General features: G+C 41.6%; 10 protein-coding genes, 1 long non-coding RNA gene and 1 other non-coding gene across 17 annotated transcripts; 6 read left to right on the top strand and 6 right to left on the bottom strand.

The window, feature by feature from the left end:
- Positions 1-26,795: 26,795 nt before the first annotated feature.
- gal3st3 (galactose-3-O-sulfotransferase 3) lies at positions 26,796-53,043 on the bottom strand. The gene is made up of 3 exons (XM_034150206.1): positions 52,804-53,043; positions 31,017-31,121; positions 26,796-30,094 (listed from the first exon to the last, which is right to left on the bottom strand). Exons 2-3 carry the CDS (start codon positions 31,097-31,099, stop codon positions 28,768-28,770), a joined length of 1,410 nt encoding a protein of 469 aa, XP_034006097.1. The 5' UTR covers positions 31,100-31,121; positions 52,804-53,043; the 3' UTR covers positions 26,796-28,767.
- Positions 53,044-64,353: 11,310 nt separating this feature from the next.
- On the top strand, positions 64,354-71,690 carry LOC117498099 (copper chaperone for superoxide dismutase-like). The gene is made up of 8 exons (XM_034150170.1): positions 64,354-64,535; positions 64,766-64,838; positions 65,971-66,108; positions 67,217-67,391; positions 68,268-68,328; positions 68,708-68,785; positions 69,310-69,413; positions 69,809-71,690. The coding sequence occupies exons 1-8, from the start codon at positions 64,401-64,403 to the stop codon at positions 69,966-69,968; spliced, it is 924 nt and encodes a 307-aa protein (XP_034006061.1). The 5' UTR covers positions 64,354-64,400; the 3' UTR covers positions 69,969-71,690.
- A 943-nt stretch (positions 71,691-72,633) lies between these two features.
- rbm14b (RNA binding motif protein 14b) lies at positions 72,634-78,898 on the top strand. 2 transcript variants are annotated; one of them, XM_034150169.1, is made up of 4 exons: positions 72,634-72,766; positions 75,053-75,405; positions 75,954-76,971; positions 77,255-78,898. In XM_034150169.1, the coding sequence occupies exons 2-4, from the start codon at positions 75,057-75,059 to the stop codon at positions 77,664-77,666; spliced, it is 1,779 nt and encodes a 592-aa protein (XP_034006060.1). In that variant the 5' UTR covers positions 72,634-72,766; positions 75,053-75,056; the 3' UTR covers positions 77,667-78,898. The 2 variants fall into 2 exon arrangements, with proteins under 2 accessions (XP_034006060.1, XP_034006059.1); XM_034150168.1 differs by having other exon boundaries at positions 75,933-76,971.
- Positions 78,899-78,903: 5 nt separating this feature from the next.
- LOC117498098 lies at positions 78,904-84,343 on the top strand. Its single transcript, XR_004557533.1, has 2 exons — positions 78,904-80,399; positions 81,631-84,343. It is a non-coding gene; the product is annotated as an uncharacterized LOC117498098 (long non-coding RNA).
- Positions 84,344-84,901: 558 nt separating this feature from the next.
- actn3b (actinin alpha 3b) lies at positions 84,902-117,143 on the top strand. Its single transcript, XM_034150166.1, has 21 exons — positions 84,902-85,236; positions 104,029-104,143; positions 104,805-104,924; positions 105,734-105,820; positions 107,142-107,229; positions 107,495-107,573; positions 108,234-108,315; positions 108,700-108,785; positions 109,006-109,098; positions 109,794-110,024; positions 110,501-110,648; positions 111,248-111,398; positions 113,152-113,260; positions 113,396-113,536; positions 113,902-114,084; positions 114,510-114,644; positions 114,909-115,088; positions 115,178-115,324; positions 115,400-115,465; positions 115,552-115,710; positions 116,048-117,143. Exons 1-21 carry the CDS (start codon positions 85,099-85,101, stop codon positions 116,204-116,206), a joined length of 2,697 nt encoding a protein of 898 aa, XP_034006057.1. The 5' UTR covers positions 84,902-85,098; the 3' UTR covers positions 116,207-117,143.
- On the top strand, positions 112,392-112,518 carry LOC117498175. Its single transcript, XR_004557553.1, has one exon. It is a non-coding gene; the product is annotated as a small nucleolar RNA SNORA71 (small nucleolar RNA).
- On the bottom strand, positions 115,560-129,151 carry prkd4 (protein kinase D4). The gene is given in 22 exon segments (XM_034150167.1): positions 115,560-115,695; positions 116,711-116,740; positions 117,235-117,398; positions 117,639-117,724; positions 118,156-118,423; positions 118,517-118,615; positions 118,793-118,954; positions 119,033-119,139; positions 119,351-119,423; positions 119,545-119,570; positions 120,561-120,765; positions 121,098-121,175; positions 121,562-121,615; positions 121,617-121,686; positions 121,824-121,980; positions 122,909-122,992; positions 123,658-123,853; positions 124,244-124,398; positions 124,560-124,691; positions 125,225-125,363; positions 128,379-128,545; positions 129,028-129,151. Coding segments are annotated over 19 exon segments (2,400 nt in total). The 5' UTR covers positions 128,535-128,545; positions 129,028-129,151; the 3' UTR covers positions 115,560-115,695; positions 116,711-116,740; positions 117,235-117,245.
- A 619-nt stretch (positions 129,152-129,770) lies between these two features.
- Positions 129,771-145,999, bottom strand: klc2 (kinesin light chain 2). Of its 3 annotated transcripts, none has more exons than XM_034150216.1 (14): positions 145,853-145,999; positions 143,458-143,703; positions 142,470-142,794; positions 140,879-141,095; positions 138,642-138,831; positions 138,308-138,481; positions 138,049-138,148; positions 134,540-134,589; positions 134,247-134,314; positions 133,661-133,769; positions 133,187-133,345; positions 132,868-132,992; positions 132,230-132,287; positions 129,771-132,132 (listed from the first exon to the last, which is right to left on the bottom strand). In XM_034150216.1, the coding sequence occupies exons 2-14, from the start codon at positions 143,683-143,685 to the stop codon at positions 132,049-132,051; spliced, it is 1,887 nt and encodes a 628-aa protein (XP_034006107.1). In that variant the 5' UTR covers positions 143,686-143,703; positions 145,853-145,999; the 3' UTR covers positions 129,771-132,048. The 3 variants fall into 3 exon arrangements, with proteins under 3 accessions (XP_034006107.1, XP_034006106.1, XP_034006108.1); XM_034150215.1 differs by lacking the exon at positions 145,853-145,999 and adding an exon at positions 145,363-145,448; XM_034150217.1 differs by lacking the exon at positions 145,853-145,999 and adding an exon at positions 145,363-145,448 and having other exon boundaries at positions 133,193-133,345.
- A 3,426-nt stretch (positions 146,000-149,425) lies between these two features.
- On the bottom strand, positions 149,426-201,495 carry LOC117498101 (phosphofurin acidic cluster sorting protein 1-like). The gene is given in 25 exon segments (XM_034150173.1): positions 149,426-150,948; positions 151,489-151,608; positions 151,719-151,957; positions 152,703-152,841; positions 153,082-153,124; positions 153,221-153,263; positions 153,349-153,451; positions 153,547-153,657; positions 153,848-154,002; positions 154,987-155,093; positions 155,508-155,612; positions 155,913-156,048; positions 156,280-156,401; positions 156,766-156,846; positions 157,918-158,011; positions 159,138-159,298; positions 160,568-160,627; positions 162,681-162,758; positions 163,478-163,569; positions 163,651-163,795; positions 167,385-167,510; positions 168,726-168,746; positions 168,749-168,817; positions 169,905-169,992; positions 200,997-201,495. Coding segments are annotated over 25 exon segments (2,712 nt in total). The 5' UTR covers positions 201,152-201,495; the 3' UTR covers positions 149,426-150,829.
- Positions 201,496-207,473: 5,978 nt separating this feature from the next.
- sf3b2 (splicing factor 3b, subunit 2) lies at positions 207,474-217,272 on the bottom strand. 2 transcript variants are annotated; one of them, XM_034150201.1, is made up of 21 exons: positions 217,056-217,272; positions 216,419-216,465; positions 216,222-216,272; positions 215,584-215,790; positions 215,225-215,273; positions 214,980-215,074; positions 214,535-214,643; positions 214,304-214,404; positions 213,077-213,319; positions 212,870-212,992; positions 212,697-212,777; positions 211,634-211,861; positions 211,401-211,550; positions 211,188-211,277; positions 210,371-210,478; positions 210,129-210,236; positions 209,619-209,761; positions 209,339-209,440; positions 208,907-209,006; positions 208,340-208,531; positions 207,474-207,831 (listed from the first exon to the last, which is right to left on the bottom strand). In XM_034150201.1, the coding sequence occupies exons 1-21, from the start codon at positions 217,183-217,185 to the stop codon at positions 207,760-207,762; spliced, it is 2,529 nt and encodes an 842-aa protein (XP_034006092.1). In that variant the 5' UTR covers positions 217,186-217,272; the 3' UTR covers positions 207,474-207,759. The 2 variants fall into 2 exon arrangements, with proteins under 2 accessions (XP_034006092.1, XP_034006093.1); XM_034150202.1 differs by having other exon boundaries at positions 214,304-214,401.
- Positions 217,273-217,824: 552 nt separating this feature from the next.
- On the top strand, positions 217,825-246,488 carry capn1 (calpain 1). Of its 2 annotated transcripts, XM_034150036.1 has the most exons (23): positions 217,901-218,036; positions 218,699-218,745; positions 221,084-221,788; positions 224,513-224,582; positions 228,467-228,585; positions 234,098-234,231; positions 235,407-235,575; positions 237,694-237,777; positions 238,457-238,542; positions 239,411-239,485; positions 239,733-239,893; positions 240,141-240,301; positions 240,607-240,618; positions 240,706-240,917; positions 241,939-241,978; positions 242,060-242,125; positions 242,204-242,261; positions 242,378-242,442; positions 243,271-243,339; positions 243,514-243,592; positions 243,776-243,892; positions 244,464-244,522; positions 244,664-246,488. In XM_034150036.1, the coding sequence occupies exons 3-23, from the start codon at positions 221,534-221,536 to the stop codon at positions 244,688-244,690; spliced, it is 2,118 nt and encodes a 705-aa protein (XP_034005927.1). In that variant the 5' UTR covers positions 217,901-218,036; positions 218,699-218,745; positions 221,084-221,533; the 3' UTR covers positions 244,691-246,488. The 2 variants fall into 2 exon arrangements, with proteins under 2 accessions (XP_034005926.1, XP_034005927.1); XM_034150035.1 differs by lacking the exon at positions 218,699-218,745 and having other exon boundaries at positions 217,825-218,036.
- A 731-nt stretch (positions 246,489-247,219) lies between these two features.
- Positions 247,220-250,016, bottom strand: pnp5a (purine nucleoside phosphorylase 5a). The gene is made up of 6 exons (XM_034150016.1): positions 249,771-250,016; positions 248,896-249,065; positions 248,706-248,809; positions 248,424-248,599; positions 248,140-248,330; positions 247,220-247,894 (listed from the first exon to the last, which is right to left on the bottom strand). The coding sequence occupies exons 1-6, from the start codon at positions 249,791-249,793 to the stop codon at positions 247,677-247,679; spliced, it is 882 nt and encodes a 293-aa protein (XP_034005907.1). The 5' UTR covers positions 249,794-250,016; the 3' UTR covers positions 247,220-247,676.
- Positions 250,017-250,706: the final 690 nt, after the last annotated feature.

The following is a 250,706-nucleotide window of genomic DNA, read 5'->3' as shown; positions in this document are numbered from 1 at the left end:
CACAGTGCACTATTTTCGGTGAGCTATTTCTGGAATGCTGCATCCATCAGAATGTCATATTTATTTTTTACAGGTGAATATATGTGCTGCCGCTTCTGACCACTGGAGGGCGCCACAGGCCGTGTTTAGCTTCACATGCAGGGCCAAAAACACCATGAAAAACGATGGTGATGCTCAGGATAGAAACATTATGGATCAATATCAAGGAAAAAGTGCCAAACAGGACAATTTACAGATGTGATTGAGATCAAAATGAAGGTCAAGTTCAAAGAAGGGAATACCACAAACAACTTAAGACCCCAACTTGACATCTTTGTCCAGTTTTCAATCACAACAATTTTATTTTGCTAGTGCAAATTAGAATTGAATAAAGGCCATACCTTCAATTGTGGCTCCTAGGTAGAAAACATCCTCCATCTTATTATTAAAAGGGTCCCCAATACTGAAGTCCTGCTTGAGTCTCTTTTTTCTTTGGCATCTGGACCAGAATAACTCTTCCTATGTCATTAAAACATCTTCTGTATCTGTTTCTTAATCTTGCTTAACTGCTTAAAAGTCATAGTTTTAGAATAAACTGTTTAAAATGGGCGTCCGCATACTTTTGGCTATATAGTAATTGTGATTTAGCCACTCTTAAACCTAATTTATTCTTTCTGATTTGATGCTAATATCGAGGCACATTATTTAATTTCTGGTCGGATTCAATTGAAAACAGGATAATGTCCCTACTTACGCATAGTCCTCATCATTAGTTTTTTCTAATTGCTGTGTTTGCCTGCCAGCTCCAGATGTTGTTTGCCGTCTGGCTGTGGATCATAATTCTCTGGGCCGCTGCCATGCATCTTACGACCACCATCGCTCACTAACACTAAAAAAGTGGATCACATCACTCCTGTTCTGAAGTCTTTACACTGGCTTCCTGTGTGTCAAAGAATAGATTTCAAAAATATTGCTGCTGGTTTATAAAGCTTTGAATGGTTTAGGCCCAAAATACATTTCTGACCTCCTGCTAAATTATGAAGCATCCAGATCTCTCAGGTCTTCAGGGACTGGTCAGATTTCTGTCCCCACAGTCAGAACTAAACATGGAGAAGTTCAGTTATTATGCTCCAAATATCTGGAACAAACTCCCAGAAACCTGCAGGTCCGCTGCAACTCTGACTACTTTTAAATCCAGGCTGAAGACTTTTCTTTTTGTCGCTGCTTTTAATTGAACTATTCACATCTTAAACTGCACTGTAACTTTTATTATCTTTGCTTTTTAATGCCATTTTCTTAATGTCTTTCATTTTTGTAAAGCACTTTGAATTGCCTTGTGTTGAGTCCCCCCCCAAAGGTAGTTAAAGTCATTATTGGGGTTAAAGTCCCCTACGTGTGCCGTTTTGGTTTCAAGACCCTGGTTCACGGAGGACACCAAAAAAGTCCTAGAAAAGACAACTTAAACTTAACTATGTGCATTTAAAAATAAAAAAGAGGAATAGTTTCGGCGAAAACTAAAAGGTACCATGGGGTCAGATTATAATTTTCCAAAGGGGAGTTCGTTCAGATGTGTGTATCTCACACTGCACTGTAACTGTGATTCATGTATTTTTGCTTTTAAATGAGTGTTTTTAGATGTCATTTTATAATATGTTTCTTAAATGCTATTAAAGGTAGGGTAGGCAAGTTTGAGAAACCGGCTCGAGATACACTTTTTGTTATATTCCATGGAATGCTCTTAACATCCCGATAGCAATGAATATCTTAAGTGCTTTGACAATAAATCCATAAAAAAATGTCATCTGTGGAAGCCGTAGTACTGTAAAAAGCACGACCAATCATTTTAGCCGGCCTGGCTAAAATAACTGGATGTCCTACCTGCCTGTCAGCCTTCCATCTGTGCACAAACTTATCTCGTGCCCTCATTGGTCATGTGCGCGTTCGTGTGTGTTGGAGGAGGGGCTCTATAAGGAAGTGGCAGATTTTCTCCGGTTGTGTACTTTCAAATTCTAGCGATCTCGAGCCGGTTTCTCAAATTTACCTACCCTACCTTTAATGTCTTTCATTTTTGTAAAGCACTTTGAATTGCCTTGTGTTGAAATGTGCTATATAAATAAACTTGCCTTGCCTTGCTTAATTCAATTGGATTTGTTTTTCTTCTTCCCATAGACTTGTTTTTTTGTCATTTTCATGCCTCTCTGGACAGATGATGAGTGCAACTGTGAAATCCTGACGTTATGAAAATGATGACACTTACAAACTGAGCGCTTGCATGCTGATGGAGATGACAGTCATCATGTGTTGCTTTATCATTTGATGTAGATTTATATTTGTTCTTCTTGTTCTGCTCTTGGTTGGTCACAGCCTAACACAGAAGGTTTTCAAATGTATTGTAATTGTTAAAAATAATACAATTTAGACAAAAAGCGTTGAAATGTTTTAGCTATACTTGGACTCTACATATTTCATTGCTTCAATTTCTAGTCAGGGAAATTCTTCTAGCATTCAACAGCTACACATTACATTTAAAAAATATGCACTTTGTCCCCTTTTTACTCCGCAGTGTAGTAGCACCAGACGGCCTAATTATTCCCAGAAACTTTCTAGGAAATTACAGCCGCACAAAAGGGAATGTGAAATGCTGATTACAGACACAAATGGAGCGTGAAAGGCACTTGAACACACACAAAAGTGTTGAGTGGACCTTGTGTTTGGAGTATTTGCTCAGTCACAAGTGTAAATACTGGTTCAAAGCCCTGTCCGTGCTGCAAGGAACAACATTCTGGTGGTCAATTACTCCAGAGAAATGTGTGTGGGTGTGTGTCTGAAACAAAGCCCTGCAAAGACTGTTGCAGGACACACTTTGGACTTTCTTTAGTGGCTAAAAACCTGTCACACAACAAAGGGCCTCTTTTCATCTATTGTGATCAATGTAGCTCTCATTTGATTGGTTTATTGTGTTGTTTTCCACAGGTTAAATGTTACAAGAACAAGCCAACACACTAACTATATAATGCAAACCTCTGGGGTTGCCAGTATTTTGTCGTAAACCAAGTATTGCACCAGATGATAGTGCGAGAGAGAAAGGTCAATGGATCACCAAAGTCAGTAGGATTCATCCTCTGGGGACCATGAATGTCTGTACAAGTTATTTCAGTTAGGACCAAAGTGGTGGGACAGTATTGGGAAGATATTGCCATTAAGACCTCATTGTCCCCAGTGGTTGATCCATCCCTGCTTCTCACAACGCTGTCTTTATTTTCTTCCAAAAATGACAACATTGCAGTGTCATGATTACAGTGTGCAGCCCTGCAATGAATGACGTGTGGACATCTCGAATAGCTAATGTACTTGAACTTTTCCCATAAATGGACACTTGAAAATATTCTCCAAATATAGACAGCTGCATTTCCTGTGCCTTTTATAATAGGAACAACTCATTTCTGACCTCGCTGGCACAAGGGACTGTATCATCAAGGTCAGGATGTGTGATGTGATTTTTTAACGTTCCATTTTCTCAAGCTGCGGTCCGTTGAACGCCCCCCAGGGAACGAAACTCGGCTTCAGATGTTGTGCAGCTCTATGTGTTCAAGTCCTGGGTGTTTGCCATGTTAGCACAGCTCCCTCTCCCCGGCATCTCTCCCATGCCAGATCACTGTGGGCCACTGACTGGAAAAACCACTAGTGTGCATTCAGCAGCAGCTCGGAAGCCAACAGAGCTGAACTAATGCTAATTAATTGGAACACACACACATACACAAGTTATCTATCTGCCCTTTTGCTCTCTCTCTCTACACACACATTCAGACACACACGCCGCCCACAGCCGTTCAGAGTGTGAAGTAAAATGGAAGTGATGCGTTGTGGACTCAACGCTGTGTGAAGCATCTCTGACTCACAGCGAGAGAAATGACCAGAGACACAGCTCATGTAAGATACATGTACTGTCAGTGTGAGAGTGTGTGTGTGTGTAGGGTGTCATCATGTCAGAAGCTGTGTGTAGCCTCATATCATATGCTGGGAGGCAGTCATGGAGACAGGCGTATGTGTGGATGTTCAGACCTCTGCAGACTCGAGGTGAGATGATTGATGGACGACAGATAGCTGCTGGGACAGGTCAGAAAAGTTTGGTGTTCAAGAAACTCCAAGTATGTGAGTTGCATTTTTCTTTACTGCCACAGTTGATGTTTAAAGTCCTTCCACACTCAAAAATGCCTTTCAAAATGTTCATTTTTTTGCAGATTTGACACTAAAAGGCTGTTTTCACATTCATCTGCAGAAGTGTTTTACAAGCTCAAGTACGTACTAGCTCACTAATGTGACATCACAACCATAGTAGAAACTTTATTAGACAAATCCAAACAGATACATCGACATTCACTTCCACTGTAAGCACACTATTACACTTAAAGCTCTATTTTATGAGGACATCTTCATCAAAAGCTCCAGAACAGCTACATTATATGAACCTTGTGGTGACATTTCGTCCACTCATCCAAGGTCAAGAAGGATTCAACAAACCGATCGTGTGCATGCAAATTCACATCTCCTAAACCACAGAGGAAATACAAAACGTGTGATGATGTGTTTGCGAACATTTCTATGCAAATGTGTTTAATTTATTCGGCAGCAGGATGTGTGATGGATGGATCTCTAAGCTCCTGAACCCTACTGACCCACTGATGAGTCAACACAAGATGTTCAGCCAAACATTGTTCAAACACACTTCATTTTGAACGTTTCCAAAAACACCAATTAAGTCAGGCTGGAGAAATGTATAAAACTTGATGCTCAAGACATTTAAATTGGAGAAAATGGTACAGTCATGAAAACAGTCTTGACTTAAACACTAAGACTGCATAGAATAAGAGGATTTTTCCAAATTTAAAGCAATTTATGGAGGAATTAAAAGTCTAAATTGTGAATCAAAATGTGACACATAACCTTATTTTTAAACCCTGCAAATGCTCCAACAAAGAAAAAAACATGTTTGCATCCACACACACGTGCCTACGCTCTCACATGCATATTTCCCACAATGCCCGGGGGCTTTTCAGCATATGACATCAGGCGTAAGAGCTGACTTGGTCATAGCTGTCCTCTGCTCCCTGTTTATTCCTCTGTCTGTCTCCCTGTCTGTCTGTTGCCTCCCTTCACTACAGATCAGTGGCGCGGTCCAGTTGACACCTTGTTCACATCTCCTGGACTCACAAACTGACAGCTGAGTCACAGAGTCAGGACAAACAGAGGAGGGCCAGGGAGCGCACAGCAGTTTGTACCGGACGAGAGAGAGCTGAGAGAGATCAAACAGGCTGGATTAGAGGGGGTCCTATTATGTTTTTGGGGTTTTCCCTTTCCTCTCGTGTTTTAAATAGGTTTGTGTGCATGTAAATGGTCTGCAAAGGTGAAAATCCCAGTGTTACCTTCAGAGGGAGTTTCTCTCCCACACTCTCTCCCCATGTCTGAAACAACTCCATTGGACTCCTTAGTTTACCTCTGTAACGACATCACTATGTAATACTCACGCTTCTATTGGCTAGCGCTTAAGCATATTGTACGTGATAGGCTAAGGGGCGGGACATCTCTAAGCGGTTGACCAATCACAACAGAGCCGGCCAGCTAACCAATCAGAGCAGACTGGGCTCTGGTTTCAGACGGAGGGTGAAAAGAGGTGCTGCAGCACAGGCAGTATGAGGTCATATGTTTGGTCCAATCCTTACATAGTTCACTTTTAATCTTTAGTGTGTGATTATTATTTTGTTTTATGAAACACAACATTGGCTTTCTAATCAGTTTACTGCTCTATTTGTTCAATTACCGTAAGCGTTATAAAATAATAAAATAAAAAACACATTGCAAGGATCGGTTCATAACTACAGTAAAACATGACCTCTGACAGTTTGATACTCAACATAACCCTGATCCGAAGCATGGCTCATATGAGTAATTGACACAGACTAATTCCTGATTTGTCACAATAGTAATCTGCTGTAATTGTATGTTGATGTGCATCATGTGTGTCCATGCATGCAAAGATGTATGTGACACACTTTGTATGATTATATAAGTGCGTCATATCAAGTCATGTCATGCATATGTATGTGGATGCGTACAGCAATGCTGTGTGTATGAATAATACATCTGCAGTTGGAACGTTGAGCATATGCTGGAAATAGAGTGATAATCACATTTCTTCAAAATATAGTAACATGAAGAAATATCAACTGAAAAACAGAGACTTTAAATACTATAGATGTTTCTGTTTTTTGTTGTTGTTTAAAAGCAGATTGCACTTGGAATAAAATACAGTTAACTCTCTTGCAAGAACAGGTTAGAAAAAAGAGATAATTTAAAAAAGTATCACGGTTTAAGGAAGCCTCGCAGAGTTTAAAGCCTCAAACTGAGTCAATAAGAAAGCGGATTGTCAAATTGTCTAAGTCATATTATATATATACATAATGTCATACATTAATTCATATTTTATTTACTTTCCAGGTGCTTGCTATCATGCACAAAGAGCGTGAACATGGGTTGTATCCCATATTATGACCTGCAATCAAATCACAATTTCTTCCCATCAAGAACAATAATTGATACAATTTTGTGGTATTTTATGGTAGCATTTATTTAAAATGCCATAAACCCCAAAATATTGTCCTTAATGAAGCTGTTTGATGCTTCCACATGGTCCACATGCTGTTTTACATATTTTTTTAAGCGCAAAACACAGCAAGAAACTGAATACATTCACATTAATGGCATGAAAACCATCTTCCATTGTCAATAATTAAAAGTTTGCTTTTGTTTAAAAGCCACAGGCTGTTACATGCTGTGGAGTGTTTGTTCGATGTGTCAAAGAACGACAGAAGGAGAACAAGCAGAAAGGGACAGATCAAAACCCATCCGCTGGAACAGACACTTCATCAAAATGTTTTGACACCAACATCTGTTCGGGACGCCGCCCGTCAGCTGATATCTCCAGATCTCCCGCAGCTGTCGTCTCGGAGTTTCAAACACGCTGGAACTGAGGTGATATGACACAATTCAAAACATCCTATACCTGAGAAATGGTCAGAAGCTCACCCTATATACACTATACACTGTAGAGAATGACATAACTCCATTTACTTATCTCTATAACCCATGAAATACCCTTTAACAGTCCCTTTGTATTGACATATGGAATATAATGCAATCTTTATGGTGTTAATGAGACATTTTCAAGTTTGAATGTAATCTGGCTGACTATGTAAATGTAAATGGAGAAACGACACTATTTTACACAAAGGAGCCTATCACAAAGGCATTCATTAGTTCATTAAATGGATGTGTTGGATGTAGGGGGGAACAGAGTTTGTGAGAAATAACAGAAAATCTAATTCAAATTTCAAATTCAAAGCTTCACAGTAGCTACAGTGTAGATATGGCACTGCAAATCCAATGAAGTCCCAGGCTCCTCCAACAATGCAACATAAATATAAGATTTAAAACAATAAAGAAAATGTTAAAGGTCCCATGTCATGCTTTTCCGGTTATTACCCGTCCCCTTGTGTGTTATGTAGCTTTTTCTGCATGTAAACTGTCTGCAGAGTCACAAACCCTCAAAGTACACCCTGTAGTGAGTAAAACTCTAACACAGAAAAGACCTGTCTGTGCTGCCCCAGAACGCCTCGTTGGGGATTTCTCTTTTTCCATTGTTTACTTCTTGGGTATAGTGACGTATTTCGGGTATAGTGATGTAACGTCCGCGGAGCCGTTACGCTTGGACCAATCCGCGGACTTCCTCACACACACACACTCGGCGGGACGTCGCGAGGCTCGCTGCTGCGAGGAGCGGGACACTGTGAGCTGGCTCACTGCTGTGGGGTCGGCGAGACACCGCGGAACTCAGCCTGGGCACACACACAAACTCCCAGCCAGGTTGCGGGTGTGTGTGTTTCGGGCTGGGTTTCGCTGTGTCTCGCTGTCTCGCAGATAGTGGCTATCTAAATAGAATAAGATAAACTCTTTGTACTAATAAGCCGAACAATTTTTGCATAAAAAAGCAAGAGGGAAATGTCAGTTGTCTTTAATCAGTCCCATTTCAATCCTCAGAACAAACAGTGACTGATATGAAAATGATCCACAGCTGTTCTCTCACACATTAACATCCCACACACACTGGAACATGGAAATAAACCCAGTGTCTCCCTTTTTCTTCTTCTGCTCATGCAAGCGAATAAACGCTCCACCTCCACTCCTCCAATCTTTGTCTGATTATTACATAAGCAAGTCGCTGGCAGCATCTTCTTACAGACACAGGTATAGAGGGAGGAAATGAGCGAGAGTGTGAAGGTGTGAAAGGAATGATGGGGATGTGTGTGTGGAGGCGAGATTGTGAGACTGGTTAAAGATCTTTTTAAATGAGGGTGTAAAGTGAGGGATAACAGGTGTGACGATCACACCGCTGACTGACTAATCCTCCTCCGCTATCGGCAAATTATCTGTTAAACGGTGAGAGGTCTGGATGATTGACAGGTGATGGATGCAAACAGGAAATAAGTAACAAAAACACAAGAAAATGCAAGAAAAACGCTTTCCTACCATTAATATGAGGTGTTATTTATATTTATTTATATATTCCAGTAGTAAGAGATTAAATTGAGAAAAAAATTACTTACTGATGAAACAGGTTTTAAGTTGAAAAGGACATCTCCCAAAAATACATTAAAAAAGAGGAATTATTGAACTGTTTTTAAGTGAAAATGAACCTTTTCTTCCTCGCTTTTAAGTATCCCTCATTTCTATGCAACAACCCACGGTGTATAATAATTGCAGCGTTTCCGGCAGGAATCCATTTATTTAAATATCGTACATTGCAAAGAATCTCGAAGTAAAATGATGGACTTAATAGATAAAAGTCCTTTGTTTGGCTTAGATATCTATCGATTCCTCTCTCGAGGTATTCCCCCCCAACTATATTTTCAACAGGAAGCAGCTGTTCTTTCTTTTACATAACCAACGTTGAGTTCATGAGGTGATTCAGGTCCCTCACTGCCACAGAGTGTGGTTTGGATGGAAGATAATTGTGGTTTTTGCAAAGTGGTTCTCTCGTTTTACTCGCTTGTGCTTGAATATTTTATGGTAATTATTCCAAGGCATTTGTCAGTGAGAAGCAAAGAAGAGCAACAGCCTGCAGCAGATAACAAGACACCAGATCTCTTTCTCCAAGCTCCCACTGAGCTCACCTGCATCTCTCTGTGTGTGTGTGTTTGTGTGTGTGTGTAAAGGTGTGTGAAAGAGTGTGCAGAGTAGCCCCATAGACAGTGTGGAGCTTTGTCTACGAGCTCAACCTCCCAGAGAATAATAGGGTCAGATTGAGATTCAAGTTCACCGCCAACAAGGACACATCCGCAGCTGGGATCACCACACACACACACACACACACACACACACACACACACACACACACACACACACACACACACACACACACACACACACACACACACACACACACACACACACACACACACACACACACACACACAGCAGGGTGTGCTCTTTCAATCTGCATTCAAAGAGGGAGTCTTTGGAGAGAGACAATAGCAGCACATGCATATATTTGGACATGTAATGAGGGCACAGCCCACCAATTAAGGAGGACTGGTGTGTGTGTGTGTGTGTGTGTGTGTGTGTGTGTGTGTGTGTGTGTGTGTGTGTGTGTGTGTGTGTGTGTGTGTGTGTGTGTGTGTGTGTGTGTGGGGACCACTAGTCCCCCAGCAGGGGATGGAGACGAAACCCAGCGGAGGGGAACCGACCCCATTCAGAGCTGGTAATCCAATTCTGAAAGCTGTCTTTCAGGGGAGTGAGGAGTGTGTGTGTGTGTGTGTGTGTGTGTGGGGGGGGGGGGGTTGGGGGGAGAAGTAGCAGTTCTTTAATGTGAATGCAAAGCAAGGGAGGGTTCAGATTACTCCCTCCTCTCCCTCCTCTTGTAACCATTCATTTGTTTTTTTAAATCCATGACTCCAGCTCTCGGGGGCCACGGCGGAGAGTTAGGACCACCGCCCCCCCCCCCCGCCCTCTCCCCAGCCTCATTCTCCACTTCATCAAGCACCACCAGCTCTCTGGCCCTCTGTTCGATAACCCAATAACCGAGTGCTTTTATCCGAGCATCAAGTTTCATGCTTTCGCTTTTTGGGATCCTGAAAATGACACTGTGTTCTGAAAGGGCCACATTAGTAAAAAATCACCCAAGTACTTTACTCTTCCATTAAATCCATTGTAAAACACACTTAATGTCATGTGATTAGGAAAAACCAATCATAGCCTGACGAAATTGTTCCTTTTTCCCGTGAACGTCTTTTACTTTGAGATGTTTAGGGACATAAAATCTAATCGAAAATAGGTTCATACAATCTGAAATCAATGTCTTTTTCAGAAAAGTTCGGCAAAGAACAAAACAGAGTTTGGTTTATTGCGGTTTCCACTTCAGGAGGTAGAGGTGAGAGTAAAGTGGAGATGAGTCCTCTGTATGATATATGGCCGCTTTTGACTGTTGCATTATTGAAACAAGGCCACAGAACAGCCCCCTCCACCATGAAAAATGCAGTCCCTTCCACATTCAGCAGGCAACATATCTTCTTGTTTTGAAACACAGCATGAATCATAATTTTTAAGACGGAGGTGTCAGGGGGAGAAGACGGGAGATGGTGTGAGGGAAAAGGTGATGTATTTACACTTTGATCTTTGCTGGTGTCGCCCTTTGAAGATTTTCTTTTTGCCAACATTATGTTTTTTTAAATAGAGCATTTGGCAACAGAAGCGAAATTCTGTCGGAGGATGCAAGAGAAACTGGGAGTGCTGTGAGTGTAAGGGTTGAGAATAACAAGTGGGATAGAGACGGAGGAAATTACATTTTGTGAGATTGAAATAAGAGCAAAAAAGAAGAGCTGATAATGAGTGGGTCGAGGGGTCCTCTGTAAGGCCCACCAGGTCTCTGCAGGCCGCTGGGAGAAAGACTGCTTCAACAGAGCGGCCGTTATTTTCTTTGTGAGCTCGGGAAACCGGAGATGCTCCTCCGCTCGGCTACTGAGTGACATCAACCGCTTAGGGAGAAGACACACAGACAAAAAAACTTCCATTAAAACACACACTCCCACAAACCCACACATACAGCAAGCCTCACCACCCACCCCTTCAGCACACACACATCCCCGAATCCTCTAAATGGCTAAATATTTGCATATGCTGCTGTTCCAATTATCCTCCAGTCTTCCTCTTCTGCTCTTTTATCTGCGGGTGAAGGCAGGTCGGTGTGAGGTTTAATGAAAGTGAGACAGGCTCTGTCATCTCTCTGACACTCCTGCCTGCTGTTTCTTCCTCATTACCCTATTATAGCAAAAAAGAACAAAAACAAAAGGTCTTCTGGTTGTAGGCGTAGTGTGTGGAAGCTATCAAAGTAAAATACACATAGCCCAAAAACATATGAATATGCTTCATTCAACATGTGAAGGGATTTGGTAAGCAACTGCATGCTCTGTGTATATCTAAAGTAAGAGAAATACATTTATATTCTGATAAAGTATTCTATGCAGGCTTTCAAAAGTATTACAAAAAAAAACTATAGACCAATAATACTTGAGAAGCCTCACAGAGCTTAATGCTAATGTCTAAATCAGGGCTCTCCAACACGTCGATCGCGAGCTACCGGTAGCTCGCGGGCAGCTTTTCAGTAGCTCGCCGCTCGATTATCGATTATAGTAGTGTAGTAAGGTTGCTTATTGATTTTTCGGCCGCGGCTGGACAATAAGGTTTTTTTATTTTAGAATTTTTTCTGTCACACGAATATCAAATGGTCGGTGACGCAGAGCTCAAGGAACAGACGTGACAGCAGCACAGCGACAACACACACGGAGCAGTCTGCTTTCTCCACCAGCACCAGTCCAGAACCAACAGCAGAATGACCCGCTCTGAATCAGGCCCTGTCGCTGCGGCTCAGAGACACACAGGCAGGGATTTGTGTTTTTTGAAAAACACTCGTTATCGTCATGTCAGGTTTTTGGTGGATTTAATCAAGTCTTGGATTGCAGAGTATGAATGTCCTCTTGCTATTTTCAGTTGATAAATACTTGTGTAAAGTTTGTGAAGGCAGGAGGAAAGCTTCCGCGATCACCGTCTCCTCTCCGTTCCTCCAAACCCCCCCCCCCCCCCTGAAAATAATGAGTGACAGGCTGATAGTGACCCGATAGAAACTTTATTATTCACTTAATCACTGATTGAGATATGTTGAAGCTAACTTAATCTCATACATTCATGGGATTTATGTAACAGTAAGACAGAGAATGTAAGTGTGCACCCACATGCACTATTTTTGTTTTTATAATGCTGTTGTAAATACTCCTGTTGTCTGCTGTGTTCAGACTTAAGTCACGTGTGTGATGCCACATTCAAGACATTCAGTGTCTTTTTTTTTTTAACAGAAGACCGTTGCTAGAAGCTGCAGCTAGACTGCTGAAGTATTAGTTTTTTGTTTTTGAGGATGGAACCATTTTCACACACAGATATAGGGAGGCTAGACCTATACAATTGATTTATTATGGTTTATAATTTAATGTCAAGACGAAGAAGAAGAAGAAAAAGATGGCTGAACAACTGTTCAGTGTCAATCCTGTGGAGATCTCCAAAATAATGTTCAGCTTAAGTCTCAGCAAAACTCACAACATTTCTGGAGCCTTGTAGACCCTGAAAACTATAGAACATTCACCAAGCAGCACTGAAAATGTCTGCTTTATTTGGTTCTGTTATACATACCTTTGTGAAGCAGCTTTTTCTGACATGAATGAAATCTAAATACAGAACAATACTGACTGATGAACATTTAAATGACTCTATTAGAGTGAACCGAAGTGGGTACACTCCAGCATACAGTACACCTGTATGGTGGACTCCATGCAGTGCCATTCATCTCACTAACAAAAGAGTGAAATGCTTGTAAGGTGGTGATGTGAAGTTAAGATTTTTGATAAGCTTTAGGTATTGCAATTTCACACGTGTACAAAAGTATAGCTTAATTCAACTGATGAGGGCTATGTGAATAAATGTAAGCGATGTGATGCAAGTAGCTCTTGGCCACTTTCATTTTTTGAAAGTAGCTCTCAGATGAAGAAAGGTTGGAGACCCCTGGTCTAAATGGATCAAATGTGCTCAAACATGCTAAAGATAAGAAACTAAGATAAGAAAGACAAGTGTGATAGCATGCTAACATTTGCTAATTAGCACGTTCAACATCTTAAGGCCCTGACACACCAGGCCGAAATCGGCCGTTTTCGTTAGTCGGACAACGAAGCGTGCCCTGTCGCCCAAACTCAATTTGGTGTGTCCCGCACCGTCGGCCGTGACACGCCTTATTTGGCCTTTCATGGCCGTGCGTCGGCCACAGGCAGTCGGACAAAGAAATCACTCTGATTGGCTGTTCAGCTAGCGAATCAGTGCATGAGAAGCGAAACGGTTGCTTGAGAATGTCTTCCACAAGCAACACTCCAATGGCTGATAGCTCCAGTACCGCACGAAACATGTTTTCGATGGACGAGAGTGAAAATGGAAGGCACACACTATTTGTTGTTTGTTTAGATCATGCAGTCTGTTCCTCTTCTCTGTCTTCCGGTCGTTGCCTCTTTTGAATGACGAATACACACTACCGCCGCCTGCTGGTAAGGAGAGTTATTGCCACTCACGCATGCGCAGTTCGTACGTGCTCGGCTGAAGTCTTTGCGGTGTGTTCCAGTGCGACACATGGCCAAGGAGAACACGGCGACGCAACAGTCGGCGTCGGCGAGTTCTCTGGTGACTGCTTGGTGTGTCAGGGCCTTTAGGTCAGTGTGATAGCATGCTAACATGAGCTAATTAGCATTAAACCAATCGCAGGAATTCGGTAAAAAAATGTTGGGTCAACTGAAACAATGACCATAGCATGGTGCTCCAGAAAGAGTCAGGGGATTACTAAAGTATTTAGGATGCATGACCTAAAAATTATAAATATTTAAAGTTTAAATGAAACAGCTAGCAGAGCGCTACAGTATTTAACCACGCATAGTTATGTATTTCCCGCTAAAACAGTAAGCTAGGGAACGTCAGGCCGTGGATATCATTTACCGCTACAGTTACTGCTTAATTTCAGATTGACAGTAGTTACTAGGTCTTTTATTAAGGACTTTTTGTTAAAATATTGCCGGTAGATTTTCAATGAGAAAACTGACAAGGATAGAATTGGACTAAAGTGGTGAGCCAAGCAAACAACACAGTCTCACAAGTCACAACACGATTTCGCCATTTTTTTCGTGTCAATTTTAAAAGCAATGTAAATAATAACAAATTAGAAGGAAAAACAGATAAAAAAAAATACAGATTTCAGTATTCTGACACAGAATGATTTTAGAAGCAATGTATTTCTATTGGTAGTATGTTTCGTGCCTGCCCCAAATAATAACAAATTAGAAGGAAAAAAAGATGACAAAAAATACAGATTTCAGTATTCTGAGGCTCTGAGCCATTTATTTTCCTCACGGACGGCAAGAAAGCTCCGACATTATACAATTTAAAATAAAAGGGATAGGGTTAGGCTTAGGGTAAGATATTGAGTAAGAAAATGTTTTTATGAACCACACAGCTTCTGGTATGAAGACCCGACCGGACAAAAAGACGTGGTGCAGGCACGAAACACACTTCCAATAGAAATACATTGCTTTTAAAATCGTTCTGTGTGACACGAACAAAATGCGAAAATCATGTTGGTGAACACGAATCAATAGATTAAATAAATGTCGTGACTATAACACGAAATGCCGTGAGACTGGGTTGAACCAACAAACAAGAACTAGCTGTTAGCATGGCCACATTGGACAACTTTACACAATACAGTATCTGTCTAGTTTGTGTTTACTTTCCTAAGAATTAAGAAATCAAATTTCAGTCAGGCTTCAGTCCATGCTAGAAGCTAACTAATGAAGAAAGATGACAGTGTACTTGTCTAACTCCCACCAGCTCCAACAGAGCTAACACGGGAGCAAAGCAGTCATTCAGCTACAGTGTTTTCACACCTACAGAAGAGGTCTCAACGGGCAAGATAAGTGGAAACACCAGCGTGGGAGGCCGACGGGAAAGTCGACACTTTAAACCGGAATTTGTTTTACATTCTGCCCCCAGGCTGTCTCTGAGCTGAGGGTTTCTGTTATGCAACAATCAATGTCACTTGCTGACATAATGACAAACAAACACTGCTATGTGAAGTGCTGATAATGTTGTTAAGCAAGGAAGTTGTTGGGAAGTAAACGTTTTCAGACACAGCAGGAATCCCTTTGGAAGGATGTAGATTTTTTGCAACCAACGCTTCTTGACTCATTACTGAATTTCGCTGCTAAAAAGTAAAGAACTGAGCAGCTTGAATCTCACTCATCCATTTTTAAAGAGAGCCTTAATTAACCAAGAGTACATAGAAGATGGGTACAATATACATGAGAAACTAGCGACAGACAAACGTAGGTAACAGCATCCTAAGTTTGTTTGTGATATCTACGCCAAATGTTCTTCTTTCTGTTGATCTACTTCTGTTTGTTTTTATTACATTAAATCGAATGGGCATGTGCTTTCGATGACTGAAAATAAAAGAGAAGTTATTTTCCCATCTTCTGACTACAGCATTTCTTATGCTCTTTGTAGCTCAGCACACCTACGCACTGAATACCCATCCATGCTGCATTGATTCCTCTTTGGAGCTAATGATTGGAGGTGTTGCCACAAACAGACGATTCACACATGACGACCCAAAAATACAGCAAATAAACACACTACTTAAATGTACACAACACATTCAGCACAGGGATGTGTAGTGTCTCCGGAAATACACACTGTTCAGTTTGCTGCTTTAAAGCCACCATATAGATTCAACAGCTCGATGACGAACACTCGGGCAACACATTTCCCGTGGAGGTTTCCGATCCTTCCCCTTTCTCTTTTTTCGATATCGAGCAGGCTTCACTCTGCACAGAACAAAGCGTTTGTTTGTGTTATTGTAGATCACAGCTCCTGTGTGGGCATGGGGTCAGAGAGTGGTGCACTGCAGAGGGAAGCATGAGGCGGGCTTTGAACTGCAATCCTGGGAGTCTCGGTAAACAACCAGGCCGTAGGTGGAGGGAAAAGCAACCGCCGGAGCCGCTGCAGGCTGATTAAAATTAGGGTTTGTGTGTTTTTTAAATAAGTGTATCCCTTCATCTTTGCAAATATGAGGATGTGTGTGCTCACAGTAGGTGTGTGTGATCGGCAATCAGTATCAAGAGAAGCACACAACACACAACTGACTTGAAAGCACAGGATTTTTTAATGCGTCTCCTCTCATTTCTGATCTTTATCTTGCAGCTCATCGTCCATAATTATCGTTTTACTTCATTTCTGACCCTCATCCTGCAACTTGTCAGTCTTTGGGGGAGTCCAGTGAATAAAGATTACATTTGTTACTACATGAGAACACATCAACTATTCTAATGTGTGATAGAGATAACATAGTAGTTTAAGGGGAATTGTACTATTCTTCAGAGTCAGAACTAATAAATGTCTTAGTTAAGATTTTATGTATTTGGTGTAGTTACATTAGTTACGCCAAACAGCAATATAAGGCTATATTGGCTCAATTGGGATTGAGTAAAACCTTAACAATAAAAAAAATTGACGAGTCCAGTATTAGTGTTTTGTTGTCTGGTGTGTCACATCCTACGTCGAAAGCTAAATGAATGTAGTAGTAAATGGCAGTTATTGTAATGTGATTGTCCTCGAGGTTCTGTGATGACATGTGTTTGGCTAAGACTAGAAGTTGCCTGAACGTACCTTGAGGTATCATCTCCAGAGAAAGTCAACATTTTGTTACAGCGAGTTCGGCCAAAAGCTGGCTCAGAACAATTAAAATAAAATCCCAAACCCTGACAAAAGCATGCAATGTTTAATTAACTTCTCGTAGTACAAGAAAAGCCCACTCCCCTCCTCTTCACTCCATCAACCTTTTCTCACTTCTGGCCTCGGTATTTGCATCCATCCCACAGACCCCCCTGTGATCTTCTTTAATTAAGGCGTTTGTGAATCTGCATGTCTGTGTGTGTCGCTGTGTGTGAGTCAAAGCACGGCACGCTACGCCTCTACGAGTGTGTGCTTGTGCTGTAGTATTCGTTCATTCCATGTTTATGCAAGGCAGATTTAGTTTCTCTGTTTTTCTCCCTGAGGCATGCCTCCACACACACACACACACACACACACACACACACACACACACACACACACACACACACACACACACACACACACACACACACACACACACACACACACACACACACACACACACACACACACACACACACACTGGGTACTAATTAAGTCAGTCACAGAAATGAGACCTAACCTCCGCCCCCTCACTGGCTCATGCAGAAACGGAAACAACAATGAAAATGGCCGATAGCTCTCCCTCCGTCTGTCCCTGTGGTTAAATCACGATCTCAACACACAGAATCAGAGTTGGGAAGATCCTCTCATCACATTACTTCATTCACTCATCTGCCTACATCTTTACGTCTGAAAGGCTGCATTACATCTAGAGATAGAGAAGGAATATGAGGGCTTGATGCTGAAATACACAAGAAAATAAACTACAAATATGTCACATTTCTTATGAAGCCATTACAATCAGTTCCTCTGATGCCTTTTTAGACTGCCAACCAATGCTATACCACTATATAATATGGACAGTCATCATTTTTTTAATTCTTGCTCAAATCAAACCACATGATGCCAGATATAAGGTCTGGGGCAAGCTATTTAGCATTCATTACTAACGTAAAGTTAAGCTACCTTTTATTCAGCTTCGAGGTTTTTTCGCCTCACTACTCAAAGTTGAAATCACTCAATTACATAATTTCTGCATCAGATAACCCCTTGTCAAACTATAAATGCCTCCTCTGTGGATAAAAGAGAGTGAAAGGAAGTACAAGATTCAATAGATTGGATGTCAGTGGCACCTCTGAGCCCAGCGGAGCGGTTATTCAGAGATGGGATGAGCGCACATTATCCGGGATAAGCTGCTCCAACAGCCCACCCATCCAGCCTCCTGCGCTCCAGCATTGTTCCAACAAGCTGTGACTCACAAAAGGCAAAAATACATTAAAACCTCGCTGCTGCTGCTGCTGTGTGCCTCCTTGCTCTCTGTGACTCACAAAGCTGGACTACATTTAGCTCGCAGCATCCGTCCCCGACACAGCCTGACAAAAGAGAGAAAGAGGACTGCGTGCATTCTCCTGCTGGTCTTAAAGCAGTGCAGAAAAACAGGGATAACAGGTAGAAATTAAAATATTAATGAATACATGACATAATGAAGAGACACGGCAAGTATTTGACATTCATAACAATGGGGTGGCACGTTTGTTTGATTTCAGTTCATAAGATTGGTCCCATGTATTTGATGTCTAGATGACCTTTACTGTAAACTGTCTCAGATGATATACCTGAAAGTGATTTGTATTCACTTGTGAGAAAAGACAAGATGCAAATCTCTTGTTAAGTCCATCTCAAGTTTATCAAAGGGAAGGCATTAAAGACAAGATTCAAGTTGTTCAAGTTTCAGAATGAGACTTCAAAGCCTCGTTCTCAAGTTTCAAAGTAAAATCAAGTGTTTAGTGTCCAAGGCCTCCTTTCTGTGATTTTATCAGACTTAAGTTTAAGTCTCAAGTCTACAGATCGGCCTGTTTGATACGTCACTTGACACAGGTCTATCTTGGCTCAAAGCCTCAGATCAAAGTCAAAATTGTAGTCTTTCTGGTCTCTGAATAAGACATTAGCCAACATTAACGACACATTTAACTCAAAATGTAAACGAGAATTCAATTTAGTTGAATGGGCACGTATAAGGTATTTTGATCGTAGTCTCAAATCAAAATCAAATTGAATGGAGGGAGGCTGTGGCTCAGTGGGTAGTGCACTGGACTTCGAATCAGGGGATAGCAAGTTCGAGTCCCACTGCAGTCAGCATGTCGTTGTGTCCCTGGGCAAGACACTTCACCCCAAATTGCTCCTGTGGGGATTGTCCACAGTACTGAATGTGTGTAAGTCGCTTTGGATAAAAGCGTCTAACAAATGACATGTAATGTAATGTAATGACCATCTGCATAACTCCTTGTGAAAGTGTATTTCTCTAATCCTGTTTGCTCACTCAAAAGAGGTCTGTGGCTATAAGAATAGCTGTTCAATTGCACACATATGTAACCCCTGTACCGTGATTATTTCTGCGGTATCAACAACTCACAGAGCTGGAACCCATAAATGCTTGGAATGAATTTCCTCCTCAAAGATGAAAGTGTGCTTGACATTTAAGGCCCAATCATCAGTGCAATCAAGGCAAAGCACTTGAGCTAAGCTATGGCAATTTACCCCGCGTTGCACTTGTGCATTTCAGAATAAATAATCCTATATATAAATACGTGGTTATGAATTAATGAAATGCACTGTAGTGGTTTGTTTGTTGCATTGTTGGTGTTTGAGGTCTCATTTTGGTTTTGCATTGCGGGGGGATTTGTTTGTTTTTGTCTGAGACGCCCTTATGTGCAGCTGTAAAAGCCTATTTATGCATTAACAAGAGATTTAATGCGTGTGAGTGCACAGCTGGGGATTTGTTTGTGTTATTAGGGAGTCAAATGGCAAATTGTGAGTGCATGTAGCCTGATATCCAGAGTGAGTGGCTATTCTATTGCCCACCCCATTATTCTCTCTGACAATTTAGTTCACTTTCACTTTAATGCTGTATTCATGTAACGCAGGATGGACAGCCACTTGCAAGTGTCCATGCCACAAAACAACTAGAGTGTTACCAATATGGCAACTGTGGCTCAGTGGATACAAAATTCAAAAAGCTTTTATTGTCATTGTACAGAATACAACGAGATTTATAGTTTACTGCTCCAGCGAGTGCTTTAAAAACAGACATATTAAAACACAGATTAAAAGGTCTGACAGTTACGACCAGCAAGTAGCGCACACAGCTTCGGATCGTCATGTAGATGACCAGGATTAATAAATAAATAAATAAATTAATAAAATAGAATTATGATAAATATATATGATAAATCTTAGTATATACATAGAGACAGACCATGATTATTGCACAGTGGGGATATGGGGAGCTATTTTGGTGTGTTTAATGTCCTAATGGCCCATAGTGTGCTGGACTTCGAATCAGGGGATAGCAAGTTCGAGTCCCACTGCAGTCAGCATGTCGTTGTGTCCCTGGGCAAGACACGTCACCCCAAATTGCTCCTGTGGGGATTGTCCACAGTATTGAATGTATGTAAGTCGCTTTGGATAAAAGTGTCTAACAAATTAGATGTAATGTAATGTAATAACAAGTCTGACTAAAATACTACATGAATAATGTTTATCATATGAAAACTTTGCTTTATTACTTAAGGAAAAAAAGTGCATTTTGTGAACTTTCTAGATGCATATCAGACACCTTTGTGATGTTCGCCAGTTCTGACACACCGAAAGAGCAAAATAAAAGATTTGTAGTTGTTATTACAATGTGCAAAAAAGGTATAAATGTCTGTAAATAAGACTTTAAGGTTTTCCAGCTACACTAGCAGCTCTGTAATGCTGCACTTATCTGAGCTTAAAGCTACCACCAGTATGCTAACATGTGGGTGTACTGCAGGGTTGCCAACTTTGGGTACCTGGCTGGAGTGAGATTTTGATATCATGGGTTTAATTCGGTTTAATTACACATATGCGCACGAAATGACTGCTATCGTGTCAGCAGCGGGACCTTAGCATATAGGATATATATACAAATACACAATAATGGACACAGACTATAAAGGGCACACAGTTTCATTCACTAATGAAAGTCAAACATGTTTGTTTCCACTGTTTTATTGTGTGCCTGTCGCGATAAGCAATTAATTGACTTATCTTACGATAAATAAAAATGAACTCGATAACTTTTCTGACCTCGATAAATTGCCATTTACATGAGGATGTGACTAGCAGTTTGAAAGGATGTACTTGAATTATTATTATATATTATCTAGGGCTGTCAGTCGATTAAAATATTTAATCGCGATTAATCGCATGATTGTCCATAGTTAATCGCGATTAATCGCAAATTAATCGCACATTTTTTATCTGTTCTAAATGTACCTTAGAGGGATATCTTTCAAGTTTTTAATACTCTTATCAACATATGAGTGGACAAATATGCTTTATATGTTTGTTTATTATCATTTGAATAATGACAAATATTCTCATGAATATTAAACACAACAACCTCTGAACATTACAAATATTCGCCTCAATTCAACCTAGAACCTCTCTCATACAATACTGTGTGTGTGTGTGTGTGTGTGTGTGTGTGTGTGTGTGTGTGTGTGTGTGTGTGTGTGTGTGTGTGTGGAGACACTGTGATGGATCGTTGAGCTATGTGCAGCTCAAGGCATATATGCTCGAATGGGAGCTGCCTGGACGCTGCAATAATGTTGCGCGTACTATCCGTGCTGAGTGTGCTGACTTTTCGTACAATGTCCCACTGTCTGGCTACCTGCATAAAGTCAAGTGCTCGGCGCAGTTGTCGGTGAAATGTCATTGAAACAGCTCCTTATATCCGTTAGCGCAGCTAGCTAGCACCAGATGCTAACAACAACAACACGTAAGGTGTGCCTCGCTCGCGCGAGTCGCGCCACACATACACACTCCCTCCCGGTCCTCCCGATGGCCAGTCCGGGCCTGCCAGTGAGCGTGGAAGTGTGGTCTGCCACAAGCGGGCGGCAGGAGCGGGGCTGTCAGCATCAGCTTGTCGATGGTATTTTACACTCGATGCGCTCTGAAACTACGGCGGCCGAGGACAAAAAATACACATGCGTTAATCGCGTTAAAATAATTAGTGGCGTTAATTTTTTTTTGCGTTAACGCGTTATTAACGCGTTAACTTGACAGCCCTAATATTATCATTATGTCAGTGGTCTAAAATGGTCATACAACGGTGCCGACAATATTATCGTTTATCGCAATAATTTCCGGGAAAATGTATCCAACAAAATTAATTATCGTGAGAGGCCTATACATGAAACACACACACACAAACACATCTACAGACTTACTCCAAACTGCCAAATATATTAATTAACACACTCTCACTCTCATATACTCTTTGACTCTATTTTGGCCTAGTAGAACAATAAGCAGCAGACTTTTACTTTTTTATCATTTCTACTGGATCTTAGATCTGCGCATGCGCAATACGGGTCGGCAGTTGCGGCTCCAGAGTATTTTTGTTGGGTAATCTATGGTAGGGCTAACCAATACAGTGGTGGGGCTCAAGTCAGTATTTGCAATGTAATTACATGCTCCCCCCGACAGTGAAACGCCACGCGTGAGGTTTAGATTATTTCCCTGTCTCAATCCAAATTGAACTGTATGAAATAAAAAGGCACATTTGTCTTGTAGTAAATAAAAAGGGCGACCTGGAGCCAATCCTGCAATTTCCCCACAGGTGAAAGAGTTGACATGCTGAAAACCCAACCCCTGCAGGGGGGTCTGGGGGGATTCTCCCCCAGGAGATTTTTTTAAATACTAACATAAAATACACATTCTGGTACTCTCTTGAGAAGAAAAATAAATAAATCTATTACTACACGACATATTTAAAAAAAATGAATGCCATTTTAGTTTTGTGTGACTTTGTTCTGAACAGAGAGAAGAGGGAAGAGGCTGTGTGAATTACTTTACATTGTGGATATGGGTGGATAGCCCCCATTGTTCTGTGTGTCAAAATGAAAGACAGCCCACACACCTATCCATCATTAAACCGTGGGGTCTTATTTCATTACGTGTTGATTTCTATCAACACGTAATGTTGTATCGATGTATATAGAGATGTACTACCGCAAAAGTATTCTCCGTCGGGACTTCCTGCAACAACACCACGCCGTTATCGTGATTCTGATTGGCCAGAAGACATTATCAAAGATGTTCTATTGAGAAGACGATCACTACGTGACAAAAGTTTTCAAAACCGTTTCTAGTCTTCGGTATTCTTGTTTTTGGCGTGAGAATAGTTTGGGCAGCGTGAGAGCGTGAGATTGAGAGTGAAAGCGTGTGTCACACGCCAGATGCGTGAGAGTTGGCAACCCTGCAGTGTACTGTTTAGCATTTTCACCACCTTAGTTCAGCTACTTTGCAAGCTAACATTTGCTTGATACACAGTGCAGTGGGGCAGGTGGGAACGTCAGTACTTCTTCAGATATTTTCTCTTAAACTGGTCACAAACTTTGACCAGGGTCGCAAACGTAAAAAGTCTGGGGATAATAGTCAGTGTTCACCAACTCAGGCCCCGCTCACACGGGACCGTTTGCGTTTATGCACAGTATGCGTATTCAAAAAAGATTTCCGTTCACATGCATTTGTTTCATTTAACGTGTCTGTTCAAACGAGGCCGCTGGAAACACTGTAGTACATATGCTGGGACTGTAAGTGGCGCTGTAACTTCCGCCAAAATACACCAAAAGCCGCGAAGAAGAGCAACCGAGCAGCCCCGCTGCAATGTTGCCATGGCTACCCTTCTGTTTAAGCCCCGAAACTGAAACTGAAACTGAAAGAAACCAATCTGTGGATATTGCATCCCGACCAAGAAACACGAAAGAAAACAACTCCGTGGAGAGGACGGCTCAGAAAGAGAGAGATATTCTCTACAAACACCGGGTGAGATCCTCCTTTGTCAATATAATGGATCAATGCATGAAATCTGACTCTGTTTATTTTGTTTAAGGAGTATATTGGGCGTTAACAATTCTGGTTTGCCTTTTATAATATTATTTCATTCAAGAACCCCTTGTGCGTTTAATTAACACAGCTATTTTTGATAGTTGATACAGCAGTGAGCAGGAGAGGTGGGGAGAGGCGGGGCTATCGTTATTTTTTCAGGAAATATTCGTATCGAGGTGATTACACGGACTCGGTTGACCCCCCAGAGCGTTTCGTTTGCAAATCTATCCACCTTGGGACCCGTTATTGTTTGTGGGGTCAGTTTCTATCGGCCTCGTGTAAATAATAGGGCTATACGCACGCGAAACTATGCAGATACAAGCAGTTTTCTCCTCGTGTAAACGGCGCCTCAGTTGAGCTAGTCAGCATGCTAATATGTGCTAATTAGCATAAAAGCTAGTGGCGCTAGAGGAAATGAAATTGATTTCAATTCATTCTGGGGGGGAAATTGATATCTGTATACATTTTAAAGGCAATCCAGACAATATTTATAACAAATATGTGAAAGAATGACAAAACTCCATTGCCGCTAAGGGGCACTAGCAAGGCTAAAAAGTCAATAACTAATCACTTATAATAAATGACGTATTAAATATGGAATTGATTAAATGGTACAAACATTTACATACACTCTTAGGTGATTGCTACCTGGAATGTATCTGTACAGCACTACTATGATCATGCTCACAATTAGATCCATAATTAAATGAAAGACAAAAGCAAAAAAAGGCGGCTGCAAAGGTTTCAAAGGAAACATCGGTCAGAGGGCCACCATGGCAACAGCAGACCATAATAACACAGGCAGAGGGGGCACAGCATCATGATTGCTTCAATCACAGTCATATCAAACACACTAGTTTGCATTTTGTTATGTCCCTCGGAGAAGCAATTTGTTCATTCATTTAGGCAGGCGTGCTAGATAGAGGTCATTTTCAACGACTGATTGCAGCCTGAAAAGTCTGGTTTTGGTTTTCTGGGAAATAGAAAACGTTAAGATTCAGAATCTTAATTGAGCTAGTGTCACTGTGTGTTATGTATCACTGCTGATGAAGAGCATTTGTTTGTGTGTGTGTGTGTGTGTGTGTATTGCTCTAATATTCAGAATAATTCAAGTCAGTGCACATCTGAATAAATCTGCATTGAAATGGCCGAGACAAGAACATGTCCACTCGCAGAGGAATTGAAATCATTCAAACTTTATTCGTCACGTTCACCTTCCATCATTACAAAGATTTGGGGCCCCTAGCTCTGATTGTCTTTAGCCATTTTGTTCAGAGCCCAGTCCCCCACCTCTTCAAATCAATCACCAAAATGAGATCAAAATCTACCTCATTCTTCACAGTTCACAGATGAGTCCATAAACAGAGGATGGAAATAAAGGGTGAGCAGATCAAAGAGGCCATGGAGGAAAAATACGGTCCAAGAATCATCAAGTATTAACGGTTTCTCTTTTACTTTCCTGCAACGTAAAGGCTCAAAATATTGATCTGGCAATACATGAAAGAAGTTTATTTTTCCAGTAAAATGAAAAAAAAACGCACAGCTTTGTAATGTCGAAGCAGAGGTGGTAAATGTGAAGAGGATGAGATTTGAGAGCACTTATTTTCACAGCTTCTCTGGCTTTTTTAAAAAGAATTATAGCCAACACTTGAGACACGACAGCATGACCATTACTGAAACTCTCCCACAAGAAGAAGAACAGCCGGGCGAACAACTCGTACAATCAAGACAGCACTTAGAGAGACTCACAGCCACGGAGAGATGGATCATAAATGAACATTTCAGGCGAAATAAAAACATATTTTTCAGCTGGCTCCCAGTCAGACATAGGAGGAAATGTATTTTCAAATACACATTGAGATCGTACAGTTTATTTGCCATTATTTTTCTACAAATGACTGCCAGAAAGCACCTGAACACAACCTTAGGATCACATTTTCTGCCCAAATCGTACCATATCAAATGAAAATACAGGACATTATAAAATAAATGATAGGAAGAAATACAGACAAAATCTGTAACATTGTGAAATAATCCAACAAAATGTTCATTATTCTTATAACTCATACCCGAACATCACAGCTGCCTTTGCCCTGTTTGACCTGTTTGAAAATAAAAAACACTGTGGTAAAAAGTGGCGTTTTGAAATATTGCTATTATAATAATAAAAGCTGCCTGTAAAACTGTGAAAATAGTTTAATCTAAATAAAACATTTCATAATTGTATACATGAGGACTGTATTTATGCAAGCCATAACGTCTTATTCATTTATGTATTATTGCACAAATGCACAATGCTTAATGGTCGACAGAGAAACACATTCATTCTGTGTTTTCTTGTTATTTTACATAAAGTTGAAGCAATTCAGGAGTTTTACTTGAACCCAATTATTTTTCTATTACATGTAGCAGCTTTAAATCAAGCTAATTCAAATATAGTTGATAATTATCATCACCAAACGGATTTTATGTATAAGGCCGGTGGTATTAGATATTATGAGTACTTCAATCGCCACCAAATCCATTAAAAAGCCAAAATAAACAATGAATTAATCCCAAAATCCTCCCAACTATTACAAACACCGGTTCTTTTGTTAATCCTTAATACACCGTCTGCCCCTGGAAATACTCAGCATGGAATTAAATGTGCAATCATCCCCGGCAGAATATAGTCCCCAAAAAGCCTTATTATTGTTAAAGTAACAGCTCCTCAAAACTACATTTCACAGCTGCATAAAAAAAATAAAAATAATGAAAGCACATATTTGTGTCCCGTTTTTTAAGATTTACAGCAGGTTTCCAGCGTTTGTTGACACAGAGACGTGAAAAAAACCCAGCCTCATCCGTTAAAGTGAGTATTTGCAGTGTATGTACCTATTACACATATATGAACACATTTCATAAAGCGGTAAATAAATAAAAAAAGACTGCTGTGCATCTCGTGCTCTCAGAGCTGAGGTTCCCCGGTAATTCAGATAAGCCCACTTTGAATTTAAATATTCACAGCCACTTCATAAAACTGTTTATCCTCGACTCCGGTTTGTTTTCCAACCGCTCCATTTTTTATTCCTGTCAGAGCAGCAGTGGTTTTTCTTTTTCATTATTGTAACCTACAGTACGACACACTCACACCACAGAAGCTTTGTGTGGTTGAGCACTTAAGCACTGCTGAATGAAAAATTCATTTTAAAGCGACAACACCTGTTTCAATGTGTGGTTTTCCGGGAGTGGTCTTTGTAGTTTTGCATTATGTAAAACATGTATATTTTATATCATTGCCACATGCCTTGTTCCACGTCAGCTGCCTGAAGGGAAAAGACCGACATACAGAGGTTTTTTATCCAGTGACTCGTGAAAAATAACAGTTAAAAATACAGTAATGGGACTCTTTCAATCCCGATAATAAATAACACATAGTTTTCACAAATGTCACATAAATGGTTTCCTTTTGTTGCCATGCCAACTTGGCTGGCCTTGGGAACAAAATACAACATGAAGCAGAGAAAGCTGCTTCTTGTCTTACACACACACACACACACTTTCACACACTCACAGAACATACACACAGACATCTTCCCTCAGCCTCCCAGCTACTTAGCAGTGTGACCATATGAGGAGTAAAAGAAATTGAATGACACATTAAAATATGAGCAGAATGGATTAAAAAACGGATCAAAGCCGAGATAAGTGAGGACATTTGAAGATCACAGCCAAACCAGCCGGCCCACCAGCCTTAAGAGGCTTTAAACACCCTACATCGATGCTTTCTCGCCTCCTGCGTTTCCGAGTTCACAATGATTTTGGTCCTTGTATTCTAAATGAAAATGTACAGCCGTGTAACCCAAGAACATATGCCATAGGAAGGCCATGAGAGGGGACGATTAAATATTCAAACACTGCGACCCACAGGCTTCAAGTCTTTGTCCTGTCCAGTTGATTTTGTTTGTACTGTGCGGGGTTGCTGGTATGTTATTAAATCCATGCCTTTCGTTCGTGGCGCAGGCACAGAGATCTTATTGCTATAACGGCCAAGATTAAAAACAAAACCCCCACATCCAGAAACCTAGATAGGCTCTATGATGTGATCGCAGCTGGAGGTCCGAGGGAGAGATCAATCAAAGAAGAAGAAAAACAAAATATGTTCACGCAACTCTCTGGAGGTTCTGCCCAACCAGAGGCTAGCAGCAGGGATGAGAGCAGGAGGAGGATGCGTAGAGGAAGCCTATGAGGTCAAAGGCCGAAGAGACTGTTCGTTCAGTCTCTGTAATGGATCCAGTCTTCACGCATATCTTCTGTAATCTTTTTAACTCCCCTCCCTCCTTTGCCTTAGCGTCTAAAGTTTGTAAGAGAAGAAGAAGAAGAGTTGTTGATTGTGCTGTTGTATTAACGGTTGGAGCTGATCTCGATGACTGTCTGGCCTCTTAAAAGGCTCTTTGGACGCCTGACAGCGGATCCCATTATGTCATTATGGCTCTCTCAAGGACTTTAAGTGGCATATGTTAGGAGGAGAGAGCAAGGAATGAAAGCAAGTAACATGATGCTTTACCAGTGTGATACACACAACGCCTACTCTGTGCCTCACAATAGGCCCCGATATCGCCACTTCCCTATTGAGTCCCAGTCGCACATAACAGATTTTGCTTCAAATAACCACTTTCACCTAAAAAAACTTGGCGTAGAAGTGAGCCAGGTCCTTTAGTAGATTCCTCCTGCCCTCAAGTCCTAAGACTGTTTCACAGACCAGAGAGGGCACATATTCAAGTTCAAGTCCAGATATGTCTAACCCCCTTTTCCTCTGATGTCCCTCAGTTATTGTTATCCCAAACTCTGTCTGTACGGGACAGGAGAGACATTGACTCAAGAGCAACACAGACTTTTTCCAACAACCCCACCAACCAGGTCCCATTGTCTCAAGCTTCAGGATGGGTAGGACAATGCAGTCTGTTGGGCACTATATTCCAGTCTCTATTTTTCAGTCTGCGAGGCCTGGGTCTGTGCCGATCGAGACCCTATCTTTGTGGTCCGGCCTTGAGTTCCTGCAGCGGGCTTTGAGGTGGAGGTGGACCGAGTCCCTGATGCAGGGCCGGGGGCTTGACTGCGTTGCACTTGAGGATGCCGAGGCAGGACTGTGCGCATGGGCTGCTGGATGGGATGTGTCTGCTGCTGAGGCCGGAGCTGGTAGCCTCGACGGTAGCGCAGTGATTGGGAACGTAGAAGCACCCGTGTGTACTGGACCTCTGGCATGATGAGCTTGAGGCAAAGCTCCTGGGCTTGACTCGAGAACCCACGGCTGAGATTTACCGGGAGGTCGTAGCCAACAATGTCAACTTTCCCACTAGGCTGCCAAGGGCGGAGATCCTTGTTTTTGATCTGTGCTGCCGATCGGAGAAGCGGCATGCGCCCTCCGAAGCAGCTTCTCATTAACCTCTCCTGAGCCTGCCGGAGGAGTCGCACCTCCCTCGCCACACAAGCTGGACCCAGAGCCGATAGTTGGCGCCACAATGAGGCGTTGAAGTGGTCGTACAGACGTGCATCTAAGGAGTTCCAGGCACGGATCTTTGAAGGAAGGCCCGGCGTCAGGCTCCGCTTTGAGCTTGGCGTCCGCATGTTGAGTTTAACATACAGAATATCATCCAGATCCCAAGAGAGGAGATGTCGTAGGAGAACCAGCGACTCGTCAAAGTACTCAGCAATCATCACCAGGGAGAAGACTCTGTCCACCTCTGCCACAAAGCCCCGCGCATACGCCTCATCTTTCGCTGGGCGGTCCTTGTCTCCGCCCAAGTCGAAGGTCAAGGTGTTGCGTGCGTACATGGAGTCCTTCTCATCCGGTCGGTAGTATTTCCAGGGCTCCTCCAAGAAAGCCTCAAGGGATCCGTTGGGAACCCTCTTGAAGCTCTGACAGTACTGGTTGTAGTAACTGAACAAAGACTCGAACATGGATCCCGGCTCTCTCAGGATCGTGATATAGATTGTGTCATTGGGCATCAGCCGCTGCAGCTCAGCCTTGTTGAAGCGCATGTGGCTGGTGATGATGTTCGGCGGTAGCGTGTGCGGGTGGACAAAGTGGGAGGTGAAGGAGCGCGGGTAGCAGAACTGGTGGGAGCAGGCCTGCACGGGCAGCGCCGCCGTGAGGTTGTTGCGCTCTGCGAAGCGGAAGAGCAGGTTCTGCATGGTGGTGCTGGCCGTTTTGTGGGTCTTGAGGAAGACCACATTGGTGTGCTTTGGTTTAAGGCCTGGGGCAGGGTGGGAACGAAGGGCAGGACAACCGATGTGGAAGGCTTCCATGGTCCTAGAGACAGAAAAAGAGAGTGTATTAATTTATTTGAGGCTTCATTGCAACAGGCCATGGAGTGTTAGTGTAAGAGACTAAGGTGTATGAAAGTAGTCTAGTAATATTCAGTGTACATGCTGAAAATAGAAACGTGGTATCAGAAACTAAGAGAAAGAATAATGATGAGGTATGTTTGAATTGTTTGTACTGCATGCATTCTTTACCTATTCAATATTTCCCAAGAGCATGTAATTATGATAATGATTTTAGTCCTATACTCTAAGGAAGATATCCGCATCTGCAAGTGATCTTGAAAAGTCACTTAAGGGCCTGACATAAAATGTCATCCTTTGCATCTTCTTATTCCCAATATAGTGGGGTAACAACAACAAAAAGATGTTTTAGGAGTCCCAGTGTAGCCAAATTCTAATCAGGATGAATATTCATGATACAATTTTACCTTAGGAAAAGAGCTGAATCTGACAACACAAAAAAGCCCAATCACACGTCCATATTGGGTGCACACTGAAAACTCTCACACTAGTATTCCCTGAACACAGAACTAAAGTGTGGGATATTTAAAAGGTGTGGAAACAATGTGTGAAAAGTATAGACACTAAGGGCAGAGCAATAACAGAGACTCCAAAGATGGCAATGTGAAAATGATTTTATTAGCAAAACGTTGAGTTGAAAAGGGTACAAAGGGGCTGTCAGAGATCTATGATCTCACTACTTTTATAATTGGTCCCTCGACCACTTTGGCAGTGCATCTGCACTCAAACCCTCCATGTCTGAGAATTATAATAGGACAGTCCTGCTATACATTTGCCTTGAAAAGACAGACATCTTCATGGTAATTAGCACCGTCTGAACTTACAGAGAGATAGAGGGTATATAATGTGAGCGTTTGCATATGTGAGGGCGTGTTTCAATCACTCACCAGCTCAAGTGGCCCCCATGGTGCAGCAGGAGACTGACGGTGCTGATGGCGACGAAGACCAGGAAAATCTTCTTCTGCGACATCTCTCTCTCCGCTTCACTGGGACTGCGGGAGAAGAAAGCGATCATGAGTTAAGGCAGAGAAGGAGAAGGAGGGCAGTTGGAGGTGTAATGAGAAAGCGAAAATGAGCATGAGGTGGAACAAGAACGGCGGTGAAAATGGGCGACGGGGAATTAGGGAAAATGAGAGGGGGGTTTAGAGGGAGAAAAAGATGAGAGGTAGCAGAAATGAGTGAAAGGACGGGAAGAAAAGGGAAACGAACATGGTAAGGAGGATTTACTCCGCAAATAATGGCCGGGATCCATTAGCAAAGGGTAGCGAGGCTTGGCTTTTGTCACTCTAATAATGTGCTGAATGATACCTTCATTACCTTCCACAGCTGTAATAGTCACACTCACAGTTACACCTTTTTATACTCAAACTGTGGACAGATGGGCAGGTACATTAGGTCCTGTCGGTAATGAGGGACATGCACATGAGAAAAACTAACAGCACTTCACAGTGAGAGCGCTCCGTGTCACTTGACCCGCCACGACGAGATGGAACCTGGGAAGGAGTCCAAGCCTCTCTCGGCGGCATCTCACTTGCATAACAACGGCCAACGTCTGTCTCCTTGATTACACTGTCCTGTTAGCGTCCATGCACATGCCAACAGCCACGATAGCCAACGTTTTTGTTACTCAAAGCAACATGCATACACCAATTGGTGGAGTCATGGTAGGGGAGCATGAGCGCATCGATTTGCCACTTAAGTAAATGGGATCATTAAGGGTTTGCTGCACAGGGAGGGACATTTCATATTGGTGTTTTGACCAAGACTCATGCAACTTGCTTTCAAATCAAATAGAACTGAAGCATATTTCTAAGTCTACTACTAATTTAAAAGATGCCTGTTAGTTTCTTTAAGCGCCAAAGATGATTTATTCTAATTGCTTCATTGTTGTTTTACAAAGAGTCCCACACCTCTAAATATTAAATGAATAGTGATACAAAACCTTACATTTGGGAATCTGGAAAAAGCTAAGTTACACATTCTTTATAATGACTTAAGTTATTTAACATATGACGTAAATAGCTTGCAAAAACTTAATTTCAATTTGTAATGACATGATAGGACATACAAAATACATGATAGGACATAATTTTCTGTGAAAACTAAACAACTGTGTTGAAGAGAAGTGAGCCCCAGGTTCTAAGCACAATCAAGATGTTTCCCAAAGACTAATTAAGCATTCAACAAAACTGACAGCTGACCTTGAGTTGAGTTGTGGGAGATTAAGAGAGAAAACTGACGTAATTGTTTTCCAATCCCAAAACAGCTGGGATTGCGATGCTTCGCTGGTTGTGCTCAGCAGGAATGTGTGTTGACACATATGTGTGCAGACACACACAGATGCACAAAAACACTAAGCCTCTATTAAACATGCACTCATGCACTCACACTAATTGATGCACAGATTGCCGCAGACACGGTTTGGTTGTTTTTTGGCTAGTTAATCTTTTGTTTTTGTCAATACAGAATGTCCTCTGCCGGCTTCATAATTGGAACACAATCGCATCGTATATTTATCTTCATAACAAAAGGAAGTTGAGTTGTCATCGTCCAAATTGATTAAAGACTGAGGGATGAAAAGACTCCGGAAGAACAAACAGTGATGCAGTATCTAGCCAAGTAGAATCCATTTCATTATTTCCTTTATTCCAAAAATGTTTAATCCAACAGTCAAAATCCCAAGTATATTTAATCTTTTAATCTGCAGAGACCAAAATCGCAAAGAAAAATCGGCCAATCTTCCAATTTTTGGGGGTATTTTGCTTTTTAACTTACAAAAACAATCAGTCAATTGCAGGAAACTGTTACCAAGAAAACTGGAAAGACATCGAAGCAAGAGACAGGAAATTCAGACGGCCATTTGACTAATTGTCCATCACATATCAGACTCATTTTAGACATATAAAAAGCTCACCCAGCAAGACTAGAAAAGTACTTCTTAGCTTTAGGCCTAGGCTCCACGGGGACGAAAACGGGTTGAATCCGCATATTTCTCATGCGTATAGCCCTTTAAGCTCGACGACGCCGTAACGGAAACGTAGAAACAGACCCCGCAAACGACAACGGGTCCAAAGGTGGATAGATCTGGGAACGGAGCGCTCTGGGGGGTCCAACGGGGCCGTGTGGTAGCCTATATGGTCATCCGTTTCATAGCCCCGCCTCTCCCCGCCTCTCCCCACCTCTGCTGCTCACCCCCGCAAAAGTACACTGCACACTGAATTCAGATTATTTATCTTTATCTCATATGGACATAAACGCGAGTGAAGTCTAATCTGACGGAGACACGCAGCTCCTCCCGCTGTGATGCAGCGGGAGCAAAACACACACTTCAAGTCAGATCATCACCCTTAGCTATTTTAATTACCTCTCAAACTACCTAAACTAGTTATAAATATGTTTATTTTTACTGTCGGGTTTACTTACTGGATCAACTGCTGCATGAGACAGACACTGACGCTGTCAGAAGAGAGGAAAAAGAGACAGGCTCCGTGTATTTTATTATCATATATCATTATATCGTCGTTATTCATTTGTTTTAAAGCTCAATAAATAACAAAGAAGACCTTTGACCGGCACTTTTATAATTTTGTCCGGAAGATTTAAACTTTAACACACGTTGACCGGCGAAAAACTCTGCGCGGTTCCCTCGGCCCCCACCGCGGAGAATAAACAGAAGTGCAGCCATGACAACCATTCTTCTTCGCTGCTTTTGTGGAGGAAGTTGCTGCTTTTGTGGAGGAAGTTACAGCGCCACGTACAGGCTCGGCATATGTACTGCAGCTTTTCCAGCGGTTGGATGTAAACGGAGCTGTCTCGTGTAGCAAGACACAATCCGGTGTATATTGCGTGTGGGCGGAAGGTATTTTGCGGTTGCGTTTGCGTTACTCCGATGCGTTTTGCCGTATGGGTTCCCGTGGAGCCTGGGCCTTAGTGCAGGGCTTATTCTCCCAATGTGGGTTTTTATATGTAGCACGCTAATATTCTGCAAGACTCGGCACAAAGAAACTCACGGCACTTTCAAGGTTGGGAAAAGGTACCGTGGTACTATTAATAAATAAAAGTTCTTTCAAAAACATGTTGTTTACATCGGTCTGGTTTTGTCTGAGCAGTAGGAGATATTAGTGTTTTCCTCCCTTAAGAAGAAGCCAATATATCTTGTACACAGAATGAAAAACAACCCCCAGTCACTTGAAAATTGCCTGAGCTGGATAATCCATCGCATTAAACATGACATTTTAATGTGGATCTGCCACAGCACGTGTTTTATATCTTCGAGTCGACTGTTTTCATATATGTGCCCTCAACACTTCACCCTCTCCTTATTTTTAATCACCTGACACAGACAGGAGGAGATTAATGATGTAATCTCTGGAAAACATTTCGCCTGAGCAACTTTCTTTTCACATCCTTTTGTATTGGCAATAAAAATCCCCAAAAGCCCTGAAAATGTGTTCTCACTGAAATACAATATGATAGGTGAAGGTGTTGTGTAAAAATAAAGATGAAATTCACTCTATTTGGCCAAAATCTCAATGAAAAGTACTCTAACTTTGTGGGGCTGTTTGTTATGCTAAATGCTAATTTTAGCACGCAAAAGGCTCAGAAAAAGGTAGCTAACACGGTGATGCTAAGCAAATACAATGCTAACCATGTTTATCATCATAGATTAGCATATTAGCATGCTAATCTTTGCTAAATAGCATTAAACAAGTACAGCTTCAGGCTAATAGGATTAGTTTTGAACATATTTGGTCATGAACAAATGTATCTGTTGAGGTTTTAGGATGTGTCCTCCGCAAACCATTAAAGTCTAAACTAAATATTTGTTTTGCGACAATATTTAATAGGATCATTCTAATAATGATATACTCAACAAGTCAGCAAATTACCTGAGTTTATTCTACAATTATTTTTACAATGATATAGCAAATTGCATGCAGAAAAGTGGCTATAACATTTGCGATAAAGAACATAACATTTTGAAGACCCTTTTTGGTTATCAAGTGATGGAAATTGTAATAAAAAGTTTGTATTCAACCATCACAGCGACATAAAGCCCCTGCATATGTACGTCTATCCCTTCTAGTGGAAGTGGAGCAGGATGAACTTTTCCTCACTATCCCAAGAAATGTCACCTTTTCCAGCTCGGTCAATTACATTTAGTTACACTGGCCTCCTCGGCTGGAGGTTAGGTTGCATTTGCATAGGAAAATGTCACTGCAATATCTGTCTTAAATTAAGCTTTAATGAAATCCTTCCTGATTCAGTGAGTAGTGGGAGGCAGCAAAATGAAGCTATGCAGGCAGAGATGCAGACGGCTGTTTCTTATCGTAAGAGGAGCTGGTGTGTGTGTGTGTGTGTGTGTGGTGTGTGTGTGTGTGTGTGTGTGTGTGTGTGTGTGTGTGTGTGTGTGTGTGTGTGTGTGTGTGTGTGTGTGTGTGTGTGTGTTGTGTGTGTGTGGAGGTGGATCATGTGTCACAGAGAGTTAATAAGAAAGGGATTTAAGTGGCTTTCAGCAGACAGACTCGTCCTCTCCCCTTCATCCACCCTCATCTTCGCCTCCCTTCACCTCCTCCCCCTCTCCTCTCGTCCCTCCAACACTCCGGCCTCTTTAATTAAAAAGGTCTGATTAGGTTTCTCTTACGGTCGCTGCAGATATGAAAGCAGAGTGAGAGGACACCTGATCCCCCTGTAAGCGGACAATGATTTAGACAGATGATATGGACAGGAGAGAGGATACCTTATCTTATTTGTGTATTGATTTAATGATTAAATGAGAGATTATCAACAAGCAGGTGTGTATTGCAAAGGTTTTCAACACACAGCGTGTAGGTGGAAAAACTAATCCTTTAATGCGGATCCCAGAGTGGATTATCTGTTTTACATTGTAGTCACTCGGCAAGGATTTTAAATGAGAGCATTCACTGGTTTTTTATTAAATGTTTTAGACTTGGAGGTAAATAATTATAGGAGGCTAACGTGTAGGATGGTGGAAGAGAACTGGTGCAGTTAAACGTTTTAATAAGAATAAATGCTGGGTTTTTGAGGCATGGCAGCATCAGCAGTTTTTTTGTTTTACCCCAAAAAACAGCTATGGATCTATAATCATTTGAGTGTATTTAAGGTTTAAAGTCAACCTCCAAATTAGTTGAAGTTATATAAACCAATTTACAGTTGACAGGGTTGCATATATCGCCTTCGATTCAAGATACTAATTCAGAGCTTATTATAAATATAAATGATTGTAGTAAATACTTGTAGTATTTATGAGCAAAGACTTGTCAAAATGGGCCAATAACTGACATTTTTGACTTTTCATATCTTAAGATAAATAAGTGAATATTTTTTGTCAGTGTCACATTTTGGATTTGACTTGATTTCAGGACACTGGATCTGTTTTTTAGGGGCTGTATGGCAGTATGATTGGCAGTCTGTGTGGCATCGCCTGCATACAAACACCATGCGATTGCAGATGGAGGCTGTGTGAAGGAATTATTCTCACCTCTCTCTTAAATTCTACCCGCAGGTGATTCAAACTTTATTTCCTCTCCCTCTCCCTTCACTTATTTTCCGTCTGTCTCCTATATCTATCTCTATCTCTCCCAGAGGTGTCTTCTTTTTTTTTTACACAACGCTGCTTCTGCCTCGGTGTGCAAATGTGGTATTTCCAAAATGTCAGCTGTTATGAATCAATGAAAGAGGAATGGAGAAAGTTTTGGAGTTTAGTCTCCTGCAAAGTTTGAGTGAGTCACAGTCTCAGAAAATACAGCAGTGAGGCTAACAAATACAATTCAAAGACATGTAACACATACACACACATAGTATCAAAATAACCCCGACATGAACTACATGATCCAGGAACAAAAAATAACAACTTTAGTCCGCAGATTTTCACAACAAACACTTTCCCCCCCGAGTCTTGCTCACACAAACACACACATGCACACACACATGAACACACACAGCCTGACTTAATGAGCGTATATAGGTAGCTTCATGCTCAGTCCTCGGGGGCAACAGCAGCTGCTACGCTCTATGATCCTGTCATGTGCACTGATCTCCTATGATAACCTTTGACCTCTCCTAAGGGACATTTATACCTCAAATGATCTGTAAGGTTTTACAAAAATAACACAGACACACAAATCCCCACCCCCCCAAGACTGTAACTCACACTGTATTTTCTTTGTGTGTATTTCTCCGTGTCAAAAACAGGCCAACATACCAAGCCATGACAAGTGATAGCTTTTGCACATATGTCAGTTTGTCCCAACTTTTCCCCCTAAAACACACACAGCTGTTCGGGGCCAGGCCAACAGGGAGAGGACCCAAAGTATCAGAATGACTGTCGCTGCGGGACACCAAGGGCAAAGCCTGATCCAACACTGTAGATACACACCAGCACACACACTACACTCTCTGACCGAGGGGTACATTAGCATTAGCGCTGCCCTTCAACAGCAATGTGGAAGATGCTAGTTTATGTTATGCTAGCAATGGAAACGATCAAGCCAGCTCAAACATCTTGAAACGCACCATTATAATATTAATGAGAACAGTGACAAGAAGAGGTATAAGGGTCAGTTCACACAAATTACTACTAAAAAGATTGTTTGTGTAGCAGTTTTGAGACCTCACCTGCACCATATCAATTTAATGTAGGCTAAAAGCATTGAACATTCACATTCAAAGGGCACTTGACATTACATTTGCCTAAAGATCGGGAACACATTTTAAAGTATGGTCAAAACTGGCCTGACAGATATGCTGACATTTATTTAGTCCTGGATCCTACACTTCCCATAATGCAACTTTAAAGACTTCTTAGTATGTCTTTACTCATTTCCCAAAAATGTACAAAGCATCTCAAAAGCCCCAGAAGATGTTTCACAACTGTTTTCACAGGCTGAGTAAGTACTCACTGTGTCTAGTAAAAGTGCCTCTTAAAAAAATGCACGAGTGACTACACTCTTCCATAAGTGGGTCTAAAAGGACCCGTATTAGAATAATATGTGTTTTTATGCAATTTTTGTCATTTTGGTTAAGAAAAATCTCTTGTATAATATTTAGTATTATATTTTGGTTCACACTAGAAATATTTTATATTTAATTTTTTACTATTTATAATTTTAGAAATTTCTTTTACATTTAGAAAAAAAAACGTTTTCCCGTAGGATTCCATAGAAAATGCATGCGGGTCAGTTTTGACCCACTTATGGAAGCTTGGGGTACTAATACAAAAACTACAATTTCTTAAAATGTAAATTAAAAATGTGAATGGCATGATATCCAAAACATGTTTTTTGAGGAATAGCTGGAATATGAAATGATACATTTTTTTAATTACAAAGATACTTCAAGAAAACCACCTCACCGGGTCCAAAAAGACCCACTTATGGAAGCTTGGGGTAGTAATGCAAAAACTACAATTTCTTAAAATATATAAAATGTAAATTTAAAATTAGAATGGCATGATATCCAAAACATGTTTTTTGAGGAATAGCTGGAATACAAATACAAAGATACTTCAAGAAAACCACCTCACCGGGTCCAAAAAGACCCACTTATGCATCTAAGGGTTAAACAAACTATCTCTACAACGACTTTGACTACACCCTCACATCTGTATAAATCCAATTGAGAAGGTACTGTGCTGCCAAGGTGAACTGACTCGATACAGTGAATCTTGTTTTAAAGCCCCTTCAGTAGCGATCAAGCACCCATCTTTGTGAAAAGTGCAAGACACTGAATCCCCAAGGGCTGCTGAGGTACTGACCCCTGAGTGAGGGGTCGATAGGTATTACATCTGATGATTACTGTTCACAGGGAGCAGGGACTCTGGCTCACTGTTGTTTGAAAGGCTTAGCATTTCACGAGGTGACATTGTTGGAGAAAAAGAAGAAATGACAACTGGACAGGCGGTCGAATTTGAGCCTTTGCCGGTAACAGCTGCAGCCCAACGAGGATATTTAACATCTGCAGCTGCCAATGTTTTACAACTTGAAGACAAAGACTTCCTTTTTTCTTAATGATTTGCCGAAGAGCGGGACAGTAAAAATACTAAGACCTTTTCTTAAACTATGCAACACACTCTGGAGAGCTACTGTATGAATCATGGGGAGTGTGTGTGGGGGAGGGGGAATAAAAAGCATGGTTTAACTTCTAAGAAATCCTCAAAGGCTGTTCTGTGCCATCTAGGAAATCCGTGTATTTTCCGGGAAGGCTGTTTTTCTTACGTCTGAGCTTCATCTCTGAAATCCTCCAATTTAATCTGAGATATGAGGCTTAAAGTCATTTTCCACAGTTGTGCCGCCATGACCGCCTCTTTGCTGCTCCACCATTCTACTGTATGCCATTTGGTAAAGCCAGAGATATTTATAAACCTATCTCATACTCGGGGTTAGATGGGTACATCAATGCACTATCATGTTATACGTACCCAACAAGATACAGGTTCCTAGCAGCATAAAAGAAGTCTGAAAGGAGTATGAGCTGCAGCGGCGTTAAAAGCCCTGAAAACTTTTTCAAAGAAGTCCTTCATGAACACACTGTTATATCTGTGTATTGTCTTCTCACAGTCATACATATTAAATGATACTTACAGGCTATTTCATACTTTTTTGAATAGCAGTTTAAGGTCTTTGTGGGGGAAACTTCTTCTGAAGCAATGGAGACAGGACACGAGGAGAGCTGGAGCTTTGATGGCAAACACTGACGGTTTATTTGGAGCTTCGGCCGGAGAATTCACAAGACATGTCACGGGCCACGGTTTGACCACACGGTTGAGATGCCACAATCAATTCTGAAGAACCTTCCTGTAGCTCCAGGTTTTAACTAGTTCAGAGTGTAATAATCAACATTCTTCAATAGATAGACTAAACAGCTGGTGAAACTGAATCACATTTGTTGTCGCTTATGGCTCGGGGTCATCTACACCCCGAGAAGGATGTGTTCCAGGTGTCCCACAACAATAACTATCTCTGACCGAAAGTTGCCCGGTCATAAACTGGCAACATCAACAAAATGCTAGGGCAGCCCTTCCTTGAGGGAGATAGCGGCTGCTCAAGGCTGGGCATCTGCGTCAGAGGGCGAAAGGTAAACATGAATACAGAATTATTCCCTGACAGTCTTATTATGCTTCAAAATGACAAGGTAATACGACTAAAGTGTTTCTTGCAAATGTATAATCAATTAGATGCTGCGTCTTAACCAGGGAAAAAACGAGTGGTCCAGGAGAAAGAGTGTACACCACGATATGAATTGTGTAGCAACGGTCCTACTTTTTGTCGTGTATAAACAAAAGAAACAGCGATAAGGACAGATTACGACTGAGAGGTCGGCACTCGATAGCAGCTGCATCGGTATGAATCAGACAGAAGAAGACTTTGTAGGAGCCCTGAGCCGAAAAACATCACAGCTTCTGCCTCCTTCTCTTATCGCTCTCTCCCCACTGTCTCCCTCCAGTCCTCATTACTTTAATCTGAACCTCATCGACTCCCCCGTCCGCTCCACTGGGCTTTTCCTCCTCCATCTTCCAACCCTTTATCTTTACAGTAAAGGTAGTCTCTGGCCAGTGTCCCCAAGGTGCTTTTTTTAAGCATCTGCCCCACCCTCTTCCTGGACCCGTCAGAGACGAAGAAATCGAGTGAACGTCTGCGCTCGAACATGTATGGAAATGTGCGTGTACTCTCTCTCCGTGCATGTGTGTGTGTGTGTGCAGGAGTGTGTTTGAGAGTGTGTCTGGATCATTACTTGCCTGCAGGGTAGACTCCCTGCAGACCCTCAGATACAGGCTTTATCTCAACCCTAAATGACCCCCCAGAGAGAGCTGATGAGAGAGCGGCGGGGATGGATAGAACGAAGGGGGGAAAACAGGGTGAGTGAAGGACGGGGTGAGAGGGGGACAACGGGAAATAGAGAGGGAGCAAGATGAGATTTGACTAAAGACAAGCCGAGAACAAGAGAACATGGAGAGATAAAATGAAAGAGTCCTCAGAGTGATTGAGCCTTGTACTTGTGTTCTTATTGATGAAAGCCTTTTAGATCATTTCTTACTGGCAAGTGCTTTAAGCCAAATCCACGGAGAGAACAAGAGGCAGAGACAGAAAACATCAGCGAGACAATGTTCCCCTTGGCAGGTCAAATGACAAGCACATCTTTTGTTCTTTCCCTTTGCATTCAAGCGCTCTCCGATGTAATCTACAGCTTGATACGCACATTGGGATGTGTTTTGCCTCAATGACATTTTTGTAATAATGCCTGAATGATTACAAAGGTGGAGGGAAACATAGTCCCTGCCCTAAATAAAAACATCAGAGTGTATTTATTCATCAAAAGTGGATGTCGAATAGTCAAACAGCTCTGTTAAACCCCTCCATGCTAACATGTGCTTATAACCACAAACACAAAATACTCTGAGGCTGATGGGAATCCTTCAAATTTGAATTCTTGAGTTACAGTCAAAAACAAGTTTGAGGGAACACAGTGACCTAAAGCTTTGACCAGAAAATCTACCCATCGTTCTTAAATACAAGAGGATGTTTCTGCCAAAATAGAAGACATTCCCTTAAGGCGCTCTTGAGACATGGCTATTAGGAGAATGGTTTAAAAGGCATGAAACCAAACATACCAACCTCATGTTGGTAGAGGAGGAAACATCAGGGGATCACCAAAGTAGGCAATGGTTATCGTCTGTGGGAAATGAATACATCCACAAACTTCCTGGCAATCCAATCAAATAGTTTCCAAGATGTTTCCGTATGAACACCATATGTCATTCTCAAATTGGTATAGGGGAAATTACAGCAAAGTCAGAAGGTTTATCCTCTGGGGACCATGATTGTTGTTACAAAATGTCATCCGATAATCAGAACTACGCTAACCTTTGCAGTACCTGAACCTACTTTTTTGTTTGGGAAATATTGAAGGTTTTCGGACGAGAAAAATCAATTCCGTATTGAAGTACCGTAATAATTTGTAAACAACAGAGGCGACCACTTCAATTTTCTCCCGGCATCTGCCATAAAATGAACAATCAACCGGATTGTACTTATTGTAGCAGGCCTCTATACTTTGTCACTCATACGGGCGACAACAGAACGCCTCAATCGCCGCTGAAAATTGAAAAAGCAATTTGGATCATTACTACTCCATACAACTCAAAAGGCTTCTGTTGTTTTGAGGAGCAATGTGTGTGTGTGTGTGTGTGTGTGTTCAGTGGGAAACATTCTTTCAAAATAACACCCCCTCCCTTTTTATCTGCATTCATATTCTGCTCAGGGGACTCAAAGAGCTTTTGCAACTCAGCTGTTCATTTACATAAGACACAGGCTTCATCCTGGCAAACATATTTAATGTTCGCAGCACCGTTTCACCAAACTGCAGCTTCCTGCCGGTACGACTCCCCTGAACCTGCAGAGTTCACACACTAGCTTACCGGGACACCTCATACTTTGCTATTGTCGTTCCTACTACAGAAACGTAATTGTAGGTTTTTCTCAAAGCCCCCTGTGCCGCTGTTCTCCGCTTAATCTCGCCGCCAATTACTAGCGCAGAGCCGAGGGAGCCGAGCCATCCAGCAGGTTTGTTTGGACCGTAGCCTATATTGTGTTTTTTATTGGATGACAGTTTATTCTGCTGCGTTTTCTCTACCCATCTCGCAAAATCATAAAAGAGACTTCACCAGCCTGACAAACAAGCCGGGTTTAATAATCTAAACATGCCAGCTTCTCTTAGTGTGCGTTCTTCAACCCCGTGCCAAACCCCCTCATCCCCCCGTTGGGAGTATCTCAACCCGGAGAGCTTTGATTCTGCAGAAAACCCAAAGAGCTGCCTGCACGCCGCAATTAAGCAGAGACTCTGTCACGTCTGGAGACAGACGGAGCATTAAAGGCTCCTCAGCACCACAGCGGAATACCTAAAAGCTTGTTGGAAAAGCTTGTCTGCTTTTATCAGCGAGGTGCAAATGCTGCCGGACAGACAGACGGGCATGGTGGTCTGCGGTGATTAATGTTAGAAAAACCTACAGAGTGGAAGCAGAGGCGTGTACTCGATCACTGACGGAGTAATTAAGGATGCACTTATCACCCACACACTAACCACTAATGTCATCAAATAAAATCAATCCCAGCTGAGATGCACACGTGTAAATACTTATAGATCAGTTCAAACGTATTGATCACATTTCGGCCCAATACTCGATATATGCAGCCTCAGATGGCCCTCATTCCCTAGAGGCATTGTCATCCCTACATAAATGAATCAACACGTAGACATGCGCTTGTGATAATAGGATAATCAAAAATGAATCTCATCATATTTCACCCCTCTGTTCTCACCATGCTGTATTTAATGTGTGAAGCTTCTGCTAGTGAGCAACGCAAGGCATGGCGTTTTAGGGACAAGCTGTGAGTGAGAATCAAAAGTGGTATGTTTTAACTTGAAATAAAAGTTGAATACACTGCTTATTTTAATTGTAATCAGCCCGTTCCCTAGTTTCATGAAGACCGCTAGCTAACGTTAGCCACCCAGCTGTAAAGATCGCAAATAAAATCAATAAAACCCAGAAAATAAAGTCCAGATTTTACAAAATCTCTGAGGGCATATGAACACAGAGGCAGACACAGACACAGACTGTGACAAAAAGTTAAAATTGTTCAACTTTTCTGAAGGTTTATAACCAATTTACTTCCTTTTTTCTAGTATCAGCAGCAGTGAAATAAAGATATCTTCCTCATACAGTAAGGATATTAATACTTGGTTCTGTAGCAAAACCAGACCAATACATCTGGAGCAATCAACCACCAGTGACAGATGTTTAATTAGGACACACAAATCCTTGTGTTCCTGGTATATTAAGGTGCTTTGTGTGAAAAAACAACAACATCGACCACATTACAAGACAGTTACAAAACACTCTGCAATGGCAAACATTCAATAGACAAGATGGGATCTAGAAACGGACGCCATTACACCCGATGCTGAACCTTAACCCCTGCCGGCTTTACGCCTACATTACTGCATTTACAACCACAACATAGGCTAATGAGCCAATAAACCCTCATGCTTGTGCAAAAAGGAAGATCAATACACACTAGATCAATAACACGTGGAAATACTGTAAGCAATTAGAAAGTGCTTGAGAAGGTGGCGTTCTTGTCCATACCCAATTATGGCTGGGTCAAATGGGCGTCTAGTTTGTTGATTATCGTGAAGGCAAGTTAACATCCCGTTCATTACACTGATAGGAGAGAGGTCCCCGGTTAATTCTCGGTGCGTCTGCGGTGATAATTGAGAAATTAAAAAGCAAATAGGCCATAATATTTGTGGAAGGTGTTTCAGGAAAACTTCCGGAGTAATTAGAGAGTAAGGGAAGTCCAGTTCGCTTAAACCTGGACAATTGAAGTGAGGAATGGCAGTGAGTATTTATCCACAGAAACAAGCCATTTAAGAAAGTACAAATAAATAAGATTGACATCCGTTTTTACAATTTTAAGCTGCACACATGCTGCGTTCCTGTAGTAATAATAAGTATCATTAAAACAGTTAATTGCATGGTTGGTATAGCATCCATTGGGAAAGAGACTCATATTTGTGTTTAATTTCATACTGTATAATTATACAAGAGGTCATATCAAAGTATTCGTGAATATTCTCAATACTGTGACCATGAGCCTAAAGGCTGTTGACGCAGAGTCACCAATTACTGTTCTTACTAACATTTACTTAACCAAGTTCAAACATTTCAAACATCATGCTCGTAGATCCTCCTAGCTGTAGTCCAACGTGTAGAACTATTGGTTTTCTGGGAGCGCACCTGTCACACACATTTGTGAATACACGCGGTAAAGGTGAACGTTTACGTTGTAAAGGTTATGTAAACACAGTTAGTTAACTTCCTTGAGCCAAAAACAGTCTCGTCAGAAATGTATTTATGATTTCTATAGATATTACAGTGACTCCCCCGATGATAATTCCTGCTTGTTCACTCACTCCCATGTGGTTATAAGATCTTTGTGACTCTCAGCACCAGCAGAGAGGTCAGAGTTGACTCTTATAGACGGGACAATGTAAGCATCTTATTCTGTCCCGACTCATACTGTCACTTGCTGACCGGAGCAGAACAGAATGGGAACGATAGATTCCAAATTCCAGATTCTTCACAGATTGTCAGCGAGCTTTGTGTCTCGGAGAAAGCCTCCAGATAGCAGACCGCTCCGAACGGAAAGCCAAAGAGCCAGAGTTTGAATAATTAACCACAATGGAATAATAAACACACTGTTCTCACAAGTTCTCCTCGTTCTAAAAATGTCAAAAGCAGATGGCACAGTGCCTGCGGCGAAACCTTGGTGTAAAGCAATAGAGAGGCAAGAATGGAGTAAGAGAGAAAAAAAAGGAAAGGAAGGCAAGATACAAAATAAACCGAGGAGAATTTTTTGGCAGGAGCGGGAAGAAGGATAAATGGCTGACCCCGGTTTTATTTGGACTCCTTAAAAATGCATTGAGGTAAATGAGGTGCGACCAAACTGAGTAACATACAAATAAAATATGTGACTGCAAAGGCAATATAACTGTCTTTGCTTCTATTTTGAATTATATATCATGCTGGAGATGATAGTGTACATTTTAATGTATCACTGCGTCATTGAAGATAGGAAATAGGACAGTAAGGGAGGCAACAAAGCAGGTGGAAAAAACAGATATTTAGGCGGCAGATCACAGAGATAAGACAGAATGTGTTGAATTGAGAGAAAATAGGTCATCGTAAGTGGCAGAAACACCAGAAGTTGAATAAGTGTGGCAGTCCACATGGTTTTTATTTCTCTTCCCTGTCAGCAAATACGCCTGCTGCTGTCTATCCATTTATTACCATGCTTAAATGTCTCGCCACAGCTGATAAATTCAGCCGGGGACAGCTGTCATTTCAGCCCATAAAATGTGGCGTTCAACAGCTAGAGAGAGTACTTCTCAAGAAACCATTATTTCAAAAAAATATTAAGAATTTCTTTAGTTGAAAGATCCACAAATCAAGAATGAGTCACATATGACTCTCACACATCTCCATGGCTGCATTGCATCCTTTTTAAATAAGCTCTTTATGTTTGATTCTGTGCGAGTGATGCCAAAGTTGATGTTTTTGCCATTCAAATTGTAGTTCAGACCACCTTACTCCTGGGCTATTTCAGGGATCAAATATATGGCCTTTCAGCTACAGCAGAACCCACCTAACCACTAGGCCAGCCTGTAGCACCATTATACAGACACCCACAGAGGGGAAGAGACATAATATCGGGTGGAGGTGCAGCCAGGCGTCTGCAGGTGAGGCGGCAGTAACAGGGATCGCCCTCCTGCCGCCGAGGGAAGCTGTGAAAGTCTGTAATCAGATTTCACACGCCACTCAAGCATCCCAACCAAACACCCCAACTCCTGCAGTCAGTCGGAAGAGAGGATGTGTGATGAGAGTGTGTTTCAGGAAAAAAGTAAAAGAAAAATGTGTTTCTGTGAAAGAGTGTGGGTTAGTGTGGATATTTGGGGGTATCAACTTTGCAACCTGCTTCTACGTGCACATGTGTGTGTATGCGTGTGCAGTATATGTGTTTGTGTGTACAGTGCAGTTTGCGGGTATGTCAATGTGTAAATCCCGCTGCTTGCACACCTGTATTGACTGTGTTTCTGCTTGCTTTGATTTGTGTGTTCTTGTTCTTCTATCTTTGTGAGGACCATGGTTTTTTCTACATTTTAAGAATGAGGACATTGTTGCATAATAGGGAAAATTTGGCAAATTTTAGGGATAAAAATTGTTTTTTAGGGTTAAGCTTAGCCACATTTGCAACTTGTTTGTACCAGCCATTGACAGACTTAACATCGAGAGCAGAGCAAAATATATTTTTTTTTATCAAACAGTCTCCAAATAAGACACAGGTTAGCCAGCTATAAAGACATCCTAAGATTATGGATGTTTAGGCCCAGGGGTTACAATAGTACCAACGAGTGTCCTCACAACAATAGAATTGTTTCTGTGTGTACCTGTGTTCTGCTCTCTGGATCGTGCGGTTAGGACGCAGCCAGGATTTCTGTAATGGCCTGATAACAGAGACCCTCCGGCCAGAGAACAGATTAATTAAGGGGCCAGACTGGAACCCCCAGGGGAGGGCGCCCTCTGCACCCCCTGCTCCACCAAACACACACAGGGACACCGGTGTGAATAAATAAAGCCCATGTGCACATGAATAGCCAAGCCGACCTCATAAACCCACAATCACAAACATTCACACACTGGTAAGCAATGCATGGCCCAGGAACACACACAGACAGACACACACACACACACACTCTGCAGGTTGAAACATTCCTGTGTGCCCCGGTGGGCTTAGAGTCCTTCGCTAACTAACACTGGCAGGGTTTGTACCTCTCCGGAGGAAACACCTTTAGCACTTAACAGAGGCTTTTACTCGCCTGCCTGGGCAGCTCAACACACTCATTAAGTTGCTCCTGTTTATGACACCAAACATATTGTTTCAAGATGATAAAGTATGTGGAGACAACAGAGGAAATGAAAGAAAATGTATCAAAAGCAAAAAGGGAGAAAATCTCATTCAAAAACACAAGTCAATTGACTTTGCGCAGTGATTTATCACTGTTTATTTAAAATAAACAACACAAAGGATTTGCGGTAACTCCTTTCATCGCACGATCACATCTTCAATTTGAGCCGAGACTAAGATAAATAATTTTTTCTGAAATCCGGAGAAAGGAAGGACTGTTTAATTCATCACAGTGTCCAACAACAATAGCAATTCATTTGTCAGCAATGTGAAGCCCTTGAATGTGTCCGATATGAATCCTTGCCCAAGTGTTTCAGCTTTCACCTTGCCGGTTATTGAATAAGAAGTAATATGATCCCTCCATCCATCCATTGCAATACAAAGGAAGGATAAGTGTTTGAAGACTTACTCGGGGGAAGCAGCACCGATAAAAACACTATTAAAACCAAACAACAATGACAAAGTTCCTTATCATATACTGCCATTGGCTGAACACAAGCGGAAAGTGATATTGAGTTTCTGGTTGGTTATATTATTTCGTGGGAGGATTTATAGATAACGAACGGCTTGTTGTTGCTGACCCTGGAGCTGGTAGCCAACACTGTGTCTTTACTGACCCGTCTCATTGGTTCTCCTGGACGATAACGCTTTGTTTGATGTGGGTTTTATTCCGGTTAAAGCTTTATCTTTCTCTCCTTAGAGGGGTTTGTGTTTCTTAAAGGTTCATGGGAACAGCACCCCAAGGAGGGCAAGGCCAGTTAAATACAACTGCCAACTTCTTCAATCAGAACTGTGATCAACACCAACTCTACCTGCACTTACGTACCTTCGGGTTTCAGCCTTGACACTTTAGACTGGCTGTGAGGCTCAGGATAGGGAAGGATACTTTTTGACCAACTATCTATTTTGTTTCAAACATTCTGACGCAACAAACAATAACTAATAGCTTACTAGGCTACACAAATACTAGATTTAACAAGGACGGGCTAATATGCTACCGTTACATCATTGAAAAGCAGTTTTTTGATTGTTTAGCCAATAAATACAATGAATTCAAATGAAGAAACTAAAGGCATACACAAGGTTTATGAAAACAAACAAACATAGCTATTGCTCATAGATCCTGCTAGCTTAGTTGCTATATTGTATAAGTTGAGCATGAGGGACTTATCTATATGAAATATATCTTGCTGAACATAACAATACATCGTAGCAGCAGATTGCATTTGAGATGTTTAGGGAAGTAATTTGTGTTGTCTGCCCTTATTGTTCATAGTGCACAATAGTATAAGGACCAATCATCCAAGGGAAGGCTTAGCCCGGCACCTTTGGCTTTATTTTCCTAAAACAATGACGATCAGATTACATTAATATTAACAGTCCTCAAGGACAAGCTTTGGATTTTATCTGAGCGGGAGGACTCAGAGAATTTAGTTTTGACCGTAGCCAAACTGAGATGCTCTCCGTATAAATAATAAATACATGCATTTGTGTTGTGCCGAACAGCAGGGACACTGAGTTACAGGACTTTGCTCCCATAATCGTCCTGCCCAGATCATTTTAATCCAGGGTCTGTCTGCTGGAATCTGGCTGTCCGACATCTACAAGTAGATGAAAAGCTTCGCACCAAGGGCAGCTCCCTGGAGCCGAGCCCAGTCTCTACAAAACCCTCGTCCATCTGTCTTCATCTGGCAGACAGTCAGAACCACAGCTAACAATTCCAACACAATAAATAAAATTAATTTGACCAGGGATAAAGGGCGATTTGGAAAAACATTTTTTTATCATTTCTAAACAGCCTCTGCCTCTTTGAGAAGCTGATGGGCTCTCTGGGGATCCATTTGACTCAATATTAAGCCAAACAAGGAGAATGAGAGGTCATTTTCAACTACACACACTTTCTCTAAATAATATGCATCACCTCTAATCTCCACTCTTCACTGAATTTCTGTAGCCTTTTTGTGTGTGCATGCATGAGCACGCCTGCGCATCCAAATCAATTTGGTCCCTGGCCACAACGAGACGAAAAAGCACCTTTGCACTAATGCATCAAAGTTGGCCAGTGTTCAATATTGTTTGTGAGTGTGTGCTCGTACGCTTCTGTAAGGAGGGCCAGCGTTAACCCAACAGGGGATCAAGTGAATAGTGTGTGTATGTTTTTGTGTGTGTTTTTTTCCAGGCTAGCCAGGGTCAAACCAGGAGGTTTGTTAACATGGGGCATTAATCTAGCTTGGGCTCGCATCCACACGTTGCAAGATAAATGGAAACAAACACACACACACAACATCAGTACTCTGCGGCGAGCTGAGATGCCCGCAAGTACATTTTTAATCACATGCACTCTAATCACTCCATCTTAAACTGCAGTCACGACCTCGACTAATACACATCAATAAGATTCCTCATCTCAGTCACAAACATCACAAAGTGTGTCTACAGCACCGTACCAACTATGTGGAGAAGAAGAGAGACAATATCTGTGCTCCTATAAGAGTTTCTGTTTGAATGCTTTGTTGTTTTCCTGTGTACAACTACTTATGAGAGTCTCCTTTAGTTATTTTCATTTATTTCTGTTTTCTGTTACCACTTTTCTCCCCAAATCAACATCAAGAGGTTTCTAAATCATGTCATCGCCAGTAAAAGGTCATCTTAGTAAGCTTGGCATGTTGAATTAAGGTTAAAAAGCTTATCAAGGGGAATTAATGACTGCTTTCTGCAACAGTTAGGACTCCTTATGATATATAGTCTTTATCTAGCAAACCTCCAAGATATCCTTAATTTAAGACTCTAAATTGCAAGGATTGGCGTTTTTTATTGATTGTAAATTGAATATCTCTGGGATTTCAACTGCTTGTTGACAACACTATCGATTTCATCCTGCCTGATTGGGCTCTGGAGAATTATTCCTGGAATTGTTGCCCTTCTTTCAAAATGAACTCTTAGTTATATAGTCCTGCTGGCCTAACAGCCCAAACATTTGATTTACGATGTTGTGAAACAGAGAAAAGCAAGCAACAGATCCAACTTGAAGTGTTTTTATCAATTTGCAAATGTTTCTACTTCCTGTAATCCTGCTTTTTAGATATTTAGACAACATTAAACATTCAACTCCAAGACAACTGCTGCAACAGCCTGACAGTGTTTTTGGACACACAGAGGATTTTCTGTTACATACCTTCTGAGACCTTTGCTTCTTGTGGGAAACTGTAAACACAGTGTCTCTTTTCTGGCCCGGGGCCTGAAAACTACCATCTTCAGGGACAGTACTGTGCAGCCACAGAGCTGCTGTATATCATATTGTATAAATAAAGTCTTTTCCAAGAGCGCCTGCCTTTAAAGGTCGCTCTCCGTCTAAAAAGACTCTTCTGATGAGCTCTAACACAACCATGCAGTGAATCTTAGTCAGCACAACACACTTAATCATATTGACTTTTTCAAGACGTGTGTGTGCCTCTATTTACGAGTGTGTGTGTGTGTGTGTGACTGTTCTTTCTAAGCCCCCCTCCCCTTCTTCTTCTTTGTTATTCCCAGCATTGCTATTCTCCAAACAGAGCTTACATTCATCACTCCGTCTTGTGCCTTTCTTGCGGACATGCCAGGAAAAAAAGAGGAACCTTTTCAGGTCCGTTATTGTAAATGACCTGCCGCAAAAAGGGATTATTAAGTCACCTTCCCTCCTTTCTCCTAACCTACTTCCTGAAGACACCGAGGCGGGACGGATACAAAGGGAAGAGATAGACAGAGAGATACAGGACGGGACTGAGCACATTTGGTTATGATCAAATGGAGCTACAACTGATGATTGACATCCTCAAACATATGCTCTTTGAAATGTAACAAAATGGCATAAAGGGGTTTTCTTCAGGTTTGTGCATCTGGGGTAAAAACATTGTCACATCATCATTTACGGCACATTTTGAGTTGTCTTTGTAATTCTGTAGCTTATCCTGACATAAAAGGACTTTTTGGTTTGTTTCTCGTTACCAAAACGGAAGGATATGCTGGACACAAATGTTTTTAGGACGTGCTACATATACATACAACTGACATGGCTTGATTGATCATCAAATCTAACTTTATTTATAATGCCCTTTTCAAACACAAAGGTAACTAAAAGTGCTTCACAAACCAAACACAGACAAGAAACATTACTGTATCCCGCTTTCTAGGTAATAACCAGAGTAACACATAGCTTTGTGATTGAAAAAGAAGACTTATGCAGGACTGAACAAAAAAAAAGGAATGAAATAAGAATTGATGTCCATGATGCTCTGCCTTATTAATTCATCTTAATGCTGATTTGATCAAACAAGCTTAATCACAGTGATTTTTTTTTGTTGATTCTCCTTACACTGGTTTGTAGCATTCACCATCAATGACTATAATACTGCTTCATTCAACCTGCAATATGCTGCAAATGCAAACATGAATGCCACACAATCAATATATTGTAACACCAAACAGGGTGAATGGAAACAACTTCATCCAATCTGCACCCAACGCTAAACCAACCAATGGAGAGGAATCAGATGTGCTTTATGGAAACTATTGAACCGATGCAACAATTGGGGACACTCCATCCAATAAAGCCCCAGATATAAATAGTTGGATCATTAATTGTGTCCCCCTCTCTCTCATGATGTGCGGTTAATCTTCGGGTGCAGTTTAATTAATTTCCCGACATAGGTGTACACACACAATCATAATCTGATTGAACAGGAGAAATCAATCATCCGGACAAGCCCAAGGCGCTCAAGGAGACGATCCCGGTCAACACTCCCCCCTCCTCATTCTCTCTCCTCATCCTCAACACACACACGACGCTTGTAACAGCACATAAACATTAAAACAAATCTCCTCACACTGCGAGATGTGGGGCAGATCAGATTAATATTTGGGTGAAGGAAATCACTCCGCCGCGCATCTCCAAATGGCACACATGTCGCGGAGCAGTGAACGCATCTTCCTGAAGACGTGCATAAAACCGCTTTTATGAAACACACATAAACATCTACAAAAATGCTCTAAACCGGTCTCAGTTTTTTCCTTCTTTCCTCTAAATTAAGGGATTAAAAGCTCCATGTAGGACAGCGATGCTGATGTAACACAATGGGAACACGCCGTCACCCACCTTTGTCATCCCAGAGCTGTGATGAGCTGTGACGGTCGTGGCGGTGATTTCTTCCCCGCTGAAGAGCTCCGTGTTCCGGCCAGCCTGCTGCCGCTGCCCCCGCTCTCCTCTCCTTCTTCGGTTCCTCTGTTTCTAATTCTTCCCTCTTTTTTTAAGGGGAAACCTCCGTTCCTCCTCCTCTTCTTCGCTTACTCTTGGCTCTTCTTCATGTGTTTGGAGTCGCCGGTGATTCAGGTGTCGCAGTCAGCGAGGCAGCAGATCCGCTGTCTGTCATCTCCTCGTGCAACTAAACGCCGGGAGACTGTCGCCCCCCCCTCTCTCTCTCCCCCTATGATGCGGGCTAGCACATATGGTCCTCTCTCTCTCTCTCTCTCTCTCTCTCTCTCTCTCTCTCTCTCTCTCTCTCTCTCTCTCTCTCTCTCTCTCTCTCTCTCTCTCTCTCTCTCTCTCTCTCTCTCACATTTACGCACATGGACCTTATCCTGCTCCTCACACACTGTCTATGATATATAACATTTGCCTGGAGTGACTCACTGTAATCCCATAATGACTCATAGTGAGGGAAAAGTGGAAACAGAGGTGCTTTTTCCTGACATAGGCTAATGCACACAACTACAGCCAGTCCAAACTAAACATTTCTCCCAAAAAGGTGACACCCTAAATATTACCACATTACATATATCAACAAAATACCAAACCTGTTAGGAAACCACAAAGTGATCTAGCAGTGGATTATGCTCAGAATTCTTTAATTCGTCCCACAGAGGGGACATTTACATTGTTACTGCAAAAGTATAGATGGAGACCAAACATTTAACATCATAGTTTTTACTGTTTTACCACACAACGTGCTTTGGCAATGCTGTGTTTGGTTATCATGCCAATAAAGCTTCCTTCAATTTGAAAGCAGTAATGCTAACTGTGTCCCATGTTCTTTACTGTAAGCTAGATGCATCCTGCTGCTGTATTGAGCTTCTATGTAAAAGCATCTGTCATGCAAATGCAGTTAATTTGAATCTGAACTGGAACTTGAGTGCTGACTGGTATGTAAATGTATAGCAATGCCAGGGGCATATTTAGTGATTAGTGGGCCCCAGGCAAAGCTAGGAATGGGGCCCCCTCATGCATTATTCTCACGCTTTTTCCTAACAGGGAATGTTGTTATTACTGAGGATACTGATGTTGTAGATCTAAGCCTTTACATCCGTTACTACGCACAGACACACAGACTCATTGCACCCATACACACACACTTTCTTTGTCTATGCCCAGAGACATTGAGTAACTTCAGTGGGCTTCCTAATTTTAGCTTGATAGTGTTTTCAAGTCGTTGCGTTTTGGCACAACACTATAGCCTTACGGTCCTCATGCAACAGTCTAAACTAGCTAACCTTTGGAAATGCAATGCTAATTTTCTGGAGTGCCCCTGGAATGCTCTCTTGTAGGAGTTACCATGGCTTAGGAGTTCAAGGTACTATCGCAGCTGTCCTTATCCAAGCCAGGGCGAACATTGTGTTGCATATTATTTCTTATATATCCCTATACTGCAGACTATCTTATAAATGGCAAACATATATTTAAAATGGTTCTATTTGTTGGGTACTTCTTTATGCCAACACCCAGTTTCACTTGTGCGAAAACTACTGCCGTACAGAAAAATCCATTATACATTTTCTGCAACAACGTATACATTTCCTTTTTGTTCGTCTTTCTGTTAATGATTCCTCCAGTGAGTCATTGTGTGTTATTGCTGCTCAGCACAAGTTTTTTTAAATAATTTATTGTACTTTTATCATCATAGTCTTCTTACACAGCTCATGTAGAGTCTCATGAGTATCCTAGTTAAAAGACCATTTAGGTCTAACCTTTGCCAGATCATATTGGTCTCCCAATACACAACAGCCAACTAGTTAGCTTTAGCTACGCATCATTGATTGTATAGTATGATATGTAGCATAAAAACACAATAGGCGTTTTTCATGTGGCAGGTTGGTGTATATTTATACTACATTAGATGTTTAAAAAAGGAGAAAAAGGACAACTCCACCCGGGGACTTGCACCCAAGGAAATGTACACAAGGCAATGCTTTACCTTTGACCAAAACCCTTGATTTCACAAGTAATCAGGACACAGGTTGGTTAACTGACAGGCAGAGACAGGTTTCCAATATAAATAAGTGTTTATTAAAAGTAAGCAAAAACATTTGGAAAATCAGGGAATGGTTGCTGCAAGATAAAATGGTGAGTTAGAAGATAAATATTCAGTTAAAATGATCATTTTTGCAGTTTATTTATGCTCTTAAAATCTGTGTATATTAAACAAGAAACCAAACCAAAAGTAGACTGAGGACAGTAAATGGGGTGGCAGGCTAGGGTGCTACCATATACCCACCAGCTGCATTCACAGCAAACGGGTAAGTCTCTCGTGCTCCCTGTGCTTTTCACCACAGCAAACAGTTAGGGTGACTCGCCCCCCCCCCTCCAATGACCGGCACTCAGCTCCACAACAAAAAAAACAGAACCAAAGTTAAACCAAAATAATCCCAGTTGGTTTAAACACTATGTAAACCTGGGCAAAATGCAAACAAAAACAAAAACAAATGTTACACTACTAAACAGTAAGGCATAAACAGCAGCAGGTGGGCCTAAAGTGGCTCACCATGCGGCTTACAAACAATTCACATGTTCTGGCCATAGTCACCACAGAGGTTTTTGACAAACTACTGTCATGGAGGACAACAGGAAGCAGGACATACTGTAAAGAAGTGAGGATTACAGAGCAGAGATTGAGGAGAAATGTGCAGAGAAACGGGCATGCCAACAGGGGAGTAATTGGGGGAGGAGTCAGGCCTTGAGCTGCATTCAAGAGCACTGCATTCCTTTGAGAACACTTGATACACTTGATTTGTTTGGGTCCCTCACTTCCGTTTCGCTTCTCATGCACTGATTGGCTAGCTGAACAGCCAATCAGAGTGATTTCTTTGGCCGACGGCCTTTAGCCTCCCGATTCAACATGTCAAATCGGCGGCGAAAGGTGTCGGCACGGCCGAAAAGACACAACGGTGCGGGACACACCCGGGGTGTTTCTCAATGTCGAGGACGCTTCCTTGGTAGGACATGTCTTCCGAGTCACTTACTTCAGAAGCAAGGCAAGAATCCTTCCTGGCATTCGGAAAACGAAGAGTGGAACAGGCGAGCAAGTGTGCAGGTGTGCGTCATATGAGAGGCCCCGCCTTAAATTTTCCGCCACAGATTTGGGGAAATTGGTCCGTGCGCAAAGCATTGTGGGGATTTTAAGACCGCGGAGGATACACATGTGCAGCCTCGAAATTTCTCGCTACGAAGGACGCCGGGCTCGGTAGAATTCCAAGGAGCCTGGACATTGGAACAGTCCTTCGGCGAGACTCGATGACGTAGCATCCTTGAAATAGTGGCTCTGGAGCATCCTTCCTTGACATTGAGAAACACCCCAAGACACACCAATCTGAGTAGGGCGACACGACGCTCATCGACGGCCCGACATCTATCGACGGCCGAAATCGGCTTGGTGTGTAAGGGACTTTAAATGCGTATTGCAGTGTGAAAGAAAGAGTATTTCTAAGAGTTTGGCGTGAGGTGTCCTGAAGTAACTGTCTGATGGTAATGGCTAAAATGAGCAGTGGAGGAGGTGTGAAGGGTTGTTATCAAGTGACAAAAGATGCTAAAGATTAGCTTGCTTTTCATTGGAAGTACTCGTCCACCTGTGAAAAGCAACAAGTCATTCAAAAGGTTTGTAACTGCCCTCAAGCACAACACATGCAAACCCATTCTGATCTGATGACGAGAAGACAAAACCCTTCGTGACCCTTTAAGATGCTTTTAGTTGCATTATGGGACATGTAGGATCACGTGGAGCTTGTCCAATGCTTCGGACAGAATTTCACGTTATCTTTCCTGCTGAGATTCGAATAGGCTCTTGTGAGACCTCCTACTTTATGGAAATGCAATGCTTATTTTCTGGAGTGCCCCTTTAATGGTCTCTTGTGGGAGTTACCTGGTGGTTTAGGGGGTTAAGGGACTATTCCCTTATCCAAGCCGGGGTGAAGACTTTGTTGCATATTATTTGTTATATAGCCCTTTACTGCAGACTATCTAAAAAAGTCAAAAATATAATTAAAAAAAGATTCTATTTGTTGGCTACTTCTTCAAAACTACTTCCGTACAGAAAAATCCATTATATAAATGTCCCTTTTTGTAGGTCTTCCTGTTTATCATTCCTACAGTGAGTCAATGTGTGTTTTTGCTGCTCAGCGGAAGTTTTTTAATAATTTATTGTGCTTTTATCATCATAGTCTTCTTACACAGCTCAAGTAGAGTCTTATAATGAGTATCCTAGTTAAAAGACCATTTAGGCAAGTGACCTTATTCTGCTTTCTAGCTTTTTCACTCCAATTAAATCCTACTCCTCTGATGTTTCCCGCTTAATGTTTTTCCATAGAGGCCCACATATCTTTCCGGGCCATGACAGGCAGGTTGTTTAAGTAATGATCTGGACTCTGGGGTGTAATGATTAAGTGAGGTATATGTTTTGTAGCCACACTTCAGCATATTGCATCCTATTATTCCAGAGAGGAAGAGGACACTTTGATAAGCCGACACTGCCTCTTCCTTGTATTGATCCTCGTGTGATGAGCGGTAGAGTTTATCCACGGCTTGTTAAACACCCTAGTGGCATTATAATTCATTGTTTTTGAGCTTGTTTGTGGGTCAGCAATAATGCGTGACACCATAATGCTGAATGGCCAATATTTGAAGTGGCTATTTTTTGGATTGATTGGATTTGTTTGCTTCCTCTCCTGCTTTTTTCCTGGCTGGTGATCGATTTAATTGCAAAACTTAGGGAGGGATGTTTAAATGTATAGGCAATTATTTCGTTTTTCTGTCAATGGAAATTGTTTTATAGTCACTTGCTCTGCTTTAAACCAGTACTGCAATATGTAAAGTTCCACAATGATAACTCTCCTATCATAACTTGTATTAACTTCGTCTTCAAATGAATAAATATGATACGAAGAAAAGTGTACAAGCATGTTGACTTACCTAGAAACCTCATTCAATGTGTTTGTGATTTATGTGTCTTATTCTGAAGTGTAGTTTCATCATTTTTGTGTATTTTGTGATATTTTCTTCTTACTCACAGCTTGTATTCACTTTGATTTAAAAGCTTTTTCAAACCCCCTTGTCCTACACCTCAGTGCAACAAGAGCCAAAAACACTTCATCCCTTTTCTTCCAGTAAGTGAATGCTACAGCCCTGTCTTCTACATTTTGTCTCTTAAAATCTGAAAAGAAGTGAAACCAGGACAGTCACATTTTTCACAAACATGGCCCCCTTGATCCCTACAGAAGGCGAGCGGGGGGGGGTCTCCGCTGTTAGACGCCGTCCCCCGGACACGCTTGGCTTCATCTTCCATTCGAGTTGTCAGGGTGCAATCAGCAGACATGGAGAGTTCTCTGGCTGGGCCGTGACATTACCATGACCTCTAGGGGTCCCTAGCACCACTAACAGCCCCCCCCCCCCCCCCTCTGAATTATTCAGCGTCATGAGGTTGTGGACGCTGTCACCGTTAAGCATGGCCGCGGTAAATGGTTTGATTCCCTTTGGGTTCAGCCAGCTATAAACACTTTGCACTTGTGGGTTTGTGGTGCAGGTTGAACATCAGTGCACACTTTGCGTTCATAAATATTTCTGTTGCTTAACTTTACCGCCTTCAGCAACGTGTCAGGCTTCAGCAACGAAAAGTACTTGGAATATTTGAATTTCTTTTTCTTTTGTCATGATTTTTCCCTATGGGCGTTTATTAATAATCAAATTGCAAAACACAGCAAATTGAAAAACAGTCTGATCTGGATTTTGTGCAAAATCTAGTCAATCTAAATGTTTAATGTGTTAGAGAAACAATTATAATTCCTTGTGATTTTAACTGATTTTGATTGGTCAATCATCTCTCATGCTGTTGGTTATCCTTGAAGAAGAGCAATGGCTTAAATTGTGATCTAAAATGCAGGTGCCATGCCACATTTATTATGAATTTGACAAATCTCCTAACAACAACAGTTTCTATTTGTTGGATGAGGCTCATAACTCTTTAATTATTAAAGACCTTGTAAATATAAATTGAGAAAAAAAGGTCCACTTAGTTCGCTGTAATATGTAGCTACTTGGAATTGGAAGGGTTAGGGTTATGAATGAAGTTTTATAATGGATTGAAAAAGTCCACAAAGCACAACATGGCTTATTTCTCTGACCTGCTTATCCAATATGTAACTCTTTAAAGCTGGGCTTAGCAGACTTCTGAAAAAAAAAAAAAAGAATCTGCCAACAATTTGAGAATACAGCTATCATACTGCAGCTCTCCTCTCTCCCCCCTCTGTCCTGGGAAGTCTGGTTTTCTCTCACACGACTTCAATTACAATATGTTAACAGGTTACTGTCAAAATTCTGCCCACTGACGCCAAACATTCTGCCTACCTCACACAGGCTTTGGGGAGTTTTCCCTTTCCTGTAGTGTGTTATATAGGTTTTTGTGCATTTAAATGGTCTGCACAGGCTACAATTCCAAAGTGTTCCCAAAGTTTATCTCCCACACACTCCCCCCTGCCTGAAATGCCTCCATTGGACTCCTTTGTTTACTTCCTTAACATAATGACATCACAACGTAACACTTGCGCTTCTATTGGCTAGCGCACCCACACATTGTACGTGATAGGCTAAGGTGAGGGACATCTCTAAGCGGTTGCCCAATCACAACAGAGCCAGTCAGTTAACCAATCAGAGCAGACTGGGCTCTGGTTTCAGACTGAGGGTGAAAAGAGTGTTAGGATTCTTGACTCAATAGTATGAGGACTCAAATGCACAACCCAGAGACAAAAAAGGTTGGAAGAAAAATAATCTTTACTTTGCAAAAACAAAATCACTCTTCCAGAGGATATAACAAACTGTCAAAAGCAAAGCTCAATTAAAATGGAAACTGAGCAATCTGTTGCCACTAAATGTTTTTAAAGCTCGGTTGGATGCTACTGAATCGGAAGCTGTTGGTACCTGTGCATGTGGATAGTTATGTCAATTGTAATCCCTGTAATGATACTGTATGATGTCCTTTTGTTGCTCTGTTATGTTTTTAATGTTTCATGTGGAACCTACTTGAGCAGGTCTCCCTTGAAAAAGAGATCAATGATCTCAATGGGATACAACCTGGATAAATAAAGGTTTGAAATGAAATGAAAGCGCTCACAATGGAGGATAAAAGGCAAAACACTGAGTCCTTTAAATGATGGCTTGGATATGGCTTCATGGAACGAACGAACAATACGAACCGACAACTAACAAGGGGAGACAGGACAATATATACATGAGGTAAGTGGGCACAGGTGGAAACAATCAGGGGCGGGGCAGATGCTGACGATGGCGGGAAAAAGAACCAAGGCAGGAAGTAAAGGGACCTGGAATGAGACAAGGTGAGTACAAAAATAAAACAAGAAGTGGAACATAAACTAAACTAACATGAACATGACAATCACAAACATGACACAACTTAACATAATTGACGGGACACTACAAAGAGGTGCTGCAGCACAGGCAGCATGAGAAAAATAAAGAGCTTTTTGAACATTAAAGCATGGAGACATGTCACAGTAGAGGCACAACATACAAATGTGAACCTGAAAATAACCATAATAGTCATCTAATAATTAACTGAATTAATTGATTATAAAAACCTTAGCCAATACTACCGGGTGATATTTGGAGTCGCTCAACATGATATATTGTAGCCTGTACATGAGACTTTTATGCACAATGGAAATGGACCAATAATTTAGGGAGAGGCTTAGCCCTCTCTAGCCTTCATTAACCATCTGTGTTATTGTCCTTTAACTTGGTCTTAAAAGCATTTGACAAAAAACCTTCCCTTTCTCATGAATATTTCATAAGTTCTGTGTTTTTGTTGGGTACACTTCAGTCCTTTTTGCATCAGTGTAAAGGACTTTGTATCTCCCCCGCGCTAAAAATAACGATATGCTTGCCTTAGCTTCATCGGTCGCTGAAACAAGAGCCGCTTCACCTTCTTGAAGTTTATAATAAGGAAAAAAAAACAGACTCTGGGTCAGTGCTAATGGGGTGGAGGGGGCAGGAGGGTGGGGATAGTGCCTCATTTAGTACAGATAAAACCTCTACTGTTCCAAACAGGGCTGTCAACGCTTCCTGTCAGCACTGCTATACACACACACACACACACACACACACACACACACACACACACACACACACACACACACACACCTCTTTGTCAACCTCTTTTGCTTCCTCATTTCCCTCCATCCCTACTTTCTCCTCTCTTCCTCCTTTCTCTCCTCCCTCTGAATTTGTACTGATTAGGTTTCACTCTGCTTTCCAGTTATGTGTTATCTCCTGTGTGTGTGTGTGTGTGTGTGTGTGTGTGTGTGTGTGTGTGTGTGTGTGTGTGTGTGTGTGTGTGTGTGTGTGTGTGTGTGTGTGTGTGTGTGTGTGTGTGTTTCTGTACGTACATATGTGTGTATGTGTGTGTGTTAATGAAATCCCCCTCCCCTGGACTCAGGTGTCACCGCACTCTCCCTCCACTCCTTTGAACGGAGAGGGGGATCAACATAAGGGCAAAGGTTTTCGACAGTTTCCCATGTACGGAATAAATTAAGCGCTGCTGTGGACAATGTGTGTGAAAGCTCAATACACACACACACACAAGGTAGTGTTTTGAGTCGGTGAACACTGGCTCAGGCTCTCTTAAAGCCTATGGTCATATTACCGAGCAGGGGGTCAAAGGTCAAAGCCAATGAGCCGCCACACACAGAAGGAGCTGTGTTCTGGCTGAGCTGCCACTCGGCTTTTCTTCTGTGTAAAACATCGGCCTCTTGGTGTGTGTTTTGACGTGATGAAGGAGGACTCGTTTCTGGATCAACACCCACATGCACAACGCAGATGTATGTCACTCTCTAAAAACTCATCATCCCGAATTGAGTTGACGATCTAGGAGCTTTTATTTTAGACTTGCGACCCAGATTTTTTCCGCCACATCACGGTCATCTGCTGCTTTACCTCCTGTGGCTTAGTTCAGCTTTCAAAGGAGATGAAAAGAGATATGATAGGGATGTATAGATACACACACACAAACACACACACACACACACACACACACACACACACACACACACACACACACACACACACACACACACACACACACACACACACACACACACACACACACACACACACACACACACAGGTCATCAGCTTAGTGGTGTTCCTTCGCATACTGAACCCAGGGCTCTAATCTGCAGAACGACTTTGTAACAATAATCTATACACATTATGAAATTGAATTGGAGGCCAGCACATAATGAGGCAAGCAATCACTTTTACTGCTCGCAACCTTCATGGTGGTTTTTCCATACGCTACAATCTTCTGAAAAACCGAACGCATATGCTGCTCGTCCTTGCAGTTTGTCTCATTGTATACTTTGCATTATTCGGCCCTTTTATAAGCCTACATAACTGATTTTCATTGTCTTACTGGCACAATCTAAAGGCAGCCATTGATTACTTTTTGTTTCACGGTTGCATAAAAGCAATCTTTCCGAAATGTGAAACGTTGGTGGAATACATAAGCAGAAATGTTTCAACTATGGCCTTGTGCTATGATTTTTAAGACATGTTATTTACTAAACTGTTCACATACCTTTCTGTTTAGTGTAACTATTACAAGCAGTGGCGTAGCTGTGGGTGGGCCCGGGTGGGCCTGGGCCCACCCACATGCACGTCTGGCCCACCCACAGCCAATCAGCGCGTTATAGCGCAGAGCCGGGAAGCCCAGAAGGAAGTGCCACAAACTGCAGTTCCTCTAGTGGCCAACAGGGGATGGATGCAGAAAGGAGCAATTCCCATAGACCCCCATGTTAAAATGCCCAACTTTACAGCAGAAATAAACATGTTTCTAGCTGGATCCAATCAAACTTATTCTGGATATAGTTAGATTCCACCTTCATGACAATGGAATAGGGAGTGCATTTTTTTACCGTGAGTAAATTAGTAAGTAAAGTAGGTTTTGCCGTGAGTTAACGAAAGTCTTATTTCTTCTTGAGGTCTGCAGTGAAGCGTGTACACATTTGCTGAATATGAAAACTCTCAGTGTGCCCACTGTGTCAAGGATAAACAACCTGTGGCCGCCGAGCCAGTCATGTGTAGGGATGGGTACTGTTGTAGCAAAACACCTAGGTGGTGGCTGAAAGCCCCCCTCTCCGCTACGCGCGGTTCGTTAGATGAGGCTGATTCTAAATAAATAAAGAAAGGAATTGAAAACACCGGAATTAAAGGTTATAACAATAATCTGAGTTTACTGGTAAGAAACAAAACACGTATACAAGTTTTACAGAGTACTCCGGACTTCAGGTTTCCACTGCTGTGCGATACAGGTATCGGGACCAGCCAGTCAGCAAACAAGAAGCATTTTACATGCATAAACAACAGTATTCATATTTATATTTTGGGGCGGAGATGTGTTGACTTCTTCCTTCCCATTTTACTCCGAAGCGAATCAGAGAGTCCGTGGGGAGGAGCTGTGTGAGCTGCTCACTCCCCCAGGTGTTTCTACTGGTTGGATTCACTTCTGGTCGGGTCCAATACAGCGAATCAGAGTTCTGACCAGAACGTGACATTCTGAAGTTCAACAGGGGCAAAGTCAATCTTATCTCTGCACCTATTTTCACTCCCTTACTTTCCCATGGAATATTTCACATAAACTATTCTTTCTCAGACAATTAAACATTGTGCACGACTGTCTTTCTAGTAGCGCTGTAGCCCCATCCACGACTAACTTTTCCACGTCAGGTGTTATGTATGCTAGCAGCAACACACGGAGTTAACTCAATTATACAAACATGGGCTAATGATTAGAGGTAATTTAGAGTTATTTATTTTGTTAAAGTTTCGGCTATTCTGTTTACATTTCTGTCATCACATTATTTAATACGATTTGTTAAAACACTGTTGTTTCTTTTGATGTGAAATATTATGTATTTAATTAAAATAAAAAGCAATGATAGTTTTGTTCACAATTTGTGTTAGTTCGTTTACCTTCTTTTTTTCTCCAAAAAAACCGATAAAAGTACCGTTAAAGCCGTGCCTATGTTTTTGTTTTCACTGCTAGTTTATGCTTATGTTCAATTAGTGCATTCAAAAATCATTAATGAAGTTTCAGCTCAGACCCCACGCTTAATAAGTCTCCCCCTGGCCCACCTACATTTCTCCAGGCCCACCCACACAATAATTCCTGGCTACGCCACTGATTACAAGTTCTCAAAAAATGCACTATATGACAATACATAATGATATTATTATATAAAAAACGAAATATGCTGTGACATTATATGAGAAGTTATCCATATCATTGTATATTGGGAATAAAAACATGAGAAAGTCATTATTCTTCTACAAAAGTCAAAACTGATGGTTGCAGCTGCGGTTGCAGGTAGTGGGCGCGTGGCGGCGGTAACGTGCTGTGACGTCAACGTGACCTCACCAACATGGCGGCGCCCATCAGCAGCTACAGCTGGTTCGCTTCCGTTTCGAGAAAAGTGGGAAGTTTACTATTTAATTCGGTTTGCATTGCCCAAGCAGCGACGTGCAGTGCCAAAATGGACTCTGTGGGGCCAACCAAGGTTAGACAGCAATTCTTAATCATATTTTAAGGCTGTATTACAATAAAATACCCGTTAAAATAATACATTCGAGACAAAAACATGCCATATTCAGCTGCTGTTGCGTGTTCTAACTGCTGAAACGGCTGTGTTATATAACGAGCTATCTCTACACTGCTGTCACGGATTGTACATTATCCTTATATTATTAGCTGCATAACAGGTGTTTCATTATTATGTTTCTTCCTCAGCTGGAGTTTGCAGTGCAGATGACATGTGAGAGCTGCGCAGTTAAAGTCAGAGCTGCTCTGGAGGGAAAACCAGGTATCAAAGCATTCAAAGGCCTACGTTATTAATGCATGTTTACAGCCTCTGAAACAACTCTTTGTACAGTAACTGCTCTTAGTCATCTGGAACTGACACTTTGAATCTGGCTCTTTGAAAACGGCATAGGCTATCTGAAATAGTACAAATAATGACCATAACAAAGCATGTCAGAGAGCTTTTATCTGTCACTAGTTTATGGCTGTTGGACTTTATTCATGCATTCCAGTGCAAATTGTAGCATGTCTTATTACTCAGCAAAGCACAATTCTCTATATAGAATCCTTTCTAGCAAGTAAAGAGCTTTACACTGGCGTCTAAATCTACAAGTAACATGTTCCACCTTTACAAGTCCCTAACATGTTCATAGGAAGTCAACTCAAAAGAACTGTGTAACTTGGCACAAGTCATAGTCAGTGATAACTTTCAATTGTTACACTTCAAATTTTGTAATCCTAATTGAATCCCAAACTTGTGTTACGTAGACATATTGTGTGCACAGCAAATCAGCTGGAGATGCCATATGTCTACAGGCAAGTATTAAATGCAAGACACATGCACAGTAATGTTTCTTATTTTATGAATGAATATCCACTTGGGTTTATGGTGTAGGACCAGGTGGAGGGGTTATATCTCTTCGCTGGCCTGGGAGCGCCTTGGGATCCCCCAGTCAGAGATGGTTGATGTGGCCAGGGAAAGGAAAGTTTGGGGCTTTCTGCTGGAACTGCTACCTCCGCGACCCGACCACGGATAAGCGGGAGAAGATGGATGGATGGATGAATTATGGTGTAGAGCAGCTTGAGCAGCTAGGGAAATCATCCTGGAAATCAGCATAACACCTTTTTAACTTTTACCAAATGTTTTCGATCTTTCCCCCAGAAATCCAATGTTGACTTCAGTGCAACCGACAGGAAGAGAAACTACTCATAAGAGTGATAAAATAGAAAAGGCTTTCAATTTATGTTATTCCGCATAAGGCAGAAAAGCAGCCTCACATTTCAGATAATGTTTGTCATGTTGCTTGATGAGTGGCTTGGACTATTCTCTTTAATATTTATATAGTTTTTGTAATTTCTCTGTCTGTTTATATATATCAGAGGATAATGTATCACTGCTATGATTGTGTTTGCAGGAGTGACGTCTGTCAGTGTGGATGTGGGTAAGGAGGAGGTGTTGGTGGATTCCACTCTCACCACTGCAGAGGTGCAGGCTCTGATCGAGAGCACCGGACGCAGAGCCGTGCTGAAAGGCATGGGAGGATCAGAGCAAGGTGAGAAACTGCAGGACAGGAGTACGGCTGGGAATCAAACCGCCATACCTTTATACAGTACAATACATGTGTTGTAAATGTTCCAAAAACAGCTTAGATTTGGCATGATGAATTTCATCTTTTTCTTAATCAATTGTAGACAAGGTAGATGAAAGAAGTCAAACCATATACATAGACATAAACAGAAAAGTGTGTGTGTGTCAGGATACATGTTCAAGGTTCTTTATTTTGTCATACGAACATAGCTACAGTGTAGTTATGCCGATGAAAATCTTGGGTCACAGGCTTCTTCAACAGTGCAACACAATAACACAGATAAACAGAAAAATATAGTGCAAGTAAATAGTAAATACAAAAATAAAAATAGTTTAAAAAAGTGAAATGGTGAAATAGTGCAATAAGAGTCTATATGCAAGTTATTGAAATGATATATTAGAGAAATAGATAAATAATTACTAAGTAGCAGATGAATGTTATGGATGTTGTTTCAACAGTTCAGGTGTTTAACAGATGTTGTTTCAGCAGTTCAGTTGTTTAACAGTCTTATTGCTTGTGGTATGAAACTGTCTCTGAATCTGGTGGTTTTAGTCCGGATGCTGCGGTAACGCCTACCAGACGGCAGCAGACAGAACAGTTTGTGGCTGGGGTGATGGGGGGTCTTTTATAATCCGGAGGGATTTCTTCCTGAGCCGCTTTGCACAGTACTTTTGTTTGGTCTCATCAAAACCCATTGTGTGCATCTTTGAGGTCTAACAAGCTAAAACCAGTATTGTTTTCATCTGTGTTTTATAGCCAAAATCCCTCAGTCTGGGTCTCTAAAACCCTCAGAGGTACATAACATAAGGTAAAATGTCCAATAAAAGATAATAAAAAAATATATAGAATTGAAAACATTTATATAAACACAAGAAGTAAAAAGTGCAATAAAAGATCAAATAAAATAATGTATAACAAATATAGGAAGTCAAAGTAAAAAGTCAAAGTAAAAATGTGCTCGTTGTACCACAATATATAACATGTTTATTACAATTGCTAAGTTTAAAATTGGATTATAAAGTACTTTTTTTAATCGTGCAAATTGTTCATTACGTCTGTGTTTTCCTGACAGACCTGGGTTCAGCGGTGGCCATGCTGGCGGGCGTGGGGAGAATCCAGGGGGTGGTGCGCTTCCTTCAGCTGTCGGAGCAGCGGTGCCTGATCGATGGGACCATTGATGGGCTGGAGCCCGGACCCCACGGCCTCCACGTCCACACCCTGGGGGACCTGACCCAGGACTGCCTCAGGTAACAGGGAGTGGGTGAACAGGCTGCTCCGGTTAAAGGGGATAGTGTGAGTGTTTTAGAGTGGCACTGTATGAGGTACTTATCCGTAGTCAGTGTAACACATACGCCCCCATTTTGGAGAAGCAGACAGGAGTCAGAGCAAGGAAGCAAAGCAATGAGCGACTGTGGACAGAGGCAGCAAAAAACCATTTTAGACATTTTGATAGAAATGTATGAGTTAATGTTTCCTATATATTTAGAATATTATTTTACACTACATTACATGGTACAAAGCTGATGCTTTTATCCAAAGGGACTTACACACACTTACCGTAGACATTGCTACAGGAGTGATTTGGGGTTAAGTATATTGCCACTTCCAACATATTGACTGTCTTGGGATAGAACCACCGACCCTCTGATGGTAGACATTTCTTTTTCCTGTGTGCCTTATCTCCCCAACACAGCCCTTTGCAACGAGAAACTGAAGTTGTTATCTGTGCTCTCTCTATAGCCGCCAGACTCCATTGAGAAAACAACAGTAATTTTACCTCACACAACACGAGAGTTACCATATACAGCTGCCTGGATTAGTTTTTGCGTTTGTTGTGTTTTCATGTGACTTTAGTGTGTCCAGAATAACCCTCTGAAGAACCGTAGTCACACAAGAACACAAACACTACAACTAACTCAAGTTTTATAGTTTTTGTTGGAGTTTTTTGTGTGGTTAAAATACAGATTTGAAGAATGATCCATTTTGAAGTGTCTTGTCATTGTTAGTGATGGACAATCGACAGCAATCGAGACATTGACAGCTAATGCACACAAGAAATTGCACTGCAAACTAGTTTTGTTAACTTATATTTAATTAAATGTAATTCATTTCTGTTTTTATAGTTGTGGAGAGCACTATAACCCCTTTGGAAGACAACACGGCGGTCCAGGGGATTCTGAAAGGGTACATCCATATATTTCTCTTATAACTCTATAAAAATAACTTTCTGCTTGTTCATTTTAATCTTTTTTGGAGACTACTTGCCCCATGCTGTGTAGATCATTTTCTATCAGAACATTTATAAAAGAAGTAAGTTAATAATTGGTCTTCTTCTCCATAAATTCTGACAAAATCACTCCTGGGATTCAATAAAATGTCAACACAAGCCAAATAAATGATGTGATACTCGCCAAATATGTCCCACAGGAGCCATTGTGAGCAGTTCGGGTGCTAAATTGTCTATTAGATGTGTGACAGAGCTACAAGTTTGCCGCAGTGTTCCCTGGCGCACATGCTGTGTACTCCTTGTGTTATTTATTCAATGTGTGTCGTTGTCGCGCAGCATGTCGGTGATCTGGGAAATATTGTCGCAGGACCAGATGGCAGGGCTTCATTTAGACAAGAGGACAGTCAGATAAAGGTAACCTGCACGCACGCACGCACGCACGCACACACACACACACATACATTTTGCACTTGTATGAAGGCTTGTAACTACAGTATATTGGGCTTTAGGAATCAAAGATGTCACATTTTATTTATATAGCCAAATATAAATTAAATGTCTGTTTTAGGGGTTCACAGTCTACACAGCATATGTTTACCTTTGCGCTTGGACCCTCACAGCGCACAGGGAAAAGCTTGCAAAGAAACCCATCAAAATAAAATCAGGATGCCCAGGATGCTGAGTTAGTAACAGGCATTTATGGAACATGAACATATAGAGATTGATGGAGAGAAAAATAGGAAAAGAGAGGAGAACAATCAAAGGTGAAAGTCTCGCACTTAGTTATGCTGCTAAGGGCTGGGTTAATGTAAGCCTGAGCCAGCCCTAACTATAAGCTTTATTAAAAACATCTTAAGCCTGTCATAAATCCACATTAAACAACACCAGATGACATATTTTTAATCTCTTCTTCTGTGATACCTTGGTGCTGGCTGCAGGTGTGGGATGTGATTGGCCGGTCGCTGGTGGTCGATGCGGGGGAGGACGACCTGGGTCGGGGCGATCACCCTCTCTCCAAACAGACCGGGAACTCTGGGGAAAGGTGGGTCAAAAGCAGGGGTTTCACATGGTGGTGCACACAATTATGTGAAGGGGGGGGAGTAGCCTCGGCTGGGCACTTGCTCCTTAAAGCATTTGAAGGACTCCTCTTCAACCGTATAAATTGTTATAAGTCTGTTTTTGCACTAGATACAATTTTTTTTAAATCGTGCTTCTTTAAACTTAATTTAGTTAATTATTTAAAGAAAGGTAGTTTGTACTAACTGCATTTCAATTGAACACAATTGGATAGCTTTGTTAAACTACTAGCTTCAAGGTTGGGACTAATTATTATTAATTATTGATAAGCATTCTTTAAAGCTGTATTTAAGTCATTGCTGGCCTTTTGAAGCAGGTTTTAAAATTGTTTTAAACTCTCTCTATGTCTCTCCTCTGCAGACTGGCCTGTGGGATCATCGCCCGATCAGCAGGTCTTTTCCAAAATGCAAAACAGATTTGTGCGTGTGACGGGGTCACGCTGTGGGAGGAGAGAGACCGGCCCATTGCAGGGAAAGGCCGGAGCAAAGCCAGCACAGAGACCCCCGCTGCACACCTCTGAACCTGAGACACAAACACCAATCATATCTCTAACCTGTGGACAGTTAAGGGCACATCGGAGAGAAATGCAGAGGACATTTGCTGACAGAGGGTCAAAGCTGAAGCGAGGAAAACAAAGAGTACTTAGGAAAACGTTTACACACAGCTGGACGGACGACCAAAGATAAAAAGCCTTAGTTTCATGATTTCTTTCTTTGTGTCAAAATCAAATCCTCTTGCAGTCTGTGTCCTCTGAGGATTCTAAAGCGGATTAAATCCACATGGGACTTTGTGAAAGTCACCTTTGATTAGCTAGATTTCAGTTAATATGTTTGTATAACCAGTCCCCTCTGACACACTTGTCACATCACTGTCTCATTTGATGTATTGGCTGGGATGAATGCGCTGTAGTCTGGCATTAAAAATGTCTAGGTTAATTATAGACGCCTCTTAAAAACAGTATGAGTAACTATTAAGAGGAAAATCAACACACAAATAGGATTACAAAGCGGTGTCATGCTAATATTTAGTATATTCACTGTCATGTAGACTTTCTCAACCTAAGTAACCTAGTGTTTTTATTGAGAATGCATTGAAAAAATACCCAGAAAGGCTACAGAAAAGTCCAAATAGAAACCTAAAATGTAGGGACAATTGATGGAAACATCAAATGATGGGCACTCCTGGTAGTAGTTGTAGCCTAAACATTCACAATCCCAAAGTTATGGATTCACATGTCCAGACATGGATGATCCCAATGTGATATCTTAAAGAAATCCATCTATGAAGGGTCACAATAAGAGTGTGATAGACGTAAATAATGTGGAAATCTGTATCGCCGTTAGCTGAATTTGGACCTCACTTTTGTCCACCATTGGTGTGTTCATCTTTAATCCATAAGGTGGTGTGAGTGACTTGGCTAAGAGAGATTTAAAAGAGCTCGAGAGAGAGAGTCAAATTCCACCGAGAGTGAAAGGCCGAGGGGGGGTTAAAGTTTGGGGGGGGGGCTTCCTTGAAGGACTGTTCCCTCAGCTGTCTTCACAACATGGAGACTGAGTGTACAATTACCTTAGAACCTTACAGAAAAACTGTAAATCGGCTTTGAATCAACCGCTGTATTGTCTTGATGATTGAAGTATAATATAATAACGTAAAACCTCTACCTCTGGCCACTTGTTGATTTCTGTTAACTCTTGATGAAGACATCAATATTGGCACAGTGTGTGTGTGCAATCTTTTGTCCATATGAGAGTGTGTAGCCAGTTTTGCATTGATTTTCTAGCAAATTGAGCATCTGTCTTGTCCTGTTGGTGCATGAATAGGCTTATTGAATTTTCCCCCAAATGTCCACTCGTTGGTGTCTTTTTCCATCTGTGTCTGAGGGCTGCGAACACAACTTGAATGTACAATCGATGTTTGTTCAAATTATCGATTCACGCCTGGTGTATTTTCAATTAATAATTGAATCTATACGTTTTGGGAAATGGTGGAAATGTGTTATTTTCTTTAAAATTCTGTTTTTTCTTCAACTTTTAATCAAAGAAAGTGATATAAATCAGAAGAACTGGAACATTTAAGAAGCTAAAACAAGTGAATGTGTTGTTTTTTTGCTGACTCATTTCCTGCTTGAAGCTGTGTGTCATTAGCAGTCATTTCACACTTGATCTGTCCTCTTAAGCAAATGTGATATATATCTTTCATAGCAGATAAATTAGCTCTTTGATTAAACTCCCTTTGGAGCTGACCCCCTGTGGCTATAAAGGCCGCCCTTGTTCTTCTTGTGGCTTTTGATGATTAAAACAGCTTTATACAGTGGTGTAAAGTAACTAAGGACATTACTCAAGTACAGTACAACTTTGAGGGACTTTATATTTCAATATATATCCTTTATTTAACCAGGTAAAAGACTCATTGAGATTAAAATCTCTTTTCCAAGAGTGACCTGGCCAAGAAGGGCAGCATGTACGAAGTTACAACAGATAAACTAAATAAAATGGCACATTAGCCAATCAATATGCGAAGTAAAACAAACTATTAAAAATCATTCAAAACTGGCAACATTTAAAACGATTTTAGGATATATACGAGCACTCACATCTACCAATGGTGTCCTGAATTCCCCCATAGTGATTCAATCTGAGAGTTTCAGCTCCTTCTGAACATTATTCCAAGTTGTGGGGGCAGCATATTTAAAAGCTGTTTTACCCAGTTTTGTTCTCACTGTAGGAACCAGCATCTGAATAAAATATATAATATATTCTGAAATGGGCCAATATGAATAAGTACTTCTACTTCTTATACTTTTCCCGAAAAGGAGAAAAGTACATTATTAAAACAGCAGAAGTGAACTGCAGATAAAGAAAAGAGAATAGACTTACATATTTAAAAAACTAAGTATGCACACATTATTAATAATAATAAAAAAACACACTGTACGTAAAAAAACATAAATCATTGTAAAAAAAAAAGTAGCAGTATGTTCATAAAATAAAGTATGGTTGTAAATAAATTGAGAGAAAGGTATATTGAAGGTCTATTGCACATAGTTTAATATTAACAGGCAGGGTTATTGCACATCAGGGGTATACCAGTCAATGTGTGTGTGGTGGTCCTTTACTTAAGTACAAGATCTGAGTACTTCATCCACCTCCGGCTTCATACTGTCTGTGTACTGTGCCTGTATGTACTTTGTGTATTGTGTGTTATTACTGGTATTGAGCATCCTCTGGTGCAGCAGCAGCCCTCCCCCTCCTCTCCAGCAGAATGCCCGACATGCAAACGGAAGCAGGCGCTACCATTTTGAAACACAGCACCGCCTAGGTAAGATGGTAGATCCTTTTATTTAATCTCCTCTTTTCTTGCAGTATTTACTCTCTCTATCTGATCCGCATGGGAGCTTAATAAACCCGATTTGTCTTTATGCGCGGGTGTTTGTGCCGGGTATGTTAAAGATAAGACGACCATTGTAGTGCGTGTTGTTGCACGGAATCTCTCGGTGTTGCACTGTATCCATTCCTGTGCGGAAAAAAATGTGCTTGCTTATTGAGAGCCAGTTGTATCAGGTGTTATGTGTTTAACATTGTTGCGTATTTTCAGAGTAAATGTGTGTGTGTTAATGCTTGTTTTTGCCTTTTATAGTGTGTTTATCTGGATAGCCATTACGCATTATGTGTCACCATTCACGTTATCCACATGGACAATACATTTAGGCTGTGTTTAACCAACTTAACTTGTCGTTTTTCGCATTTTTTTTTGTTTTTCTCGCTTTTTAAAAAACCCTAGTGTGAGAATGTGTTGACTCAGCGTCGTGCTGCGTCATCAGAAAAGCAGCTTCCCCCCTTGTTATTCCTCCCATGAACCCAGTGTTAATGCAGCAGCCATATGTAACACTACAGTATAGAAAACGTGCTTTAGATGTTCCGTAAGCAGCAGCTGTACAGTAGGTGTAGTTCACCCAGCAGCTGACTGGAGCCTACACCAAAAAATAGAAATGTCATTCTCTGGTGTCATGTTCGTCTTTGCCCTTTGATTTACAGCCTGCCATAAAGGTTGTTCTGGAGGAGGTAAAGAAGGTGTTGTCCAACCTGTAGAAACACTCCTTAGTTTGACATTTTAGAAGCAGTGAGAGGGTCCTTTCTGTTCCACAAACCCCCAAAGATCATCACTATAAATGCCATGTTAATTAAGGGTATTACTGTAAAATGCTCCTTTTCCCTGGGTGTCTCCTGTGTATCATAGCAGTTCTGGTAATTACACCTTTCTCAATCTGCAATGAGATCCTCTTTTAAACTGCCTTTGCTCAACGATAATTATGGAAATGATCAACCTTTTATCTACAGACAATGTGTATCCCTTGCTTCCTCGTCTGTGTTTACCTAGTTTGACTTTTTGGCCGGCTCCCACGCAAATGTGAGGTCCGTGTGGTTTTTAATTTGCAATATTTTGAAATCTGGCTGCTCATTCATGCACAGAGCTTCCTTATCCTCCAACTAAATCGCTGCAATAGTTAGCGCTTACTCTTTGCACCTTCAGCTTTATCTCTGAATAATGAGCCCTGAAAAAAACCGAAAAAGCTGGGTCAGCTATTTCCCTGTGTGCAGCCGAACCCCCCCGCTTGTATTTAGATAATTGCACCCCTGTACTTCCATCTCCTCCTCAGACTGAGCCATAGGTGTGGCTTTGTTCTTGCTCAATGTATAGTGTTAGGCAGAGGGGGGAAGTAACTAAGTACATTTACTCAAGTCAATTTTTTGTAGGTACTTTACTTGAGCATTTCCATTTTATGCTACTTAATCCTTCTATTCCACTACAATTTAGAAGCCAATATTGTACTTTTTACTTATACAGATTTAGTTACTTTACAGATTCACATTAGCTCAATAGAACGTCAATTATTTAATATACTTTACATATAATTATAGGTGTAGATATCCAGCAGCCGTATATAAAGTAGTTAAAAACACCTTTACCAGCTGTTATAGACACAATGAGTAATTTAATGTAGAATTATGGAATGAGCCATTACGCATAACGAGTGATTTTGGTACTTAAGTATATTATGATGCCGATCATTTTGTACTTTTACTGAATTAGGATTTTCAATGCAGGACTTTTACTCGTAACAGAGTATTCCTACACTCTGGTACTTCTACTTTTACTTAAAGGTGGGGTAGGTAATTTTGGAGAAATCAGCTCGAGTGCGCTAGAATTTGAAAATACACACCCGGAAAAAATCTGCCACTTCCTTACAGAGCCCCTCCTCCAACACACACGAACGCGCACATGACCAATGAGGGCACGAGATAAGTTTGTGCACAGATGGAAGGCTGACAGGCAGGTAGGCCATGGTCGTGCTTTTTAGAGTACTACGGCTTCCACAGATGACATTTTTTTATGGATTTTTTGTCAAAGCACTTAAGATATTCATTGCTATCGGGATGTTAAGAGCATTCCATGGAATATAACAAAAAGTGTATCTCGAGCCGGTTTCTCAAACTTACCTACCCCACCTTTAAGTACAAGATCTGAGTACTTCTTCCACCCCTGGTGTTAAATAATCCTATCTGTTATCTCTAACCACAGTCCTCCCTCTTTGTTCCTCTGCAGCGCCATGGACAAGAGCAACACAGTGAAGCTCTTCGTGGGCAACCTGGCGTTGGACACCACCCAGGAGGAGCTGTCGGCCATCTTTGAACCGTACGGCCAGGTGGTCAGCTGCAGCGTACTGCGACAGTTCGCCTTCGTCCACCTGCAGGGCGAGGGCTCCGCCGACAGAGCCATCCGGGAGCTCAATGGCCGGGAGTTTCGCGGACGCAATTTGGTTGTGGAGGAGTCGAGAGGACGGCCGTTACACTCCACCAAGGTGTTTGTGGGTAATCTGAGCGGGATGTGCACCACGGAGGATCTCCAGCAGCTGTTCCAGACGTTTGGAAAAGTTCTGGAGTGTGATAAAGTTAAAGGTGAGCGAAGACCCTTGTAACATTTCATTAGTTTTCAAGTACTGCCAGTAGCATCTCTCAAGTTGGGTTAGGTGTAAGAAAAATGGGAGGAAATAACACAGGGCAGATAAGAGATTATATCTGTGTATATATTTATTTATAAAGTTAATGAGATGGAAAGATAGATAAATACTCAATTAATCAAAAATTGGAAATGATTTTGTTACAGCGCATTGTGTTCAGGCATTAAAATATTTAAAAGCTGGAATAAAGTATAAACATGAACAGCAAATATATAAATATCTACAGTAGAAAAGACATACATCACAAGAATACACAATATAAAATAATGTAAAAAAGAGAGAGATTTAGAGTCCTGCTGTAAGTCTGACCATGTCAAAGTGTGCAAAAACTCCTGCATCCCTGTTGTAGAGATGGATAAGGTGGTTTCCGGTTGGCGTAATTCACATTTCTTCGTAGAAGTAATAAGTAAGTGCCCGTGGCAATGCCACTTCGATCCTAACTGTTGTCCCTGCGCTCAATGACAGCCAGGCATTCCTCTTCCGCAGGCTATGCCTTTGTCCACATGGAAAACAAGGAAGACGCGCTCCAGGCCATCGAGGCCCTGCACGGCACCTCGTTTAAGGGCCGCCCGCTGTCCGTGGAGCTGTCCAAGGTCCAGCCCAGCAAGCAGGCCCCGACAGGAAAGATCCCCTGTGTGAACTGTGGGAAGCAGGGCCACTATGCTGGAGAGTGTCCCGTGGGGAAGCCCTCTCTGGAGCAGTACCAGAGTCAGGCGGCCGTCCTGGCTGCCGCCGCTGCTGCCGCCGCCGGCCTGCCTCTGCAGGTCCAGCAGAGCGTGCACAATTCAGTCTACAACACCTCCACCTTTGACCCCACATACGCTGCTCTCACTGGGATCACCACTGGCACACGCACCGATGGAAACCCAGTGAACCCAGCTGTGTACGGGGCCCTCGCCAGCCAGGTGTATGGTGCCAATGTCGCCAGTCAGCTTTATGGACAGGTGGCCAATCAGGCAGCTCTACAATCAGGCGCCACCCAAATGTACAGCTCCATGAATCCCAACATCTACGGCCAGATGACAGCGAGTCCTGCGGCTGTTGCTGCTGCCGCCGCCGGTTACTCACCTCAAGTTTACACCCCCAGCATGGCCAACTCCCACGTCTATCTGACTGCTGCTCATGGATTAGATATGTCCTCAGCGGGCGGGGTCAACCCCGGCTACACTGTATCTCCAGCAATTTACGGTGGCGCTGGGCAAGCCTACGCTCACATCAGCGCCCTACAGGACCCAACAGCCATCTTTGAGGCAGCCAGGCAGGCACACTACTTCGCCCAGGGCCAGCAGGTGATGGCCGACCAGCAGCAGGTGGCAGCCGCCGCGGCTGCTGCAGCAGCAAAGGGAGAGCGGGATCGCAGTCCGCTACGGAGGTCTCTGCTACCAGACCCTGTGATGAAGCCGTTCATTTACCAGAGAGCCAAGCCGCGGCGACCCCTCCTCCCCACGCCCGCTGGCCGAGCGGCAGAAGAGGCAGCCGAGGCTGCAGAGGACCCCATGGCCAGGTAGGACATCACCTTTCAACCTCTAAAGCATTCCCAGAGAGCTGAGATGTTACACTATTACTATACTGTTCAACCTCTAGGAGTCCACTTTTATTAGTCGTGCTTTCATGGTCTTGCAGGCACATATCTATTGTTTGATTAATGCTGGATTTCCCGTCTTCTTTTTCCGCTATTTCCGCTTTGTCACTCTTGTTGCTTCCACTGTGTCGTTCATCCTGTCCCTCTTCCCACCTAAACCCTGCTCTCCCCACCGTCCCTCTGTATCCCCCTCCTCCTCTCGTAGGTACTATGCCGAGTACTACCAGCAGTTGCAGCAGTATCCTCAGTTCCAGTACGCCTACCCTCCGCCGGGCGCCATGGCCGCCCTCCAAAGCATGCAGGGGATGCAGGGCATGCAGGCGATGCAGGCGATGCAGGGCATGCAGGGCATACAGGGGATGCAGGGGATGCAGGGGATGCAGGGGATGTCGGGGATGTCGGGGATGTCGGGGATGCCTGGCGTCACGGCGATGTCGGCCCAGTCGGTGGCTGCGCTGGAGTCCCTCAGGCCAGTGGTCCCCTCAGCTTCGGCAATGGCAGCCGCCATGGCTGCGCCAAGGGTGTATGAGCCGCCGTTGCCGCCGCCCACGCGCAAGGAGGCCATCCTCCGCCGCCCCGAACTCTCCCTTCACACGCCTGAGCCCCCCTTCCGATAGTCGCACACAACTCTCTGCCCTCACCCCTCCCTCTTTGCCCCGAACCCTCTTCCTGCTCCCCAAACTTGGCCACCTTACAGCAGCTGTATGTGTGTGAGTGTGTGTGTGTGAGTCTGGGAGATTAAGTGTGTGGGGTGGGCTTTGAAACTGGGGGCTCCTGGGTTTATTAACCTGCTTTACGAGGGACTAACCTTGGTCCTGTTTGCATACACACAGTGCAGCCATGAAAGGGAGGCTCTCCTCTTTGGTACGGGCATTCTTTGTGCGTCTCCGTTTTACTTTTTTATCGTGCCAGTCTCACACTTGTGCCAGTATCAGACTGACCCAGTCGGTCGTTTCATATGCCTTTATTTCCGCAACCCAGTTATGATTTTTCTATGGCCAAATCTACGATAAAATACATTTTTATCAGCCATCCTCCTGCGGCCTAGATGATCAGTCAGGGCAGCTAATTTGAAACCTTTTTTGCCTTATGTTGGAGAGTTTATAAATTGTAATGCAGATGGGGAGTCAGTGAAACACATATTGTGTTCTGGTTGCATTGCATTGTGTCCAAGAGAACCAAGGTTGACGTGTTATGCGGGGAAGGGGTGTTTGTCTTGAATGTGATGTGGATGTGGTGTGAAAGAGAGATTGGTGCGGGCTCCTGACCTTGCAGCGCACAAACGCAGCAGCTTAGACTGCGCCTTGCAGTAAAAACAAAGTAAAGCACACATAATACGTACTGTAATGTATGTTTGGATCTCTCCTCGACCCCTTTTCCCCCACCTGTGCTCTAACTACCACACTGGAAGACACTGCCTCACCTCTCTCTAACTACAGCTGCCTACCTCTCACAATGAATTTCAGTGCAGTCTATTATATTCCACACTTTTCACCCAGTCAGCATTTTTACTTCCTGCTCCACGATAAAGGCACAGGGTCAGCAGATAAGGGAGGGCGGGACTTTTGTAGATATTCAGTTTTGAGTCCTCCTACGTGTCCAGAGGCCTTTTTTTAAATACATAGTGTATGTTTTTGTGTAGTTTTACATGTTTTTAAGTCAACATGGGGTGTAATGAATTGTAAATGGAAAAAACACCTGACTTCTGAATGAGCTGTTTACAAAGGATCTCTTCTGATAGGAATCATGATATGTGACAAGCTCACTTATGTGCCTATAAGCTTTGAGTGCATTAAATGGAGGGATCTCTTATTTTTTAAGTGCTTTTTAATCATTTCATGGGGGGGGGGGGGGGGGGGGGGGTAAATGGAGCTCACAAGGCTACAAGCTTTAGGACTCCTGTATATGATTTCTTTCATATCATAAGGGTTTTTAAAAAGCCACAATCTGAGCCTCACAGGTTCATTATCAGCCACTGGTTTTAAGCAGGAACAACAGTGATAGCACCAATGTCGTGAGAGATGGGGGAAGTGTCTTCCAGTTGCCCCCACTGTCCTACTTTTTTCCAAAAAAACAGACCTGCTGCAGATTGTCATTGCAAAAAAATTGTGGTGCCTGTTTTAAACCAGTTATTGGATCTGGTAGGTGGGGTTTGCTGCCTCAGGAACAACAGCTTGACTTGCAAATACCTTTTTATGCATTCTCAAGCTTGTCCCGAGGGGCGAACCCCACCCATTTTGGATCTACAGTCACTTAAAACAATCACTTTTTTGCGACTACTATTTGCCGCGGTCTGATGCACACACAGACATCCCCTCTGAATCACCTTACTGCCTCGCTGTTCTCCCCCCCCCCCCTCCCCTCTACCCCTGTGGTTTTTAGTGGTTAAGTGACTTTTTGCATCTCACAGTGTAATCTTTCCGTGTTGTATATACAAACACATACCAGTTGCATCCTTTGTAGAATTATGTGGTTTGCGAAATGTCTTGTTTGCCATGTTTGAGACCGTATTTTTTTTTAGAGAAGTATTTTAATTTTGCCTTTTTTTTTATAGTAAAAGACGACAAAGATAAAAAATCGGCATGCTTTTTATTGAGAATATGTATACTATAATCATTATTATAATAAAGAATGTTTGGCTGACTACTGTGGTAAAAGAAAGCAAAGGGTTTGGACATTTCCCCTTCTTGTTTACGTTGTTTTTCTCCACTATCTGTTTTTTCTTGTGTAAAATGACCACCAGACCCATTTGACTGGGGACCCCGGGGGGACTCAGGTGTAGATGCTGGCCCAGCTTTGCTTTCTTTGGTCAGGGTAAGTGCGGGTTGGTGCTCCTTTCTCTCTCCAGCCTCTCAAAATGGGTGCAAACTACATTTTAAACGAAAAGGGGTTTGCTTTGACCAATTTAATTCTGGCTTTAAATTGATTTTTCATCAATTCAGCACACGGTTGAGCGCTGGGGAGAGGCACACAGATAGAATGGCCTGGGTGCATTTTGATCTGTGGAGCAGATTCTGGGGTTGATGGGTGTTTGCGTCTGGTCTGGTGTCTTCCTTGCTGCACCAAATTCTCCCCCCCTCCGTGTGTCTCTTGTGTACACTCTACTCTCAGACCTGCATGTGTGATAATCTGTAACTCTGCCGCAACATCAACAAACAAAAAAAGAAAGAAATTAAAAGCGCCGCGAAAGTCCAGCTCTGAACTAACTATCTCAACTGAATTAGGTCACCGGCCCACGTGGAGCGGCCAGCGTGCAAACCTGTGTGAGCGTGGCGGCGTGAGCCATGGGGACGACTTTTAGTGCGACGCCACCGCAGTGGGAACTTGTTCGCTCTCTCCTCACCACCAAGGTAAATGACCAACAACAAAAAAAACGAAACCAAAATTCTAAAGCACTGACCTCTCCTCTACCCCCACCTGCCGCCCCTTCCTTTGACTGTGCCTTGACCAAACACTTCCTCACCCTCCTCTCCTCCGCCATCACCACTTCCCCCTTCCTCCCAATCCGTAACTCATCCTCCTCTGCTGCAATGGCAGGGTCATCGGTGGGGGGTGGCGGGGTGAGGCTAGGACCCCTTTCAGAAGTCCTGCTTAGCATCATGGCCCTTTGTCCAGCTAGTGAATAAAGGGAAGTGTGAAAGTGTGTGTGTGTGTTCAGAAATCGTACTTCCTTTATTTGTCCCACAGAGAGGAAATGTACATTGTTACAGCAAAAGTAAATTCACTATTAAATAAAGGGCATGCAGAAGTACTCAGATCTTGTAGAAAGTAGAAGTACCAGAGTGTAGGTATACTCTGTTACAGGTACAAATCCTGCATTGCAAATGTTACTCATGTAAAAGTAGAAAAGTGTTGGCATTAAAATGTACTTAAAGTATCAAAAGTAAAAGATTGGTCCATTTCAGAATAATATATATGTTTTATAATGATTGATCATTAAAGTGTTCTCAAAGCTGGTAAAGGTGCAGCTAGTTTGAATGACTGTATATACTGCAGGGTAGCTTGTGAATTTACTCCAGGTGTAACTAAAGTCTGATTTAAGAGCTGATTATATCAATAATCCAAATCTCCAAAGTAACTAAAGGTTAGAGTAGAATTACACGGTAGCAAACAATTGAAATACTGAAGTAAAGACCAATTATCTAAGGTTAGTATAGTACTTGATTAAATCCACTTGGTTACTTTACACCACTGAGGGATCATATTTAAAATACAAATTACAAATGATTAGAGTTTACAACAGTGAGAATGGATGTGTGCATGTGGGTTTTATTGATTGGTGAGGCTTGGCACATGCGGACGAACCCTTCCCCCTCCCCTGCCCGCTAGTCAATCCTCTCCACCGCCGTATTCGCCGCCCTCACCCCGACCCCCTTCCCTCCCTCCCTCCTTCCTTTCCTCACCCCCTCTTCCTGTCCCCTATGCGCCTCTCCTCTCCGCCGTTCACACACACAGCGCTTTTTTTTTTCCCGCCGCCACCGCCGTCGCCACCTTGGATCTGGGTTCGTGGCTCTGGCTCGGACTCAACTTCCCAGAACCACCCACCTGACCCAACCCTCCCACCCTCCTTTGTTACCATAGAGGCCTGGGCGTGCCCTTGGACAGTGTGTGTGTGTGGTGGCCCCCCCCCCCGCCGGACTCAGTTACATGACACACAGAGAGACTTCACTGTTGGACGAGTCGCTTTGCTTGAAATGCTGGGTTTGCTTCTCACAGCTGTGGAAGGGATCTTTAACTCCCAATAGCTCCCACTCACCTAAAGTGATACATCCTCAGTTTCTCTCACCTTTGGGTCCCTCACAGCCTGTGTGCCTAATCAGAAACATCCTATAAGATAGGCCTAGGTATGAGGCCAGTCTGACCTGTAGATTCTCAATCTCAGGGTTCCTATAGGACTTTTCTGGTACGGCAGCTTCATCCCTCTAATTCTTGGATCAGCTGGATATGTGCTCTGTATGTGTTTTTACCTGTTGAGATTGTTCCTGCGACTGAGAGCCTAACACTCACGACCCCCAAAAGTAATTCAGTATGTTGAATGAGTTGTCCGGCAGTTGCTCTGACAGCTACAAGATGGAGTCAAGAGGGCGTAGACTTGTGTCTGCCTAAAATACAAAGGAGAGGGAAGAAGAAGGAGGAGGAGAGGGATGAATAGATGAGTTGATTAAAGGGTGAGTCGGTAGTGGAAGGAGGTCAAAAGAAGCTCCTTAGCCTCAACTTCCTGATATTGGAGGACTATAGTTGATTGCAATAATATATATACTGGCCAGAATCCAGGAAAGGTTTAAAGAAAAGGTGTACTGGTAAGACAGCTTTGACTTCAAGGTTTTCCGATTTTATTACTAGATTCTAGTCAGGAATGACTGACCCGGTCTCACTGCCAACTCATCCAATACCAATGCTTTGTCTGTGCTCCTCAGCGTCTGATACTGACACACAGAGGCAACCTTTACCATCAGATACACCAGGCTTTCTACTGACTCCAATTCAGACCAATCGGAGTCATATTTAGACAGTTAAGCAACATACAAGAGCGGGGAAAGTCCGCTTAGAGTCAGTGGGAGGGACTAATCAATTAGTCAAGTAATTGATGGTTTAGGTCACGGTTTACGAAGATTTCCTTAGTCGATTTGTCCAGATATGTCAATTGAATCAACCAATAGATTAGCAAATGAAAACAAATGTCTTCAGACAAGGACAGCCCTAGCAATCATTATTGACTTATTTTAGTATACTTATGTACTTGACCACGAAAAATTACGTAATAAACTAACCTTTTTTCCAGGTATAAACATAATTCTTTTGAGAAAACCACAATCTTTTCGTTGGCTAAATCCAATACTTTTGTTGCCACCTAAACAAGAAGTTACGTTGCATAAGTCAGTCTTAAAAACTAATTAAAAAGCATGTAACAAGCAGAAATCCACATGTGTTAAACTAGACGAGTACATATAGCCTCAAGTCATATTGGATGAGTTGGAAATGAGAATGCATATTTAAAATGATATGGAGTTAAAAAGCTGACTCCCACCCAGGCCTCCATCACCATGCAGGGCTTGTGGTGCTCCAGTGTTCTTCCTCCACCTCATCCTCCCCCCTCCCAGATCCTCACTAAAGGCTTCTCTCCGGGTGCTTGCGAGTCTGGGCTTCCCGTGCTTGGGTGAATGCAGCCACGCATCTCTTTAAACCCCCCCCCCCCCCCCCTGCTCTGAATTCACAATCGCACAGTACTGACAGCCAACAGCTCGCTGCAGCATCCTCCTCCCTTACTTCCACTTCCTCACCCGCTCCCCCCCCCTCGCCTCCTGTCTGTGGTTTGGACAGCTGAAGAACTACAGATGCTCTCTATGTGCACTTCTCTGTACTGTGTTGTTTTGATGGGATCCCACAGGTTCCCTCTGTTCTCCTGCAGCAGGTATCAGCTGTGATGTGCATCTGGAACACACTGAGCACAACCCATAGACCTTATTGCCTTTTTTTGAGTTTGCAACATGAGATTCTGTAGGTTTAACCGATGTGAATATTTTAGCTCTCCTAGCACATATGTGAATAACAGGTATCAGACTCTGCTCATATTATCTTTAGAACAGTAGTCATACCTCAGCCATTACCTCATCTACAGGGGATTGACATAGGAATCAATATAATCCCTGCATTTATTACAAAGCTCACTACATTTCTGCCTACACTTGGTATTATAATTGGAAACTCTTAATGCTGCAGGGTGTGACGGCAATGCAGTACATTGAAAGGTGTACACGTTATTTTGTCCAACCCCTGCCTGTGTAAGAGGCTGTCTATTTCCATGGTCCATGTTATTATCAATATTAGCTTTTAGTAGCATTATGTTTACAACTCATCCGATTCCTTCAACCCTGTAGTAGCACAGTAACTACAAAAAGGCCCATGTAGCTAAGATCCTTCAAGTAGGTTAATGGACCAAGCCTAGTGTAGTTACATCTAAAAGTCTGATTAATTATAATCTACATCATCCTAGTTTCCAAAGACACATCAAGGGTTGACGGTATAATGTGTCGCCTAGAGAGGATAGCTATCTTTATTAGCCCATTTCTAAGAAATCTTGTACCAGCACAATGTTGAATGGGATGGGAGTGTTTAAGTTGATGACTGTTAGATGAGTCAACATGTTTACTGTGAATGACAAATCCTGATATAAATACAAATTATATTGTAAGGTTGTGTATGCATATATATGCCTTTTGATCTGTATTTCTTAAAATGTTTTGAGGCGTTTTTCAGTGCATGCATTAATAAAACCTTTCTTTTCTCATACAAATTGTCTGGATCTCTTTTATTCTTATTGAATATACTTAGAAAAGCAATACAGAATACCATGATGTTCCTTCATAGACTGAACACCTTGTAGTATGGTTGATAATAGAAAATAAACAGTATAAACAATTCATTTACATGCAGCCTGTGGAATAAGATGGTTTAGTCTGTTGTTGCATTATAAAGCAGGCCCAGAGCTATTTGCCTGAGGCGCCAGGGGGCTAAATTCAGAGGAGATACCTCCAGAATAATTTTTTTTAGCAACATGAACTCATCTTTTTGAGACTTTAAGTTCTTTGAAGCTGTTTTCTAGGAGAGGTAGACTAAAACCACACAGGCCAGGGTTTGCAATTGAGGGTCACTAACAGCAACAGGTGCATTGCAGAGGCCATAAAAACCTCTCTGCTGGGAGGGGGCGTTATTGACGTCCCTCCCCACCACTCATGAGCCAGTTCCCCTGCCCGCAGGAGACTACCCCGCCTTTTAAACCATTTTAGGGTCAGAACCTGATACCCAAGCTGTTGGTTCCCATACTTATTGGGGTGCGGTCACGTGTGCCACTTTTGACCAGGAAAGGAGCACCAGGCCAGCAGTGTTTTCTGGTAGTGGGAGCACCATCTCCGCACCGGCACCTCTGTCTCACCCCCCGAAAGCGAGACCCCTCGTCTCAAGGTGGCTATTGCCCTCACGGCGTCGACTACTGCTGATTAATTTTTTTCTCATAAAGTGAGGGGGACGTGAAGTCCTAACAAAGGCGGCATGATGACAGCTGTCGAATCCCACATGACATACAGCAACTCCTACACGATCAACAATGAAACCGTGTACATGACCCAAGAGGATGACTGGGACAGGGACCTGCTGCTGGACCCCGCCTGGGAGAAGCAGCAGAGAAAGGTACGTTTGGATTTGGAGGCTCCGAGCGCTTGTGCCGCCGTGCGTAATACGCACAGATTTACCCATTCCCTCACACTATTAATGAGTGACTTTTTATGCATTTTAACATGACAAATGTATTGGTTTCCGAATCACTGGCCTAACTGTGTAAAGTCTAAAACAGCCCAACATGAATCCGGGCATCTGCTGTCCTCGCACCTGGCACTTCAGCCCTGCTGGGAGCTGTGTGTGCAGATATTTTAGGCCGTGGAACTTTCTCAGTGTTGTCTTTCAGTTACCCCCGATTGCCTTGCGAAGACCGTCTAAATATAACCCCCCACCCTCCCCAGCCTTTCCCCCTCAGTTGAATAATAACTTATGCTATAAAATACACAAAAGTAAATCAGGGTGTTTAAAAAACATTAAACAAACCTGGAGAATTAAGGAGAGAAACTTACCTTCTGTCATTTGGATTTAAACCATTTTGCCCAAAGACTATATTTAGAATGATAAGGAAAAGTGCCACAACATCTGTTCTTAGAGGTCTAACTAGCCTACTTAAAATCTGGTAGGCTACAGACATACTTTGGGGAAGCTAAACACTAAACTTTCAAAATCACACTTCATCATAATAAACGTTTTATGATTTCATAGATACCAAATACCTAGAGCTCCTTGTAGTTTCCGAGAAACACCCATGTTCCTATCATACTATTTTTAGTCTTTGGGAAAATGGGACTAGCCTACTGTTTTTCCAAAAATATAATAAAATGTATAGAATAAACAGTATCCTAGTCACATGTTTCCAAAGCTAAATATAGTAAATTGTCATCATTTTTTACGTCACTGATTGATTTCGCTTATTGTTTTTTTACAATGGTAATACAAGTAAAATAAAAAAATATATATAAATAAATAAATATACTTTTTTTGCCGGATATTGTCAGTTGCCTAGGCGACTACCATTCCCGTCCGCGTGCGGGATGAGTTCGACAGGTGCGTTTAATTAGCTGTCTGAGCTAAAAGTCAACTGACGTCTGCAGCCGCAAACTGGGACAAAAACAACACCTGCAAAGGTTAAAACACTTCAAAATCAACTGTACAGATGTTTTTCTGACACATAAATTACCATACCAGCCAGTTTCAGTTTAGAAAGATAGTTATCAGCACAGCAATGTTTGTTTCGCCATGGTCGCCATCTTTGATCCTCGTCTTGCAGAAATCCAGGAGCTCAAGAAAATACCTGTCAGGTAGATACTTTCTTGTCGTTTATAAGTTGAATATACTTACTATTTCTACCCTGATATTATGGTTAAGATATTACAGAACATTTTTTTCTGAAACTCAACACACCTAATGTTACTCCGACACTTTATTGCCATCTCCTGTATTCCTCTTTCTGACATGAATAAATCACCCAAGGCCCAATTACATTTTATGCCTTCAAATGTATGATAACTTCACCAAAATCACAAACAGAGAGAAATACATGCTTAACCGGTTATTTGACAACATTCACCATTATTTTGAGGACATTTCAGTGCATTTTATAGGTTATTTTCTGGTGGCAAAATAAAAATAAAAGCTATAACTTTGACTTCATCCAAAACACATAGTGCAACTCATCTTTTGCTATAAAATAAAACAATTTTAAATATGATAATTTTAACAATATATGTAGAAACAATATGAGTTCTCATTTATTTTGATAAACCTTTAGATACAGTCACTTCCTGCCACAATGTCTTCAGTGTGTGAGTGTTGTAAAAATACATTGTGACTGCACCCATGTTTCTTGTAATGTTGTGTACTGGTATAGTAACGCCAATATGTATTTTTTTACAGTCTTTAAGCAAGTAAATAGGCACTTTTTAAACTTCGCTGCTCTTCTCTGTTATGTTTCATTATAAATTGCATGCCCATTATCTAATCTGTCACATGATCGAATGTCAGCAGTAAAAATAATCTGACTGATATTATGTTTTAAATTCAAAATCACCCTGATATATTACTGCTTCTAGCAATGCATACCCTTTTAATCTTTGCTGGTGCCACCATTAGGGATAATCTACTCTAATCTAACCTAATCTCATTTTATCTAACCTAATCTTATAAAGACTAATCTGCACTGTTGTGGTACATGACAGTGTAGAAAAGAGCAATCTACCAGGCATGTTTAGTTGTTACTTTGCAGTTAATCTTCAGGTTTGTTCTGTTAGTGCAAAATGTCTCCCACCTATAGAGCCAGAGCACAGTGACAGGCTGAGAGACCTCAACAGATGGTGACAGAGAGGGAGAGAGAGAGATGGCAAGGCTGGTAGATATACACCCCGGGTTGGTTTCACAGACCTACAAATAAACATCTTCCTAAAAATACATTTCAACGTGTCCAGCTCCAGCTCCTCTCCCTCCCTGCCTTCATCTCCTGCTTTCTTTCCGTCTTTTCTGCTGTCAGGTTGAACACCAGTCTCGAAAAATCCCTTGGTAGATAATGTTGTCTTTTCCTTGGCCCACTTTGTCTTGTTTTTCTGATTTTTGTGTCCATTATAAGTCACTTTTTCACGCTTCAGGCCCCTGTTCTTCAATGTAAGACGATATAAAAGGCCTTGAGAAACTTTGCATGCCTGTCTCGTTAGTCTTCACCTCTCAACCTCCCTGGAGAGGAGGTCACTGTACTCCAATGCTCTTCTCGGCATGTAAAATCAAGCTTAAGGAGGTGATATCAGACCATAAATATAGCCAGTGCATCATTTTGCAGTGTAATGAATATGAAAGGAAGTCTTTCGCACCATCTGTCCTCTTTTATCCTGGACATTTATGTGGAAAAAGCCCCTCACCACTTGTAGTAAACTGTTTGTCAACACACAGTGATGCCGAATCTGATACCGGACATTAGAAATAGTCGTACATCTTGACGCATCGGTTTATATTTATCATAAAGCAGATCTTGTAAATTGCGAGCTAAATAATTCATGGCTTGGTTTCAAGCTGGAGTTTCATTTAATACGAGTTGGCAAAAATCGTGTTAGATATTGCATCTAGCAAACAGCGGCAGATTGAAGGAGATATGAAAGGACAGAGTTTTGGCTGCATTTATTTTTCTTGCCGATATTCTTCCTTCAAAGCAACTGTAATCCTGGAAATAAGAAGTGCTGGGTTGTCAGTTTAGCTCTTCGAAAAGGCCGGATCAGGACAGAAGTAGATATTTTTGTGAACTCTCAAAGCTTATTGACAAAAAAGTAGTGCTCTTTAAAAGAGGGATCAATGGCTTTTTAAAGATTAGCCCTCGCTCCAGTATACTGCACTCAAGAGATAAAACTCAGCATGTGGCGATTCATTAGAAAAGTGCTTGATAATAGATGCACGCTGCTTCACAGTGCTGTATACACTTAATTCAATTGACTTGCTTTCAGTTGTTGTAGTTGTGCTTTTTTGTATTGAAGTGTTAATGTAAATGTCAATCCACAAAAAAGTTCACCACTGTGACTGAAGTCGTGTTCAGTTTCACATAGTTTAAGAGTTCAGCTGCTAAGTGAATGAGTGGCTGCCAGGCAAGGCTTATGCTAGCAATAACCAATAAATAGCCATTACATAGGGTTATAAACAGGCTAATGGGCCCAGCTGACCCTTAAGCCTCATGGTGGATGCTTATTATATACATCCACATAACCCCAAACACACAGAGGAAATCAGGTGGTCTCTGACGTTCAAATGTACCTTTATCTAAGAAAGTGTATGAAGTCATACAGTGTTTCTTGTCATACACTTTAAAATGCTAAATTCAAGCGAGACCTTTATGTAAAAAAACATGAAATTCCCTCTCTAGAGCCATTTTTTGGTTTTGTTCTTCCTTGGCTACTGTAGAAACATGGCACTACAACATGGCCGACTACCTGTGTAGATATGAAGAGCTAAATTTGAGCTAACTTAAACGCCACAATTCTTACTTCTAGGTGTCTGTGCTCAAATTAAAACATAATAATAGTTTATTTCTACAAATAAATCCTCCTCAATACTACACATTGGCCCTTTCCCATTGTAACCAGGCATAAGGAAATTGGCCACATTGAAATTGTTATAATTAATACAACATTTATATCATGATATTTGCGAAAATAACGTAAGCAGTTATCAAACTATCAGCAAAATTAGAATTTACTTTACACTCAAATGCATAGATTTCTTATTAAATTAGCATGTGTGTATCCTGTTCATTGAATAACCATGCAAACAAGTAAACCGGTGAATTAGTATTTGGGTAATTATTGCCTATTTTTTGCCTTTTGGCCTCCTTTTGAACATGTATACCCAGGATTCACAGTAAAAAATAACATAAATTCCACAGGGTGTTAAATGAATGAAGTGACCAAACGACGGATCACCTTCAGATGCAAGTGTGATAAAGTTACATTGAGTAATGGGATATTTATCCACTCTACCTAATGTAATGTCCCTGTGTGTGGGCGAGGAGACATCTTGGGGTGCTGCGTAATCAAATCTATTCTTGTCTAATCTCATTTTGCTCTTTAACAGTTCAGCCTGTAGTGCAGCAAGCAGCCGGGGTCATTGATCCTGACCTGCCTGATGTTTCCCCAGACAATACTGAAACACTGGCTCTTCTGTAGGGAATACATGCGCAGAGATGGTAGCTTAGCGAACATTTCTCTATGTATTGGATGGCGGCAATATGTAAGCATAGCCTGGTGACATTTAGTGTGGATTTGATATTACAAGCGGTTCAAACTAGAATACTTTCTTTGCCTTTAGGCCCAGTATTGTTTCTGCTAATTTGTATTAATATGGAAACTTTCACTTAAGCAACGATGGAGGTCTTTTTCAGTTATTCGATGTCACGATCTGAAAATAGTGAAATCACGTTACCATTGATAAGGACGTTTTTATATGTTCCCTTCACTGTAGAGACACGCTTTTGCCTAATAATGTAGCATGCTCTTATAGTCTGATATAGGATGTATTCATCTATGGAGGATGATTTAGAGAATTTAATTGGAAGTTGATGATAGAAGGATTTATGTTATTTAGTGTCAGGTACAGCTCAGAGACATTTACTGCCCGTGCTGCTGTATCTTATCCCAACATGCAACTTGGCATCTTAGATTTCCCTCCCATGATTCATTTTGTCAGGGTCATGTGATCCCATGCAGCAACAGTTACCTTGTCAAGCTGATCTCTGGACCTCTCAGCATATTTCCACTCAGCACACCAGAGACCTCTCTGATGTGCTGAAATGAGGCCACCAAGCTACAAACGTGGGATTATCAGATTTGTAATATTTAACATATTTACTTTTGTAAACAACAAACAGAAAAGACAGTATTTATTTGACGGATAGGCATCGTCTTTTGACAAAATAGTTAATGTTTCTCATTGAAGTATGTTTGCTATATTCTAATAGACAACTTAAAATGTTACGAAAGCTTCATAATAATTTGTGTTTCAACTTTACTGTATCTATAAGCAAATAAAAAATTATGGATGAACTTAGAATCACGTTTTTACATTCAGAAAATGTCAGCGTTTAACAGAAGTTCACTCTATAATACATATTTTCTTTAAGGGGACTTTAATATGCAATGGGCCCTTCACAAGACTTAATGGGTCCTCTAAAGATAACTCCATTTGAATTGTGTTTAAATAATAGCCTTGATTAGTGCAGCAAACTGTATCTGTGTTGAGCGATGCATGTGAAGAGTAGGTGTACCGAGGGTTAAACATAAGTGGAGAGGTGAGAGAACTTGCAGTCAGATCAAATAGCAGTTGCTATTCCAGAAGCCGTGTCCATGTAGGGAAGCTTCTATAAACTGCTTTAGTGCAGGATCCCTGGGAGGCTGCAGGAAGTGCTGAGGAGTGTGCGTGCGTGTGTGAGGGTGTGCATACGTGTGACATATACTTCTGTATTTTACAAGCATGAAAGTCTTTCCGTTAAGTTTGCTGCTTCCTGAGGATTTACGCACAGTTAAAAGACAGAAAAGTGTTGTAATGCCGAGTCGTGATACAGGCGCAGTGTCAGAGTCCTCCGGGTGAATGTAAACATGATGATTGATGGGCTGGGAGAGCAGCCATCTTGATCTGATCAGAGCAATCCTGAGGGTCTGTAAATAGAATAAAAGGTTGGATTAGTAAAAGAAAATTGCATGGTTGACAGGGGGGGTTTCTTCCATTAGTTTGTGCAGGAAAACGCGACCTGTGCTGTCAGCAGATGAATCATTTGTCAGTGTATTATGTACAGAGCTCTCGGTTTTAGTTATTATTATTTTCAGGCTCAGCGCCAGAAAATGGAAACTTGTTTATGAGGAAGCCACAAGCTGCCAAGTGTATGACCTCAGTAACAAATGACACACAGAGGATACATGGCCGAACATCTCCAAAATGTCACCTCAGGTCTTAAGGATGTCCACCGGTCAGTTTCTTTAGTAACGAGACAAACCGGAACCCGTCTTTATGCAGAATAAAAATCGGCTAAGCTCATAATGTTGGGGCTGAGTGCTGGCTGCATGCGGGGGGTATTTATAGGCAGCTGGTAGCAGAAGTTACAGTCGTCAGTGGGACGTCTGCTGAGATGATGGGTCTCTTATAATAGGACTGAGGTCATGAAGATATCATCATGTCCTTTATAATGGCTGAGAAAGTTGCAGTTAATACTTATGTTAGCAAAACGCCATAAGCTTTGACTATATCGAACTTTGAGATGGTTAATCGGAGCATTTAAATATACAATAGCCCTCAATTTGGTGCAGCCATTGAATGTAAAAAGCTGTTAGTAAAGTTGTTACATGTAGAGCGAAAGATGTTTATTAGCTGTTGCATCCTTCGTTGTTAACAGCGTTGTGCTAGCAGCTAAACAAGGACTTCCTGATTGACTGACAGCAGTTTCACAATGTAGACATAACCAAATTAAATCCGTACTGTAAGAGAGCTTTAAATAATTGTCTGTGGTTCTCTAATGGAGGCAGAATTTGAATGGCAAGGTGACTTTGCTCTTTTGGCGAAATGAATGCTGGGAAATGTAGCTGGGTCGCATGTCCCTACAGACAGTTTGACACGTACTGTAGGCCGTGATGATCAAGGCTCCTGTTGAGATGGAATTAGCTGACTGGAGATCTGCCTGCACAGTTTTGCCTCTTATTTCAGAGAAAGAACTTGCCTTCTGAAATTAGACACAACCTCCCTCCTCCCCTCACCAAACACGTCCTCCATCTCAGGCCAGCCGCTCCGTCATAAATCCTCAGCAACCACTTACACCAATTTATGTCTCTCATGTCAGTCTCCCCTCGTCCAGAGCTCATTAAATGACAAAAGACTCCGCATGCTGCTGCCATCAGCCCTGAACCTGTACTCTCACCTTTATTCTCCACCATCGATCACGCACTCAGTCACTTCACATGTTCACTCGTGTAACAAGAAAAAGGGTGATGGCAGTATTAGGGTGAACAATGAAAGATAAGGCAGCCCTGTGTGTGGGAGTGTGTGTGTGTGTGTGGGAGTTTGTGCAGTGAAAGCAGAACATTGGGGTTATTATATTCAACCTCACTGACAATTGAAGTCACAGTGGTATGAAGAGTTACTTGTGACCTTGTTGGCTACCTCACCATGCCATCATACATAACAGTATATCAAAAATAATATGTTATTGGGTTTTTACTTCTAAAAAACGATTTTTTTATTTCATCAAGATTTTCTTTTTTATCCCTGCTAGCAGTGGCTTTAGTGATGGTCTTTAAACGTTTGGAGGAAGGTGCCCAGAGGATTAATCTTGATACCTTTGCTGATCCCCTGACTTTGACATTATAGTTCTGAGTGATTTGCCTCAGCAATTATTGGATGGACTGTCATATGTCGACATTTCATTATGTTTGGTACTGTTGACCTTTCAAACTAACGATTTTCCCGTCAGCCTCAGCACTTCTGGTGCAAATGTTAGCATGTAAGCTAAGCTGTTGAACCAAGTTAATATCAAAACTGCTCAACATTAGCACGTTAGCATAGTCATTGTGAACATGTCAGCATGCATCCTTGACCTCTTGATGTTTCCTATCAAGGTCATGGCAAAGGAGGAAACACAGGACAGAATATGCTTTGACTTGTCAACCATGGCCGTTATCTTCTTAGCCATTACTTCATGATCCACCAGTAAGCATACATAACTTAAATCAAGCATTACCCCTTCCTCATCTCGCAACACAGCCAGACAATTACAGGTAATCCTCCCCAAATAAGGCTACATGAAAATGGACATCCAATTAAGGAAAGAACTGGCCACTTCATTCAATATGGCACCAAACATTTGGTAGTGGTTTCTCTCTCAATAATTGCCATAGTATTGACTTAATGCCATCGTTAAAATAAACTCTCACCATGTTCCTTATTTTTTTTTATTGCTGTCAGCATTTCTGGCACTTGTGTTGAACACACACACACACACACACACACACACACACACACACACACACACACACACACACACACACACACACACACACACACTCTGAGACAGTGCTGGAGGGGCACATTGTTACGTTGTTGACCTGGCTGGCATCATTAATGAGATAGCACAGCAACCTGGAAGCATGTGGAACACAATGTGAGGCAGCATAATGGAGCGGAGCGGGACACAATGTTTCCTGCGCTGAGTCGAAGCAATTAATATGACGCAGGCAGATGGTTGTGTCAAAACAAGTGACTGACTGAAGCAGGTTAGCCATCCATTCTTGAGAAAGTGTTCAGCCGCGGACAGAAAATAAACGAGTACCTGGGTTGTAGATAACGCAGTGCAGGGTTGTCGGTACCTGTGTGTCCATGTGGTCGTTTGATTTATGCCATAACCTTATTTCTTAGAGCACATTGACACCCCCGTATCTCTGTAGTTGTATTTTAGCACAGGGATATCTGATGTGTAAACACAGCATGGCATTGTGGATATACAGTCTTTGTAGGAGCTTAATATTACATTCTGTTTGAACAAATCCCTTCCTTAAATCTTTAAAAACATTAGCATTGTTCTGGCTGTGTTCACGGCTGGAGGGCTGCCTCTCATCACCTGCTCCACCTGCTCCCTCACCAGCTGTAATCCCTCGTGCCCACAGTGCATCCCACTGGCATCTGGCACAGTGTTGATGCACATGCTTCCACTAGAAGGGGTGTCCTAGGCCTTTTATCCTCTAAACAAGAACATCAATCCACGGGTTTGGACTCGGGCCTCGCTCTGCAGGCCGGTGCTGGCCCTGTTGTCAGCAGGGTCTCTGGGATATTAGCCCGTTAATCCTCCATAGAGAAGAGGGGGAAAGCATGGGTGATACATTGGTGTTGGGGATTTATTCACTTACTTAAAGTGGACCTATCATGCTATATTTGAATAATATAGTGTAGGACCATACCTATATAAGGCATATTTATACTTTTTTTTTTTCAAAATACCAAACAGATCCTGCATTTTAGCCATGCCTCATTTTGCTTAATTTGCACTTTTTTAGTTCTGTTTTTGCAAGGGCTGATTCAGTGAGAACAGCACCATCTACAGGCCTGGCATATGTACTACAGCGTCTCCAGCGCTTTCGAACGGCAATGGCCGTGGCTGTCTCCTCCTGATTGGTGGAGTTGGCCCAATAGCCGTAGCGCCACCGTCCTGACGTCAGGACAGTGTTCAAATCTGGATCAGTTTTTATCAGATCCGTTGCAGCCCCTTTTTTAGAGATTTGGGTATGGAGGAAAATAGAGAGGGTTGTGTTTTCTGACACTTGGTGAGTTCCCTGGAACACCGGGGACACATATTCATGTATAAAAGACGTACAAAAGTGCATTTTGCATGATAGGTCCCCTTTAACTTAATCTTAGTCTTAGTGTAATTTTCAGAAAGATTGTGATGAGAGAAAGCTGCTTTCTAATTAATCTGAATTGACCTATTGATATTCAGGACCTACTACTAACCTCATTTCAATAAATGACCTTTAATACCATGAACCAAATTGAAATAACTATTCAACTCAGTCAGCAAACCAGAAGACCTACATGAGGTATCTTTTTCAGTGCAGAGTTTTTAGGAATACGTTTGGTACCACAGTCTTCATTTCAAAGTTTCATCTGCCAACACATTTGTACAAAAACAACTGTCAATCACATCTGTAGGTTACATTATAATCCAATGCATAATCCTCTTTGTGAAACCTTTTGAGTTTTGAATTCATGCCAGTTGTAGCTGTAATACTTCAAAGCAAGTAGTATCTACTCATCCCCTATTCAACACTTTGTGTATATCCATGTGATGCGAGTACGCCGACCAAAAACAGATTTTCATTTCTTTAGATGTATCTTTTTCAACGTGTTTTTAGGAGTACGTAGAGTTCAAACGATCCAGTATTATCCAACACAGTTACAATTCAATTCAGTCTATCTTTCCTATCTTTGCAAACATCTCACACTGGATTGAGTTTTGGAAACAGCTGACCTAAGTTGACTCAGAACTCTATAAAGCAAACCACAATGTATTTATGTCAACAATCTTAAGATATCACTTTTCACAAATGTGGGTTTCTAAGTATCAAGTAGCGATTTGTATGACAACAGATGTAGTCGTTGTTCCATTTGAAAACAATGAATAGTAATGAAAGTATCTGCAGCAACAGATGTGACTTCAACAAATCTATTTCGAGAGTATAAGAGGAAGTTGTGGTTCCTTAAAATATGCCTTAAAGTTGTTTCGATGTTATGGGGGGAATAGGCGAGTCCCTTTATGTTGGCCTATTCTGTGTTTGGGTAGAGCGGGGCCATTGTTTCCTTGTGTCATTGTCCCGAGTTGTTTCTGTTGCAGGTTCAGGGCTCCAGGTCTGTTTCTGAGGGGTGAGGGTATTTAAAGGCCACAAGGGGAAGAAGAGAGGGAGAGGGAGAGAGAGGGAGAGAGAGGGAGAGAGAGGGGTGAGAGAGAGGGTGGGAGATGGGGGCTCCTAATATCGCCTACACCTGTTTCGTGCTGTAACTCCTCTCCTCTGACGCATGAAAGTGATGTCAACATAAAGTAAATCAGAAAACAAACATGATATGTGACTAGTAAAGAAATAAAGAATTAAAAGCTATTATATTATATTATAAAACAATATTTGTTTGAATTAAAAGACATTTAATATTTGATATCTTTAGTAGAATTGAAATCAGTATACCGTATCTGTACAGAAACTCCCACACTCTAGTACCGGTTTTTAAAAAGGCCTATTTGTGTTTTTATGTCTGTTTTTTCTCATCACCACCTTGTGATGTGCATACATTATCGACCAGTTTAAGTGCAACAGGATACATTTCAAACTGTTTTAACCATTTATATTTCATGACTTAAAGGTGGGGTAGGTAATTTCGGAGAAACCTGCTCGAGTGTGCTAGAATTTGAAAATACACAACCGGAGAAAATCTGCCACTTCCTTACAGAGCCCCTCCTCCAACACACACGAACGCGCACATGACCAATGAGGGCACGAGATAAGTTTGTGCACAGATGGAAGGCTGACAGGCAGGTAGGCCATCCAGTTATTTTAGCCGGGCCGGCTAAAATGATTGGCCGTGCTTTTTACAGTTCTACGGCTTCCACAGATGATATTTTTTTATGGATTTGTTGTCAAAGCACTTAAGATATTCATTGCTATCGGGATGTTAAGAGCATTCCATGGAATATAACAAAAAGTGTATCTCGAGCCGGTTTCTCAAACTTACCTACCCCACCTTTAATACATGGAGATCAGTTGGTAGGGGCTGTAATCGACCAATACTGGAGATATCGTGCACAGAAAACGTAACGCTGTTTTTTTTAATCGACACTTGCTCTGAGAAGTGTTTGAAGGCAGTGTTGTTGTCCACTTAGAGTCGATATAGCTTGAATCTGTCAGCTGTTATGGTTGAGGGCTTACAGTCAGTGTTACCAGTTTTGATATGCAACTCTAAAACATTGAAAAATGTCAGGCGCTCTTTGGTATATTTTTCTATTGTGAGCAGATATTGTATTTTATGTTTGAACGTTGTTGCCATCCTCTTTTTGCCTCAGATGGATGTTATGTATTTTAATATGATTGAGTTTGAGCACAGTGGAAGAGTAGAGCAGTGGGGCAGCCCTGACAGATCAGCTGATGTTGCTCTTTTCCTCCATTTAGCTTTGCTCAGCTCATAATGTCATAGGCCCCGGCTCCACGGGAACGCATACGGCAAAACGCATAGGAGTAACGCAAACGCCAAAAACCTTCCGCCCACACGCAATATACACCGGATTGTGTCAAGCTACACGAGACAGCTCCGTTTACATCCAACCGCTGGAAAAGCTGCAGTACATATGCCGAGCCTGTACGTGGCGCTGTAACTTCCTCCACAAAAGCAGCAACTTCCTCCACAAAAGCAGCGAAGAAGAATGGTTGTCATGGCTGCACTTCTGTTTATTCTCCTTGGTGGGGGCCGACGGAACTTCGCCGGTCAACGTGTGTTAAAGTTTAAATCTTCCGGACAAAATTATAAAAGTGCCGGTCAAAGGTCTTCATTGTTATTTATTGAGCTTTAAAACAAATGAATAACGACGATATAATGATATATAATAATAAAATACACGGAGGCTGTCTCTTTTTCCTCTCTTCTGACAGCGTCAGTGTCTGTCTCATGCAGCAGCTGATCCTGTAATGAGTGACCCGACAGTAAAAATAAACATATTTATAACTAGTTTAGGTAGTTTGAGAGGTAATTAAAATAGCTAAGGGTGATGATCTGACTTGAAGTGTGTGTTTTGCTCCCGCTGCATCACAGCGGGAGGAGCTGCGTGTCTCCGTCCTGTCAGATTAGACTTCACTCGCGTTTATGTCCATATGAGATAAAGATAAATAATCTGAATTCAGTGTGCAGTGTACTTTTGCGGGGGTGAGCAGCAGAGGTGGGGAGAGGCGGGGCTATTGTGTCGTCATTATCAGAAACGGATGACCATATAGGCTACCACACGGCCCCGTTGGACCCCCCAGAGCGTTCCGTTCCCAGATCTATCCACCTTTGGACCCGTTGTCGTTTGCAGGGTCCGTTTCTACCGTTCCGTTACGGCGTCGTCGAGCTTAAAGGGCTATACGCAAGAGAAATATGCGGATTCAACCCGTTTTCGTTCCCGTGGAGCCTAGGCCATAGTGAGACTTTGAAGCCAATGACTAAGATAATATGGAAGTCAGCCAACGATGTGAATGACCATAAGAGAGTGAGTATTTGTGGCTAGATACACGCTAAAAGACCCCAAAACATTAAAGAACAGTAACAAACATATAACAGTGCAGTCTTATTTTCAAAGACATTAACAAATGACATGTAATGTAAGAAATGTAGACGCTTTTATCCAAAGCGACTTACATTCAGTACTGTGGACAATCCCCACAGGAACAATTTGGGGTGAAGTGTCTTGCCCAGGGACACAACGACATGCTGACTGCAGTGGGACTCGAACTTGCTACCCCCTGATTCGCAGTCCAGCACTCTATCCTCTGAGCCACAGCCGCCCAGAGACCTGATGAAATGAACCTTTTATTGCTTTAAAAATCCAATAAGTGAGATGCGCAGCGATAACAGGGAGCCCTTTGTGTTGAGTGTCTGTGTTTTAATAACTACTGACCTGTGCTTTGTTGACTTTGGGAGCTGCCGTTTGTTCTCATTGTGGGGGAAGGGCGCACATTACCCTCTCTGTGCACCACTATTATTACAATGTGGGTTTAAAGCTAAGACTAAGGTTGATTAGATTGGGGAGATTTGTGTTTATATAATGTGTAGGTTTATAGTTTCATATCTATACTCTCTGCTGTATTTGTGATAACGACCTACCGAATTAAAGAATATATAGCTTTGTTTTTATTACTATCTCTACTTTAAAATGTAAAGCTACACTCGAGTCATATTGCGTGTGTTCTCATGCATCACGAACACAGTGACCTTTGTAAACAGACGCGCACGGTGTTTTAACGTGCTGCTATTATTGTGGACGCTGTGTGTGTGTGATTTGTTTATGTGGCATCTGTGTGTGTGACTTCTGAACAGGTGTGTGACAAAGGTAGTGGACAGGTGTGAACCGTGTCACCCTTGCAGGCGGACTATTTTTACACCAGCAGTGAGACATACATTCCTGTGTTAAATTGATATAAGGCACATCTACTGTACGCATACCAGCTGTATGTTAGCTTTTATGATTTATAGTGACACCTATAAAACGTCTCTGATTTTCTTCTCAAGTGCTGAAAATTGCATTTTTAAACCAAAATAAGAACAGTAGAAACAGAATACTTCAAAAGGAGGGGGTTATTGGCTTGATGTTCAAAGCCTCAATACAAGTCTCCTGGGCTCACCAGATGATTCACTTAACTCTGATGATATTTGCCTCATAAAACAAATGACAATAGATTTTTTTTAAAGTGCATTTGTGCCCGGTGTGCTTCAGAATAAGCCCATTTCAAAGCGTTATTGTTTTCTGATTGTTCTCAGCTTCCTAGGCCATATTTTTTTCATATACTTCACTGCAGTAGTAGGTTAAAAAATGTATCAAATTCTTGCAGCCCAAAGCTCTCCAAAGATGGATGCATGTAGGCAGTGTTCCCTGCTCAGTATGCATGTTCTCCCTCCAGACGAACACTGCACCGGCATATTTCTCTAATGAGACCGCCCGGCCCTGAATTGAAGGTGCTAATTAGGGAGATCGGCTACTGAAGACATGTGTAATTACATCTGCACACTCCTCTATGGCTAAAGACTGGACACCAGTGAGGGGACATTGCAGAGAGGTTAGGTGTCAATTAGCCGTGTCCTGCAGGTTTATTAAATTATCTGCCTTATTAGCAGAAAGTGTGTGTGTGTGTGTGTGTGTGTGTGTGTGTGTGTGTGTGTGTGTGTGTGTGTGTGTGTGTGTGTGTGTGTGTGTGTGTGTGTGTGTGTGTGTGTGTGTGTGTGTGTGTGTGTGTGTGTGTGTGTGTGTGTGTGTGTGTGTGTGTGTGTGTGTGTGTGTGTGTGTGTGTGTGTGTGGTGTGTGTGTGTGTGTGTGTGTGTGTGTGTGTGTGTGGTGTGTGTGTGTGTGTGTGTGTGTGTGTGTGTGTGTGTGTGTGTGTGTGTGTGTGTGTGTGTGTGTGTGTGTGTGTGTGTGTGTGTGTGTGTGTGTGTGTGTGTGGCCATTTTGTGTCTTTTAGTTATGTTTTATGACTTCATCTTAATGTGGTAGCAACTCCAGCTAAAATGAAGAGAAGAAAAAGTACCTGAACCTTGATTTATGCAGAAGAAACAATGGCATGACCAAAGGCTCTAGCTTGGAGTAGCGTAGCTTCATGTTAACAATTTTGCAAACAATTTAAGACTACAATAACTGTATTTACATCACATTAATCTTCTATTTATATTCATTTCAATATAAGAAATGGGCTCAAAAGTCTCTTAAATAAGATCAGAAGGCAACACTTGGTGCAGAAACCACAACCTCCCACCTTTTGATGTTATTGAAGTTTCTACTTGAACTAAACTACATCAGGGCTTTGGGAGGTGATACATTATGAAGTGCAGGTATTGAACGTGTCTCTTTTTGAAAACGTATGTTGCTCATGGCTTCCCCTCTGAGGCCGGCAGCTGTAACTCCAGGCAGCGCCGTGGTTACATCAGCCCTGCTAGCTGACATTACTAAGATCTGTCTGTGTGTGTGGGGGGGGGGGAGGTCTGTGTATGTCAGCTGTATTGAGGGTCAGCAGCCCTGATTCCCCTTGGGTGGGTGTGGGGGGGGGGGCGTAGTTATGACAGGCATTCAGTTGGTCCACCGTGACCTCATTTTACAAGAAGGACCTGTAAAAAAAAAAAAAGGCCGATCTGAGCCGGGCCAGACCAACAGGTGTGGGGTGTGGGGGGGGGGGGGGGGGGATTGATGCCAGGATGGGGGGTGACTTCATGCCGGTGGACTCTGCAGACCACAGGCATTCAAACGAAACCCACAGGATGAGGTAATAGAGAATGACACACAGAAATAACTGCTCCAGAAATCCTGGCTACGGCAGATAATTGTTTTTCTTTATCCCGCGGTGCTGCGTTAAACATAATGAATTATGTTTTGTAGCTCCAGCTTTATTCGGTTAAGTGATTCCTTGATTTCGTTCTAACAGCCCCTCCTTTGAAGTCGGCGAGGTTTCTCCCCGCTCATCTTACACACCCTTTCTCTGGTTATTATTTTATACGTCGTGGTATTCGTCAATCCTTTCTCCCCCTCTCTCCGTCTTGGACTCTTACAGTTCACCTCAGGAATCCTGCCTTCTCAGCTGTCCGCTGGTGTCCCATAGCAAACCGATTTAGCCTCGACCCCCCCCCCTTCTCTTTTCAGTCCCCCTCCCCTCTTCAGTCCCCCTCCCCTCTACCTAATATTAACGCCCACCCACCCCCCTGCTCCTTGGGCTCCCTACCTCCTTCCTACACCTTCCCCTCCGCCGTGGCCTGTGCGAGCTGGATTAGGAGCCGGTCTAAATTTGGACATGCATGGCAAAGGAGACGAGCACCTGCTGGGACCCCGGCTTCTCCACTGCAGACCCTTACATCAAATTACACCGGGGCCGGGGCATTCCTGTCACTCCTCACCGCTCCACTTCACTGCCTCGCTCTTTCTCTCTCTGCCACTGTCTTTCTTCGGCTTTTTTAATTCTGAAATTCACTTTGAATGGAATTAAGTTTTGCAGACGGGAATATTTGTGTTTGCTGTCCGAAGGTTGTTAAAGTTTGTGTAAGAAATACATTTAAAAAACATGCCATGATTCATCGGCTATTCAGATCCCACTGGAGCAACACTACCTATACTACAATCTAAAAAGACTTTACACACGTGTCGTGAGCTAAATGTACTTAAGCATATACATTCGGATTCTTATGGTATGATTTATTGTATTAGTATGTTCAAATCTGAAGACTGGTTAAAGAGTTCATTTTCATAAGCCTATAAAAAAGCAGTTTAATTTATAAAAGGACATACAGGTAGTAGAATAAAATCTACAATATTCAAAGGCAATGAGGTGGAGGAGACAAGCGAAGGAGAGCGTAAGAAAGGAATGACGCACTAATGCAAATAATGACCTTTTATGGAAATGAAGTACTTACCTTACCTGGTCACGATAACCTAATCAGAGCACTGTTAGTTTTTTTTGCAAATGTAGATACTTAACAGTACTACTTGTAGTTGCTTACCATCAATTTCTTTATATGAAACTATTTAATTCTGTATTCAGACATATTCAAGTTTCTCAAATCGTCTATTATCTAGAAAACGTCCAAGTAGTACTGCTTTTCTTCCAACTAGCAGTCCGAACTCAAGTCCTTTTTACTTTTGTTAATTTTCTTTGAATCAGCTGATTATTTCAGCTCTAGAGTGCTCATCGAGATGTGTAGTGTCTCCTTCAAACACACACTTTCTTTCTCTGCTTTCTCTCTTCTCACATTCAGTCACTAGTGGGGTTTCTCTCTGTCAGAAGAAACCCCTTCCTCTCTTCCCGTCACCATCTCTCTTCTGCCTGTCTCTGGTGCTTCTCTGTCCACCTTGTTCTTCCACGGTCACACTCGAGTGCAGGCGATGGACACACAAACACACACAGATCTAAACACACACCCACACACTGTACAAGGTCGTATACATTTTGTTTGAAATGTGCTCCGCTGTAATGGAAAATGTATGCTCTTACCTACGGAGCACAGAGCGTGTACAGTTGCTAATTTATACATCTGTCTCTTTCTCCTCACTCCGCCCACACCATCATCTGTAGTTAGTTATTCAGCTCATGTACTTATTCTGCGCCCACACATCCTCCGAACCCTGGCGAAGTTTCGTCTCTCCAGTGGCAGCTCTTACACACACTCACTCTGCTGAATGTGAACACACACATCCCATACTCACATTTCAAGCTAAACACCATGAAAGCCTCTCAAAATGCCATTCAGAGATTGATTGAATGGCCTGATGGAACCAATTGAATTGTCCCTGACGTGCACGGCCGACCATTAGGCAATTTTCCAGACAGACCAAAAGCAAGCACTCGGCGGCTAAGAGCCATTTACATCACTGTCTGCTTTCTGCCCATTACACACAGCAGCACCTAATGAACGTTTGCTTTCTAAAACCAGAGATCTGGCTTTTGAGAGACGCAGCGGCTACTCTAGCTAACTCTAACTGCTCGGCACGACACATCAGGCTGAGCGACAAACTCCAGGACCTTCAGGCTGTACTCTTAGCGACAGAAATACATATGGAGAAATGGCTGGAAGCATCACTGCGATGCTTTTTCAGTTTGAAGTCTACTCTACTATAACGTGGCACTTCAGCTGACTTCAACATAGCTCAGCATGTTCTGATGTTTGAAATGAATGGTGTCAAAAAAAAAACACAATAAGATCTCATCGAGCTGTCATCCTACGCCTGTGGCAAAGACACGAGCGCAGACAAGACATGATTTTCTAAAAAAGACAATAAACAAACTCAAAGCATTAAACAGAAGTCAGTTTTGCGTGTTCAGGATCGTTGAGTCAGCATGTCGATCTGACGTAAGTGTCTCAGCGTTCGCTCTGTGTCGGCAGCGATGATAAGGTCACAGATCGAGGAGGACAGTTGATGCCTGGCGAAGCATTTTTGACCCGCTCTGAAAAGGGGAAACATCACGCTGTGTGTGTGTGTGTGTACATTGTGTAGCAGCTATTGTTCTGGCTGAGTGTGTGAATGTATTTGTCGTGCGGTCAGAGGTGACACTGTCTCTCTCTCTCTCTCTCTCTCTCTCTCTCTCTCTCTCTCTCTCTCTCTCTCTCCCTCAGACCTTCACAGCTTGGTGTAACTCCCACTTGAGGAAAGCCGGGACAGCGATCGAGAACATTGAAGAGGATTTTAAAAATGGCCTCAAACTCATGCTGCTGCTGGAGGTCATATCAGGTGGATCTCATCAACCCACGCACACATTTATCGGCTACATACTGAGTCACCGTGGATGACTTCCTGGTTGGAAACTTTTTCTAATCCGGTTTTATCGTTACACAAGGCACACTTAGATTATCTGACACTTTCGTTGTAGATGTGATACAGATCATTATCTCTCATTGTCTGTGCCTTTTCCCCTAGTTCTATCCATCAGTTTAGCATTTTCTAAACTGTAGTAACATCTTTACTCATTAGCATAGTTTCTAGAGATACAGGAACAGGGTGACACCTGTCAAACCTACTTATTTGGAAGTGAAAATGAAATGAAATGTACCACACAGACTGACTATTGTATCACCCATATGAATGATAGCCAAGCTTGTTGTATACAAATCTGTTTTTCTTGGAGCTTTACATACACAAATATACTCACCAAATTCACCAAACTACAAACCCTTCTGAATATGATATCATTAGGGTTTTAACTAATGATTATTGCCGTTATTAATTCATCTGCCAGTTATTTTCTACTGTCTAAATGTCAGCCAAGTTGTATAAAAACACATCCATCAGTTAAAAGCAGCCCATCCTCACATTGAAGAAGCAGGAGCCAGGTCAAGTGTTCATCCCATAATAGTGTTGCCTATGCTAAATGATTTGTTTTCTCTACTCTTAGGTGAGAGGCTGCCCAAACCCGACAAAGGCAAGATGCGTTTCCACAAGATCGCCAACGTGAACAAAGCTCTGGACTTCATCTGCAGCAAGGGCGTGAAGCTGGTGTCCATCGGTGCCGAGGGTGAGAGTCCTGCTCTTCTCCCGCTGCTACCTATTCTCATCGCTTTTAATTCATATTCCAAGGTCACAGCGTATTTGCATTTCTTGGACCTATTTTTGAGCTCCAGATGGTCACAGCGTCGGGAGGGTTCAGATAAGAGGAGGCAGGGAGCCGCAATACACAAGAGCTTTCATGTATTCTTTCATTTACTCTAAGAGACAACTCGTTTATTAATATATCAAATCACTTCTGCCCTTCTTGACTAATGTTGTTCGATACATCATTCAAATGATTAAAAACACTCCGTGGTATACATGTTATTACTTCAAAGATGAATATGGTTACAGGGAAATAAACGAAAGAGAGCAGAGAGGGTACTGTTGCATGTCAGGTCATTCAAATAAACAACGGTAACTGAAATGGAGTGTTTCTTCAGCACTGAAAAGGTTCGACTTTGACGTTTCAAATGAATATTTAACGCTCAGATTTAGTCTGTTAAATCTCACTGAAAACGTTCCCCCCCGATGAGTTTAGTCAGTCGAACGTCAAACTCAGAAAACATTCACACCGCAGCACTTCAAAGGCACTTAGAGAGTTTTCATGTGACTTCATTTGACTTCCAGTTTCTTCTTCTCTCTAATTGCAGTCAAGAGTATGTCTTTGAGCCCTGAGGCCGCGTGAAGTTCAGTTAGTCTCCTCTGCAGCAGCCTCAGACTTGTTTCAGTAGCCGACTCACATCGTCTAACCTTCACAACCCAGAGGCCTGCCTTGCGCTCTTGTATCATGTGTCCTTATTGCCCCTAATGGATTATCTGCTTGTGTTTTTTCAGAAATTACTGACGGCAATGGGAAGATGACTCTTGGTATGATCTGGACCATCATCCTGCGTTTTGCCATCCAGGACATCTCTGTGGAAGGTGTGTGTAAGATGCTTATAACCCTAACCCTAAGAAACATGTGTTAACAATTGAGCTCAAGAAGTGCTGGTAGATTAGTTTTGTTTTTGTTTTGACAAACCCTGGCTAGCTCTGTTTCCATTCTTTATGCTAAGCTATGCTAATCGGCTGCTCTTGTTTCATGTGTTACCATCAAAGTCAAAAAGTCAACTTTAATGTCGATCTTCCAGTTTGTGTGTACAGACAGAGAGATCGAAATACTGTTTCCCACAATCCCGAATATAAAAACAATGTATATAGAATATAAAAATATGTGTGCAAATATGCATGTATATACACAGTCAAAGACACATTTTTACATGTGCACACATTAAGACCTAAATAAAAACACAACAATCAATATATACAAAATAACACAAAATAACAGTCACTTCAATATTTTGAGAATGTACATTAGTGCAGATTGTCCATTGAATATGCAAAGAGAAATGAGAGTGGTTTCATATTCTCATAAAACTCCTAGCAACAATTGGGGTGTCTTTTAACAAAATGTCAGACTGTTCCTTTGAACTGTTATGGGACACTTTTAACTACTACATCAGGCCCTTTCCACAAACACTACTGAAGCTGACTGACGATAATCTCCATGTCGGTCACATGAGCACAACATACAGATCCGTCTTTGTTCTGTCAATCACTATGTCGCACTAATGAAGTGAAGAAAAAACAAGTTAGCATTTGATCTCGTTACACTGAATTCTCCTTTTGTCTCACACTAGAGTTTCACACATCAGTCACATGGTCACTAAGCTCTGCATCCTCTCATGTGTTACAGATGTATATTAACCCTCGTGTGATTTGTGGCAGTAAATCCGATCCATCTAACGCACTCCTCTGAACTACATGTGCTCCTCCTAACCAACCTTCATGTTGGCAGGCCGCTCGGCTCACTATAAATGTATAAAGACTGCGACCTTGTTCGCTCTGCCCTGACCCTCAGTCCATCTTCTTTAACTCTCCCTTCATTGCCCCTGCTTCTTAATATCTTCTGCTGTCAAATATAGACTTTGCTATGACCCTCCTTCTAACCTCTTCTCTCCACTGGAGCAGTAAACACAATCTGCTGTAGCTTGACTCTAAAAGCCAAGTTTGTAAACAGACAAAATGACCCCCTTTTTTTTTTTAACCAGATCTTGATCATTTATGAAGATTTCTTACATCCCCGTTCCACATAAATCACCTCTTTCAAAATGCCTTCTATTGCCTCCTTTCTTTTTGATAATAATGTGTTTTCCATCTGTGCCACAATGCTCACCATCTCCCCCCCTTTTGCATTTCCCAGAGACCTCTGCTAAGGAGGGTCTGCTGCTGTGGTGCCAGAGGAAGACCGCCCCCTACAGGAACGTCAACGTGCAGAACTTCCACATCAGGTGGGTCTACAACGCCCAACTGTGGCGTCAGCAGGGAACTGCATCCATCTTTATAGTTTTCCTTTGATGTTCCACCTTTCACCAACTCTGTGTTCTCCTGAAAATCCAGATTCTTACCTTTTTGATATGCCTCCTGTTCCTGCTTTGTCACCTACCTTTGTCCTTCTCTATCCTTCTTTGTCTCATGAATCCTCTCTGAAACTGTCTTTCCCCACTTCTTATTCTTCCTCCTCCTCCTCCTCTTCCTCCTCTTCTCGCGGCTCAGTTGGAAGGACGGCCTGGCTCTGTGCGCCCTCATCCACAGACATAGACCTGACCTCATTGACTACTCCAAACTGAGAAAGGTGCCCTGTCCTTCCTTCCCTTTTTATCCACTTTTCCACGGATTCATTTGCTTTTATTTTCTCTCTTCGTACTGAATTTAAGATGTCTGACACTCCCGTCTATTTCCATCTGTTCAAAGAGAAAAGTGTCTTTGCATTTCCAGTGACATCCTGTGAGAATGTTCTGCACTATGACCTGAGTGTCTGCAAGATATGCCAACTAGTATTTCATGACCCAAGCATAGTGTTGCCACGTCAAGTGTGATAGCAAACATTTTCTAATTCACATTCATATCTAATCCACTGGCTCGTATTTGCAGTCACATACAAGTACATTTGTTTAGTATACGATTTAAAAAGTAAACGTCAATACCCGTAAGATTATAGTTCTCATGTGCTGAAAATGTGAACATTTCAATTTGACCAGTTTTGATTTGTTATATTTTCTATAGTCACATAGGAAAGAGCAGACACCCTCCATCCAAAATAGTTTTTCAAGGAGGAAATGAAAATGAGATTCACACACTGAAAGACCACTTATAATATCTGTTTTTTTTAACATTGTTAAATAGATTGTATACAAGTCTAATTTCAGTCCTCAGCGTGGACCCTAGTGTTATCCATCTTGTGTTATTGGCAGTGAAGAGCTACCTGTCTGACAGTGCTTGTGTCTCCCTGCAGGACGACCCCATCGGTAACCTGAACACCGCCTTCGAGGTGGCTGAGAAGTTCCTGGACATCCCCAAGATGCTGGACGCTGAAGGTGAGAGAACCAAATCCTGAAATCATCACAGAGACAAACCTCTCTGTGTGTGTGTGTGTGTGTGTGTGTGTGTGTGTGTGTGTGTGTGTGTGACGGATAACCTCCTCTGCAGTAAAGTACAGTATGTGTTTCCACATGGTACGAAGGACGAGAGGTCCTTCACGATGAAGTTCAATCATTAGCATAAAACAATGCATGAGTCACTTTAAGAGCATCCTTTGAAGTGGGGAGCGTTCTCACCTCAGGTTAAATGGCTAAGATGACTCATACATATAAACAGTCAATCATAATGTTCTGTACTTAAAGATAATGCATGTTTAAATAAAGAAAATCACCTTCTTTATATATTATTTTAATATTATCTTTGCTAATTTCCCTCCTCAGATATTGTGAACACACCCAAACCCGATGAGAAGGCCATCATGACCTACGTGTCCTGCTTCTACCACGCCTTCGCCGGCGCTGAGCAGGTCAGATCTTATTTAATATTCATGTTGTTGTAAAATATTTTGTAATAGAACACTCTTGGAACTTGTTGATTTCTTTATAAAAGCAGAACATGATGCACAAAACCCTGTCAAGATGATATTTCAGCAGTTCTGGTGGACACAGTCTTCTAGAGAAATACTAATCCATGTTGCTATGATGAGTTGTAAATGTATGTTAATGGATGATTACTCGCTCCCTCAGGCTGAGACAGCTGCCAACCGTATCTGCAAGGTTCTGGCCGTGAACCAGGAGAATGAGAAGCTGATGGAGGAGTATGAGAAGCTGGCCAGTGAGGTGAGACCCCGCTGCAGCAAAAAGAAAAATGCACCAATGTGTGCTCATGATCATCAATAACCTGTTAGAATCAATTTAACATCATTTGCTCTCAATGATTATTCTGCAGAAAGACAAGGCAAGTATATTAGTAGAGAAACGTTCAACACCAAATTCATATAAGTGGAAAATACCAAAGCTTGTGACTGGGGTCAGAAAACTCTTACGGTGTTTAAAAGTCTAACTTGTACAGGTTATTTTCTTTATTGATTATTCTATCGAGATTTCTTTTGGTATATTGACTTTCAATGAATGAAATGTAAAGATGAATAACAGGTAACCCTTAGAAGCTTTCACAGCCAGGGTTTGGTCTTTAAAGTGTTAAATGTATAATGATGTGATAATTAAATAGGCCTTTAAAACATGAGCTTAACATTCTGAAGTAGTTTCAACAAGTAGGTATATGATTTTATGAAAATATAACCGTAAGACTTTCATAACATATTGTGTTTGTGAATGTCCTTGATATTTAAAAAAGACTTCACTTTTACCACAACTCAGCCTTGAGTGTGCTCGTACATATAAAAAGAAACCACCTGAAAGATATAGTAACTTAAGTATTTCACCTTGTTTAAATAAAAAAAACCTCCAGGATATAAAACGTAACAATAGAGACATTAATAATGGTCACGTTCCCCCCCCCCCCCCCCCCCCAGCTGCTGGAGTGGATCCGCCGCACCATCCCCTGGCTGGAGAACCGCACGGCGGAGCAGACGATGCGCGCCATGCAGCAGAAGCTGGAGGATTTCCGTGACTACCGTCGCATCCACAAGCCGCCCCGCGTGCAGGAGAAGTGCCAGCTGGAGATCAACTTCAACACCCTGCAGACCAAGCTGAGGCTGAGCAACAGGCCCGCCTTCATGCCCTCCGAGGGCAAGATGGTGTCGGTGAGCACGGAGGATTTCTAACTTAGTGTGTTGGATCATTGGAGATCAACAGGCTTTGAATCTGTTGAAGGGTTACTACTTCCTGTGTTGCTTTACATCCCCTAAAGCCTGTCAAATCTTTCAAGATTTAACTCGTATAAGAATGTTCTCTACACTTCAGATACAAACTACTCACTCAAACTAAAATAAGAAGGATGGAAAATGCCACGAGAAAGAAAGGGAATACTGAAAAGTACAGAACATGCTGAGCTATGTTGAAGTCAGCCAAGAGAAGCTTCACTTCATTTCCTAATAATACCACACTCACACTTCTCATTTCAAATTCTCCCAAATCTACATAGATATTAAAGTGGTCTCAAGGCGTACGCTTCATTATTACATTGTGAACACTTCATTCCCTCCAATAAGTGTCAGCAGAACCTTTGTAAGTCCCTGCTCTCAGTATGCAGCGATGATAGAGCCTCTCTCTCCTGCAGGATATTGCCAACGCCTGGAAGGGGCTGGAGGGGGTGGAGAAGGGCTACGAGGAGTGGCTGCTGACGGAGATCCGCCGCCTGGAGAGACTCGACCACCTGGCTGAGAAGTTCAAGCAGAAGTGCTCCATGCACGAGTCCTGGACCGGAGGTAGGGCCACAGGAAGCTAGACGGAGTTACAGGGGGCCGAGATCACGCTCATGTGTTTTTAATAGATCATTACACTTCCTGGCTACTATGCTGGTCTGCGGTGAACAAATTGTGAAAGTCATTGTATAGTTTATTGAAAGATGTCATAGTATGTTACAAATATTGTGAACAGACACAATTCATCCTGTGGAAAAAGATAAGAAGCTCATCGTATAGTGTCAAAAGAAGTTCCAGGAAAACATGAAGAAAAGAAAAAAACACCTTATATCGAAATATTCGAAAAAAAGTTAAGTAATGAAAATATCTGAAATATGACATAGTATTTTATGTTAAAAATATCATGAAAGATTAAATAGTATGGTATGTTGAAAATATAAATAACCTACATTTTTACTTTTGTCAAAATGATCCGAAAGTCATAGTACAATGTGTCTTTATAAAGTTGTAAAAGCCATACTATAGCAAGTTATTTTGCCAACCAAAAACTAAATATTATATATACAAAAGTGTTACCATGGTTTGCCATAAAAATGTAACAAAACATCTGTATCCATTTGTCATTATTCATGAGGATAATAAACCAAACGTGTGTGTTCCAGGTAAGGAGGAGCTGCTCTCCCAGAAGGACTACGAGTCGGCCTCCCTGATGGAGATCAGAGCTCTGATGAGGAAGCACGAGGCGTTCGAGAGCGACCTCGCCGCCCACCAGGACCGCGTGGAGCAGATCGCTGCCATCGCCCAGGAGCTCAAGTAAGAGGCCGGGAGAGAGAGAGAGAGACAGAGAGAGAGACAGAGAGAGAGACAGAGGAGAGACAGAGACGAGAGAGAGAGACAGAGAGAGAGAGAGAGAGAGACGAGACAGAGAGAGAGACAGAGAGAGGACAGAGAGAGAGACAGACAGAGAGACAGAGAGAGAGACAGAGAGACAGAGAGAGAGAGACAGAGAGAGAGACAGAGAGAGAGAGAGAGAGACAGAGAGAGAGAGAGAGTCACACAGGGAACTCTAGTTGTCGATTGGCCAGCTCGTAGTCCTGTTGTGAACCCAGAAATGTTGAGTACCCAAAGTCTAATGTAACTGCCGGATGCTAACTTGCATATGTTGGGCAATTTGCACATTTAGCATACGTTTCGTTAATCAGCATTCTAGCCTATGCAGATAATAGTTCAAACATGGCTTGGGACAGTTTTGGACTGATCCAAAATCAGCCAGAAATGGATTCAGTATCCTCAATTACCACTAACACCACTTCAATGTCCGAACAATGCTCAAAATATGCAAGTTAGCATCCAGCAGTTTCTATGTGCTGGGGACCCGTCCTAAACATTTCTAACATAACACGTTGTGCTACTCAACATGTCCGGGTTCACAGTGCTACACTCGGAGGGAGATGTGTGCAGGAAAGTGTAGGAGGACAGGAGCAGGAAGCGGCTGAAGAGTTTCAGGACTTTTAATTGTGGCGTTGGGAGAGATATGTGAGAGCGGGCGAGGTGACCACAAAAGTAGAAAAGAGTGGAAAGCATATTAATGAGGGATAAAAAGATGAAAGGGGGGATTCATGAAAGAGCCGAAACCTCTGATCTCACTTTATCCAGATTCCTCCCCACTCCTCTGGGCTTCTTCCTCACAGACCGATAGGATCTCTTTGATGTGACACAGTGTTCGGCAACATAATGCTGAATATGTATGCGTGCCACACATCATTACTTCTGAAGAAGATATCATGTTACTCAAAAGTAGTTGTCCCCTGTATCGAAAGTGATCATGGCGTCCTCGTGGTCAGGTCATTGATAGTACAGGAAGATGAAGCTGGAAGCCTTTCCCGTGTTTGAAGGATTCTCCGTTCCTATCAGACCCTGGCGCTCCCACACATTTAATAATACATACAATCAACAGGAAGTGGTGTCATTACAGGACAGCTGATATCTTTCTGTTTTTACTTTGCTTTGAAGACGAATCAGTGGAGTGTGACATATTTTAACAAAGGGAGTACAAGTCGTCCAAATGTAGGTTTCTCCGTCTATAAATCCCACATTTAATTCGGACAAAGACCAACGTTTGAGCAGCTGAATCCAGGGTGAGATTTGGTGCTTGTTAAAACTATAAATCAATTATAAACATGGTATAAGATTTAGGTTTTCTGTAAGGTACATGGAGAGATTAAAATGACCCCTCCATTTCAGAATCTGGGAATAAGCCAGAACATGTAATGGCACTAAGTATTCAAATGTTAGTTACAGCTATTTGGGAGTGTTGCTTTGGCAGAGGGTCTTTAAGAAGTGGCAGATGTTATAGATATTTATAAAATGCAACAAAGAAGATATTGTGTTTGTAAAACAACGAAAAATATCATCTCATTCATGCTGAGAAAATGAATCGAAGGAACTGGACTATTCAAAAATATTCTGTACGTTAGATTGAAACTTTGATAGCACATTTGTCTATGTGAAATAAATATTTGTTATGGGTATGTATATGTTTAATAATGCTGTGTGTTTCCTGCAGCGAGCTGGATTACCACGATGCCGCCTCAGTGAACGCTCGCTGCCAGGGCATCTGTGACCAGTGGGACAACCTGGGCACCCTGACCCAGAAGAGAAGGGACGCACTGGAGGTACAGCCCCACACAATGATATATCAACACCCAGATCATTCATAAAATAACAGCTATTCAGTTTAATAGCTGTCCACACCTGTTATCTTGTTAATAACGGTCTCCTTTTGTGTGTGTGTGTGTGTGTGTGTGTAGCGTGTGGAGAAGCTGTGGGAGACCATCGACCAGCTGTACCTGGAGTTCGCCAAGAGGGCTGCGCCTTTCAACAACTGGATGGACGGAGCCATGGAGGACCTGCAGGACATGTTCATCGTCCACAGCATCGAGGAGATCCAGGTACGATACATCCTTAACATGTTGATTAAACCATGACAGGTAGCTGAGGGCTGACTGTTGTCCTACAGGACGTTCAAATATATAACAGATTGAAGTCAGTCAATAACCTTTAGAGTTTGAAATGTGTGATATGTATTTTGAGGTAAAAGCAACACATGCTGTCCTCTGTAACTAAAGTACATTTTTATATATATATAACAGTGTATCCCATATTTGTAATTAACTTCAATTCAAATGTCTGTAATTGGGAAAATAAATTAGGCTTACTATTTCCTTTAGGCAGATACTGCACACTGATAAATGAATGTTTCCCTGTTATAATGGGTAAGTAAAACCCTGACTGTGACCCCCCCCCCCCCCCCCAGAGTCTGATCACCGCTCACGACCAGTTCAAAGCCACTCTGCCCGAGGCCGACAAGGAGCGCATGGCCACCATGGGGATCCACAACGAGATCCTGAAGATCGCCCAGACCTACGGCATCAAGCTGTCCGGAATCAACCCCTACACCAACCTCTCCCCCCAGGACATCAGCTCCAAGTGGGACGCTGTGAGTCACATCAAACACACCCAAGAGTCTTCGTAGGAAATCTAACATTAACTTTATTATGAATCAGTTAAAGTTGATGTTATGTCAACCTAGCCTAGATGGCACTGTGCATTTGGTCATCTGGCTCAGAAGTACAGTAGGTCAGAAATAGTACATTTAAAATACAGTGAAGCTTTAAGCCTGCAGTATTCAGTGCCAATCAACAACCTAACTAGTTGATTCATTGTGTATCAAGCTGATACTGGTACTCAGCTTCCACTGACTTAGTTTTAGCTAAAAAGTCAAAGAAAAGCTAATCTTTTAGTTCCACAGGGTTACAGTGGTTGCATGTTTTTAGCACTAAAAACTCAATATATTGGTCTAATCTCTTTTGCTGTTAAAAGAAGCGTTTGTGACGTTGGTGCGTTTGATTTCTCCGCCTGCAGGTGAAGCACCTGGTTCCCCTCAGAGACCAAATGCTCCAGGAGGAGGTGGCCAGGCAGCAGGCCAACGAGAGGCTGAGGCGCCAGTTCGCCGCCCAGGCCAACATCATCGGGCCCTGGATCCAAACCAAGATGGAGGTACAGTGACACTACACTTTAACTTGAGAATATACAACAGAGGCAGATTATTTTAAATGTTTTTATTATAGGGCATTGACAACTGTGGACATTTTCTAATAAAATGTTGACCATGGTAGAAAAGTAGTAATATATATATATATAAGTTTGAAAAGGCAATACAGACAAATGTAAACAGTGTTTGGAGTTGCATAAAAAATAGATCCACCCAGATACACCTGCAGAACATAAATACATTTTAACCCCCCCCCCCCCCCCCTGCAGGAGATCAGCCACGTGTCTGTGGACATCGCAGGCTCCCTGGAGGAACAGATGAACAGCCTGAAGCAGTACGAGGGGAACATCATCAACTACAAATCCAACATCGACAAGCTGGAGGGAGACCACCAGCTGAGCCAGGAGTCCCTCATCTTCGACAACAAGCACACCAACTACACCATGGAGGTACACTGCTGCCATGACGACCAGCGACATCACACCCTCCACCTGTTTTACCCCTTTATTAAAGTCCTGTTCTCTCTCCTCCTGCTCAGCATGTGCGTGTGGGCTGGGAACAGCTGCTCACCACCATCGCCAGAACCATCAACGAGGTGGAGAACCAGATCCTGACTCGCGACGCCAAGGGCATCAGCCAGGAGCAGCTCAACGAGTTCAGGGCCTCCTTCAACCACTTCGACAGGGTGACGCTTCATTAACACAGTCATACTAACAATGTGTGAGCTATTATCTAAACTAACACTTTGTGTCTCTTGCAGAAGAGAAACGGCATGATGGATCCAGACGACTTCCGTGCCTGCCTCATCTCCATGGGTTACGATCTGGTGAGTACAGCATGTCTCAGACCTTTGACCTGAGATCACTAATAGTGATATGAGTTATGAACTGGTGCACTCCTGCTCTCTGACAGGGTGAGGTGGAGTTTGCTCGCATCATGACTCTGGTGGACCCCAACAACACGGGCGTGGTGACCTTCCAGGCCTTCATCGACTTCATGACCCGCGAGACCGCTGAGACCGACACCGCAGAACAGGTCATGGCCTCCTTCAAGATCCTGGCCTCAGACAAGGTAAGCACACACAGCAGATTGTTAGCTTAGCCACAACATGCTTCAATATAGTCTAGTTGAATACCCAAATGTTTTGTTAGAAATGTATAGAAGGGTCCCGAGCAATTACAAACTGCCGGATGCTAACTTGCACAAGTTGCTTTCATTAGCCTATGTGGACAACAGTAAACCCAACATGCAAGTTAGCATCCGGCAGTTTCTATGTGCTGAGGACCCGTACATTTCTAACAAAACGTTAGGGTACTCAACACTGGCATCTCGACTATATGTGGCTACACTTAAAATATATAATAGACCCTGTCTGTGCATCATAATAACCCCCTCTCTCCCCCCACAGAACTACATCACGGTGGACGAGCTGCGCAGGGAGCTGCCCCCAGATCAGGCCGAGTACTGCATCAGCCGCATGACCAGGTACATCGGGGGGGACGGCGCCACCGGAGCCCTGGACTACATCTCCTTCTCCAGCGCCCTCTACGGGGAGAGCGACTTATAAACACCCCCTCCTCCTCCTCCTCCTCCTCACCCCTCACCCCTTCTTCCCAGCTATCTCTCCTGTGTGGAGAGAGCCATTTAAACCCCCTACCACTGTCCCTCCTCTTTCAAATCTTAACTTTCTTCCCCTTCCCCCCCCCCACACCCAAAAACACTGCCCCGAGAGGGGGAGAGTGGAAGGCTTTGCTCAGATCTTAGAAGCTGTTTGGACTGGCCAGCTCCACCCTGTCAGAGTGCGGGTATTGCACTGATGATGTAAGAAGCGTACATATGACCATACCTGCCTTTAGGAGACGTAACAGACGGTATGAGGAGGGAGTCAGTCAGGATTAAAGAGCTGTTACTTTGAGCAAAGCCTCCTGCTCTCCCCGCTCTCTCTCAGATGACATATTTTTTGTAGAAGGGTAATTAAAGAAGAAATCGTGATTCAAAAAAAAAAAAGCTGGTTGGTTGTGTATTGTGCATGCAATGTTGACGTTTAGAACGCTGTCTGTGTGAAACTCACCTTCATCACAAACGGTTTCCTCAGGAGCCTGAAACAGAGAGTTACAAAGTCTCATAAAAACACGGAGAGAAAACTGCTGACCTGAGGAGTTAACAGGTCAGCAGGGAGGGGGTGGGCCCCAGGATTCAGAGAGCAAAGCACTGTGGGTAAATATAGACAGGGAAGGGGACTGACTTAAGAATGAAGACAGATTGATCCCACAAACGGAGGCGGACGGAGAGGTGTGGGAAGTGAAGGACATGAGAAGGAGAATCTAAAGTGTATGTGGAGCCAATAGGGTTTGTTTCCATTGAGAGGCTGCTCTGTATGTATGACGGAGATCATTTCACCTGTGCTCCATTCTCCTCCCTAACCCATCCATATAAACTCACCGACACACATTTAAATTAAAACTACTCAACTTGGAATAAAAAAGAACAATTATATTACTAAAGTGCAGTTGTGTTGTTTTTTCACATTAACTAATATATAGGAATAATGATCTGCTAAAGGAACTAAGTTAAAGATAATACATCTGTCCTACTTTAGTACGTAGTCACATGTCGGGGTCCCAGCAGAGGTGGGGGGGGAAGTCCAGGCCTCTCTCCTTGGTGAAGCGAATCCAGCGCTCCTCGTCCCCACAGTGCGTCAGATACCTGCAGCCCATCGTCTGCTCAAAGGCACGCAGGTCACACCACAGCTGGAAGTCCTGGACACACAATATTAGACCAATCAGTTGCAGCACAATCACAGGTCAAATGTGATATAGTTAAATGACATTCAATCTAAAAAGCAGTCATACACTAGTCTAACAGAAGGATGGGTATTCATGAACACTATAGCAAGGTGATGATTATTTCTACAGAACAATGAGCTGATGGAGCAGCTTCCTCACAAAACTATAATCTCCTTATAATCCTGCTCATATCAGACTATAAATATAGGTTACCTGCAGCCAGGGGTGTCCCAGAGCTTTGCCCACACTGAACCTGCGTCTGACCGACACCTGCAGCAGGTTGTTGATCAGACTCACCGCTGGAGAGAGAGGGAGAGAATGACAGACAGAGACAGAGAGAGAATGACAGAGAGAGACAGAGAATGACAGACAGAGAGACAGAGAATGACAGAGATGATTTAATCAGTGGATTCAAACCTGACCACTGCTGCCACCCAGTGGACAACAGGAGCATTACACGTGATCTAGTGTGCATAACATTAGCTCTTTTGTTTCCAATGATAAAGACATTGAGAGGGAAAACAAAAGCATACAGCTCAATATGTACGTCTTGCATTCAAGGACCCAGACATTTAAATTGCATTAATGAGCTATCAGTCAGAAAAAACAAACCTTGGGGAAATAATATCAATTGACTTCCTGCATTAAAGACATTGGTTAACCGACTATAAGTCTAATATCCCTGTCCTTAAAGAACAAATATTCATAATACAAAATAAAGTCGACCCACCCTCCAGTGAGATGGAGGTCCAGGGTTGCCGTGGATACATGAAGGCTGCGTTGGTGATCTGCTGGCGGATGTCCTCGTCCTCGTTGAAGGGGAAGGTGCCGCTCAGGCTCACGTACATGATGACGCCCACAGACCACATGTCCAGAGAGCGGTTGTACCCGCTGCTGCTGATCACCTCCGGGGCGAGGTAGGCCGGCGTTCCCACCACCGAGCGGCGGAACGACTTCTCTCCGATGATCCGGGCGAAGCCGAAGTCACACAGCTTCACCTGAAACACACACAGAGAGAGAGAGAGAGGATGAGACGAGATGGAGAGACGAGGCAGTCTGAAACACTGAAGAAAGCAGTCAGGAAGTGGCACCTGAGGGAAGGGGTCTGCAGAGGCCAGCAGCACGTTCTCTGGCTTCAGGTCGCAGTGAGCGATGTGTTTGAGGTGCAGATACCGCAGAGCCTCCAGGATCTGAAAAACACACACATTTATTTAGTCCCCAAAAATCGACAGTCTTTCACATATCTAAAACATTTTTTAACCCCATCGGGTCCTTTTCTTTATGTTGGGAACAGCTGTCTTTCAAAATACCATACATTAATATGATTCTAAAAACACCTCCTTGTATAGATGGGTGATGGTTGTTACCTGGGTGACGAGGAAGCGGGTGTTGCGTTCAGGGAGCCGGCCTCTCTCACTGGACAGGATCATCTCCAGCATGTCTCCATGGAGCTTCTCCATGACCACAAACACGTACTCCACCGTCTCGAACATCCCCTCCAGCAGGACCACGCCCAGGTGGGACAGATTCTGGACACACACACACACACACTTAGATGATACTGTAGATGATGTGATGATGACCTCAGAGTGCAGCAGCCTCAGTACCTGCAGGATGGCCACCTCGTTCCTCAGCTGCGTCTCCTGTTTGGTGGGGAAACGCGTCTTGTCGATGACTTTGATGGCGACCGACCGACCCGACTTCCTGTGAGTGCCTGAGGAGGGAGAAATAAGTCATTGATATCACTTTTTATCTTTTTTTACATCGGGTTTAAAATAAGTCTTCCATGGAAATCATTCTAGAAAACAATAACTATTCATTTTTTCTCTAATTAGTCAATATTACATAGATTTTAGCAGAAAAAAAAGGGGGGGTTTTAGTTTTTTTAGATAGCAATACTTTAAAGCCTGTGATCATTCAATCACCTTTGTAAACGACTCCAAACTGTCCCGAGCCCAGAACCTCGTCTGTGGAGATCTGATACACCGAGCTGATGTCCTGAACACACACACACACACACACACGTTACCACCGCACTACACACTACGGTATGAACCATGAATTCACTGTGATTCATTATGAATAATAACAATTCTGAAGTATACAAGTTGTTCCTTACCATGCTGTCTCTTCGGGAATCATTATCTGTAATCACAGAAAAAATATATTTAAGAAGTTATTCCTTTGATTCATGTTTGTTGTAAAGTTGTCTGGCTCATTAGAAATCATATTATTAATAAACCAGTTAAGCCCTGAGCCTGTTTTCCAGGTCTCGGGCTCGAAAATGACATTCCCAGAACAATTGACTACATCTTCCCTTCTAAAAGGGGTAAATTAATAATCTTTTTTCTCAAAGCAATGATAAACCTACATTTTAAAGTAAATTCAGATTGAACATATTAAAAACTTTAAATTATAGTGTCCGTCCAAAAAACAAACATTACTTCTAGTGAAAGCCACCCTTGAATGATGGGATAGACTAAAAGCTTTAGGAATCCAAACTATAACATAAGTCCCCTGTATCAAGATTGATGCAAAACAAGTGACATTTGACCTTAGAGATGTTTAGCAAAAAAAAACCCCACTTCTGGGGTCATTTGGGTGGATTTTCCATATCTCTGGCCCCCCTCGGTCGATTTTGATGATTGACATCTCTTTTTAACCGTCAGAGCCAATAGAATCGAGGGGAGGTTCCTAAAATCCATCTAAACATTACCCATTGGTGAATGAGTGCTGCGCAGCCAGAATGCCCCGGAACCGGAAGCTGTCATACACTCTGGTAGCTATCGTAGCAGCTAATATGAAATCTCCGTTATTGACATAAAAATGGAATGATGGATTATCAGTAATCATTTCAGACACATTGGATGAACCTTCAGCAGCGTTTTTCCCCCGCCCGCGGGGCCGTGGGGTTTAACTGGTTTTAACCATATTTTAGTTTTAAAAACCCCGATATTGTTCACTATTCACATTAACTTAAGAAATACAATCTGAATTTCAATTCATTGGTTTTGAGTTTATGTTTCAACACACAGATTGAGTGATATTAATAAAGGAAAAACAGCTCATCATCTTTGTAACACAAACTCTAAAGGCTGTATGTTCTTGTTACATCCCATAATGACCCTCTCTCACCCTGCTCCTCACCCCCCCCCACGCTGCTCTGCACCGGCATCAGGGCCTGGCGGATGGCGCTCTCCCAGACGGACGCTTCGTCTCCGGCCGCCACGCAGAACACCAGCGCCGCCGTCTCCACCTCCAGGGTGTGCCCGCTGTTGCCTGGCGACAGGGCGAGGTGGGCGGGGCCTCGGACCTGCAGCACCTCCGAGAGACTGATCTCCTGCAGGAGGAACACATCGGGTTATTATCTACATCCTTATGATCTCCTCTGGGCTCTGGAAACCTTCATTGATATCATTAAATATTGGATAAGACTTTGATTGATGTAATGACTGAATAATGGAAGGAGGTCCCTAAATAAATTACAAAACGGAAAGACTCCAAAAGTGTTTGACAGATACTGATAAATCACTAACCCAATAAACTAAGTCATTATTGTTCAAAGGGTTAGGGATCTATTTGAATTCATTGTTTTTGTATTGATTTCTTTCACAAGCTACGAGTGTGATTAAAGGCTGATCACACTGAATACATCCCTGCTCAGTTCTGTACCTTGTAGAACTTGGTGCTGCTCTCGTTCTGATACAGAGTGATGCTCTTCCAGTCCACGATCCAGTAGTGGCGCTTCCTCTGAGAGACACACAGTATGTGGAGGGTTAATGGCTTTGATCACGGTGACACATTACAGCAGTCTCTCCGACCTTCTGTCAGAGTGGTCCACTTGTTTCATTTAGAGCTAACATTTATGTATGACTGTAAAATAAGTTAACAGACATTTGGACTGGCATCAAATAGTGTTAGGGACACCTTCAGCAGTTAAACCTGATTTCTAAGTGATGTTGACAAACACATATTTGTCATACTTTCCAAATGTGCACGGAAAATGCGAAAATAATAATTGTTAAAATGTATCTGCCACTTTGAGTTGTATTGTGTATAACTGTTGTAGTGCCTTGACCCAACCACACACATCCCTAGTTCACATATCCACAGCAGGTAAAGTGTGTGTGTCTCACCAGTGTGTCGGTGTTGGTGTGGTGCAGCAGCCAGCCCTCCCTCAGGACCCCCCCCCGCTCTCCTCTTGCTGTGATGCACCGACTGCACCAGCCTCATCAGAGGGATGTAGCTGCTGAAGCACGGACTGACGGAGGAACACAAGAGAAGGAGATTTAAAAACTAAAATAAAGTCATGCAGACGTGATATTGATGGGACAGGGAGATGAGTGTTGTCATGACGCTGTCTGGTGCCAGCAGGATGACATCAGTGTGACCTCTGACCTCATGGCCTCCCGCGGCTGCTCGTCCTCCTGGCCCTCGGCGGTGGATTCTCCGTCGGCGAACATCTCCTCCTCCGAGGTTTCCACCGTGCTGAGATCTGAGTCATCGTCATCGTCCTCCGGGTCAGTAGGGCAGCTCTGACCCGCCGCTGGGGATTCTGGGAAATTGACATCATGTGCAGAAGATATTAGGGATGCAACGTGTGATCATCTAGAAAAACAGTGCTGTTAAGTCTATAGATTAAAAATCACTTTCTGTTAACACATGTATTCACTCATTCCAGACAAGATTGATACCTTCAAAAGTTGTCTTAAATGCTCAGAGGCACAGTTTGTCACTCACTTGATACTTAGGTGAAATCCAAATGAATACCATTAAGCATTAATAATATCAATTCTTTTCAGCGACCCTGAATCACTAATCATCTCTACATGGAAGAACGTGATGTTTCTGGGATTTGAAATGAGTTCTGAATCCGTTAACTCCTCCTGAGCGGGGGGGGGGGGGGGAGGGATTTACAAATAAGAGTGATCTAACAGAAGCATAGTATGTTGAAGAATATTACTATGAAATTGAATATAATAATATGTGGAGAAGAGCCATAGACTATGTCAGACTATGTATGTTATGCCGTGTTATGCATAACCACTGCACCTCGCGAGAGCGCGCCACAGCGTAAAGTATAAACTCCCAGACATTTCAATGATTCGTACGGCAAAGTTAGGTCTGGAAACTATCATTTCCTTTTTGGCGGGCATCCATGACACGGCATAACACCGGAGCCCTGCTGCGGGGAAACTTTGGCGCTGTTCTGAGTTTGTTCTAATCTGTCAAAATCACGGATTGCTTTGAGATTTTTCCGTCATTGTTAAAAAAATTCCGTCATAGGCGGAAAATATTCGGTTACCGCGACCTCTAGTAGGCCTATAGTATGTTGACATTTAAAAATAAATGTTATATTATAGCGTGAATGAAAGTCATAGAAAAGCATTTCAAATAAGTATGCAAAAAATACGATAAAAAGAAATGATATAGTGCTTGGAAAAAAGTCATAGTATAGTATGTTAAACACTTCTCCCGCTCACCCTCCCCGTTGGCGGCCCTCCTCTCTCCGGGACAGTCTCTGGGGACGAGCAGCTCGCAGCGCCGATGGCAGTTAAACCTGCAGTCTGAGGAGGAAACAACAACATGTATTATTGTTTAAAGTTTCATTTTGGGACACACCCAAACTCAAATCAAACTAATGGCTACACAAGAGTGTTTCTGAACCTGTAATCCACAAATAGCTCATTAAAGCCCGGATGCTGAGGAACAGAGCATCTCAACATTATGTTTTAATATATTACATGACCCATCCCTGAAAGTACAGGCTTTAAAACATGTGTTGAATAGCTGAAGTCCAAAAGATAAGGAAGTGGAAGTAAAGCTCATGTAGGCTTCTTAAGTTAGCTCTATCCACTGAAGAAGACCATGGGTCTGAAACACTCAGGAAAAAGCTTGAGTGCCTTGACTTGTTGTTAAATATCCTTCTCATGTTGTGGAAGCTGTTGTTTACCCGAGGAATCCCTTCTTTATGTTTTTGTTGCTGAAAGAAGTGTGGTAATGCAACAAATGTTAGCATTGTATCCCAGATGGTATACACCAATGTGGTATCTCTGAGGCCAATACGGACATTTTAAAGTGTAAATAACCAAAAAGTGATCTAAACTATATCCTATTCATTATTGTAGAGTTGTAGTTCCTCTTGTCTTTAGTACTCCAGTTGTAACTGTATCCCAGTTTGCCTTATCACCATGTCTTTAGACCGTGCAGTTAGCAGCCCCATCCCACTGACCTGAGCACTGCAGGCCCTGCCTGAAGAGCCCCCTGAGCAGCCGGTGGCAGTGCTGGCACACGGTGGGTTTGGTGTAGCTGTGGATGTGGAAGGTGTGAGGAACCTGAGCCGGGCTGGAGTCCCCGTACCCGACCACCAGCCACACCGGGGCCTCGGCCCAGGACGGGGGTCTGGAGGAGGGCTTCGTCATGCTGATCTGGAGAGGCAGAGATTCAAAGGCTTTATTGTCGTACGCAAAATATATACATCATTGTGTCTATCTGCCCAACAGTGCAGCATACATATACTTAGGATACTTTAGTACAAAAGACCCAATAGGTGCAAGTAAAAATGCAGGAGTAAGTCAACTATGTGAATGTAAAATAGAATAAGATACAACAGAATGTAAAATGAAGTACTGTGCAGTGATTCTAAACAGATCTATGTGCTTTAAACAAACCCAAATAACTTTACAGTTTGACGTTATGTCCCGTGGATAATCTAATGGCCTGAGAGCGGCAACAATGATCTTTTGTTACTTTAAATAAAGCAGTCAAATGTGTTCAGAGGGTTCCAGTGACTCTGTGTAGGAGAGAATGTTCCTCACCTCCTCCAGACTGCCTCCGGCCTGGTTGGACAGGGAGTGTGAGCGGGGCCGTCGGGGGGGAAACAGGGAGAGGCTGGTGCTGACCTGACGACGAGCCCGACTGCAGTCATTGGGCAGGAGGAAGGCACAGCGCTTATGGAAGTCTAACCCACAACCTGCACACAGGGAGGGGGAGGGGCAGGGGGGGATAGGGGAGTTATACTTCATACTGAGGATTTGACATCGGATGCTGGAAGACACATTTTTGCACCACATTTTCTCACGCTGTAAAAAGGTAACAGTTTTTGGACATGACTCCGCAGGGGGTGTGGCTTACCGTCACATTTGAGTCCCTGTCGGACGAGGCCCCACAGCATCTCCCCACAGTGGTGGCAGAAGGTGGGGGTCCGGTACGAGTGGACCACCAGGGAGTGGGGGCGGATCCTCATCTCAGTCACTGTCGCTGATCCTGAGTCAGATTTAAATAAAGAGAGATAGTAAAGTGCGATTACGCCACTGATTTATGGCAGAGTGCTACTCAGAAATATCCCCTGGAATTAAAAATACTTGGACAGAAGTTTTTTAATCATGGATTGCTTCCATTTCTCTTAAATTACAAATTGATAGCTAGAAATAAAGTGCAGATTACGTAACTTTACATTATCTTACAAAACATCTCCGAATCAGAAACAAATATTTTGGGACCATTAAGAAGCTAAGGATAGATTTATTTTGTTTTTAGGGTGTCCAGTTTGTGTTTTTAGCTTATAAATGTTTTTGTAAAACACATACATTCTCTTAGATTCAGGATGTGTTTGTAAGATATACTGTCAATCATTTCTGTCTGGTAGTTTGGAGCTTTTTGACAGTTTTTGTGATTGTACTTTTTGAAACGCTTGTGATTAAAATGACTTGAAAACAGCTGATAACTAACTGAATGATAATTGTAATACAGAAAAGTATCCTGATAAGTTTTTCTCCTGGCTCTGAGCTGTTGCCCACCTGCGACGATGACCTCGATGAGGTCTCCGTCCCGCAGCTCGTCTTCGACAGTGAGGCGCTGCAGCAGCTGCTCTGAAGAGGAGTCATGTCTGAAGAGCAGCACCTTCTCCCCGAGGCCGACCACACTGCACTCTGGAGCCTGAACACACACACACACACACACACACACACACACACACACACACACACACACACACACACACACACACACACACACACACACACACACACACACACACACACACACACACACACACACACACACACACACACACACACACACACACACACACACACACACACACACACACACACACACACACACACACACACACACACACACACACACACACACACACACACACACACACACACACACACACACACACACACACACACACACACACACACACACACACACACACACAATCCAAGAAACACATTAACTTAATTATTTGTAAATCCACCACTTATGATCTTAAGACTGTAAGAAATACTTTACGATTACAAACCATGATGGAATAAAAAGTAGATTAGAGAAAAAACGAAATACAATTTGAAAGTGATTCGACTTAGTTTAATCTACTTTTAGTTGAATTCTACCTGGACATAATAAAGCCGTGGATACATAAGATGCAAAGTACACTATAGCTCAATATTGACCAAAAAGCTGCGTTTATTTCTGGCACGATAACAAAAAAACGTTTTAACAGTAGTTTTGAGTCTCTTTCTCCTGTGATCCTTTGGGAAATGTTTAACTTGAACTGAAGGATTCTGAAACATCAAGAACGTAAACAAATATACAATGTGTTAAAAGCTATACAGCATATATTTAGAATATATGTACTGTATGGAGAGCCCTCCTCCTCCTCCTTATGTGGATTAATCATCCCTGTGGACGATGGTTTTCATAAGCATGTACTTTATATGTTTCTTCTAAATACTTGTTATATTTAGCATCTATTGCAATGTTTATACTACAGTACATTTTCTTTGTTAAAACACGAAGAGCATCATAGGTTTTTTCCTTCCCTTTGTTTTGTGTCGATGCAGCCGTTTTATGTCGGTTAGTGTGCAGTGAAACACATTCTTCAGACGGGCTGACCTGCTGCCTGGAAACTGAAGAAAAGCCTCAAGTCAAAAGAAGTGTGTGTGTGTGTGTGTGTGTGTGTGTGTGTGTGTGTGTGTGTGTGTGTGTGTGTGTGTGTGTGTGTGTGTGTGTGTGTGTGTGTGTGTGTGTGTGTGTGTGTGTGTGTGTGTGTGTGTGTGTGTGTGTGTACAGCGGGGGGGAGGCCGTGGTTGGAAAGTTTGCTGTGCTCTTGTCGACCACAAAGTCCCTGAGAGTGAGGCAGTGAGAAGACCAAAGGACAACACCTGCATCATTTAACCCCAACTCACTAACTGTTAACCCCCAAGCCTGTTTTTCAGGTCTCAGGCTCGAAAATGACATTCCCAGAACAAATTACCATATCTTCCCTTCTAAAAGGGTTAAATTAATAATCTTTATTCTCAAAGTAATGATAAACCTGTGAGTTGGATGTAAAAAAGTCAGAATCAATATAGATGTTTTTTATTTTAATGAAAATTCAGATTGAACATAGTAAAAAACTGTAAATTATAGTGTCCGTCCAAAACTTATTTTTTACTTATAGTGAAAACTACCCTTGGATGATGGGTTAGTAGACTAAAATCTTTAGGAATCCAAAGTACAACATATAATAAGTACCCTGTATCAAGATTGATGCAAAACAAGTGACATTTGACCTTTTTAGAGAGGTTTAGCAAAAAAAACTCCACCTCTGAGGTGATTTGGGTGGAAATGGGCATTTTTGCCGTTTCTCTGGAACCCATTGGTCGATTTTGATGATTGACATCTCTTTTGAACCGTTAGAGCCAATAGAATCGAAGGGGAATCTCCACATACACACCAACGTTACCATTGAGAAGTGGGGGCTATGCGCACGCAGTTTGCCAAAAGCTAAACCTATCTTACGCTCTGAAATCTGAAAACTTAAAACTAGGTTTATTGCTGATGGATTATCAGAAATCATTTCAAAGTGACACAGACACATTTGATTAACCTATGGATTAACCTTCAGCAGCGTTTTTATCATTTTAATGCCATTGAAGACAACTTTTGATCAGACAACAGAGGTAAGACATATTGCCGTGTTTGCTACCTAGCGCCACGTGTTGTTATGTCTGTTTTTGTTTCTAATGTTGCAAGTTCTGATCATGGAGTGATGATATAGATACCTATCGATAGTGTATTCTTACGATGCTAATCGATATGTTGGATGTGCAGTTACGATAAGTAATAAGGGTGTTATACCGTGAGTTCTGTACTAACGGCGTTAGCATTTTTTCGCTCAGGGCTAATTCAGAGGCTCAGCGTTAGCCTTGTGTTTCGTTTTGCTAAACAAAAAAAAATCATCAGTTAGCTGAGTTTCTTCCCGTTACATGGATATGAAACATTCATCGTTTATTAAATCTTAAGAAGCCCTCAGACGTTGCAGATGTTGTGGTTTCGGACCCGCCGAAGGGTCCGTGGGGCTTAAGAGGACTTTAAACCGACTGAGTGCAGATTTCAATGTTAGCATCATAAAGATTATTGGTCCTGTTTTTAGAAATACAGTTTGGTGATATCGAGGGTCTGAATATATTTTTTGTCAAATCAAATCTTGAGTCTGGTTGTGTTACACATGTAGCCGACTTAAAAATATCTAATTTAAGATAAGATAAGATTTCATCCCAAATTGGGATGTTAAATGTAAATAGACCTGCTTTAACCGTCGGTCAAATCTGCGAGTACGTGCATTACACTACAGCTGAAACCCGCACAACATCCTGCTAGCGGAGTGAAATGAGAAGAAACTATACATAGCAGCCATCATGCATGTGGTGACCTTCACTTCCTCAAAACGTCCCCTAAACATGATCAAAGTAAGACTTTCTTTGAAGCAGATTTTCAGTCCAAGATGTGCTACTACTATTATTACTAACAACGCTTTTCAGGACCTTATTTTTCATAGTTTGAAGCTGCTGGAAATCTCCACTACAGCAGATATTGGTTCAGTAGACTATTTCTGATCCACTGCATTGTTACCCTTGATATACTTCAGCACAGTGGTATTACATGAGACCTCCACCTCACCTTGCGCTCGATGATCTCCGCAGCGAGCCTCCTGGCATGGCGGTAGCTCAGGTTTCCAGCCGGGACTCGAACCACCTCTCTGAACAGGCCGAGCTGGAACTGGACCAGAGCCGGGGCCGAGACACTGCTGGGGCTGGAGGGGGGTGCTGCGGACATGGAGGAAGATCCTGAGGACACATGGGATTAGATTAAGGATGACGTACAGATTTGACATGTATAGTTTTTAATAAAAATGGACAAACTCGAAGTTAAACAGAGGAAAAGTAGATATTTGTCTAAAACGTGTCTCAAAAGAAAGCAAATGAGGCATTATGGACTTTTGATTGGGAATAAGCTTTAAAAAATAGAGGATGTAATTTGTATTTCTTTTTTGGCAGATAAACTTTCAGTATGCCAAATTCTTCCTGTTTGTATTAATGGAATCACTATTGTGACTAAGTAAGTGACACATTTCCGGTAGCAAATATATTTGTACCACTAAAATGTGATATTAAATACTTATAAGTGTAGAAAACATGATAGGACACGTCTAAGAATACAGTATGAGCAAGATATCAGGTGACAAAAAGAGTTAATTCTCTTAAAAACAGGCTGCTTGAGTTAATTAAAATGTAAAATTGTGAAAAAAACTGAACATTAGTAACCTTACTTAGTAACCCTGGTTCCGAGCTCCGATCTGTCCCCACCAGGATAGTATCTCAGTGATGAGACAGCTGATCACTCTTTCATTGTGCTGCAGATTCTCGGCACGGTGGGTTTGGTTTCCTATTTGTGGGGCTCGGCTGCGATGACACAGGAAGTTACAGAGCGAGACGCTGCAGCGAAACCCCCCCTCCTCACCTCCTCTGTGAAACTCACACACTTTGAAATGGTCAAATTATTGTAACAGGGTATATGCAGGAATCCTGAAGTCAAATGTAATACCTTTTAAGACCCTTTCCATACATTTTAAGACCTCATCGCGACTTCGAGTTTTAACCGGTTATATTGGCGCAACATTTACTATATACAGTATTGATTGTCCTTCCTCCTTATCTTCCAACCATTTGGACGCAAACTTGTATTTCCCCATAACGATGTTGTTTAACAACCGGCGTAAACGGACCTTCGCGCGCTATCAAGCAGTGAGCGTGCGATGTCCTGTTCAGATGACGTCAAATCCAACGGGATGCCATAAATAAACTACAAAGAATCACACTACAATCCTACGCAATGATTACATTCAGGCACACTTTATACAACCTCTTTGGACAATTTATATACTTATTGAAAACAAGCTACAAAATGTAATACCTTGGAAAATGCCGTAATTTTCGCTAAATTGATTTATCAACTTGTAATACTTTTTAAAACCCCGCGGACACCCTGTGGAAATAAAGGAGGCAGAATCAGTTTGAAAAGTGGAGTTTGTATTTATTGAACCTTTTGATAAAATACACATTGGGTTGGCCCCTTCACAATGACACCCATCAGCAGTATAGGAGCACATGACCATGGTTCTAGAACATTTACCATAAAGTAAAAACTCCATAAATATTAGAGGTAAATCTTTCAGAACATTTACAACCATAGCCGTTTTAGATTTTCCTCTCGGCCGTTTTATTGTGCTTAATATTTATGGAGCTATTAATACAGTCAGACGAATTACAGACACTTCCAGCAAACCAACCCAGAGGTGAATACGTGATGAACGGTAGAGGATTGCTCAGTGTTACAGTCAGGAAGTAGACTAGTCCTAGAAGATGTTCTGGAAACTACAAATTATCATTCTGATGTGAACAAACATATAAAGGATTGCTCTGTACATTATTTGCTGCGGACGACACTTAAACACTTTTCCTCCCGCAACGTCTTTCCATACCATAATTTCTTTTTCTGCCTCAACACTTACTTTAGGCCTTCTTTCCTTCATGCGTTCATTTCTACATTACGATCTAAAACCTGCACCACGGCGCACAATCAGAAGCTGACAGATTAAGCACTTTCATTATTTTAGAGTCAGCAATGTGACGTCATCAAAAGGTGATTTTTAAGAAAGGGCGGTGTCAGGTTGTTTGTGAATTTGGCGATGGTGTGCATGCACCGTCGTGGACAAAATGCAACAATCCTGTATCCTCCCGTCTTAGAAATGTAACTCAGATTGTCAGGAGTTTCCATTTTTACGAGTAAACTAAGAAAAACGTACAAATTAAGCAAAAAAAGTTGTTGTTCTTGACAATCTGATCCCAGTTGAAGTGACGCCGCAACTTGCCGAGGCTGAACTCGACTTCACATGATAACACGTGTACATTCTGTGGACAGTTCTCTTGGTATTGGTCTTATTTTTGGTGGAAACAGCACAATACAAACATCCAGTGTGAAAGCCACCGGATACCACAATCGATATGTAATTGAACATTCAAATGATTATCAGTACCTTTAACATAAAAAGCTCAGATCAAAAACAGGAAAACACAAATCATCAGGAAGGGCAAAACGTCACACTGAGGATTGTTCCGTACAAAATGATACATATTCAGCAACATAAACACGGGGGAAACCTTTCACAAGAGGAATACATGAACACGTTGTTGATGCACTGCACCAGCTTTGATAAGATAGTTACCCTTAGTCCTACATTGATTATGCTTTAGAAATATTTCCCTTCAGTAGCTTTCAGACTTATGGCAGTAAGCCTGGAAGTGTTTAGTGAGGAAAAGGTACCTGAAAGTAATGATTTTAGTGTTTTATTCAACTTATTTTCCAGTAGGTAGTATTGAGGAGACATAGTAAATATAATTTCAAATGAACTTTCTGACACTTTTATATCAAAGTTTAAAGAATGACTGATATAAACATGACCAGCAGAGGGCGCAGTAGGGGCTCAAAGTGCATTACGACTAAACTGAACCATGAGTCAGCAGAATTCAGTGATTGAGGGACTAAATGTATCAGCATTTAGGAACTTTTCATATTTCTGTGTTTTCCAGTCCTCCCCCTTTAGATAAGTATTTTCTTAGACCCAATAAAGTGTAAACAAAAAAAAAGTGCACTATTTACAAGGAAAGAAACATCAAATAATTTAAAACTGTATATACATAAAACAACAAGAAAGGCAAACAGTGAGGTTTAAATGGTTAGTGCTAATTGAAAATCCCCAAAGATCGCTCGTATTCTTCTTAAATACATCTGCTATCCTCGTTTAAATCAAAGCGGATGGTACCATTTGGACCGTCTGTGATATGCATGGAATGGGCGGTTAGCAATCGGGAGATACTCCATGCTACTGGTGGGATATACAGAGTGCAAACGCTCCTCTCTGAACTGGAACCGGAGTACATTTAGCCTACGAGTGTCTGCACACTAAACACGGGACTCATCACGATGTGGATATACGCCACGGTGCTAAAACACGATGCGCTCAGGTGCAGACATTCCACGTTCTAGTAAGCAGCATGCTGATTAATGTGTATCTAAATATTCTCTTTAGTGATTGATGGCAGCGTTTTATACAGCGAAGCAGCGACCGTGTCTAAACAGGATGACGCTACGTGAGGTGGTGTTTTTTTATTCTCTCTCAGTGTTCTTTAAAAAATATGCTGCAGGTGCAAGTGTTTGATCTCGCGTGTGGAGAGTGTGGATCAAACCAAGCTGAAAACAGCCTCTCCTCAGTCCCGCCTCCTCTCTCGGGCTAGCCAATCAGGGAGCTGCGTCTGGATAGGTCCACGTTGCTGGAGCTGAGTCCCCTGCAGTCCGAGAGGCCGGGGGTGACGTCCTAAAAACAGAACAGTAAATGCTATAACTTCTGTTGGACATTGTCAGGTAATTACTATATTATATTTTTACATTTTGGTGATAATTGAACTTCGTACCTGTGTGGTCTCCTCAGTGCTCTTGTTGAGGAAGTTGAGGGAGCTTGCTCTTTTCATTCTGAGGAAAGCAAGACATCAAACAATTAGCCTAAAGCATTTAAACATCATGTCAGAATAATGTCTGAGAAAAACAACCAGTAGTTTATTTACTCCTTCGTAAGTCTCCTTACTTACAGTAGTTCTGTACAGTTGAGAGATCTTATCATATGTCATTGTCATTGTAACACGCTCCAATATTTCTTTCTTAAATTCAGAAATACGTCACATTATGATTTTTAAAGATAAGTGAAAGTAACATTTTTTGATTTTTTTAAAGCGTTCAGCCACATCCACTCCCTTCTTTAGCTCATAGAGGAGGGCCAAATATGTTGACCTTAAAATAACCAATAATAACATGACCTTTAAATCTCATTGGAAATTGTCGGACAAAAAACTATTTGAAAAGACGGCTTATGTTTGGATCCCCATTAGCTACAACATTGAAGTAGCTATTCGTCCTGGGCTCTGCATTACTTTTGGGAATGTTACGAGTACATTTTAATGAACGAAATCATCATTACCACAATTTAAATCATTGGTTACAGCCTAACTCCTAACAGCTGACTATCTCCACGTGTTCGCAGTGAGTGTGAAGTTACCCTGGGTTTCGTGGCTCCTGAGGCCCGCTCCCCTGCAGCTTCTTCACCAGCATCTCGCTGCTCCTCCTCAGGGCGTCACGGATCTTCCCGAAGGAGCCGCTGCGCCGCAGAGACCCGTTCCCATCCTGAAGGGAACATGAAGCAGAACACCAAGTCAGCATTTACTGGACCCATCGAATATTAAGCACACTTCCTCTGGCTCCCTTCTCATGATCACAGCACATTTAATATGACTCGTGTGCTGTGTTGATCTTGTCCTTTACACCATGATCTTATTAAAACATGGATTAGTGTTACAGTTATCAATTAGTGTCCATACACTGACCCCGTTCCACTCCGCGGAGTTGTCGCCCTCGCTCTCCCCCCGCTGCCCCCCCGGCCCGTTGATTCCCTCCCTGCTGTGTCGTCTGTCCCCCCCTCCGCCCCCCCCGTCCTTCAGCAGCTCCACCACCTTACTCTGGTTAATGGCATCAATTCCCTGAAAGACAGAGACACAAAAACACAAAGATCAGAGAGAAAAGTACAGCTTCTTCACACAATGGCCCGCACAGCAGGTCTTTATTACAATGTACACACATTAGCTCCATGATTGATCTGTAAATCATACTTTATGGGCGTATAAATCTCCGCTGGACGCCTGTTCAACTAATCAGGCTTCTCAACTGAAAGAGCCCAGACGACTAATCTAACAGCAGTAACTCAGCAGTCTGTCTGTCTGTCTGTGTGTGTGTGTGTGTGTGTGTGTGTGTGTGTGTGTGTGTGTGTGTGTGTGTGTGTGTGTGTGTGTGTGTACCTGTTTACGGGTCTTGCTGGCACACTCCTCCAGAGTTTCGGCCGCCTCCAGTTTGCCCTGACGACGGTACAGAGCCCCCAAGCTTTTCAGGGTTGTGTTCACTGTGGGGCTGAGAAAGAAAAACACACACACAAAAAACACAATGTTATTTATTTATTCACCTTTTTTAATCATTGCTACCAAATGTTTTATCTTCAATTTAGCATCTTTGTCAATAAAGCTAATTACATTTTCAAACAAATCATTATAGATTACATTTTTTAATGAACTGTTAAACTCAAATGGGTTTGAGTATGACTTTTGTTCTCCTGGTACAAGGAGTAGATTTGTACTATATTGGCGTCCTTAATCTTGTTATTGATACAGGGTATTCTTTTCTTTGTAATGGCCGCTCTTGATAAACGACAAAGATATTTGAACACATTTACAGCCTGGTCATATCAAGACAGATTCAGTTAAGTCTGACAACCACAAGTACTCCAAAGACCATTACAATTCAACTGTATTTCAAAGTTTTATCAAAAATAATTGATATTTTCTTCATGATTGTTTGAATGTTTCCACTGAATTTAAACGTGTGACTCACCTGTCCACCTTGCAGGCCTTGTACCAGCTGCCATACTCTACATACGGGCCAGAGTCCTTACGTTTACCCTGAGAGAGACGGGGATAGAGAGAAAAACAAGAGGAAGATAAAGATACAAAAAGGCAGAGAAGTCATGTTTGAAACATTACACCATCAAAGCTTGTAAAACATGTCCCTGTTGTAATGTTTATAGTCTGCTGCTCTCCATCTCATTATGCTGATCAGTCCCTTTCTATATTAACCTGCCTGCCAGACCCGGGGATTAACGGAAAACATTAACGTTTATCACTGACCTTGCTCTCCTCTCTCTCCTCTGCGTGCATCCAGATTGGTTTGTTGTCATCTGCAAAATGAGGACCAAAGAATATCAGAAATGTTCTTTGACGGACAGGATTAACTTTACGAGGTAATAGCAGAAACAAAACAAATAAGGAATATAACACATTGCTGAAAAGATATCAAGGACCCTTTGAATGACCTCAATTTTAAAGTGAAGCTTCTCTATCCATATATTAAGGAAATAACAGTCTTTAATTAAAACCCATGCATTGCCACATTCCTGTCTGGCCCTCATAAGGGTTTGATAGGCTTAGAGCAGCAGAGGGACACATGGACATTAAGCCTCTCCACACGCTGCCATGGCCCCAAATAATCCTCAAATCAGCTGAGAGGACTGAGGGCCACGGGAGAACCATGGCTGTGCACAGATCACAACAAGAATCACAAAACATAGCAATTTGTCAGAGGAATAGAAATGGGGATAGTCATGGATATATTCCGTTGTGAAATCAATCATTCTTCACGCCAAAAAGCCCCTTAACCCTCTGAGACCCACGGGGCCGTATACGATCCCAAATATCACGTTGTGTTCAAAGAGTCATAACTTGTCAGCTGTTTGAGCCAGAGACATGCCGTGTGCTTCCTCTTAAACTACAGAAACGGCAATAAACAACTCTATTGAGTTTTTCATTGAGAGGCGTTTACTTATTTCGGTGAAACGAATGTGCGTAACGTTTTAAAAGAGGCGGATAGTCTCACCTTGATTCTGGCGCATTGCTTATCATTTTCTGTCTGTTTTATAGATCTATTCTCATCCACCGTCTTTGTTTGTGACTTTGTTTGTTTTCCACTACAGCGCGGAGCGCGGTTTAAGCGTGCCGTGCCCGGCCCATTTTTGGTTGCGTTTCCACTAGGCGTAGTTCCGGCTAGCGGGTACTTTTTCACAGTTTTCTGGCTCTCCAAAATCGAGGTTCTTTCCGGGCCAACAACCGGGCTGAGTATGCTAAACTAGTGAGAGAATCTCTGGCAACTACAACAAAATGAACATATTTTACAGTGATTTAATTGTAATACACGTTTCAAAATGATGCCGAAGTAACAACATACTGATACCGGTTAGTAAAAACCATGAATTAATGCTTTGACAAGTCTGCAGACAGACGGCAGGCGAAAAACCTTTTAAAATGCATGTTTTCTGAATGGAGATCGGCTAAGCTAACGTTGTATATGTTATGGTTAGCAGTTATTTTAAGTACAAAATTCAAGCTCCGTTTAAAAAAAATAAAAAAATGTATGGGCTAATATCCCATATTATATTGTATATAAGTCTCTAATGAGTAGGGTTGGGAACCGAAACTCGGTTCCAGATGAGAACCGATAAGAAAATGCCGGGTACCGGTTACCCATACAAAATACACAATTTCGGTTCTGCTTAACGGTTCCTAAACGCGGTAGACCCTGTATTCCACCGGGTCCGTCTGCGCCGCGGCGACCTGGTGGAATACAGGGTAAGGGCGGACTGGCCATCTGTGTGTTCTGGAGAATCACAGTACGGCCGGTCGTCAGCGGGCCGTTGGCGGCCAGCTCGGTTCGCTGGCGGCCGGCACCGCCCATCATATTTTTAAACGGCATCATGTAAGTTGCGCTGACAGGCGACAGAGGTCCACAGGGTGTTTCTCAATCGCGAGTAAAGCTGCTTCAGAGCCACTATTTCAAGCATACTACGTCATCGAGTGCCGCCGAAGTACTGTTCCAATCTCCAGCATACTTGGAAATCTACCGAGGCCGGCGTACTTCGTAGCGAGAAATTTCGAGGCTGCACATGTGTAGACTCCGCGGTCTTAAAATCCCCACAATGCTTTGCGCACGGACCAATTTCCCAAAATCTGTGGCGGAAGATGTAAGGCGGGGCCTCTCATATGACGCAGACCTGCACACTTGCTAGCCTGTTCCACTCTTCGTTTTCCGAATGGCAGGAAGTATTCTTGCCTCGCTTCTGAAGCAAGACGCTCGGCAGACATGTGCTACCAAGCAAGCGTACTCGCGATTGAGAAACACCCCCAGTTGCCCCGCAGCGAGGCTCCCCCCGCCCTCCCGTAGACAGTTCACGAGCTCAGTCACTTCATAACACCAAAGATGGATCGCGGTAAACGCTCTAAAGTGAGGCTCCACTACACTAAAAAAGAAAAAGACAAGGCACAGTGTAATGCCTGTTAATAGCTTGCCACAGGCATAGCTCAGTTAAAATAAAGCACAGCTTTTGTGTAATACATTTGTATTGCATGTATATTTTTTATTTGTAAAAATGTCAGTTAAAGCTTAAAAGAATAAAGATATTTTTGTTATCTAAACGTTTGACCTCTTTCTTTTATAATTTTGAAATCGAAACGGGGAATCGATAAGAACCGGAATCGATACTAGGGATGCCAGAAACTGACCATGATCAAATTCGAAAATCGGACAGCCCTGGCGAATATTAATCGATTAATCGATTATTCGCCCCCCCCCCCCCCCCCCGCGGGAGAAAAAAAGAAAACACTATCATATTGGTGATTAGTGCAGTTATGTCACCTCCATGCCTGTCATCACAACGACGTGGCCTTGAAGTGAAGTTAGTAATGGCCGGCTGTGCTGCGTCTTTCTCTGGAGGCACTTATTTGGCATGCTTCGCACTCAAATGCGAAGGCATTGTTGATGTTGAGCTGTGGTAGACCAAAGTCTTTTCGCAGAGCTTGCATTTTATTTCATTTGCACTTGTCAGTTCGAAGTAGTTCCACGAGGAACTCTTCTTTGAACATGCCGCTTTGTTCATCTTTAGTTGTGTTGTTCTCACTGTTCTGTATATCGCCAATAAATCAATCGCACGTGTGACGGAGGGGGGGGGGGGGGGAGGCGGGGTCGGTGTGTAGCAGGCTGCAGCAGGCAGCAGCAGTCTGCACTCCGTGCAGCCTGCGCTGCTGGCTTCCTCCAAGTTTACAGTAAAACAACATATATAAATAAAATCGAATTTTAAAAATAATTTTCGATTATGGAGACTGTAACGAATATTCGAAAAATCGAATAATCGCTGGCATCCCTAATCGATACATTTCAAACGATACCCATCCCTACTAATGAGTGACATATATCATTAGCTGAGGTTGTGCTGATTTATTTGTATTATACTGTAAAGAAATGAAAATGTATAAGGCAAAACACAAACATTTACAAAAACGGAAATGTCCTATGTGGGTCTCAGAGGGTTAAGGTCACAAATGTCCCCAAAAAACATTGAAACACTGAGTTTGTTTATCTTTTGATCAAGTTTTTGTTTGTATCAACTTGGCATTTAAAATGGTTATAATTCTAAAGATGAATGATTTGGTGGAGATGAACTAAAGATTGAAGATGGTTAAAGGTCTAGCTCAGTCAAAGTGGCAAATATTAGAAACATCTCATTTTATGTATAACTAACTTTCCTTTCAGTAAAGCTCAAGGGTTGTGTCATTGTGTTCACTCTAGAGAGGCTCAGCGGTCTACTCACTGTTGACGGATCCAAACTCCTTCTCGTGTGCTCTGGTCAGGATCTCTTTGTACAGAGCCTCAGCGTCTTTGAACTTCCCCTGCTTCAGGTAGCACGTCGCCTGAGGAGAACAATCTTTCAATTCACAAAATCCTCTTTGAAACAACAATAAAACACAGAATCACAGAATACGATGAGATTACAGAGCAGAAAACAAACTAAACTTTCATTACTGTATATCAAATGTATAGTTAAAATCTCTCTTGAATGATGTCCTCACCAGGTTATTTTTGGTCTTGGCCACGTTGGGGTCATCGGCTCCCAGTTTGGACTCATAGATCTCGAGGGCCCGTCTGTAGTAGTACTCCACCTCGTCGTACTTCCCCTGGTTCTGACACAGCAGCGCCAGGTTGTTCAGCTGCTTGGCTACATCTGGGTGGTACTTCCCCAACACCTGGAGACACATTGACACACATGGAGGTTTACATTAACGCTTTTAGTTGAAGAAGTACTCAGATATCGCTTTTGTGAGTATGTATCGTTTATTTAAATGGTGGACTTTGTATAGAAAACATACTTTTTTTACATTACGAGTCGGCGCTGTGGGTCTTTACCTTCTCTCTGATCTCCAGCGCTCTCTTGCACAGAGGTTCGGCCTCCTTGTATTTCCCTCTCTTTCCGTACAGGACGGCCAGGTTGTTGAGGGTGGCGGCCACAGCGGGGTGATCCTTCCCCAGCGTCTTCTCTCTGATGGCCAGCGCGTCGTTCAGCAGGTGAGCCGCCTCTTTGTACTTGTTCTGATCCCTGGAGGACAAACAGCATTTTTTGTTAGAAATCTGAAAAGCTCTCAAATAAGACAAGATATACTGTCTTCATCCCAAATGGGGAAACGTTTGTAAATGTGGAATATACAGTATATACCAGAGGTGGGACCAAGTCATTGTTTTGCAAGTCCGAGTCAAGTCTCAAGTCAGGATGGGCAAGTTCAAGTCAAGTCCAAGTCCTAAACTTTGACAAAACGAGTCTTAAACAAGTCCTTATGTGCTTTTCAACAAATGTAATGACATCGATCAACAGAATAATACTTAATAATCTAACTGCTCTTTATTAGTCACATTAATCATTTAATAATCCATTTTCTCTCTGCTGGTAAAGTAACGTGTTTTTCTTCTATTGTAAGAGGGATCAGTAAGGTTAGGCTACCGTGACGGTTTGATTCAGAAGGAGTTTAATGGATAAGATCCCTGATGTTGAGGTGACCAGAATGTTTATTTCCACTGTGTACAACATGTTATAAGGGACCCACAATCTATCTTTATGCAAGGGATAATGTGCAGCGAGGCATCTCTATGGGGAAAAGAACACCTGAATCTAGATCCCTCTGCAGGTGGTACTTTAACTATATTTTGATGATAATACTTTTCTACTTTTACTTGTAACATTTTGAATGCAGGACTTTTTATTGTAACCGAGTATTCCTACACTCTGGTACTTTTACTCAAGTACAAGATCTGAACTTCTCCCACCTCTGACAATAAATCCTGAGTGGTTACCAAAACAAAACCCTGCTCTGAAGGTTATTTTCATTTGACAAATCCTGCACTCAGCTTTGCTTTCTCCAATATCATTGAAATGCAGCCAGATGCTGCTTCTTTTTTCGGTTTTCGCTCATTTCTTGACTTTTTCCGACCAACCGGGTCAATTTGACCCAGAGCTGTTTTTTTTTTTGTGTGTAACTTTTTTTCAATAAAATATTAAAGTCTTCCAGTCCGTGACTTTTCCTGAAAGTGTGTTATGTAGCACCCTATGTTGTTAAAAAATGTCAATATGAAGTCAGATTGAAGAAATCGCCCAAAAAATTGCCATTTATACCTATTTCCGTCCAGCGGGTCATATTGACCCCACCCCTTTTCATATAAACATGACGTGTTGCTATAGCAACGCCTTTTGTCTACTGCGGTTCCTTATAGATTGAGAGATAGATTAAGAGAGAGAGATATAGATGGATAGATATATTGATAGATAGTTATAGATAGATAGAGAGAGAGAGAGAGAGAGATATAGATGGATAGATATATTGATAGATAGTTATAGATAGAGAGAGAGAGCGAGAGCGAGAGCGAGAGCGAGAGCGAGAGCGAGAGCGAGAGCGAGAGCGAGAGCGAGAGAGCGAGAGAGAGAGAGAGAGAGAGAGAGAGAGAGAGAGAGAGAGCGAGAGCGAGAGCGAGAGAGAGAGAGAGATAGAGACAGTCTGTAGTGAAGGAGTGCGATCCCGCTCACGGGAGACTGCTCACGCTGAGCTCCGCAGCAAACAGCTGTGGGGCGAGTTGAAAGTACGTTATGCTGGCCGCGGTGTCTAAATAATGCTTCCGGGCCAGCGGGCCATTTATAATGTCGAGCCCTGAGAGTCCACAGATTATATTGGTATACGTTTCATCCCTGTGCGATCAAAACTCACTGTTCAATAAAAGAATATTTTACCTTGAAAATCAATGCATTCTAATAGCGGGTCAATTTGAAAGTCCCGCCCCTGCCTGCTTGGATTCACAGCAAGAGTTGGAGCGGCTGAAGATTCTGCTCTCCCCGACGCGAGTCTGCTCTTCTGAACGGCAGCTCGTGATCGGCGTGTTGGAGACCTCTGAATTAAATTATCAAGTCACCTCAAGTCAGAAGGCTCAAGTCCAAGTCAAGTCCCGAGTCATTAGTGTTCAAGTCCAAGTCGAGTCGCAAGTGTTTTGTGATTTTGTCAAGTCGAGTCCAAAGTCATCAAATTGGTGACTCGAGTCTGAATCGAGTCCAAGTCATGTGACTCGAGTCCACACCTCTGGTACACATCCACTCCGTTCCTCACCTGTACACCAGAGCCAGGATGTTGAGCATGGTGGCGACGTCGGGGTGGTCGTGTCCGGATGTTTTCTCCAGATCCTCCAGAGCCTGTTTGCAGAGCGGCACGGCCACCTCGTAGCGGCCCTGCGAGGCGTACTGGATCACCAGGTTGTGCAGCGTCCTGAGGCGGGCCGGGATCTCGTAGCCCCCCTGCTGAGCCGCCACCTCTCCGCTGGGCTGGGCTGTGAGGACAAGAGAGAGGATATTTAAATGTCTCCCTATCCGTCAAATAAACTGTTTTCTTCTCCAAATGTTTAATTCTTCGACTGTTTGGCTCTCAAAGCACCTCCTCTCCTTTCAACTCCTGAACCTGACATTTCTCTTGTGACCCTGATGTCTAGTTCCCAAACTAGAGCAACATTTAATTTAACTATAAAAAGGTGGAATAAAGATGAGACAAGACTTCTGAGAAGTATTATTCAGTTCTTCATAAATAAACAGACCAAACGGCAATTATGGGAAGCCCTACTCCCAGGCTAATGGAGCGGAGAGCTAACCAACCTTTACATTGAACCGCACCGCATTAGTGACCGTCTGAGTGAAGCATCAACATGACCACATGTCCTGCTTCAAATCATTTATTTATCTTATCCAAACTATCTCCCAGTTTGACCGTTAAACTGTATGTTTTCCACTGACACAAGGAGCTGTGTTTGAAAACTTGAGAACAACTCGTGCCTGAGTTGAAATGACTCAAGGCCTGACATGACTGTGAATGAAAGGAAGGACTGTATCAGGCTCTTATTTTGTAACTCTATGAATAGAAAAACTATGTGAAAGCAGATCAATATTTACACTCTCTATAAAATACCAAAAGGAAGGATCTTACAACTTTAACTTAAATAAACCTATGAATTATAATGGGGTAAATTCCAAGTGTAGCTTTGGTAAATATATAAATGTGATTTCTACACAGAGAGACTATCCCTATATCTGACTTGACTTAAGACTGGTCATTCATAATGGAAGAAAGGTTAGCTATACAAAAGGACCGACTGCCCGAAGCAAAACCAATTATCTCTGCTTCCTGTGGTCTACCACTGAAACACACCCTCCTCCAGTATCAGGCTCCTGTTCATGCAAACTGGGATGGAAATCTTTTGTATGTCAGAGGTCGTTTCTGCCTCTGCTGAGTCACTTTACTCCTTCGTAAGGGCTCTTACTTTAAGGCTAAATAGCTCCTCCAGGCTTCCCTTTCAAATATTATTGCACTATTACCTTGAGTTGAAACAACGAGTCAGCTAAATGATTAATTCCATGAAAGAATATTTAATTTACAAGGATTAAAATAATCGATTTAATTGATTAAGCGACTTTTCAGGCAAAAAAAAGCTGAATATTTGCTGGTTCCAGCTTCTGAAAAAGGAGGATCTGCTCCTTTCTTGTGTATTGTCTGACAGTAAATGGAATATTTGTGGGTTTTAAACGCATGGTCAGACTTTCAAAGCATTATGTAATCTTGAGTTTGAGGAAAAATAATGTGTAGATTAATATATAAGGAGAATAAGCATTACTCACAGCCTATAAACCTTGTTAGCATCTCCTAAAGCACATACCTGGCCCCTGGTCGTCATCGTTGGGGAACAAGTCGTCCAGACTGTCCTTCGAAGTGTCTCCTCCACTTCCTCCCCCGCTCTGGTTCTTCTCCTCCGACGGAGACACGTCATCGTCAAACTTCTTGATCTGGTTCATGAACACCAGGTGCTTCTTCTCCTCCTCCAGCTGCGCCACGCTCTGCTCGCTGCGCTGCAGTTTGTGCTGCGTCCCGGCCAGCTCGTCCCGCAGCCACTGGTTCTCCTGGCAGAGCCGGCGCACCTGAGCCCGCAGCTTCTGCTTCTCCGACTCCACGGCGCTCAGGTGGCTCGACAGGGCGACGATCACCTTTGAGAAAAATTGGACTTTTACCCACTGTGGATTATTTTTACGTAATTACTGTAAGGACTCCCCTGATACATGAAGACTTATCCATCAAGAATCAGAAAGTGGAATTTGTGCAATCATACAAATATCTCTCGGGACACTTTTTAACTGAAAATCCTATTTTGACAAAACCATGATGGTCATGTTTTTATCGTGCTCTTATTGGGTCGATTCTGTCCTTTTCTTTAGTGTCATGGTTTGGCAACCTGTTTTTAAACAGCAGAAACTCTCTCACTCAGGTTATAAAGCTGCACACCACAGCGAAACCTGGAGACCCTCAGACAGTTACAGCGGTTATCCAGCTCTATTTTGGACAATTACTCCCACCCTTTGCTCACGGAAATCAAGCAGCAATCGCACAAATTAACAAGTTGTAGCAGCGTCACACAGATGCCTATGGAAGCAATGCCTATTTATTTATTAACTTTGTGGATTGCTCATGTTTGTACTAGATGATTTTAAATGTTTTTAGATGTGACGGAGCAGCGGGTATTTTTTTTTTTAGGGATTTGTCTTTGTTGTTTTAGAATGTGTGTCATAAAGGATCCCTTGTCTTTTAGCTGCAAACCAAACCTACCTACGCGTACAGATAAATAACCTGAACCTGGCTCAGTGTCGTGTTACCTGTGCCTCTCCCAGGCCCAGCTCGATGGCCTCCAGACTCTTGCGCAGCAGGCCGGATTTCTCCTGCGCGGCGGGGGGCTGGGCGCAGTCCAGCAGCGAGTTGAGGATCTGGGCGTGTTCGCCGCGCAGCGTCTCCAGGCCCTGCATGACGGCCTTGGTGTTGAGGACGATCTCATCCTGGCTCAGGCGCTCCAGGGCTTCTTCACGAGGATACACCATTGTGGACATAGCCTGGTTTCATACACACTGTGGAGAAAGGAAAAAGAAATAGAAGACAAATGTTACAAGAAGGACGTTATTGGGGAAAGGAGACTTGTTTTTGCTGTGTGTGCGTTTTGTTTTTCACGTCCTGTACTGCTTGAAATTCTCACAATTCACACAAGGTCATGTAGGGGAGGACCAACAAAAAAACGACAAGATAAAAAAGAAAGTAAGTTTCTCTTTCTCGCAGTGCTCCCTTTCTCTACAGTTTTAAAGAAGTCAAGGGCTAAACAATAGTTTACAGTTTCATAATAACCTTACGTAACCCTTGGGTAGCAAGGCGAGACGGAAAGGTGTGTGTGAGAGTATGAATAACCCAGATTACTAAAAGAGGATTCCTCCGAGCTGGACAGTGACGCAGCAGCTGCCATTGACCAGTAAAGCCAATTAAAGTGAGACGCTGTCACATGACAGAGCTGCTCTACCCAGGAGAGATTCACTCAGAGTGAGGTGATGATGTCAACATCAAACATTACAGGAGGCTGATCAGCTGATTTTAACAATACATTTCATTGTTTAAACCCTGTTTTATAAATCATGTAGTCTAAGAAAATGTTATTCCCACATGTTATATAACTTTTGAAGCACTACAAGGGGATGAAATACTGGTTTGGGACTGTTGATGAAGATCAGAGGATGTTTATTCTAAGCAGTGGTTGATATGGTCGTGTGATTAAAACACAGAGAAATTCTCAATTGACCCCTGATGTAGCGGAAAAGGACAACATTCAAACGGCATGGATTAACAATATCTGGAAAGTTCCACATCAGGTTGTAGACAGAGCCTGGCCCAGTAAATAGTCACTTCCTTTCCTGCAGGTCTGAATAATGAGCAGCTGTAAAGGAGACCGTTGGAGCAGGACAGAGGAGGCAATTGTGCAACATCGTGACTTTCTCTCTGTTCCTGCTTTGATGGAGGAGGTGCACCTGTTCTCCTCTCCCTCTCTCTCCCTTATTATGTGTCTATCTCTCTCACCCATCCTCCCCCCCCCCTCCTCTTCCCTTCCGCCTCATACACTGACTGCAATGCACCAATATTCACACATCCCTTCAAATGCTCCGTTTGCAAAATGCATAGAGGTGAAAGTAAAGAAAATACAAAATTAAAGCATCCGGATATAATAATTTCGCTTATCCAGGCTTTTTTTTACGTGTCTATTTTAAGCCACAAATGGATAGATGAGCCGGTGGATGGTCGAGGCCTGTGCCCGGGATGGGCGGCAGTGTTTGGCTTGGCATCATACCAATCAAGGTGACCGACAATGGAGAGGACTGATCAAAGAAAAGGCAAAGCTTTTAAAGATGATTCCGAAAAATAATTACTGAAAACGCGTGAAAATGTCCGACATGTTTGTAAACAGTGCAGGCCCGAGCATCAAGATCTTACACAAAAACACACTGATGCACATTATATTAGGCGACTGTATAGTATATACAATAAGCAAAGATAAGAATATGACAAGATTCATTTTAAAAAGTGCTGTTTTATAGGTAAAAACACAGGCGAGGAGTGACTCGGATGACACATTTACGGACCTCGCCGAGGATGAAGCGCTTATTTGACAGCTTGTTAAAATTATATCTATTTCAGCTACGTAACTATCGAATTCATGTAATTTCAATATTATTAATCCGTATATTTACCTTCATCGAAGACAAGTGCGATGCTTTCTGTCCTTCGAACAAAGCGTCAGGACAATGTTGTGATGCTCCGGACAAACTAGTGTCAAGTCTACCGACGTAAAACAAACTGCTTCCGGTTGTGTTTTTCAAATTAAAACCGTATTGTAGGTTGAAGTCGTCTGCAATGTAGGCCTATCAAACACAACGAAGTTTTAATAAAAGGCAGTGATGATTTAGCTAAGAAATGAATGTTAACGCCAGTTGGTTCGAAAAGCTAACCGTTAGAATTACCGTTAATTCTAACTTTACTTTGGACGAAGCTAGGGTCTGTGAACTTCCGTTAGCTTACCTGTCTCGTTCATTTCACGCACGCTACTCACGCTGTTGGTTTTGCACATGGCACACTAAAATAGCTCCTTTATCACTTAGTTTAGCTAAATACGATTAGCTACAGCGTGTTAGTTAGCCAAGCTTCAAGCAGTTAATTAACGTCTGTTTCACTTCAACTTACCCGGACCGTTACTTCAAAATTCAGGCCGGCAGGAAAGCTATTATTGAACATGCCGGTACTGACTGGTCATCCCCTCAAAAACGTATATTCATTAACAAAGAAGGACGTCATTTTTGGATATGTCTCAAATGGGACAGCTAGGAGAGAAAAAACGGCGGTTCTTCCACAATTTAACAATCAAAGATGAAGTAAAATGTCAAGATGAATTGTTGCGTTGGCCATTTTCCAAACTGGGCGGGAAACAATCCTGCGCATGCGTACAGCCAAACTGGCGATCTAGCTAGCCTCCAATCAAATTAGTTCTTCTCATACAACTGATTTATTTTATATATAATTAATAAAGCATTACAAATCATTTTGAATTTATCGAGTATATTGTCCCTAACTAATTCGGATTCAAAAAGTAAATAATAAATAATTAAACACGTGTTTTCACGTAACAGGATTTAGTTAGAAGTGAAGCCTCTTGCTGTGCTCATACTCTTTGTGCTCCCATTCAAAGACGAACCAGGGCATCAGGGTAGTGAGAGGCCCTCTGTGTACTACTGACCTGCTTCACAACTATCATGTGCACGATTTATTTACAATGTCACTCTTTATATCACCTTCTAAAATACTACTTGACCCGTTTTAATTGTTTACCATTAACATTTACAATGACTATCAATATATCTCAATATTTGTTATATTTGCATTAAACATGAATGTATTTTTTCTCCTGCTTGATAACAACTATTTTCTGTTAAGTTTTATTCCAGTTTAACTAGCTTGTAAGTATTTACTTATTATGTTTGCTTATTTTTCTTATTGCAAGCCCATTGTTTCCATAACTCAAATGGAAAGCATTAACAGCTAAATAAATGTTATATATTGAAATCTAACTGTTTAATTAAGTAAGTATAAAGAAGCTATAAAAGCTACAAACGCATACACAAAAACATGAGGCTGGGCTACAAATCAGGAATATCTTTATTTAAAAAAACAAAACAATGAACACTTCCACTTTTCATCCCACATAATCATGAAAAAGCAGTTCTACAAAACATGTCAAATTAAGAAAAACAAACAAAAAAACAGAACTAGAATACAATATTACAAGTACTATCTGATATGTACAAGCATTATAGTTTATTATTATAATTATTGTTATAGGCAAAAGGCAAAGAAGCTGAAGACTGCTGCTGAAGAAACAATGGCATGTGCAAAATACTCTCCACAAGCTTAGGACGCGCTGAGCAGAAATCAGCCAGAAATCTACTGCTTAGGCAAATGTTGTTCCCATGAGGACATACGGCAGAATGTACAAGCTGTCAGGGAATATGGACAATATCATTTCAGGTGATTTTAGAAAGCTAAGCTTGTGGAAGCCTGGTGAAGAACGCTCTCATCGTCAGAGGTATATCTGAGGACGGTGGAGGGACAAGACACTGCTGATCACTGACGGAGATTATTGACGGACCAAACAGCTCCGAATCTCTAACCACGACTAGTCAAGGACAGAGGAACCATCGATACACCGTCACAAACACACACAGGTACAGAGGTACAGGTAAAAACACTCAGGAACAAATTCAAGACTTACATACAGAACAACCAGAGTTTTTTTTTTTAAAGAGACTGTAGGAAAACGTGTAAACTGGAACTGTTGTTGATGAAAGATGAGAAAAAAGTTCCTCCAAACTTTGAAATGTTGACTTCAGATCAAGGATCGCTTTGTTGTTAATGAATTATCAGAGATCCAAAGAAACCCACACATCTAGCTGAGTAAAGTCACATTTTAGTTTTGGCAGTGATTTTGTTTAAAATTCCTTTCTTTCAGTAAAAAAGAAAATCCAAATTCAGTTCAATCACTGAGCGCCAGCTGACCTTTAACCTCTCTGTGAAGACTGCAAGAGAAAGAGGCATCAATAAACTAGGCTTGTCTACCTTTTAGGAAGAGTTTAGATTCACATCATTGTAATAACGCCAACAACACTACAAGGCAAAGAGCGTTTAGATAGTAAACAGAAGATCATTTACCCTTCACTGTTATAGTTCAAGTTTAAAAAGATCAAGCATTTTTTATTCCATCTAGAAATGTTGGAAAGTTTTCTTGTTTTTAAATCAATTTTTGGGTTTGCCTTCATATTAAAACCTACTCAAAAGGAGCTTTCTAAGTCGCCACTAATGCCTTTATTGAATGTGAAGCTGTTAAAATGAAAAAAGCTAATTAAAGGTGACATATTATGCTAATTGTTTAGGTTCATGCTCTATTGTTGGTTTCTACTGTAAACATGTTCATATGCTTCAATGTTAAAAAAAACTGTTATTTCTCTCGTACTTTCTGTTTGAATATACCTGTATTCACCACTGGTCTGAAACGTTCTGTTTTAGCGCCTGTCTCTTTAAGAACCTTTCTGCTCTGATTGGTTGGCGCTTCTGGGGGCCTTAGATCCACACCTTTCACATTGTAATAATAACTTAACATTAATAAAGTAATTAGTGGCCAATTATGAAAGCTTGTATGTGTTCGCTCTAAGAGGTCCTGTGATGATTGTACTTGTTTTCTTATCAAAAGTCTTAGGGGTTAATAACTGCCAATTTACTTCTAAGCTTTTTAAGAGCAGGAGTTGGTATTTTAAAATGTAATTTATGTGGAATTAAAACAAATGTACATTACATTAACACTCACTGATATTAAGGAATAATGAAACCATGTCTTTTTACCAACCCTTACTGGACTGGAGGGACCTTCAATGTGTAAAGTCAGTTTTAGGCCAAATAACCAAATTATCTAGCAACACATCTACTTGTGCCTGAAAACTGCACCTTTAAACTAAATGCTATACATTCAAATATTTGGAAGGACTTGTAATCAATCGACACCAAACTGAGTGTTTGTTCATCGGTGACGGACGAGCTGTTAGTCAAATAACCAGTGAACTAACAAGCAAATCCTCTAGTTTGAAACCATTGTGTAACAGGTGCTGTAACACTGTAATATCGACACGTAAAATAAATCAAACTAACAAAAAACGCATTTAAAAAGCAAGACATTGGCATTAACACTATTAAAATAAAAATTCTAATACTTTACTGGACATGGAGAGAGTTACGATGTAGGTGACACAAGGCAAAAAAACGGCTTTTAGAACAATCCTTTTAAACCACAACTGCAGATACATTCTTGGATTTCCACCAAATTTTAAATATAATCAAATTACTTTAATAAAACGTTATGATTGTTTGATTTCAAAGTACTTAGTTGTGGTAAAAATCTGCATCTGCCTTGTGCCACGATACAAAGTAAACAGTATGACCACTGCAGCCCTAATCAATGATGTTGATAATGACCACATCATCCACACACACACACACACACACACACACACACACACACACACACACACACACACACACACACACACACACACACACACACACACACACACACACACACACACACACACACACACACACACACACACACACACACACACACACACACACACACACACACACACACACACACACACACACAGTCACATGGTAAAAAAAAAAAGTATTCCTATTTAGTGATTTTTTTTGTCAAAGTTTCCAACAACATTACATTTATTTCACCACACACACTGTTACCGGTTACTGTACTCTCACTAATTACCCCACGACATCTTAGAGAAAGCATGTAGCAGACCTATGCCAAAAGTACTCACATCAACCCAAATATTTATTTATATTTTCCTGATGAAATTAACTATTATTGATGAGTCTTTAGAATAATGGAAAAAGCTTAAAAATGAGATTTTCTTTGACCAGGTCTGCTGTTTTCACAGAAGTAAAAGCTGCCACCCTGTTGCCAATAAGGAATATTGTTTTGGGGACAACTGGCATACGACATTGTGCTTTATTGCAGGTGTTTAAAATCCTATATTTGCGGTGAAGATACTCATGGTAAAGCAGAGTTTATACATCTTTTTCGACTTGTTTATGCATTTCCTCGTTGCATACTCGCTTGTGTTGATCTATTTTGACCAGCCGTGCTCTGCCAACACCCAGATGAGTCTTTGTGAGTGCATAGCAAACGAGAAGATAAAGAAAACTGCACGTTGTAGTATCCCCTGCTTTGAAATCCTGGAACTCTTCACAAAAACGTACACTATGCATCACAAAACAGCGTCAAAAACTATTGTTCACAAGAGCACAATTTAAAAAAAGACACTTCCCATTTATATATATTATTTTCTGTTTGGCATTTGACATCCAAATCACTTATTTTGGTACAGAAAAAATATTTTAAATTATATGGAAGCCCTTAAAATAAAAAATAATAATAATGGGCCTGTTTTTAACGGCATCTGTGGATGTAGGTGTGGTGGAGGAAATCACATGCAAGCCTTTAGTTTGACTGCATTGTGTGAATACAGGAGCCTTTCCTTTGTGTTTTCAGCGACTCATGCATACACTGAAGCCCTGTTGTGTTTTTTATTTCGAGTTACTCTGTTCCGGCACGTGAGTGGTGTATCGGTTAGTTTGGAGCATGCACGTGTGGATGGGGTCTTGAGGAAAGCGAGAGTTTAGGGTTCGGTCTTTAAGGGCTTGAAATCGGTGAGTTGTTGCATGCTATTGCATTCCATAGAACGGAAACGTAAATGGCAGTTAGCTAATAAACTTGTGCTGTAAGCCCCTTGTAAACACACACACACACACGCACACGCACACACACACACTGTACATTCACGTGTGCATGCACACTCGCCACACACACAAACAAAAAGGGCATTAAAGTGACTAGTAACAACGCAGCACCCCAACACCACCCTCTTCCTCCTCCTGACGAATAAGACGACTGTAGCCAAAATGAAACTAAAGAAAGAAAAATTGTCCGGCCACTCGACGTCTTCTCTCTGGTCTGAGGCGGGGTCTTTGCACGTCCGTGTTACGGGATCAAGGAGAGTCGATGGTCAAGTCAGGGTCAGAGGAGTCGGCTGGTGCTCACCCCTAGGAGGGGGGCTTGCTGTAGCCGTAAAGTCCGACTGGAAAGTATTTGACGTGAGTGGGCCACTGAGCGGCGAGCTGGAAGAACTTCACGTCGTTCCACTCCACGCCGTCTATTGCCACTGCAGGGAAACAGAAACACTCAGCTGAATAACAGGAGGAGGACATTTGACTAATAGGAGAAAAGAGAAAAACAACAACTATGCGGTGTTCACACCAAAAGGAATGCAATTCATCCGGTTAAAAACATCAATATGAACCCAAAACAAACAGATTTAGCAGTAATTTAATCAGAATAAATGGATCAAAAGGATTCCAAAATGACTTCCTTATGATGCAGATTTGTGTAAAGCCTAAATTCATGAGTTGTCAGGTCCGTCCGCAAGATGACAAGCAAAGAACTTTTAAAATGCTTGTTTTATGAATGGAGTTTGGATCGATCAGGGTTCGCTAAAGTTGTAGCTGCTCCATCAATATTCAAAATAACATCATTAACATGGGGCATAAATTCGACCACATAATCTGCATATTCGGGTTGCCCACTTGCTTCCATTGCCGTTTTCTTATTGGCTTTGTATGTCATGGCACCATAATCCTCAAAATCACCGACACAAACACATTCAAAAGGACTTGGAGGTCACCATGTGGATCCTTCAGGTTACCTTGGAGGAAGGTCTGTTGCTGCTTGGCGGAGCAGATGAGTCGGCTGATGCCTTCGATGACCTGGCTCTTTGAGTCTACGTCCTTCTCCTTTGGCTTCTTCCCCAGGAAGATGGTGGGAACTGCGGAGAGGCAGAGGGAAATAATCATGCAACTGGACCTGGAACACGAAAGAAGAGTCCCTCTAACATCTCCCCTCTGATGATATCCACTCTTTGGCTCGTCGTCCCACCTTTCTTGTTCTTCTCCTTGGTGACCACGGTCATGGCCATGGTGCTGACCTGGGCCTGTGTGTCGTTGCTGCCCTCCCCCGGTAGCCTGCTGACCTGCAGCGAGCGGAAGGCGCTCTTCAGCGTGTTCTTGCCGCCCGTGTCGCGCCGCTCGCCCTCCCGCCGCTTCTCCGCCAGAGACGCCAGCCAGTAGTCCACCTGCAGGCCGATGGCGTCCACGCCGTGAGACATGCTGGGACTCCTGAGGACGGAGAGAGTTATAGAAGCAGTTAGAGAGAAATACAAGATCAGGAGGGCTCACAACTCCTTTTCTGGACCCTCACTCCAACTCTTTTGTATTATGTGTCATCCTTTTCCCCTTAACATATCTTTGTTGAATCCTTAAAGCTGAAGTGAAGTTTTTTGTTAGATTCCATAAAAAACTGCTTAAGAAATACATATAATAAGCAATGGCACAAATTGTGAATATGATATGATATAAATATGATTTTGTGCCAACAGGATCTTAATTCAAAACTATTTTTAAAGAACATGGACTATACATGTATGAGATGTGATGCTTGCACCGAATGCATTCTGCAGAGGGTGGGATAGAAGATTAGATAAGACACAGCAGGAGAGACAGTCTGCAGCAGCAGAGGAAAACATATCAAATGTATCCAGCAGAGGAAAACGGGACTGAAGTATCAAAGAGAATACTGCTGCCAGAAACTAAATATTCAAGATGTAACAGATATATTGTTTCTAGGTGTTAAAATCTTTCTCTTTATTGAGAGAAACATCATTTATACATTTGAGAAAATAACATATTTTACCTTTTAATCCACTAGTTTGTTTTTAATTTGAAGGGCAATGGAATAATTTTACAATTTCGTTATTTTTAAGATGGATGTTTTTTCTCCCCTGATCAAAGGGGTGATGAGGGATACATTCTGAATGAGGTAAGAACAAGAGGAGAAAGGAGAAATCCTTCAGGTCACTCTTACCCTTGTACTGTCAGGACGCTGCCCATGGAGGGGGAGGATGGGGGTGTGGCCGCCTCTTTAATCCCCGTGGGGGAGCCGTGGGAGGGGGGAGACGTGGAGGGGACGGCCAAGCTCACTGACATGCCCTCGTCTGTATCTCCTGGAGGATCACAGAAGAAAATGTACATTATTAGCGCCTTTTATATTTTATTAGGTCTGTTGAATTCCACTGTTTACAGTCCAAATATTGATATTATAAAATAAAGTCAGTATTTAATTCCACTGTACATTATTTAATTTAACTTTCTGTTGATCCTATTCCATTTTAGATGCATACCTGGAATTCTTCTCGCACCATTTATGTATTTTTCTTTCATATCTTAAGTAACCGTTCACTGACCTGTTGGAGAAGGACCCGACTCGATAAGACCAACTTTAACCACCTGGAAAACAAGAAGTAGAAATGTCTAAAATCAGCAACAATTGTTCAATTCAGATCTGATTTGGCAACCTACAGCGATATATAGAGTACACCTTACCCCTATGAAGGGAATAAACTTCTGGTAGGAGTCCTCATCTCGCCTGGAAAGAGAAAGGACACAGATTTGTGAGATCAACATAAAGGTTTCCTGCTGTGTGTTTGTGTTTTGTGTGACTCTGCACTCACGTCCTGTGTTTGCAGGTGAGCATGGCCTCAGCGATGGGCAGCTGGTGTGTGACCGTGGCTCCGCTGATGTACTGCGAGATTCTTGCCGCTACATCCAGCTGATCTGTGGAGGAGAGGGAACCATGTGTGTGTTTGTAAGGACCCAATATCACCCACATAGGTGTTCAATCAGGGCCTCATGGAGGGGGGAGGGGGTACCTGTCTGTGGGGGCTCAGAGCGGCTGAACAAGTCTCTCCACGCCCCGTCCAGGAAGGAGGAGCTGTAGCGGTTGTCAAGGGCGCCGAGGTGCTTAGCAACCGGGTGTGAGCCTGATGGAGAAGATGGAGCAAAGTAATTGGATGGTAAGTGTTGGACAATACAGCACAATCAGTGAAAACAAATACAAATGTAATAAAAGCACAGGTATGGTTCAAGATATTTTTAAGATACTAGACGTTTATAACAGTCACATTTATCCCAATATGTATCCTCCATGGAAACAGCCGCAGACTCTCTTACCCAGAGGCACGACCAGGAAGCGCATGTGGTTGAGCCAATCAGAGGTCTTGTTGGCGAGCTGAGTGACAAAGAACTGCAGGATTGCTCCCAGGTAACTCTGGCTGCCCACCGCCGCCACCTTCACCGCCCTGGGCATGGACGAGTTACAGTTACAGCTATGGGGGGAGAGAAAGAGAGAGAGAAGTGGGTGGAACGGTTTAATTTGCAGTGATGTAAAACTATGGTAATGATCACGTCTTAACATCGGAGAAGGAACACAAATTATGAGCATTTTTCGTTAATGATGAAAAGGTTAGAGGGTGACCAAGTTATCCGTTAATGAAAATACACCTTCCTGTATAAAACCAAAAAACATGGAGCCTCTTAAGTGAATGTATTTGTCTCAGATTGGATGTACACAATACAGATAACAGTCTTCTTAAAGGCTTACTGTTGAGAATCCTAGTTCTTACTAGGGCTGTGCAATTAATCGTATTTTAATCGCAATTACGATTTTGGCCTGCCACAATTACGAAAACAACATAATCGGAAAAAACAATTATTTTGCTTTGCTAGGTTGTGACAGTGCACTGCAACATATTTGATCTAATTCATTTTGGTCTAATTTATTTGTATTTATCATATTTATATATGTTTAGTAGCTTGTGGAAGTGCGCTCCAAAATATTTGTTGATCTTGTTTATTGGTATTTATTATTTTGATATTATTTATTTAAATGTGAATATAAATGTATCATTTATTTAATTTATTTTTGTATTGGTTTTTCAGTTGAATTATACGTTCAGGGAAATCAACAGTTAAAAAGATACTGTTCAAATTATTATTTGTATTTGTTTTAAAGTTCAATAAATTGATTTTTTCAAAGTCAATGAATAATCGTATTTAATAATCGTGATATCAATTATTGACCCAAATAATCGTGATTATGATTTTTGCCATAATCGCACAGCCCAAGTTCTTACAGTATATAACCAGTTGGTATCTCAACACTGTTTACTTTTACTGTATCACCTATTTTCCTTTATATGCTCTGGCAAAGTCCAACAAAGTTAACTGAAGGGACAGATGGAGACAAAATAGTGAGGGGGAGAAATATGTGTGTGTGTGTGTGTGTGTGTGTGTGTGTGTTAGCTTCTCACAATTTCTGGATGCGGGTGAGCACGGCCGACAGCACCGCCTGGATTTCGGCGGAGGAACACGTGCAGACCACCGGGTGTCGCTGTACCTGTAGCTGCTCTGCAACATACTGCACACACACACACGGAATAATGATGAAAACACACACCTAGAAATGTCTTTGGGGACAGCACACACACACACACACACACACACACACAACACACACACACACACACCACACACACACACACACCACACACACACACACACACACACACACACACACACACACACACCACACACACCACACCACACACACACACACACACACACACACACACACACACACACACACACACACACACACCACACACACACACACACACACACATCACACACACACACACACCCACATCACACCACACACTACACACACACTACACACAGCACACACACACACACACACACACACACACACACACACACACACACACACACACACACACACACACACACACACCACACACACACACACACTTACCTGTCCTTGCCAGTCGGTGCCGTTTACCAGTATCAGGCTTTCGGGAAGAGCGGAGTCTGATAACAGGATCTGGTTCAGCTGGTCGTACACCACCTTCCTCAGGAGCTAGACACACACACACAAACACACACACACATGCTGAGGTCATACACTTCCCTACAGCAACACATTTACTCTTCAGATGACTCATGAGCAAATCAATTATTCATTCCCGAGCTCCTGGGAGTCACAGATTATAGTTTGTGTTCTTTACTTTGGAAAAAAACAAAACAAAGAGGCGGACAAAGAACAAAGGCAGTTGTTTTTGTAAATGTCTGTACTGCGACAGGATGATTTATGTCCGTATGCTCCGGTAAAATGATTGTGTAGCTCATGATAAGGACTGAGAAAAGGATGGTAATTTACGGGCGCGCTGTGTCCCAGCTCCGGGGATCTCTCGGAGTCGGAGCTGTTGGTGCGCTCACTCAGAGGCTTGGACAGCTGTCTCTCCTTCATGGGGGTGCTGATGCGCTTCTGTCGGGGCGTGTTGCCTCCATCCAACCTGAGGGAGACAGAACAAAGGTGCAGCATGATTAAAAAAAAGCTCAAATGGCATCATAGATTGCCAAGATATTCAGTGTTGAATGCAGGAATAGATACAAATGCTGTACACATATGAACCTATCAATCATACAAATGTAGATGCATAAATGCCAAAAATATTTAAATAAAATGAAATATCTCAGTTTGCCACCATGTGTGGTTTTTATTGTGATTTGGGGTGATTGGTTACCTTGGTGATGGCATGGCCTGGGTTTCACTTTTGCTGCTCTTCAGAGGCGTACGGGGTTTCTCTGCCACCGACACCGTGATGCAGGGGCCCACCTCAGCAAACAGCTCCTGATCTGTTAGCTCCTACACACACACACACACACACACACACACACACACACACACACAATGACAGTGTCAGAAAAAGGAGATACTCCGACTCCATTACTTTTTATTTCACTCTGTCTTCCGTTCTCTCCGTCTCTCTCAATCTGTCTCACTTACAGCGCAGATGGCAGCCAGTTTCCGATGGAGTGCTATTAACAAAGATCATTAACTCACCACACACACACACACACACACACACACACACACACACACACACACACACACACACACACACACACACACACACACACACACACACACACACACACACAACACACACACACACACACACACACACACACACACACACACACACACACACACACACACAGAGTCATACCAGTGTGTCAGTCTCAGATAGAGCCTCCTCCAGGTTGCGGCTGCGGGAGGTTTTCATCTTCTCTATAGGAGGCTGCTCCCCCTGCTGGGGAAACGAGGACACTGCATTCAGTCTACAGGCTTAATGGGACTGGATTTTTTGAAAATAAAGCAATTACAGAAGTTATTTTGCACTTGCAGCAACAGGAAAAAACATTATAACCAATCTTTTTTACTGAATTGAAAGCAGACGTTTTCCACTGAAAAACGTATTTTCAGGAAGTGTGCAAACACTAGTCCCAACCCTGAAAGGCTTACTTCAGCATTACTGTTAAAGAGGGAACTGCAGTGAAATCCATTCAGCACATTCAACACTCTTTCTATCGAGCAGATGGCGACCGTAAAAGAGCAATTTGATTCCTGCTCCATTAAGCAAACGTTTTTGAATTTTTTACATTTGCACACCGCCCCCCCTGATGGGCCATTTTAAAAGGCTTCACATTCTGGATGTTTCCCTCATCAATGCAGAGACGCATGTTGTGTTCAAGCTTCAATTAAAAGTGTTTCCTTCCAGTTCTTTATATCACTGTGTGCTATCTAGTGCCACGGATAAACTGTATGAAGCACTTTGTTGAATAAGTACTAGGTTAGGACTATGTGAGTGGAGTTTATTGTGTAATTAAGAAAATATTTATAATTACATCAACACATCTCACAGTAAAATGGCCAGGATGTACAACATGTTTGAATAATTTGAGTAAAAAGTCTTTAAAAAGTGATGATTTAAAGGGATTATTTTTGTAAAGGCCAATATATAATTTTTTTTAAGAAAATAATTTGAATAAAAATATCTACATGTATATTTTGGTTGTATATTTTGACTGGCTGTGACTGGATCAAACAAAAAAAAGTTATTTATTTTCAGATTGTTGATTTAAGGCCAAGGTAAATTGGCTATGAGTAGTCCTAGGTAAGTATTGTACCTGTATCACTAGTCCATTGTACACAATTTAAATGAGGTCTTGTCTGAAGTTGAACACCCTTTGGGAATAATAAAGATTACTCAGCTCAATGGTTTAGGGTTTCTAGAGCGCCACATGAAAGCCCCACAGCTCACATAAGTTACATTCTTGCTGATGCTGCAGCGGCTGCTTCCTGGATCAGAGTTACTCACCGGGCTGAAAGTGTCTCGACCTAAACTGCCTTTGCTGTTCAGACTGCCGATCTCCGTCTGAGAGCTGGACTGAGACATTCCCTCGAAGAACGGCCTGAAAACACAGACAGACAGAACATCAGAAAACAAAATCAAATCTGTCTAGTATTGTGTCTGTCTTACAGCTTAGTTTGATATAGGGACATTACAGGTGATACTGATAACATTAAACAGAACTGTGGCAAATCAGCAGTGTCTCATGAGAGTCTATTTATATTGGACCATTTATTACACTACATTCAACACCATCAAATAGTGCTATTTTGAGTCATATTTTGAGGCTAAATGTACGCTGGGATCACAAGGAGGGAATAAAAATAAGTTTGAATGCTACTCTTTGACCCTCTGTTATTGATCTCCTAAAAATACACCTTCCTGGAGTTCATGACAAAGAGTATTCATATCTTTAAAGCAGATACTTTAACCTTTTTTCTCAAAACAATGATCAGCATCACATGCATAGATATATATAAACACGAGATGACTCACCCGCGCTGCTGGCCAATGGAGACCGACGTTGCCACATGGCGGCCATCTTGCCACAGGCAGCTCGCTCATTCATAACATTAGGTCTATGGTGCACTATTGAAATAACTGTAGATTGCTCAATTTTCAAACGGTTTGGTTTATTATAAACATCAAATATGTAGTTATGATACTGCATACTTATAATCATGAACTTTTTTTTTCAACATGTCTTGTTGTCTCCTGTATCATAGCCATGCTAATAACGTTTATAATAAACCAAACCTTTTGTAAATCAGTCAAGATTTCAGCGAGTCACCTTACAACAGCTGTAGCAATAGTTGTTGACTGTGGCAAGATGGCCACCGGTGAGCTACGCTGGCGACTCCCCCCTTGAGCCATCTAGTGTTTATATATATCTATGATCACATGTCCCTCCCATCTTTACTTCATGAAACTTTACTTTTAAAGCCTATGTTTTAAATAAACCATTCGATATGAGATTTGGGGTTTTGGTTGACATTCAGATAAAAATAAAAGGCAACCAACCAGATTGTGGTTCGAGATAACCTAAAATAAACTTCAATACATGATGACAATGAGCAGTTTTCACCAACAGAGGGAGCTCTGAACAACAGAGAGTCCTATCAGTGTTTTGGATGCAGCATGTCTATATGTCTTTATATATGAGCCGTGTTGTAGGTTTATGCAGCCACCTTAGTTTGGGTTTGGGCGTGCTGAGGATGCTGTCGGTCTCCTCCATCTCCGGCCCGCTGTCGCTGGGGTTGTACATCTCCAGACTGTCGTAGAGCTCGTCCAGGTCCTCCTCCACCTCCTGGATCTGCTCCCTTGACACGTGCTCCAGGCCGAAACCAACCTGGACGAGAAGCAGAGGAGATAAGTGACCGACATTCACAGGCACAGTGTGAACATTTTTCCAACCAGCTCTGATTGGTTCTGTTAACGCAAACAGAAGTGTCAACAACCTGCTCCCCTGAGAGGTGATAATCCCTACTGAGGAGACATATGTTGTTCCCAACTGTGGTACCAAACACACACTCTTTCCTGTTGACATCAGAATGTACCCACATGGCTGAGATTTCAACGACAGCAAAAAGTAAATGTGTATAAGGATATATTTTAAAAGTAGTAACACAGGGAGAAGAAAAAAATTATAAAATCATATCAAGCAATTTGATATTTTATAATCTCAATATAAGCAGCGCTCTGAATCAGAATCAAATACTGAGTTGCCTGAAATACTAAAAAAGATATTCTTCTTAAACAGAAATACTAATGAGAAAGGTTCTTTTCACTACAATGACCAGTTCACTGCACATTGTCCCTTACATAAACAGACATATACAGGTCTTTCTTGAATACTCGCTTCTGATTGGTCAATAACAGAATTCTATGGTCTGTTATTTCTTAATAACAGACTGCTGGTATGAATAACAGGCCGTCACTATGAACGCAGTTCCATCTCATAAAAAAGTGAGCGGTCTGATTGTTTCAGCAGAAGCAATAACAACTATTTAAAACATTATTTTTTGTAAAATTAATCATTTCTTTAGCCTTGTAATTAGGCGGGTATTGTCGGTGAGGTGGTCATTATTACAAAATAAGCCACCACACACACACACACACACACACACACACACACACACACACACACACACACACACACACACACACACACACACACACACACACACACACACACACACACACCACACACACACACACACACACACACACACACACACACACACACACACACACACCACACACACACACACACACACACACCACACACACACACACACACACACACACACACACACACACACACACACACACACACACACACACACACACACACACACACACACACACACACACACACACACACACACACACACACACACACACACACTCTGATGGACTCCAGAGGCACATAAACACATTTCTGTTCTATTTTAATTCGACAGTGTTTACTGTTTGAGCCGACTCCCGGTTGTTCTGCCACATCCCTCCCACACACCTCGCTGCGTCTTCAAAGCCACAACATGTCGACTCCAGCAACAACCTCTGGAGCAAACACATACCCAAAGTGAAAGCGTGTGACAAAGCCGAAGCCACCTACCTCATCAGTGACTTTAAACCTTTTCAGCAAGGCGACAAACTTCTGCTTAATGTTGGGTTGCTGCGGAGAGAGAAAGAAGACAATGTGAGATTGATGTTCATATTTCTGTGTGTGAGGGAGGGGAAAGATGTGCTATTCATGCTCGATGACTCAGAACAGCAGCACTTAATGGATACACCACCAGGACATATTTCTGCGTGTCACATAAAGTGTTACCTCCGCAGATGTTTCCGTGCATTTCATATTGTGTTATTAAACTGGAATATGAGAGGTTGTTCCGTCGACGCCTCCCATGGCAGATGTTTGCCTGTTTAGTTATTGAACACTGAGTCATTTTGAAAGCAAGGTGGGAGCATTGATTAAAAGTGACTCAGCAGTTCAGGTTTTTTTTTAATGCGCACTTGAAGTCAAAAACATTGAAAGAAACTTTATATCGACCGCATTTTTCTACAAAAGTCAAGGAGGATAGAAGATCTTCAGCTGTTTGAACTTTTATATTGTCAACTTTATTTTAACCTTGCAATATTTGATTACGTTGGGGCAAAGGAAACAAGTTGTTAGGACAATATGGCATTGCTGATATGAATAACGTGTTATCAGTTGCTTATTTACATATGCAGCAGCTATGGAGCAACATTAATATTTCTTTAGAGTTGTGTAAACGTGCCCAATTCTCACTCTCTTTTAGCTCTGCTTTTGGTCTCTACCTACCTCATATTCCACTCTTTGGCTGCTAAATGCTGCTTTGCGTTCATGACCCACTGTGTTTGTTTTTCTGGTACTGAGCAGGAAGTGTAAAGAGGTTTTTTAAAGCTTAAAGAAATAAGACAGCAATGTAAGTGATATTTAAAAGTAGAGTTGTGAGCCGGCCAGCTTAACAATGAACTGTGAAACTACATATCTACACATCATCCATTTTGTTTTGATTAAAAATGGGTAAAAATCTTATTTAAAGAGGCCCTATTATGCTTTTTTGGGTGGGGGTTCCCTTTCCTGTAGTGTGTTATATAGGTTGTTGTGCATGTAAATGGTCTTTGGTGGACAGTATTTGGATGTGTGGGAACACATTCGTTACAACAATGATGCTCCTTGTGTAAAATCTGTATATTTTTGGTAGATAGAGATCATATCAGCTGTGGGCAAAGCTTCCATCAGCGACATTATTGGATATCTGAGTGGCTGTAGAGAGTTGTTTTGTTTTTGGGAGTCGTGTCCTCACTTGCTGCTAAAAATGTAAGAGCAATGACCTCATGCTGGACTGTGGTTATGATAATCATTCTGTGTATATGAGTGTGTTTTCCAACCACAGTTCAGAGAAAATGGTCTGTTGTAATGGCTTTTGAGTGTGTCTAATGTGTGTGTGTTCATCCCCTCAAGCAGAGCAGAAATGATGGTTATTATATATATGTATGTGTGTGTGTGTGTGTGTGTGTGTGTGTGTGTGTGTGTGTGTGTGTGTGTGTGTGTGTGTGTGTGTGTGTGTGTGTGTGTGTTATCCACAGGCGGTGGTGTTGGGGAGCAGCAGTGACAATCTCGCTGGGACTCCACAGGAGCGCTCCATTAATAACCTGCTGAGACAAACTGACACACACACACACACACACACACACACACTTTCCCCTGGTCAAATTGAAGGTCAATTGTAATGTGGAGGGTTTCCAACATGTCTGATTGTTATTCTGTGCTCCTGCTGATTGTTTGTGTAAATGTGTGTGTGAGAATGTGGCCATGCATTCCAATAATTGCGGGTGCTTGTGATGATTTGCTTCAACGTTTTCCTCCCAGAAAATTGGCCTGAATCACATGTATTGAAAGAGGGAGAGGGAGAGGGAGGAAATAGATTTTTGGAACAACAGAAAAGGGAGGGAGGCAGGGAGGCAGGGAGGAAGGGGGAGGCAGAGGAGGAGGAGAGGTTGAATAAGGTGAGGCAAGAGGCAGATGAGGGCGAGGGTTTCACTCGAGTTGAATCAATTTGACTTGAAAAGACTTTTCACAAGCAGGTTTGCCACAAATTGCTTCGGAGACAAAACAAGCAGGACATATAGAATACAGATGGATAAAGGGAGGGAGAAAGGGGGGAGGATTGATGAGGTGAGAGAGGTGTTTCTCTTACTCGGGTGATTGCGGCGTTTGAAGGGAGCTTGCGCCTCGGCTTCTTCTTCCTCACCTCGTCCTCTTCGTCAAATAGATACTGAGAGAGAGAGGGAAAGTTATTACATTTTGGGTTTTAAAGGATAAGGGTTGCGATATCTTACATTTTTATTTTATTACTGTCCGCAAATCCTATTAAAAAGACCCAAAGGCAACAATAATTTGATCCCACTAACAAGTAAAGTCTGGGAGCGTCCATTGTTGCACTTGCTGACAATGTATGTTACTGTAATCCATTCTGCAAACAGAGCACAGTCCGCCGGCTGCAGATAAGCACTAGCTTAAATGAAGAATATTAATCCACAGCTTAAAATAGTTCCCAAGAAAAAGCATCTAATCTCGTTGGAGTAGCAGTAGATAAAGACTTCAGTGCCCAGCTTTTTTGTACAGAACAGAATGCATTAAATTAGCCTTTTATAAAACATTTCACTATGTGTTTGTCTGCCATTTTTAAAGGTTTACAACAGGGACGAATAATGTCATTATTTTGGCTATTGTTTGATCGGCGATGTTAAAATTGCACTACTGAGGGTTGGTATCATAGGCCTAATCCATCAAATTAGCAGGTTGTATACAAGCCAACTGTATTTTTAATTATCAGAACCACTTTCTTTTGAGGTAAAATTAAGAATTAATAGCAAAGATTTTAGAGTTTTTATTAAATTTCCCTCCAAAAAAGCTATTGTTGAGAATTGCATCTAGCAAATTGAAGCACAGAAAACAAATGTGACGGCGTTATTTCCACGTTTCCAAACACACCTGTCCGTGGATGGGGTCGTCGCTGCCTTCCTGTTCTGACGAGTAGCTCTCTTCCTCTTCCTCGGAGTAGTTGTCGATGTCTGGAGAGCGATCTGCGGAGACAGAGGACGTTAGAGGAGACAGGAGGACAAACAGGGGAGGAGAGACAAGATTTGTTGAGGTGTCGTTCTCACCGGACATCTTTGCTTTGGGCCCCTCGTGGTCGATGGGCTGGCTGGACAGGGAGTAGACTCTGATCTCAGCGACGGGCACCGAGGCGTCCTTCAGCTGGCTGTGCAGCCCCAGGACCTGAGCCCCCTCGCTGGGGTGCTGCATCACCTGCACGGAGAAGACAACACACTACACGTTAGCATTTTCCGGTTTTATCTAGATAGCCTTCAACTGAAAAATCACAAGTTGATGCATTGTTAATCCCATTCAACATTTAAAAAATTAAAACTAGGGGAGCAGGAAGTTAAAATGTCAAAATGGTGCTTCTTAGTCGTCAGAGCAAAATCCCGCCGTCTAACATCAGGGAAAATCTATATTCAAGATCATGATATCACAGACATACTAGGTGGTAATAGTCTCATATTGTAATTTATTTTCATGTCTAACTCTACTAGAGTAAAAATGAAACATTTATTGAGCTACAATAAATTCTATGTCATTGATGGACATTGGTTTTCATTGTTTTCGATTCGGTTTTCATCTTTATAAATGTCTTTTATATTATTTTTTATTTTTCTCCAACTTCGAAAGTGCCTTAGCTTTTATGTTACTTAAATGAGATGCAAATGAATGCTAACATATTCAAATGGAAACAACAAGATAATAACTGAAGGGAAAAAAAGTCAGATATTTAAACTTCTACCAGAAATATTTCAATTGCGGTTCTCTACACACAGCGGGGATAAACACAGGATGGGATTCAAACAGCATCAGAGGGAGAGGAGCAAGAAGAGGAAGAGAGACACACCCGACATAAAGGCTCTGTAGACAGAGAGGAAGACAGGTTAGACAGCAGGAGAAGAAATGAGGACAGACGTGAAGCAGGTGTTGAGAAGAGAAAGATAAAGGAACATGGCTGCAGGGGATTAACAAAACCAGGGAAAGTTGAACATGTGACGCATACAAAGTCCTTCCTCTGCAGCAAACAGCAGCATCACGTCTCCTGCCTCTGTGTGTGTGTGTGTGTGTGTGTGTGTGTGTGTGTGTGTGTGAGTGTTTGTTGTGTATCTAACAGAGTGACACCCAGCCTCTGTCAGCAGTCTGGTCACACTCGCTGAGTTAATGAAGTCTGAGCGGCTTATTATGGAGACAGCCTGAGCCACACATCACAGAGAGACATTACTGCTGGGGTTCAGCTAACCTGCTTCAAAAGCTAATGCTAGCTCTAAAAAAGCTTCCTGTAGCTGCACATTTTAACCAAGCCCCCAGGAAGTGCGCCGGACTCTGAGGAAAATATTCGTTGTGGCCAAACGGCGGTACTACACATTGGGAAAGAGTGGTCTGTAAATCGTTTTTAAACTAAATAAACTACCCGGTATGAACATTTGTATAGCCCTTATTAAAAACATTCGGTCCTCAAGTTGTAAAATGTGCTAATAACGTTATTCTGAGAGTTCTTTTCCTCGGCATTATGAACGCGCATCTGAGAGTGGGAGCTCGGGGGCGGGGCTTAAGGGGCAACTCAACTGCGCATGCTCTATGAGCGCACATACGGGTTCTTCTGCTCTGACAGCCAGGCATGATGGGTAATCTGTGACGTTTCGCTCTCTCAAAAGTTGGGCCATTTTGTCTTCATGCGCCAATGAGCAGCTCTCATAGGAAAGAACGAGAGCCCGCCTTCCACGCTGTATCCAGTTCTTATTATACATCCATGATTTTAACCCAGGAAAAGGCTTTTATGCAAATCTGACAGGTGAAAAAAAAGAAGGTTTTCTAATACATGTTTTATTAGAATTAATTTAATTCTACATTTTCCAATCGGCGACTAAATTACCTGCAGGTTCATCTTTTAAACTTATAACGCATTATGCTTGAAACCATGCAGTGAATGCTCTCTAAAAGCATGCTTTTATAAGGTAGATAATCACATTACTGCTCAGCATTGTGTGTTCCAAGTGGAAGTAAAAGCTAAATAATATTTGTGCTAGCTGAAGTAGTGCAAATGCCAAGTAAATGGAAAAAGGTCAGAGATTACAGGATGTTGCATAATCAAGAACAACATTCATAATATGTCTCCGTAAGCAGTTCTTGATGTATTTTTGCGGAAAGGGTGCAGCAAACGTTTTCTGGCTACTAAAGACTATGGGAAATGATTGCAAAGAAAAACATGGAAGTTAAACAATGTTAATCTTAAAAATCTTGGTGAAATTTAATATGATTTTTCACCATCATGAAACTCAGATTTGATAACTTTTTGAAGAATCATAGAGCAAAATTATTCATCAAGAAAATGTACTTCATTAATTGATACTGGAAACCTGTAACCGGTTACAGACTGACAACAGAGTGAATTATGGGAAATGAAGGCAAATTCAGTGTGAAATTGTTCTGTGAGTTCTACTTCTGTTTTTATTTTGACAAACCTATACCTCGTACAAGTTTGAGTTTATAGTAAAAGTATTGCTACAGTAGTTTAGAAGTTTTCTTCACACTCCCTGCTGTCAGTGAAAACTTCGTGACTTCTGATAGAACTGAATAAACTGAAAACCTGAGTGAGTCCCCTATAGCTTTTTATTTTTCCGACCCGTTTCGAGCTCGGGGCAGAGTTCAGGCTTTTACTGTGCCTGTGAATGAAATTAGTTTGAACCCATCATGCGTACGAGTCGGCGTTCATGTCCTTTGCCCTCTCCAAAGCACAACCTGTCTGCTAGAATAGCTTCATGAATAAAAAGTGACGTTGTTTTGTATGCAGAGGCAGCAGCAGGCCAAAGGCTGGAGCAACATACTGTGTTGGAAATAAAAATACTTTTCTTAAAGTTTTGAGTTCACAAGATCTATTATCTGATTCTGATGTACTCGCATCCTATTGGGTGAATCTGGGTTAATTTGCTCTTGATAAAAGACTACTCATTAAATCTGAGGTGTTACACACTGTAAATAATTCTGACCTTCAACGAAACATCCACATGTACAGACACACACCATAAATCAGAAGCCTTTGAGAAAACGTTCTTGTTGTGGTAGACGGAGAATTGCGAGGAGCTTTTGGCAGACGAGGCCACAGACTTTGATTTATGGCGACATTTATGGCGTGCCGGAAAAAGAACACAAGGCCAAAGATTGAAATCCGAGTTTTAGTTTAAAGTGCACTAGGTGAAATTGAGTTTGGATGAAGGGTAAATGAAGGTTAAAGCTAAATATGTCCTAATAAAAGTCCCTGAATGAGAGAGAATTCCTCTTATATTCTGGTTGATATCAGGTCAGAAATCACTGTGACGACAGTTAATGAGATCAGTTCAACGGAGAGATTGGACTGCAGCAGAAGGCAGAGGCTGCATGTTTAGGGAAATGAGGCTTTGACCGGTGTTTTGTTGGGTCAACAGCTCAGATCAGTCGGGACGAGAAGAGGACGACACTTCGCTGACTCGACAACTCACAGCTTAACCTCCATCTGCTGCTCTGGAGCTGCTGAAGACACACTAAAAGGCTACGAGAGATTGTAAAAGGAAGTCTTTTCTCCATCTACCCTGCAAAAGTGTATTAAAGAGGACATAATATGCTCATGTTCAGGTGTATATCAGTATGTAGTGTCTTAATGTTCAAAAAGCTCTTTATTTTTCTCATACTGCCTGTGCTGCAGCACCTCTTTCCACCCTCTGTCCAGAGCCCAGTCTGCTCTGATTGGTTATCTTTTAAATGTAAACACATCACAAATCCCTTCTGTGCGATACATTAAGAGCTGAGTGGGTGGTGGTACCTCGGCCATGTTGATGAGACCCAGAGCGAGGGTCTTGTAGCCCAGCATGGTTCGGTTCTTGTATCTCTTCCGTCTTTGCAGCATGATCTGAAGCTTGTTGGCGTCCCTCTTCAGGAAGTGTGGGTACTGCGGGGAACAAATACACACAAATAAAACACAAGTTCAGAGCCAGACTGATACAGCGATGACTTTGTTTCCCAGGTCGTGACAATGAGGCCGATTGGTTGCGTAAGACCTCGACACCCGCAGACCTGTCTCCGGCGTGCTGAGGTGTCGAGCCACTTAGTCACATCCTCACTATGACCTAACCCGTCATTAAGGATCTGCACTATAAAAAGGAACAAAAGCCACTTCTGAAACTATGTTCAAAGCCTTGAAATCACTCCGCCGCTCCGTTTTAATAGGCTTCCTCTCCGCAGTGTAGGGAGTTGAATGTATAATGTATAATGTCTGGCTCAGTGCGCGCGCTAAGATCCACAGAGAGAAACTCGCTGACCTTTTAGCAGCATTTAGATACATGGAAATTGGAGAGGATGATTTAGAGCAGAAGAAACTCTGCTGGGATTTACATTAGTCGTGCTCGGCCTGAATGCATGGCAGGATGTTAACGCTGTACGAGTGTTGATGCATGAACAGGTCTAGGAAAACATTGTTCATGACATTGTAAGCAACAACTTGTATATGTTCAATTATTATTATATAACTGCTACTTATTTTTTTTTCCATGGATGAGAACTTATTTGATTCCTGCCTCTTACTAAGTCTATTGTTTTGCCTTTTATTTGCACTGTCCCTCTATGTATACATACACCATAGGAGGGTCAACAATAACAGATATACTTTTGTTATGCGACAAATTAAATCAATGTATTACAAAACTAACAACATTCTTATCAGCCTCACATAGCTGTAAGAGTTGTATTGTACACACACACACACACACACACACACACACACACACACACACACACACACACACACACACACACACACACACACACACACACACCACACACACACACACACACACACACACCACACACACACACACACACACACACACACACACACACACACACACACACACACACCACACATCACACATCACAACACACCCACACACATCCTCACACACCCTACTACACACCTACACAACTACAACACCACACACACACACACAACACACAACACACACTACCACAACACACACACACACACACACACACACAACACACCACACACACCACACACACTATTTGTCTAAAAGAAATACAAGAACATAGTTTTGCTTAACTTTGACGGACGGTGCCCTGATGGCCCCCTATACCTTAGTGTGTTTACCTGCCGGGAGAAGGTGAGCATGCAAGGTCGGTCTCCGTCAGGCCTGCGCAGGACAGCAGGATCTCGTTGGAGCGCAGGATTCTCTTTGAGCCCTGAGGAGGCGACGAAAGGAGAAGAAAAAACACAAAAGAGAGATGTCATGGGAGCAGGGAACGATGGAAACATTATAATTAGCAAAACCCGGGTAACTCCAGCAGAGTCAAAACAATAAACTAATCAACCACATGCAGGGCAGTGGAGCGTGGGAGGAAAGTGAGGAAAGTGACTGATAGGAAGGAAGATGGAGAGAGTAACAGCAGCAGCATGGAAAAAGAATTAAAACAGCTTAAAGTGTCTTAAGTGCAGATCACTTTGGTTTGCTTAGATAGAAAACAAGATGGAGGTGGTGGAGAGTGAACCGAAGCCAAGGAGCAGAAACTGGGAGTGGAGCCACAGCCTTAAAGGGGCCTTCAAATGTATTTACACAAAGACTATGAGAATCTGTATTTAATATTGGACAAGATGGAGATGATGGAGAGCACACAAAGCAGAATGGAGAAAACACTTAATCTTAAATATTCATCCTTAATTTCCTTGTACGATGTGAGGGTCTAAGGACAGAGGGTGTCGTTTTCTCATACTAATATTCTGCACAAACTGTGCTGTTGTATTTGCTGTAAAGTGTCCTTACTGTAAGGTAATTATTATATGTACAGCACTTTGGCTCGACCAAAAACGTTTTAAAAATGTGCTATATAAATAAAACTTGATTTGATTTGATTTGATGTATTTTTTTAATTTAACCAAAATATATCATACGAGTTATTTATTTTAGCTTGCTATCCTCTGCTGTCAAAAAGGTGTCAAATTGTAAGAAATGTAATACTGTACTGGAAGCTTCCCTCAAGTATGACAACAACAAATCATAAAGAGTAGACAAGTGTGGGGAAGTTACAGAAAGAGGAAGTGTGTCCGGATCTAATAATCTAAACTTGACAAAAAAAGAAACAACTCTTAAATTCAAATTCCACATTAAGTTACCGTTTCATGGCATATTTTCTCTGCTGGGATTTTGTGATTGAAACTATTTCATTGTTGTGAGCTTTGGGTCTTCCATCATGAACCTCTTTCCCCTCACTACTGCTGCCGTAAGCAACGTTTGTTTATTTTATTGTCCGACTGTAGAGAGGATTCTCTTACCTGCAGTTTGACGGCGATGACCACAGAGGTGAGGTCTTTATCCAGCTCCTTCAGCATGATCAGCTTCTTCAGAGTCAGGTTGAACAGCCTGGAGACGAAACACAGAAAGACTCGGATTAGAAGGCATCATGGATTGCTGGATTATTGTCTGTTTGTGTAAAGTATCACGGGAAAGCTAGTGGCAGGGTGTGGCATTGTTCAAGGAAGAAATAACCCGTTACATTTGAAAGCAGATCCAGATTTATCATGAATGTCTCTTTAAGTGCCTTTTTAGTTTTCAGGGATTTCACTTTGATGGATGATGCATACAAAGAGCTTTGCTGAGGAGTTACTACATCATTTCAACAGCATGGCAAATCACGAAAAGGAGAAATAAAGCATATATATATTCCATCTTCTTTCTTCTTCATTTCACATTCTGTCTCTCCAGTGAGCCATCGAATAAAGACAAATAAAAGGAAAAGGGACACTTGAAGAGGCCTTTAGTGCAGCTATGAGGTTGTTGTTTTTTAGACTAGAACAATCTGTTATGGCCCAGACAGGACTGGAAATGTTCAGCTATTTATGTAAGTAAATTAAATGAAGACAACCAGCATCATGATGCCTGTGTGCACGATACAAATGTTCATTTTTAGAGTGAAGTATTTCATTAGAGAACAGGCAAGCTGAAAAGTGCTAAATCTTTAATATTATTATTGTTTAATGTAGAAGACTGCCCAGTACAAGTTACCCACACAGACAGACACTTGTTCAAATCACACACAGAGACACATACTACACCAGGAGCACTTGAAATGAAATCAGAGAGAAAAGACACACACACACACACACACACACACACACACACACACACACACACACACACACACACACACACACACACACACACACACACACACACACACACACACACACACACACACACACACACACACACACACACACACACACACACACACACACACACACACACACACACACACACACACACACACACACACACACACACACACACACACACACACACACACACACACACACACACACACACACACACACACCACACACACACACACACACCACACACACACCACCCACACACACACACACACACACACACACACAGAGGTCAGAGTGTTCAATAATTCATCTCCAGGGCTTTAGAGACACAAAGTAAACCGCTGAACTAACCCTGCAGGGATTCAGAGTGGAAACAAGACAACAGACAGACAGAGATAGACAGAGAATATTATGTGAAAGGATGAGATGCAAGAAAAGGGAAAAGACAGACGGGCTGACAAAGAACACAGACAGAAATAAGAGAGGGGAGACAGAGGGAAATGACAAATACAAAGAGGAGAAGAGACAGTGATGAATATAAAGAGGAGGAAACAAGCAAGCAGTCCAAGAAGAAGTGCGGGGGGGGGCACGAGACAAGACAATTGAGCAAACATATCAACTTAGAGCTAAAGATGAAAGAGGCTGACTCAAGAGAAAGATAAGAACTGTCTCACAAATGTCAAAAATAGGTAAGTGGCTTCCAGGAACAAGACTATTTTTTTTAAATGATGAGAGGAAAGGAGAGAGAAACAGATATCATTCAATCGTTTTCTTATGATGTCTACAACTTTGTGTGATAACATACAGAATGTAATAGAGTGGTGCAGGGACGAGTCCTAAAACCCGGAAGTGAGTTAGCATTTTACCACTACCGGTTCCCTCGTCTCAGAGCCAATGGCATTTCTCCATAGGATTTTGGAAAATAGCTGGAAATAAGGTCTGTGGTTGACACAAGTTTAAGAGAGAGATCACGTTTTGTTCTACGACATTAAATACATCAGCAGTGACCCCACTGGTGATTTCTGAAGAGTTTACGTGTCTGAAAAACGATGGTTGTTAACAAGTGGCTGAATAGGACTACAGAAGTTGTCGACGACGTTGTACGTCATTACGCCGAACACGTAAACACTCCCGCTAAATTTGTTTGCCCCTGTTCTGCTTGAAAGCAAGTACCTGCCTCCTGCAAACTGTTCAAACAAACGCTTCAACTTTTACCATTTAGAATCTGTATGATTGAATATGGATCTTAAGTGGGCGTGAAGTTGAAGTCGTGCGACCCTGCTGTAGTTCCTTTATAGCATAACGTTAGCATTTTGCTTCTGGCGATTAGATTTGTGATTCGAAAATTATAAAAGTAGGGTAGACATGTGGAGATTATCCGGCTGAACAAAACGTGCATTTATCAAACGGGTTCGTTTTCCACAGATCTTATTTCGAGCTATTTTCCAAAATCCTATGGAGAACTCCCATTCCTTTTTTGTCGAGGGAACCCATGCGCAGCTTATTTCCGGGTAAATACGTCATCCCTGCACCACTCTATTCAATTGTAAAATAAAAAACACAGAAAAAGAAAACCAATATCTCAGCAATGTCGGCCCAGTAATGAAAAATAAGCAACACATTGAATAAATTGGGAGAAAATAAGCGGTAAAGAAATTAATGGAATATATCATTCCAGTATTTTAAGTTTATTTGTGAATAAAAGAGGCAATACAAAGGTTCAGCTTGGGATCAGCTACCTGTTTCACTCCACACTGGGATTTTCTGGATCACTACAAAATAAACCAAAGGCTATGAGCTGATTCAGCCTGACACCTGACATATTCTTCTCACGGCAACATACGGTGCATTCTGCCGCCGCTGCTGTTTATGTAGCATTTTAAAGCCTCTGCATCCATCAGTAGGCTATGAATCTCAGGGTAAATCACCATCAATCCCACATCTGTTATTCATTCCACGTGATTCGGGTAGTTGAAAACAATAGAAGAAAAGCAATCATCACGATCAAAAAACGTATCTCTGCAAAGATCAATAGTCCAGGCAGGTGAGAGAGAGAAGAAAGACGTGCCTTTACACAAACCAACACACTTCTAAAGCAACCTTTGATAACATCTATACAGATTAAAGGCAGACAGAGTGGACAGAAAATCATCCGAACCTGACTCCCTCTCATCTCACCTGGACTCTCCTTCCTATCCTCCCCACTTTCATCTTTCCTTCAGCGCTCTCATCCCAACACTCACATATGTTCCTGACTGCTGATGCAACCCTCAGCGACAAAAACCGAGAGCCTTTCTGCTCGGCCTCAAGGCTTTCTGGACCAGGTCGAAGCGACCAGGAGTTATAGTTTTACTATGATAGAAATGGGGCAGCTAAGTGCAGCGTGTGATCACCTGCTGGCTCTGAGTGGACTGAATCAAGGTGGAGAGGAGGAAGAAGCAGTTCGGGTGCCAGGGGTCGATCTGGGATGGGAGTGAAGTATACGGGGTAAGCCATTAGGGAGGAAGAGGGGAGAGAATGGGTGGGGTAAAAGGACTGAGACTGGAAGACGGATATGCAGAGGTGAACAGGAAGTTGTGGCTTTTAAAGTTGCATTATAAATAACCCGTTTCCGTTATTTTAAAGTTCCTTTATTGGGAACATTTATATTTCCGTGTTTCTTAAAGCAGGTCTGCTTGCCATCTGAATACTGTGAAAGTATCAAAACTCTCAATTCATCACCAAATGCACAAAGCCCTTATTCAGAACCTGTGCCTGTAAATGAGTTGTCAGGGCTTCTGTAACTTTGTGATGTCACTACTACATATTATATTAGTAGAAAGTATCTCTGCGGTGTTGTTAAAGTCATTCCCTGGCTGGATTTACGGTGCAGAGATGCAAAAGCGCAAATGCAGAACACCTGGAAACACCGACCAATCGGAGCAGACTGGGCTTTTCACAAGCGCTAAAATGGATTGTTTCAGACTAAGGGAGAAAACAGGTCAAATTCAAGCAGATGGTTCAACAACAACAAAAAAAACAATAAAGCTTGAAAACATGTTCTAGTAGAAAACTATAATACACCCTAAAAGTAAGGAGAAAGGAATAGAAGAAAGGTCAAAAACAGACCTTTAAAAAGGCCAACTTCAGATAAGATGAAGACATTTCTCCCAAATTCTGGCAACTCAGAGGCTGAAACAAGATGTTTGTCTGTTTTATTTGAAAGATTACTCAATCGTATCACATCGAATCACTACCTGAACTCATGTCTTGCGAGATTATATAGATCCCACACCTGCAACACATCTTTCATCTTGAAGGACGTTTTGTATGATGTCAATCTAGCCAGCTGGCTCACATCAGAAGGACATCATTGGTCTGTACCTGCTACGCTGCGTTGCCCTCCCAGAGTGTGATCCGTCACTGAGCTGACATGTTTATGACACCACTGGGGCCTTCGTCTTTGGACATTATAGCCGTAGGTTATAGCTCCTGGAGGGTCCTAAAACTCTTAGAACCTCCAGGGTGATGAATCAAAACTAAAATAAGATGTCACACTCGGTGCTTCCTGCCTTGAACGACACAAATCAATTTAAAAATCCTAGTAGAATTTCTGAAGACTTAATGAGGTGTTCTGCCGCATAACATCCTAATCACCTGCTCAGTGGATTGCATGACATTCCTAATCCCCTTTGAGATAAATAAATAGCAAAGCCTACTTCAATGTTGCTCAGTAAATGGACCAGTGGGACTTCTGCATTTCGACATCTGAAAAACAAGCTTCCATTAAAGCAACAAGCTGAATTTTAGTTTTACTCTTTTAGACTTTTAGATTAAGGAGAACACATCTTCTCAACACAGGAAACAGCTTAAATAGAAGCACTACATAGAAACCATAAGCAATGACCGCCACACTCTTAACTAAAGCAATGACACAATCAGCAATGACACAATCAGCCATAAACCAACAACTCCATCCTTGACTGACACTGTCACTCGTCAACACAGCCCATGAGGGGAATCACAAATTGTAATAGGTCAAAATAATCCGTGCACCACAAACACTTCCTCTCCGGTCCAGTCCTCACTTCTCTGGCCTATCTCCCCCCCCCACCGACAGTCAGTACACATTATAATCAATCTGAGCAATTGAACAGACGACAGTGAAGGAGGATTCACGGAAAAGAAACACCAGGGTTTGATGGTAAAACAAAGCACAGGTTCAAACCCCACTGCAGTCAGCATGTCGTCGTGTCCCTGGGCAAGACACTTCACCCCAAATTGCTCCTGTGGGGATTGTCCGCAGTATTGAGTATGTAAGTCGCTTTGGATAAAAGCGTCTAACAAGTAACATGTCATGTAAAAAGCAGTACAGGAACAAGGAAATAGCACCTTTGATTGACAAAATGGAGGCACAGCAGTGCGTTTTCTGCACAAACAATGACAAAGCTGCTTCTACAACGAAACAGCTGGGATATAATTATAGACTGCAATGCATAATGGGGAAAACAACAAACCAATTTGTCTTTTAGAGAGTCTAGAATTTGATTAAATTCCGATAATCAAAGGATAATTGATGATGCCAGCCTTTGATGTAAAAACATTTAAAACAATTTTAATCGTTAAATGATAAGACTATTATTCTTCATTCAAACAAATCCCATTAAATGACCAAAAAACAGCTCACCAACATATCATTTTTGTAAAAAGGCTTTCCTAAACTAGCTGGGGTCTTTTTTCACCAAACAGTAGTAATTCACGCTTTTGTTGGGGACTATTTTCAGCTGCGGATCAATACACAATTGGGTCTCCAGTGAGGCAGCAGAAACACTGCATGTAGGTTTTGGATTATAGATTAATCTGTGGATTAATTATTTGATCTGCAAATGGTGAAAACTGCTCATCACATGCGTATTCTAAAGCATAAGGTGAGATCATTAAATTGTGATTTATACAACTAATTTGTTGACAAGAAAATAACCTGGCAGCTCTAAGTGAAGTAGCTGTTTGTTTGTGACACATTTACTTCAGGGGCTAGTTTTCAGTTGAGGTGTAAAGTAGCAACTAGAGTGGCTTTGAAACACTTTCCTTTTCAGCGGGTTGTCTAAACTTCCTGACACCAGGCCCGCCCTTGACACCTACTGAGGATTAAACAACGTGTAACAAATGTTTGCAGATGTTCTTTGAGCGATGTTTTCACATGAGCGAGTCGATACGCTGTGTGTCCTTGTCTGGTAATGTGCTCCTGCGACTGTTTTGTAACACAACACGCCGCCTCGAGAACAGATCAGAGAAGCAGTTACAGCGCGCTTGACATCACATGATCAATAAAACAGAGACGCACACAGATTTCCCCCCCCCCCCACTGATTTAACTGCACTATTGATAAAGTCTGGAGCAAGCCGCAGTCACCACAAGTGAACGTTAAAGCTGAAGTGCTGAGATGCAGTTCCTCTTAGTGGCTCCAAAATAAAACAACCTTCTCTTTAAGTGTATATACATTTCCCCTTGCAACACAGTTTTACTTCTTCTAATTTTACAAAATCTTGTTCCAATGAAGAGTAGATGACTGTAGGAGTGCACAATACTTGTAGTGGGTGCTTTATTTATTGCCATATTTACTTTTTTCTCCTTTTTTTTGGCTTTTTGGTTTCACAAGGTTGGAAAAAAACAATGAAGAAATCCTGCTTCAAAATCAAACAGATTCTGCATTCATGTTTTTCAATGATTACGTATTTCTACTCAACATCTTTTCACCCGCTGATCAGTGTTTCCGCCAGACCAGGGCTGAGGGCGTGCACCCCGAGAGCCACCCCCCCGCTCTCGGGGCGGCTCAATTTTGAATTGAGCCGTCCCTTATAGATACTATCTCTTTACGTTAGTGATGGGAATTCAGGCACTTTTTAGTGAGTCATTTTACCACAGTTTACCACGGAGCCTCAGTTTCGCCGCTGCGAGGCTGGCGCTTGCAGTTCACGCGCGTGCTCCACGAGCACCCCCCCGCTCATTGCGTCCAAACCGCGCACGTTCCGTGTTGTCCTGTGGCAGGCACCGCCGACGTCGGGGAAACGATCTTCAATACTCCGAAAAGAATCCCACCAGACTCCTTTGCCCCTCCAACAGAGGGATGTCCTTTTTCCCTTTCGTCATTTCAAGCGATAAAAACACTTGATCTTCTATCGAATTATTCATTTTCTTTGGACGCCCTCGGCTCGAGTTCAGGGCGTTCCGAGCTGAATAATGGCGTCAAATGACGGCAAGACGCCCCCCTGGCGGAAACGCTGCTGCTGATATTATAACTTAATTGTTTAGTTGATGGCAAACAATAAACCTACAAGGGTTTTGATAGTGAATAAAAGTCTTTCGCTCAAGACATTTAAGAAGTAATAATTCAAATGAAGGGTTCAAAGTTCACAAAAAATGTTCTATGAGAAAACTGAAGCAAAATGACCATGTGAGTCGATCAAAAGTTCCTAAATAAACAAGTGGATCTCGAGTGGAGATTGTATTTTGATATGACAAATGCCAATTTAAAGTTTTTTCGAATGTTCAATTTGCCAATTTTCTCTTAAAATTGAATATTTTGTTGGTTTTTACTAACATTATGATTCATTAGTGACGAAAAGCTCCAAGAACCTTTGGGGGCATTTTTTACATTTTGTAGATAAAGTGGTTATTCAATGTGATGCATCCTTGGTTGTCAAGTCCACATACGGGACTTTTATCTATTTGTCCCTGGCCTGGGTTACAGTCGTTGGATATTACGTAATAAAAACAGGAAATAAATGTGTCTGCAGAGTGTATGTTTGTGTGTGTCCTTAGTGGGTTCGATCTTATACACGACAAACCGGAGAAGACCCCGCTGTCACTAATAAAGGTGTAAAGTCCCTCTGGCTTTAAACGCCAACATCCCTTTCTGTTAGTCTGTCTATTAGCTCACAAAGGAGAGGGACTCGGTGGATGAAAGGAGAGAGCTGACGGAGGTAGAGAACGGTTCAATAATGTCTATGGAAGATTGACCTCTGACATTTTGGAAAGGGCAGTCTCCAAAGAAAGACAGCGTGTGTGTCAAACACATTTGTGCACACAAACCGACACAAATCAAGCCGTAAAACAATTTCAAATATCAAACAGCTAAAAGGAAAAGGAAGCTAAAGGAAGGCACATCGGTTAAGCTTGACTTATGGATCATTAAATTGACTTATATATATCATGTTATGTTTTTTTTTCTCCAATGTATTGAATACTCTTTCGTCTGTAAAATGTCAAATAAATCGCTCAAGGTGACTTCTTCAAATGACTACTGTCTGAAACCCAAAAGATTGAATATGACAAGGCATGTGACATTTTTTTACTTTTGAATGAAGTTGCGGGATCTTCAGTTGTAAAAAGAAGAAAGACTTCAGAAAAATGTATTAAATATCTAAAAAATACAAGTGAAAAATGTGGGAAAAAGGCAAATGTTTGGCATGTCTTGCTTGACGAATGACTCAAATGATTCAGAGATAATGAAAATGTTATCAATGAATTTCCTGCCAAGCCACTAATCCATTGATTGACTCATCATTCAGCACCAGATTAGTTTAAACCACAGCTCGCCAAAAGAGCAATGATTTCCATTCCGCTTGTGATGGAAATGAATATGGATGGGATGGAAGTGAATGTCTAAATATGAAACTGCCTGTGGCTTTAAAGAGGAAGGTGCCTATGGTTCCCTTGACAACAGTCCGTCATGGGAGCCGTGACCTTGCCGGGTCGTAGCAGCAAAACAACATGCTAAGCACAAAGGGAAAACTGTCCGCCAACGACCTTGACGCCTCTTATTTATTTCCCTTCCTCAGGTTTTTCACCCTGGATTATCTGAACTCTTAACGGTATCTCAAATCCTCCCGCTTCATCTCCTTGCTTAAATAATATGGCGCCTTTCCTCCTCCCTTTGGTAATTGTGATCAATGGCAGCGCCGGTTCTATCGCTGACAGAAAGAGTAAGAGTCCTACCCTCCTTCGTTATTAGCTCCTGCACCTCTCCTCCAAACTCATTATCATTCCATTACAGGGATTGGTCCGTGCTCGACACACAGCTGGGACAAACAAACACCGTGTTGGAAACTGAGCAACACTGTCTATCAGGCGACTGACACGATATCGTGAATCGATACCAATTTCAGGCCAATTCTAAATCAAATGGAACTTCAGAACAGCAAAAACCCCAAAATCAGGTGAATGTTTCAAGGACTGAAGGCAACAGAGACTTGGGGATTTAGCTGTTGGTACAAAAAAAAGTACAATATTTGTAACAGGTTTTATGAGATAATCATGATGAATACAAAATTGAAAATATCCCACGTCTTAAAATAGCATGCATACACACTGTTTTCTGCAGAAAAGCATGTACATGATACTTAAACCTGTGTGCCACTTTTATGTACTATATCATGTTAAATAAAAACATACAAAATGACTTTTAATGACAATTTGAGGAGAGGATCAGTCATTTTGGAAAGCTCAAACTAAAGCTGAAAAATTGAAAAAAATGTTTTAGTTGGTGGAAAGCAGAGCTGTCACTCAAGCTTTCCTTTATTCTGAAAGCCTTGCCAATGACGCAGAAGGAACAGTTAACTAAAAGGACTGACAATGTCACATTTAACGTTAGCCTTTATTGACAGTAAAGAAAGGAAACATGGGGATTGAGAAAAATGGAGGACATGCAACAAAGGACTCTGGCCAGAATCCAATGTGGCTTAACCACTCGGCTGCCAGGAAACTCTGACATTTACCATCTTATAAATGCAATATGGTCAAGTTTCCTAAATGTATTTATATTGTAAAGACAATGCAACCGGAACATGTGACACTGACTCAGCATTGCAACATGCGACAGTCTTGTCTTAGATTAGATTAGAGAACACACACACACACACACACACACACACACACACACACACACACACACACACACACACACACACACACACACACACACACACACACACACACACACACACACACACACACACACACACACACACACACACACCACACACACACACACACACACACACACACACACACACACACACCACACACACACACACACACACACACACACACACACACACACACACACAGCACACACACACACACACACACCACACACACACACACACACACCACACACACACACACACACACACACACCACACACACACACACACACACACACACACACACACACACACACACAGTGAGTGCATTTTAGTGTCAGCACTTGAAGCTAGCCAAACACTATTTCACACCCCTTCCTCCACTTATTCGCCACCTTTCGCCACACGGATAACTCTGATCCGGGTAGATTTATGGGAGAGCTCTGTGGCCTTCACACACACCTACGTGACCAGACACATTTAAAAAAAAAAAAAAAGGGTAAAAATAACCCAATGACTTGACTGAACAAGTTGATTCAATACACTCACAATTAGAATGTGTGTGTGTGTGTGTGTGTGTGTGTGTGTGTGTATTTACAGGCTTTAAATATCACATGGGGGCTTTTTGATCCCGAGGTCCTGATTAAGCTTATTGGCAGTCTCCACACACACACACACACTAATGTTCAAACGGAGAAACGAAAGACAAATATGCTCATACAAATTAACTTGCGCATGGAAACGCTATTTAAAGACCAATACGGGCAAGAATGGAAGACCGAATCAACAATGTCTGTTAGTGTTCCCCCTCACAGGCGGCAAAAATAAAAAGCACTTGGTTCCTCACTAACAAGAGTCTTAAAATAGCTCTCGGCTGAGTGGAGACAGCCTGTAAAGATGTCAACAGTTTGGCAGAGAGGAAGCTTTTTATTCCTCCTTCTCTTGCTTTTAAATTGAGATGCAAACAGTAGAAGTGAAATGAAAACACATCTCTATGTGGATTCTTAAAAGAGAGGATGAGTGGCAGCACAGCAGGAGCACAACATTCAGGATAGTGTTTTTGAAAATGGTTGATTTAAATAGTTCTGCTAGCTTACACAGGACACAATGTCGAGTAATTTGACTACAGAGTTGACTGGAGCAATAGTTGCTGCTGGATTCAATGAGTTGTTAAAAGACATAACAAGGCAGCTGCTAAGGATAGTTTTCACTGTTTGTCAGTTATTAGTTATATTAAATATGAACTGCTTTATTCATTACATTTTAGAAAATATATTTTTTAAATGCCCTACATTTCAGAGCCAAAGCCGGCCTATTCAAATTGTCTGTTTGGTCTGACTGATGCCCCTTTCACACCGGCGCTTTTCCAGCTCCTGCTCGGAGCTGGAGCTGGAAAAGCGCCGGTTTTTCCTGTTCACACCGCAGCGGCGGCGCGTCATAGCTCCAGAATGCGGTTCACTTCCAGCTCCAAAAAATTGTCGGTCCAGAGGCAAGAGCTTCGGAGCTATGACGCGGCGTCGCTTACGTCTCTCTTACGTCGAGGCGTGCAGGAAACCTTACTTTGACCATCCGTTCGCTGTTATTGATCATTGTGGAGAGCAGGCAGACGTTTTGTTTGTTATTATAGCAGCTATCGGATGGAATTAATACATGGGCTGCACAGGTTGTCATGTCCGACTATCACAAGTAGAATCATAATGAAAAATACGCCGGTAAAATGTGCCTGTAGAACACGGCTTAACAAGTAGTCAGTTTAGCTTCGGTTGCTATGCTAACATCACCCATGTTATACCAGAGAAACTTTCATAACAGCGTTGTGATGCCAAACAGCGTCAATTCAGACTGACACACATTCACTTAAGGGGAACTGGGGATATGTATCAGCTGCTTGTGTGACAGTCAGACAGTGAATACTTTAGAGCCGTGTGAGCTAACCCGGAGCTAACGGGAGAATAAACTCCCGTGGAAGAGCAGCCAGCACTGCAGCGGTAAATGCCGCTGAAACACATTAATAAACAATGAACCACGGCACTCTGGAGAAAAGTATAAGGTTGGAGAAGTCGTTATTTAATTTAATCTGGCTTCGTATGATTAAAAGCAACACGATCATCGACCCGATGCAGTCCCCGGCCTGTTGTTGTTGTGGGAGAAAATCAGCGACGTAAACTGTGACGTCATGACGCAGCAGCGGCAGCTCTGGGCGATGTGAACAGAGTGGGAGCTGAAAAGGGAAACCGGAGCTGAACCAGAAAAGCTCTCGCTAGGAGCTAGAAAGGGAAAAGCGCTGGTGTGAAAGCCAAATCAATTAGGACTTTGTAAAACTTCACATCATCATTGAGGCTCTTCAAGGTCACATTTACTCAAAATGTCCCAAAACCACGAGATGGAGTTTACCTGAGGGAGCCTTTATCTAAGCTGAACCCCCCCCCTCTCTATAGGGGCAGCAGCAGAGTGAGTCATAAAGCTCTGCAGTCTGCTCTGCTTCTCATCCATGACCCTCTGACAGCTGTGGCTGCCAATGGGCTTCTGGACGGGGCGGGGCTTACAGCAAGTCGGAGAGATAATAAGGCCGAGGCATCAATCATCGAGGAGAGAAATCGCGTTATGTCCGGAAGATGGGGCAACATTGAGAGCTAGAGCGGTGTGTAAGTGTACTGTAGGTATATGTGTGTATATTAGCTATACACCCCCCCAGCCTCTTACACATGATTAGCATGCAGGTCACAACAGCAGCCAGACTCCAGTGAGGCTGATCTTCCTCCTTCCTCACACACAGTGGTGCAGCACAATAATGCTCTGGTAACATGAGAATGGAAAGGCAATACAGCAGAGCAGTCTGGCAACAGTGTAAAGAGGATGTGTATATATTTTAGGTGCATTTTTGCCAGTTTATGCGGCTTTTAAAAAGAGGAATTCCACTGAATTTAATCCATTTACAGGAAGTGCATTTGTAAGATACTTGTGTAAAGCCTTTGTGGCTCCCTGAGGACATGTGTGGAGTCTAATAAATGTCCGCAAGTGATGACACTTGAGTCGCAGCTGGTACCAACAAATTGTATACATTTAAAAAAAATGTGAGTTTACAGGACCTCTGTAGCCCGATTTGTATTCGCTTGCTACTCGCATCACACCATACCTTACTGTTTGGAAATTGAGGTGCATTATGGGTAAAGTAGGGGTTATGTTTGGACAAGAAAAAGCAATGAAAAAAAAGATATGATATCTGTATTTCTTCTGTACTGACTTGGAATATTTTCTTTTTTTTTAAGCTGTCCTTCCTTAGTATGATAATATGATGCTAAATGGACGAAGTATCCTTAAAAAGTGCTTAGTTAAAGTAGTTGTTTATGTATGGAGTTCAACTTGATGTACTGGTTATGAGGGTTTAAATGTAGGGATGAGATCAAGACTTTAGCACCGTGACTAAGGTTTTCTGTTAAGATTAGGACTTTGTTTCTGTTAGGCCGTCAGCGATCTATGACGCCTACAAAGGTTGAGTGCTTTATTCTCAAAAGAGATTTAGCTTGGCACGTCTCTTAAAGGACTTATGACTAAAAAAGTTACATCCACAAAAGCAAGTATCAGCTGCGAGGGGGAGGAATCGCATTTAACATCGTCTGACTCACGGAGCGGGAGATGATGTGGTTTCATTTGATGAATAATTTGGTTGCCAAAAGAGCCACAGCTGCACCTGTTTAGCAGTGTTTATATTTACTTAGTCATTTAAGAGATCTGGCAAACAAAATCTGAGGTATCAAACACTCAATCTTAACCGAATCTGTGGTGTTGGCCACAAACCAAATCTGCAAAATGTATCTCTTATCAACCTCTTTTTGGGGGTTGTACTTAATTCTTGACATTGGAAACTCATTCACTCACTTTTCTTTTTATCAGCAGATAGTTTGTTAAGACAGGGCGACTCCCTGAAAAAGCAGGTATTTGGATCTTGTATCAAGATTTTCTTAAGTCTTTTATTTATGCGTATGCTAGTTTCTGGCAAAAAAAACACCAATATCCGGCAGTTTTTTGGAGCCCTTGATTAGAAGTTTGTAAAGTAATTCAGATGCAAAATGATTGGGCAGCTTCTAAAAATAAAAAAAAGTCCACTGCCTGTGTTGATAGAGGTATCCTGATTGATAAAGCCTGGCTCTGTACCAACAGTTTCTAATCAGTCATGAGAAAACCTTGAGATGATTTGTTTTGAACACACACACACACACACACACACACACCACACACACTCACACACCACACACACACACACACACACACCACACACACACACACACACACACACACACACACACACACACACACACACACACACACACACACACACACACACACACACACACTACACACACACACACACACACACACACACACACCACACACACACACACACACACACACACACACACACACACACACCACACACACACACACACACACACACACACACACACACACACACACACACACACACACACACACACACACACACACACATGTAATAACTCCACATAGTCGGCACATGCTTAAAATCTGAACGGAGCGCAGCTGACACACATCAGGAAACCGATAGCACCGTCTACTCATGCGTGAGTACTGGAGGGGAAGCAAAACAAACCCGTACACAGGAAGCTAATTGTCGTTTCGGCTGATCAATATGCATGAACGCCGTACTGTAAGCTCCACCTGAGAACAGAGACGAAGAACTAGGAGGAGGATCAGTAGCTCGGAGCAGCAGGACGCTAATCCAGCAGCTTTCATATACTGCGTATTGATCCATCTCATATCCCTGCAGCCAGTTTAGGGAGCCGTATTGATATTACAGATGGATCATATTGAAACGGCTGGAAGCTATATTGCACCTAGGGTTTTTTTGAGTTGATCTATAAATAGCATTAGTAGATCGAAAACTGCACTTTGGTTTTAAAGCCAGTTAGTTTCTGAGTATTAACTATATAGATATAAATTATAATGGCTTTTGTTCAAAGTATGAAAATAATATTAGTATGTCTTTTAGATGCATTACTTCCATGTAGTATAGAACACAATGTGTATCATGTCAAGTTTTTAAGCCGATTTTTTTACATCAAATGTCACTTAAAGGGGACCTATCATGCAAAATGCACTTTTGTACGTCTTTTATACATGAATATGTGTCCCCGGTGTTCCAGGGAACTCACCAAGTGTCAGAAAACACAACCCTCTCTATTTTCCTCCATATCCAAATCTCTAAAAAAGGGGCTGCAACGGATCTGATAAAAACTGATCCAGATTTGAACACTGTCCTGACGTCAGGACAGTGGCGCTACGGCTATTGGGCCAACTCCACCAATCAGGAGGAGACAGCCACGGACATTGCCGTTCGAAAAGCGCTGGAGACGCTGTAGTACATATGCCAGGCCTCTAGATGGTGCTGTTGCTCACAGAATCAGCCCTTGCAAAAACAGAGCAAAAAAATGTCAAATTGAGCAAAATGAGGCATGGCTAAAATGCATGATCTGTTTGGTATTTTGAAAAAGTATAAATATGCCTTATATTGGTATGGTCCTACACTATATTATTCAAATATAGCATGATAGGTCCACTTTAAGTTGCATCTTCACATCCTCATTGCAATGAAGCAAAAAACATACAGCAAAGAACAGCTCAATTAATTGAATGTAGCGAAAACCATCCTTAATTATTCACATATTTATCCCAGCTAACATTTAGAGTTAACTGGTTTTAATTGGGGTTAACTTTTTATTTACAGGCACTAATTATTTCCCTTTCTTCTAAATTGGCCCAGTGGTGCATCTTGCCTTGAGCAGCCTCATTAGTTTGAGTTTTTTATAGTTAGTTTGTAATCTCTTTCTCACATAATGGAGACTATTAGTCGCGATCAAGAACATTATTTAGACACAGAAATATCTGGCTTTCATTGCAGATGCGCGTGTAGCTTATTCAGTCCCATGTGAACAGGTACAAAAGCCTTTTCTGTCTTTTAGAAGCTGCTCGAGGACTAGAAGCGAACCACACCTCAAAAGCAGCAAAATAATGATCTCCTACTTAAAATAAGCTTTTGACGTCCTGTTCCTCTGATGTTTTCTCGTTCTCTTTTCACATCTGCAAATAAAAGGCATGAGAATAATAGATCCCAAACACAAGGTGAGCATCAATAAATAATAATAATACGAACAGAGGGCGACGTTAAAACTACCTCTCATCAGCTAATGGCTCTGCGAGACGTTTCTCTTCCTAATCTGTCTGTCCACGTCTGCTTCTGTTGTTTCGGTTTGGGTACACAGGGGCTTTCATGGCAATCTCAGAGAAGTGCTTTGTAAGTTAGAGGCTATAATGAAATGATCTGTGGGATAGTGTGGCTACAGAGGCCCGGTGATAAAAAGAGACGTCTGTTTTTACTCCAGAATATTCTGTTCAGGAAGATTAGACGTGAAATGAAGCCGAGCATCAACCCTGACAGTCTCTGTTCCTCCTCTGTGACATTTTCCTTCTCCACAGTGTGTGTGTTCGACAGCGAACTGAATCTATTCATAATGTTCCTGGCCTGAGTCTGTGACTGTGTGTGTTTCGGTAAATGTCTAAAAAAGACCTATTATCAAATGTGTGTCACCTGCATCGGAGGATGGCAGGCTCTAACAACAGGATCACAGTCACACTGACACAATGCATCAGGACCCAATATGTGTCACTTTCTCTGTGTGTCATCTCTCCCATATCACAGGCTGTCTGCACACTAAAAGCAGCACCATCATCTCCTGCCCACCATCTTCTTTCATTCAAGGCTTTTTTCCTTTTTTCGCCTCTGTTGATCACAGTTCTCCATCCCTTCCATCTCCGCAGAATTGTGTGTGATTGCTCCTCCTTCCTTTCTTAATATCCAGTTCAATCTACATCTATGCTTACCGCCAATCAGTCTCCAACATACGATTTGGATTGATTTCGTGATTTTACAGTCCAGTCCGCCCTCTATGTGATCTTCACATCTATCTTCACTTGATGCTTTCTGGTCCCTTTGCTTACGGTCTTTCAGGCGATATCTGTCATGAATATTTCTGACTTTTATTTTTGTAAGACCTTGATTATCAAATGTGTGAACAAGCTTGAAGCTGCCAAAACTGACCACAATCTGCTCAACAAATCACCAAGACTTCTGACCCAGCAGCTAAACACACACACACACACACACACACACACACACACACACACCTCTACTCTCCCTCTGTATGCTGGCTGTACCACGTCCACTCGTGATGCGATCATCTCCCACGCATGCATGTGTGTTTGCATTGATGAATAAGCACATCATTCTGCCAATGTGTGTGTGTGTGTGTGAGTGAGTGTGTATGTATACATGTGTCAGTCTGAGTGTGTGGGAGAAAAAGTCACCGAAACAGAGTGGGTGAGCGTACATTGGCATAAGTAGGTTACAGGTAATATGTCATATGGTCGTGGTGTGTGTGTGTGTGTGTGGACAGTATGTACTATATGCACCACTGAGCGAGCAGTAAGTGGCTTTTCCATACAGCTTTAAGGCAGGTTTGTGTATGTGTCGCTCACTGTGTGTGTTTTCTTGCGTTGTGACTCATATTTAATCTGAAAGCAGAGCAGAAGTGATTCCTCCATAAGAGCAAATGTATGTGTGTGTGTCTGTGTATGTGTGTGTGTGTGGACCTATTTCCACAGTGCTCATCAGGACCAAATCCCGGCATCGCTCTCCGCTGTGTGCTTCTGCCCACAGCGGGGGAGCTATTTGAGCGTGCGACTGCATGTAGGTGGGTGGGCACTTCATTTTTTTTTATGTTGTTAGACTGAGCTATCTAGAAGGAGTTTTGGTACGTGGGTGGCAGCTGCCTTTTTTCGGAAGGCATGAGAGTAAAGTGTGCAATGTGTTTCAGCGAGTTTGAGATGTTAGCCATTTATGGAATCCCCGGAGAAACTCGAAATTGGAAAAAGATGGAGGGGTAGTGGAGAAGAGAGGTAAACAACTTCGACAAAAAAATGCTTTTGGACAGTTCAGCGTTTCTGCGCTTAACAACAAGTGACAGAGAGGATAACAATTGGAAGAAGATAAGAAGTGAAAGCTCAAAACCAGATTTCGAGAGCACCAAACACAAGTTAGAGAAAGTGAAAATAAACATGTGATAGTGTGTGACTATAACAGACGTGAGGAGAAGTCACTCATGAATACATATTGAATATGTGCATTTGTGTTTCCCAGATGAAGTGTTGCCATCTGCACAATAACGTGTAGACATGCTCTACATTTGCAGCGGAAGAAATACAATTAAAACACAGGGCGCTCTGATCACATCCAATCTCCACTGCTAACTCAGTGTACAGAAATACTCTTCCCGGTCTGTTACGTAACGCTTTGAACAAATGGCTCGCAGAAATACACAAGCAGAAAGTGTTTTTGTCAGTGATTGTGACAAATAGCAGCCCATGGCCTCGATTCAATCTGTGAAACAGAAGAGAGAGAACCGGGACGACACGGATCTTATGGTGCCTTCAAGAGGTGTTGTGTTTTCTGAGAAGAGTGCGCACAAACATCACAGTGTTCAATATTACAATACATTTATATCCTACTTTAGGTGCAGGCCAGTTACAAAACTTCCAGAAATGTGTAATTGTCATCCTCACAGTGCTTCTAAAGGCCCGGACACACCGAGCCGATTTCGGCCGTCGATAGATGTCTGGCCGTCGATGAGCGTCCTGTTGCCCTACTCAGATTGGTGTGTTCCGCACCGTCGTGTCTTTTCGGCCGTGCCGACACCTTCCGCTCCCGATTCAACATGTTGAATCGGGAGGCTGTCGGCAAAAGAAATCACTCTGATTGGCTGTTCAGCTTAGCGAATCAGTGCATGAGAAGCGAAACGGAAGTGAAGAAGACGGCTATTATTTTTCATTTTCCAGTACCGCACTAAACATGTTTTCGATTATAAGTCGTTATGTGAAACAGTCTGTGATGGACAAGAGTGAAAATGGAACGCACGCTATTTGTTGTTTGTATATATCACGCAGTCTGTCTTCCGGTTGAATTAAGAATACACACTACCGCCGCTTGCTGGTAAGGAGAGTTATTGCCACTCACGCATGCGCAGTGCGTACGTGCTACTTGGCCGTCGGCTGAAGTCTTTGCGGTGTGTTCCAGTGCGACTTTTTGGCCAAGACGCAGGAGACGTGAGGCGACACAACAATCGGGTCCGTCGGGACGAGTTCTTTGGTGTCAGTTTGGTGTGTCAGGGCCTTAAGGCACAACATTGAAAAAGCAGGAAGTTCCAAACAGCTTCCATCGTGGGTGTCTTCGCAGCCAAAAGCACCTGAAAGCACATTACATGGTGCTTTCCATTTCAAAACACCAACAAATGTCACTTTCATGTAACATGTTATCGTTTTGGATAAAAAATGTCAGCTAAATGAAATGTAATGTAAAAAGATGTAAGGTAAATTACTGATTAAATTCAAGCAGAAACGGTGTTTTGATATTTTGTAGCAATATGACGCAGCAGGACTGAAATTGAGCCATCATGTGGGTACCGAATCGACGACAGCGCGTGAATCTGCACCAACAGAGCAGCCGTTACGGCACCTTGGTGACTGCTGCAGAGACACGGTGGAGGTGAGACTGCACTTCAGATCTGTCACAACTGTGGCTGAGGAGGAGGAGGAGGAGGAGGAGGAAGAGGAGGATGTAATGGAACAATGTAGTCTAATTCCTCCATCAGCTCATATCTCCTCCTCGTGCCTTGGCTGCTCCTCCACTAAATCACCCCGGCTTTGATGTCCTCCTTTCCTGATAAAGCCTCCCTTCTTTCCCCCTCTCACCAGCCTCTCCTCATCCCTCTTTCTTCTCATCTATTTTCTCTCCCTTGCAGCCAAATCCCTTTTTTTTCTTCTCTCCATGCTCTCATCTCACCCTCGGCCCCCGCCACCTTGACTCCTCACAATGTGGCCCTCCTCGGCTCGCTCTCCTCCACCTTATCTCGTCGTCACCCTCCGCTTCTCTTGCTTCATGGCTCATTCATTGAACACAAGGTTTTTCTCTGCTTTGCTTTAGCTTGGCATTCAGACCCAACCGCCATTTTTTTATTAGTTATTATTAAAAGGAAACAGAGACTTTGCCTTAAGACATTACTACAAACTGACATCATTGAGTCTACATTACATTTGTTTAAAGGGGCTCGTTTCACCTTCATCTTTCTGCAACGTTAAGCTCTGAGAAAATGTGACATTTTATTAGATTATTTGAATTTTACTAACCAAAATATAGATGAATCAATGACACAATGACACATTAGCCCTGCCAAAGTCCCTGCTAAAGTTCAAACTGCCAAAGTACAACAGTGATTTATGTGAGCAACGACAGACCTTTTTGTAATTACTAACAAAATCGGAGATGTGAGCGACATTTCCGAGACGTGGAACCAGGCGCACGTCAGCCTCGCTTCATCATTTTCTCTTCCGTGGAGCCCTGAAGACGCCTAATCCCTCTCTCCTCTTTTCCTATTTTTTCCCCTCCTCTATATATTCATTCTACGCTTTGCCTCTGTGCAGAGCGACATGAGCGACACTTAGCCTGAAGCAAGAACCCACTGTCAAAACACACACACGCGCGTACACACAGCGAAGCATTATTTGATGCATGTCGCTAGGTGAGGAAAGTCGATGTGTGCTCTGTGAAGCGTAGAGTGCTATTTAAAGGCAGAAATACAGCACATACTGGACCACTTTTCGATTAAATGTGAATGGAAGACAGGCCAGATTCAAGGGCAGCAAATAATGTAGTGAAAATGATACTTAAAAGCAGCATAAAACGTGTCAAACACACACACATCTCTAACTGGAGATTAAGGTGAGGCAAGAAGCAGCTGCCATGAATATCACACCATGTAAGGTAGCATGTAGCGAGCACACACTGTCTTGTGCACATATACACACACAATGATCCTTTGAATGGAGGTTTGAAGATGACAGAGATGTTGCTCCATGACCACACAATGAGACATTTACACAGCAACACCAGCATGTGAAGGGTTTGTTGCAAATTCAATGCAACGCGTTGAGAAAAGGCACTTAATGTGACAGGATACAACAACAGAGCACTTGTGTTTGATGAGAGGTTCAAGGTGAGACGAGAAGCAGTGGAAGGTGATGAGAATGCATCGCTATCTTATATTGTTATTGTTATTGTTGCTCCCTGAATATACAGTGAAGGACACAATGGATATGAATTAATAGAAGCCGTCTCAATAGACAGACTCTGAGATGTGACTGCATGACGAATTGAAAACTCTAGCTCCTGCATTTTCCTCCCTTTTTACAGCGCTGCCTCTGGGAAGTGTAAACAGACAGGAATAAAAATGGGAAGCTTTACATGGTTGTGTAAACTCACATACAAACTTGTTTTGTCACTTCGGAAGACATTGTATTAAACTGAATTGACCCCTTACTGGGAAAGGAGATGCATGTGTGTGGGTGTTGTAGTATTATAAGATTTAAAAATACTGCACATCAGGAGTTAAAAAACACTTCTGCAACCTGTCTTACTTAGAAAAATACATTTATTTAGAACATTTGGTTGGTAGATCTTCTTCTAAGCACTTGAAATAGATGTGCCAAGTTTCCTTCTGGTCACCAGAAACAGCAGTTTTTAGTGTCAACTTTAAAACTACAGAAAGTGATCATATTGGTCACATTGCCATTCAGGCTTTGCATTTCTCGTCACAGAACATCAGAGACAAGAATGTGTATTTTCCGAGTGACATGACACGGCCTGACAGTAACCAAAAACGAAGTCTGTACGCTTATAGTTAATAAGTTGCGTCGCATCTTATTGTCTCTGCGAGTCCCGATAATGTCCTGAGAATCATGTCTGGATCTGTATGATGTGTCGGTTTGTGTTTCAACTCTCCGTAGTGAAAGTAAGACAAGTACAAACACATGCAAACACTTGCACAACCTGTAGAGGTGTCTTGTATATATAAAAAAACAACAAGTGACCTTTTGGTATTTATCTCACTTTTTTTTCCTGCTTTTCATCATCAGCCCCTCTATTCCTCTGCTTCGGTGCAACCCTCCCTCCCTTCCCCTCTCCCTCCCTCTCCCTCTTTCCATCTCTTTCCGTCTCGCTCTACTTCCCACCGCCACAGGCAAGGACATGCTGAGGCCCGCTACTTCCTAAGGAGGGCAGAATGAACCTCTACATGTACACTCATCTACACTCAAACACACATTTAGCAAACCCAACATCATCAAAGTGCATCCTATATGTTTACCCCAACAACAAAAAACATGCGTGACAAATCGGGGGGTGTCACGTGTTGCATTGCCAAATGAAAAAGGAGACCCTGAGCACAAGTGAAAGTTGTCGGCAAGTTCGCTAATCGTGTTTCTGCTGGTGTGCACTTTGTTATCCAGAGCACGGGGCTGTCGTCTGGCCTCTCCCACCTTCGTCTATGCCTGCCAGGCTGAGCATGTGACCTGCGGTGTGTGTGAGTGTGTCTGTGTGTGTGTGTGTGTGTGTGTGTGTGTGTGTGTGTGTGTGTGTGTGTGTGTGTGTGTGTGTGTGTGTGTGTGTGTGTGTGACGAGATAAAATAGTGCTGGTGCTGAGGGAAAGTGGAAAAATCTTCCTTAAAAGGCTATTGTCTGTGCATGCATCATTAGCATTAAATATGTGAGTTTAAAATTAAAATAAAGACTTTACATATAGAGGGAATACTGTCTTTGTTGTAACACACAACACATGCGCACACACACAATATGATTGACCCTTCGTTAAAGCGATTACAGATTAATGAGAAGAACAGCCGCCTAATCCAGTTTAGCTCCAGAGCGGGGAGACAATGCCATCCCAGCACAACTGGAACTGAAAAGGAAACCTCTATCTGACCGGCTATCAAATTGGCTTCCTGGTTATCGACCAATCAAAGCCTGCCTCAATATAGCCATCATAATGGGTAGTGATTATCAGAGTGACAGTGCGAGTCAGGGAGCAACTGCTAATATAATCATTTTTTCACCCCATTCTGTTTCTTTAGCCTTACCTTTTACAGCTCATATAATTAATTTGGACATTATAAACAGCTACTTATTTATTTTACCTTTATTTAATTTCATTCTAAAAGTATTCTGTTGCTGATTCTGATTATTTAAAGATGCATGCTGGGTAATATATACAATGAAATGACCAACAAATGGGACAAATTGGTTGAAAAAACACCTTACAAAACACATGCTGTGTCATGTTATTACTTAGCTATTTTCTGATAATAAAATATGCCAAAAGTACAGATTGTCACCATAAATAAGAACCATGCATTGTAATGTAAAATAACTACAGTACTTCAACAACAACATCTAGGCAACAACCAACAAATAATTGAAGAAATGTCAATAAATGATTGGTCGTAACCCTGACAGGTACCGTGTCAAGGTCAATGTGTGCTAAGTGCATTACGAGCTTGTGTTATCATCGCTTGGACGATGAAACCTGAGCTGCAGGGGATTACAGAAGTGTGTACACATTATTTACTATGCAGATATATAGTAGCAACAAACAGGAAGTAGCGATAATGGGAGAAACTTAAAAGGGGACCTATCATGCAAAATGCACTTTTTGATGTATTTTCTACATAAATATGTGTCCCCGGTGCGTCGGGGAACTCGCGCAGCGTCAGAAAATAAAACCCTCTCTCTTTTCCTCCGTACCCAAATCTTTTTAAAACGGGGGTACAACGAGCGGATACAGATTTGCTGCCGATATGACGTAAAATCGGCGGCGGACCCACACAAAGTTGCTATCGGAAACAATGCCTGACGTGTTTTGGACGTAATCTCGTCTTTGTTTACATTAGCAAGCCTCGCTAACACTCAGAGCTAACCTGTACTTTGTAGAGCACATGTGTTTAAAAAGCAGGATATAAAAAAAAGGAACTCACCTTGTGATGAACCCGCAAGAGAAAAAGCATTTGAGTTCCATACTGTTGCAGAAATAATCCTTGATGTGGCTTAGAACAGGATGGCGTTTTATCACAGCAGAATTTAACTTTATCTCCGGTAGAATTCTGATCAGGCATTAGCTCCGCCTCCTTTTTTTTTTTTTAAAGCTAAGGACCCAAAATCTGGATTTCTCTAACAGGGCTGGAATAGAGGGGTATGAGCAGAATGAGGCATGGCTACAATGGGTGATCTGTTTGGTATTTTAAGCAAAAAACTTCACAGACATGTTTTGTATAGGTATGGCCCTACAATATATTTTTCCAATATAGCATAATAGGTCCACTTTAAAGAAACTCAGGTATGCACTAAATGAGAAACCTTGATTTGTTCAGCTATCTAAGCATGTTATGTTTCAAAAGTCTAAAATGCGATCATCCAGTGGGATTATGTACCTGTTGTCAGCATGACTTGTGTTTCCCCTCACACAGAATGTCCTTTTATGTAACTGTACGCCACGGTGTCCTTGTTTATAACACATTAGCTGGAAGCGAAGCATATGTCGGTGACGATGTCCGGAAATAGGTGTCGATAAAACTGGGAAATGAAAATCTGTGGAAGCGTGTGTGTGTGTCTATGATTTCACAGCAGGTGGATCACTGCCAGGAGATGTGAGAAGGGTAGCTCTTTTAAGCGCACACACACCTTAAAACACTGCAACAAAGGCCTTCAGACCACAGCATCTGCACACCGCAGTAGAATAATGCAGTGAACTACTCAGTTTATCTACCTTTATTCGCATCTTATCTTGCCCTAAACCCTAAACCTATTAAACACGATGAGACAAATGTAAACCAGCCACACAAATCCTGTACATCTAGTCTTTTTGACACATTGCCACTCATCACTGGAAGGCTCCTTTTTCATCGAAATACAAATTAACAGTATTGACCTGACCTGACTATATTACCTTTTTTCCTCAGAATTACATTTTAAAAAGTGGGGTTTATATAATATTGCTACTAGAATTGTGGTCTTACAACGTAGGATATTCAGAGTGTTGCATTTTAGGTTGTGTTTAGCTTTGAAGTAGCTAAGATGGCAGGTTTGTTTATAGTGTGTCTGTTATAGCGAGTCAGTATTACATGTTTTAGTTTAACCTGGGAAAAGATTCAAGGATTTGGATTTGGGTCTTTTCCTTTCAAAAGTGTATTGTCTCCTCGAAGTCTTTTTCCAAAAACAACTGATGTAAAAAAGGGAGGTTTATCTAATATTCGGGCCAAAACAGTAGTGTATACTGGGTGACCTTAATGAGGGCTCAACCAGTAAGGGCTTTAAATTGTAATACATGTTCAAGCCTCCAAACTGACACGTTTATTTGCAAGTGTTATTTTTAGGAACGTCTATAAAAGAGCATTTATGCCACTACTTTGGCATCACAGCTCTGCATACCAGTGAAAATTCTTAGGAGTGGGTTGGCAGCTCGCTGAGAGGTTTCACTGCAGGTCTTCAAACAGCCTGCCAACCTTCACGCTGCTGAGGAAAACATGAAAATACTCCCTCAACTGCAAGGATTTGACTGGGTTTGACTGAAATTGTAATCCTCTGAACAACAGAAAGAAATGAATCTTTCCAAAGCCATTGGTTTAAAACTGTTTTGGAATGCACAATTATAGTTATATAGTGCAAAATCCAGTATTAGGTGCTATATTTGGTGAAGCAAATGTGTCAAAATATCAATCTGAATGAAGAATTATAGTGGAAACTTCTGTGTTTGGTGCGGAATAAATGACATTATGATCATTTAAAGTGGACCCATCATGCTATATTTGAATAATATAGTGTAGGACCATACCTATATAAGGCATATTTATACTTTTTTTTTTTCAAAATACCAAACAGATCATGCATTTTAGCCATGCCTCATTTCGCTCAATTTGCACTTTTTTTAGCTCTGTTTTTGCAAGGGCTGATTCTGTGAGAACAGCACCACCTACAGGCCTGGCATATGTACTACAGCGTCTCCAGCGCTTTCGAACGGCAATGGGCGTGGCTGTCTCCTCCTGATTGGTGGAGTTGGCCCAATAGCCGTAGCGCCACCGTCCTGACGTCAGGACAGTGTTCAAATCTGGATCAGTTTTTATCAGATCCGTTGCAGCACCTTTTTTAGAGATTTGGGTATGGAGGAAAATAGAGAGGGTTGTGTTTTCTGACACTTGGTGAGTTCCCTGGAACACCGGGGACACATATTCATGTATAAAAGACGTACAAAAGTGCATTTTGCATGATAGGTCCCCTTTAAATAGATGTTCTCATGATAAAAAGGTAATACGTTTTCAAAAATGATCAACGCAAATCATAACGCAACAGCTAAATCAGTCAAACATAATGGTAATTTGCCCCTTTTCAACAACAGATTCAACAGATCATTAAAGGCTATAATGGTCATGCATGTCATCATATCCCCCTGAGGCTTTTTAACGAAAATAGTGAATACTCGTGAGGAGGAGTTTTGCTTTATCTCCATCTCCAAGAGGCGAGTTGAGCCTCGGAGGAAACTCCCGTCCTCTCGGCTGGTCAGTTGTGCGGAACAGCGAGCAGCACCAAGGAAAGTGGCAAAGCTCCATAATAACCACCACTACTGCTACCCGCTCTGCATGTACACGATACCCTGTTGGCCATATCTCCATTTCTTTCCATTTGTGTGTTCAGTAGCAGGTTGAGGGGGGGGGGGGCAGGCTGGATAATGTGATGCTGACACTCGAGGAATGAGTATCGTCCCACTATTGTGTTGCAAGGTAATTATAGCAAACGGGCCTAACAAATGCACAATGTATAATTCAGAACATCCTGCATTCCTGCACCGCACTTCTACACGCCAACAGTATTCATTACTAGGCCAGGAGATGAGCATTTATTTTTAATGCTCTGCTGTTTTCATTACAAATAAACATTTCCTAACCGTGTGTTACAAGATGTGTGTCCTTGTGGAAGAAGCTGGCATGACTATATGAAGATGAATATGAATGTGCTTATTATAAATGCTGAAATATTTGAAATCTTGTTTCATGGTTCACAATTTCTTTTTTGATGCAACCACAACTTGCAATTTCCCGAGAGATTTAGCTGTGAGGCATGAAAGCAAAAATAAAGGAGGGCTTTCTTGTCATGGTTCCAGAAATCCAGTGGCTGATAATCAGTATTTCACAAAAGCTAAAAGTAGAAGCCTTTCAAAAATAAAACATGTTTGTCCTATCATTTTATCTGTGTCTTGAAATAATCACTGATCTATTATGTTGAAGGATCGGTGAGCCTCTCCGAGTAAAAGCATTCAGTTTCGAAGATTCTTGAAGAAACGGACGATAAGATTATTTTGGCACAAAGACTAGAAGCTTTGGGAAACTCAAAGCCTGGATTTGTCAAAGTCAGAACAGAGGGATACTTGTTGTTTTTCTTTTCTTAGGAAGGAGATCAGGCTGTGTGAAGCCAATCTTTAGTTACAAGTAGACAAAGCTTCATTTTACAAGAGGTCAAAAGTCAAAAAGATTAAGCCTTTCCTCCTCTCTAGGGAGCGGAATCAAGAAGTGGTTTCAGTTGAGAACCAGGGACAAATCGTCCGATCTATCTGAAATGATTGCCTCCGGGTACATCAATTCCTTTTATTGATGCGGCCTGTTTTTCTGACAGTTGCTCATGCAAAAAGTCATGCGTCATGACGGACAAATCTGTGTTCATGCTGCTGTAAGCTAGCAACAAAGAGCAGTCATGGAGCAGGGAAGGTTTCATTTCACCAAGAAAGATGAATAACACTTGTGATGTCTGTCGTTTCTTTTAACATGTTTTAATGTCAATAGGCATATACACATGTGCTCAGTTAGAGAAATAGTGAAATAGATATTGACACTGAAAACCTGTGTAGGCCTACTTTTGTTTTTCCACACAGAAAAGGGTAAAGAATCAGACCTATAAACCAGAATCAATACTGCATTGGTATCAATAAGAACTTATAAATTCCTATTCCAACTGTTCTCTTTGTTTCCACAATCCTTCCTATAGATGTGTGGTTGTTCTGGGGAAGACACTCCCTATTCTCTCGTGGCTTGGAAGCCACATTGAAGCACAGCCCCAGCATCCATGTGAGTAGCTGAGTCATGGGACCTCCCCCCCTTTAGGAGACCTGCTTTAATAATGCAAGGCGAGGAGCTCTGCGACAGGGCCCATTCCTGGAATACCTGATGCAGAGTAGCAGCACAAGGAGGCTTTAACATAACTCAGGGAAACCAAAACGGTTTGTGGTAGGGCTGCTCAATTAATTGTATTTTAATCGGAATTACGATTTTGGCTTGCAACAATTATGAAAACAACATAATCGAAATAAAACGATTTAAAAAAAAAATTATTATTATTATTTATTTAAAAAAAAAGTATTATTTTCTTTATTGGTTTTTCAGTTGAATTATACTTAAAGTTCAGGGTAATCAACTGTTAAAAACATACTACAATTTTCTTTTTTCAATAAATGGATGTTTTCAAAGTAAATGGATAATCGTTTTTAATAATCGTGATCTCAATTATTGACCCAAATAATCGAGATTATGATTTTTGCCATAATCGAGCAGCCCTAGTTTGTGGTGTGAACACATGCATCCACATTCCACCTGTCTGCAAATCCACCTGAGAATATTTACTGCAGCCTCTACGTGAGTGATGTGAGCCTAGAGCTACTGTACTCATAAGTGGAATAACTTGGCTGTGGAAAATGAAGGTTTCACCCCCCGAGGTTAGGGTGAAGAACCAATGAACCACGCAGAGGGAATAATGCCAAGCACCTGTTTATATATGTGTGTGTGTTGAGGACACTGCAGAGAGAGCACCACACTGAATTAGTAGAGAGTAAAATTAATGTATCCCTCCATAGTAAACAATCAAATATAATAATCAGGAACACAGAAATGACCTCAGGCTGTGTTGATGGTTATGAGGAACTGATTTCATAATGCCCTCAAAAACCATAATAAAGTGCATTCCAGTATTGATATCATCTCACACTGTTGAATATTTCCGGTTACTCCCCCCTGAATATGAGCACAAAACAAACAAACAATCTACGATAAGATACGAGTAGTATTTTTCCTGTTTCTCTAAATGCGTGTTTGCGCCTGCCTGGGCAAATTCAACCCACAGCACTGCATAAACAGCATACCAAGTGGCATTTTGGGTAGACAGGAAGAGGTTATTGCAACAACACCTCTGCTAGAAGGGGGGGAAGTTCGGAGCCCGTCTTGCAGCAAAAGAAACTGAGCAACAACAAGCTACATTTAGCCGACTGCAAAACATCATTGTAGTGAATTTCATTGTACAGAATCAGATGCAGGTTCTTGTCCTGAAAACTGTGCCACAGATGAGTTTTCTGGAGACGTGCCTGCTGCTTGTGTATGTGAGGAATCCTATTTAAATGGAGATGACAGAGCCGCCACTTCTTCTCTCATCTCCCACTCTCATCCTCTGTCTCCCCCCCCCCCCTGTTTCTGGCTCTGGGAGTCTCTCTGTTGCTGCAACTGCAGTGAAATCGAAGATATTTGACGGACCGTGGCGACATAAAAACCCCCTCCAAAAAACGTCTACAATCGCATTTTTAAAGCACAAGGCATAACATATTCTCTACGAATTCGCAAACACCAACAAGGTAATCATCTCATCTCGAAAGAAAGAAAGTTATTTAGGCTAACGAAGGATGTTTTATTAATATTCACTGTTCCAAAATATAGATCCAGGACTGCATCATTTATTCACAAGCGTATGGTGCGCACACACAAAATGTTAAGAGGCAAAACATACCCCTGAGGCTTTCCTTCTAGCCCAGTAAAGCCCCAAAGCTTTTTAGAAGCAGCATTAAGACGTCAGCCTGTGAGCTCGGTACGAGGCTTTTACCAGCATGCTTTATTCCCACTAATTGCTTTCAGAAACCTAAACACCTCGAAGGATGCCTTTCGGTCTTCTGACGAGGAAAAAAACAACACAATATCAAGGGAAACGTGCATCAGTTGAAGATTTACAGGCTTGGTTTTGACAGGTTAAATAGAAATTACTGTATTTGCCAGTGTAACCGATACAAATAAATAAATTCTACGACAAAATCTTGACATTTTTCGGTTCGATTTGCTGCAAAATCCATCATCATATCTCACAACGTATGCTTAGCCTGGGTTGTGAATCACATCAGGTGCACTTCACAGCGGTTAACCCTTGACCTTGAATCTTACTCAAGACCACAGCATCATAAAAAGACGTCCACTGGAGAAAATATATATGGACTATCACTTTCAATATGTGTCTTTCCATGCAGATGAAACTAGCACAGAGCCAGTGCATCTGCTTCTGTCAGCAGCGTGACACACAGTACATGCCAGGCTGCTTGTTGAGCCTTTCAGTCAAACAAAGAAGCCGACTAGAATGTCTTTGTCTGAGACTACGCTGAGGTGGATAAGGTGTCTCGTCCACTGTGACCTTGCTGCAGTGCATTGTCACACACAAACAAATACAACTTTCATTGCATGATCAAGAAAAATAATACATCATCAACAATGATTCATGCAACATCTTTCCTCTCCTTGTGATTGCTGGATCACGTATGGGAACAATATGCCCTGTGTAGTTGCAGTGACAGCCAGAAACCTAATGCTTCATCAAATCTTTAGTGTCTGCGATTGATCCGGTGGGCAACAGCTGAGGGTATCTGCTGGGGAAAGGCTGCAGCTGCCCCAACACACACACAGGATTTATGAGCAAATGATAACCAGGGGGCATGGCTGTGTGTGCTTTAACATTAGGGTTGTAAAGCTACTGGGTAATGGTTTTTTTGTGGTATTCAACTAGGGTTTACAAAGGTTACAATCAGGGGAAGATAACAGGTAAATATCCTAATTACAGCAAATACAATTGTGATATAGGCTTTTAATGTAATTACCAACACTCCCATAACATTCATGCACATCATGCGAACAATATCTTGTTATTTTTAATACTGTAAATCCTGCACAACCCTTTGAATATCAACCCTTTGAATATGTTGCACATTTCTGCTCTGCACATGAATATAGTTTTGTCATATTTTACTGTACTCAGTTTCTCACATATTTATATGTTGTGCAAATATTGTCTTGTTTTACAATAGTCTTTCAAATAGCTCTTTTTGCTCCTTTCTTGTACACCAAAGCACATTCCTCGTATGTGTAAACCTACTTGTCCACTAAACCTGATTCTGATTCTAATGTATCACTTCTAGCATAGGCACCCATGAATATTTGAAATTCCCCAGTATAAACACACACAAACTGGGGACATTCCCCACAAAAATGTGAAGTCATGCTCTGTATTTCTCCCCCTCCCTTCACATACCTCGGCACACAGCTGGGTGAGGACCGGTCCACCTCCCAGGTAGCGTACAGGTTCATGTGGACCGGCCGATTGGAGGTGATGCTGACCGGTTTGGAGGGCTGCATGTGCGGCGAAGGGACGCCCCCAGTCCGCGGGAGCCCTCCTCGCTCCGACATCCTGGAGGCTGAAAAAAGGCTTTCAAGTCGGGGCTAAGAAGAAGAGGAATACCCGTAGTAGCCTTTCTTCTCTGTGTGTGTTGTCCTTTTTTGTCTGGCTTATTTTGTCCTCGTAATGCGTAAAACGCTCTGTGTCACGTAGAAACGGATAGTTTTTAGCCGTTTGGTGCTATTCACCGCTTAATAGTGAAAACATGGCAGTCGTAGGGGGGGGTTTAAACCGTTTAAACCCAAAAGCAGGCGGTAAAATCCGCGCGTCCGTGGGTCTTCTCGCTGTCCCAACTTGGTGCTGCTGGTAGGGGGTGTTTATCGGTGCAGGAAGCGGAAATTTATCTCGCCGTAGTCGCACAATGAGCAGAGAGCACGAGCTACGCCTCTTCAGTGCGAGGACGTAGAGCACGAGAGAGCAGCGCGAGGCAGAGAGGGGGTGGCCAATGGTGTGCTGTGGTGCGTTCTGTGTGTTTTTAAATCAGTGGTGTCAAAAAGGGGTAAATGTTGCTTTAATAATAACAGTACATCAGTTTATATGTTTACTAAGGTTCATCAAATTAATGTAGAAGGAATATATGCTCAATTTATATGTTTTTATCATTCAGAAAAAACTAAAACGTGTTGTATACACACAAAACATGGACTACAGTTATAATAGTCATGTTTTGGAGCATTGTATACACTATGTATCAACAAGAAGACTCCAAATTGCTGAAATATAAACTCTAAATTAACTAGGACTGAAATCTAAATATATTATACTCATAAATATTTGTATACTAGTATAACAATGTTAATATATGTATAATATGTATATGTATTGTATTGTATTGTATTGTCAATCAGTATACATATGTAAACCACTTGCATTCTAGTTTATTATATGTAAACGTTGTTGTTGTATGCAACGTACACTATGCTACTGTCAAAATGTAACTATGGTCATGCAAAGCTATTTGCATGACAAAAAAACATAAAGTAATAGCTGCAATGTGGACTTTGCAGTTCTCACATTCACTTCAGAATATATAATTAAAACTAGATAAATAAACCGATCAAACAAACTATTTTATGTGTACGCAGAATAACTTACTGCATATTATAACACTGGAACAAAGTCCTGATTACGCTGCTATTAACACATCTTTTGTTATGACAGTAAGTAGTAAATAAGTTACACAATAGCACTTTCCTGCAGGTGCTACTGTTTTATTGAAGGAGTGGCCAATTAGAAACCCCTGTAATGTATAGACATAAGCTAAAACATGCTTTATCCAGGTTAATATATTATTAAATAGGTGATTAACACCAATGGCACACCATGGATGTTCACCTTGTCCTCCTTATGATGACAATGATAAGATTAACCACAGTGCCAATATTGACCCATGTGCAGTATTACACTTTGTATGAGTGAGTATTGTATGCCCATGAAGCACCCTCAGTGGAGAGACTCAGGTGTTTTCTCAAATGACTCCCATTGGTCATACACATGTGCTGGCTCACACACACTCACACACACACACACACACACACACACACACACACACACACACACACACACACACATACACACACACACACACACACACACACACACACACACACACACACACACACACACACCTTATGTCAGCCGTTGTGAGCAGGCAACCACACAAAGGTGCAAAACCGGTTACAGCCTGGGAATTTATCTGGCTTTCAAGTCACACTTTGAGCGTGTTGAGTTATTTCCTGAAGTGTGATTTATGACCACAAGATATGGACAGGGATAAACCCTTTTTTTGTTTTAGTTTCACTTATAATCACCAACTGGAAGTGACAAATCACACTGTCTCCACGCTGCAGCTCTCCCAGGGTTTGCTGTTTGTCAGAGCCACATGAAACAGATGCAGGGTTAAGCGTTTGTGCCCTCAGGTGACAAAAGCAGGGATTTGATTACAATCTCTGAATCTGAATATGAATCAGCAGGTGACCTAATCTCTCCGCGGACGTCACTGCACGGCTGGCTGCCATCAGCCTGACGTTGGTCTCTATTGGCAGATTATCACAGCTGTGATCGGGGCTTACAAAAAATATTATGTGCTTCAAATGTTCATGGACATTTTACACTCTGTGAAAAATGACATTATTAAAACTTTGCACCCTTATTATGTGACATTCTGGGGATATTTGAAGTATCACAGAATAGATGATAATGAAATGATTGGATGTTGCTACTGGTTGAGAGCTTGTCTGCAACTACCTGTAGTATTATGTAACAGAAAGCAATGGTGTTGTGTGTTTCAAATTACATGCATATTTTGTCATGTCAAGTCCAGGAATTTTACATAAACTTCCGCATGAAATAGATCTGTGATGCTTGATTTTTGGAACAAACACAACACATGTTTTAGTCCATTCTTTAAGGGTTTACAAGGAGTTTTACAGCAGTACAAGCCATCTACTTATGACTTTAGGTAGCATTACACTGTCATCTGCATACAGTATGATCAAATGCTAATCATGCTACTTTTAGAAGCTTATTTTGTGCAGGGAGAATGTCATATATTCTGCTAAAATATGTTCAGTGTCAATTCAAGAGAGCTCTCTTAAAAGCTGAAGTATTTCACTGTAATACAAGTTTACACATATAATAAATACAGTATGTCTGTAGGTGGTAAACAGGCCAATTCAAGCAGTATATTAGAGTTGGAAAATCATTTAATGCCTTGCTAATTGCAGGTTTAAACATGTATCTTGTTAATTTATTCATTTACTATTAATAGAATATAGTTATTTTTAATTCAACCAAGCAAAACAAAAGATGATGTCACCGGCTGGCTATGTGTTCCCCTTATATTGAAGGTGTGACTTCAGTGAGATCAACAGGTTCACCGATGAGATAACTTAAAACCGTGCAGACTCTCCGCTTGACTTCCTGTCTCCGTCCCTCGCTCTGGATAACCAGCCCAATGACTTCAACTCAGGCCTGCTCTTTTTAACATGCTTTGCCATTGATAAAGAGATTAGAATCAAGCAGATTAAAACACAGTCAGGGGATTATCCTTGCTTACTTTTTACACAGTGCACTAAATCTGTCAGGTCATCAAGTGACACTGCACGGGATCCAACGCCAATGTCAAAATCAATTATATTTGTACTCTTACGCAGCACAATTCTTACATATAGAGATCTACAATTTGTTAACTAGGGGAGTGACTCATAGAAATACACTGGGTGATGGATGTCTGTGTATCATTCAATCTCCCAAACTGAACCAAAGACAGTGTTGGCAGACATATTTGAGCCTCAGAGGTAAAGACATGTTCACAGGCCAGGAGATGATGTAATTTACTCCAGGATGGGCAGCTGTCCTGCTGACAGTTTGCCGTCCAGAGAGGACCTCTGCACCCAGTGGTGTATAGGAACAGGGCCAACCGGATTATCATCAGTGTCCCTAAACGCCCCACGAACTCTTCTGCTGTCTGGCAGCTAGTCTTGCACCACCAAGCTTAGGGACATTACATGCTGCATGACAACAATGTTGAACTCTTGAGAACTGTGCTTTTTATATGCTTTTACACATCTGGATTTATATGTATACTTTGAATTATCCGCATAGATTTACTACATTCAAATGACTAATCTGAAATGTAGCGTATAATTGATCTGTTTTTTATTCATGTTATATTCTATCCCTACTATTAACTTGCACTATTTTTGTTTTGACTCTGTCGTTTGGTTTAACTTGTTTTATCTTGTTTTTTATAAAAGCAATGTTGGTAGAAGCCTGAGACTGAGATGTTCCTTGCCTGTATGTAATTATCTATTTCGACGTTACCATTGTGCATATGATAATAAAACACAGCTTGGGCAGCTCTATAATGATAGCAGTATATGCACTGTTGTATTAGTAAGAAAATAAAAGCCATTGATTTAGCAAACGCTGTTGCTCCATGTCTGTGTGTGTGTGTGTGTGTGTGTGTGTGTGTGTGTGTGTGTGTGTGTGTGTGTGTGTGTGTGTGTGTGTGTGTGTGTGTGTGTGTGTGTGTGTGTGTGTGTGTGTGTGTGTGTACTATAGTGACAGAGTCAACATGGTGTAAGGCCTACTGCAGTTATTTAGGTCACTGTGCTTTCCACGGTCAGGTGACTGTCACCTTCAGGGTGCTCTGCTGCCCCCCAGCGGCAGAAACAGGGACTGCAGCTCATCTGGCTTAATGCAGAGCACAGAGGAGGGTACATGTTTATGGGAATTAATGAGTCATTACTTTAAAGGCATTAACCCTCAGGTCCCTCATGCATGTTGTGCTCCCATGACATCTTGGTTTTAATGATAATGACATCAGCGTTACCGTAGAAACCGAGCATGGAGAAATTAGACCGCCCAATCTAAACATGACATAATCATAACAGAAATAAATAAATGTGGAAATAAATACAGGAGTAAATAAATACAAGAATAAATAAATGCATAAATAAATAAAAAATGTGGAAATAAATACAGGAATAAATAAATGTGGAAATAAATACAGGAATAAATAAACACTAGAAAAAATTTACAAATGTATAAATACAGAAATATAAATTGAGAATAAAACAGGAAACATTTCATGTATTTCTACATTTATTTTTTACTAACATTAATATATTTATTCATTTCTGTGTCTGCAACACAGTGTTGTTCTGCTTGGTAGCCTTGTATTCTGTGGATACGACAACATTTATAACATAATATAATTGTACTTTCAATTGCTTTGAAAGTTGTGCATGTGTCTTTAACAATATCTTTGCTATAATATTTTATTTCACTTCCTCTGACCGGTCCGCCTTTTATTTGGAAGCTTTGTGTCAAGTTGTAGACAGTGCGAGGAGAAACACAGTGACTCTTCTCTCTTCAATACATATTTTAAAGGTCCCATGTCATGCTTTTCTGGTTATTACCCGTCCCCTTGTGTGTTATGAAGGTTTTTATGCATGTAAACGGTCTGCAAAGTCACAAACCCTCAAAGTACACCCTGTAGGGAGTAAAACTCTAACACAGAAAATACCTGTCTATGCTGCCCCAGAACGCCTCGTTGGAGATTTCTCTTTTTCTTCCTGGGTACAGTGACGTGCCCATACCCAAATGGACCCATTCGTCCAAATTGACCAATCCGCGGACTTCCTCACACACACACACACACAATCTTTTCTCAGCTGCAGCTCCGCCGATTTCTCCTCCCTGAGACGACAGGACGCGTGTGAGCACACACACAAACTCCCAGCCAGGCTGCGGGTGTGTGTGTGTGTTCGGGCTGGGTTTCGCTGTGTCTGCTGTCTCGCAGACGGCCACTGGGCTCATAGCGAGGGGGGGGCAGGAGCTCCAACAAGCCGTTTAGGACAGAGAGTGAATACACATACTATACAGAGATGCTGTATGAGAAACCATTGTGAGTTTGGAACATTGCACAATGTAAATCTATTCTAGTAGACTAGATCACAATGGAATTATGATCAGTAGAAATGGCCATGACATGGGACCTTTAATATTATTTTTTTGATTTACTTTTATTGATGTATTTGGCGCAAGAAGTACACTTCACCTCAGAGCCCTCAAGAGCCAGATATAAATGTTTATTGGCATAAAAAATTGTGTTGCTATTAAAGGTTTTGATAAACAAATACATATTTTATTTACGGCACAGGAAATATTCATATAAACACAAGTACAAATGTGCAAAAGAGATACAACTAAATATCCAAAACTGTGGAGATTTTAAAAGGCATTATTTCCATAATACCCCAATTCAAAATGTGGTGGTGTGAACACATTAATTATTGGCAAGTGACAAAATAGGAAATAAAATCATAAACTTTTACCTCTTCTATAAAAAATGCACAGCTTTTCTACTCTACAATCTGATAGTGCACATATTTTATTTTCTGAGTCATTTGTCATATTCTGGTATATCATTTTCTTTATATTTCTTGCAAGCATTTAAGATTGTTTTAAAAAAAAGTTACTTATTTCCTCTTACTGTATTTATGTATGCACCATTATACATCAAAGCTAATTCCTTGCATGTGTAAGCTACTTGGCAATACGCCTGATTCAGAGGAAAATATGGATTAGCCATTAACCAAAATAATTAAAATGTCTTCAAGGTAACCGTTTAATTATATTTCCTGTAAATATTATTGCTCAGCATTACGGTCGACTGTAAATGGGTCACTCTGCTTGTGACTGGATCAGCTAACTAAGGCTTGTACGCTGCATTTCACCAGCAGCATTACACTATCTAATGCAAGTGAACATTTACAGTAACCCCCCCCCCCCCCCAAAGCAATCAAATGAAAACCAGAGGCACAGTGGTTGTGAACGCTTGTCATCATTCGTTTATTTACAAAAAAAACAGAAAAAAATGGATACAATGAAAAAAGACGTAGGGTCAAACAGGAAACACCATGTGACTTACGCCATGAATCATCTATTTATAGTTTTAAAAAAAGGAACAAAACTGTGTGTACAGTTACTGGTCTGACAGATGATCGATGTTGACATCCTCTGGAGTTAAAATCTGAGAACAGCACTTCCTCCTTCGGTTCCCGTGGTGGCTCGGTCTCTCGCAGCGCCGCGTCGCCTCGGTGTTTCCGCTCTAGAACTTGAACTCTTTGTATTTCTTGGCGCCGCCTCTCGTGTCCTGCGGCTGGGCCTTCCTCTTTTTTTGCTGTATGGTGAGAAAGAGCAAATAGTTATTAATGTTCAAAAGTCACCATAAAAAAAAAAAGGGACAACTGAAGTTACTCTAAACCACGTTGCTTTAGCAGACTCCTACTTCCCTTTAGTTTCTGAATAAAGGACTTGTTGAGTCATGTTTTTCCGACACAAGTAGTCATTAGTTTATCACATGGGGCTTTTAAATATGAGCAGCTGTTCTATTTTTAACGATGCAGCCGGTCATCTGTTATTGAAGAAAGGGAAAATATTGTCTTTGAACCAGCCTACAGTAACATTCGGGGAAACGCAGTAACTCATTCAAGCATAACATACTGCATATGGATGAATCTCAACTGAAGTGTACCTGATATTACCTAGAATGATCACACTGACATTAACAACCAAGAATATTATTGGTTTTAAATGTTGTTTGAAGTAGTTATAAAAAAAAATATAAAAACTGTTAGAACTATTCAGTTAAAACCGTTGTAATGCTGCTGTGCTAGATAAATAATTACCTTCTGTTTGGCAGCGTGCTCGGCCACCATGTCGCTGAAGTCCTCCTTCTCCACCTGCGCCTGCTGCTCTCTGACGTGCTCCTCGTACTTCTGCGTCATGGCCATGGGGTCGAGCTCCAGCTCCTCGGGGGCCAGCGCCACTTCCACGCCCTGAGACTCCTGCCCTCCACCCATCTTACGGGCCGCCATGGCCTGCAGGGACGGAGAAACAGATATAAGGAATGGCAACAGACAGATAATACGATACGATAACACTTTAATGGTCAGATCAAGTCTGAAGTTTGACTTGAGTCACAGCATGTGTAACATCAACATGGACAAACATCAAGATGCAATACATGAAAAACAAACATTTATCACAATCACTGAAAGAAACCATTTTCAAAGACCCTTTAGCGTGCATCTGATCTGGGATTCAGCTCTGTATTTACTGAGAGGATTGACTGACGCACAAAGGATGCTTCAGTCTGACTTTATTGAATCGTGGGACCCTGTATCTCCCATTAGATGGAAGTTAACTTTGTTAGGACATTTCTACAAAGCTATCATACAAGAGAGAGTTCTTACCCCCGACACGTCGTAGATGTGAGTTGAAGCCATCATGGCGGCGCCTACGGGGCCCGTGCGTCTCTCCGGGAGCACCGTGAACAGCTGAGGGGTCTCGTTTCTGTAAACACAAGAGCAACAAGGTTAAAGCTTACATTGTCATTGGTAATTAGCTGTGTGATGGAGAAGACATGATATTTAATTTATAAACACTAATTGAGATTTACAATAGGTGAAATTTGGACAGTAAAATGTAGCAATAACACTTTTTTTTTTTTAAATGTATATGAATATTTCTTTCAATACCATTCACAATGTTACTGGTGTATTTGTTCACTTAAACACATTATATAAATGTATTTGGTTGGTATTCCATAACACGAGTGTTAGTATCATGTAAATGGGAAATAAAACATGTGCAGGATTGCTGTGACGTTGAAGAGCGACACCCACCCGTCCATGGCCTCCTCGATCTTCTTCTTCCTCAGCTCGATCAGCTCGGGCGTCTCCATGCCGGCAGGGATCGACGTGAAGCCCCCGGGGGTGATGAGCCCACTGAAACAGAAACAAAGACACAATGAGTTTATTTATGAAAGCCACAGACCAGTTGATCTTATAATGACACGGCACATATTGGTAATGTCATTCAGCAGTTATTTTTTTGCACTTAGAGATTACTATACTGTACATTCTTCTTAATTAAAGAGTGAACTATCACTTAAAGTTAAGGTACCTGTCTGCCGGTGTGAAGAATCCAGTTTCGTCCGGTTTCTCCTCGTCGCTTTCCTCCTCCTCCTCTTCCTCCGATGACTCCTCGTCTGAAGGCTCCAGTTCTCCCCACGGCGCGTGATCCACCTCCTCCTCCTCCGCTTTGGCCTGAGCACAAAAATGTACATATTATTACACACATCTGGACAAAATCGGGCAATTAACGTGTGTGTGTGTGCAATCTTTGCTGAGCTATAAGTGCAGTTGTTACAGGACTTGAGCACATTTTGAGGTACAAATGAAGGGAAAACACTTGTTAACATCAGAAAATATGATTATTTAAAGCTTTAATGTTTAAGATTTTGAGCTTGTCATATTTTTCATATAAATGTATTTGAGCCACAGAACCATAGATTGGTGATATTAATGTGTCGTATATTTTCATATTACAAGATATTTAAAGTTTGACTAAGAACCCTGCAGTTAAGGATGTGTGTGTGTGTGTGTGTGTGTGTTTGTGTGTGTAGTCTGTTACCTGGAAGTCTATAGCATTGGTCCCGAACACGTCACCGTAAAGCGGTTTGCCCATCTCGTCTACGGGCGGCTTCCCCCAGCCCCCGGCGTGATAACCAAACGTACAGTTCTGAGAGACGGAAGAGTGAGAGGACGGAGAGAAACATTAAACATACCGACACATCAAAAGATCACGTTAGTCATTCTGAATGAAGACTGTTTTGCAATAGAATTGTCCCTCTGCAGTAGGAGTAGTGGTCTTACCTCTGGGATGGGGGAGTTGAGTCCGGGAATCTTGAGATTGGGGTAGGAGGGAGGGGGGCCGTACCTCTGCATGGCGATCAACCAGGGGGGGGGCACCTTGTGGGAGTTCTGGAGAGGAAGAAAAGACAACGTCAGCTCACTGTCGTGTTCCTCTCCTTGATATTGTGTTTCAGAAAAAAAACATGTTTGGGTCAGGTCTCCATTTACAGATTCATTTCCACAGCCTTTTGGATGCATTGAACAGCAGCAAGACGAAGAGTATCAGGTTAAGAGGAAAACTAAAGAATGGTGGGCATAACACAATAACATGCCACTGCAGGAGATATATACATACAGTATGTATTAGGCCTTATTTGAGTTTATTTTAAGAGAAATTGCACTTGTTTTCAATGCATTTCTAACTTAAAATGTTATTTTTCTGTGGTAGATGTGGGTTTATTGTGCTTTGCTTCTAATGTTAGTTAAACGTACAGGTAGGGCCGTTCAATTAATCGTATTTTAATCGCAATTACGATTTTGGCTTGCAACGATTATGAAAACAACATAATCGAAATATAATGAATATTTATTTTATTTTATATTGTTTTTTCAGTTGAATTATACTTAAAGTTCAGGGTAATCAACTGTTAAAAACATACTGTTCAATTTTCTTTTTTTCAATAAATGGATGTTTTCAAAGTAAATGGATAATGGTTTTTAATAATCATGATATCAATTATTGACCAAAATAATCGCGATTATGATTTTTGCCATAATCGCACAGCCCTAGGTAGATGTGGGTTTATTGTGCTTTGCTTCTAATGTTAGCTAAACTTACAGGTCCGACCGGCATGCCCAGAGCGATGCGCAGCTCATCGGAGAGATCTCCCGGCTTCTTCTCCTTCAGACGAGTTTCAAACTCTTTTCCCTGCAGAGACACAAAGACACAGGTCACTCAGAGGGCCTTTTTTAAAATAACAAAAACTGTTCTTTCAAAACAGGATATAAAGATTCTACGGAAAGGTAAGAGAAATGAATTAAAAAAACAAACCTCGTAGTAGAGGTCTCCGTGGATGGTGAGCTTGGGTTTGATCTGCCATTTGAAGAAGGCGTCGTGCAGCTTCTGGTAGTCGATGTCGATCTTTCCCATCTTGGGGCGAACCTTCTCCCTCATTTTGGTTTTCATGGTTTTGGCGTCTTCCTGTGAACCGAAAATGATCAAAAATGAAGAAAGGGTGTGTCTATTTTAGTTTGAAATGAACAAATGTCCTTCTGGTGCCCCACCTTCTCCTGCAGCGCCTCCCTCATCTCCTGGATTCCAGTTTTCTTGATGAAGTCGGGCAGCTCAAACGGCGGCTTCTCTATTCCTCTCTTGCCCTGCAGGTACTTCCTCTTGAAGCACCAGTGGCGGGGCACCGGCACCGTGTTCCTGGTGGCCTTCAGGTGCACCAGCAGCTTGGGCTCCTGGGCCGTCACGTCGTGCATCTCCACCACATCTGGACGGGCCACCAGCTGGAGGAAAGACACAGAGAGGAATTTACGGTTATTGATAGTAATGAAAACAGGCGGGAAAAATTATAAAGTAAAGTAGATGTTTTTTTTGTTGTGACAATGACAACTGGACTTACGCGTTTCAATTTCTACCTTTGACTGAAGATTTCATTAAACCTATCTTAGAGGAGGATTTTAGGTAAATAATAATAAATAAGTGCATCTTTGAATTATGGCTCCTACTTTTTTAGAAACAACATGGTGGTGGAGAACACAAAAACTAGGATTTTTTTTTTTATCCGGTATCGTTGCTTACTTTCGTAGACAATATCATATCAGGTATTGAATTAATCCTTCTATCAATGTCTGTTTTGAGCCTTGAAAAAACCCAAAATGTGGGCTGCAACGGACCACACAAGCCTTGTTTTAAGCATCAGGGTTCATACACTTTTTCACCAATGATTTCCAATGACTTTTCCATGACCTTTACCTAATTTTCCATGACCAAAAACATTACTCTTGTTCAGCGGTACCACTGAAAATGGTTTATTTTAACATGGAACAGGAAAATCAGGTCTGAAACATGTTGTGCCTATCTAAAACAAATCCAATAGGCTTAGTAGCTTCTACACGCTAAAGCAACTAAAATCTCTCACCAGCAAAATACCTCGTCAGTTAAATGCCATTTTACGTTTCATTACTATACGATACAGTATTTATTATCATTATAGTATTACTATTTCGGCGATTAGATCAAATATAAATGATATTTGATGCAACTTTAGTTACATTTCCATGACTTTTCCAGGTTTTTAATGACCGTAAGAAGAACCCTGTGTATATTAGCCGTATTCACCTGTTTGAGTTCAGCCACAGTCAGCCTGTTCATCCTCCTCATCTTCTTCTTCGACAGTTTGGGTAAATCTGGTCTCATGTCCTGTAAACAGAATGTCAAATGTTTATACATGCAAGGGGGGTTTTCTTCTTTATGCTCCATGGGTATATTTTGATCAAAAGAGGGATACGAACATCATCACTGTCGTCGCTGTCTTTCCTCTCGTCCTCGAAGCCCTTTTTCCGCAGCACGGCGGTCTCCTGCTTCTCCGTCTTCTCGGGCTCCTTCTCCTTCTCTTTCTTCACGTCGTCGGTCAGCTGAGAGAAAACAAAGCAGCGTTACAGCAGAAAGGAAATCATATTTAAATGCAGTACAGGAGGTCCATAGTTCTCTGTAGGTACCTTGAACGCCTCGAAGATCCTCTTGAAGAAGATGTAGTTGGGGTCGTAGATCTCCGGCTCCTCTGTGATGTACTCGATCTCCACCTCGGGCTCCTTCTCCTTATCCTTCTCCTTCTCCGAGTCTTTATCTTTATCGCTGCCATCCTTCTTCTGCTCCTCCTGCTGCTGCTCCGCGTGCTCCTTCTTCTCCAGCGCCCGCTTCTTCTTGCTCTTCTTCTTGCGGTTTCTGCGCCTGCGGTTTTTCTAAAGGGATGGTTGGTTGGTAAATTGTAAAATTACGAGTTTCCAAAAACATGGTTCTTTTTGCATTGTTATGTATTTTTATTTCTTGGGATTACAGCACTGTCCTATGTAGAAGGCCTATTTCTTCAGTTGAGGTTAGTTTAAGGTAGGGATGCTCCGATCGATATCGGCCGATACTCAGTCTCTGCCGATCGATCGGTGCTCTCTAAAAATCGCGAGAGCCGATCGCATGACGTAAAATGAGGACGTAAAATACATGACACTTTTCTCAGTGCGCGGCAAAACAAGCTCGCCAAAATGGCTTCACCGGTCTGGCAGTATTTTAAGGTAATAAATATAAAATAGTGGTATGCAACGTGTGTGAAGCAGAAATCCTGCAGCTCCACCCGCTGTGACGGACCGGTGAGCGGAGCAAAACACACATTAATAGTTAGACCTAACACACTTAGCTATTTTATCTACCTCTCGAACACGCAAAACTAGTTATAAATATATTTATTCTTCACTGTCGGGTCACTCATTACTGGATCAGCGAGCTGCATGAGACGGATAGGGACCGGCTGTCAGGAGAGAGAGGAAAAGAGAGCGCTTCCGCTAATTTCTCCCGTGTTATTATCCAAAGTTAATGTAAACTTGAATAATGTACTTCATTTGAATGTAATAATTATGTTGGTTGTTGTTTGTGGAAGCGCCAGTGAATGAGCCCCATTAACTGAGTTGTAAACATCACTTTAAATGGAAGATCCCCATAGGCCCCGCCCATTCGATCGGATACTGATTCCTGGGGATCGCCCCCAAAATTGGCGATCGGAGCATCCCTAGTTTAAGGAACAACAACCCTTGTGGCGTCATTAATAAATGAAACATGACTGAAATATACAAGATGATTTTATACTGTATTGGTCTCAGAATGACTATATTCGAGCACAAAACCACTGAGATATAACAAGTTACTGTGACAGATGGTGAGAGAAAAAGACTTACATCTTTCTTAGATATCTGACTGTCGTCGTCTTCCGTCTCGGACATGACCGGAGCAGAGGAGTGGTTCAGGTCCATGTCTCCTGCCTCATCGTCTTCCTCTTCTAGCGGGAAGAGAAAGGACACAAATCAGATAAGAACCAGAATGCTAAAACATACCAACAGCATCCTAGTGTCTAACACTCGGACAAATACATGTATTTCAGTAAAACATTGATGATCAGCTGTTCTGACCTGCGGGGTCGGTGAGCTGCTCCTGTCTGATCTCCTTCAGCTGGAGGATCTTCTCCAGAGCCTGAGGGATCTTTGGTCCGCTGATGCTGACCTCCTCATTCTGCCAGGCCTGTAGTGGAAGCAAAACAAGTTTGTAACTAAGATAGTAGCACAGGTAGTCTCCCGCTGAAAATCAGGAAGAGATCCGAGTCCCTGAAGAACAATCTTGGTCCAAATTAACACTAGAAATGTATCTTTTTGCTTGATTTAGGAAACTAATGTATGTACACGTGCCGTCAAAAGGGCAACAGAAAAAAAATCGAGCAGTAAAAGCACAATTATGACAAGGACAGAGCATTAAAAGCTAGCCTGTAAAGATGAGACTTGGTCAGTGTTTTGAAGGCTGGGAGGTCAGTGTAGTCTCTGTATTCCAACTTATAAAAACACTTTGGGGGGTTCTCCTTACCTCTCTGTTATCTTCTCCTGGAGGGGGGGGCACTCTCTGTTTCTGGGTCGGCATCATACTGACACCAGGAGGCAGCGGCCCACGAGGATCCATACCTGCAGAGAGACAGTTTGCAGGTGATAAACGCTCTTTACTTTGTTGGTAAAGTATAAGGAAATTGTGCAAAAAACCCACACTTTTCATGGGTAAGCAAACATGCAGCAGGGGTAAGATGTGTGAATATTATGAAGACATCGCTGACATACCTCTCATTTGGCCGCCAGGCTGATGACGCTCGTGTTCCATCATCGCTGACTGATATAAGAATAAAAGGAGATGGCACTTTAAATACATTGTTATTAAAAAATTAGTAGAATTGAATGTGTTCGAACTAAACAAGAGAAGAGAAAAGGGATGCGGCATATCTGTTATTGTCGTGAGGTGAGATTTTTAACCTTTTTAGATAGTACTAAAACTATTTTCTAACAGTGTTTGTTACAGAAGCTGGTACTGTTTGCCAATTGTAAATACATTGAAAAAAAAAAAGTTATTTGTTGTTTTTAAATCCTACAAGCTCACAACTGATTGCACCTTAGTATTGTGTTTAAAGGGAATAGAACTTCACCTGCTGCTTGGCTCTCTCCTCCTGCTGCAGCACCATGGCCGCTCGGTGCTGGGCCATCTTCAGCTGATCGTCCTGAGACATGCCAGGAGGGCACATACCCGGGGGCTCCATGCCCATGTGGATGCCAGGTGGAGGCGGACCCCCGGGCATCATGCTCATAGCCTGGAGCATGCCCATACCAGGAGGCATGGGCGGCATACCGTGCATCTGGAGAGGAGGGAACACAAGAGACAGTGAGGATGATTGGGGGGTTTGACACTGGAGATTCCTTTATTCATTGCAGCATTTCTGTCCCCAAATTAGGAATAGCAGACAGTGACAACACACGTACAAATTGTAACTGTTTTGGCAAGAAATGTACAAATAACTGAAGGGTTTTAATTTAAGCGTGGAATATTTGTGCTACACATCATTACACTTCCTTAAAAAGGTGTAAAATGCAAATATATCATGCAATTTGAATATGCATCATCAGGAGCCAATACACACAAAGCTGATAACATCATGTCCAGGAAATCTGTTTAGAGCCAACAGCAGGGTGTGTGATCCGACTATATTTACATCAAAAATGTGAGAACATGGTGCATGATAAAACAATGATGAACATATAAAAAGTTTCACACATATTCAGCTTTTACCTGGGAGCCCATTGACTTGTCATCCTTATGTTTGCTGACGAGGATCCCAGTCTGCAGAGAGAAGGACGCACAATTCGGTGAATACTTTTGAGCTAAGAGTTTTTGATCAACAGTATCTAAGACTTAGATTGTACAATAAAGGTGTATTATTTTCAGCATGCATGGTTAACACTTAAGGCAGAGAGTTTGCAGTTTACCTGAATCATGTAGCCCTTCAGTCTGTCAGTCAACTCCTCTCTGAGACCTGAGGAATGACAAACAAACTTAATTACAGGAAGAAATGTACATTGTAAGTGTAACATTGCACGGGCACTTTGCATTTTGGTTGTGTTTTCCAAGTTTCAAAAGTGTATTGAATAATTGATTTAGATGTTGTCATGTTTTCATTTAGCTATGTTTATACTTTATTTCACCTTTTAAATATTGTAATGCCAGAAAACACTGCTGCTGTAACAAAATATTTCCCAATTTGGGAGCAATACAGTATCTATCTATCAACACTAAACTGACTTATAATGTAAGTGCTTAGATGACCCTTCATTCAAGTTAGCCTGCAAGCTAACAGCTACATTGCTAGCTGTTTAGCTACAACACAGTATGTATGTTTCCAGTGCTGCTTAAACACAGTATATTGGTGTATGTATTGCATAGTAAGAAACTAAACTAAACTAAATATACCGTTTAAAGACTGTAAACACAACTAAGGCCTAGCCTCAACTCATTGCAACGATAGTGTTGCGTTTTGCTAGCTAACATTAGCAACTAGCTAGCTACTGTTAGCTAAACACAGTCCTTCTTCCAGCATGGCTCTCCGTCTTCCCTTTTTTTTCTTACCCATCGTAGGCGCTCCAATCTCCGCCAGCTTGGTCTGAAGCTCCCGGTGGGTCCATGAGTTCAAAGCCGCGATAGCAGTCCCTAAATCGGACGGAGCTTGGTCGGTACCCGGTGGTCCGTCGGATGCCATGTTCAGGTTCTCTCAATGAAACAACGGCGGAAAACACGCGAGTGGCGCAGAAACGGGACTAGCGCAAAGGATGACGGGAAGCATCCTGCCGCACTGACTGCTGGGACATGAAGTCCGAAAAAAGAGAACATTGCATTTATTACCTCTAGCCACTAGAGGTCAGTGTTGACAACTTGAATAAGGCTTGTCAGACTTTAAAATGTACAGTTTTTGTGTAAGAGCCCCACAATCATTCGTTTTGAATCATCGTTAAAAAAAAACAAAAAAACATTCAGTTGGATTCTAATGAAAGCTTTTAAGTTAATTTCGCTACTCAACTTAATTAAAACAGCTTTAAAAAGGTTTGTTTAAAGAATGTATAATATATCATTAGGCAATATTTTCCTCTAAAATTAAGGATAACGGAATTTAAAATCAGAAGATCAACATTTTACATATCATTTGTCACATTCAAGCACTGAAAAGGGGGAGGTTTCCAGGCACAATACTGTTTTTTATTGTGAAAACTTTATCTAATGTCAATGTAATTACCTACAGTGAGTTATTATTCAACCCGGCAACACTGCACAGCTTTGGGCAGAAATCAGGAGCGAATCAACTTCATGAAAGCTACGAGAATAAAGCCCTCCTCTTCGGTGTAGTGTGTTTTATGACTAGCGGGCATTGCGCAGACGCAGTGTGAGGTCTGCACATTTGATCATATAGATCAGGGCAGAAGCAGGGCGTTTCTAAATAAATACGCTGTTAGAGAGCAGAGGAGGGAGTAAAGCCCACACTAAGCATGGAAGGAAAGCCAAGTTGAATATTGAATGTCTAAATAACTGCATTTTTAAGGAAACGTCCTGAAAAAGGTAATTATAACATTCCTTCATCCAGTCTGGTTTGTGTCGCGCTGCAGGAAGCGATCTTAAAATGCTTTTGACATAGCCTGAACTTTTAAAAAACACCAATGAGGAGATCTTAAAGTTTGTGTTGTGAAAACTGCTACCACCCATGTAAAGCAAACTCTTCAGTCGGGTACAACTTTCGCGACTCCATTAAACGGTGATATGTGCCAATGCGTTTAGTTCAGCAAAATCTCTTGTTTTCGCTTTTATTCTGCTCACTGTACGCAGAGACGATCTTTGATGTGAGGGAGGTGAGGTGAAGCGAAAAAATGTCGAACAGCTGCTCATGTTGGTCAACTTGAGAAAGTTGCAATCTGACAACTGGACACTGTCTGTTTCTCCTCTCAGGGACCACACCTACCATCATGCTAATCTGTGTGAGCCATGCACGGGTATAAACAGTCCTAAATGGCTTGATATCCACTATAATTAAACCCCTCAAAATAGTACATGGACACCTTGTATTTAAGTGTGTTTGAAGCCAATCTCTACTTCCTACTTTGATAAAGATCACTCCAAAAGTCAGCATTTTCTCTCTCCTTTGGACACTGTTTGTGTCTAGTTGCTCTGCAGATCTATTTTCCCCCATAGCTTGCAACAAACACTTTTGGTATTTCATTTCACAGTGCTTGGAATATGAACTCTGCATGCAGAAATACACCAGAGGAGGGAGGTCAGAAATGCTTACTCACAACATAAACACTGGAACTCACACACACCCACAGGCATTAGTTGCAAGCAGCATGTATATAAGCAGTCTGAGTTCATGTGTGTGTTGTGAGAAGGAAACCACATTGGACACAGACTCACATCAGCAGAAAAGCAGTAGTGACATATACTGTATTGACGTTTGTATCCTTGTTTGACTTCTGGTAAACTCATGTGGCCCCTGTCGTGTCCGTCATTCTGCATATTTTTCCATTTAAAGCTGCCTGTCATTGATCAAATAGCATAACACAAGCTAAGAATAACACTTTATGTATGTAACCTAATGCAATACATAGCTTTGACATAATACAAAAACAAACTATGTTATGGTTTGGGTGCACACATATTTACTTATCTATTTGAATAAGCTCATGCAGAGTCTTGAATATTTTTCTGTATTGGAATTGTGTTGTTTTTACTGTAGCTTCTGGCTTCTCTTTGTGTCTGGATGAGTAGTCTCCTGCTTGTCATTTCTCATAGATGTCACTACCTGCACTGAGGTGGAGGATATCTGTGTGTGTGTGCGGGAGTGTGTGTGTGTGTGAGGTGTGTCATGGAAGTGTATTTCACATGCAAGGCTAAATTAAATATTAATTACAGCCAGATTGAACTAACGATGGGCAGAGTGCGCCCCGATAACACGCAGCCAAGATGAAAACCACCAAATGTTTGGGATGTATTTGGAATATGTTTTACTTTGCTGTTGGGTACATGAGTTAATTTCCTTTCATAACTGTTAGTTACAAACTACTCAGCATTAGGTATATTTGGTGCCTTAAAATGTGATTATGTTGGCTATTTGTGCTGAATATTTATGACAAAACATTAAAAAAATGACATGTAGTGGTGATGGAAGTCGTGGTAATTTATACAAAGAATCCATAGTACTAATAAGTATTACATTACTTTTGTTACCAATGCCAAAGTGATTTATAATAAACCTTAATTTGAAGAATAAACAAGTCTGAAAATATAGGCCAAATTCTCATTTAAATCAGAAAGTGTTTGATTAAGAAAGTAAATATCTGCAACCAAATTCAATGCTAATGTTAGCTTCCACTCCTCGGTTTTGATAGTTTATTCAACAGTACTGCACATTTTGGTCTGTATTCTGTAACAAAAAATAATTGTGTTTAGTAGCAAAATATTAATGACAGCTAAAGTATCTGTAGTTGTGGTTTAATAATAACTCTCATAGAAATGACAGAATAGTAAACTTTTATATATTTTAGAGTGAAAGTAGGAGTTGTAGCATTAGCAGTGCTAGTGCTACAACTGCTAGCACTACTGTACTGCCTTGTAACAGTTAAAATAATTGTAGTACTCATGCTAGGTAGTAGTAGTTGTAGTACTCCCCTTTGCTAGCAGCAGCAGGAATGGCAATCATATAAAATCTCTCATTATAACTCTACAGTCTGCAAAGTTGAACATCTCAATGTGATGTCGTAACCACATGTTCTGTTAGCAGCCACATTTTTCACTCAGTGAAACAGAGATGTTTGTAATGGGTGTGGTGCACAGAGAGCAATGGAGTTCCTCTGAGCCAATAAGAGCCAAACCATTTTTTAGCTTCTGTTGACAGGCGTCTGAGTCTTGAAACAGGAAGAGTGTTCAGCTTGGATAGTGTAATCGCTGTAGTAAAAAAGAGACGGGGCTGAAATACATTTGAAAAAAAAGGAGAGAAGTTAAAAATAAACCATCTGTGTGTTAGAAATTTTTAAAAAAGCGACTGGAGGAGGCAAATCTAAGAAAACAAAGACAAAGGAACTGAGATGAACTGTTGCAAAGCTCCAGTTCTGTCAAGAGCTTCCACGGTAATAATTGACAGTTTACACTTCCTCCTCCCTGGTTCTGCTTAATTAAAGAGCCTCAGAGAGCATTTGCTTGTTCTGGGTTAGAGCTGCCTTCATTGTTCATCAACATTCACACAAAGAGCACCCTTTTTTAGCCCTGTGCACAATGAATAACCCCCCCACCCCTTCATGCACAGAGCGGCCATCCACCACTTTGTTCATACACCTCTTCTGATTAAACATTTACTCTGTTTCGCTTCTGACTGACACCGTGTACACATTCAGTGGCCCACAGTCAAAGTAGCACGGCCCTGCCTATTGTGACTAATCCCTTTGGCATGTGGGTATAGAGTTGACTGAAAATAAATAGGCAGGGCTCATTTGCCTTTTTAAACCCTGAATGCACGTACTGTATAGACATTACATATAAGTGTTGCTTTTGTCCAGGTAGAGCTATTTATGGACTGTCATCTCTGCATACTTTCTAATGTTTTTACTTATTTCTTTTAGATTGTATCTGCTGTTGGGACCAGGACGCACCCCTCTCCTGTTGACATCTCCTCAGAAAAGTGATTGGTTCTCACTGGACGATCTGCCTTCGCCATCTCTCTCCATTAAGCTTCTACATTTGGAGCCTCTACACTTGTGATTGTTATTGCATTTTAAGCACCCAGCTACAGCATAACCACACGTACCGCAACGAAGCAGCAGCCTGGTCAATATTTCATAGCTTCCTAATGGCCACTAATGTTTCATTCTGATTTATGATCAAGCCTTGAAGCCATTAGCACACCATATCAAATTTACATAAGCACTGTCGGGGGGCTTTACATTAAAACTGAAGCTACACAGTTGCCACATTAATCATTGAGACATCCTAACATCGTATTGTAGTTTCACACCTACAAACATCCGACAGAGAGTGACAGCCGACCCTCCAGTTCCTCTCAAAAGCTCAGGATGGAGGAGCCCATTGTCGCTACGGGTATGGCCGCCAAGCTGAGGAGCCAGTGGGACCGTGATGAAGGTCTGGGACAGAATCACAAGGCTGTGAAGTTTTTGGGTCAGGACTACGAGAATCTGAAGGCCCAGTGTCTCCAGGGCAGGAGGCTGTTTGAGGATAATTTGTTCGCTTGTGCCACATCGTCTCTGGGATTCGACGAGCTCGGCCCCAGATCCGCCAAGACCTCCGGCGTCCGCTGGATGAGGCCCACGGTGAGAAAGGGAGGGGTCTGGTTAATTTTTGCTGGAAATGTTTCGTAGCTGGGATATTTCTTAACAATTCAGACTTTTAAGAGAGTTTTGTTTGGAGTGGATAGTGTTTAAAGGTCCCCTATTATACTCTTTTTCAACAATATATTATAGGTCTCAGATATACCCAAAACATGTCTCTGAAGTGTTTGGCTTCAAATACAAAACAGATAATTGTAGCATCCCATAAACCCCTCTGTTTCAGCCCAGCAGCAAAAGTGTTGATTCTGTGTCCATGGCTATAAATGCTAATTAGCTGCTGCTGGCCACGCCCCTCTGAGAGATATTTGGTTAAAAAGAACACAATGGTGCTCTGGGAGGAGATTCAGGTGATAAGGTGGTGGGGGGGTTACCTTGGTTGGTGATTGGCTAATGGTTGCACAACTAAAAAAAACACATAGTGGCCAGAATCTGATCATGGAATCTTTTTTCCAGAAGCGTCCAAATCTCTTTACACAGGGACACATATTTAAGTATAAAAGACATGAATAAGTGGATATTGCACAATAGGTGACCTTTCAAGCTTAAAAATTGTGCAAAAATAAATCCTACGATTTTTGAATCTTGAGCATTTTAGGTCGAATGTTCACTTGTTCGGCAACAAACACTCACTTGCTAATGGACCCTTTTTTGTATTTTTTGGCAATTTATGATGATATGTAAACTTAACATACTGTATAGTATATCCAATAATAAGTACATGGACAATAACATGCAAATAAGAGGCAATGGCCCTTTACTTTAAGAGTTTGTGAGAAAGCTAAACTAACTTTATACGTGATGATTTCATAAAATCCCTCAGACATTGACTTATAGCTCTGGCAGTGAGCAGGCAACTCTTATTTTATCCCTCCAACTTGTTTATTACCTGCTAGAATATTTTTTCATCATCCCAAGCAGCTCTTCCTCTGCTTGAATTTCATCTGTTGCTTGGCAACAAATCTTTCTGCCCGGGATGATTGGTCCATGTCATTTAAATGTTCCCCGCAACACCAGTCAGGAGTGTGTCGGAGAGGTTTCTTACTCTTCTTCCTGCTTTTCATTGGCCCAAGTATCTCCTCAAACCTCCAATCCTTCCCTGTGACTGTATCTGCTCAAAAATACCCCAGAACAAAGTGAAACTGACTTCATTATGTGTTATCGCGGCAGCCCTGAAGAGAGCCATTACGGTATGATTTGCACATACCGTGACAGGTCGCTGCAGTAATAGAGCAGAGAGCCAAGTCGTGATCTCAGGGGGTCGTGTTAGCTCCTCTTGAGGCTTCTATTTGAGTGCGAGAGCTGCTGTGTGTTGCGTGTAGACCACTAGTGTGTTAACGTGTGCTGCTGTGAATCTAATGCTTCCCGGAGTGTCGTTTTTTCGATAAATTACTGATGTTTTCTAATGCATGAGCCCAGCCTGCACAACAGGATCTGTAATATTTACACCGCACAAGACGGTACATGGTGTTCACATTTCCCCCTAAATCTGTGCTCTGATTGAACCTGAAAAAGAGAACTTAAAGGGATGGTTTTTGAAGAGGGGTTACATGGGGGTACTTATTTATAGTAAGTGTAGTAGATGGGGGTTTGCACGCTCTTTCTTTGGAGAACCAGAAAGGAGTACTAGCAGGAAGCTAAGCAATATACTATTAGCAATAAACATATTCAAGCCACCCAATATCAGTTATATTGTAATTTAATTGGAAGGGCTTGTCTGACATGAAGTGAAAAATATTCAAAATGTATCGTAAACTAATATAATTTTTAGGTTTCTAAAATACTTTTTGATGCGGTTTCCATTACAGCAGTACATTGCTTAGCTTTGTGCTTTTTACTTGGTCTGTTTCTGAAAACCGGGGACGTTTTCACTGCCATCTACTTAATACATCGATTAAGGTTGGGTACCCAATACAAAAATACGAACTGTCCCTTTAAGCCTGTGTGTGTGTGATTGAGTGTTTCTGTGAATTCAACCATGTGCACAATGGTGTGTTTACATCTGTGTGTGTTTGTGGTGCACAGGAATAAATGTAATATTTCTTTTTATATCTCCATGGGAGGTTTCTCACGCTATACATGCTGAGTCGTAGATGGTTTAGGAGGCAGGAAATACTAAGAAACAAAAAGAACGCGGACAGGAGACACACACTGAAGTGTCTACTTCATAATCTGCATAATAAGCACGTTTAGAGACATTACCGATATGTATAAGAAAACTAACAAGTAAACCAGTGGTTACTCGTCAATTTAGCTTAAAAAATAATGAATAGACCTTTTTTAAATGGAAGGCATTTCGACTAACAGTATGAAAAGCACAGCTTTAAACAATTAAACTAATCTGGGCTGAATTCTATTTAGCAGAACAGAACAGAGCCTTGTTAGCGTTATTAGTAACACCTGTGCTTTACCTATTTTGACCAATTAAATGCTGTAAGATAGGCATGTAAAACAGATATCCTGTAACTTAAAACAGACTTATTTGAGACTTATTTCTGGAGTTTAAATGTATGTTTTGCATCAGAAAGCAATCTTAAAGCATACTGTGGAGGTTTTCTATGACATTGTGATGTGTAATCCATGCATTGTGTACTTTCTGTGAATAGTCATCGCAGTCAGCATGAGAAACACTGCTCATGTTGTGAGCCTGTAAAATGGATATCTACAAGCAATACTTTTTTTATTTGTTTGTGTTTGTTCTCTTAACAGGAGTTCTGCAAGCGCCCCGAGTTCATCGTAGACGGAGCCTCTCGCACAGACATCTGTCAGGGATCTCTGGGTGAGTTCCCATCTGTTTCATCTGTTTCAACTATTGCTTCATCCAGCTATTAAAGGTCAGGAGAGGAGAGAAAACACTTAAATGTAATCCTGTAGAAAGTGAGAAATGCTGATAAAAGCCAGAACAAACAGGTGATTGAATAGAGGCATGCAAATGGTTACAATCCCATTTCTTGATGCAGGAAATAAATAAATAAAAATATGTACATTTTTGTCTTCTCATTTTATTTGATCAGTCAGACTTTTTTTTTTGCACTTTAGAATTTTTTATAATTTATTTTACACATTTTTATAATTTATTTAGCATTTTTAAACAGATAAATTGTACATATTTGTTCACTATTTTATAGTTCTTTTCTATATATTTTTGTTTCTCTGCTTTGGATTTTTTATCTTAATTTTCCATTTGCCACAGGTTATTTTTCTCAGACTTAAGCCTCTCCAGAGCCACATAATAACAGTTTCAAAAGATTAAGAAGTACCACTTAACTGTCTTAATGTGTACAATTGATGTAAGCACAATTCAAATATTGTAAATCATGATAATTTAGTCAAAAGTAAAGAACATCAATGCACATAGAATATTATTTATCAGCTCCTAATGCATCCATGTCTAGAACCCACCTTCCATGTGTAAATAAGACTGAGCTCCTGCCATATTGCATACAGTAAGGATTGAAGCATGGCTGATGAGAGACAGCAGAGCAAACTGAGTGTGAGTGTCAGATGGAGATGGACAGCCTGAAGGAGAGAGAAACGGAGGAACGTGAACAGTTCATAGCCTGAGATGTTTCCTGCTCGACACAGAGCTGCATCTATAATTCATGCTTTGTTTCTCTGCCGCACATCTGTAAACAAGGCCACCCCCCCCTCTCTGTTTGAGTGCAGGAAGTGACATCCCCCATCTCCAAATGCAATACTTTACCCAGCCCCCTCACTCCCAGAGGAGCGGCAGGATTGTAAAACAATAACCCCAAAAATGTTGAGCCTGAAAACACGATGCTTCACTTTGTTTTACAGCCGGAGAGATCTTTATCCACGAGGCTATCTGTTAGCTGAGCCACCATCTGCTATCAGGGGATTATATGATAGATAAGAGTGTAAATACTGCCCTATTTTATAATTACCTTTCATATAAAAGTCCTGTGTATCATTAACCAGCAGTCGATAAACACCAGCTATAATGAAACAGAAAGCTCCTTTGACTTTCAAGATATGAGAATAGACCAATCAACTTTTAGATAACACAACACAGATCTCTGTTTTGGAATCTTTACTCAAGTATCCTTTTCATCTTATTAGTGGAACGCTGTCCACTATAGTTCTTCTGTTCTTTAATCTTCTTCTTCTTCTTCTTCTTCTTCTTCTTCTTCTTCTTCTTCTTCTTCTTCTTCTTCTTCTTCTTCTTCTTCTTCTTCTTCTTCTTCTTCTTCTTCTTCTTCTTCTTCTTCTTCTTCTTCTTCTTCTTCTTCTTCTTCTTCTTTTCTTCTTTCTTCTTCTTCTTCTTCTTCTTCTTCTTCGTCTCTTCTTCTTCTTCTTCTTCTTCTTCTTCTTCTCTTCTTCTTCTTCTCTTCTTCTTCTTTCAACCAATATTTGCCGTCGATAACTTCAGCCTACTTTCAGCTACAGAAACCATTCAATATCAAAAATATTCAGCCTTTTCAGCACATGATGGGAAACTTTCAACTTTTTCAAAATATTTTAGACTTTTTTAAATATTCAGCTTTTTCAATTATTTTTTTAACATGGAACTCAACCGTGCGCCAAATGCTACTCCTTCCACATACTTTCAGCTAGAGACTTCATTCCAACTTTAAAACAGTCACAAGACCTATAAAACGTATTCTTCTGATTTTTGATATCTCGGTGCTAGTCTCGCTGTCTCGCAGACCCCACGCAGCAAGCAGGAAATGAACCCAGCTCACACTGTCCGCTCCTCGCAGCAGCGAGCCGCGCAACGTCACGGCACCCAGACCCCACGCAGCATTCTCATCTGTTTGCCATTACTGGTGTCATTTTCTGGTTGCTAATGCCATTGTAACACATAATCACTGATGTTCCGCTGTAACGGTGGTGATCTCATCAGAACAGAGTGGGCGAGCTGATAGGCCTGTCACGATAATTAATTTTGTTGGACGATAAATGTTCCCGGAAATTATTGCGATAAACGATAATATTGTCGGCATCGTTGTAAGACACATCCACTACATTTCAGAGGCAATATTGTACGTCTTACTCCAGTAGATGTATTTAACACTCTATAATTGACTTTTTATATAAAAACACATGATATGCTGATATAATATGATGCAGTACTACCTATCAATCATGTGTTTAACAAAGTCTCTACAATTGGCTCCTAAATTACAAGATTAAAAGGCTTGTCCATGCGATACAAACAAGATAATACAATATTCTTTGATCATATAATACTTTGAAAGAGCCATTTTGCATACGTTTACTATTGATTTACAATTAGCAGATAATACTTCCGTACTTTATGTAACTGAAATGGGCCATATTGCAGAATGAGTACTTTTACTCCCCTGTACTTTCATTACATTTTGATGCTGATACTTGTAATGGAGTATTTAAAGACCATAGTATTTCTATTTTTACCTACAGTAAGTACAGGATCTGGGTACTTTATCCACCTCTGATACTATCTCAGCTCACATGCCTTCGTGTGTAAAAGCACGATGGTCAAAATTACGTTCCGAGAGACTTGTGCGACCCCATAACGGTGGCTTTATGTCCTGGTAACAACACTTATTGTGGAGCTTAGGTAGTTTCTGCCCTTCTCAAGTGCCTCTCCCATTTCCCCGAGGGCTAAGCTTGTTCAAACAGAGTTCAAGTCTCTTCTCTTTACTGGGAAAATTCCAGTTTCACAAGGGTCTTCCCTGAAGCTGGAAGCTTTATCTCAGCAGCATGAGTGATGAAGAGATTTATGGAGAATAGTTTTTTGCTCTCTGCTAATGTTGGAACAGATGTAGAGAGTCTGTTCAATTTGAAATTAGCAGTGGAAGAAAAAGTACTCGGATGTTTAACTTAAGTACAAGTTGTAATTGTAAAGTAAAAAATCTAAAGCGAAAGTACAGAAGTATTGGCATCAAATTATCAAGGTTCAAGGTTCTTTATTGTCAAACTAACATAGCTACAGAGTAATTATGTTGTTGAAAATCTTATGTCACAGGCTTCTCCAACAATGCAACATAATAATAATACAGATAGTAAGAGCAATACAAAATGAAAAATAGTTCTAAAATAAAGTGAGTATGTGGAATAGTGCAGTACGAGTCTATATACAAGTTATTGGAATGATATATATTAGATAGTAGATACATATTACTAAGTAGCAGATGAATGTTTTGAAATTGTTTCAGCAGTTCAATTGTTTAACAGTCTCACTGCCAATACTGCCATTATACTTAAAATACCAAAAGTTATAGTACTTGTTATGCCTTACTGCCCTTTTCAGACACATATACAGTAAAATGTATTAGCAATATTTGTATTAGCTTTTAATCTGAATCTGTAAACAAACTATCTGACTTATTTTTGTCTATTGAACGTAGTGGTGTAAACAGTAGAATATTGGCTTGTGTAATGTCATTAGCCTAAATTGGAAATACTCAGGTTAGGTACAAGTTCCTCAAAATTGTACTAAAGTGCAGTACTTGAGTAAATGGACTTTATTACATTGGAAAGTAGTCAAAGTAAGTGTCGGACCCCTGCTTCACATAAATAACCTGCTGTCATTCTAGTGAACGCTTAGATGTGATATGGTAACTTTTAGTTATGTTAGTTCAGGGTAATAAGAACTGTGTGTGTGTGTGTGTGTGTGTGTATGTGTGTGTGTGTGTGTGTGTGTGTGTGTGTCCTCAGGCGACTGCTGGCTGCTGGCGGCCATCGCCTCGCTGACCCTGAACGACAACCTCCTCCACCGAGTGGTTCCTCACGGACAGGGCTTCCAGCAGGGATACGCCGGCATCTTCCACTTCCAGGTGACAGCAGCTTCACTTCCTGCATCTAAACACACAACACAACAAAGTATAACAACCTTCTTTCATCAAACCCTAAGGACGTTCACATTGTAGGGGAATTCCTGCAGTTGTGACCTTTTAGTTTCAGCAGCCAGTAGTTCAGTGCCAGCTCTCTTCATAATGTGTTTCTGCCTACTCTTCCTGTTGGGTCATTTCCTGTTTGGTGCACCACTGGTTTTGCAAACTGTTGGTGTGAAATAACAAAGAGTTTGTTGTCTTCTGGTGTGGAACAGTTTATTTTCTCACATTTTTGTTTGTAGTTTTGTTTGACTTCCCATAGCAGGCAGAGTAGTGTTGCGTTCAGGTGCCACAATACATCTCGATAGTTTTCCTTCCAGCTGATTCGTTGGAGGAGATGCATGATGTCGTTTCTCTTTTGAAACGTAGTCACAAGGAGATCCCTGATGCTGTCTTTTACATTTCTTTCACCTCATTCAAACCTTATTTTGTTTATAGAAAGAAAAACTGAGAAGTTTACAGATTATTTTCTTTTGCTACAGTTGCACGCTATGCAGCTCTTACTGTGTTATCTGAAGCGGTGCTGAAATTATAAGCGATAAAGGGATTATAAGGCAGAGAGGAAGTTCAGTGAAAACAATTTTACTATTATCATTTTAGTAATTATGCTATCTCTTTCTCCTGTGAGGAATTCCTGATTTCTCCTTTATTACTAAACTGAATCCTTTTGGGTGTTTAACTGTTTCAACAAAATACATAATTTTGCAGAATGGCACCTAGATACAACGAGGTCATTTATGGTTCAAAAATGAAACTAATCTGCAGCAGGAATCATAAAAATCTGCAAAACCAGTCCGTCAGGAAGGAGTTTAACTCTTTTTTTCTCCCCCAAGAATTTCCCAGAGAGAACAAGGAATTAAAACAGCATGTCTTTCTCTCCTCTTTTTACTTGTTAAACCCCAATGAATCATGCCAGATAACTGACTTCTCAGATCCACGCCCATTCAGTCCGTAAGTCAATAAACCTGGGAGGATTTGAGTCACCGTCACATTGTTTTAAACACACTCTCCTTAACCGACAACCATTTCCTTATCACTAACCAAAAGAAGATATTATCAGTGATTTCTACCGAGAAAAAACTACAGTTAACAATCAAACATCTATGTGTTTAACAGTATCACATCTACTTCCTGAAGGACCACTCCTGACATGAAATAGTCAACATGTATTCTATCCTTACGGCGCGAGCATCTGGCAGACTGCAGGGCCTTATCAGCTGAACTTTGCTTTGTACACAAAATACTCCAGACCCACACATGAACACACGCAGCATGCGCATTTGAAACAAATCATTAGCTGCTGCACAAAGCATTCATGCAGTCCAGTCGGAGATAGGGAAATATGTGTGGTGTAAAGTTATGAGAAGCTCAATTTGAATGTAGTATAAATAACAACCAAAATGAATGCAATAGAAAAGTACTTCCATAATCGAGAAATGTCATGAAATGATTCAAGAATGGCCTCCATTGTTTTACTTCCATATCATAATGACATCTCAATGTAACACTTGCACTTCTATTGGCTAGCGCTCAAACCCATGTACGTGATAGGCTAAGACATCACTGGCAGTTGATCACAACAGAGCCGGCCAGCTAACCAATCAGAGCAGACTGGGCTCTGGTTTCAGACAGAGGGTGAAAAGAGGTGCTGCAGCACAGGCAGTATGAGAAAAAGCTTTTTGAACATTGAAGCATGGAGACATGTCACAGTAGAGGCACAAAGTACACATATATAAACCTGAAAATGGGCATAGTAGGGCCCCTTGTAAAAAACATCTTATTTATATGATGGCCAATCCTTTGCCTTTTAGCAATCACTTCAGTTTATGACACAATACTTCTTAAGATAATGAACACATTCCCGTACTTTGGGATTAATGCACTTTGAGTTGGCCGCCCTCCTTTTGATGCAGATAGAATTTGCCAACCAGACTGTCAGCCTGCCAAGCGCTGACATGAGAGACAGAACAAGGAAGTGAAACAGGGAACAGAGGGGGAGCTCTCATACATCAAAGACACATAGTACAACCGTGGGAACTGACCCAAAATGTAAAACACACACACACACACACACACACACACACACACACACACACACACACACACACACACACACACACACACACACACACACATCACTTGTGCTAGTGTCACTGCTCAATCGTGGAAAATCTTGAGACTGTATTTGCTCAATTTCAGCTCCGAGGCTGCTGCGCTGACTCATCTAGCATTGGCGGATTAATAAATACCATCTCGCACGCACACACACACACACACACACACACACACACGGCTCCCATTTCCACATGTCTGCTGGGGCTGGTGTCTCAATTACTGCAAAGTCAGCCGAGGGAGAGCCGAATATTTGGCCCATTTTTCACCGAATATTTCCCGAGATTTTTATGAATATAGACATACTTGTTCTCTCTGCTAGGATAAGTGGAAATAATACTTTCATTTGCTCGGAAGGCTTGTAAATGCATGCATGTGGTTAATGTACATGCATGAAATAGCTTGTGAAAAGCTTTCCATTTAGTATCAAGTTGCCCTACTTTCATCACTTTCTATTCTATTGTTTTTGTTTTAGCCTCTATTCACTGTGCTTGCATTGCAGCCAAGAATTGCTTTCATTCTTTCCTTTTTCCATAACTTGCAGTTTCTATTTTTTTTCAAGCATGTTTCCATTCTCTGTTCCCTTTTGCGTGCTGTTGAGTCTTCCAGGGATCTCCCTTTGTAACGGTTTGGATCCTGTAAGCCTGTGGATTAATTTCCCAGACCTAGATGAGTCATCCCAAAATGTAATTATGAGGGCTGCTGGCAGTGTGAATTTTAAATGGAAGTAGGACGGAAAAGGAGGAAGTCTGTGCGAAGGAGGCAAAACAAAAGGAGGGGGAATAAATTATAAACTAGGCAATCTCAGTCGCAAACAAATGAAACAGAACTGGGGCAGAATCTTTTATCATATCCTTATTATAGCGCACATTTCTCACACAAAGTCTGAGCATTTTATTGAATTCTGTTTAGGATTCATCATGCTTTAAGGCTGCAAGTTATGACACAAATGTGGAAGTTAATTTCCCCCAGTGAGGCTGGGAGATAAATGCTCAGCAATGTGAGTGTGACAGAGTAGCATGAAGTGTGTGTGTGCGTGTGTGTGTATTGTGTTGTCTTCAGTCAGCCATGTTGTGACACAGTTCCTCCCAGAGGTGGGTTCAGCTCTGCAGAGCATGCACAATTCATCCATCTATCGTCCATGTTACTGTACACACACATGCTGACATGAGGCACAATCTGTAAAATCACATATACATGCACACACACTCAAGCTGTGGCTTTTACGTGCCAAATGACAAGCGTGCAACCTCCTTCCCCACTCTTTCTCTGTCATACAAACCTAATTATGTTGACAAAGATATATTTCTTTCATTACACTGAAACAGGCTTATCGGGCACAGGCCCAGGGGCCAAAGAGTTCATAAAATATCTCTATAATCGTCACAAAACGACTTCAAAGAGACTCTTAATGGCCAGAAATAGACGCAAAACAACCAAAAATATACTCTTAATGTATGCAAAACATCCAAAAGGACTACAAAGAAATATATAAAGACTAAAAATAGACACAAAACAACTACATGAGATGCTAAACAACTAAAAATAGATGCAAAACATCTAATCCCAAACAGTTATGCGGTTCCGATCAAGATATACAAACATCAATATGAACAGCGAGTTACACATTTCACATTTATGTTAGTTAGTATTAAAACACCTTCAAACAGTCATAACAATTTAACATATCACATTTAAATCTTAGTTTAGCATTGCGCTGATTTCGGTTTAGCAACACCATAGTCTTACGTAAAAAGATGGTTATTTCAGCCTGTTGTGTTTAAAGACTCTTTTGGAGGGTAGAAGTTGGTATTCTCTGATTAAAACATGCCAGAAGTCAATCGTAGGACATTGTTAGCAAGTCTGAGCATGCACAGGTTGTCAGGTGCTTGAAAGCAGTGTGCCATATGGCCAGTTGTATTTGCAGAAAAATGGATTTGATAATATAGTTAACGGTTTCATTTATAGGCTAATGTTCCAGGTCTTACTGCAGCCAGTAAGTAAAGTAAATGCTGTATCTTCTCACAAATAATTTCTATATGATGAGTCTGTGAAAGAGTGGCATCTATTACAACACCCTGGTTTTTGTTTAAAGAGACTTCATAGAGTACATACAGAATATATATGTTGCTGGCCTCTTCTGCCCTCTGCTGGCCAACAGCCACACAGTAATGTATTTGTCTTTTAATCTCCTTTTGAAAACATTTCAGAGAAACTAACCTCTCCTTTCTTAACCGGAGTTCACCTGCTGCATTTCAAGCTACATATCTCAAAACCAGTCCTGCAAGCAAACCATCGGTTTACAAGCAAAAGTGTATTAACCTGAGTTCACCTGCTGCATTTCAACGCCTTGTTTTTTCCTTGCTACACAAAGGAAACCACCATGGGAAGTTTAAGAGAAGATTTCTGAGACATGCTGAAGTTTCCTAGGAAGCTTTTGTGTTTCAACTAAGACTAACTGGTCAAACTCAAACTCCAGCACCACCACTGATCATTTAAATATCTCAAAACCAGTCCTGTAAACAAACCATCGGTTTACCAGTTTAGTAAATATGCATAGCAATTAGGCGAGCCTACATATTGAAGATGATGAATCAGGAGAAAAAAAGTAAGTGTTGCAATGCATCAGGTGAACTGAGGTTAATGGTTTCAGGGTTTTCTGAATAGTTTTCTCACTTTATGCTTAAATACCACGTGGCTGTGTGCCTGTTGGCCAGCAGGGAGCAGTACATCTAACACAACATCAGAAATGTATCCTGAAGCGAAGCATTTGATGGCTTTCAAATAATCTCTAAATCTGCATATAAAGTTCATTTTGTAATGAGCCACCATGTTCCTGTAAAGCTCAGACTCATCTCTGTGTGTGCCGGATGTTCTGGCATCAAGGTGTAAATTACATTCTGGAGATGTGATACGGCTTCAAATAGAGGCCTCCTAGTCTAGACTATTATCTACACTAATGCTGTTATACTTTCAAATTCATCTTTACCCTCCCCTTTGCCCACTTGAACTGAGAAACTTTAAAATCCCCGAAATGAATAACTCCAGACTCCAGCTGTTAATGGAGTTTTTCTGAAGACCTAATTGAGAAACTAGTTGTACTTGCAGCAGGTTTATCTGTCCTCTTTATTTCCACATTATTAATGGAAAGTAAATGTACTGAAGAACAGCTCTAAGGTACTTAAAAAAGCTTAAGAAAAACTCAATATATAGTCCTGGGTTTGATGAATGACCGGCAAGCTTTATAGTTGAAATACATTGCTTTATCTCCCTTCAATAGTTTGTGTAACCTTCTAAACTTTGTCAGTTTTAATACTGGTGTTTTCTCGTGTTTCTCATGCAGTTCTGGCAGTTTGGCGAGTGGGTGGAGGTGGTGATCGATGACCGGCTGCCGGTGAAGGATGGGAAGCTGCTGTTTGTCCACTCGGCAGAGGGGACCGAGTTCTGGAGCGCACTGCTGGAAAAGGCCTACGCCAAGTAAGACTGACGGACGTAACGAACTGAATAATGTTGTTTTAAATGCCACTATATCAAATGTATATTGTTGTTGCTACCAGCTTTAACTTTTAGTAGAATGCCCACATCATACCTTGAATGTTAGCTACATTTGACTACATTTTGGTTGTTTAAAGGGGACATATTTTATTTGTAAGGTTCATAATTGTATTTTGAGTTTCTAATACAACATGTTTACATGCCTTGATGTAGAAAAACACATTCTATTTCTCATAATTCCTGTCTAATTATATCCGTATTTACCATCTGTTTGAACTGCTCTATTTTAGTGCATGTCTCTTTAAGAACACTTAAACAGCCAGGTTTGCTGTGATTGGCCAGTTTTTATGCATCTGCATCACAATTGCAACAGTGTTTTAATAATTTCATACGATTTTAAATAGCACCTTTCCCTGCTTCATAATCAATTGTACAAAATGGGACGATTGCTGCTTTTTCGTTAGCTTTGTGATACAGTTTCAGTGTCTGTAATGAATTGAAGATATTATTACACAAGCACACTTACAATTAACATTCTTTGTTATTTATTCCAGTTAGCAGCCCATATTTAGGCTTAATCCATCTTAATATAAACACAACATAATGAATATGGGTCTGCTCAAGTTGTAGTCTCAGTATTTCACTCTCACTCGGATGATCCCAAGTTAAGGCCTGTTGAGGACCGTAGTTTGAGGCACGACTTTGTACAATGAAGCCTGTCGTGGGAGAGTTTCTGGATGTAGAAAATCTTTCCTTGGAACACCATTGACACACACTTGAGACTGCAGCTGCTCTGGTGCACAGCTGTGGTCTCAGTTGTAAATCTGGTTAGCTGTTATAGTGAATCACAGCATTGTTTGAATAAGTGTCAGCGTGCCAAGTGAAGGGGGCTTCCCAGTTAAAGAGAAGAAACGCTAAGAGTGTGATGTAAAAAGCAGGATTTATGCATGGTTACATTTACCCTATACTGTATGAAGGTACATACTGTATATGGTAGTGTCGCACAGTGTGGAGCAGTAAGTGTTTATTAACTGTTCCCCCTTAGCAACAGTCCAGTCTATAGATTCCATTTAAGGCCTGCAAGTATATATAATATTTCCCATTTGTACTGTATTTGAAAGAGTTGTAATCCTCATTAATCTCCTGTTGTGTCCCAGGTTGAACGGCTGTTATGAGGCTCTGTCAGGGGGCAGTACGTCCGAGGGCTTTGAGGACTTCACAGGCGGCGTGACGGAGATGTTCGAGCTGAGTAAAGCCCCCTCCGACCTCTACAGCATCATCAACAGGGCCATAGAAAGAGGGTCGCTGCTGGGCTGCTCCATAGACGTCAGTACTGCAACTTTCATGCTTCAGCTTTGAAGTTATTTCCAGTCTTTTTGCTAAGATAAGCTACAGGTGCTAGCCTTATATTTACCATATATACATGAGAGTGGTATCAATCGTATTCAGGCAAATAAGCATTTACTCAAAATGTCCAACTACTCCTTTGACTCGTTTGCGATTGACAGTTCAAAAAGGACAGTTGTATTTCATACGATGAAAAGAAAGAGCCTGTTTTAAAGGAAAAATTAAAACATGCCATTATCTAAGTTTGTATTACATGTCGGCTGGGTTTCACTTTAAAAAGTCAACCTTTTTCTTAGTGCTCCTTATGGAAATGTCCCCATTTTCCTAACTTCCACTCACTTTTCTTTTTTTAAATCACACTTAAATGATTAACCTCAAAGTTATATGATGCAGTACTGGAGTTATCAGTTAAATCAATTCATTAAACAACTAATTTCAAGTAGTAATAGTACCAAAAAGGTAATTCGCGAATGTGAAGATTTTCTCTTATTCAGAATCAGAATACCTTTATTAGTCCCACAGAGGGGAAATGTACGTTGTTACAGCAGAAAAAGAGCCACAGACAGCTTAATGTTACATATGTTACATATGCATTAAAAAGTACTTAGTAAAAAAAAAGTTATGATATAAGTTATGATATAAGTTATTCACTTCTCTGTGCTTTTTGTTTAATTGTAAAATACACTTCAGGTAGTGTTTTATACCAAATAATTTGCGAGAATACAATCATTATCAATTGTTTAATAATGAAAACAGTAGGTTGTAGTGCTTTGACACTTCTTACAAATCCAATAGGTGACAGTTAATCTTTGTAGTACCGTATCTAACACAACACATACTTTAATTTGACCCCCTGTGAGGGCAGGTGAAAGGTAAAAAAATAGCCAGACATGCTGACCGTGGAAGTCCAATGGTTGGGAGGATTTTCACAAGGGGGGAGGGGAAACCAAACAGATTCAAATTACATCATAGAATACAGAAAGTATATTAAACTTACTAGCACTTAAAATAGAGAATTGTTGTTGATATAAAGTATTTTTTAACCTCAGTCTCAGAATATTGGTGAATTGAGAAGTAAATAATGATGAAAGAGTGCTGTGAATGTAAATACATGTAAGAAAAATGTGGTGTTGAGCCAGGAGAGGGCAGCGAAGATATAGAAACCTGTTGTAAAAGCTGGCATGAAATCAGCAAATCTTTCCAGGACACGGGGTGTTTGCAGACAGAGGGGACTGAACTCTGTCTGTCTGGTCATTTTCTGTACTTACCATGCCTCCCTGTGCTGCCAAGTCTGGGTAGGGAGGACTGCCATTCCAGGTCATTTTGGAGTAAAAGACCCAATACCAAAGTTTAAAGAGCTTTGGTTTAACCGCAACAAGGTTTAAAAAATAGGATAGAAATTCTAATCTAATGTATTTATTGATTACACTTTTATTTATCACATTACACAAACACAACCGAACATTCCCCAACATTGGACATGTGGCAGATTACAGAATAATGCAAAAAAAATTATAAAATCAAAAGTGTGCAGATACTAGAAATCAGTTTAAAGTACAGACGAAGAATATAATTACATTTGCAAATTAACAAATTCAACAAAAATACAATAAAAGCACATCCACAAACAGAGCAGAGTACAGCTTACAATTCACCGATAGCGAACAGTCTTCTGGATAAATGCTTAAAATACAAAGTTTAGGTTCTAAACTGCACCTTTTACATTTATAGTTTGCATTTTTTACACATTTAAAATTGTAAATATTGAAGAAATAATATGTAATGACTCCCATTTAGTAAGCTCAACAAATGTGGGATCAATATATACCAATATATATTTTTTGCATTTAAAAATGAGTTTAAACCCTCATTTATTTAACACTGTTATTGTCTGCATTGCATGGGACTTACTTTAACTGAAAAACATATCAACTAAATAAATGTCCACAGGAAAATCAAAAAAGCTAAAGTTTGTTGACCTCGATAATGAGTTGAATGTGAATGTCTCCAACTAGTCACATGTGGAGCAGCAGTGTGCAGTTCCTCCTGACTGTAAATCACTTTATAGACGTCACTGACCGCGCTGTTTCTCCTCAGATCACCAGCTCTGTGGACAAGGAGGCTGTGACGTTCAAGAAGCTGGTGAAGGGACACGCCTACTCTGTGACCGGTGTGGACGAGGTGAGCGGTTCACAGTCAAATCCAATTCCTCAGCCAAAATGGCAGCATGGTGACTTTTGCAATGGCCAAGATCCAAAATGTCAGAACTGTAAAGAGTGAGGAAAAAACGTTGGGACTATTTACTTGTAATTCAATTTATTCTTAGCAAATGTTCTTCCTTATAACACACATTGACTTACTCCTTGAAAAAACCTTTGATGATGCTTTTCAAGCAACGTATTAAAAGGATTTAACCATTTATCAGTAGGTTTTATATAAAGAAATATTACTTTTGCCGATTTTGGCTCTCAAAACTGCTCGAGTACAGGAATGCACTGGAGTTTATTCAGTAAAGTTAACTTTAAAAACTGCATTTTTACTTATAAAATCATAGATTGAAACCCTAAATGTATCATGGGTTCATTGCCCTTAGTAATGTTGCATCTCTTATGATATTGTCACATGATAAATGCATCATAGGTCTTTTATAATCAGTATCATTATGTTCTGTAACTGAAGTTAATTTGTTTCAAATGGTGGAGAGGATAGCTCCATTTGTTAGGGTTTGTTAAACTGTGACATTTAATTTCAGAGTTGCCGACAGTAGATACACAGAAAGACGTGTGCAGGGCGTTTGTGATACGCACTCACCCCAGGAGACCTAAGTAGTGACGAAGTGTAAATGTCTTCTTGCCCTCAGGTCGTTTACAGAGGAAATAAGACCAAGTTGGTTCGCATCAGGAACCCCTGGGGGGAAGTGGAGTGGACCGGAGCGTGGAGCGACAAGTAGGATGATTTTTACACTAACTACATCCAATTTAGCCTTTAAATGGAGACAAGTGTGAAGGTCTTAAATGTTGGAAGGATGTTTTCACTCTGATTACATTTCTTATATCTTGATAAATACTGAATTTTGTTGTAGTTTTTATGGGCAGTTAAAGAGGATATATCATGGTTATTTTCAGGTTCATGCTTAAATTGAGGGTTTCTAAGGAAAAACACATTGTTTTTCTAATTTTGTCTGTTTGAACCTGTCTTCGCTCCGAGACGCTCCGTTTCAGTGCCTGTCTCTTTTAAGATTGCCTCCCAAAAAATTCAGCTTACTTGGCTTCTCATCTGTCCTCAGGATTTAGAAGACAAGTCAGACAGAGGGGAGAAATGATTTGGATTAAATAATAGTTATTACAAATACCAAAGGGGCGCTTCTGAATCTACCCTAATCTCGCCAAAATCACACTGGTGTTAGTTTTCCCTCTCTAGTTTAAGCAAACAAAAGTGTTTTACTCAAAACATTTTAAAGGAGGGTCTTCTAAATCTGGCAGAGCTGGTGTTATGGCTGCCGAATTTGCACCTGTAATTTTGGCCAGGATGTTCCTAATCTCTCCAAAATCACACTGGTGTTAGTTATATCCCTGGAGTAAGAAAAGCATTCTACACAATTTCCCCCCTGGCTACCAATATGTCGAATTTTGAACACTTCACATACTGAAAATGGTGTGAAACTTCCCCTGTTGAATAACATTTGAAGAAACAACACCACGTTCAGTAACATTTGTTTCTTTTGCTGTTTGGATGTACAGTACCAATGAGGAAAAGTGCTGCCTTAGTTATACAATTCATGAACAGTTCTCTTTTAACTTCGTGAAATCCACAGCTCCAGAGAATGGGACAATGTGGATCGCTCCGTCAGAAGTCGGCTACAAAACCGCAGTGAGGACGGTGAATTCTGGTGAGTGCCTCTTACCATCAGTTTACTTGTAAAAACACACATTATCAAACCAAACTTGAATTCAGGGCCTACAGATGTGTCTTATTGTTGTTTCACATCTGTTTCCCTTTGTCAGTTTGATACATTGATGCAGTATATGTTGAAATGTCAGTGTTTTCGTCTGTGCTGAGACAAGCTTAGACTCTTGGACTTTGTGATGGAAAAACAACCCTGTCCTACTAACAGTATGTTTGTGTACGTCTGTCAGGATGTCGTTCAGTGACTTCCTGCATGAGTTCACTCGTCTGGAGCTCTGCAACCTGACGGCTGATGCCCTGCAGAACAGCCAGCCGAAGAAATGGAGTTCGTCGCTGTATCAGGGCGAGTGGAGGCGGGGCAGCACGGCCGGAGGCTGCAGGAACTTCCCAGGTAGGAAGTGTGAGCTAGAAAATGGATGGGAGGAAGGAACCGGAAGTAGAAATAAATGACGATATATGATAGAAGATCTGTTTCAAAACACGATCCAGTTTCATTTTCTTTTTCAGTTTTAGGATCATATGGTGGCGTTGTATTCTGTTTCAGAGACACTGAATATGCATAGGAATTTTGATGGATAAAAACTAATATATACTAATAAATGTTTTACAATCTGACTTTCCCAACTCCTTCTTCCCAGCAACCTTTTGGCTCAACCCTCAGTTCAAGATTGCTCTGCAGCATCCCGACACTCCTGGCCAATCAGATTGCAGCTTCCTGGTCGGCCTCATGCAGAAGGACCGGAGGAAGAAGAGGCGGGAGGGCAAAGACATGGAGACCATCGGGTTTGCCCTCTACGAGGTAATGTGAAGCCTAAAAAGCAGTGCTAAAAACGTCATCGTAAAACCAACAAATGGTCATGTTTTAGCCTTTCCCCTTGGAGAACATTAACATAATGCCTGTGTAAAAAAGTAAAACTAAGACACTGTTAAACACTTAAAAGCTATCTTTATAACAGATGTTACAATGTCACGTTTCAGGATTCAAACTTTGTTCTTTATTTCAGTTTAGCCAGATAATCTCTATTTTGTAGCTTTTCTCATGTATTTTGTAGTTCATGATATCGTCCATCATAGTAATTATCCCCCTTTCTCCATTCTTTACAGATTCCAAAAGAGGTATGTGTTTCACCTTTTTTCAATTTTTTTTTCATCTTTTGATTTTATAGTCTTTATTGAAGGCATACTATTTCCCTCCCCTCTCAGTTTAAGGGCAGCTCAGGCGTCCACTTGAAGCGAGACTTTTTCCTCACCCACGGCTCCAGCGCCCGCTCAGAGCTCTTCGTCAACCTGAGGGAGGTCAGCTCGCGGCTGAGTCTGCCGGCCGGGGAGTACATCATCGTCCCCTCCACCTTCGAGCCGCACACAGAGGCCGACTTTTGCCTCAGAGTTTTCTCTGAGAAGCCCGCAGACTCCGAGTGAGTGGCTGTGACAGAGTGGGAGGAGGCAGAGAGGATGCTTTGGGCATGAGATGAGATTTTGGGGGCGAAAATAAGCAGCTATTCTTTAATTCTACAATATTTCATTTCATTTCAAACCTTTATTTAACCAGATTGGTCCCATTGAGATCATAGATCTCTTTTTCAAGGGAGACCTGCAGCATATAGGTTCCACATGAAACATAAAACAATAAAGGACATCATACATTATATTTACAGGATACATTTACATAGTTATAGACATTTACAAGTACCCATAGTATCAACAAGCATTTCATTTAGCCTAGCTTTAAAAACATGCAGAGGAATGAGATTGCTCAGTTTCAATTCTTGCTGAAGATTGTTCCAAGCAAGTGGAGCTGCGCACATAAAAGCTGTCTTACCTAAGACAGTCCTTGCTCTTGGCGCATCTAACAATACTACATCATGCGATCTCAGACAATAGCTGCTTGCAATTCTCTGTGTTATCAGAGAGCAGATATAATACGGGAGTTTAGCCTCCGTACAGTAAGTGATGGCAAACCTGCCTTGGCATACAGGGTACAGTGATGTGTAAGTGCTTTACAATTTGTGACAAAGATTATTTCCAGGTTAAGTGTACTGTCAATTGTATTAAGTATTATCTTTAGTACATGTAATGAATACAATACATATGCAGCTAAAAACAACATAGAAACAGAGAAAGAAACAGCTTTTACAATAGAATGGCATTTGGAGAGCGGAGACCTGCCCCAAGGCCAATGGTGCGTTCAAGTGCTCCTCTGGTGGTCACATTTCTCGAGTTGGAAAGTCTGTTTTCCCTCCGTTATTCTAATTGGCTCCAGGCTACACCTTTTCACCAAGTTACAAGAACATTGGGCCAGTTGATTTGTTTTAGTATTCCTGCTGACAAACAGACAAATTAAGCTGAAAACATCATCTCCTTAGCAAAGTAAAAAAAAAATGTGTATCTTAAGATAAGCATCTAAGTAACTCTAAATGTTTCTGCTTTCCATGTCAGGGAGCTTGATGATAAAGTAATAGCTGAGCTTCCAACAGAGGTGAGAAGATTTAATAACTTCACATAATTGCTAAAACTGTGTGGAGAGGAACCAAAGTGTACTGAAATGTTTGTGTTTCAGATCGAGCTGGACGAGAGCCAAATCGATGCCAGCTTCAAGAATCTCTTCAGACAGCTGGCAGGGCCGGTAAGAACGCTTTGACAAATGTTTCAGGGTAAAGCTTTTAGTTATATTTCAATGATTTGACTGTCTTTATTTCAACAGGATATGGAGATCAGCCTCACCGAGCTGCAAACCATATTGAACAGGATCATCGGCAAACGTTAGTAACTGCTGCAATCACCCTGGAAATACAAGCTGGCATATGATAATATGGAATTACCGTGTGTTATATTTGATATTCCTCTCTCTTTTTGTTTGACTTTCTGATGCAAACAGATAAAGACCTGAAGACAGACGGCTTCACAAAAGAGGCTTGTCGCAGTATGATAAACCTAATGGACGTATCCTTGAAATGGCATCAAAATATCAGCATTAATATAACTTTGATATGAAAGGTTCAGAAAAAAATGCTTCATTAAACAAAGGCACTCCCCAAGTTTAGCATTGCAGTCCCATTGTTGGACTTGTGATGGACAGTTTGAAATAATTCAATACACTTTTCTTCCTTGTCACAACTTGGTGTCTTGGTGTTTCATGTACTCCTATAGACTTTCCCTTCAAATTGGGTGCTTGTGATACTATTTTAAAGTGGACCTATCATGCTATATTTGAATAATATATTGTAGGGCCATACCTATATAAAACATGTCTGTGAAGTTTTCTTTTCAAAATACCAAACGGATCATGCATTTTAGCCATGCCTCATTTCGCTATATTTGCTCTTTTCCAGCCCTGTTTTTGCAATGGCTGATTCTGTGAGAAGTCTTCTTCGCTGCTTTTGTGGCAGACTACAGCGCCACTTACAGGCCTGGCATATGTACTACAGCGTCTCCAGCGCTTTCGAGCGGCAATGGCCGTGGCCGTGGCCCAACCCCCCATTCCCCTGATAGGTGGAGAGTTGCCCATATAGGCAGAGCTCCCTGTTTCTGACGTCAGAACAATTTCAAATCTGTATCAGCTCCGTTGCAGCCCCGTTTTTAGAGATTTGGGTATGGAGGAAAAGAGAGAGGGTTGTGTTTTCTGACACTTGGTGAGTTCACTGACACACCGGGGACACATATTCATGTATAAAAGACGTACAAAAGTGCATTTTGCATGATAGGTCCCCTTTAAAAAATATGAAGTTTATTTTGTTCTCGTACTGGTTGTTCCTTAACTCCTGTGCTCAGACGGATGGCAGTGGGAAGCTCGGCCTGACAGAGTTCCATGTCCTCTGGGAAAAGATTAAGCGATACCTGGTGAGATTTAACCCAGATCAGGCTCAATAATATTGATTCTGCGTCATGGTTCCTGCGTCAGCCTGTTGTTTGTTTTGACAACCGATCAGTCGACCATTTTTTTCTCATGTTCTTCCTGTCGACATGCCTAAATACTAGTTTTTTTCCATTCTCCATTTTCTGTTTCCCTGCCAGACCATCTTCAGGCAGTTCGACCTGGACAAATCAGGAACCATGAGCTCCTATGAGATGAGGATGGCTCTTGAATCTGCAGGTACTGTCCCTTTTCATTTAAATACAAGAAAAAATAAGTAGTAACACAAAAGTCAGAAGCAATTTTCACTCTTCTTCACAGGGTTTACGTGTTCCCCTCTGGATCTTCATATTTTTCTGATGCTTTTGATTATTATTCTGTAAAACATGGCCTAATTTTTTCTGTTTGTGTTTTCTTCTTTAGGTTTTAAGCTGACCAACCAACTGTTCCAGCTGATCATCCTGCGCTACACGGAGGCCGACATGGCTGTGGACTTTGACAACTTTGTCACCTGTCTGGTCCGACTGGAGACCATGTTCAGTGAGTCCCATGACTGCACCACCTCAATGCCATTCAAGACACATTTTCCCTTAATTTACCACAAAAAGTCAAACCAAGATCAAACAATAGCATTTGTAATTGAACCTCCAAGGTTAACAATGCTACTTTAATTCAAAATAACTTGTAATGCACAAATAACAGTATTAGGTCGCTAATGTTAGCTATCTATGCTATCAACAACTGACGTTCACGTTAAGTGCCAACGTTGCTAACAACATTAGCATAGATAGCTAACGTTAACAAAATAAATGTAACGCCTAACTTATAGTTATATTAAAATATTACGATTTTTGGGTCTACCTTACTGTTATTGGTGGAGCTTGTATGGCTCAAACTAATACATACATGTATGCTATTGTAGCCTATTGCTAATTAATGTCCATAATTAAAAAAATAAACAACATACTGTACATGTCTCTGGGTAAAAAACAAAACAACGTATAACCTAAAAAAGAAATACAAATGCTTGTGTTACACTTACAAAAGAGTATAATAATAGTAAGTTGGTGATAGTAAAATAAGTGTTTTCTCTTTGTTTCTGTCTCTGCAGAAACCTTTCAGACCATGGACACGGATGGAGATGGTATGATGTCCCTCAACTTCACGCAGGTACGGCCACACACGTGAACATAAATGCTACACAAACAATGTCTTAGCTTTTCAAGCTTGCGTTGGAAATCTACTCACCATTTCTGTGAATACCTTACAATTAGCATCCCCTAATTCACACGCTCTCTGTGTTCTCTGCAGTGGATTACCCTGACCATGTTTGCCTAGAGACGAGAGGACTCTTCTGTAAATGTTGCACTGCATCCCGCAGCTCCAGGCCCAGTATGTGTGGTTTCAGAAGTGCCTTTTCTCCACCAGTTCTTCCTCTTGCGTCGAGGCGCTCTGATGCTAAAAGACTGTAAATCAATCTTTACAGTGCCTACATTGGAAATGTGCCAAACCTTTATTTGCCACCTGCTTTGCCAACGGAGGGACACTCAGTTCTTGTAGCCTGGCGGTCAACATTGCGGTCACACTGACTGCAGGCGGGAACATTTTTAACTATACAAACATTTTATTGGAGGCAGAAATAAACATATTGGTTTAATTTCAGTAGGTGGAGACAAAATGTCCCTAATTGTAGTTTTGATAGATTTTTAGTTTAGAAATAAAACATAATGTATTTTGTTAAAAGTTACACCCTTATCTTTAACATTTTATATCCCCATTCAAATGTCTGGTTTGGTTATCCACATCAGCTGTTTCAGTAAACCAAATAAAAGATAATCCAAACTCATGTAGGAAATTAAGCCAAGGAGGTTGAAAAGTAACAAAATAATTGGTTTTCTGTCCACACCGCCCTGAAACTCAACCAAAATGATTATTTTTGCCCTTTTTTTTACATGTATATTAAATGTGATATTTTTTGTCGATTCGTGGTTTTGATTTTAACAGTGTTTATATCTAAAATGAGCAATCAACAATTACTTAAACATGATTTACACATTATAAGCAAGGGATACTTTAGAGTGTCAGAAGAAGAAATTGAATACCTATAATACAGATTTCTGATTAAATCAATGTATTGAAGTGAAAACAATCCAGTGGCTAGTCCACAAAGAGTTAATGTCCCTGAGGATAATCTGCAAAGGACTCCTCTCAGATTTAAATTTTTTAGAAAAACAATTCGAGTTTTCACAATCTTTGTGCCCGATGTGAAGAGCTGCTAAGTGCGCTAGCTTGTTCTCCAGCCAACATATGAATGTGCAGAGTATGTATCTCTACTCTGCCTCCGTAGCGATGTCGCCAGCGAGGCACTTTCGTTTACATCTTCTGCTTCACTGGGCCCTGTAGCGCGGAGTGCTGTATCATAGAGAATGTGTCAAGTTATATTTCTTTAAAAATAATCCTGTTTAGCTTTAAGGCATAATTATGCATGGCACTTTTTACTGACTGTTTTGCAAAATATGACAACAAAATCTTTTATATCATGGTTGGAAATGGATGTTTTAGTGGTTTCAAAAGGGATGTCGGCATTGTTTAATTTTGCCTTTAACGGGAACACGTGAATACTTTGGGTGAAGGTAAACTATTATGCAAGATGCGTGGAGATGTTGTATGCATGCAGTGTGGAATGTCATATATTGTCTGCCTGCCTAGTTTCTGTTTAATGGGAGCAAGTGTTTTATATGAAGGTTTGTATTCCAAAATAATATGTCACTTTTGGGGAGAAAGAGAAGTGTTTTAAGTATGGTTAAGTGTTTTTACTATCTTATCAACCAGAGTTGTTTCAAATACCAAAATAGTTTGTTCTGCCAAATATTTCTGTGCTTTTGTAAGTCGAAGAATTTGAAACATTTAATCAAAAAGTGACAACCAAACCCTTACATTTGTTTAATACTCCGACAATGCCAGCATTCCTGTCTTCAGTTTTTGCAGCGTAATGCTTATGTAACATTACCTAACGTTTACACTGGCAACATTCTGGGCCCTTTTGGACCCAAGCATCATGCAATACATTGGCTTACTGTGTAGCGTCTCTGTACAACTTCAATACACACTTTGCAAATAAATGGGATTTTACGAGTCTCTGGTTCGATATCCATTAATTTTTCATATATTAAGTCTGAGTTATGTTATTATATTCGTACACTGAAAAAACTGAATTGTTGACTTTAAAGGTAGGGTAGGTAAGTTTGAGAAACCGGCTCGAGATACACTTTTTGTTATATTCCATGGAATGCTCTTAACATCCCGATAGCAATGAATATCTTAAGTGCTTTGACAAAAAATCCATTAAAAAATGTCATCTGTGGAAGCCGTAATACTGTAAAAAGTACGACCAATCATTTTAGCCGGGCCGGCTAAAATAACTGGATGGCCTACCTGCCTGTCAGCCTTCCATCGGGGCACAAACTTATCTCGTGCCCTCATTGGTCATGTGCACGTTCGTGTGTGTTGGAGGAGGGGCTCTATAAGGAAGTGGCAGATTTTCTCCGGTTGTGCATTTTCAAATTCTAGTGATCTCGAGCCGGTTTCTCAAACTTACCTACCCTACCTTTAATTAAATGGTTTATGTCAACAAATTAGGTTAGGCTGTATTAGGTTAGTTGAAAGCAATACTATTAAGTTGAACATAATATTTATGTTTATATGTTATTGCTTTCAACTAACCTAATACAGTTACGTGAGATTTGGTGACATAAAACACATAATAAAAGTCAGCGTTTTTCAGTTTTTTCAGTTTATTGTGTGATGTGTTAATCAAAGAAAATATGTTTTCCTCTGCACCCCAAAGAACGACACAAACAAACTCAATTTAGTAATAAATAGTACCTTTTTAGTAACAACATTCATATGAAAAAACAAACACCTTAAAATACTTTAAGTCCACTAATGAACACATTTCAACAACATAAAAATAACAGATTTTTGAGCTCATTGTTAAGTTAAATTGCAGACATTTACACAAACTGATCACATCTTTTAAGTTAGAACAAATAAGTCTCAAAATGATAAAAATAAACATTTTCGTCTGGAGCCGCACGATAGAGGAATGTAAGACGTCTGTTAAGGCATGAAAACAAAGGCTGTGTTCTCCAGAGGACGACAATATTATCTTCTTTTGACCTAAGACTAAAAACAGCCGCACCGCTCACCTAAATATTTAACTAAGTGGGATATTTGGCACCATAGCATTAAATATCAACCACTTTAAGTCCCCTTCAGTCACACTGAAAGGTTCAAATCTAGCGTCTGTCTGGCACGGCATCTCTTAGGCGTAGTTGTTGTTGTGCTCGATCTTTGTCACCATGGTGGACACCAGCCGCTCCAGCTGCTCCGCTCGCTGCTTGCCCGTCTGGAGGACATCCTCGTGGTTGGCCTTCTCTTCGCTGTCGTAGTCCATCACCGCCTTGTTGGTGATCAGCGAGAGGGCGAAGACACGCATGCCGCAGTGACGCGCGACGATCACCTCAGGGGCTGTGCTCATGCCTGGAGAGGACAGATAAGTATAACATGTTTTAACTACATAGAAACCATGCTATGTTATGTGATGTCTTGCTTTTATCCGCAGAAGAAGAAATATTATAGCTAGCTTTACTTTACTTGTGGCCATTTACAAATTATTTTAAATGGCCACCGTTTCTACAGCTTTAAAAGCACACCAATGCTGCCCATGTACTATAACTATAGAAAATTCAATTTTAGTGGCAAAAAATCCATGAAACACTTCTTACCGACAGCATCAGCGCCCAGTTTGTGCAGCATACGGGCTTCGGCGATGGTCTCGAATGAGGGTCCGCCCAACACGCAGTAGACACCCTCCTTCAGGAAGTCTCCGTAGCCGAGTTCCTGTCCCACATCCATGGCCATCTGCTGCAGATCTCTGTCGTAGGCGTCGGACATGCAGGGGAAACGCACTCCAAACCTGCACGAAGAGGAACAAATGGAAGGTTTAGAATCGGGCAAAGACCAAAGGGTGATACTGTTCAATGTCTGAAAGACTGTCAGGACTTCCTACCTCTCGTCGTTGAGTCCGACCAGCGGGTTGTTGCCAGCGAAGCCCGGCATGTTGAGGTGGTCTCTGATGATCATGATGTCTCCAACCTTAAAGTCCTGATTGAGGCCTCCGGCTGCATTAGTCAGCATCACCGTCTCCACACCGATCAGCTTGAAGATGCGTATGGGCAGCGTGATCTGGAAACACACACATGGATGTTATACAACCAGAAGGGACTTGGGTTTAAAGGATCTTTCAGCATCTTTAAAGGTTTCATGGGATTCTTTTCTTCAGCACACACACCTTCTGGATTGGGTAGCCCTCGTACAAGTGGAAGCGACCCTGCATGCAAACGCATGGCCGCCCCTTCAAGGTGCCGAACACCAGTCGGCCTGCATGTCCGTGCACTACAGGAAGAAAAAACATTCACTTAGTTTGAACGCCAAATGGGGAACCAATTTGTTTCTGAGGTGTTTGTTGTAGCTGAACTCACCGGTGCTTTGTGGGAAGTTGGGGATGTCCTTGTAGTTGAAGGCGACCTGGTCCTTTAACATGTCAGCCAGCCCTCCCATCCCAGAGCCGCACACGATGGCAATAGTGGGCCGCACGTCGGTCTGGGCCAGCAGCCAATCAGCAGTGGCCTTGCAGTCCTCGTAGCTCCAGCTGGATGACACAAAAAGAAACTCTAAGGTCAGTTTGACTGCAAAGACCATCTTTTGTTCCACCTAGCTTGACCTTCTGATTAATTTAGTATCATGTGATGTGATCATTATAATCAGATTAACGGATTTTCTTGGCAGCAAGCCTGATCTGAGAACGGCTACTAATAAGGATGTGTTTGAAGAGATGCACACACACACACATTCCTGCAGTCACAGGCTGTATCACGCCTTTTATACAATTAAATGGCGACACGCACAATCTTTTTTTGCTTGCTTATTTGATAACTGTCGCTGATTCCTTTAATTCTACAGTTTGTGTAATACCTTTCATATGACAAGCTGTTTCTACACAATCCCAAGCATGATTCACGAGACTGTGCCATTCACTGGATTCACAAGACTGTGCTATTAATAAATTACTCTGATACTGAACCTACTATGAACACCACTACCAAATAATATTGATATCATTTTTGGCCTAACAAGTACAAATGTGATAAAAAGTGTAAAGCAACACTTTATGGACTCCTTCAGGACAAATATTAAGATTTCTTTTTTAAACAGTTGCTGTCCAGAGAGCACGTGTTTGATTTGTTTTGGCCTCGTTCCAAACCGTTATGTATTTTTGCCGACAGCCCCATGAAGGGGCCATGTGTTCAGCAGCATTGAAAACAAAAAGCTGTACATTGTACAAAAGTGTACTCACCCTTTGTTTGACTCTGGAAACATTGCAGAAGATTGAAAAAGTGTCAGATGAGGGAAGAAAAATGTGTAAATGTGCACTTTTTTAAAGCACAGAAAATCAAATTCCAAAGCGGCAAAAAACTTAGATTCAGAGCCCGGCTGTTCAGAATGTAGAAAAATATGAAAGACAAAAAAAGTTTTATAAAAAGTTCTTCTTTTGAGTTTTTCTGGTTCGGAGTCCTGTTGTAGTCTTGAGTTCTTCTCTCTTGTCTGTGGAGAAAAGGCGCAGTCACTGGGTTTATAATAGGCACAGCCCCCCCCCCCCCCCCCCCCCCCCCCCCCCCCCACCCTGCTGCTCAAAGTGACGCATGTGAATGCTGCATCCTCATTGGCTGGGGACACACACCTTCAAAACAGAGTGCAATTTAGAAGACGACATGTATGTGTCTGTTATTCTCAAAATCCCTCAATACAGTCCCCTCATTGTTCCCAGCATCCTCTACAACCATTGTCAACAGGAAATGATTGCAACATACGTTCATCAATGATCAATCAGCTTTTTATTGATCATCGCTATAGGTACATTCCTGGATATGATGTGCATTTTCAGCATGACTACCATTTGTTTTTGAACATCACGTGTCCTTGTGATGTTGTGTTGTCACTGTTTTCATGCATTGACGTATGAGATGTTTCAACACATTTTTACTTTCAAACATCTTAATTCTAGTCACCGAGTTTCAGCAACTTAATTAAGTATTGTTTGCAACCTATTTGACTTTTCACTGTGAAGTATTGTACTTTAATCTCGGCTACATTTGTCTGACATTTCAGGTATTTTTACAGATAGATAGATCTGATGCAATGAACAATATAGGATGCAATATTGAAGATTAAAGGAACACTTCACCCACATAGTGTCCACTTTTATATAAATTACTGTTGTCTTGAATTATTA

The sequence above is a fragment of the Trematomus bernacchii genome, unplaced genomic scaffold, assembly GCF_902827165.1.
Source record: "Trematomus bernacchii unplaced genomic scaffold, fTreBer1.1, whole genome shotgun sequence".
NCBI classification, from domain to species: Eukaryota; Metazoa; Chordata; class Actinopteri; order Perciformes; family Nototheniidae; genus Trematomus; species Trematomus bernacchii.
This window is presented reverse-complemented; position numbering and strand designations above follow the sequence as displayed.

Excerpts from the sequence above, each read along its gene's own strand:
- klc2 (XM_034150216.1), bottom strand. The coding sequence starts at position 143,685 with ATGTCCACAATGGTGTATCCTCGTGAAGAAGCCCTGGAGCGCCTGAGC. Across the intron at positions 142,795-143,457 it reads TGGGCCTGGGAGAGGCACAG|GTGATCGTCGCCCTGTCGAG; the intron begins GTAACACGACAC and ends TTTTTCTCAAAG. Across the intron at positions 141,096-142,469 it reads CGATGACGACCAGGGGCCAG|CCCAGCCCAGCGGAGAGGTG; the intron begins GTATGTGCTTTA and ends TTGTCCTCACAG.
- gal3st3 (XM_034150206.1), bottom strand. The coding sequence starts at position 31,099 with ATGTCGCAGAAGAAGATTTTCCTGGTCTTCGTCGCCATCAGCACCGTC. Across the intron at positions 30,095-31,016 it reads CATGGGGGCCACTTGAGCTG|GACCATGGAAGCCTTCCACA; the intron begins GTGAGTGATTGA and ends TTCTGTCTCTAG.
- capn1 (XM_034150035.1), top strand. The coding sequence starts at position 221,534 with ATGGAGGAGCCCATTGTCGCTACGGGTATGGCCGCCAAGCTGAGGAGC. Across the intron at positions 221,789-224,512 it reads TCCGCTGGATGAGGCCCACG|GAGTTCTGCAAGCGCCCCGA; the intron begins GTGAGAAAGGGA and ends TTCTCTTAACAG. Across the intron at positions 243,593-243,775 it reads GATGGCTCTTGAATCTGCAG|GTTTTAAGCTGACCAACCAA; the intron begins GTACTGTCCCTT and ends TTTCTTCTTTAG.
- LOC117498099 (XM_034150170.1), top strand. The coding sequence starts at position 64,401 with ATGGCGGCGCCCATCAGCAGCTACAGCTGGTTCGCTTCCGTTTCGAGA. Across the intron at positions 64,536-64,765 it reads ACTCTGTGGGGCCAACCAAG|CTGGAGTTTGCAGTGCAGAT; the intron begins GTTAGACAGCAA and ends TTTCTTCCTCAG. Across the intron at positions 68,786-69,309 it reads AAGAGGACAGTCAGATAAAG|GTGTGGGATGTGATTGGCCG; the intron begins GTAACCTGCACG and ends TGCTGGCTGCAG.
- actn3b (XM_034150166.1), top strand. The coding sequence starts at position 85,099 with ATGATGACAGCTGTCGAATCCCACATGACATACAGCAACTCCTACACG. Across the intron at positions 109,099-109,793 it reads ATGAGAAGCTGGCCAGTGAG|CTGCTGGAGTGGATCCGCCG; the intron begins GTGAGACCCCGC and ends CCCCCCCCCCAG. Across the intron at positions 113,261-113,395 it reads AGAGAAGGGACGCACTGGAG|CGTGTGGAGAAGCTGTGGGA; the intron begins GTACAGCCCCAC and ends GTGTGTGTGTAG.
- sf3b2 (XM_034150201.1), bottom strand. The coding sequence starts at position 217,185 with ATGGCATCCGACGGACCACCGGGTACCGACCAAGCTCCGTCCGATTTA. Across the intron at positions 215,791-216,221 it reads ACAAGTCAATGGGCTCCCAG|ATGCACGGTATGCCGCCCAT; the intron begins GTAAAAGCTGAA and ends CCTCCTCTCCAG. Across the intron at positions 214,405-214,534 it reads GCAGCTCACCGACCCCGCAG|AAGAGGAAGACGATGAGGCA; the intron begins GTCAGAACAGCT and ends TCTTCCCGCTAG.
- pnp5a (XM_034150016.1), bottom strand. The coding sequence starts at position 249,793 with ATGTTTCCAGAGTCAAACAAAGG. Across the intron at positions 248,331-248,423 it reads GTCGGACTCAACGACGAGAG|GTTTGGAGTGCGTTTCCCCT; the intron begins GTAGGAAGTCCT and ends CTCTTCGTGCAG. Across the intron at positions 247,895-248,139 it reads ACTGGGCGCTGATGCTGTCG|GCATGAGCACAGCCCCTGAG; the intron begins GTAAGAAGTGTT and ends TGTCCTCTCCAG.
- rbm14b (XM_034150168.1), top strand. The coding sequence starts at position 75,057 with ATGGACAAGAGCAACACAGTGAAGCTCTTCGTGGGCAACCTGGCGTTG. Across the intron at positions 75,406-75,932 it reads GGAGTGTGATAAAGTTAAAG|CCAGGCATTCCTCTTCCGCA; the intron begins GTGAGCGAAGAC and ends GCTCAATGACAG. Across the intron at positions 76,972-77,254 it reads GCAGAGGACCCCATGGCCAG|GTACTATGCCGAGTACTACC; the intron begins GTAGGACATCAC and ends CTCCTCTCGTAG.